General features: G+C 41.5%; 1 protein-coding gene and 1 pseudogene across 1 annotated transcript; both read right to left on the bottom strand.

The window, feature by feature from the left end:
* Window positions 1-105,070: 105,070 nt before the first annotated feature.
* Window positions 105,071-266,306, bottom strand: ITGA8 (integrin subunit alpha 8). Its single transcript, XM_030550460.1, has 28 exons — window positions 266,125-266,306; window positions 265,522-265,646; window positions 244,757-244,857; window positions 240,420-240,543; window positions 233,454-233,515; window positions 230,226-230,271; window positions 228,927-229,052; window positions 227,216-227,260; window positions 225,758-225,801; window positions 224,667-224,723; window positions 216,106-216,158; window positions 209,693-209,898; window positions 196,711-196,902; window positions 179,792-179,837; window positions 176,867-176,974; window positions 166,221-166,276; window positions 165,611-165,765; window positions 163,899-164,036; window positions 163,416-163,483; window positions 161,817-161,964; window positions 154,181-154,273; window positions 143,830-143,909; window positions 138,610-138,690; window positions 132,915-133,020; window positions 130,918-131,076; window positions 121,036-121,160; window positions 117,072-117,184; window positions 105,071-105,156 (listed from the first exon to the last, which is right to left on the bottom strand). Coding segments are annotated over exons 1-27 (2,727 nt in total). The 3' UTR covers window positions 105,071-105,156; window positions 117,072-117,183.
* Window positions 160,179-160,299, bottom strand: LOC115647349 (annotated as a pseudogene).
* Window positions 266,307-271,255: the final 4,949 nt, after the last annotated feature.

The following is a 271,255-nucleotide window of genomic DNA, read 5'->3' as shown; positions in this document are numbered from 1 at the left end:
TTGCGTTCCCCGCCTAGCAACCAGGGAGATGTCTGCATGTACATTTAAGATTGGATTTTCACACTGGAATGACCACATACAAACTGGAGGAAGAGGCTTCCCCTATCAGTTCAAGAAAATCAGAAGGCAAACACCTCAAAATACATTTTTTAAATTTTTGCCCTCAGTCACAATTTCGGAATGGGTGGCAACACTGCTTTTCTTTAGACTGGGGTATCAAACACACAGCCTGCAGAGTTATTTCCTTGTGGCCCACCATAGGAACCCACTCTGTGGGTGCTCTGGGGCTGTGCACTCACTGGCAGCCAAGCTCCCCCGCTTCCAGCGCACCATGTCCCTGCTCCTTCGCCTACCTCCCAGCACTTCCTGCCACCAAACAGCTGTTTGACAGTGCTTAGGACTTTCCAGGAGGGATGAGCAGTGATGCAGCATCCTTGGGGAGGAGGCGGAGAAGAGGTGGGGTTGGGGATTTGGGGAAGGGAAAGAGGTAAAATATCAATTAATGGATCCTTGCAGCACAGCTACATTTAGCATTTCTTCAGCAGTAATTTGGGTTGGGGGAGGAGAGACACACAAAGAATATAATTTGCACTGATGTCTTTGAGCTATTCATTGGGGGAGAAGATTCTTGGGGTAGCGGTATGCCAGAGGTAAATGGACATTCTTGTGAATGATGTTAGTTACTTTAAATCCATCTGTTCTGTGGAACAGGACAGGAACTTTCTTCTTTATGTATGACTCAATTCTTTTCTTCCCCCATGTCAGTGAGTTTCCCTCATTCTGTCTCTTCCCATTCTCCCAGTCACTTTCATTCTGCTTTTTGATTACTCTTCCAGTCACTCATTTCTCAAATCCTGTGGTCTGGTTCTCAGGACCATTTCCAATAAAGCCTCAAGTGAGAGAGAGAGAGAGAGAGAAATGCAATTTTAGACCTTTGGGCTAAACCTGAACATTGCATACAGCTGGGCACATCATCAGCTGGTGTAAATTGTCACAATTCAGTGAAGCTGTGGCAATTTATGCCAGCTGAGGCTGTGCCCCAGTATTTCTATTCTATAGGTCTATTATAACATATCTAAGGTTTCAGCGATGCAGCCCTTGGGCCAATGTACTAGTCCTCATGTGGCCCTAGTGGTGATTTGAGTTTGAGATCCCTGCTTTAGACAATATAAATTGTGGTTTACTGCCAGTTGCTAATTATTCCTGAGTTTTGCTGTGATGCTAGATTCAGCCAATAAGCTGATTACCATCCTAGCAAATACATAAATATATTTGCCATTGGGAACATAGGTCAGGGTTTGCAAAGCTCCTGTTACATTCCCTTTAAAAATCATTAGAAGTGCAGACACTGGCCTTTACACCAGTTTTGTTTTTCTCAGTCTCATCCTTGTATTTGCATAAAGTATTCAGATATGGCCAATGTTTCTCTTGTATTGCAATAATTTTCATTGTAAGTTTGCATTATGCCTCATGTACAATTTATTATACAGGCTGAAGCATGAATGCAAAACCTGTAACTAACTGCGAACCAGACCTGACATCTGCACTGCTTGTTTCACACATGCCAAAGGAGTTTAAATTTTGCTTTATGTGAAAATAAAAAGATGTGGAAATGGTGGTTGTTTCCGATTTTACTTAAGAATCAGCTTTTCCCATTTTTCTTTGGTTTATCTGAAAGTGGCAAGCACAGATGTTAGGATTGTGCCTGAATTAACAGTCAGCTGAGAGGGATGGAGCTGAAATATGATATATTGAAAAGATGAATAGGGTAGTGCTAGCTTAGCAGTGGCTTAGGCTGTTCAGCAGAACTGAGCCTAAATATGACTTGAAGTTGGTTTATTTTATGAAGTTTTCAGGACTCTCAGACAGCACAACCTAGGAGACGTGGGGCAAAAGTAATTTTAAATTACTGTTATGTTACTGGGCTTTGGCCCACTTAAAATCAGTGTGGGTGATCTGCTCTAACCTACAGCAACCTCCCCCCCCACACTTTCAGTGGCTTGCTCCACAACCCAGCACTCTGGCTGTTCCCACTTTGTGACTGTTCCCAGCATGCTCTTACACTAGGGGAAAAAGCCCTACGTTCTCACCTCATGTTAACTCATACATGGTAAAATTCTAGTGAAGACAAGAAGTTTGGCGTTTTTAAACACACTAGAAGATCTAAGTAAACACTGTGGGGAAAACCTAGGGAAAGCTTTTTTTCCTAGTGAAGACAAGGCCTAGTCGAATCCAACAGACATGGAAAGGTGTGCACTGTAGAAATTCTACAGACTCAGCACACCATGGATGGGGTGAATGCAAGATTGATTTTATTTCTCCAGACTCTTAATGCAGTATAGACATAGCCTAAAAGACTAGCAGCATGGCTGTGTCTGGCCAAAATCAGCTGGCTCAGCCTGCGGGGCTATAAAATTGCAGTGTAGACAGTCAGGCTTGGGCTGGGACCAGGTTCTGAGACTCCTATGGGAGAGGGTCTCAGTGCTTGGGCTCTAGCCCATTACTGAACGTCTACACTGCAATTTTTAGCCCCATGAGTCCAACTCAGCTGACCTGGGCTCTGAGATATAATGCCACAGATTTTGTTTTGTTAATTTTAAAACACAGTGTTAGACATACCCTCCTCTCCTTGGACTATACCTATGAGTGGTCACTCTAAGCATAATCAACTACAGCCACAATATAAACGAGCTCTATGCTGCTCCTGCACTGCAGAAATTGCTTCTGGGGCTGCTCTGTTCCTTTACGGTCCCTGTACACAGTTGGAGCCGTATGAAGGCACCAGAATCCAGGCTGCTATCTGACTCAATCCCAGTACCGTACTTACTCCTCGCCCAAAATGCTGCCATTGTCAAACTGATTACAGTGCAACACACTGTATGTGTTTCACCATACCTGCCAACTAAAATGAATCTACTGCAATGTGTTTTACAAAAGGCAATAAGGACTGTCACAGCAAATTGAGGATGATTAGTTTTTAATTGCTTTTTAGAAGTCTGTGCAGGATTTGAACTTGTTGTGTGTACACTATAATGCTGACACTGTCTACTGTGAGAGAGGCATGACCAGACAGGGGTATTTGTATGTGAATCCCAACAATTTGGTCAGACTCCTCTGAGGTGCCAGAAAAAGCCCAATATTTGGTGCGGTTACCAGGGAGCTAATGTCAGTATGATACTGGCTCAGACAGCTCCCAGAGGAACTACAGCCACATTTTTGGAGTGTGCACTAATTTTGTGTGCATCATTTTTTAGTCTGGCCAGTTTGAGAGACTGATTTTCAGACAGTTGAGGAGCTGTAGCTTCAAGTTGCAGGACTTCAGCATCTCTGAAAAAAAAAATCAGGTGAAGCGTTGCTTACAAAATGAGTAAAGAGAAAAATTTTACCATGGGAAACTGGGAAATATTTAAATTTGAAGAAATACGAGAGAGAATTAATTGAATACAATTATTCATTTGTGGCATGCTTCAGAAACTTGCTTTGTATAAGGATGAGCCAGCTACCACCACTCTGCATTTAGAGAAATTGATTAAACAAAACAGGGATAACTGGGTAAAATTATATGCCCTGTGTTATACAGGAGGTCAGATGGTTCTTCTGGCCTTAAAAAAAAATCTGTAAAAACATTGTGCAAGAAATAACACAGAATAGAGTTAATAAAATAGAAAGAGGACCAAAAAGTGTGACCATAGCTAAAACAGCAAAGTAAAGTGATGGTTAGAGAGAAAAAGGCATTGATTAAAAATTGGAAGTCAGTCTAGTGAGGAAAATATAAAGGAGCAGAAACTGTGCCAAGTCAAGTATAAGGCAGGCCAAGAAAGTCTGACGAGCAACTAAGTAAAGACAACAAAATTGTTAGTTTTTGTAAGTACATCACAAGAAGGCAGTCTGCCAAAATGATTGCCACCGAGCAATTGAGGCACTAAAGGAGTACTCATGGAAGACAAAACTGTTGTGGAGAAGCTAGCCAAATTCTTTGCATCGTCTTCACTGTAGAGGATTTGGGGGCGATCTCCACATCTGATCCATTCCTTTTAGGTGACAAATCTGAGGAACTGTCTCAGACGGAGGTGTCAGTAGAGGTGGTTTTGCAACAAATTGATATAATCAATCAGTTCTAAGTCACCAGAACCAGATGGTATCCCCCCCGAGTTCGGAAGGAACTCAAATATGAAATTGCAGAACTATTAACTGTGGTACGTACCTATCACTCAAATTAGCTGAGTAGCACTGATTTTTAAACAAGGCTCCTGTAGTTTATTGGCCTGTCATTGCCAGGATTGCCTAACCTTAGGACCAGGAAAATTGATTAAAACTATAGCAAAGAACAGAATTATCAGACACATAGATGAAGACTATGTTGGGGGAAGAGTCACCATGACTTTTGTAAAGAAAAATTATGCCTCACTAATCTATTGGAATACTTTGAGATTGTCAACAAACATGTGAAAAAGGGTGATCCGGTCCATATAATGTACTTGGATGTTCAGAAAGCCTATGACAAGGTCCCTCACAGAATTCTCTTAAGCAAACTAAGCAATCATGGGATAAGAGGGAAGGTCCTTTCATGTATTGGTAACTGGTTAAAAGATAGGAAACAAAGGGTAGGAATAAATGGTCTGTTTTAAACAATAAAGAAGTAAATAGTGGTGTCCCCCAAGGATCCGTTTGGAACCTGTACTGTTCAACATTCATAAATGATCTAGAAAAGCAGGTGAACAGTGAGGTGGCAAAATTTGCAGAAGATAATTATCTTGAGCAATTTTGTAAGTCCAAAGCAGACTGTGAAGAATTACAAAGGGATCTCAGCAACTGAATGACTGGGCAACAAAATGGTAGATGAAATTCAATGTTGATAAGCGCAAAGCAATGTGCATTGGAAAACATAATCCCAATTATACATACAAAATGATGGGGTCTAAATTAGCTATTACCATTCAAGAATGATCTTGGAGTCATTTTTCAGAGTAGCAGCCGTGTTAGTCTGTATCCGCAAAAAGTACAAATATCTTCTGTCTGTGTGTTCCATTCTATGCATCCGAAGAAGTGAACTGTAGCCCATGAAAGCTTATGCTGAAATAAATTTGTTAGTCTCTAAGGTGCCACAAGTACTCCTGTTCTTGGAGTCATTGTGAATAGTTCTCTGAAAACATCTGCTCCATGTGCAGCAACAATCCAAAAAAGCTAACAGAATGTTAGAAACCATTAGGAGAGGAATTGACAATAAAACAGAAAATATCATATACCCACAGCTTGAATCCTGCATGCAGTTTTGGTCGGCCCATCTCAAAAAGGATATATTAGAATTGGAAAATGTACAGAGAATGGCACATAAATTAGCTGTTTGAAACAGATTTAAAAGAGTGGAGCTATTCAACTTAGAAAAAAAGAACAAAGAGGGGATATGTTAGAGGTCTCAAATTATTAATGTTGTGGAGAAAGTGTATAGGGAAGTGTTATTTACTCCTTCACCTAAACATTGGAACCATGGTTCATCCAATGAAATTAATAGGCAACAGGTTTAAACAAACAAAAGAAAGTACTTCATAGAACACAGTCAACCTGTGGAATTCATTGCCGGGGGATGCTCTCAGTGCCAAAAATATAACTGGGTTCATGGTGGAATGGCTCCAGTGGGCTCATGGCTTCAATGTCTATTAGCCAAGATGGTCATGGACACAATCCCATGCTCTAGGTGTCCCTAAACCTCCAACTGCCAGAGGCTGGGACTGGACAATAGGGGAAGGATCACTCAAAATTGCCATGATCTGTTCATGCTATTCAAGCATCTGGCCTATCCACTGTCAGAAGACAACAGGCTAGATGGAGCAATTGTCTGATCCAGTATGGCCATTCTTATCTAGTTTTTTCAATAAATCTTGCATATGCTTTTGGTACAGACTAGGTAGGGGTCAAGTTTGGTTTAAACTGCTGTATGTGGTCTTTATTCATTTTTAATTCCTTACTGAATTTAGGATACTTTAGGAGAGCCCTCCTGTGGCAAACACTTGTAAATTCTCCTGGTTGTATTCAAAGACAAGGCAAACCACTTGGTCTGTATCTGCGTCTTTGTTCAAAAGGTAGTAAGTAATTATTGTATCTACAGGCCCAGAGGTGTACATGGTATTCAAAGGCAAATAAAGGACTCCTAAATTCCTGGCCCTCGCAATCTAAGTTAGACAATGCACAGGCACAGTAGAGGGAGAGGAATGGATTAACAAAGTCATGTGACTAGAGTGTGGGCCAAAATTATCTGCTGGAGTAAGATGGCATAGCTCCATTAGCGTCAATGGAACTGTGTCAGTTTACACTAGAAGATAATTTGGTCCTATGCATTGTTAAGGTTTGACGTCTTTTTCTTAGCATATTCTAAAACACATACATGCACACAGAGAAAAGATACATGGATCAGGGAGGCTATTACAGGCATAAAGGGCAGCTTGAAAATGAGGCTGGGGAGACCTGAGTAGGAGAGGATGACTGCAGACCTGATTCCCTGTTGTATTGCACCTTGGGTTGTCATTTACACTAGTACAATGTGTGTAAAATGCTATCATTCTGATCCAATAGCTTTTTACACCCAGTCTACTCTGGGGTAAGTGACAGTACAAGTTGCAGAGCAACACACAATTATACCCTGCAGGCTTTATTTTAATCCTTCCAGTACCAGTTTTAAACCAGTGTAACCTGGCTGGAGTGTCCTGAGTTGCTCCAGTGTAACTGAGAGCAGAAGAAGACCCCAAAGTGTTCCATGAAATAGGAAGAGTTAGCAGAGCAGTGCGAAGCTTTTAGTATCCATATCATTCCTATTAATAGTTTCCCATGAATGCAAGTGTAGTTGAGTTAATTCTCAACCAAAGCCAGAAGAGCTGATCTAAATATTGCACATGTATTTCAAAAGTAAAAAAAACCCCTGAGCAATTCTACCATATAAAGATTACAGGCCCAATTAATCCATTTAAATAAATAAAAGTGCATCATGCATACACTTAGCCCCTTATAGCTATGAAAATGGCCTTTCTAGGAAAGGATTTACTATTAATATGGTCAAGTTCAACAAAATGTAATTAGCGCTAACTGCCAACTCAGCCCTCTTCTGAACACCTACTGACATACAGGACCATTGAACTAAATTACATATACCTTTGTTTTATACACGCTTAAATGATTAAGTGATTTACCAGCTAGCACACCTCCTTGTGGCTGGAGATGACATTACAAGCCCTCTTCCTTTGGCAGTACTTGCTGACAGCTACTCTGGCCCTGCTTCTTCCTGTGACCCAGCTGGAGGGCTGTCACATGGAGTTAGGCTGGGCAGAAGTAAAAACTGGAGAAAAAATATCTTAACAATAAAAATGGACTGTTTTTATGTTTTTACAGCTATGGGGGGTAGGATTGAGGTTAATGTTAGGGTAGTACTGGCAGCAGGGCTACAGGTTGCTCCCTGTGTTGCCCAGCAGCCCAAGACAGTGGGCACAAGGTGCAGGGGGGTCTGCAGTCATCCTGCAGGAGCAGAGACCCATCTCCCCCAGCCAGGACTGTAAGGAAGATGACAAGCCCTCGGCCGCAGGGGAGGCCATGCCACTGTTGATCCATTCCTGCCTAGAGCGAGAAATATTCAGCAAGGGGAGGCCTCCTCTGTGGCTGGGGGCTCACCTTCCTCGGGGTCTGCCCTGCCATAATGACCATTGCCTCCATCTGCAGATTGTGCCTGTGGGGATCAGGTGCCCCCCGGCCCTCAGACAGTGCAGGAAGTCCTCTGCAGCTCTATCACAAACCTGAGCACTCCTTCCCTCTTATGGTAACAGGGCTACAGAGGGCTCCCTGTGCTGCCCCTGGGCTGGTGACGCCTGATCCCTGCAGTCACACTGTTACTAAAGTTTTTTAAGACCAATTTCAGTGTGTTAGCTGAAACTGACATTTACCAACAGGTCATTAATTAAAACTGAATCCTTCCAAGCCTACTTATTCTCCCCCCCTTTCTGGGGTAAGCCAGTAGTCCAACATATTAACAGTCTGTTGACCTTGCACTGGGCCTTGAGTCCAACTCCAAACTCACTTGTCCTTACCCTTGCTCTCAGGGATTTCAAAAGGCCTTATCCCTTGTCAGGGGATTTCCACACCCCCTTCCTCAATGGGCAGATGGGGGAGCCCAAGCCTTCCATCTCTACAAGTTTCTGGTGCAGAAACCCTTAATAAGAACTACACAGACCCCTTAGTGCATTCCTGGACTACTTCCTACCTTGCTGTGTCTTGAGCCTTTGCCACAGCCACTTCCCAGGCTCACAGCATATCAGCTTCACTATTGCCAAGCCTCTTCCCCAGGTTCACTGTCACCACCAAGCTTCTCAGCACTTTCTGTCATCTCACTGGTTCTGCTGCAGGACAGCTGGCAGGACAGTCCCTGACTCAGCAGGAGCCTTCCTGCTCCCTACAGACCCCTTCATAGAGAATACAGGGTAGATTTACTTCCTCCAGCTTTCCTTCCCAACTGCCTTGGGCTCCCTGATGCAGGCCTATCTTGCTTCAGAGAAGCTCTGTCTGCCAGTAGCCCAACTCAGCTCCAGCCAGGCTTCTCTCACAGAGAATTGGCAAACTACTGTCCTTTCTGGCCAGCCCCCACCTGGGCCAGATTCAGCTCTTTTAACTCCTCCCTCCAGGCTTGACACCTACCGCAGGTGTAGCAGGGCAAGGCTGACTGAGGCCCCAGGGTCTCATTAACCCCCTACTGACCCAGTCTGGGGTTGGTACACCCTACCCCAACAGCTAAATTCTTTCAATGTTTTAATACACAAAATTTTTTGGATTTGGTTTTTATTACTTAATAATGAAGAACCCATTTTAAATATTCTAGATGTAATGTTAACCAGGGTTTCTTTCTTAAAGAAGCTATTATCACAAGTTTTGAATAACTTGTAACATGTATGCAAAATGTTATTTGAATAACCTGTATCTATTAATTTCCTAGGATAGCTCAACTTCATCTGTTGAACTTAAATAGTGAAGTTTTCTAGTTTCATAATAATAAAATATATGATAGTAGGAAAGATAATTGTTAGTGAGCCTAGGTGTTTTGCTATCCTCTATAACTACCCTTTTAAAAGAAATTCAAAGCTCTTTTTAAACAAATTCACCATGTGAGTAAATCTGGCCCAATATGGGATGGTACTTAAACATTTGCTTAACTTTAATGCCGTGAGTAGTTTCACTGAAATCAAGCACTACCTAAGCACCTTCTTGAATCTGGGCCTCTGCTAGTAGTTCAGCCCATAGATCAGTAGATGGTGGTGCTGTACTTTCAGAGGATTCAATTAAATGAGGCAAGGTATATATCAGAATTTGGTTTCTGTCTTTATTTTTACTGATGATGAATAATCATCTTGGAGATTTCTGATGCATTAAAAACCCATTACACAAATTAAATCAGAAATGCTTCATATCTACTGTCTTTGGATAACTGCAAAAATGTCTATTATTTCCTTTGGCTTTTCTAGAGTACCAGAAAACTTTATTTGTTCTTCCATTTTTTCTTCCCCATTTTTCTACATTGTGAAAAATAAAATATAATAAACCCTTTTACTTTTGCTATTTTCAGTGTACAAAGTGAAATGGCAGTGTCAAACAGGGAGTTTAAAAACAAATACAGATGATAAATCCAGAAAGGATTATAGCCGGCTTATTTTCCACTTCTTTGCTGATTCACCTATGCTATTTGGTACCTTTGGGTTGGGGTAGGAGTGGAGCTAAGGCTTCATCCACACTTCCCCCATCTGTGTGGGAGAAGGAACAGCAGCCCTGGAAAGGCTGCTCAACCATACATATTGCAAGCTCTTATTCATGCATGAGCATAGGTGAAATTTATACCCGTCAGCCTATATTGAGTGCAGAGAGAACTTTATGCTATTAGGGGTCTGTGCCTGATATAGTCATAGCAAATATGGACATGTTTCTCTTTAGGGACTGTATTTGGAGTGTGATGGTCTCTGAACAACACTGGGCAACAGAATAGGGTAGAGTTGGCTTTTCAGTCAATAGAGGGATGGAAGGACTATAGAAGGGTCTTCTGTAGCCCATATGGTGAAGGTAATATATGAAATATTGTGATCTTTGGTCTATACAGCAAGGACACATTTGATCTCCAGTTAGTGGGTATGTTAGCTGTTCACAGGTCACTATGTAGAGTTTTCTCTGGGATAGTAGGGGTCTGTGGCTTGTACTTAAAAGTTCTAATCTGTGAAGAATGATTGGGGCATGAAGGGCAGAGTTAAGGATGGAGTTACAACAAGAAATATGTCCAAGCTTTCAGATGTTTAGGGTATTTTAATGTAATAAACAAACACGTTTAAATCTTAACATTAGAGGAGCCCTGCTGGTGAAGAGTGCTGATCTGGTCAATTGCCCACCCACCCTACTCCAGCTCCTTCCCCAGCCAACCTTGCCACAGACTGTACCTGCCCCTGGTGAAGTGGGGGCTGTGCCACAGCTTCTGCCCCCATTGATGGACTTTCCCATGAAAAGAACCTTGATCCTCATGTAAAATTAAAGCAGTTCTAGTGGTTATCTCTTCTCACAAGGGTTGGATTTTAGGGCATTCTCAGAGAAGATGCATTGATGTGCCTTTGTTTTTATGACATTTTGTTGCCCTAAAGTGCACCCAGAAGAGCTTTTTTCAGAGTCCAATTGTACATGTTATAAAGAATGGAATTATATTTTATTTGGAAAATTCTTTCCACAATGTAATCATGTTCTTGTACTATTTTCAGGACTTCAGTAGCATTCTGTTCAAAGCAGCTTGCAAATTCTGGATCCCAGGTGTTTAGATTTAGGAATAAAAATTTTCCAGTATGGGTGTGTTCCAGGATACCAACTTATCTCCGTCACTCCTTCCTCCATATAGCTTTTCAATTGAATATGTTTCCATCTCTGATTATGGGATAAATTACACAACTTCTGAGAGATACGCAAAAGTTTCAACTATGCTACCCAGTTGGCTGGATATGCAGGAGCACAGTGGGTATAGAGAGAGATTAACCACACTCAGTAGGATTGTATGTGTGTACACAAACAAAGTCAAGACAGTCATTCCAGTTGGGCCCAGACATGAAACCTGGCTATCAATGAGGCCAGTAAAAGCATAAATCAACTTGTTGGATGAGTCATTTAAATGAGAATGGATACAGGAATCTGAAAGCAAGAATCTGGTCTCCTTCCAGTCACTTAGGGATTCCTTGAAAGAGGATCTTCCAGCTTAGCAGCACCCTAGGTGGCAGCAAAAGGAGAAAGAGGGTCATGGTGTTTCATGGATAGGTTCAGTGGCCTCAGCACAGGCAGACCTCAAACTTGTTCAGCTACCAATTCAATGTGCCTCTCCATTAGGGAACCCTCCCATTCCCTAACCCGTGCCTCCTGCTCCATGAACCAGTTCATCAATGTCTTTTCCTGCTGAAGAGCCCATTCCTCCCAAGCCTTGTGAAATTTAAACTGCTCCTGGGTTTTCCTGTCCATCTTCCTCCAGGGTCCTTCTCCATCTGCCTCTCCTGTCTCTAGGATTCTGCTCTTGCCTTCTTGGTGGAACAGTTTCCCTCTTAGGAGCTGAGGGTCCTGCCAATTCCAAGAGAAGAGTAGCATTATAGATATATTTCCTTTTGAAGAATCTGAGACTCCCCCCACATAATATAACTTTGCTGTAGAAGGCCAAATTTTTGATACTTTTCAGCATTCTAGGAATGCATCGATTAGACTTCTCAGATAGCTTTTGCAGTCATGAGGATGGAGCAGAGGCTACCAATGGTTACAAAAACAACCCCCCAAACCCTCATGTTTTAAAAAATGTAAACTGTCCATAGTGTCTCAAGGTGAGGCAGCAGGAGGCGGTAGTTTCTTCCAGGAGCTATGCTAGCAGTTTTCAATGTCATCTTTAAAGGTTGGCCAGCAGTTGATGAAAATAGTGGTTTTCAAGGTACCAAAATGGAAAAAAAGAAGTGCCATTCCAGTCCTGTGGAAGAGATCTGTCAACTGATGCTAGAGAGATGTCTCTGCTAATGGTCACCTCCCTACAAACTGCTGAATGGAGGTGTATGGTCAGCTTCTTAGCATATGTGCAATGTGCCTCAGGTGGCATGTGACCAGGATTCATCACCAAATTTGGTACTCTGGTTGGATCATCAACTTCCCTGACCTGGGCCGATGGACCAAGCAGTTTTGCACTGCTGTTGAACCTCAAGTTCCAACTGGAGTTTTCTGCTACACCAGAAATTTGCTGAAATATGCTTACAGAACTGGGAGACAATTTGCCTGGAAATTGACTATATGTTCAGATAAAGAGAGAGTTTCTGTGCAAAGGGAACTGCAAACCACAATCTCCCTCACCTCCCCCGCTTCTCTCTGGCATCACCAGAACATCCTGCTTCTTTCTGCCTAACTACAGCAAAATGGACAGGAAAAGACAGAGATAGACCATAAGTTTATTTTGTTCCCTGAGGTTTTAGATCAGCACTACAAGGCCTTCGCCTCTCCACTGCCAAGGGGCATCACACTGTTTATCCAACCACCAGACCACCTTCTCACACCCATTTTCCCCAACTTGTACAGCACAGCTTGAGGCAAAGAGAGGCCAGACATCAGGGACAGAGACAATAAACGTTTTGTAATCTTCCAAAGGAGAATGACTACTGTGACTAAGGGTATGGCTACACTTGCAGCTGTACAGCGCTGGGAGTTACAGCTGTCTTCGTACAGCTGTGTAAGGAAAGCGCTGCAGTGTGGCCACACTGACAGCTACCAGCGCTGCAGTGTGGCCACATTTGCAGCACTGTTGGGAGTGGCTGAACAGGCATTCTGGGATACTTCTGAAAACCTCTGGAGGCCAATTACAGCACTTTTGGTGGCCACACTGGCGGAGCAGCGCTGCATCATCAGCACTGCAATCGTTATACCCCAGGCAGAGCAGGAGTACAGCCAGTGCTGCAGCCAGGGAGATGCAGCGCTGTATGTGCCTTGCAAGTGTGGATTGTGAGTAAGTTGCAGCGCTGTAAACCCATCACCAGCGCTGCAACTCTCCAGTGTAGCCAAGCCCTAACTTTTCCTGAGACAAGCAAGGTGTTCCCCTCCCAGATCTAATCCCCCCTTCACCCTAATCCTACTTCCGTTCTGAGTGGATCCTGTTTGTACAGGGACAGTAAAAACAGAGGGGTTGGAGAAGCACTGAAAAAATGTGTAATCTTCCAAACCAAAAGAGGCAGCAGTTACTAATTTTAGACAATTAACTCTAAATAGTATACAGCTGTCCCATCCCCACCCAGGACCTTTCTAACTCAATCTTTCTCTTTCCCTGGTCCACACAGCCCTGGGATCATCTCTGCCTGACCGCTGGCTGAGAAATGCACAGACATGGGGACACAATGATTTTTCATTAATAATCTGTCTTTAAGATCTAGCTTTGCTAAATGCATAATTATCATTCATCAAAAATCAATACAACCACTGATTTATTGCCATGTCTTGCTTGGGGATCATTTCAGGATGGAGCAAAGTGAGAGCTGGATGGGCGGGACGGGGGGAGTTGGAGGAATTTAAAGGGATGTGGCATGACAGTGCTGTAGCTTCAGCATTGCAGTTCAAACGCAGACATAGCAATGCATGGCATATTACCCACAGAGGAGGGGTCAGTGCACAGTACTTCATATGCCCCGGGACTTAAAATCAGGACTGTAGCACCAGAGCAAGCAGAGATATTGGAGGGGACGGTGTGTGTGGCAGGGTCTATTGTAACTTACCAGCCTCTGGTTCTGGTTTCTGCCATGGCTCAGGGTCCTCCTCATGTTTGTCAGGGGGCTTCCTCAACCAGCTCCTCCACACAGAGGTGTAGAATCACATGCTCCTTGTCCTCTGAGGTATCCTCTATGTCCCTGCTGCCTCCTTACGCTAGCCCTCATCAGCATCCCATCAGACGAGGTGGGGTTGAGGAGGGAATTTGAGCCACTTCAGGCTCTGCAGAGAGTCCCTGACAGCATCCAGTCATGCTCCTGTAGAAGGGGCATGTACAAGTCCTCCTGAAGGGACTGTTGGTATCTTTTGTCCTCTGGTCTAAGAGCCTTGGGTGCTTTATGCGTTCCTGGCACTGGGCTGGAATCTGCTTACTGTCTGCCTGCTCCAGCCTCTGTGACATATCGCAGAACAGGTGTATCTGCCCGCTGCTCCAGGAGACATCATGGATAAGAGTGTACTCCATCAACACATTGATCTGCACCCAGGCGTGACAGGTGGTCCAGGCGGCTGCTCTTAGAGCAGGAGCTGCACTCACCTGTATTGATTATGTGTGCAACAGAATGTGTTCTAATGTGGTCCGCCCCACTCACCGCTACCAGTGAAGGGTAGGGGAGGACAGGCGAGGAGGGAAAACTGGGACCTTTATAGAAAGAAAAGGGTCCATTGGACTGTGGGAATGGAGGTGGAGGACTCTTGAAACTCAAGACTTAGTACATGCCCTTTACTCCATCCACTTTGCAAACTGGCACAGGTACCAGGCCATGACACTGCCTGAGGCTTGTACTTACCTGCACCCCGTAGGCATGCCAGTTTACTCATCCTTTGCTTGCCTTCAGACACATGCTTCTGGAATTTAGATGTGGAGAATAGGGGGGCTATGGCACAAACACGAGCATGGACATGTGTACAGTTGCTGCTATTGATGTGCCCCATATGTTCCAGAAAAATTCTGGCTCATCTTCATGTGTCTCAATTCTGTTTCCAGATGGTTTCTGCCCCGCAATGGTGTCAGCTAGAACTGTATTCTGCAACTGAGAAGAAAAGTATCCCAAAACTAGTGGCCCAGAAATGCCCACATAAAAGAATCTTATATATGTTTCACTTACTGTGACCTAAAACACACATTTTTTTTATTCCACTCTAATTTTTTATGCCCCACAGAATATTTGTTTAAAGATGTAGTATAAGGAGGAATTCCCATGCTGTTCATTTTGGATTTGAAAGGCACTAATTTATTGGACAGTAAGCTTAACTTGAGAATTTGACATTTTTGAGGGTGATGGCTATGTAAATGCATCCTGATATTCTCCCACTTGTGTCACAAAAAACTGGTGCACTGATATCACTTTCTTCATATGACTGAATGGAGAAAACGTAGAGCCCTACAGAGTCTTCTACTGAGCAGACTTCCTGTGTATTATGTCTTACAAAAATCTGTGAACCTTTTAAAGAAACCTGTGGCACCTTATAGACTAACAGACGTTTTGGAGCATGAGCATCTGAGGAAGTGGGTATTCACCCACGAAAGCTCATGCTCCAAAACGTGTTAGCTTTTAAAGAAACAAATTAATTAGTAGAAAGAACAGAGAAAACCAAATCAATTTAGTTAAATATTTTCAAATATTAAAAACTGGATATTGTTATAACACAAAGGAATTCAATAGTTCACCTCTGACTGGCTAGAAGGAGTTGATTTTGTTCTATAAATGTGTCAATGGGAAAGCATTTCTCTGGATGAATAAAATTCAAGGCAGAAATTAATCTCCTTAATTGCACTTTGTCCAATAAAGCTGTGTGCATAGTTAAGTTATTTAATATAGTTGTTTCATCACCCAATGTACTTAAAAAGACAATTTAATCATTGTTTGCTACAGCGCTTCCTTAATAAAAGTATATTATTCATATAGTCCAGTGGTTCTCCATCTTAGTGTCATGAGCCCTAGGTAAGATGGGCCTTTTCATGGGATCATAACAATTTCTATGAAAAAATAATTTGTAGCCCAGCTGAAAGTGAAGAAACCCTTCTAAATGTAAATACCTGTGTGGTGACTTGGTACTTTAGAGTGCATAGTACTGGGAAAAGCACAAGTCATGGACATTTCAAAAATAAACTATAATTTAAACTCTGATGTATGTTAAAATATGAAATTATCACACACATGCATGTAATCCTAAAGTTTACTTTGGCAACATATGTCACATTAAACTTTAACTAAATTAACATATATAACATTATGTATGATGGCATTTGGGGGTTCTTTGGCTGAAGTAGCAAAAAGGATAAGGTGTCAGAAAAGGGAAAAAGTGGCTGGTTTTGTTCTCTCAGTTAAAAAAAATTGAAACCCCTGCTATAGACCTACCATATAATAAGGCCTGAGCTTGTAGTCCATACTCCCACTGATCGCAAGACTGAGATTTTATCAAGACCTGTCTCTTTCCCAGGTTGGCAATGCTTATCAGACTCAGTAGTTGCATTTCGCCATTCACCTGAAATTAATACAAACACTCCCCGGGTTATGCAAGACCCAAATTACACAAATTCGCACTTACAGAAAAAATTCCATAAGCCAGAAATAGGATTTCTGAGTTGTGGACATTTTTGTGTAATGTACGGGTGTACGTTTCTGTCTTACACAAAATTCGAGTTACGCAAGGCTTTCCGGAATGGAATATTTGCATAAGTCGGGGTGTGTGTGTGAGTGTCTGTAGTTTCTTTTGTATGTGCTGCTGTCCTGCTGAGGAAGTTATGGTAATTCTTGTTTGCTGAACATATAGCCATCACAGAGCCACATGGTAGGAGCTCTGTGCCTAGCTACATGGCTACAAAATCTTTTAAAGCAGTACTTGAAAATGGCCACTCATGGTGATCTGACTCTTTCTGACTGACTGTCTGCTATGATATTATTTGGTGCCTGCCAGGAGCAGAACGGGCAGTACAATTCCCTGCTATCTGTTCAGGAAGTACCTACGAACCATACTGCCTGCGAAAATCTGCCCTGGTTTCCTTCTGCGAAGGGATGACTTGAGTCATTCCGAGTGTCAAGCTCTCTAGGAGGAGCAGCAGCTTAATGCATGGAATCATTGTTTCACAGAACTGAGTGCAGCTCCAGCTGGAAGGAGGATCTCACAGATCCAGTGATGGCACTGAGTTTCCCCAGAGCTGAACGTTCTGTGTCACTGATGACACCCTCTGCAAAATGTTGAAGGGATAAAGGTTCTGGAGAAAACTGCACTGCAACCAACCCCATGGAGCTGTTGGTGGGAGCAGACTGATCTTAGAACTGAGGGATTCCTGTACAGAATAATTATTTAGGATTAATTATGTATGGGATTAATACACTTGTCAATAGGATGTGCAATCCCTTAGTTTCAAGCACTGCTTAAAATAAAGTTTTGTAGCTTTGGGACCAGATACAACTGCTACAGTGTGGCTCAGTGAAGCCAACATTATGAAAAAGGGAAAAAATCCTTACACTTTGACATTGGTGGGAAATTTGCCTATGAAGCTGGAAGGAGGAAGAATGAGACCTATAAATTCTCAGGTGGTATTAAAACATTCTAATCACTGTACAATATGGAAGTTTCTAAGAGATTTATGATTTCTATGGCAATCTTTTTTCCCCTGTGAAGCATCTTTTCTGCTGAAGTACTTACACAAATAGAAAGCCTTGCTCTTTTCTTTCAAAGTCAGCAAAATCTGGTTTAAGAGAATTTCTAAAGGAAGGTGGGAAATGTTATTTAAAAAACATACCTTAATTTAGCATAGAAACATTTTCTAGGCTTCCTTTTATGCTCCCCATCCAGCTGGCTTGCACGTTACCTATTATTCTGCCTGGCCCTTGTGCATGTGTGTTTGGTTTGGTTTTGAGGGAAAAGGAATTGGAGATAATCCACAAACAGGCTCTCTGATGCTTCATAAAATAAATTGCTCCCAACAAACCATTGTTTGTCACAGAAGATGGCACTTCACATAGCAGGACTAAGGATACCTCCTTCATGTTTAACTCGTTTGTTTTGATTCATATTAATAAGACGGGGAAAAAATAATGACCCTAATTGTATTCTAGCATTCCAAGTGCTATTGACTTAGTGCATGATGCCAGACCTACAGTTACTGCGACACTTGCAACACAGATTCTGTTCATTGAAGGCATAGGAGTCTTTATGACTTCAGATTGTATGAACACCTGTAATGCAGAGCAAAGAGTGAGTTAGGCCATTTTATGAAATAGAGCTTAAGCTAAAATGTCTCAAACACAGTTAACATGGCTGGACAACTTGATTCAATAGCCTAACAGTAAAGCCACATGGTTTACGCTTTTCTGCTCCTTCATCTAGTATTAAAGGCCTGGCCTAACACGGTAAAACAACAAACTGAAACTTATTTTCTATAATCACATATTCCTAGAACTTTGAACCATTTTATAATTAGGCAATCAATGCATTCAAAACATAAACATATAGCAGACACCTGTCATGCAGTCCAGACAGCACCTCAGGGGTTTGTATGAAATGGGGCTCAAACTAAATTGTCTGCTCCTATCAGACAACAACCCCAGCCAGCTGGAATAGGGAGCATCTAGAAAGTATAACCTCAGGTGAAAGCTGGGGAGAGAGGAATGGGTGAGGTTCCAAATACTTCAACCATTGTGAAAACTTTAGTTATCAATGTGAGATCATAGCACTCCCTTTTGTGTATGTCGTACATTACTACTGGCTGAGCTTTGCAGAAGAGAATCTGTTTTACTGTATTTCAGTCGGGGTTTTATCAATAACTATTTCTTGCCAAGATAGGGAACACCTATTTGGGTCTTTTGATGTGCTTTGACATTCCATTGAAATTAGTGGTTTCTTTTATATGCGATATCTTCCTACTGGGGATATTTTGAAGAAAATATAAACATTCTTTTCTTGGACATTAGTTTGGCTTCAGTTTCACTCCAAAACTAATTTCAATGTTTAGATATTTTATTTTTGGAATAAAATTCAGTGTGATATTTATGGACCTGGACACAGGCAAATTTCTCTGATTCCCTGCCTCCCCCGCCGCTTTAAATCTGTGTTTTACTACTAATCCTATTGTGCTGACCTGCCCCTTTAAATGTTTGAGCACTCCCCCATCCCCAGTGCAAAGTCTTACTTTCATGTTTTCAGTTTTGCTTCCAGAGCAATAAAGATTTCTGCTGCAGCTAGCTGTGCTTAAATGAGCCCCTCTGTGTTTACATGTCCTTCTCTGCTGGCTCCAAATAGTGCACCTATGTACCAAGAAAGCTGTGAATGGGGTAGATGAATCAGAAAAGAGATACCAGAATTTACAGTTTAAGTTCAAGCACATTCAGTGTAGGCCAGTTGTCTGAAGTTCTGCTTTTGGGACTAGAATAATGTGCTTCAAAGAGCTGGGAACATTTGCCTTTTGGGCTGCCTTCATAGTGAATCTGTTCCCAAGAAGTATCAGTGGGACTTCAAAACTCACATAAGGTGCTTTTGAGATCAGGGAAATGCACGGTCATTCTGCTGCTGAAGAAATTGTTAGGCCTTGTCTACGCTACAAAAGGTTTTAGCTATGCCAGCAAACCCTCCTAGTGTACACACAGCTTATTTTGGCAAAAGAGGGCTCTTGCCAGTATAGCTTGTAGCGATTAAACCAAACTAAAGCTATACCAGCAGAAGCATCTTTATAACTGACACTACAGTAGGGCTTTTGCTAGTATAAAAACATCATTTAAAAACAAAGATCACCTCCACCCCACCAACTGACATGACTGTATTGGTCAGGTCATTTTTATTCTTACTCATTCCAGGGTTAACTGAGTCTAACACACCAACATCACAGCATAGCAGCAGAGCTTTGGCCCAACCTCTCTCTGTATTTTTAACATGACTGATGTGAGGTACCACTGAAACAATATCTTAAAAAAATGCTGTTAATTGTGCTACAGATTAAGACTGCTGATCTTGCTTTTCCAGATCAAACCCCATTCTTCTGGGATAATCTTCCTATCCAGGTCCTTTTCCTAGCATATCATATATAGACTTTTTTTTGTTAAGAAAGTTGTTTGTAAAGACTGATAAAAATTAGTTATGGTTTCATTTACTAATTGACTGGACACCATCACTTCTACTAACGTTAGTTTTTCTAGAAAAATGACAAACATAATGCCTAACTTGAAAGTATTAGTATCATGGATGAATGGGCCAGTTAAAGTTAGTTTTGATCTCTAAATAAATTTGAAAATTTTCTCTGCTGAATAACTGGTCAACCATTTGTATTCCATGACTTTCCCAGTCTCTAAAGCTTTGTGATTCTGGTTATTATCAGGATTGTTTGCAATGGGTGTCATTGTCAAGGGACAAGAACTTATTTTATCTTTAGTTCTGTCCCAAACCTTTACTAAGAGATGTGTCTAAATTTCTGCAGGGCATGATTTTTATTATTTATTAATCCCTGGCAGCCTAGTAATGTTCACACTTAACACAATTTTTTTTGTTCAAAGTATCTGTGCTCACTCTTGGTCTCTTCTTATTCCATATAAATTCTAACATCTTCTGCATTCCTGCTAGGGTTTTATCTTGGATGATTGCAGGAAGATTTTGAAACAAGAAAGATATCCTTAGCAAAAATGTTCATTTTGACCATCACTATGCTTCCCAGCCAAGAAATTGCATACTTCTCCAGTGCTCCGATCCTTTTTCATTTACTGAAGTAGGAACTTGACATTTAAATCACAGAGCTCTTCTAGGTTGTTTGAGATTTGAATTCCCCGATATCTCATGGAATTTGTTGCCCATTTGTACCCAAAATGTTTTCTGGAGGAATGTCTTCTCAGAGCCTAGTAAATTTATAACTAGCTTTTAAGATTTGGCATAGTTTCCTTTAAATCCAGATGCTTTCCCACACTCATGGATTTCTTTAAATACTATTTTAGAGAAATAATTGTTTTAGATAAAAACCATATTGCATTCTCTGCTTATAAATATATTTTTGATGTGGTCCTGCAAGTTTTATTCCTGATAGATTCATTGTTCTTATCCTCTCTGCAAAAGGCTACATGGACAATGCAAAAAGTAAAGGAGACAATGGACATCCCTGCCTAGTCCCTCTCTAATTCAAACAGGAGAGATTTAACTCCATATCCTCTTTTGGGACTGGTGGAAAGAGCAGTTATTCAGTTAAGGAATGGAGGCCAATCTCTATAGGGGACAGGACTTGAAACAAAGTGGCACTGTTCTATCAAGCTTTCTCTGCACCAAGTAATAACAAAAGAAATTGATTTTTTTCCTGGCATTATGGATGCTTCTACTTACTCTTTGACTATTGTCTGACAATTGTCTATATTTTATTAATCCAGTTTGATCTGGGTTTATATAAACTGAGATCATGGACTGCAATTGGCTAGCTAGTATTCTTGCTAAAATCTTTGTCATAATTCAGCGGTGATATGAATCTATATGAGCTGAATAAAGAAAAGTAATTTCCAGCTTTAGAGAAAATAACAAATAGCCTTTTCATAAGTTGTGGAATTTTCTCCCCATTAAAATGGCATTGAAGGCATCACTTCAAAGATTTACCTCCTTAAATACTTTGTAAAATTCAGCTGGAAAGCCATCAGGTTCTGGAGTTGTACTACTTTTCATAACAGCTGCTACCCTTCTTCTTTTGTAACTTATTTACCTGAAGTTTCTCATCAATTTTGTTTATCTTTGGCAAGCCTGCTACTTCCAGATATTTTTTAATAACTTCAGACCTTGGAATATCTGAGGTATAGAGGTTTTTATAATAAGCAGCACATATTTCATCAGGGCGTGAAACTGTCCTTTGCTGATTGTTTTTAACTAGTGAAATAATACATTGCTCTTGACACCCTTTAAGCTTTCAAGCCAAGAGCTTACCACATTTATTTCCTTTGTCATAAAATGTCTGCTTTGTAGCTCCTGTTCCAGTTATATTTTTTTCCATGCAGTCCTTTTTTTTTTTTCAGCTAAGAAGCTCAGCTTATCAACTGGTCCTTAATTACTGCTTTACCAGTCTCCTAGAGAAGGCCTTTGTATATTTTCCTCATTATTTGAAAGCATTGAACAAATGTCCTTAATTGTTGCAGCCTGATCTTTGTCTGGGAGAAGCAAGCAGTTTATTTTCCAATAAAGTGATCTTTGGGACTCAGCACACAGCTATCAAATGTTACTTCCACTGGTGCATGATCTGACCATGCAATGGTGTCAATTTTTGCAGATCTTGTCTTCTTAATTAAAGATCTAGAGAGTAACATTAAATCTGGTCTAGTATATAACTGATGAGGACGTGATTAAAATGTGTAACCCCGAGTGCAATTCTCTCTGCCAGTCTGAGAGACTGATTGTTGGCACAGAGAAGTCAATGCTGTACTTGCTTCCCTGTCCCTCGTCCTTTTTTGTCAGATCTGTCCCCATAAGAAGTGAATGTGCAATTGAAATGTCCTCCGATATAATTTTCCCTTCCTCAAAGTCATTCATTATTTTAAAGAAGTCCTATAAACATTTTTTCATTGCTTTTCATTGGGAGCATACACAGAGCACACTGTTGCTAATAATCCAGCAATAGAATAAAACAAAAGAGAACATCCCTCCTAATACTTAAATTGGTCTTAATCTGAAAAGGTACATATTTAGCAAATGTTATTTCCATCCTCTTCTTTTCTTTGGTTGAAACAAAAAATGGTTCTCTGAAACGAATACTTTTCATGTCCACAACTTTCGCCTCCTAAAAATGCATTTCTTGAAGTAGAATCTGAGTGGGTTTCCTTTTCCTTTGACTATGCCTCCGGCAGGATCTGCCAGTACCCTTTGATTAAATCGAAAGTCGTGATATACTGGGCTTCCCCCAGCCAGTAGATATAGGATAAAACCCAAGCTAGGATCTTCTCCAGACCCAGGTGGCTGGCTGCTGGGATGTCGTGGGCCAAGTTCAACATGGCCCATCTATGACACCACGGGATCACTAGCTGGGACTATGGTTTGCAGGTTTGAGGGTCTCGTTCAACCTGGCAGAGTAGATCCTGTGTGAGCTCAAATTGCAGCTTCTCGTTGGCCTACTGAGCATCTACCAAGTGTCTCAGCGTGGGGTCATTCCAGCTAGTGCTCCCTGCATCTGCCTGAGGCAGAGCACTGTCTTCCTCAGTGACTGGATCCTCTGGTGAGGCAGGCAGGCTGTCAGGGTGTGCTCCACCCCACTTGGTGGTCCTTCTGTCAGGTTCTTCTCTTCTAGGGCCATTTGTGGGGGAGCTTCTCGGAGGCTGAGAGTTCGGGCCATCCCTTAGGCGGCACTCCCGGCGGCTCTTTGGCCTCTTGGTGTGCCAGAGGCCCTTGGAGCTCTGGACTGTCCTCAGGAGGCAGCCCGGCAGCTCCTCTGTAGACTCCCACAGCAGTTGGGATGTGCCTGTCACCTGTGGTGGCTCCAGCCCAACTAAGCTGCGGGGCTCACCTTTTGTACTTCTGTTTCCTGTCCCATCCTTCTGCTTCCAGCAGGGTGGACATGGTTTTCCTAGTTCTGCCCACTAGGGGGCAGTTGTGGTTCCCCCCCCTCACTCTCTGAGGGAGGCCATACCTTTTCACTACCTATCTATTACCTGTAGGGGAAAAAAGCTGCATGATCATGGGGGACTTCAATTTGAGTGACATATGCTGGAGGTCTATGCTGCCAGTACTAAAACATGTTGGAATTTCTAAACATTTATAGATGACAATTTCCTAACTCAAGAAGTGTTACATTCAGCATGGAATAATTCTATATTAGAACTTGTCTTTGCAGATAAAGAGGAACTGATTACAGAGCTAAGAATTAATGGTAACTTAGGCACAAGTGATCATGACTTGATAACATTTATAATGTGCAAGCAGAATAAAGCCCAGACCAGTAATATATATACCAGGTGCTTAAAAGGGCCAATTTCACAAAGCTGAGAACAGTTATGAGCCAAATCAGCTGGGAGGAAGGATTTAATCAGAAAAATGTGAGAGAACACTTTACTAGATGCCCTAAAAGGCCATAATTCTACAACTGCGGAGTAAGCCATATCGGTTAAAAAAACTGACATGGTTTAGAGGGGAAGTGAAGGCAGCTATAAAAATAAAAAAAATCTTGTATAACAAATGGAAGAAAGGGGAAGTTGATAGTAGTGAATAGTTAAAAGCTAGGATATGTAGAAAATTAATAAGGGAAGCAAAGGGAGACAAGCAGAGTTAAGGACAAGAAGGAGTTTAAGTATACTTAGGAACAAAAAGAATCCTAAACAATCCTAATCCCTCTATTACTAGATGGAAATATTAGAATTATTTATAATGCAGAAAATGCAGATGTGTTCATAAATATTTCTGTTCTGTTTTTGGGAAAAAACAGATTGTGTAGTCATATCATCTGACAATACTTTCCATTCCACTAGTGTCTCAGGAGGAGCTAAACAGCAGCTACTGAAGTTAGACATTTCTAAATCAGCAAGTCTGGATAACTTGCATCCAATAGTTTTAGAAACTGTCTGAAGAGTTCACTGGACCATTAATGTTGATTTTCAATAAGTCTTGGAACACCGGGGAAGTTCCTGCACACTGGAAGAAAGTTAATGCTGTGCCAAAAGGTTAAAAGGTAATGACTCTGGGTAATTATGGGCCTGTCAGTTTGACATTGATCCCCAGCAAGATAACGGAGTGGCTGATATGAGACTTGATTAATAAAGAATGAGAGGAGGGTAATATAATTAATAATAATCTTTATGGTTGTGAAGGCTGGGTTACATGCTTGAAGCAGGAGTGGAGATTGAACAGTTACCGCCTTCACTGTTTTAGAAAAATCTTTGGAGGTACTTGGTACCATCAATAATGAGATTGTTGAGAGGATCGGCCTACAATTTATGCAGACTGTGCTGGACTTTCGCAGGCTTCACTGGTTGCAACACATGGAGCGCATGTCTCAAGATCGTCTGCCAAAGGCTGTGCTTTATGGCCAACTTAAGAACTCTCCGCGATGCTGAGGAAGACCAAGTCTCTGATATAGTGACAAGGTCAAACAAAGCTTCCAGAAATTCAGCATTCCCACTGACAACTGGGAAAATCCTACCCACAATTGTTTGGTTTGGAGAAGGCTGGTAAAACTGGTGCAGACACCATGGACAGCCATCAGAGAGCCTAGCCTGAGGTTCGCAGGCGAGCCAGGAAGCAGAGTATGCTTCAACTTCCATATGGCAAGTGGGAAGGTTGGCTGCTTGTGCATTGGGCTCTTTTTCCATACCACTGCTAAGCACCATTGATGGACCAACTTTGTAGCATCTCTTTTAATCTGTCAAGATGTTGGAAGGCCATTTAACCAACATGGGTTATCTTTTTCTCATGAGATTACTGTCAGGGTCTGTGAAAGACTGGTACCAGTCACTAGGACAGGGGTCAGCAACCTTCAGCATGCAAGCCATCAGGGTAATCCGCTGGCGAGCGTGAGACATTTTGTTTATGTTGACTGTCCACAGGCATGGCCCCCCGCAGCTCCCAGTGTCCACGGTTCGCCATTCCCAGCCAATGGGAACTACAGGAAGTGGCGTGGGCTGTAGGGACATGCTGGCCGCCACTTCTCACAGCTCTCATTGACCGGGAACAGTGAACCAAGGCCACTGAGAGCTACAGGGAGCCGTGCCTGCAGATGGTCAACACACAAAATGTCTCATAGCCTGCCAGCAGATTACCCTGATGTGCTGAAAGTTGCCAACCCCTGCACTAGGACATGGGCATCTGGGCCTGGTGGTCAGCACAGTGTTCAGGAACCAGAGCCTGAATGGACAGTTCTGAAGTCAGGAGCCAAAAGTTGGAGCAAGGGTCCAAGGAAACAGGAGTCGAAGCTGAGGGTCAGTGCTGAGTTGGAAGCTACAGAACCTAGGGTTGGAGCCAGAGGAGTCAGAAACCAGGGCAACAGGGTTCAGGGACTAGAATGAGGCTAAAGGCAGAAGCCAAGAACAGGGCAGGGTCAAAGTCAAGAACAAGTACGAGGACAAAGTCAAGAATCAGGCAGCAGATGGCAAGGTCTACAGCAGTTGCAAGCCAGGCTCCACCCAGTGGCACAGACAATTTCCTATGTCTTTCTGGCTTAACCAATCAGGGACTTCAGCGGTTCACCACTCAGGTCCCTGTGGGCTCCACTTTTAGCCCTAGAGTCCCTAATCCCAAAAAGAGTAGAGGGAATTCTACCAATCATCTAACAGCTTGCCCTGGGGCTTGCCAAACCTATCCAACCCAGCTGGTATACCAGAGTTTGTCATCTCCTTGTAGGCACAGAATGGATCAGTGACTGGCCTTCCTGAGGGCAGTTCCTCTGAAAGCTTCCAGAAGTCTCTCTTGAGAGCTGTAGAGCAGTGTTTCCCAAACTGTGTAGGGAAAGCCCCTGGCGGGCTGGGCCGGCTGGTTTACCTTCCCCATCTGCGCCTCCAGGTCAATGGGAGCTGATGGAAGTGGTGCTGGTCAAGGGAAGTACAGGCCACTGCTTCCCGCAGACCCCATTGGCCTGGAGCAGCGAACCGCGGCCAGTGGGAACAGCAATCAGTTGGACCTGTGGACACGACAGGTAAACAAACCGGCCTGGCCCGGCAGGGGCTTTTGTCTTGCAGTTTAGCACTCCAAAATTTTAATTTTGAAATTCAGCACATCTCAGGAGCTTCTAACAAAGTAGCTGATGCACTCTCCCGTGAGAGTTTCCCAGAATCCAGTAGTTCAACAGTGTTCTTAAAATGTACAGGTCTGTTAGTTATACTTAGTGGTATATGTAAAGGTGCATGTGTTGTATTAATCTGTTTATTTTAAAGTTCTAGGAGGAAATCGCCGCCAGTGAGCTTCCCCACTGTCTGCAATTTGGGGGGCGTGTCATAAACAGATAGCTAAGGGTTAATGTCTCTTTCACCTGAAGCACCTGACCAGAGGACCAATCAGGAAACAGGATTTTTTTTCAACTCTGGGTGGAGGGAAGTTTGTGTCTGAGTCTTTGTCTGTCTGCCTGCTTTTCTCTCAGCTATGAGGAGTGATTTCTATTTCCTGCTCTCTAATCTTCTGTTTCCAAGTTGTGAGTACAGAGATCATGTAAATACATGTCTATAGTTGCTGGAGTTCTTTGAATTGTATTCTTTTTGAATAAGGCTGTTTATTCAATATTCTTTTAAGCAATTGACCCTGTATTTGTCACCTTAATACAGAGAGACCATTTGTATGTATTTTTCTTCTTTTTTATATAAAGCTTTCTTTTTGAGACCTGTTGGAGTTTTTCTTTCTGGGAAACTTCAGGGAAATTGAGTCTGTACTCACCAGGGAATTGGTGGGAGGAAGAAGTCAGGGGAGGTCTGTGTGTGTTAGATTACTAGCCTGATTTTACATTCCCTCTGGGTGAAGAGGAAAGTGCTTTTGTTTCCAGGACTGGAACTACAGAGGGTGGACTCCTCTGCTTAGATTCACAGAGGTTGCTTCTGTGTATCTCTCCAGGAGCACCTGGAGGGGGGAAGGGAAAAGGATTATTTCCTTTGTTGTGAGACTCAAGGGATTTGGGGTCTTGGGGTCCCCAGGGAAGGTTTTTCAGGGGGACCAGAGTGCCCCAAAACACTCTAATTTTTTGGGTGGTGGCAGCAAGTACCAGGTCAAGCTGGTAACTAAGCTTGGAGGTTTTCATGCTAACCCCCCATCTTTGGACGCTAAGGTCCAAATCTGGGACTAAGGTTATCTGACCGCTTTCCCTACCACAAGCAGCGCTCTCAAGCTTGGGAACACTGCTGTCGAGCTACAGTCTGCTCTCTCCTAGAGCAGTCTCAGCAATGCCCTGGAACGTCTTACTTTTAAGCCCTTACTTCACCCCGGCATGATTGCTAAGGATGGAGGGGCGGAGCCAGCCTTGCCCACAGCAGGTGTTTAACCCCTTCATCACCAGTGCAGGGTTTATCCACCCTGTCCCAGCACACATTCCATGGATATAAAGGTGGTTTACAGGTCCCAATGTACAATTGTAAACAGGGAATACTGTTGATATGGATGGGTTCCTAGTGAGATAACACAGGAACTGGTTCTTGGCCCTATGCTATTTAACATTTTATTAATGACCTGGAAGAAAAGAAAATCAATATTGAAATTTTGCAGATAACAAAAAAACTGGGGGAGTGGTAAACAATGAAGAGAACAGGTCACTGATGAAGAGTGATCTGCACCACTTGGGAAGCGGGGTGCAAGCAAACGCTATGCATTTTAATATGACTAAATGCATACATCTAGGAACAAAGAATGCAGGCCATACTTACAGGATGGGGGATTCTATCCTGGGAATCAGCGACTCTGAAAAAAAATTGGGAGTTGCAGGGGATAACCAGATCAATGTTAGCTTCCAGTGTGATGCTGTGGCCAAAAGAGCTAATGCAGTCCTTGGATGCATAAACATGGGAATCTCAAGTAGAAGTAAAGAGGTTATTATACTTCTGTTTTAGGCCCTGGTGCAATGCTGCTGGAAAAATGTCCAGTTCTGGTGCCCACAATTCAAGAAGGATGTTGATAAACTGGAAAGAGTTCAGAGAAGAGCCATTAGAATGATTAAAGGAATAGAAAACAGGCCTCATAGTGATAGATTATTAAGCTAAATAGACCCAAGGAGCTCTAAGAGAAAGTTAAGGGGTGATTTGGTTGCAGTCTGAGTACCTGCAATGGGAACAAATATTTAATAATAGGCTCTTCAATCTAGCAGAGAAAGGCACAATCTATCCAGTGGCTGGAAGTCAAATTCAGACTTGAAGTAAGGCATACATTTTTCTGAGTGTAATTAACCTTTGGAACATCTTACCCAGGGCCATGGTGGATTCTCTATCAACGTCAATTTCTTAATCAAGATTAGTTTTTTTCTAAAAGCTATGCTCTAGGAATTTTTGGGAAGTAGTATGTCCTGTGTTATACAGGAGGTCAGACTAGCTGGTCAAAATGGTCCCTTCTGATTTTGGAACCTAAGAATCTTGTTAAATTTGTGGATTTTTGGAGAATATATCCTCTGCAATTCTGTGCTTTTTTTCTGTTTGGAGAGTGGGATGAGTTTAGTAGGTTCTGTTCTGATAGGGGGTGGGATGAGTTCAGTAGGTTTAGTGGGGTCAATGGAGACAAAGTACTTTGCTATCGCTTCAGAGCTCAGGTTTCAGGCAGCCATGTTATTTTGGCCCCCTGCAGGTCTCCCTGCATTTAGTTTTTTTTTTCAATAGAAACAATCATTATTTTAACAGATTGATGATTTAGGACCTGCTGAAGTCAATCAATTTGGGTGAATTCTAGTGCATGGGTGTAGTGCCAATGAATTCAGTCCACTCGTACAGGATCAGCCTTAAGTGGCTAGTGACCTATGGAATATGGGTGCAATTTTTCAGAAGTGCCAAGTAGTTTAGGCGTTGAAGTTTCACTCACTTCCAATGGGACATGTGCTCCTAAATTACTAAGTGCTCTTTAAAATTTCACCCAAAATATTATCTATTTTTAAATGGTAGTTTAAAAGAAAAAACGTTACTACACAATTACATTTTCAAATGTAATATGTTTCGATACAACTATTGTGAGTATAAATGCCTAGAAAGAACAGTATGGATGTTCAACCTACAATATGGTATGGAAATTCAGAAAGAAAAGAAAATATTTTTAACACTAGATTTGTAATTTTTTCTTTACACAATCTAAGTATTGGGCCTAAACAACTTCATAGTGATCCTGTGACTCACTCTATTGTTTGTAAGCATTTTAGTACTTGGGGTATATCTCATGAATTCATTTGAGACTTCTACAATATGGTACATATTCACAACATGCTGAAAATGTGTCCTTCCATCTTTTGCTGTGTTAATTCTATTTAATTGCAATAATAAAAACCAAAGAAATTAAGCTACAAAACCCCCACGTTAGTGGTCTGGCAAGAAGTTCCAATGTAAAGCTGAATTTCAATTCTTAAAAATCCCACAGAGCCTACTAACACATTACAACACTGATATTCTGATATAAGTGCCATAGAAATGTTTATAAACTGGGCACACAATTATTATCCATTGTGTGAAGAGCACTGAAACACATCAGTGCAATTAATTAGAGTAAATGTAGGGCCCTGGATCTAAACACTGTACTCCCATCAACAGTTGGGAGGGATTCTGTGTGAAGATATATCTATCTTAGGTACTCATATGGTCTCCAGTACCATAGTATTCCAGTGCCTCACAATCTTTAGTATATATTTCCTCACAAGACTCCTGTTAGGGGGAAGTTGCTACTGATTTTATGTGGTTATGAGTGGTAGTATAAAACCCTAATATAGAAAGCATTATCTTCCCTTTTTTACAGATGGGAAACTGAGGGATAGATTGGAAATGACTTGGTTAAAGTCACAGAGGAACACCAGGGTCTTGAATCCAGGCTGCTTAAATCCTAGGCTAGTGGCTTATCCACTGGACTTTCCTTCCTCGCAGAACCAAGGCAGTCAAGTGATATACACAGCTCAAATTTGGGGTAATCAGCTCTGACATATTGCCATCATTCATAGCCTTGACCGTGTCCCTTTTACACGTTTGTGCTTGAAGACAATTATCAGTTATTAGTGGTTAATTATCTTTAAAAAAAAATCCCATTTTACAAATGGCAGCAATATGTAGTAGACGTGCATTTAAAAACATTTTTTAAAACGTCACTTGAGATTATTTTTGCCCTCTTTTCAAAAGAAAACCACAAAGATTTGAGTATTTAATATAGGTACATAGTTATATAAGTTTGCTATTGCACACAGTATTTGCATGCCAGCGTACAGTATTAAAAGCCTGATCCCAAGGTCTGGATCAGGACCTAAGTGAATGTTCCCACTTCAAAACCTTCAAATATAGTATTTGTAATGGGAAAAAAAACCTCACTGGCATGTTGCTAGCTATTGGGCTGCTAGCTAGCATGTGTGTGTCTATGTGCCTATACATTCACTCGTGTTGATGTTTGAAGAATTAAGCCATCAAATTTCCACATTTTGGGGCCAACATTGTATGAAAGCTCCTACCTAATGGAAAGCTGTGCAGTAAAACTAAGTAGAAAACAAGGCTGTATGAGAGGAAATCATAGCCCTGAGACTGAAATCTAATACATAGGAAAAAAAATCCTGGCTTTCTCTGTAAAGATTCCAGGACTCATGAATGGGCTGCACGTCAACTGCTTCAGCTTTGTCTGGAGGCCATCGTGTCAAAGTTTAAGTGTCAAGATTCCAGCTAGAAAGTGCACTCAAATGTAATATTTACTAAAATTGTCTTTGAACCATAGATTGCGTTTGGGAAGCAGAGCAGGAAGTGCTCTTCTTAGTGCAAAAGTCACCTACATTCCTCATAATATTGACTTTGGGAGCTGACTTTTGGCTTCTATTAAACGGCACGTGAACAGCATAGTGATGAAGAGTTCCATGGAAACTCAGAATATCACAGAGCTGTTAAAGTAGGACTGAGAAATATTTTAAGTGCCAAGTCCAGAGTTGAGGATTGATCATTTCTCTGACAGTACCTGATGGTGTCACTAACGTTTTGGAGCAGGAGGCAATACTCTTTAAATTGCTTTTAATGTTTCTCACATCAGGTGTTTCTGGGTAAAGAAAACAGAAGAACCTGAAAGATCTTATCTGGTAAGTAAAGGAGAACATCTTTACAACTATTTACCTGTCTAATTTTAAGCCTACAATTTATTATGATGAATGATCTGCGATCTTAAAGAGCTTCTATATACTGTTAAAGATAGCACAGCCAGCAGACTTTAACAAGGGAAAAAAGGACTAGACAATGAGTTCTGTGCAATGTGGCTGAGCGAGTTAATGTACCTGCTGGAAGCTTAGGTTTAGTATTTCCTGACTTTTTTATTTTATGCAGCTTTAATGTCACATTAAGGGCGTACCATTTAATAGTTACAATTATTGTGTGGTAAAATATACCCTCCTCTTACAAAAATTTTGAAGCTTCTCAAAATTATTTCAAATTATATAATTATAAATAGCATAGGCCTCTATTGCATATAGTTGCTCATCCTGAATGAGGGATTTTTGCCACTGATTTCAATAGGACTTAAATGTTTAAAAATGGCAAATGGAATATGATACTTAAAAAAGATGTACTTTTTTAGCATAAAATCTTGATCCAACATTTATAAAATCCATCAAGATAGACAAGCCTAAAATTTAACCTCTGGTGTTTTGAAAGCATTGTCATTTGATAATGTTCCTTTGACAGTGGAAAAATGTTGAACTGTGTTAAAATCTCAGGTCTTTGTGTGAGCAATCACCACTGCCAAACCCCAGGAAAGGGAGGTTAGCATGATTATGGCTCTATGTAATCATGTTACACAGGCTCTCTGTTCTTCTTGCCACCACGAGGGGCTGTCATTGACATGAATTCTGACCTAGGAATTAAAGCTCTGATTTCACACCTTTTGAACTCAATGACAAAGCTCTCACTGATTTTAAGATTAGAGCCTAAATGATTCTATTCATTTTTTTGGGGGATGGGGGAGCGAGCACTGAGGCTTAGTGATTAGGCCTCCAGAAGCAGCTGTGCAGGGGGATGCCTTGTGTCAGCCCTGCGCAGGCCAGCAGGCAGTGTTGAATTAGGAGTAGGCTGATGGAGGGAAAAGAGCATACAGAGGCCCTAGCTTTTTATGCAAATTGTGTTGAGGGGTTGAAGTTGCTATTCCAGTCAATAATCTGGAGAAGTAGCAGCTGCAGAAGGGAAGGGGACTGTGCAGAAACTCCTGTCCCGAGCCCACAGCTGTAGAGTGGATTTGGCCTCCCCAGCCCTCCCACCACGGCATTTTACCTGTATAAAGCTCAGTGATCATGACTTCATGCAGGTGAAGTGAATTTCACTTTCTGAGATTCAGAGTCATTTCAGTGTCAATCCCCTAACAGTTTACAATGAGGGAGCTGGAAACCTTCCCTGAGAGGTGTTAAATGCACCATTTCCTGGTGTATGCTCTTTGGCCACCCAGCCTCAGAGCCGAGATCTTAACACAGTTTGCAGTTTTTTCAACAAGCAGGTGGAAATTGTAAGATGAAATTTAATTTTTAAATGAAGGTGGTTGTGTGTGTGTTAGACTCCACATCTTCCAGCTACAATACATCCCTGTAAAACTCAAGCTCTTTAGGTTTATATTTCATGTTTAAATAAAAATATTGATTAAAATCCTATTTAAATCTTTTCTTTTATTGCTTTGTGGAACAAAGCAAGGATCCTCAACATAGAGTGACTGTAAAAGAAAAACTGCAATTTCCTATGTAGTTAAAATTCTTCCTGCAGCCTTCCTGCTTATATAATACAGTTCAGTCATCTAATTATTACATACATTTCCAAAGGAATGGATTGTTTCAGTAACTGAATTCTTTATTGCTAACTCCAGTTCCTGAGCTCTCTGTTCTGTATTTATGACTGCGAGCTTATAATAACCAGACACACTCATGTTTTAGGAGATAAAACTCAAAATATGCAGATTTTTAAAGATACTTTCCCTTATAAAGAATGTTGATGTAAGATTGACATTATTTATAAATAAAACCCAGCATTGCTCCTCCATCCTATTTATGCAGTGCGTCAAAGTCTTTTGATTAATGACTAAAGTGTGGAACATTTTTTTATATAAAAGCATGAATACTGGTGTGAAACACATTTTTAATACAAACGTTGGCTGCATGTTAAGGTTCCAATTAAAATTTTGATGAAATGTGTATGTTCCCCTGGAACACTCATTTAGGTTGAATCAGTGTTTCTCACAGAAAAAGTGTTCAGTTGGAAACATTCCTACCATCTTTAGTCTCCAACATGGATCCTGAACATGGGAATATGTTGTATTACTACAGCGTAGGGGGGCCTGTCCCAAGTTTTAACGTAACAATTCAGTCACCTCATGAATGACTGTCAGGCTGTTGAGGCAAATGACTTCTTTAATCTTCACAAAGAGCTTCACCACTGATCTGTTCATTCCCAAACCTGTATGTTCTGACTTGGGAACATATATTTCAACTGATGGAGAAGTATAGCGGTGAGTGCATATGAGAGAATTATGATTTGGATATCTTCTGACTGATCTGGGGAAAATCATTTTCCAGGGAGCAGGAAGAAGTCTATAATGCTTGGATGGCAAGGGTAGGAACTTCAAGGGCCAGATTCTTATGTTTGATCCAAATCCTTAGTGCTTAAGCAAATTACTAGGATTTTGACTGTAGTTGGTCTGCTAAGAACTCCCTTGGCAGGAAGGAGCTCTCAGCTAGTATAAAACTGGCAGTACTGGCTCCTGAACCAGTCATATTCTTGGACTAGGGAATATATTGGTGGAGAGAAGGAGGTGTAGGAAGCAGTGGGGAGTTGGAGTTCTGCTCTGTCAATCCTCAAATGGTGTGTGCTCCTGTAGCAGAGCGCAGCAGGGCCCCCTTGGCTCCTGCCTTTGCTAAGTCCACAAAGTCATTCTGAGACCCTGGGGTTAGTAACCATGGATGCAGTTTATTTACAGGCTTGTTCCCACCACCATTTCACCACATACAGCTGACCCTTCACCATCTACAGGGAGGAGCTACCCTTTCCCTTTGTTTCTGCTTTCCTGCTTGGCTGCCTTCCCCATAGGCTTTTATACAGCCCCAGGCTAATTAGGCAGTAGCTGTCTCAAACTGGCCCTAATTTGGAGGCAATCTCCAGCGAGTTCTAATCTATCCCACTAAATAGGAGCTGGCATGAGAGAAGGCTGAATCATCAACCTTTTGCCCAGCATCCTGTCACAGGTCCCTTAAGTACTATAGATTGCTGTCAAAAGTTAGAGCATCCTAGGGGCCAATTTAACTCTCACTGGGGCCTAGCATGGTGCAACACAGCCTACAAAATCAGTGAACCATAACTAGCTCCCTGATAGTCCCCCTAGTCCTTGGATGCAGGGGAAAAAAATCCAACCCCCATGGTCTATGTTGAACTCTTAATTACAGATTTTCCTACCCTAGACCAAATTCTGATATACTGTACACACTGTAAGGGGTAATATTATCTCACCTTCTTAACCATTTCATACGAGGAGCAAAGTTTTTCTGTATGGTTAATAAAAAAAATGTAATTTATCAAACATGATTAAATAAAAATATCAAAAAGTCAGACTCTGAATACAAACACCCCCACCGAAACTGCATCATTGAGTTGGTACTATGGTGACATAAGGTTCCTGATAAGTTTCTGGAGAAAGTTATGAGCCCATTGATGTTATCCAGGCTCATCTCAGGACAAACTTGGCTCTGGTTCTACTTCTCTAGGCAACTCTATTCTGGTCCTACTCTTCTTCAGAGAACCTCAGCTGGTGTCAGGTCTCTTGTACTGAGACAAACCAAGTTCACCTTTTGTTGTAATAGCTGTAATCAAGCTCAGTATATGCATCCTGGGAAATGCTAGTCTGCCGTAGCTCTTCATAGAATAACTCCAGAAAAAATGCCAACACCAATCCATTTAATGGCAGAGTTTTCCATGCTTCCCCCTCTCCTCCGACCTAGACCTCTACATGTTTGGGTAAAAAACCAAGACAATGGAAACTCCTCAAATACATAGACCAGGCTGGACCAAACAAAAATAGTCTGCTTACAAAATTTTAAATTAAAAACAGCTCTCTCCCACCAAAAAATTGCAGAACTCTGAAGCCATTTATATGTAAGTTAGCAAATAGTTCTTTCTTCTCTTCTATAGATGACACTAAATATTAAAGCTTTCAGTGAGGGGCCATATATCTTGGACATTGTTACACACTTGCTTGAAACCGTTTCTTATGAGCTAAGCATATTTGTTTTGAGAATACTTGTAACACAGCCAGTTAATATAGTGAAGAAAGTCATTTCTGTGGGAGAAAACCTAAATAAAAGCAGTGAACAAATGAGCCTTTCCTTCTGGAAAAGACTGAGAGGGAAACTGTATTGAGTAACAACTCTGAGCCCCACAGAACAGGAAGCAATAAGGTCTTATCCAACAACTATAGCAATGACTTAACATGTACTACTGGAAACCATGAAACATCTACCTGATAAAGCACCAAGGGAAAGAAAACATCTATTAGCCTGTAGCAGACAGATGAAAAAGCAGGAAAATTAGAGAGTAGGAGAAGAACTGGGCACTGGGATTGGATTAAGTTGTGGGGGCGGGCGGGAGCGGCTGACATGTTGGTTAAACATGGTGATGTTATGGTTCCTTATGGGGATTTGAAGTCATATTGTGGGACACAGACAGGATCTAAAAAGAACATGCTGACTTTCCTCTCTAGGTCTTCTGGAGCCCATCACTGCTAGAGTGTGTGTTTCCAGGAAGGCCAAGGAATTGTACAAGAGAAAAAGGCCAGTACAGAGAAGTGTTGTGCCTGTCTGTGAATGTGTGGTATGTTTAGACACTATGCAAAGGTAGTTCTCACATATAATGTTGCACTGGACTTTTGCGAACGTAATCCTGGTGAGCAGAGATTATACTGGTCTTTGTAGAGAACATTAACATAGTGAATAAGAATAGGCTGCCTTCACCTGAATGCTATCTTTCCTACTTTTGTACTACTTTTCTACATTTCATCTTCAGAGAATTTTTTTTGTGTCCTGAGGACTGGAAGCAGTAAAATAACCCAAAGTTGGTGTAATGCTCACCACAGAATCAGAACACTTGCTTGTGTGTGATTTCTTGTATTAACAAAAGCAATCAAAGCAATGTTGTTTGATTTTAGCATATGCACTTCATACATAACAGGCCTAATCACTCTTTCTCCCATTGACTTCAGTGAATACAGGACTAGCACAATATTTTGTATAAAGTCTTGGAAGCAGCTGGGAGATAAAAATGTGATTAAGAATCTGGATCTGAAAATGAAAAATTATCTGCTCAGTAAAACCTACTTGTAATTAAAATAAATTTTAGAAGGGAGAAAAAATGTACTTATCACACTCTTAATGAAATCCAGGATATCTAAGAACAGACACAGGAAAAAAAACAATGCAGTCTTGAAAGACTCTTTAGTTAAATATAAAAGTCAGCCTGTAAGCAACCAAGAGCACCCTTCCTTGCTGATAAGATAGTTAAAGAAATACTCAAGTGTGGCCTGGAATCCTTTGCTGCTTGTCTTGCTCAAATAGCTTTATTTGTAAATGCAATCCTTCCCTTTGCCAAGACACATAGGGTGCTTTGCAACATAACAAAAACATGATTAAAATATAAACAGTAATAATACATCATCTTAAAATTCAGACCAACGAAACATCTGAGGACACATAAAAGGGATGGGAGAGAAGAGAAGCAATACCAAATATGGAGGGGCGTACTAAGACAACCAGCGGCTTAGCTCTAAGTCTCTCTGCTTGTACTGAGACAGTGTGGCCAGATGTCCGAGATCAAACTTAGCTACTGCAGCCAATGTTGCTCCTTCCATAGTAAAAACTTGTGAGATGGAAATCTTTAGATTTTTTAATGGAGTGCCACCCCTATTGGGAAAGGGAAGGGTGGCAGGGGCTAGGGAGTCTTTTGCAAAATAAGCTGTAGGTCCATCTACCTGCTGAACCGGGGGCATGCCTTGTGGACCCTGGCAGTGTGGCTGCAATGGCACTGTGCTACCAGAGATTTTTCCTGGATAAGGCAGCTCCAGAACCCTGGGGGTGTGTGGGATGGGCTCCACAGAAAAGACAGTATAGCCTGAGTGGGGATGATGTGTCCCCTGGCTCACCCAATCCTGTCTTCCAGCCTGCCTTGGGCCTCTCTCTTTCCCTGCACAGGTCCTGAACCTGTAGATAATTTGGTCTGGGGGTGGGGGGGTGTTAGGGAGATGTTGCTGCAGAAATGGCTAACCCTCCTTTGCAAGCAGAATGGAAGAGATCCCCTTACAGAGGGAACCCAGGACCAGTGCTAGTGTTTTAGCGCCCTAGGCGCACGGCCATTTCACTGCCCCGCGCGCTGGTCTGCGGCTCCAGTGGAGCTGCCGCAGCCGTGCCCACGGGAGGTCCACCGGAGCCATGGGAGCAGCGGACCGTCCACAGGAATGCCTGTGGCAGCTCCACTAGAGCCGCGGGACCAGGGGACCCTCCGCAGGCATGACTGCGGCTGGTCCACTGGAGCCGCCTGCCACTCCCCACCGGCAAAATGCCGCCCCCCAATAATCCTGGCGCCCTAGGCGATTGGCTAGGCCACCTAAATGGAAGCACTGGCCCTGAGGGAACCATCTGTGTGCAGATATAGCTAGGGGATGATCAGGGCCTGCATGTGTCGTGACAGAAAGCAGATGATTGGGATCCAAAACTGGATGATGTTCAAAATCCTAATAATTAAGATATCTGACCAGCTGAGAACAGTGCATAATATTGCTGATGACTTTGAAGTCTATGCAACCACAGACTCAGGAGTGAGTCCTTCACCAAAACAAATTCTTCCCTCCTCTCTTGGCAAGCAAGACTTAAAAGGGGGAACAGAAAAAATAATGTGTTGCCCTTTTAGAAAAGTCTGTGCTGCTTTTTTCAAGCTGGCCATAGACCGCTACAGTAGTGGAAGTGCCTCCAAACCTATTAGCTATTGGATTGAATCAGTGCCAGTCTCTATCACTTTTCTCTATGCCCTTTCTGCGAGAGAGAGAATCATTATATTTCTTTCCAGTAGCTTTGTGATCTCTCACTGGGGTTCTCATCCAGCAAAATACTTAAATTCATGCCTAATTTGAAGCATTTATGCACAGGCACAAACCAGAATAATAATGCTGAAGTGGAGTGAAATTCCCAAACTTGGGACGCTGTTTGTGTAGGGAAAGCCCCTGGCGGGCCAGGCCAGTTTGTTTACCTGCTGCATCCGCAGGTCCAGCCAATCGCGGCTCCCACTGGCCGCAGTTCACCGCTCCAGGCCAATGTGGGCTGCTGGAAGCGGCGGCCAGTACGTCCCTTGTCCCGTGTTGCTTCCAGCAGCTCCCATTGGCCTGGAGCAGCGAACCGCAGCCAGTGGGAGCCGTGATCGGCCGGACCTGTGGACAGGGCAGGTAAACAAACCGACCTGGCCTGCCAGGGGCTTTCCCTACACAAGCGGCATCCCACGTTTGGGAAACACTGCTTTACACTGTAGATAAACCCAATCTATTAGCATTAGTTAACTACTAAAAACTGCCAATGAACACATCTTTATGTCTGGCTTAAATTCAAAAGAAGCAAGATATACCTCATTTCCGAAGAAAATTAATTCGAGAGCCTGTGGTAAATTCTGCATTCAGTTAGATCCATAAAATTCTAATGAAGTAAATGTGTCATTAATATAAGGGTAAAATTGAAATCAACAGGTTTGTATGGAAAGAATTTAGCTCCCGGAGTGTAGAAAAAGAAACAAGTGCTTTGTGTCCATACTTCTCAGTTTGAACATGTCTAAACAAAAGATCTAAAATTATCAGCATGTAATAAAATGCAATAAGCTATGTAAGTAAAAGGCAAGGCTAGAGACTGAAGTTGAATCAGTGATGAACACTACTACAAATGTTCTTCAAGTATCCATTAAAAACTAGTGCAGGGAGTTAACGTTTCACTCACTTCAGCACTGCTAATGATACTTCTCCAAAAATTTAGCCCTTAATGAAAAATGAACAATATTCTTTTCATTGACAAATAACTGAGTTAACCTCTCACTAACCTCAGGTTATTTCAAGATGGTCAGAAGAAGCACCACAGTTTTAAAGGTTAAACAAGCTAGACTGGATCCATAAACTGTACCTTCTTTAGTTTATATAATGCCAGGAAAATGTAATAGATATCTAATATAACAAGATAGCCATGTAGCGGGTTAGCGGTTATCCCTCCTCTTGTGGCTCAGAGGGAGGCCATTGCACCTCTCTATATCACTGGGGCACCACCCCGTTTCAGGGGATTAGTGACTCAAGTATTGGAGCCAACCCCCCCTTGGCAGGCTAGAGCAGAGCAAACAAACAGTCTTAGGGCCTCAGCCCTCAGGCACAGGGTGACCAGATCGCAAGTGGAAAAAAATCAGGATGGGAGTGGGGGAAAATAGGTGCCTATATAAGAAAAAAGCCCCCAAAATTGAGACTGCCCCTATAAAATTGGGACCTCTGGTCACCCTACTCAGGCAAGGCAGAACAAACAGTCTAGGGGCTTCGGATGTGTGTGTCTCTGACTTTGAAGACAGCCATCCATCTGACCTCTTGGCTCAGGTAGATAGCAGACAAACACAGGCCTCGGTCAGTGGGGATCCTAATAGCAAACCTGGACCAATGACTTGTTTCCCTGGGCTACTTCCTACCAGAGTCTGGGTGAAGGGTTCTGTAGGCCGGGGTCCGCCATCTCCTTGGGGTATACAGCAGGCAGCAGCCCATGCCAGTCCTCTCCAGGGGCAGGGTGCAATGCAGCGTAGGCTTTGTTCTGGGGTTTAGCAGTGGGAGGAAGACATCTGCCTCCTTCCCTGGCTCAGGCTCAGCTGGGCTAGTGGCCCTGCCTTTTGTATTGCCTGTCCAGCTCCTTAGCTTCTGGTCAAAGGGGCAGGCCCAGCCAGGCTCTGCCCATGAGGGATCAGAAAGCAGCTCCTCCCCCTTTGGCGCAGTAGGAGGCCACTCTGCCTGACTACAGGTAGTAAGACTAATTCCGTGTAACTTTGATGGTCATGGTCTTCACTGGCCTCCCTTCCAGTTCTGTATCCATTTCAAAGTCCTTTTCCATATCCTTGAAGTCCTCAATGGTCTACAGTCTAGCTATGTCTGGATTCACCTCTCTCTGTGGACTTTAGATTACTATGGACAATGAGAATGACACAAGCAAGGGTAAACTCACTGGGCCAAGAAAGTCATTCTTGATGGACACCTCCTTGGCTGTTCAATTCCTGGATGATAAGCCTGACTTTTTGGTTTTAAGTAAAATCTACTTTAGGTTGACAAAGTGCTTGTCCTCATCATGGTGTCAGGCATATTGTGACATGAACTACAGAAGTGACCACACTCAGTGAGGATCTGAAATCCTAGGAGCAAATTTATCCCTTACATAACTTCACTGACACCACTGGAGTTACCAAGGATGAATTTGGCTCTAACCTGTAAAAATGGAAACCTTATGAAAATCTATTGCAGAGTTAATGATAGAACAAGTGATGTTTTAATAAGATGCAGTAAGAAATATTCCAGTAAATTTCAAAACACATTAGTAATACATTTCCATAAGGAAATTGTTTTCCTTCTTTGCTGGCAGCTGACCCTGTTTAGTCAGACTGCAAAAAAGGTGGGAAGTGTCTGGAAATATCACTTGCCTTTTGATCCTCAAATATGGCATCTTTTATTGATATAGACAAGATAGCGTCTCTAACATAGTGCAGGAGTGATGACCCTTTGATCGTGCTGCACTGCAATGATGGCATCCAGCCACCATCTGCTGGTGCTAAAGCATCAGGTAGGAAAAAAATGGGTTGTTTCCTGAGAGAAGAGGGGGGATATTCAGCAGAATGGGTAGGGATAGGCTAGAGTTTGAATAGGAAATAGAGATGGGAGCAGCAGGGAACAGCTTTGGAGACTAAGGGCAGAGGAAAAGCATAAAAGGCTAGATAGCCTAGACAGCTGAGATCATGGACTGCAACAGGAAGACTGGAGCACAGAGGATGAGTTTTATTGCAGGGATCTCATGAAAGCCAGGGGAAGGGTGGATAAAAGTCAAAAGAGATGTTTCATTTGATAGCAGTCCTTTGTTTCAGACTCCTAGCTTACAGCCTGTAGGTTATTGTTTTATGTTACTCATGAAGCCAGCTACACTTGCATTATGTTAGTGATTCCTGGATATGGTTATTTTCTCCTATTCCATTGGTGATGTTTTACTTGAGGCTTTAATCTCTGATGTGGAACTCTAATTCCTTTTGGAATAAATAAGGGCTAAATCATGCTCAATGCACATGTGGAGTAGAAAGTGATGAGCTGGATAAGAAATGCGGAACTGCATTATAAGGTGCAGTTGCAGAGCAACCAAGTTAATCCTGCCTTGAATCAGCAGTAAGGCCGAAGCGGGGAAACTTGGAGGCAAGGATCTAAACCCCTCTCCTCAGAAACACCCATTTCCATCTACCTCCAGCCACATTTTACCTTGTGCTTTTGAGAGTGAAATATCTTGGGCAAAGATGGTGCCTAGGCATAGGCACCAATGATGCTTACTTACGCTCTCCAAATAGGGATGAAAGTGGTGTGTAGGTCTTGTGCTGGCCTCTACACAGGGGGGAATTTCACTCAGATGCCTAAGAGGTTGAGATTACTCTTAGAGTTGGTTGGGACATATTTATTTGCTGTGAAAAAATTCAAAGAAAAAAATGAGTTTTTCTCTTTTTTTAAAAAAATGAAAATCCCCAAATTTAGATGAAAGAGATTTTTAATGAAAATGTCCAATTTGTGTTTGTCATTGGAAAGTGACCTTTCTTCAGCCACTCCTACCTACCACTCAATGTGGAGGACTGTGCCTAGCACTTAGCCCCACTTGCGCCTCCGTTGATACTTGAGTTGGAGCACAACAATCTTGCGCTCCCTGCTTCGTACCATGCAAGGACTTCTAGGATCAAAATCCCAGCAGAGTACATCCATTGTATATATCTGATCCACAATAGTAGTGCTATCTTTAAAGGACTTCCACAACTTACTCTACTGGCTATCTTTAATCAGGTTTTCTCCAGTCAAATCACTTAATGGTGTCTGCGTTTCTCTATAAACAATATTGCATTTTCTAGCGTACAGTTTCCTATCTCCAACTCTCTCAAAAATATTGGAGTCGAGTTGCTACTTTCTAATGTTCAGGAATCTCCCCTGACTCTTGTGAACTTAATGTCAGTGAAGTGTTTGCTGTTGTCTCATTCCTTTAAAAATTAATGGATATGTGTTATCTAGACCTGATTCTTTGTCTACTTTAAGTGCATCTAACATTTGTAGAACTAATACTGTTATCTGCACTGTCATCTCTGGAAAAGTGATCCTTGATGTGGGTAGACCATCACCCTTCACTTCCTTTGTAAAGATAAATACAAATGAACTGTTTAACAAATATTTTATTTCCCATCACTCAATACCCGATCTATGCTATCATTTTTCAGTGACCCTCTGATTATCCTTTGTCCAGTGTGTATATGTTTGGACCACATAACATTCATTACACTAAACATATGTAACTTCAGGAACTGGATGGTGTAGAGGATTTGTAATAGGATCTGGAACCTAGGTCACTGGGTTGAATGACTAACAAGCCTTAGCAACAGAGAGCTGCTGACAAGCTTAAGTGAAATGAGTCAGTGTTAGTACCTTTTCATTTGCACATCTCAGCAGAGATTAAATGGATTAAATGGGCCTGGGTACTGAGTATTAGAATCAAGGTAATATTAATATCCCCACAGCATCTAAGTGCCACAATAGGCATTTACGAGAGGTGGGTAGATAAGATTTCTTAATGTCTGCAGAAAATCTGTCATCAATTCCCTTATAAAAACAAAGAGGTTAAAACTGCACTCTGAAATGCCCCCTCCGATTTGAGAAATTTCCATTTATGACTCCTATCTCATCCCTATATGTGCTTTCTGCAGTTAATAGCTGTGGAACATTGGCAGTGGAGTGCCAGAAGCTGGCATTACTCATGTCTAGGTCCCTACCAAATTCACGACCACGAAAAACATGTCACGGACCGTGAAATCTGGTCTCCCCCTATGAAATCTGGTCTTCTGTGTACTTTTACCCTATATTATACAGGTTTCACAGTGGAGTCCAGCGTTTCTCAAATTGGTGGTCCTGACCCAAAAGGGAGTTGCGAGTGGGGTTGGGGAGGTCACAAGATTATTCTAGGGGAGTTGCAGTCTGGCCACCCTTACTTCTGCACTGCCTTCAGAGCTGGGTGGCCAGAGAGCAGAGGCTCTTGTCCAGATGCCCAGTTCTAAAGGCCATGTCCCACCAGCAGCAGCTCAGAAGTAAGGGTGGCAATATCATACCATGCCATCCTTACTTCTGCACTGCTGCTGGTGGCAGCTCGGACTTCAGAGCTGAAATCCCACCCAGCAGCTGCTGCTCTCCAGCTGCCCAGCTCTGAAGGTAGCGCCGTCACCAGCAGCAGCACAGAAGTAAGGGTAGCAGTATTACAATGCCCCCAACAATACCCTGGTAACTCCCCACCCACAACTCCTTTTTGGGTTAGGACCTCTATAATTACAACACTGTGAAATTTCAGATTTAAATAGCTGAAATCATGAAATTTATTATTTTTAAAATCCTATGACCAATGAAACTGACCAAAATGGGCCATGAATTTGGTAGGGCCCTACTCATGCTGTAATGATGTCTGTAGCACTAGAATGCTCTCTGTTAACAAAAGTATGAAATGCTTCAATTTTCTTGATACCTTCCTGAAATTCTCCAGCCTGGACGTCTGTCTACAGCCATTCTTTTTGAGTGACAAATCTGAGGAACTGTCCCAGACTGAGGTATCATTAGAGGAGCTTTTGGAACAAATTGATAAACTAAACAGTAATAAGTTTACTAGGACCAGAGGGTATTCAACCAAGAGTTCTGAAGGAACTCAAATGTGAAATTGCAGAACTATTAACTGTAGTCTGTAACCTATCATTTAAATCAGCTTCTATGCCAATAATGTGATGCCAATTTTTAAAAAGGGCTCCGGAGATGATCCCGGCAATTACAGATACTGACTTCAGGACCGACCACACTGTTTGAAACTATAGTAAAGAACAAAATTGTTACACACTGTAGCAGGGTGCTGCTGCAAGGGCACCTATTTAGCCCCTGCTCATCCGGCCCCAATCAGGGGAAATAGATTGGGGCTGGGGAGAAGTCTGGTGCCTGGCCTTGGGAACTGGCTGCACCTGTGGGCCTGCAGGTTGAAGGGCCATAAAAGCTGGCTGGCAGCCAGAAGAAGGGGGGTATGGCCAGAGAAAGGGCAGTCTCCAGGCTAGGGTAGACTCCCTATAAAAGAGGAGACAGTAAGACCTGTAAAGCTCTGTAAATAGTATCACTGGTGGTGGGGACTTTGTGTGAATAAAAGCCATGGGTGCTGCATTAAGAAGAGGCTCGTAGTGCTTTATTGGAACAGCAAAGAGCTTCAGCTAGGGGGGGCCGAGGAAAGGACCCAGTTACAGACACATAGATGAATATGTCTAACCAATCTACTAGAATTGTTTGAGGGGGTCAACAAACATGTGGACAAGGGGGATCCAGTGGATACAGCGTACTTAGATTTTCAGAAAGTCTTGACAAGGTCCCTCACCAAGGGTTCTTAAGCAAAGCAAAGTAAGCTGTCATGGGATAAGAGAGATGGTCCTCTCATAGGGTATGTCTACACTATGGGATTATCCTGATTTTACATAAACCGGTTTGTAAAACAGATTGTATAAAGTCGAGTGCACGCGGCCACACTAAGCACATTAATTCGGTGGTGTGCGTCCATGTACTGAGGCTAGCATCGATTTCTGCAGCGTTGCACTGTGGGTAGGTATCCCATAGCTATCCCATAGTTCCCGCAGTCACCCCCGCCCATTGGAATTCTGGGTTGAGATCCCAATGCATGATGGTTGAAAAACAGTGTCGCGGGTGATTCTGGGTAAATGTTGTCACTCATTTCTTCCTCCATGAAAGCAACGGCAGACAATCATTTCACGCCCTTTTTTCCCTGATTGCCTTGGCAGACGCCATCGCATGGCAACCATGGAGCCCGTTTTGCCTTTGCACTGTCACAGTATGTGTACTGGATGCCGCTGACAGAGGCGGTACTGCAGTGCTACACAGCAGCATTCATTTGCCTTTGCAAGATAGCAGAGACAGTTATCAGTCGTTCTGTACTGTCTGCCATGCCATTGTAAATTGGCGATGAGATGACGGTTATCAGTCGTTCTGTACCATCTGCTGCTGTCATGGGTGTTCCTGGCTGACCTTCACTGAGGTTGGCCGGGGACGCAAAGACAAAAATGGGAATGAATCCCCGGGTCATTCCCTCCTTTATGTTTTATCTAAAAATAGAGTCAGTCCTGCCTAGAATATGGGGCAAGTGTATTAGAGAACCAGTGTACCAGAGAGCACAGCTGCTCTGTGTCAGATCCCGCAGAAATGATCAGCTGCATGCCATTCTAGGGGGTGCCCCTGCAACAACCCCACCCGTTGCTTCCCTCATCCCCCAACCCTCCTGGGCTACTGTTGCAGTGTCCCCCTATTTGTGTGATGAAGTAATAAAGAATGCAGGAATAAGAAACGCTGAGTTTTTAGTGAGATAAAATGAAGGGGAGGCAGCCTCCAGCTGCTATGATAGTCCAGGCAGGACATTAAACAGTGCGGGGGAGAGGAGCCCAGCATCCCACTGCTATGATAGTCCAGGCAGTACAGAATCTTTTCTTTAGACATGAAAGGGGGGGCTGATGGAGCTCAGCCCCCAGTTGCTATGATGAAGACGGTTACCAGCCGTTCTGTAACATCTGCCGGGAATGACTGGGAGTCATTCCTATTTTTACCCAGGTGCCCCTGGCCGACCTCACCTGAGGCCAGCCAGGAGCACTCATGGGATGATGATGAGGACGGCTACCAGTCCTTCTGTACTGTATCGTCTGCCACCGGGGAAGGAAAGGGAGAGGATGCTGCTGTTCAGTGCCACAGCACCGTGTCTGCCAGCAGCATGCGGTAGACATATGGTGACACTGAAAAAAGTCAAGAAACAATTTTCCCCCTTTTCTTTCATGGGGGGAGGGGGAGGGTAAATTGATGAGATATACCCTGAACCGCCCCGGACAATGAGTTTGACCCTACAGGCATTGGGAGCTCAGCCAAGAATGAAAATACTTCTCAGAAACTGCGGGGACTCTGGGATAGCTGGAGTCCTCAGTACCCCCTGCCTCCTTCCATGAACGTCCATTTGATTCTTTGGCTTTCTGTTACACTTGTCACACAGCACTGTGCTGTGGACTCTGTATCATAGACTGGAGATTTTTTTCAAATGCTTTGGCATTTCATCTTCTGTAATGGAGTTCTGATAGAACAGATTTGTCTCCCATACAGCGATCAGAACCATTATCTCCCATATGGTCCATGCTGGAGCTCTTTTTGGATTTGGGACTGCATCGCCACCCATGCTGATCAGAGCTCTACGCTGAGCAAACAGGAAATGATATTCAAAAGTTCGCGGGGCTTTTCCTGTCTACCTGGCCAGTGCATCCGAGTTCAGATTGCTTTCCAGAGCGGTCACAGTGGTGCACTGTGGGATACCGCCCAGAGGCCAATACTGTCGATTTGCGGCCACACTAACCCTAATCTGACATGGCAATACCGATTTCAGCGCTGCTCCTCTCGTCGGGGAGGAGTACAGAAACCAGTTTAAAGAGCCCTTTATATCGATATAAAGGGCCTCATTGTGTGGACAGGTTAAATTGGTTTAATGCTGCTAAATTCATTTTAAATGCGTAGTGTAGACCAGGCCATAGATCGGTAACTGGTTAAAAGATAGGAAGCAAAGGATAGGAATAAATGGCCAGTTTTCAGAATGTCCACCAAGGGTCTGTACTGGGACCAGTCCTATTCAACATATTCATAAATGATCTGGAAAAAGGGGTAAACAGTGAGGTGGCAAAATTTGCAGATGATACAAAACTACTCAAGATAGTTAAGTCCCAGGCAGACTGCAAAGAGCTACAAAAGGATCTCTCAAAACTGGATAACAAAATGGCAGATGAAATTCAGTGTTGATAAATGCAAAGTAATGCACATTGGAAAACATAATCACAACTATACATATAAAATGATGAGGTCTAAATTAGCTGTTACCACTCTAGAAAGATATCTTGGAGTCATTGTGGATAGTTCTCTGAAAACATCCACTCAATGTTCAGTGGCAGCCACAAAAGTGAACAGAATGTTGGAATCATTAGGAAAGGGAAAGATGATAAGACAGAAAATATCATAACGCAGCTATATAAATCCATGGTACTCCCACACCTTGAATGTGCATACAGTTCTGGTCACCCCGTCTCAAAAAGAGATATTGGAATTAGAAAAGGTTCTGAAAAGGGCAACAAAAATGATTAGGGTATGGAATGGCTTCTTTATGAGGAGAGATTAATAAGACTGGGACTTTCAGCTTGGAAAAGAGAGAACAAAGGGGGAATATGATAGAGGTCTATAAAGTCATGACTGCTGTGGAGAAAGTAAATAAGGAAGTGTTATTTACTCCTTCTCATAACACAAGTATCAGGGGTTACAAAATAAAACTAATATGCATCAGGTTTAAAACAAACAAAAGTAAATATTTTTTCACACAACTCTTGCCACAGGATGTTGTGAAGACCAAGACTATAACGGTTCAAAACAGAACTAGATAAGTTCATGGAGGATAGGTCCACCAATGGCTATTAGCCAGGATGGGCAGTGATGGTGTCCCTAGCTTCTGTTTGCTAGAAGCTGGGAATGGGTGACAGGAGATGGGCCTAATTATTACCTGTTCTGTTCATTCCCTCTGGGACACCTGGCATTGGCCACTGTTGGAAGACAGGATACTGGGCTAGATGGACCTTTGGTCTGACCCAGTATGGCCGCTCTAATGTTCTTATGTTTCATTACTATATAAGAAGTTGCCCGGAGTTTCTTGCAACTTGGTCCTTAAGGGTTGGCTCAGATTTGTCAACTTTTATGTTCATTTTAAGTAACACATGGGCAACAGTAGTGTCCATAGTAAAACAGTGGCTACCCTGTTTATCATATTAATTTATAAACTGAATAAAACTGTCAGACTATCAGGGTGATAATTATTTACTGGCAAACTTCATTTTAAAAATTCAGCGTATTGATATCAGTTGCTGTTTTTAATAGTAAATATTTAATATTACTTTCATGGATAATCTGAGCTCTCACTAACTGTAGCATAATAAAGGTAATTTTAAAGAATACTAGTAGATCTAGCTGTTTAACAGTACTTTAGCTAGAGTGGTGTTCAGAGGCCCTAATCAATATTGAGGCCCCATTGCGCTAAGTTCTGTCTAGACACGCAAACAAGAGATGGTCTCTTCCCAGAGGCACTTTCAGTCAAAGGAGATTTGGTCTCTAAAATAGTAAGGCTGCAGCAGGACAGAATGGCATTGGTAAGTATCCTGTGTGGGGCTGAGTGTCAAAACACTCTTTGAAGTCAATGGGAGTTGTGGGTACTCAGCACCTTAAATGCATAGGGAAGAATTCTCATACCCTTACTCTGTTCAGAAGCACTTTACTATGTGGATTTTGGATAGGGACTGTCATCTGGACCATTCTTATGCCCTGTTTCTATGTATCACCCTCCTTTGGCAGAACATGATGATCTGTAATTGTGTTTACAGTGAAATTCATATTTCATATGATTGTTCCAAATAGCATTTGGCTATTTTCTGAGGGGAGTAAGTCTTTTCTTTAGAGAGGCCAGAAGGACCGGGAAAAGGTTTAGTTCTGGAAGATATCCATGCATGCTGGGAAGAGCACAAAAATCTGGATCATCATCATCCTTGGTGTGCTCAGGCATCTTGCTGGTTATCAAAGGTAGGGTTTTCTATACGTGGGCTGTATTTCCCACTGTTGCCATATTGAGTCAGATTCATGAACATGGTAACAAAAGGGGAGAATTTTGGTTTTTTCAGAATTCTAACTAATATCCTACCTTTCTCTGGGAACTTCAGCTCTGGGCAGAAGGCCAGAGCAAGGCCCATGCAGCTCTTGAGTGTCCCAAGTAAGGGAACTTAAGTGCTGAATTAGTCTCATGCTGCCCTCTCCCCCACACTCCCCATAGGGGGGTGATTTTCTTCTTGTATTTCTTTTTGAATTGTAAGGAATGGTTCTGGGAAGGGCGGCCAGCACATCCCTTAGCCTGGGCCGCTTCCTGCAGCTCCCATTGGCCTGGAGCAGTGAACCACGGCCAGTGGGAGCTGAGATCGGCTGAACTTGCAGATGTGGCGGGTAAGCAAACCAGCCTGGACCACCAGGGGCTTTCCCTGAACAAGCGGTGGCCCGACTTTGAGAAGCACTGATCTACACAATGATTTTTCCAAAGAACAATATTTTATGTTGGAAAATGTATTGATTAATGTTACTCTTTCAGGTTAAAAATCTTTTTTTTTAAAAAAACAAACTTTATATGCTAAGCCAAATTTAAGTTGACAGTATACTTTTAACAGCTGGAAAATAATAATAAAAATTACCCATTATCTTTCATAAATTTGAATCTGATTCTTCACAAGGGAAAGAAAATAGAGTACAAATTGGCTATTAATCAAGGGAGAGCTGACAGTGAAACGTGCTGGCACTATCAAGAGTAGCACATCTGTTACTCAGTGAAGGATCATAACAATATATAGCTCTCTTTGTCCTCCGAATGGTGACTCTAAGTGCAGAGGAAGGAAACCTGTATTCTCTCATTCTTGATATGGATAATCCAGAGAGATAAACACACTTTATTGCTCTCTAAAGGTTATGTTCACTGTTGCTGTACCAACCTGAACGAGTTTAGTTGCTTAATAAACAGCCCAATTTTTCCATTTGGTTAAAGTTAGATGCATAAATCCACATTTCAGCACTTAAATAAGTGGCCTGATTTGGAAAGGTGTGAAGAAGTCAAGAGTAGTGCTGGGCAAATGGATTTTTTGCTTCCCAGGCAATTCCAAAATAATAAAAAAGTTATCTTGGGTTACTCTGAAAACAAGATTTTTAAAGATTTTTGGTGAATTGTGAAGTTATAAAAATCCAGTTTGGCTCAAACAAAGCAATATATAAAATTAAAAGAACTTTTCATTTTGAAAATAACAAAACATTTTGATTTTTTCCAGATTTTTTAAAAGTTTTTTTCCTGGCCAAAGCGGTTTGACAGCATTTATAAATTCACAAAATGTTGTCAGTGAATCAGCATTTTTTGCTGAAAACAGTTTTGTTTTAAAAAAAATTGTCCAGCTCTACTAAAGACACACTGACTGACTTCATTCGGGCACCTAAGTTTGAAAATTTTGTCCTTTTTCTATAAATACATGGATATCTTTTTCCATGGGCTGAGCAGTAGGGGGAGGTATAGTACAGTATATAAAAAGCCTAGGAGTCCTTGTGGCATCTTAGGCCATGTCTACATCTAAAATTTTGCAGCGCTGGTTGTTACAGCTGTATTAGTACAGCTGTATAGGGCCAGCGCTGCAGAGTGGCCACACTTACAGCAACCAGCGCTGCAAGTGGTGTTAGATGTGGCCACACTGCAGCGCTGTTGGGCGGCTTCAAGGGGGGTTCCGGGACGAGAGAGCAAACCGGGAAAGGAAACCAGCTTCGCCGCGGTTTGCTCTCTCGGTCCTGGAGCCACCCAGCAAACCGCAGGGAAGGAGACCTGCTTGCTCGGGGTTCCGGGACCGAGAGAGCAAACCGGGAACGCCGCGGTTTGCTCTCTCGGTCCCGGAGCCAGCCAGCAAACCGCAGGGAAGGAGACCTGCTTGCTCGGGGTTCCGGGACCGAGAGAGCAAACCGGGAAAGGAGACCAGCTTCGCCGCGGTTTGCTCTCTCGGTCCCGGAACCCCCGAGCAAGCAGGTCTCCTTCCCTGCGGTTTGCTGGCTGGCTCCGGGACCGAGAGAGCAAACCGCGGCGTTCCCGGTTTGCTCTCTCGGTCCCGGAACCCCGAGCAAGCAGGTCTCCTTCCCTGCGGTTTGCTGGCTGGCTCCGGGACCGAGAGAGCAAACCGGGAAAGGAAACCAGCTTGATTACCAGAGGCTTCCTCCTTCCACGGAGGTCAAGAAAAGCGCTGGTAACTGTCTACATTGGATTACCAGCGCTGGATCACCAGCGCTGGATCCTCTACACCCGAGACAAAACGGGAGTACGGCCAGCGCTGCAAACAGGGAGTTGCAGCGCTGGTGGTGCCCTGCAGATGTGTACACCTTCAAAGTTGCAGCGCTGTAACTCCCTCACCAGCGCTGCAACTTTCTGATGTAGACAAGCCCTTAGAGACTAACAAATTTATGTGGGCATAAGCTTTTATGGGCTAGAACCCACTTCATCATATGTATGAAGTGAAAAATACAGAAGCAGGTATAAATACATGAAAGGATGGGGGTTGCTTTACCAAGTGTTAGGTCAGTCTAATGAGATAAATCAATTAACAGCAGGATATGAAAGGAGGAAAAATCTCTTTTGAAGTGGTAAGAGAGTGGCCCATTACAGACAGTTGACAAGAAGGTATGAGTAACAGTAGGGAGAAACCAGTACAGTATATAGAGGCTGAAGGTTACTTAGTTTATCTTCACTGACCTGACACTAAGGTGACCAGACAGCAAGTGTGAAAAATCAGGATAGGGAGTCCTGAGATAATAGGTGCTGTGCCTATAAGAAAAAGCCCTGGATATCAGGACTGTCCCTATAAACCCTACCTAACATATCAGGATCTGAAAAAGAGCTCTGTGTAAGCTCTGTGTAAGCTCAAAAGCTTGTCTATCCTACCAACAGAAGTTGGTCCAATAAAAGATACTACCTCACTCACTTTGTCTCTTAAATATCAGGAAAGAGTTTGTTTATGAGTTGAAGTCTATAAAGCAGTAGTAGAGAACACTACTTGCAGCTCCTTTAGGTGGCTAAAAATATCACTATTTTATTAACTTGGGGGCAAATAGCAGTTTTCTCATAAAGCTTCTATTTCAATTTCTAACTACCCTAGAAGAGAGCCTTGTTCCATTAATTTCCATTCTGTTTTTGTAACATTCTAATGACTCTTACTCTTATCCTGTCCTTCCCCACAAGCTCTTTATAAGCGTCTCGTGTCAGGAAGTGCACAGATTTTGGACTGTAGTTTAGATTTCTGGGAGGCGGATGCTGTCCAAAACCACCAACTGATTACAGTTACTGGGTCCATCAGTACCTTCCTCTTTGTTTTCCTGTCCTCAGGGGCAACAGCTTTGAATAACAACCTTTTCCCCTTGTAATTCAAGACATAAGAACTCTCTGTGGCTCAGATCCCTTCCTTGACAAGCAGGTTTGAACAGTGTCCCCATACAATGCATCCAAAAGATTGTCTGCTTTATTTTCTGCCATGACTACCAGCATTATTTATGTTGCAGTAGTGCCTAGAAGTCCCAATCAGAACTGGGTCCCATTGTGTGCTAGGTACGCTACAAACGCATAGGTCACCCTATGTGTTTCTATCTTCCTTTAAGAGCGCACAGTCTAAAGACAAATACAAGGGAAGAGGAAAACAAGATACAACTTACATGTAAAGCAGTTAGGATGAGGTCAGGCACTCATCTTGTTAGTTTAATATTAATAAAAAATGTTTAACCCTTGCCTAATACATTTTAAAAGTCATTTTAACGTTTGCCTTTTCTTCTGTATATTGTAGCACCTTTTTTTTCCTGTATATTTTTGCATCTAACCTATTTCATTTCTACCCCTTTCTGTTGTTAAAAATTACTTTCAGCTCTTATTTTTTTTGTATTTAACCGTATACCTCTTCTAGGCATATTTTAAAAAACTAATCTTTGACATTTACTTATTAAAAATACTTGCTCCTTGCCATGCTCTTAGCAGGGCCTTAATATTAAAAAAAAACCATGGCTCGGCTGCGGCTGGCCTGGTCAGCTGACTTGGGCTCACTGGGTTAAAAATTGCAGCCCAGCCTGAACACCTGCACTGCAATTTTCATCTCTGCAGCCTGAGCCCCATGAGCCCGAGTCAGTTGACCTGGACTTTGAGACTCGGTGCTATAGGTTTTTACTGCATACTTATAGGCATACTTCTCGCATTTGTATATAGGCATCACACTGTTGACTCATATTTAGCTTGTGGTCCACTATATCCCCTAGATCCCTTTCTGCCGTACTCCTTCCTAGACAGTCTGTTCCATTCTGTATGTGTGAAACTGATTGTTCCTTCCTAAGTGGAGCATTTTGCATTTGTCTTTATTAAACTTCATCCTGTTTACCTCAGACCATTTCTCCAATTTGTCCAGATCATTTTGAATTATGACCTTGTACTCCAAAGCAGTTGCAATCCCTCCCAGTTTGGTATCATCTGCAAACTTAATAAGTGTAATTTCTATGCTAACATCTAAGTCATTGATAAAGATATTGAACAGAGCCGGTCCCAAAACAGACCCTGTGGAACCCCACTTGTTATACCTTTCCAGCAGGATTGGCAACCATTAATAACTACTCTCTGCATATGGCTATCCAGCCAGTTATGCACCCACCTTATAGTAGCCCCATCTAAATTGTATTTGCCTAGTTTATCGATAAGAATATCACGTGAGACCGTATCAAATGCCTTACTAAAGTCTAGGTATACCATATCCACTACTTCTCCCTTATCCACAAGACTTGTTATCCTATCAAAGAAAGCTATCAGTTTGGTTTAACACGGATTTGTTCTTTACAAATCCATGCTGGCTATTCCCTATCACCTTACCACCTTCCAAGTGTCTGCAGATGATTTCCTTAATTACGTGCTCCATTATCTTCCCTGGCACAGAAGTTAAACTAACTGGTCTGTAGTTTCCTGGGTTGCTTTTATTTCCCTTTTCCAGTCTTCTGGAATCTCTCCTGTCTCCCATGATTTTCCAAAGATAATTGCTAGAGCAGGGGTCGGCAACCTTTCAGAAGTGGTGTGCCGAGTCTTCATTTATTCACTCTAATTTAAGGTTTTGCGTGCCAGTCATACATTTTAATGTTTTTTAGAAGGTCTCTCTCTACAAGTCTATATATTATATAACTAAACTAGTGTTGTATTGTAAAATAAACAAGGATTTCAAAATGTTTAAGAAGCTTAATTTAAAATTAAATTAAAATGTTGATCTTATGTCACCGGGCCCGCTCAGCCCGCTGCTGGTCTGGGGTTTCTGTTCACCTCGGCCGGCAGTGGGCTCAGTGAGGCCTCGGCGTCGGCACACCAGCTGGGAAGGGTCAGATAGCCAGAACCCCAGACCAGCAGCAGGCTGTGCGGGGCCAGCAGCCGGGACCCCAGACCGGCCGTGGTCTGAGCAGCTCAGCCTACTGCTGCTCAGGGGTTCCATCCTCCAGCTCCTGCCAGCCGGGATCCCAGCTGCCGGACCCACTCAGCCCGGTGCTGGTCTGGGGTCCCAGCCCTGCCCACATACAGTGGGTACCTACCTTCTCCCTGGTCTGGGTCCATTCTCTTCCTCTCTCTGCACTGAGCTGAGAGTGGGAGTGGACTGAGCACAGGGCTGGGGGTTGAAGGGTTTGACCAGGAGCTAAATGAAGGAGGGAACTCAGGGTTGGAGCAGAGGCTTGGGTGGGGTGGCACTCACCTGGGCAGCTCCCATTTGGTGTGAGGGGTGCAGGTGGGAATGTTGAGTGGTGGTGCAGGGGCTCCCGTTTGGTGCTCAGGGTGGGGATGGGGATGTGTGTGGGTGCATGGGATGTGGGGGGGGGCTGGGGATGTGGGGGGTGCAAGAGTCAGGGCAGAGGAGGGCGGCATTTGATGGGGGTGCAGGTGTCAAGGTAGGGGGGCTGGGTATGTGTGGGGGTGCCAGTCAGGGCTGGGGTCATGGGAGGGGGAGGGTGAAAGAGTCAACAGAGGGCTGGGTGGTACAGGGCTCAGGACAAGCGCCTGAGGGTGTGTGGAGGTGCAGGGCTCAGGGCAGAGGGCTGGGTGTGTGGTGTGGAGGTGCAGGGCTCAGGGCAGAGGGCTGGGGTGTGTGTGGGGGGGTCAGGGCTCAGGGCAGAGGGCAGAGTGACCCCCCCAGAACCCCCAACTCCCCCACTCCTTGTCCTGACTACCCCGTCCTGGGACTCCTGCCCCTTATCCCCTGACTGCCCCCCTAGGACCCTACCCCCTACCTGTCCCTGACTGCCCCAACCCTCATCCACACCCCCGCACCCAGATAGACTCCCTGGACTCCCATGCCTATCTAACCGCTCCTCGCCCCCTGACAGGACCCCCAGAACTCTGGACCCATACAACACCCCCCCTGCTCCCTGCCTGCTCCAACCCCTCTCCATGCCCCTGCCTCCTGACAGGACCCCCCAGAACTCCTGACTCATCCAACCCCCCACAGCTCCTTGTCTCCTGACCACCACCTCCAGAGACCAAATGCAAAATGGCATTTGAGAGCATAATTTCATCCCATGTTAGCTCCTGTGTAGAACTACAAGAGGTACACTTCTTATGAATCTTGCTTTTGCAAAGGTTATTGTATATCTGCCACTGCTGCATTTATCATGGAAAAATGCACAAATGTTCACAATTTCTCTGTATTTTCATTATGAACATGTGTGCGTGCACACGTGTAAAAATAATTGTTTTACTACTGGGTGTGAAATTCGGCATTATTTGGGCTAGTTCTAGGGATACACATTCTTGAATCGTTGTTGGTAGATAACCCATAAGCTGACCGTCTGCACAGTGGTGAATTTCATCCAGTGCTGCTGTTTAAATTTCCATATAATTTTTATTTAAAACACGTAAACACTTTATAGTTCATGCTTTTTTCCAGAACCATTGCAAGATTACAGTAAAATTGAGAGTAGTAAAATAGAGATTACTATAAAATGGCTTAGTATTTTTGACCCCAGCAACTCAGCTGACTAACTTTTTCAGCTGTGTTGTGGAGTGTGTGTGTTTATAGTGAAGTATGAGTTGTGACACATGTATAGCTGTAACTAATCTGAGAATTAAGCTGCGCTAGCCCTGCTCTTAAAACAGTGTGGCCTAAAGAGAAAGTCTATAAACTTAATGCAGTTGTGATTACCATTGTGCTTTTGAAGAAGATATCTTTTTTATGTTATTAATCTGTCTCTAGTTAAAATGACGTTTGTCACTTTCCATTCAATGCATTAGAAGAGACAAATAGGGACACATTAAACCAAGAAATATATAATCTTAAAGCTACTGGAATCTCCAGTTCAAGAACTTTTCCACTTCTCCACCCACATCCTCAACAACAGCAAAGAATACTTAAAGTTGCTTTGCAAAAATGCAATAAAAAATAGCTGTTGCCCTTTTTTATTCTCTGTAACCTCTGAAGAAGGCAAGAAAGTTTCTCCATCCACATTTTTCCCTCTACTTGTATTTTTACATTATAAAATTGAGTTTTGTCTTTGCTGCTTTATTGCAAGAATCTGTGGAGAACTAATAGGACTGACATCAAATACCAGTCAAATGAAACCTGAACAACACAGCAAGAGGCAAGTGATTTTTACTCAGAATGTTTAAAACTTTGTTTTTGCTGATCTTTTTTAACACAGACATATATAGTTGGGAGAAGATGTCATGGGGTATTCACTTACCACAGATGGCTCCTGGTTGTTCTGAGGAATAGCTTTCTTCTAGGTCTGGTGCCCCCCTCAGGGATCTCTCCCCCTATTGTCCTTCTCTCACTCTGTGGTCCCTCACTCCAAAACCTGCAGCTTCCTCTTTGAGTTGGCCCTCTGGCCAGGCAGGGTCGGCTCCAGCTTTTTTGCTGCCCCAAGTGGCGAAGAAGAAAAAAAAAGGATAAAGCTGCGATTGGCAGCACTTCAGCAGCAGCTGTACTGCGCCGCTTCATTCTTTGGTGGCAATTCGTCAGCTGGTCCTTCCCTCCAAGAGGGACCTGCCGCTGAATTGCAGCCGAAGACCCAGGGAGGGAACACCTGGAAGGGAGAAGGGGGGGAAAATGGTTTATTCCCTTTGTTGTAAGACTCAAGGAATTTGGCTCTTGGGCTCCCCAGGGAAGGTTGCTGGGGGGACCAGAGTGCCCCAAAACACTCTAATTTTTTGGGTGGTGGCAGCTTTACCAGGTCCAAGCTGGTAACTAAGCTTGGAGGTTTTCATGCTAACACCCATAGTTTGGACGCTAAGGTCCAAATCTGGAAAATATGTTATGACATGAACACCCCATCACAGACAGGGTCTTTTTTCATAACTCAATAACAATCCTCTCCCTGACATAACTAAGGGTTGAGAGAGCTCCCAATCTACATCTCTGGTGCCTCCAATGGAGACATCCAGCAAGACAGGGAGAATAAGACTTGACATTCCTAATATTGCCAATAAAAAAAAAGAGAGGAATAAAAATACTGTAAGATCTTCCTTATATATTGTAAAGATACAAAAAGGGTCATGTTTCAGAAGACTCATATCATATACATTTACCAGTCCCCACCTAGACATGTTCCACTCCATGTGAGAGATTCTTCACATTTAGAAAATAGCAAACTATTTTCTCTAAACTTTATTCTTTTTTTAAAATGAATTCAGCTAGTGCCAACCATGCAGAATTTCACAATGCATCCAATATATAATGGAGACTGTGCTGCAAACCTTAATTGGAGTAGTAACAGCCAATACCTGCTATAATCATGTATTTGGCAGGCTCTGGGTAATCTGAGAACAAATTCATGGGAGATTAAAGTTTGACACATGGGGAATTATAGGCTGGTGCTGAATAGAGTCTAAAGAAAAAGCAAGTTCTGCGTGGTTGACACTCATTTAGGTTTTGATGATCTCTAGAAGAAGCTGTATCCATCTCCTGCATTTGACTGGAGGGTTCCTTGCTGTGACACTGGGTCTATCTTAGCTGAGTGGAAAAACGCCCTAAACTTTCCCTGCTGACAAAAAAATGCATTATTAGCTGGACTATAAGATTTCCCTACTCTTCCTAGCACTCATTTGTGAAAATGGTATTGATTTCCCTGTGTTAGTGGTTCCTCTTTACTCATCTTTTAAACAATAAATCTCTCGTAAAGCAAATTCATCAGAGCAAAGCTTTCCAAATAAATTGCCTCGGTGATGGCATGCCATATTTCACCTGCAATTTCCATTCTCTAGGGGCTAGATAAGTGAGACTTAAGCTGATTTGAAGAGCTTGCTTCAGAACAGAGGAACAGTAAATCATATATGAAATGTATCAGGAATCACTGTCCTTGACACTAAATGACTTGTTTCTTCATGCAGAATGCTCAGTCAGACATATGGGTTTAAACTTTTAAGTTCTGTTTTGCGAAGTTCAGAACTGCATATTAATTCAAGCAGGAGCTACTTCTGAAATGGAATTCCAGCCCCTCTGTGAAAGGGTAGTGATCCATCTATTGGGGGTTGATTTAGTGTAGATGCAATAAAATCGATCCCCGATCATGCTCCCCGTTGACACCAGAACTCCAGCTTGCGAGAGGTGGAAGTGAAGTCAACAGAGAAGTGGCAGCGGGTCGACTCACCGCTGTCCTCACGGCCAGGTAAGTCGATCTAAGATATTCTGACTTCAGCTACGCTATTTGTGTAGCTGAAGTTGCGTATCTTAGGTAACTCCCCACTAGTGTAGACCTGGGCTTAATGACACACGGTTTGCTGCTGATGTTACATCACCAAGCCTCCCACAACCTCTGTAGGACATTCCACTTTTTCAAGATGCAAAGCCATATTCCTTGGACAAAATTTTTTACACAAATCTTACATGCGCCTGGAGTTTTAATACACAGGAAAGTTCTTTGATCATGAAAACAAACTGCCAAGAGGATAGTTGAGTATTGTTTTAGTGTTTATGAGGGAGTGGAGAAGAAAGAGCAGCACCTGAGAGAGATTAGCTTAAATGCCCCATGGGCAGCAGCATCGCCTCCTGCCTAAAATCAGCAAGGATTATGATCCTAGCCTTATTAGACTCTCAGGCCTATCTCATGGCTCTGCAGATGTGTTTGTTTTGGAAGATCCACAATAAAACAAGAGGGAGGATATACAAGATATTATAGAGATCTTACAGGGCAAGAAGTTACAAACCCAGGGGATGCTTTGTGCATGTGGCCTCTGAAAACTAAAAATGTCCATGTAGGTAATATTTGCTTTTTCTATATTCCCTCAGGGACATAAAAATAAAGAACAGAAGAATATGATTTTTTTTATTTAAAAATATGGTTCTGGGTCACTAAGGACCAGTGGCTATTTCTCTCTGTAGAATTAAGTGGAGGGAAAAGCAGTAAGCTTTAGCCTCAAACATAGACAAAGTCTGTGGAGATGGCAAGAAGTCAGCCTGAAGATGTGAATCTGCAATGGCTAGAGCAGTGGTGGGCAACCTGTGGCCCACACCGCTTCCCGCAGCTCCCGTTGGCCAGGAATGGCAAACTGGGGCCACTGGGAGCAGGGGGCAGCTGTGCTTGCGGGCAGTCAATGTAAACAATCTGTCTTGCATCCCGTCAGGGGATTACCCTGACAGGCCGTGTGTGGCCCACGGGCCGCAGGTTGCCCACCACTGGGCTAGAGACTATAGCTGGTCGAAAGTTGGAATGTCCATTCCATGAGAATTTCCAACATTTCAAAATTTTCTTTCATTCTGAATTGGAACAAAAAGACAAAATGTTGACATTTCCTATGCAAGAGAAATTCCAAATGGCTTTGTTTGGGAAATATTGAAATGTTTTGTTTTGATAATGTCAAAGTGCTCTGGTGTGATAAGTTCATTTCAGTGTCATTGTTTTGGAAGTGCTTCAACCTATGAAGACTTTGCTGAATCAGCATTTTCTGACAGAAGGTTGTTCCTTCAGAAGATTCTGAACAGAGTCTGAATTTGCTGTGGCCCAACAAGCTCAGCTTATATTCTCAACAAGCATGGAAAGGACAAGCAATTTGGTTGAGGGAACACTATATTTGCACAATGAAGACCAGCTCAATAATGTTTTGAGAGCCACTGGAGCAGTCTTAGGCAAACAAAGTGGAGTGTTGCAGAACAAAAGACCTCAGTATCTGAGAGGATTACATACACTGGAATCCATGTTTACTCTAATGCTTAAAGTGTGACAAGAAAAAGTTAACTTTAGATGCTTAAAACTAAGGACACAACATCTGTTAAAATATCACTGATTATAATAGGGCTGGAAGGGACCTTGAGAGGTCATCTAGTCCAGTCCCCTACACTCATGGCAGGACTAAGTATTAATCCCTGACAGGTGTTTGTAATATATATGATATTATACATTATATACATGAATTAAGACCTGATCCATCTCCATTATCCAAACCACTAAGAAAATTGCATATCAAAAATATTTTGGCCAAACCACAATACCTGGCCTAAGAACTGTTGAATGAGATCTAAGCTTATGATGTCCTTAGGAAGTTGAAAACTCAAACGTGCCACACAATGCTGGGACCCAGGGCCCTTGTACGTGGTAGTGCTTTGGTTCATTTTTTGACTTGTCTGTTTGGAATGGTGTTCCATTCTCACTGGCCATTTTTCCTGAGAGCTGTCACTTCATTAACTTCATTCAGCACACACCTCTTGAGCAGTCTTGCCAGAGAACAAAGGAAAATCGGAAACAATAATAAAAGAAATAATAAAGGTATTACAAATGGATGGAATATTTAACAGAGAGAACAAAAAGGAAGAAGCAAGGCATTAAGCCAATTATAAGAAGGAAGGCTAAAGAAGCAGCAAAAAAAAAGAAAAGAAAAAGGAAGAGCAGGATTAGGAATAAAAGAGAAAACACACATATCTAGGCCTAAAGAGGTCATAGCTGCCACCTTCCACAGAAATGAAATCAGATAGGGATCCTAATAGCCATTGATTGTTAAAAAAAAAGGAAAAATATTCCTATAAATAGGTACAGTAGAAATTTTGCATATGAACAGGAGCAGGAGAGGCAACTACTAAATACAGTTAGCAAAAGCATTTATGAAAGTGCAGTACACACAACTGAAAATGGAACAGATGGCGGACAATGGTGATTTACTGTATTTTAGATCCTGATGGGGAGTGATTTATTTCAGAGGGGAGAAAGAGGTGAAGTATGTACTTTATTATCTGATACAATGTTGCGGAAGAGAGCAGTGATTTTGAAGGGTTTGAAGAGATACATATGGCTGATAAGGAGGAAGGAAACAAGGACAAAGTTTAATTAAGACATGGGAAATCAGAAAGAAAATGCAAACACTGGCAGGCAGATGGACTAGATGACCTAACAGGTCTTTTCCATCTCAGATTTGTAAGAGTGTAGGTCAGCTCCATGGTGACTGCGGGATCTGAATGTCAGATACTGGAGTATCATGACAGCACTTGGCTTTCTGGAAGGCTTTACTAGGACTGTCTAACAGAAGATGGAAATGTTAGATGCATTTGAAAGTATGAAAGCTTCTGACTGTCAGGGCTCTGCTTTACCCCAACTCCTCTCCTTTATATTCTAATAATGCAATAGCTCAAATGAAGCTCTCAGTCAGATTTTTAAAAAATGCTGGCAGTACACAGAATGCAGCATCTCTCTTCATTCTGCCCCCAGCCTAACACTCCACAGATACTCCTAGAGGAGCTGTAGCTCAGGTTTCAACCTCTTCTGATGTCACATTCCTAGTCCCACAAAGATTTGCACAAAGTTCTTCACCTGAAAGGGCAAGTTGGGGCCATGTATTTTCTAATATGAAAGGGGGGAAAGAATATTTAAAACAACCCCCCGAGGGCATTTTAAACACAAAAAGATCAGGAAAGGGCTTTTTAAATTGGTCCTCTGCTAATAAAATGAGCTTAGTGAGTATGTAAGGGCTGATGGCTTCAATAGAACTACATTGGGTCTCCAGTGGAACTTCAATAAAGCTACAATATTTAATCCTGCCTCAGCAAAGGGGAAGGACTAGAGGACCTCTGGATGTCCCTTCTAGCCCTAGGGATTCTAAGACTGATTTACCCAGCTAAGAATAGTCAGTGATCATTTAAATTCACTAGCAGTGGTTTTCCAAGGACTGAGTTGTAAGTGGAGTGGCAAATGGGGCAAAAAATTGGCCGGAAAGGTGGGGAACTGCCTCAACCCGCTTCAGTCATTATTTTATTATGATAAAACAAAGTTCTGGAGTAGCAATTCCCTGTGTAAAACTGTCAATAATATAGTATGTATATAACAAAACCATCTGCAGCACATTCTGCTCATGGAGACATACTACTGTCAAGATCATTCGCAGATGATCTAGCATCATATAATTCTTCTATGGGCTGGGCTGGGGGTAGTAAAGAGCTTTCTTCTAATCACTGAGTGACTGATGTAAGAGCTGGGTAGAATTGCAGTCCCTGTGCTCTTGGCTTTGGGCCTACCCCCATCATGCCCCAACAGCAGAGCTTAAAGGGGCATAGCACTCTGTGTATTCTCTCTACACATTGAGAAGGGTCTGGAGGCATTTTCTGACCTCTGCTGCTCCTGTTAGTGAGGGGTGGCTCTGCACTACTTTTAACTCATGCCTGGTTCTAAATAGCACCAAGTAATCCTAAAAAATGATATGTTTTAAATAGAGCTGGTTGGATATACATTAGTGATACATTAGTAAAATCTAACTTGTGATTCAGTTTAGCCATATTCATGAATCAGTCAATCAGTTCTTCCTGCGTGGTTCCTCTAAGCAGTGCACAGGTCAGAATCTAGCCCACAGTGCTCAGTTCTCAGAAAATCTGCAGGCTACTATCTGTTCGGACAAATGATTTGAACAAGTCCAGATAATTACACATTCAGGAAAATCGTGGTCAGAGAGCAGGCAGTTTGTGAACAGGACAGAAGCCCCCACCTATCAGACAGACTGGCCATTATGTATAATTCAGTCACAGTGCATCTACCTGTAGTTTGTGTCCATTGCGTGTCTGTGTGTGAGATTACAAATATAACTGGAGCAGGTCTTTGAGAGAGAGAGACACACCACACACACACATACTTTTATTTAACTATGTTCTAGAAGAGGAAAGAATAAACATTAATGAACAATTTTGACCTTCCCTAAGGCTTTGTCATGAAATCATCTTATAATTTATGGTTTGATTTTTTTCAGAAATGACTTTTATTGGATGAACAAGCTTGTGTGCATAAAGGAGTTCATCAGTCAAGAACATATATATATATATATATATATATATTACACACACACATATACATACACACACACAATCCTCAAAAATGAGGATCCTGGTTTAAAAAAAGAAAAAGAGTAATGAAAAATGTTTTGAGTATGAACTGGAATCCAGACAAAAGTGGAAAAAGCTGCCCTATTTGTGTTTTATGGTACACTGGTATCTTTTCAAGGTTATGCTTGTGTCAGCACTCAACAGATCTAAGGTGAGATAAAGCATCCATTCTCTTTTGTGCAGAGCCTCTGGGATCTTTAAAACCAAAAAACCCCTTAGGATTTAACAACCTTAATTGTCTCACACTGGGGTTAGACAGAAGAGCTCATTAGGACATACAGACATAGTGCAGATGTTCCACTGATGGCAAGCCAGCACAGGGAGTATATTTCTCTTTTGCCTTCTCCCCGTTTTAAAATTTTTTGTCTAACCCCATTCCTCCAACACATTTACCATTGCTATGAATGTCTAGAGTGACATTTATTAGTAAGAATGAGACTGCAACAATGTTAGCTGTCTTGTAGTGTATGTAGTGTAACAAGAGCCCTACCACTGGTGACCACGAGCACAACTGAAAGCTGTCCTGCAATGTTATTCCATTCTGTTAAGAAGATATGTCTTTGAGGGGGAGGCAGCATATTGCTCTGTGTGCTGTGAATTTTAATCTGTGTTTGTTTATTGCTGCGTATCTAGTGATCTGCTGGGCTGTCAGCACCAGGAAATGCACAAAGCATCAACATGCCCGGCTCCTTGAGCAGCTAAACTGCTGCATTTGTGTCACAAATCCGATCTGAGTGAAAGTCCTGTATCAGCTCTGAGATCTGACTCAACTGGAGTGATGAGCTTTCCCTGGTTTGCAATGCCAAACTGGCCTGTCTTCCACAAGGCAGAACATTTGCAGGGCAGCTGGATGAAGAGAACTTGTGACACTTTGACCTCTGCAGTATATTTTTTAGACTCTAGTGCAGCAGGAGAGCTCAAGACATTACTTTTAAAAGTGTTTGTTTAAAAAGAAGTTTTCTCCAGCCTGAGGAAGAGCAAGAAATGCTCCAAGTTATGTTTTCATTTTGAAAATTCATCTGGAATATTGAGCAAGAAAGCGATGAAGAGTCTAAAACATGTTCTGTAAAAAGCTTTGGGGACTTTTGGAAAAGCATCTAAGAAAGAGAAAAAGGAAGAGAACAGAGTGCCCCCAAATTGCTACAAAATTTTCTTTGGAGAACAAAATTCTCCAAAGAAAAACTCATGAAGCTGAAAGAGAAGATTTTTAAGACAACTCCACAGCATTAAAATTATCACTTTGCCACCATTAGCTGAAAATAGGGGCAAAAGTAAATTAAATTGTCAGGAGACAGAGTGGCATGTTGTGGGCAACAGCAAACCATAACATTAAGATAAATAAAGTAACAATTGGAATGTGAACATGCTGCTCTGAAAGACTGAGATAATTGTTTACAGTTTGGGATGTGTGGAATGTTGGCATTCATCCAAGTAAAAAGTGGAGCATGCTCAGTACAAATGTGGGCTAAAGGTGATCTAAGTTGGTCAGTGGAGCATGTTCAGCACAGAAATAGGCTAAAGTTTACCATAATACTAAAGAGGCCATGATATTCGGTTACCATAATATTCAGTACAGTCCATAATATCCAAAAGTGGTAAACACTGATGCAACAATCATGTTTCCAACAATTGTGATTGGAGAATAAAGAGAAAGATTAAAAAGTAGCCAATAGAATGTTTGCAATGATCATAATGTGCTCAAAAGGGGTCTGATGGCTGGCAAAACTGTATAAAAGGCAGTGTGCCAAAAGGGATTTTTAAGTCATCGGTTATAGAGGGAGAAGTCAGGAGCAGGAGAAGTAGAAGTAAGAAGAAGAAGCAGGAGCAGCGGCAGGGTGAATGGCAGCAGAGGCATCTGCTGGTACACAGCAGAGAAGGACCATGACAGCAGAAGGAGAGATGCTCCCAGAGATAATGAGTGCGCTGATAGTTAAGATAGTATGTATACATGCCCATGTCTAAATCAATAAATCTGTGTGTAATGTATGTTATATTAATCTACATGTATAGAGTGTCAGGATGTGTGTGTTTGGGTACTTTTAGCCTGCACTTAAGGGATTCATGTTTAGATTTTTGTATCAGGAATTACTGTTTGCACCAAAAAAACAGGTGCCTTGTTTTGGAATAATACTGCCTGTGTGTCAATCATTTTTATCAGAAGGTTGTATCCGTGTCGTCTCAGGATAACAGGTCCCATCTGTTCTGGGCAGTATCCAAAAGGAGAAACCTGGATAAACCCAATATTCCTTGCCTGCCTTGGGAACTCATACCAGACACAAACAGATTAGCGGACAGGTGGGCTGTCTTAGAGGGCCCTTGGCAAACTTTGGGGGGGGGAGAGGGGCAATAGGTGACCTATTCTGGGGGTACCCTACGTTTTTTTGGGATAACAAATCCATATAGAAAAAATCATTTGAGACTGGTTTTTCAAAAGCCCTTCTCTCCCTCTTCCAAAACCAGTGTTGCTTATGTAATATGTTTTCTTCTTGACAGGCAAATAATTCCATGGCCATTTTCATCTTCAGAAAAGGCTGAGCTGCTTCAAGCATATCATAAAATCCATCTGCACACACAGAAATAACATGTAGTAGGTGTATAGATCATTTACACATGGACATCCTGCAGAAACATGTCGGAACATATACCATATTTTGTATATTTCTAACTAGAAGAAAGTGAAAGTAAAGCCAGTTATACCAGTCATCAACTTCCAACTTTCAATTTTGCCTTCCTCCTTTGTTGAAGAAACTGTGAGAAGACCAAGAGCTCTCCTAGAGCCAACAAGAACTAAAGAACATGCAGATGGTGCTCTCTCTGGCTAAGAAATTAATAAAGAAGAAATTTCCCCTTCACCCCAAGACCCTCCAGTTGTGGAGAAGAATACAGAATCTGATGGCAGCACTGAGTAAGGGACAGTAACGGGAATGAATTGAGGTTAAGTGCTGCTGAGCCTTTTAGGGGTGAGAATTACCATTGCAATTAGTGCCTATGGACAGGAACTCTTTCTCTATGACCAACAAGTCCAAAAATTAACCTCCTGTGGAACAGATGTTCATATGCCTTTCCTGATCTGCATAGCACACCACATTTATCCTTTCTTGTTAACTCCTATGAATTTTCTTCCTCATAATGCATTCTACACTGGTTTGAAATGTTTCACCAACAATTAATTTCTTACTACCAAAGGTTATGGTGGATTCTCCACCACTGAACATTTTAAAATCCAGATTGGATGTTTTTCTAAAAGGCACGCTCTAGTTCAAACAGGAATTAATTCAGAGAAGTCCTACGGCCTGTGTTATGCAGCAGGTCACACTAAATGATCACAATGGTCCCTTCTGACTTTATAGTCTGTGAAAACTAGTATTCTATGCTACGAGAGAGAGGACATATTTAAACAATAGCTTCAGGGCACATTCAGTTAGTGGAACTTCCTAGGCTAGCAGCTCTGAAGGCTAAATTCTGAAGGCTGAATCAAATGCTGTAGTACCTGAGCACTCTTGTTACCAAGTGGTTTGAGCAGGTAAATTTTAGTCTATTTACTATATTAAGTTCAATTGCTATAGTCAAAGCATTTTAAGGAGGCACAATTAAATACTAAAAATAAGGAACCACCAAATTTTAGGTTGCATGTAGAATTATACTTTGTCACAGTATTGCATACACACAAGGGGCAATAGGGATCCAGAGACCTCCCCCCAGGGAAAAATAGGTGGTCTGAACCACAAAGGGTAATCAATTGAATCAACTGGTTGTGTACCATCTTACTATGGATAACTGTGTGACAATAAGGTCTTTTGTGAAAGCTTATGTAACCCTTCTGCCCATCTGAGTTGGCAGCAACAAGGGTCGGGTTTAGTATCTAGGGGTTCCGTTTCAATAACACAATGCAAAACTGGCTCATCTGAGTGTAGCAAAATCCTTTTAATAAAGGAGAGAAACAATGCGGCATAATGTTGGGGAAACACCACAAACAGGATTCAACACAAACCATGAGCAAAAGATCCACCCCCAAGTAAGTTTGGCAGTGTCCTTTTCCCGTCAGGGTCCAGTCCAGCAACCCAAAAATCACCCAAAAGTCCAATAACCCAAAAGTCTCTGTCCCTGGTCAGTGCAGCCCCAGACTTCAAAAGTTTATCTGCAGAGTTTTACCTCCCAGCCTGGGTGGCAATGGAGGAGCGGGGCACAGGGGTGTTAAGGGGCAACCTTACATGGTCCGAGGCCAACTGCCCACCTCTCCGTGGCATTCTGCGTCTTCACTGCGAGCCACTCTGCCAGCCACTCCGCTCCACTCCACACAGCCATCCTGTGAGCCGCTCCGCGAACTGCTCTGCTCCGCTAGCCACTCCGCTCCACCAGCCATCCTGCAAACTGCTCCACTCTGCCAGCTGTCCCACAAACTGCTCTGCCAGCTGCTCCACAATATATATTTAGGCCCCCCTCGCATACCTAACACACCAGTCAGTGATTTCAGCTTGTAGTAGGGGAGCCTCAGTGCTGGTGCACCATTGGCCCAAAGTGAATTCAGCTCAGAAGCCTGTAACTAGACTCCTAATGGAATCAAAATTAGGTCTGATATTCCACACTGAAGAGAGAAGGGTGTGCATTTGGTGTTTCAGGCCCATACCATCAGGTACAAATACCTGTCCCCAGCCTCTCTCAATTCACTGGGTTGTGGAACCCATGTCCCTTGTCTAGTGAGTGCTACATAGTTGATGGCGAGTCCCTCTGTCATAAAACAGTTCCACTATATTTGATTCACATAATCAGGGTAACAATACTTTATTCTTCCTGCCCCAATAACAGAGAAACTTGGGAATCCCGCAGCAGCCAAAGTGACCATTTGGGCTGCTGTGGGCTCATGCTAGGTGGCGTGGGCATGCCAATGCAAACAAGATCAGCCCCTGAAGTTCTTTTCCACAACTCGTCATAATTTACCACCAGATGTCAAGATAGAGCTCATCCTGACTCTGCTTACACTTGTAATGTTCTGAACGTCGTCATTAGGAGATATGTATCCAGATTATGGTTATGAATGTATGCACATGTAATGTAACTAGGATGCAACTGCCAAATCACCTTACAACAAAGAGTGAAGTCATCAGTCATGGACGGGCACCTTCCAGTCTAGTTGTTTACAGAAAACTAACTGCAAGCATCTAGCATTGTACAACCTGGAAAAAGACAATGGTGGACATAGTTGTATGCAGTTTTGGTGTAGCCGTGGTATACCCAGGATATTAGAGACACAAGGTGGGTGAGGTAATATTTTAGTGGACCAACTACTGTTGGTGAAAGAGACACATTGCGCTTCCTCCGGTCTTCCTCTGAAGAAGAGCTCTGTGTAGCCTGAAAGCTTCCCTCTCTCCATCAACAGAAGTTGGTCCAATAAAAGATATTACCTCAGGCACCTTGCCTCTCTAATGGTGGACCATTACAGTTAATGGAAAGACATTGAAATGGAAAAGAAACCCCCAGTCTTGAAAAACTAAGGAATGAGGAAGTCTCCCTGCCCCCAGGCTCTATGTAACCATGAATTACCATAGTTTGAGAGAAAGGAAAATAAAAGAACAAAACACCCTCTCCCACAAACCAGAAACCAAAAGTCAGTATCTAGATGGGGTGCTATCCATGGAGTACTGGACCCTCTCTAGGACAGAGGGCGTTCTGGGAAACTGTTCAGAGGGCACGCTAGATGACTTGTATTAGAAAAGGGAATTTAGTTAATATGGAAATGTAAAGTCTGAGATTGTGTCTCGTTTATTTTTGTGTAACTTGTATGTGTTTGCTTCCCCTTACTAGTTCATCTTTGAATCTGTGGATTTTTATGCTTTGTTTATTTTCACCCCAAGCAGGTCTCTGTTGTGCAAAAAGTGTGTGGAGTGTATGTGCCAAAGTGAACTGATAACTGGGGGGGGGAGGTTTCACTCCTTTAAGGGTGATGAACCAGAGGAGAAAAGTCAGTGAGTTTGGTAATTAAGAACATGGGGAGATGGAATTGGGGAGGCTTGGGTGTAGTTGAGGTCACTCTCCAAGGAGTAACTAGGTTGGTGGAAGTCAGGATTGAGACCTTTATGCTTGCAGGCTGGCTATGGGTTTTAGGGCTGTGAGCCATACAGAACTGCCTTCTGAGCTGGGCAGAGAGTGGCAGCTGCAGACTGGATGCCCAGCTCTGCACGCAGTGCCTCCACCAGCAGCGGCACAGAAGTAAGGGTGGCAATACCATGCCCCCTGCAGAGTTCTACCTCCTACCTTTTTTCCCACCATCATTTTTCCATTCTCCCTCTCACCCTCAGCTTGTGCAGCTGTCCCTCTCACCCAGCCCTGGATATGGTCCTGCCCCAAACTCTCCAAGATCATTTAATGTACTAATGGGGGGGAAAGTGTGTTTTGCAAATCTCAAAATTGATGCAAAATTATGGACCATGCAACGAAAGCTAATTTAAAACAAATTTGTGGTGAAAGCCTAATATTGCGTAATCCGCAATATCGTGAATGAAGTAGGACCTTAACCATATGTCTTTAATTTCATGATCACATGCTATTTCTTTAGTAAAGTGTTATCACGCAACTTCTTCTACAACTGTACATTAGAAGTCAGCTGATTTTAAAAAGTGAGCAAGTACTTTTCCATGTTCCTTTATTAAAGATTTTTCTAAGGGGCGCTTCACTGTGGTATTTAAACAAAAGTGCACTTCCCCCCTTATTTTGCTGACACACACATATGCACTTGGGCATGGGAGTCAGGGACTGTATATGTATGTTGGAGATGGAGTGTACATAAACCACACAACAAATGCATGTGAACACTTGAAAAACCTGCCTCTAGATGCAGCGCTGATGTGGTACACTTTGAATACCAGTAGCTGGTCTTCTGAAAACTGCTTTCAAAACATAAGCAGAATATGGCAGCAGTGAAGTGGCTAGAGAATTTGTGTGTTTAATCAATATGTTTACTTTAAAGTAGTTAAAATTGAAAGCCATGTTAACAGCCATGTAGGAATGAAGTAAACCGCATAGGATCACTCCAAATAGCAGTTAGACAATAACAAGCATGATGCCCCTCATCAGAAGCTAAGAAGGAGCTAGTCTATGATAAAGAGAGGCAACAGCATTTCTCCAATGAATGGAGGTTAAAAGAAAAGAAGAAGAGGCTTCTTTACAGAATGCTGTTCTGAGTTTGGAGTGAGGTATGGGAGAGAGACAACATGCTAGATGTTATACATTAAAAATACACTAGCTATTATCTATGGAAGATTCTTGTCATGTTTTATTGTCTCCGATTATTTTTCCCCTTCCCTGGTTAGTTACACCAAAGCATGTTTTCCTGTTCCATAAGTAATGCACATTTATAGTGATTTCATAAACATTTGCAAGTGTTTACATATTCAGTCACAAGAGAATGTATTTGCTGGTGTAGCCTGGATATGTAATATATAGGGAACTATCACATTAAAGTAAATGTCAGTGGCTTCAATTGTTTTCCATTATTTCCAGAAAGGAGAGAGAGCTGATGTATTTGGGGCAAAAGAATTATTGATTAAGTGAGAGTATGTGAGCATATAAATGAGAGCATATTCATAAACAAAAGGAGAGTTTCATTTAAAAAGGGAATCTAGAAATAAGAATGAAGATATAGAGCCTTTCCCCTTCCCCCAGAAGGTTTGTTTCCTGGAAATAAATAAACCACTTAACAAAAGACTCTTGCCTGAGGAGAACAATGGACCAAATCTAAAGAGCTTATTTTCCCCACCTGTTCCGGAGTTAGTGGAGAGCAAAAAAGCCATTACAGCCAAATTCTGTAACACACTGAGTAGTACTTTTCACTCATGTATATACTCCCATTGCAATCAATGAGAATGATGGAGTCAGTGAGATTACTCATATAAATGCTATTCAGTATTGGATAGAATTGGAGACCTAAACCCTTAAATATTGTCTCTTTTTTAAGATGCAGAAGTGTATGTTTCCCTCCCCCAAAATCACAGCTGGGTTGAGACTAAATACAGAAAATTCCTTGACCAAAAGGAGACTTCGTTTCAGAAGTTACAGTCAAATGAAAACAGAAGGTTTTAATTGTGCTTTGAACTATGATTACAGGTGCCTTAGAAGGAATCTAGGTTAGATACACATGGCCTGATTTTCAAAGGGGCTGAGCACCTGTGGCACCCATTGACGTCCGTGGGATTTGTGGGCACTCAGCACTTTTGAAAATCAGGGCTACTAGAGAAGCATAATTTGAGGTAACTGCAATTATAGCATTTCGTCCTTTTGTTACTGTCACTTATAATTAGCTTTGAGCCAGGCAATGCTCCTGATGATGGAAATACTCATAATGACACAGAGATGAAGTTTAGGAGAACTGAGAAGTTCAAGAATAAACAAAGCCCATTTTTTCTAGGTTATTGTTGCAGACTCACCCCTGGAATTTGCAGGGCGCTGATGTTTAGAGTAAATAAGCAGCACGTTACTGAATTCACTGAGAAAAACAAAATGGCTGCATAAAAAACTTCTGCATTACATATTCCATTTATTATTTGGGCCGTAGTCTTAACTCCAGATGTAATACTTCACATTCTAATTTTTACAAGTTTATTTTCCTTGCAAGGAATAAGAACATGGAATAGATTTTTGGTGGGTCTATAGACCAAAGTGAGAAGTACTGAAAGTAAAGAACGAAAAAGGCATCGTATGATATCTGTTGGCCATGATCCACTGCACAAGTTCAAGATCTTAGAGGTGCAAAACAGCTATGGAGTCTTTCTTGCTGGGTGAAATTTGTCTCCCTTTCTCCCTGCAACAACATGGGTTTAATGTGGGGAGCAAGTGGGGATGAAAGGGAAATGAAATCTATTCCCAGCTTCTGGGCTAGGCACAGCATAGCTCAATAATCTCTCCACGGCCACAGCTTCATTCTCTGGCTTGGAATAAAGGCTGAAAGTCCTGCACACACTTTTTGAGGGAGTTTTCAGCCACTCAATATGCATATTTTGTTATGCACATTATCATGGACTAAGCAATCATGCCTCTGGGTCTTCCTTAGATACCCATAAACCTCTTCCAGGCTGTGCTACAGTATATGGAGCTAGCATGGAGCCCAGCTGTGTCATGCCCAGAGTCCCTTCTGTATGTCTGCTCTGCAGACACCAGCTGCTACTGGTGCACCACATCTCCTCTGGTTTTACTGCTTTATTACTCCTTCTCTAACTGGGGTAAGTTTGACCCCCTGAGTAGAATAGGCCTTGTGAGAAGGCTTCAGAAGAGCTGTTCTCATTAGGCTTCATTTCTCACACACAGAGGTAGTGACTGATAAGAAGACACTAAGTAGAATAAGAGATCTGAGGATCTTGACTCATCAGCTAACTAGAAGACCATTGCTGAAACAGCAGTTCTCAAACTCTGGGTTGTGACCCCAAAGCAGGTCATGATCCCATTTTAACAAGGTTGCCAGGGCTGGTGTTAGACTTTCTGGAGCCCTCGGACTTCGGCTTCAGTCATCCTCCCCACATCAGGCTTCGACTTCAAACCTCCCCCCTCCTGGGGCATCAGAGCTTGGGTTTGGGTTTGGGCTTTGGCATCAACTCTGTGTGGGATTATGTAATAATTTTTGTTGTCAGAAGGGGATTGAGGTGCAATGAAGATTGAGGAGCTAGAGAAATGAGGGCAGTTACCTGACTTGACCAACACTGTCTGGGATTGAAATTTTAAGAAGTGTTGATGTGTACCCAGATTACCATAGCAAGTGAAACTCACTGCACGTAGCTGCTGGGTACAGTAGTTCACTTTCAAAGGACATTATGAACTATTGAGTCAGTAATTCACATTTAAAAGAACAATCTGCAAGTACATAAGCTGTAAGCAGCAAGTGTTCCATTTCTCGTGTCAGCATGCAGTCTCCAAAGCCAGACTTGTTTTCTATTTCGCTTTTGTCTGTTTTATGTGGAGCCTATTATTAAAACCATCTGAAAGCATCACACACATTTTTATGTTTTACTGCCTAAAGTCAGGCCCCCTACATCCATTTTAAGTGCCTAAATAAGTGGCTGATTTTCAGAAGTGCAATGCTCAGCACCTCTGTGAAACAGGGTACTGACTGAAGTGTGCTGTGAAGTGAGGTGCATACTGTACCTTTAGGCAATGACGTCTGAAAACTTTAGCCTACGTACAACAGAAAAGAAATACTAAAGGAAAACAGCCTTTAAAAGTTAAGATCCTAAATGAATAACAGAATATGATTATTTGTTGACTTTACAATATATTAATTGGTAATTGTAGCAGGGTGACTGCTCTACTCTGCAGCTCCCAGTCCCCTTTTAAGTCCCTCTTACAGGCTCCTAATGATGCCCACAGGCTTTCACACAGATACCACCACCCCTGACCAGGGCTGGTTTAATAACAAAAACAGTTCTTAACAATCTTCAAGGTTCCAAAATAAAGTCAATCACCACCCAACAGTCCATACTTGGCTGTGGTGTCTTCTGTCACAGCCAGAACTCTTTCTCTATCCAGTCTGTTCTCCCAGTTCTTCCTAGCTGGAGCTTAGCCTTCTGGCACTAGCCTCTATTCCCCCACTTTATGTACTGTCTCCTACTCCCTGGGCTCCACTGTCACAGCTCCCTTGATCTCAGGGTCTTCAGTGAAGGAATCCTTCACATCCAGTGCAGTCCAGTTCACTCCAGTCTGCCCTGCTCCTTTGCAGCCTCCTGTTGCTCTTTACAGGGCAGTCACCCTGAGAACTCTCAGGTGTGTATCTAAGATCGATTCCCCCCCCCGGTCTGGACCAGCCCTCAGTTTGTAATCAGGGTTGGGTACCTCCAGCCCTTCGGGGAAAGCCACTCTGTTAGAGTAATCTTTAGAGAAAAGAGTTGAAACTCAGTTCTACCTTTATTAATGGCAAGCTATCTGGTAGGTTATGACTAACGCTAAGTTTTTGTCACGGATATTTTTAGTGAAAGTCATGGACAGGTCACGGGCAATACTGAAAAATTCACAGAAGCCCGTGACCTGTCCTTGACTTTTACTAAAAATATCCATGACAAAATGGGTAGCCTGAGTAGCTAGATGGGTGAGGGACTGGGAGCAACAGGGTCTCCCTCTGCTGGCGGCTCCAAGCTGCAGGGGTCCCTTTTGCCACCTGAAGTGGATGAGAGCAGGGGGGGATCCCTCCTGGCACTGAGTCCCGCCTGGCACCTGCAGTGGCTGGGAGTGGCAGTTCCCCCTGCTGCCCATGGAGGCTGGGAGTGGCGGGGATTCCCACAGAGGCTGGGTCCCGCTCTGGCACCCACATGGGCTGGGAGCTGCAGGTCTCCCTTGCCTCCTGTGGTAGCTGGGAGCAGAGGATCCCCCCTGCAGCCCATGGTGGCTGGGAGCAGTGGTGGGGAGCTGCGGGGCTCTCCCCGCCACCCACGGTGGCCCAGAGCTGAAGATGTTGTGTACTCCACAGCTCCCTGCCTCCTCAGGTGACAGAGGACCATGCAGCTCCCAGCCCACACTGGCTGAAGTCACAGAGGTCTTTGGAAGTCACAGATTCCATGATTTCCATGACCTCCGTGATTAAATCACAGCCTTAGATATGACCAGTGCTTATCATACTGTTCAGAATAATTGCATTATTTCCTTGTGCTTCCCCTGCCTGTCCGTTGTACTCAGCTGTTGTCTCTCATCTTATACTTAGGGTATGTCTACACTAGCCGCGGATCAGTGGGCAGCGATCGATCCAGCAGGGGTTGATTTATCGTGTCTAGTCTAGACACGATAAATCGACCCCTGAGTGCTCTCCAGTTGACTCCTGTACTCCACCAGGCTGAGAGGCACAGGCAGAGTCGACAGGGGAGGGTCAGCAGTAGACTCACCATAGTGAAGACACCGTGGTGAGTAGATCTAGGTACGCTGACTTCAGCTACATTATTCATGTAGCTGAAGTTGTGTAACTTAGATCGAGCCCCCTTCCCCCCTAGTGTAGACCAGGTCTTAGATAGATAGTTCTGATATGTGTTTGTACAGCACTTAGCACAATGGGGCTCTGACCGGAGCCTCTCAACATTATCACAATACAACTAAAATAATAATACACTTCACTGCCAAGACCTGCGTTCAGGACTCCATGTTTCCCCAGCAAGGACTGATGACATTAACACTTAGAGCAAAGAGTTCAAGAAAATGTTGATATTTTGGAGTATTTTGATTGCTTGTGCATGCAGGGGAAACACAGGAGCATGAATTCAGGATGTGTCAGTTATGTAAACACCATTGTTAATGTTCTGAGAGAGAAAATAGTTTTCAAAAAGCTTTGCAGCTTAACTTTAAGGCTGGGACATATGTCAACCAAAACAAGGAAATTTAGCATTAACACCCCCCTCTCCATTTCAACTCATCCTACTACGTGTGGGGACTGAAGAGATTTTAGATGATGTTATGAAGTATTGCAGCAGTGATGCATAGGCTTAACTCAATAACATGAAGCATGAATGTGCCTTGTCCAAGATTTTCATGAGGGGAATGGTGATTTGTGGGTGCCTAACTTGAGACATCTTAAATGGTTCTGATTTTCAGGGGGTTTGTAGTACTTACCCTCTTAAAAACATTGAGGCACCCAAAATCCAGAGTCACATTGAAAATCTTGGCCCTTAACTATTGAATTGACTTGGTTTTTCAGCTTATACTATAGCCTTGATATTACTTAAACAGTTACTTTGTGGCTTGATCAAAATTCTCTTTGATTTCCCAATTTAAATGTATATTGCTTGTCTCCATTCCTTTTCTAGATTCTCCCTTGGGCTGCAGGAAGAAAGAATCACCCCAGCATAAGAGAAGGGCTTGGTAGACAGCACAGCAAAAGCAAGACCATACAACTTCTAATTGGATACATTCTTCCCCTCACCCCAAAAATTATGTTGTTGAAAAACTCCATAAATTACACTTAATTCCACAATAAACTCTGTTTAATAGAAAAATGTGACAGATCCCTTTGGTATCCCTGGATCTGAAGTTGAAAGGAGGGTTATTAAAAATCAGTGTCTCCATCCCATGTGGACTGCTATACACAACAGCTTGGGAAACTATTATTTTTATAGCATTTCGATTTCTTAGAGTTCAAATTATATATGACTTCAACTGGATGTAGATTGCAGATAATGGAATAAACAGACCTTTCCAGCAGGCCTAAGAAAAAAATAGCTTAAACTACAAATAAATCCTTCATTAGCACAGTTTTAATTTATTCATCCAGTCATAACTGTTACCCATTAATGAAGCAAAAATAAGATGCTGGAAAGCACCCTCCTTGCACACTGGACTGAGGGGGGAAAAGTGGTGCCGTTTGATAACTTGGTATTACAGGTACACAAATTATACAGTAATGGCCCACTCAGAGATTGCTATTATTTAGTTGATACATCACCATAAGCTTGCCTGGCACTTCATACAAATGAGAGAGAATAGATTTTGCTCTGAAGAACTTGTAATCTCTCTCTCTCTCATATGGCATCCATTTTAGGTGAGGAATTGAGAGATAAAGTGTTTTGCCCAAGGTCACCTAGGAAGTCTGTGGCTGAGCCACCAATTGAACAACCTTTTCCTGAGTCTTAGTCTTGGGGCCATAACAGGGTTGCCCAGAGGATTCAGGGGTCCTGGGGCAAAGCAATTTTGGGGGCTCCTTCCATAAAAAAAGTTGCAATACTATAATACCCCAAGGGCTTCCTTCCTCTCTCCTGGTATGTTTGATTAACCCAGAAAACAATTACAGCTAGTAAAGAAGGATGTAGGGAATGGAGAGGACAAAGATTATAACAAATCCTAACTACTAATTAACATAGTAAGTTTGTAATTACTGAGGGTAGGGATGAGGGAGGGCCTGAGAGGAAGACAGAGCAGAAGAGGTCAGCAGTGGAAAGATATCAGAAAGAAATGGGTTTTGAGGAGGGATGGGATTTGCAAGCTGCTCACAGAGTCAGGGTGTTACTTCTGGACATAACGGCAGGATGCAAGCGAAATACAGATGTGAGTAGTAAGAAGCGAAATGGAAAGAGAGCAACAAGGTGAGAAGAAGGGGCAGAGCGTAGGGTTGGTTTTAGCAAGAGGGAGAGGCATGTCAGATGGGGAGACATAGCAGCAGGAGAGACATTCAGGGAGGTGCATGTCTAGATATTACAGCTTCTGAGTTAAAAATTACGTGTACTACATCAGAGTAAACTGTAAAAGCAGAGCACTGCAAGGCACAACATGCCATCTCTCAGTTACCGCTGCTTTGCCATTATGATCCCATTCAGCACTGTAATCTCGAGAGTTATTAATAGTATTTCATCAAATGACTTGACAAGGTTCAGTGAGTTATTAGGTCAAAGATGAGTCACATGGTCAAATTCAGGCCTGGCTTAAGTAGCCGTCAATACCATTATGTACATCAGAGCTGAACTGGGTCCATAGCTATACGTTGTCCATTGCATAGACCATAAAAAGATAATCAGCTAATTTCGCCATAGATGCTATAGGAGGTGTTTCTAAATAGCTAAATAAATACATTTCCATGATAGGCACAATTACATACACTATAGAAAAGGAGGAAGGGCACGGCATACAGCAGAGAAAGTATTTTCATGCTCTTCAGTTATAATGTGATCTCTGTGATTCATGCTCAGGGCACTTCTAAATTCTGGAGCTCATTACACACCCTTCCCTTCCTATAGAAGCCTGTAACCTCAGAGGAAGAGAAAGAAGAATCTTGTAACATCCATAGTCTCACACTTCATAAGAAAGAAGGGAAAATGCCGGAGCATGATTTAAATCCTGTTCACTCTGGGATTTCAGAAGCTGTTGTACACTTCATGGCACAGGTTCAGAGGAATTGTCAGGATGCAGCTAAAGCACAGAGCTGGTGGAAAACAGAATTTCCTGTGGGAAATTTTGACATTTCTGAATTTGTTTTTGTTCCAAACTAGAATGACAAATTGAAATTTCTCACAGAATGAAAATTCTGAAAAAATTAGATTGAGAAACATTGAAGTGTTTTGTTTCAGGAATATCAAAACATTATAAATATTTCTTTCAAAAAGTGGAATGACCCCCGGCCCCCCCCCCATTCCGATGCCACTGACTCAGAGGAGAATGGGGTGGGATATGGGGTAGCTGCTGTAGGTTTAGAAAAGCATCTGATGCTTTGCATTTCCCTGCAGCTGTGCCACCAGTGGGAAGGAGGAAAAGGTGATTTTAAACAATGACACTATTGTTTTGTTATTTTTGCTACATCTATGGGGCTTTTAAATGTAATTGTTTTTTTTAAATAACAAACCAACCTAATTCATGAGTAGTGAAACCTTCCTATCTGGCTATTTAAGAATTGTGTTTGCTGTATCTCAAAACTGCAAGTGTTGCTGTCTTTCTACATACAGAAAATCTTAGTAAAGAACTTACGGTAAGTACACATTATAAGTACTAAAAACAGAAGATAGGAGAAGATGATCCTTGGGACTCCCAGAAGGGGTTAGGAGAGGGCATAATGATTACCATGAAACTGGTCTTTTGCTTGTTTGAAAACAATCTATTAGAATTAGTGAGGCTATTCTCAGTTACACAAAGCCCCCTTTGCGACACTGCCTACTTTAGCAGTGTAAAGATGCCTAAAAGTAGGTGTATATTTGTGAAGAGGCATATTACAGTGATGTCTGCTTGAAGATCTCTTTTATGCCATCTGAGTGGTATAAAGGGCCCCCATCTTCATGTAAATGAGAATCAGGCCTAGTATGTTAACTGGTTTTGATTTGCTGCCTGATTTATATGGCTATTTTCTGGCCCACATGACTTTCAGTGGAGATTGCGCTTCTATGTCACTAAGGGTATGTCTACACTACAGTTAAAAACCCATGGCTGGCCTGTGCCAGCTGCCTCAGGCTTGCAGGGATCAGGACAAGGGGCTGTTTAATTGCAGACATTCGGACTTGGACTGGAGCTTGGGCTCTAGGACCCTGCAAGATAGAAAGGTCCCACACCTCAAGCCTGAATGTCTACATCACAATTAAACAGCCCCTTAGCTCGAGCCCTGTGACCCCAAGGTAGCTCCCCAGGCATAAGTGCAGTGTAGACAAACTCTCAGGCACTTCTGAAAATTCAGTCTCCACTGTGGACCACTTTTCTGCTGCACTATCTATTGATTTGGAAGAATAACTGCCTGTAGATCAGGGAGCAATTACTAGTGTGCCAAATAGCATCCACTCCTATCTCCTGTCTGCAGCATATACAAATCTTACGGACAGAATAAAAATGAAATGAAAGTTTCTCATCTCCCTCATTAATGGTGCCAGGTCCAACACTCTGGCCTTCTTTCTATTATCTCTGAATTGCTTTGTGGCAGGCAAAACATCTCTGCTACTTCAATAAGAGCTGGTAAACAGTCTGGGTAAATGCTGATACGGTCATTCTGAAATAAAAATTGGCCCATTGCTCTAGCAGCTTTTAATACAAATTGGCATAAATTCCATCCTAATAGCTTCACCCACTGAGGTTAGCCAGAAGTGAATATGGCTCTTTGCTTCAGAATGATAGGGATCCACAGAAAAACACTCCATGGTGCTATTGCAGCTGCAGAGATTTTTCCTTTTGGGTATCTCGTTACCAAAGAAGAGCCCTCCATTGAACTTTGTAAGTGCAATAAATCAATCAGCCACTGTCAGAAACACTGTAGTAGATCATTAGTCTCATTTTTTTTCTGGGACCCCTGCTTATTCTCAAACACTGTATCCTGGCCTTATTTCCAATTCATCCTTCTTCCTAGTCAGTGTTTTGTTGTCCCTGATCAACCCTGTGATAACATCTGCATGCTCTGAGTTTCTGGCTTCCGCCCCAGAGGCTCCCAGCTCTCTCCTCTTTATTTTCTTTGTAAAAGCCTCAGCTGTCATTTTTAAAATTACCATAACACCCTGCAACCAGTTTGAATGGTTAAGAACTAAATACGAGCTCATTGAAATGGAACTCTTAGCAGTCTACAGTCCTGGCTTCAGACTTGTGCCACATGGTGTGGCGTGGTAGTGGCTTTGGCTGCCGTCTTTCCTGTCTGGAAGAACAGACCTTGACCTAGCTTTTAGGCAATCTGAATTTTCAATCCTAACCCTCTCCAGAAAGATGGAGTCTTTCCTTAGTGTAGTCAATCAAGGTGAGACTTTCCTGTCACACTATCTAGCATGGAGGGAGGTGCTCTCTGCCCCATGTTCCAGCCTCTACTAATATTCAGCAGTAGATGGCAGTGAAAAATGGCCTGATGATTCTTTTTACAAATCTACCACTGTGATAGTCAGCATGGAGGTGTTGTGGGATTATGAAAAAGCCAAACCATCTATGGAGATTCAACAGATGCCTAGCCTCTTACAGGCCTAGGGAATGAATGGCTGAGTCCATATTTAAGTCTGGCTCTCCCATTAGACCTTGCTGCCCAGTTCTGATATACAATGGTCCCACGCTATTGATTTGCTGAGCTAATTTTTGCCCAAATGTAATTTTAAAGAAACAGTAACAACGGGGGCATTTGATCTGCGCACGTAATTATCACTGGCTATTGTAATGTGCTTCAGAAGTTTCAAAATGAATCTCTACTAAATTTATGGACTCTGTGAATTTCCTCTGGCCCTGTTAATCTGTTATTACAGATGGAAACATCAGCGTTGTTGCTTAATGCACAAGACAGACACAGGAGATATGAATGCTGTTTGCTGCTATGTCACATGCTTACCATGATAGCTTGAGACAAGTCATTTTGCTTCTTTTTCACATCTGTAGAACATAGATACTTACTGCCTACACAGTGGTGAGGTGAGGATTAATTCATTTTTAGACCCTTGAATAGAAGACGGGTAAAAAAGACCACATTCCCACTTGAAAAGAAGAGATTTGGGATTCAAAGGATTTCACTCTGACTGAATTTGTTTAAAAAATATCAAGAAAGAAGCCAACCACAAATTACTTCAGCCATTCCCAATGGCGTCCAGAATTCTCCTCTGCTGTTGTCATCTATTGCTTCTGGAAAAACAATACTACCTGATATATTTCAATTATTCCTTGCTAAACTGGACTGTACTTTATGAACTGCTACTACAAAACAAAACATGACATCAGTTAGGAGAATGCGATATGTTGAATGCAAATGAAAATGTCTAAAAATTAAGTTGAGAAATTATTCCTATTCTTTTTTTTTTTAAATCAGATTCTAGAAAAGCAGGGTAAGGCAGCATGCTGAAAAGCTAAATATCCCTCAAATACAATGCACAGTCAAAACAAGCAACAGTCCTTAGATATTAAATACATTCCTGCTGTGTCACATCATGGCGCCGGCATAAACTAAATTCAAGACTTTTTATTGTCAAGAGGCATAATATTATCCTATATTTCAATGCGGATGTTTGCCAACAATCCAAAATAAAAAGCTCCCTCATAAACAATTCCTAAAGGCAGTGCCTTGGGGAGATGGTATTTCATTAAAAAACATTTGTTAAAAGTATAGGAGTATGTTGCTTGATAGCCAGTTGGCCGATCTCTCTCTTGTGCATTGCTGAATGTTTATAAATGTGAGACCTGAGGAAGAGCTCTGTGTAGGCTCGACAGCTTGTCTCTCTCACCAACAGAAGTTGGTCCAATAAAAGATATTACTTCACCCACCTTGTCTCTCAGTTCCCAAGTGGCTTTTCAGATAACATGTGCCATGCTGCTTTCAGATCTGCCATGCTAGCAATTCAGCAAACCAACTTGAGATTCAGAAAAAAGGTGTGCAATTTTCAGGAGATATTTAAAACTGGAAACTTGCGAAGTCTCTTAATGCATCATTTGGAGAGGATAGAAAAGTTTGTAAAAATGATCCACATAAATGTGACAAGAGCTTTTTTCTCATTAACATGTAGGCAATTACAAGAAAATCATATTAGCGACAAACCTCTGACTCTTCACTCCCTCTGACCCCATCACACTTTCCTGTGACTTCTACAGTCTTGGCAACTAGTGGGACTACATAGGCGTGCTGCAGTTTGAGGTCAACATCACTTATGCAGGGACTAGGCCACATTCATCAATTCATCTTTGGCTTGACTCCATTGAAATGAATAATCATGGATGGATTTGGCCGAGTTAATTGTATGGTTCAGTAGTTACATGAGGGGGTGACAGACTATGGCAATTGCCATTCCACTGTCCATATACAGGATGCTATTTTCCATGGAGACAAACACTTTGAAGAGAAATTTCCTCACCTACATTGAGCCCTAGATGTTGCCTCCTCAAAGTTGTTTGCAATTTCCACCCAGTTAAAACCACAAATACTGGGACTCAAAACTACAGTCCTTGACAGCCCAAAGCTTCAGACATTACTGTGTAGGAAGTTTAATCTACAAGGAAGCAGAAATATAAAAACACAGCTTTTGATCAAAAGTAACCATTTGTCAGCTGATGTCCCTCTAATTTGGTTTTCCGTGACATTATACAGCTGCAGCCAATGGATTCCAGCCAGGCCCAGCAATGAATGGAGTGGAGTTTTGTTTAAATTTAGTATCTGAACATGTTTTGCCCATCATTAAAATTAACTCAAAATTGAACCATAGATGTTCAAACTCAAAAGGACTTATTAGGTCACCTAGTCCCTTTGTCTGGCCAAAGCAGGATTGAAAACACATTGGAATCCCTACTAACAGAGCCTTTTGGGTTTGTTCTAGTCCTTTTTTTATTGTACTCAATCAATATATTCAAAAGTTTAAAAAACAACCACAAATGCCAGTGTAAACATGCTTCAGGTACATAGGTAATATAAAATATTGCACATATAAAAGTCATATGTTCAGTATTTCTTAATGATAATATTTCATCAGAGTAAAAGAGTCGTGCAGATGATGTGAATTATTTGGCTGGCTGGCCTTGTTTCAGAAACTACTACACACAATTCAATATTTACAAAAGATGAACTCACTATCTTTTCCCGTGTGCATAATTTGATCTGAAATGTGGAGGATGCAGAGATGTATGAACCCTGCAGGTGTGGTTTGCAAGGGTATTTGTGAAATGAATGCAGCAAGGGGTCAGAACAAATCACCATAGGGATGGCTGCTGTCCCCCGTCTTAAGGGTTTTTTGGGGTTCAGGAAGTGGTAAGGAACCTTCTTTACTTCCTCAGAAAACAAGAAGTTGGGGGAACTCTCCTTTCCTAAAGCCTCAGGGGCAGATAATGTCCTGTAATTCTAGAAAACCCACAAGGATTTCCTTGCAGACTGATGTGAAGCATTAAGATGGACCTTTAGTGCTCAGGTTTTCTAGCTACTGACACAAAGTTTATGGGTCTGTCCATGAGCTGGCTGCCGTGAGATAGTGGGATGTCCAACTGAGCTATTTCCAGGTCCTTTGGAAGGTTCTTGGGATTGACAGTAGTGATCTTGCCTGCTGGTTTCCCCTGCCCTGAAGACAGATGCCAGCAATCCATAAAAGCCCAGGAGGTAGTAGGATGGATCAGAAAAGGCCACTGGCCTCCCTGAAGATAGGAATCCCAGGTGCTTGGTGGGAAGAGAGACCAGCTAAGAAGAAGGAAGAGGAGAATGGGGAGAGTGTGTGTGTCAGAAAATGAATGCCCTCCTCCTAGATTCACAAAACATAGCAAATTTCAAACTCAAGACAAGCACAGGATGGTCCAAGGTTTTATGCAGATGGTTTACACAGCTCTATAGCTGGATGAATCCAGCTTAAATAAAGGCCATTCACTGATGTTATAAAAAGAGTTACTGGCGAATTATGGACCTAGTCTTTTGGATCTTAGAAGCAGCAAAGAAAAAAATGCACATTTTATTGCCTTTACAACAAAATGTCTTTCCTTCTATGAGTCATCTCAGCCTTGGATGATTTGCATCCTACTTTTTATATAAATGCAAATTCAGTGCACCTTCTCTGCAAGACTCTTTGTAATAAGAGATAACTATAGGATACTCTACCCAAAAACTTAACTTGCTGAAATACCTTAAACACATTATTAGGTCTGTATTTTATAATTCCTTTAAATCAATCAAGTGTTGTCACCTATGACACAATAGTCATGAATTCAACAAAACACGCAGTAGCATTTTTAAGAGGATATTTTAACGAAATAAGTACACAGAAATAGTGGTGAGAAATTCAGCCCTAGCAAAAAGGTAGGAAAAAATTCCCACAGATTTAGTTGATGTTGCACTAGTTCACACCAAAAATGGATTTGATCCACTGAATTTAGTGCTGCCATCTACAGGTTGAAATTGGTATAACATATCTTTAAAATATGCCCCTTCCAATACAATTAAATTTAAATTCCCCTGCTACCCAAATCACCCTTGTAGCCAGGAAAATCGATCTGAATGTGCAGGCCACTTGTCTACTTACATACAAGATAAGCAAATGATTTCCATGTTATGATTTACTTCTCTAAAACTCCGAATCTATGATTGGATCTGATACTCATCCCAGAGAGGTGGAAAAATAAATAAATTGTGCCCCATGTATAAAGTCCTTTAGAGACTACCTTTCTGCTTCAGAAGTACTTTCACAGTACCAATATATTGCTTGTCTCCCTGAGCCACAATTTCATAAAAGTTCTTATCCTTAGGGAGGTGTCAAAAATATTCTGCATGATACAGTAGTGTTTGAAAACTTTGTCCTGATCCATCTTCTAGATGATACAGCAATGCACGCATTTCATCTTTGCAAGGTTTGGGTTATTCTGAAAGTGATTTCACACACCACACGTGCTCAAAAACGTCTGTCAAAATCTAGAGCGACTGAAGTATGGTACAAAAACTCTTTGCACGGTGACAGATTATGTTTTGAAGGCAGTGATAGGGCTGATTTCTGCCCAGGATCATCATCATGTGGTGATTTTTTCAGAAACGTTGCATAGATCAGATTACAACATCATGGCACTTGCAATTTCAAAGGAAGACTGTTGGTAGAAGAAATCCTTCATTTAATCTTTAGCACACTTCTAGGCTTGAGCGGGACTCTGAATTGAACCTTCACTCTCCTCTTTTATGCATCAGTTCTTGCTATTTGTCAGTTGTTCCCTGTCAGCCATGTCATCTTGAGGAGGTCTAGCTCTGTCAAAGAAGCCGCACTACAGAAAACAAGCCAACAGAGAAATCACAATAAGGCAGCCACATGACTGTTCTCCTGCAGCTCATGCTCCTTTCCTCTAACTTCCACCCCTCACCATGTTGAACCTTAACTTAGGGGCTCTTCTTCACTCCCAGCTCGCACATGGAGTCAACAGAACTAGTTGCACAAGTATGATCTACTCACTAGAATAGGAGTTGTGGAATTGGGCCCATTGTTTATAAGCTCTTTGGAGCAGGGACATTGCCCTTTATGTTGGTAAATACATACATAAACCCACTATATATCAGGAATTCCAGGAGATTTTAAGAATGCACTGAGTTGTAATAGAACTATTCTGCGAAGTACTGACCATCCTGGCTCTTTTCAGTTAGTGGGAGTTGAAGGAGATTAGCATCTCGTGAGATCACCTTAAATGCCACCATTTTTTTGCTCTGTAGCTACTATATACAAATAAAATATTAAATACATTCTAGTGAATTTAAGGTTTGCTTCTACAGGAAAGGCATAAACAGCACCAAAGTAGTTACATAAAAAATGTGCTAGCATATGAATAAATACACAATAAAAATGAACACAAAGGGGTGGCATAAGACATCTGACTGAGATAAGTATAAATCATTGTAATAAATTCAAAGAAATGAACAATAGTAGAAATGTCTGTCTTCCTTCCATCACACATACAAAGTTTGTTACTTTTTTCTCTCCAATTAAATGTATTTTTGTAGAGAAAAATTAAGAACAAGAGAAATATGCGCTACAGAGGAAAACATTAGAAATGCTGCGAATAGAGAAAAGCCACCCAGTCTATCATATGGTGCCTGTCCTTTCAGAAGAAATAGCACGTCTGTCCATGTAGGATGCTGTACTTATTATTTAATACATGTGTACAATGTTCTAAGTAGAAAAAGTGCTTTACTCCTTGGGCAGGGATCTTGTCTCCCTATTGTTTTGAAAAGCACCTTCCATTCTTTGAATGCAGTCCTGGCTTCACTGATGTCAGTAGCAAAATTCTCATTGACTTCAATGGTGCCAGAATTTCACCCTTTGGTGCCAGAGAGATAATACAGCATTCTCAAAGGACAATAGCATTTTGCATACCCTGGGTGCTATGTTGCACTGTTTTATATTCTTCTGAAAGGCAGGTACAGTCTGTCAGACCGGCTAGATTATTAATTATTTTCTATTCATAACATTCATTGTGAAGAGAGTGGGAGCTTTAGGCAGAAGAGGAAAGCTGGATTGGACCCCAAAGTATAAACAAAAATCTACATTAATAAAAGCTGCTTTTGACAGCCACTATTGAAAGCCTGATTTGAATTTTGACATCAACAGTGACTCTAATGAGACAGTTTGTGTTTATCCCAATTCAGAGGTCGTTAAGTAAGGCATAATTACTGAAGAAATTTCAAATCAGTGAAATAAAGTGACAAAGGGATGAGCAGCTGGCCTTGAGTTGGGGGGCCATTTTACAGGGCCAGAGTAAAGATCATTGAGAGATGACACTTTTTCCAAGGACTAAGTGATGGGTCTGAAACTACTTCAGCTTCTAGTGTTATAAGGGATGTTTCCAGGAACCCTGAAGAAGTAGATTGTCTTAAAACCCGTGAAATAAAGATCAACCAACTCACTGACTGCAAACCTTATGACTTGTAATTTAAAAAAAAATCAGACACAACCTGGTAATATTAAGAGAAATCTCCTTAAAAGTAATCTCCGCCCAAATTGGGTGACGGATTGTATAATTACATGCTAACAAAAATGGCAGTTCCTTAAGGATTCAAGGAAAACAAAACAAAAATGCTTTATGTACCTAAACACTCCAGAAAGAAGATCATAAGTCTTGGGAATCAGAGCCAAACTTTGTAAAACCACTTATAACAGACTTTCATAACAAAGAAGACTCTGAAAACAATGTCCCTTCACAAAAGTCAGCTAATAAGCATGTCGTCATATGCCACATCAAAGAAGACATACGTTTATTGTTGCTTTTGCTTCAAAAACTCTTAAAGGTCACAGATTCCAATTTCTCATTCTCTCTCTCTCTCTTTTTTTTTTTGGGCTGGTCATCCTAAATCTTGTAAGCATCCTTCCAAGTTTCATTAAGTAAATAATAATAATACAACATACCTTCCACAAAGCTAAGGTCAAAATAGCCAGAACCAACAATCCAAGGAGTATTGCTAGTATTATAACCCATAAAGGGATTACAAAGGAGACATTTGGAGTAGCCCAAATGATAGACGTTCTTATCTGAAACGAAAAGATATGAGGTGTAAATGAACAAAGATTCTGTAATAAATGAAACCAGAAAATGAAACACAATGAAATTGCCAGATTAGAAACACATACTGCCCACAGTTCTTGTACATTAACTTTATTTGCTGCAACTTCTGCAACCTTATTCACAATAATCCTTAAAAATGGGGTTTGCACAGATATAAATACCTCTTATATGGACATAATATAAAACATTTTCACCCACTGAATATAGAATCACTCTGAAGCTCACCAAACTAACAGTAAACACTTCAAAACCATACAAGGAACCAGTTACACCAGTGTAAAATCCAGAATAATATTACTGACTTAAATAGAATTACTCTGAACAATGGTGTAAACAAGAACCAATTTCAGCCTAAGTTTTCTACTGGAACAAAAATATGTACCATCTACATTATATGTTGTAATCTAAAAACTTTTGCTGACAAACCAATACAATTTTTTAAAAATTACCTTGTTTTTCATCTAAGCAGCCCAAGAGCTAAACTCCTCATATATGTCATCCGTGTAATATAAGTATAATGCACAAAAATACCATAGTTTTTGAACTCTCTGTAACATTATTCTGTCATACTTAAAGGACGCTTAGTGTACATGCAGAATGACCATTTTAATGTATTGTGAAGTAATTGGAAAGTATAGCAACATCTCTTTCATTGTCTATGGCTCTAGAAAGCAGCAGGTATGGATAATATGTGAATTATGAGGAGTTAAGGTCTTTTCACTGATTTTACAAAATCATCTAGATTCCAAGCCTTTATTGTAACAAATGAAGCTAACTGCCCTTCTAGCTTTTTCCCTTCCGGTCTTCCCAACAAATTATCTCCTGCCTCTCTCCATACCTCATACCCAGTTCATTCTACTCCCTCAGATACTGCTCAAAGCTCTCCTCATCAATCTCATTTGTTATTTTGTTCTCTCTGATGTTTCTAAGTCGAAAGAGTTAGCTTGAGCTTTCCTTATCTCCTTACTCATAGGTTACATCCTCTGTCATCTTTCTCTATCTTCTTCTTTTCTATTGCACTAGGAAGTTATTTCTGTCTTTGGTTTTCTGCTGGACCCATCTCACATACTCCTCTTCTGCCTAAGCAGAGTAAGTTTGTAGCAGATGGAACTCATCCTGCTCTTCATAATAGAATGCAACTACCAGGCAGTCTCCAAAGCAAACTGATTATACACCTTCTGAAGCGGTCTTCTACTTTTACTGCTTGAGGTACTGCTAGGAAATCAGAATCCCTACTTACTGAGTCTGCTTCTTACTGCTAGTCCCTCTGCCCCATTCTAGACTTAAATACTTTAGTTCAATATTATATTCTTCTAATGTCTGCCAAGATCTTTCCCACTCTCTCTTGGCCCTCGTCTTGCCAGCTAAATCTTTTTCATCAAATTCTCCCATGCAGATTCCCCTGTTCCCTTATCATTAAATGATAATTAACTCATCAGGATCTAGATTTAGCTGTTCTGATGCTCCTCTCACTTACACTAGTGTAAAAGAGAACCATCTCCACTGAAATCAACAGAGCTACACTAGTGTAAAACTAGCGAAAGAGGAGAATTGGGCCCAACTTTTTCAGCCCTGTCACCAATTCTCTGTTTGCTAAGTTTTGGCTATTAGCTAACTGGCCAATTATAACCAAATAGTTCTGAATTTACTCATTCACTTTTATGGAGTGTTCAATTTGAAGATTGACGATAACCGCTTGGCCCTTAGAATGAGTCATTTTAGTGATTAAGATTCTAAGAGCAGGTCTGCAGTACAGCCGGGATCGATGATCTGAGATCGATCCACTGGCAGCTGATTTAGTGGGTCTAGTAAAGACCTACCAGATCGACTGCAGATCACTCTCCAGTCAACCCCTGTACTCTACCCCAATAAGAAGAGTAAGGTAAGTCAACGAGAGTTTCTCCCATCAACCCCGCACGGTGTAGATCCTGCAGTAACTCGACCTAAGGTATGTCGACTCCAGCTACGTTATTCATTTAGCTGGAGTTGCATAGTGTAGGTCGACTTACCGCAGTAGCGTAGACGTAGCCTCTGTGATGGACAAGTGCCAAGACAACTCCACTCCTTCCATCTGTCCCTCTTGCTTTTTTTTTTTAAACAGTATCTCCAGCTTCTTTTCTGAACCTGATCTTTCTCTTTCTTTCTCCCTCCCTCCCTTGATCATGGCCTTCCTCTCTTTTTGTAAGCATCAGCAGACCTTATCCCTGCTTCCAACTACCATCATACCAAACTGCAAAAGCCAGTCCTTTCCACATTTTCCATCTCTGTGCCGCTGGTTCCTAGTCTTAGGCAGCACTTGCAGAGTTAGCAGGCAGAGGGTAGTGGGAGCATCGATATGGCCTAATGAGACACATCTATCTACACTTCTAGAATGCAGTCACTGTAGTATCTGGACTCTGTTACCTGATTCTATGTTCTGGATAACAGTCCTGACCAAGCAAGGCTTGAACACTTATCTTCCAGCTACAATGTACTCTGTGGGTTCCCCAGAAGACCCCCAGAAACTATCCAGTCCTTACGGTGTTAACACGAAGATTGGCCAGAATCCCAATGGTTAAATGCCAATATTGTTAGACATATGGTCATTGATTTCGTAATGGACACATTCAGCTACCATGCTTCTCCACTGCAGCTGGGCACACTTATTGAACCCTGATACTGCATTCATTTGTAAACATGCTCCATAGGAATTTGGATGCAAATATGCAAAAAATCACATATTCTTTATGCAATTAAATTAAGTGAAATTGTTTCCTTTCTCAGATAAACACCACAAAATTCCCACTACCTTCCAAACACTCCCCGTCCCCACATACGAGGGTAAAAGGAAACGATCGCACCATTGTAGTATTTTTCATATCCTATTGGGCATTGCAGAATGTCGTAGGCTTTCTACACCACTTGGTTCAGCAGTAACAGTGGAGGCCTCCTAGTTTAATATGTTAATAAATATTTTTGAATGGCTTTCCTTGTGTCTCACAGCAATACTGTATCCGGCATTAAAATGCAAGGGCAGCAAGAATGAGAGCAAGGTCAGCAGTTCTGTCTGCAGTGACTCTGCACACAGAAAATTCTGTCATGGATAACAACAAATTGCTAAAAAAGGCCTATCTGGCCAAAATAGTCATGAGAGTTGCAAAGATGAATGGCTGCACAAAATCTGTAAAAGAGCAAGGAGCTGCCTAATGAGGAGAAGAATTTCTCGCTGCTGCTTAAAAATTATGGTGGGAACCTTGAGGTAAATCTTGCAGGCTCAGATTAAGTATTGAGCAAGGGAAAAAAATGGGTAAAAAAGAAAAGAAAACCTCATAGGCAGTCCAAGAAGAAAGACCTAGACAGATAAGTTTATCTGAAAGAAAGTGCTGTCTCTATTGGAAAAGTTCTTGGTTCCCAATACTTCACGAGCGAGGAGCAATATTTCTGTCTGAATATGATCAAAGACTATAGGCCTGTGGCCAATCTCACATATGTCACTTCCACTGGTGTAATTCATTTGATTTCATAGACTTGCTCTCATAAAGGGGTGCAGCACTGGGCCCAAGCACTGGTGTTATTTGTCTGAGGCTGCTGGACAAGAAAGAAGCAAGACCTACAGGCATGTCAAGAAACCTTTGAAATTCAGAACCAGAAGCTGATCTAAGTAGCACCTTCAATCAGCTGAATCTGATGGACTCAGAGAAAACTTATTTGTCTGCAAAATTGTTGGGATGAAGCCATTGCTGATCTTGATATCTTGAGCCAAATTCACTCCCAGTGTCAGCAGTAATGCAGGGTTTTAAATGCAGTAGGCCCAGGAGTCAAAGAAATTGCACGAGAGATAATATTAACAATTGTAACAGGGCATTATGAAAAAAATAAAGACAGTACACCTACAAGAAATTAGCCAGTTATGTCTGAGAAGGTAGAGAGCCAGTTGGTGACAGTTTATTGACACACCACATTTTTAACAAGAAAATTACTAGAGGGCTGGGCAAGTGGCCAGTAGACATTACAACTAGCTGCTTTATTTTTTGTTTAAGAAGACCTTTAAATAAGTCATGACCATCTAACTGTGCACATAGGGCCTGATCTAAGTCCTGCAGAAATCAATGGAAAGAATCTCATTGACTTCCACAGGCTTTGGATCAGGCCTATAGCTCGCTTATGTAACTACTGGCTCCTATCACTGTTACCCTGTCCCCTCTCGCCCATCTCTTTCATTTGTTTGTTGCACTCATTTGTTGTACCTTGTCCCAATTTAGCTCACAAGTTAGGTTAGGTAATGTGTGTTATGGTTTTGGCAGAGCATCTTACACAATGGGGTACCATTCCTAATTGGGTCTTCTGAGTGCTCCCTGATACAGATAATAACTAATGGTGAACCAATTATCACCTTGCCAGTCTTAGTGGGAGCTGCAACCCTCTCCCTTTGCTGCAAGGCTGTGCCATCCTCCTATCAGCCTCTATAGAGCTTACAAATTATGTAACATCAATAAAAGCCTTAATCCTATGCAGGTGCAGAGTGTAACACTCACAAGATTCAGAGTGCTGCTTAAGTCAGGCAGCGTAGGGGAAGATGGTCTTTTATTAAGGAGAGTACTGCTGCATGGTCACCAAATTATGCCAGTCTTGTAGAAGGAATAAGGCCAGGGAAGGGAATGCATAGCTAAAGGCCTGATTTGCACACTATACATCACACTTAAACCCACGACTCCTCACCCATAGCCATTCTCCACCAACCTTATGCACCTCTTTTTCTTGTATTCTTGAAAGCAAAGAAGTGGTTGTGCAAGCTGTTTGAAATTTACTTCCTCTCAATGGGAAGGACTATGCCTAATGCTTAATCCTAGTTGTGCCTATACAAAGCCTGCTCTCATACTAGCATTAGAACAATAACAACCCTGTCTTCCTGCTGCACACTATACAAAGCCTAATGCAGTCACTGATAGACAACTTGAGATTGCAGGCTCTGAACACCCAGAGGAAGAGGCTGGCACAAGAAAAAGAACAAAACATCCTTCCACTTTTTGCCTTCCTTATTCTAATATCCACAAAGTGGACCATATGTCATGCACACTCTCCACAAACAGTTTTTACTTAAGATTTTGATTTAGGGCAGATTTGTGTTATTTCAACTTGGATTTCTGCACTTTTCCATGTGGTTTTAGGTTTAGTGCTAGTGGAGCAGAGCCAGTTAACATTCTGAGGGGGTTTATCTGTTTTCATCTGAAGTTACAAGAATTTGGAATTTTTGTACAAGATTTACATGTTTGGCAGCAGAATTTTGATGCATTTGGTTTTCCTACATGGACAATACTAATTTTTTCCCCTATGTTGAACAAAGCAAATGGCTTGTGCTTTTCTCTGTCATAATGAAGGGATTCACATCAGGGATACAGCAGTAGGCCGTTGTGATTTTCTGTCTGTTACATTGCTGGGGGAGCTGCTGAAATGGAGAGCTGGTGTGTGTGTGTGTGTAGCTCACACAGAAGTGTGTGGGAGCCTATTAATTTCATTGGGTGATCTCTGGTTCTTGTGTTTTGTGAAGGGGTAAATAACACGTCCCCTATTATTTTCTCTACACCACTGATGATTTTATAGACCTCTATCACATCCCCCCTTCGTCATCACTCTTCTAAACTGAATAGTCCCAGTCTTTGTAATCTCTCCTCATATAGAAGCTGTTCCATACCCCTCATCATTTTCATTGCCCTTCTCTGTAGCTTTTTCAGTTCTAATGTATCTTTTTTTGAGATGGGGACCAAAACTGTATGCATGTTCAAGGTGTGGGAGTACCAGGGATTTATATAGCAGTGTTATGATATTTTCTGTCTTATTATCTATCCCCTTCCTAATGGAAGCATTCTGTTCACTTTTATGACTGCTGCTGCACATTGAGTGGATGTTTTCAGAGAACTATCCATGATGACTCCAAGATCTTTTTCTTGAGTCATAACAACTAATTTAGACCCCATAATTTTGTATGCATAGTTGGGATTATTTTTTTCCAATGTGCATTACATTCCCTTTATCAACATTGAATTTCATTTGCCATTTTGTTGCCCAAACACCCAGTTTGGTGCGATTCCTTTCTAACTCTTCATAGTCAGCTTTGGACTTAATTATTTTCAATAAGTTAGTATCATCTGCAAACTTTGTCACCTCATTGTTCACCACCTTTTCCAGATCATTTATGATAATGTTGAACAGCACCAGTCCCAGTACAGATCCTTTGGGGATGCCACTATTTACCTCTCTTCATTGTGAAAACTGACTCTTTATTCCTACCCTTTATTTCCTATCTTTTAACCTGTTATAGATCCATGAGAGAACCTTCCCTTTTACCCCATGACTGCTTACTTTGCTTAACAACTTTTGATCTCAGACCTTGTCAAAGTCTTTCTGAAGTTGAAGTAGAGTGGCACCCTCCTGTCAAGCATACTAATTTATAGGGTTGCAAAGTTTAAAGGGTAGAGTGATATCACAAATGTAAGGAGATATTTCTCCAATGTGTATTAAAATAGCCACATGAAAATGGTTTGCTTAATTTCTAAGTAAGCTCTGTGTTTCTGGATAAAACATGCTGTTTAGGAATAATCTAGAAAACACATTTAAGTAAAATGAAGAATTCAATCCTTTCACATGTAGCTGTGTACTATACTATACTATACTATACTATACTATACTATACTATACGAACTGCCTAGAGAAGTTTGTGGAATCTCCTTCACTGGAGGTTTTCAAAAAGAGGCTGGATAGTCATCTGTCTTGGATGGTTGAAACACAACAAAACTTGTATCTTAGCAGGGGTTAGACTAGATGACCCTTGCAGTCCCTTCTAATCCTATAGTTCTATGATTCTATATCAGTTGGATAGCCCGTGTCTGTATCTTGCTGGCAACCTCAAAGAATTATAATAATTGGGTGAGGCATAATTTCCCTTTACAAAAGCCGTGTTGACTCTTCCCTCACATATCATGTTCATCTATGTGTCTGATAATTCCATTTTTTACTAAGTTCAACCAATTTGCCTGATATTCAATGTAGGCTTATGGCCTGTAATTGCCAGGATTGCCTCTGGAGACTTTTAAAAAAAATCAAAGTTACATTAGCTATCCTCATGTCATCTGATACAGAGGCTGATTTATACAACAGATTGCATAACATAGTTAGTAATTGTGCATTTCATATTTGGGGTCCTTCAGACTCTTAGGTGAATACCATCTGGTTTATTACTGTTTAATTTACCAATTTGTTCCAAAGCCTCATTTACTGATGCCTCAATCTAGGACAGTTCTTTAGATTTTGTCATCTAAAAAGAATGACTGTCATGTTGGAATCTCTGTCTTCCTCTGCAGTGAAGACCAATGCAAAGAATTAAAGTTGGCTTCTTTGCAATGGCCTTGTCTTCCTTGAGTGCTCCTTTAGCATTCCGATCATCCAGGAGTCCCACTGATTGGCCGGCTTCCTGCTGTAGATGTACTGTAGACATTTTTGCTGTTAGTTTTTGTCTTTTGCTAGTTGCTCTTCACATTGTTTTTTGGTCGGCCTAATTATAATTTTACACATGACTTGCCAGCGTTATGCACCTTTCTGTTTTCCTCCAGACTGGCCCAAACTATACCCTAGAAAGTGCCTGTATTAGGCTAGTTAATTCACAGATCACGGTCCTGTTGCAAATGCAGAAACTGTGTTTATCTTTGTGTCTTGTAAAGTGTTGAGCACTCCCAGCATTAAATAAGTACCAGTAACTAAGCAAATCAGAGTGCCAAATAGGATGCTCATTGCAGTGTTAACCTTCTATCTTTATTCCTTTTGGAAACGGTTTATTATTAAAATGCCAGCTTATTCATAGCCATCTGATTTATCGGCTATTTTAAGAAACAGTAGCTTTAAGTTAGTTATTCTTGTAATGCTATTGCTACTGCAATAACATTACAGATAATTAATCTGCTTTTCATCTAATCTTTAATCATTTTTCTTACAGGGGTTGATAGAGCATAATAACTCTTTAATACTCCTACGTTACCATCAAACCTTTACAGTATAATGTTCTTGTTTGTTTTGAAAAATGCCCAAGCAATATGTAAAAGCTCCCTTGAGCTTGATGTCATAATTAATATTGACATTTGTGTTTACATATTACAATGCCTTGTGTAAACAGACTTCTTAGGGATTACAAGGCTGTTTAAAGTAAATATACCCAATAGTTCATACTGTATTACACCGTTTAAAACAAAAAAGAGTAAAAAAAAAGTGTATTAAAAATCAACATTTGTTTGCTGTAGAAAATTGATCAAACAAACTATGCCAAAGTCATTCTGGGTAGATCCTATTATACATTTAAGATAAGAAAGTAATTTTATTTATCAAATACAAAACTGGCTCAAGAGTCACATAACCAAAGTCAAGGAAATTACCAGCTATACTAATCCTGTACCTCAGTCTTTACTACAAAGAATTTCCTGTGCAAACATTACTGAAGGAACGCATAAAATCTTATTTACAATTATATCTATAACAAAATGGCAATTTCCTCTTGAAAGCTACAGCCTTCAGCAAGGAAGAACTTCCAGCTGTACAATATACAGATCTGATTCAATGCCCACTGAAGTCAATGGAAAGACTCTACTTTACATTTACAGATTTAGGATCAGGCCCTATTATAGAGTGCCACTGAAGAGGAGGAGTAACAGTTCCTAAGGGTCATCTGATCTATTTAGTTTTATTATAATCGATTCACCATTCAGCTTACGTTTCCAGCATCCTTCTTCTTTCAGAAATACCATGCCCTAAATCCTGCAAGGACACTATAAATGCTTGATTTTAACTTTACCAACATTCCCATTGAAGTTAACTGATTATTTACATACTTAAAATTAATATATACAAAAGTCTGCTATATAAACTATAATCTCCACTCATTTAATCAGACCTTCTTCTGAATCAGCCAACAGCACTGTCATCTGCACAGAGAAACGTTATTCACCAATTTTTCATTCATCTTTATACCTTCTTCTGTTTCTTCAATTAATTTAATCAAACACTCTATAAATGTTGAATCAAGAAGGTGACGCTATACAACCTTGTCTGACTCCTCTCTTGATCTCCATTAGATTTTTCATTTATATCTCCCTTTATAATTGCCTTCTGATTCCAGCATAATTATTTTTATACTTTTGTATCCATCAGTTCTGACAGATTATAATGTATTGAGCAAACTATGGTCATAGGCAAGGATCCTGGGAAAACATGCAAGACCCCAATGAATGACTGAGCTGTATGGCAAGTGAGAAATTATTGCTACTTAGGAAGAATAATTGTAGAAAATGGAAGATTGGATACTGAAATCAGCACCAGAATAGCAAGAGCAAAAGGGACATTCTGGAAGAGGAAATATCTGATGAGAAAGGACGTAAATCTGAAGACTAAATTCCAAGCCTTAAAAAATGATCTTTGGTCTGTGTTAAATTGCAGCTCTGAAACACAGACATTCAAAACAATTGATAATAAAGAAACTTTGATCCTTAAAATTATAGTGTGTTACAGAAGAATTCTAAAAAAAAAAGATAGACTGCAAAACTAACGCAGGTGATGTTTGTGAGCACTGGAATGGAAAATTGATGGCAGAAGAACATGAGGCAGAAAAAGAAGATCCTGGACGGATGATGTGGTATCCTTGGTGACTCAAAAGGACTATTCATCCACTATTAGCAGCGGATCATACAGAATAGGATACCATGTTTGCAAAATGTGACACTGAGCCTCATATTCTTCACAGCAATTTTATTATTATATAATTATGGCATTATTATGATGCATTTTGTATGAGATGGGTCATGTGAAGTGTCATTGGAAAAGTTATGATTTGCTGAATACAATTATCCTATTTGTATGCATGTATTATTTTTGTATCTGAAGTTATGAATACTGACTATATATCTGTATTTCACATTAGTTATACCTGGGTGACACCACTAGGCAAGATGCTTTCAGTCTAGATAGTGGGTGGGGAAAGGGCCTATTCAGAGTAATAGGCCCTTAGGAAAAAACAATAGGCCTTAGGAGAAGCTTATCCCCCACCTGGTGAGCCTTCCTGAGAACTCTCCAGATGGTCTGTAAGTAATGGCTGCTATGACTCCACAAGGTCATGAAATAAGTCCATATGTCTCTGGATTCCATCTTGGGATGTCAGTGTTTTTCCACAAACTGAGTTTGGAACAAGGGTTCCAGCCACATGCTAAAGCTACCTAAGGCCTGAAGTGACATCATCCGTGATTCTTCACTCCCCACACAAGATGACACCGGAAACACCTGACAAACAAAGACTGAACTGGGGAAAGTGCTGGACCCAGGCTAAAGGGATTCCTAGCCTCTACATGAAAGACCTGGGATTCAAAGCTGTAAAGCAAGTGCAGTTTGTCCCTTAAGAATCTGCAGTCTGCTTGTACCATCTCTCAGGGTGAGAATTTGCTAATTCATATCCTAATATTGTAGGCTTAGTTTGCGTTTTTGTTTATTTTGTTTATTTGCTTTGTTCAGTTGCTACCACTTATAATCACTTCACATCTATCTTTTGTAGTTAATAACTTGTTTTTGCTTTATCTAAACTGGTAAGTTGGAGTTAAGTGTGTCGGAAATCATAGCTCAAGGGGCAAAGGCTGTTGCATTTCCTCTCCACACTGAGGAGGAGGCAAACTGGTTAATAAATTCATACTGGTTGGGGTTTTGACAAGGGCAGGATGGTACAACTCTCAGGTCTAGGCTGGGAAGGTGGTGGCTATTTTGGCTGTAGCCTCTCTACTGTTGGTTCACATGCAGTGACTGGTCAGACAGTCTGCATGTAACTGCAGCTGGATGTGTCCTTACCCATGTGTATGCTGGTGAAAGTGTAGGACTGGGCCTGGATCTGCAGTTTGTCACAGCAGCACAGTGAGAGAGGGAGCACAGGCTGGTGGGTCTGAGGGCTCAGTGGTACCCCAGGGGAACCCGTCACACAAACCTCCAATAAAGATATTCCACATAAGCATTAGCAGCACATTGGGGGTATGCTGCATTTATTACCGTATATCTTACTTAAACTCCAAGCCTATGGAGGGTGCAAGTCATTTATGAAGTATAAGCAGGTTGCAAATGGATTTTAAAAAAACGCTACAATCGTTAGCCTTCTTCCCCTTGCCCTATCTCACAAAAAGACAAACTTCCGAATAAATCCTCGGATAGACATTTTCAAACCGCAGGCATTGATCTTTTACAGAAAGAGCAAAAAAATATGAAGTATTGCTGAACTTCAAGAAAAGTTCCTCTCACAAGTGAAACTTCAAAAGATCTTGTGCACATATCACATCAAGCTGCAGAGTTGGCAAACACCCACTGTGATAGTCAGATAGGAGAAGACATAAAAGCACTATCATTTTTCAACATTTTACAGTTGCCATAACAGGAATTGTACATAAATCATCTACACCAAATAACAAGCATTCTACTGGAGTAAAAGAATAAAAAAGGCTTATCTGATCATTAGTAGATCATCTGAGACTTGTTGAGAACAGCAGGCTATCACCTGTGGCAAAGCACTTCAGACCAGATGGATGCAGTATGATCAACAATGTTCTGTGCAACATGTGTTTCTATAATGGAACACATGTTGCAGAAAACACAAATAACCTGAATTTATCATTCAGCTTGGAGCCTTTGAACCTCTCTGGATGAACACAGTATACTGAGCATCAAAATTTGCAAGGTGCAATCCTGGCCTTATTGATGTCATGGGAGTTTTGCCACTGTTCAGTTGGGCCAGGATTTCATTCTCTGTTTCCATGCCTAACATAATCAACTATACAACAAGCACCTGTTCAAAAAATCAAATCAAATTAAATAAAAAATAAAAAATAAAACAAAGGAAGCAAAATTCTATAGCTTGACTCCCATACAATACATTTTGCTTGTATAAATCTAAAACTGTATCACTATACTGGTTTTATGGCCAGAAAATATTCTGTTCCTTAATAGGACTCATCGGAAGACAGATTATATTCTTGGGCCCAGATTTAATTTTAGGTTTAAATTGATTAATCTTATATCTTTTGTAAAGAAGGAGGACTGAGAATGATAAATATGTGGAACAAAAAGACTTCAGGTTTTGGACTCCTATGTTGCACTGACATGTTTATTTATTTATTTCAGTTAGTACTGGCAATGAGTTCTCCCTTGCACTCGTTTAGAAAATAAAATTGGACACCTGCATGAACAGACTCTTCCACTTTATTCCCAAAATTTAGTACTTTGGCATCAATGAAAATGTAAAACCTCACAGGGCCAGAAACTGGGACCACAGAGGATTCCGGGTCATTGATGTCTCCACATCACCACAAGAGGCTTAGGCTGGATGCTGCCTGCTTCCTGATGCTTCACTCTTGGTTTGCCCTCTGGCCTGTCTCAGAGTTTAACCTTCAGGTACCCAACTTGGCCTGACTCACGACTCCTTCTGCTCCTGACTCACAACTCCCACTAGGTCTGACTACTCATGCCCCATTCATGACAGTTTGCTCAGACCAACCTTCACCCTTGCCCCCAAATCCATCCAACCCCTCACAGATGATGGAGAGAATGGGCTGCCTTCCAAGCAGCAGCCCTCTGAGGGCCCATGAGCTGCAGGACCAAGACACCTGTCTGCAGGCGAGAAATTCACACTAAAGACCCACGCTACGCACTGTGCATTGGAAGCACAGAGCCTATGTGAGCAAGTAGCCCATTGGCAGGCTCAGGTGGCACAGCTCACTCCACAAGCATCTTTGATGACCCACATTGTGGCTGCTCTGCAGAGGTTGCCCTCTGGAAGCTTTGCCAGAGTCAAAGGCCGGACATCACCTATGCTGCCCACGTCCGATGGTTTGTGGCTGATGTTGAATGGAATGAGGTGGCCTACCTTTACCAGTTCTGCGGGGCTCAATGATAAGGTAAAAGACGAGCTTCTCTGTGTGGAAAATCCCACCCACTTAGGTCTTGGGGCAGGTGCAGCAGCAGATCCCCCCAGAACTAGCAATAAGGACACCCGGGCTGCTGCCAACTTTATAGATGATGAAGCAGCCAATACCTTGCAAATCCCCTTCTGGTCAAAACCCACACCAGACCTGGTGGAAACTATTGATGGGTCACCCCATCATCTGGACCTGTGACTGGGGAGATCATCCCCTCAGAGGCCATAGTGGAAGGGTACTGAAAACAATATGCTTTCATGTGATCTGCTCCCTGTTCTTCCCGATAATTCTCACATTTGTTGGTTGAAATGGCATGATCCAGGTATCTCCTGGTGGCAGAGGAGTATTAGCTTCTCCTTTGAATACTGTCAGAAAGTGTGCCTCCAATGAAGCAATCAACCTGCAAGTGATCCAAACCCAGGGCCCCAGGATGGGAGGAGATCCTCAGAAGCAGAACCCCGGACAGCAGGGGAGTGACTCCAAGCCAGAACCTCAGCCTCCCTGATAAGTACCATGACTATCTGGATGTGTTTGGGAAGAACAATGCAGACTCACTACCCCCACATAGAAAACTATGACTGCCTGATAGACCTACAGCCCGGGGCAAAGATGCCCTATAGATCGATATACTCCATGTCTGAACCAGAGCTGGAGGCACTATGTGGGTATATACAAGAAAACGTCACCCAGGGCTTCATTCAGAGATCTCTCTCTCCAATGGGGGTACCAGTCCTTTTTGTGAAGAAGAAAGATAGGTCACTGTACCTCTGTCTAGACTATCGCACATTGAACCAAGTGACCATATGTAACTGGTACCCTTTGCCCCTCGTTCTGGAATTGTTGGACTGCCTGCGACTGCCAGGATCTTCACAAAACTAGATCTTTGGGTGACATACGATTTAGTGCACATAAAGCCTGGGGATGAACAGAAGACAACTTTTCGTACCCGACATGGGCACTTTGAATACTTGATGACACTATTTGGCTTCATTAATGCCCCTGTAACATTTCAGTATTTCATAAATATTACATTCAGGGATATCCTGGACCGATATGTAATTATCTACCTGGAATTTTCTGAGAATCCACAGCAGCACTACCACCATGTCTGGTCTGTGCTGGGGAGACTATGGAAACATAGGTCATATGCCAAACTGGAAAATGCACCTTCAACCAGGCCACCATTGAATTTTTGAGATACATCATCTCCTCAGATGGAATCCATATAGATCCACAGAAGGTTGAAGCCATCTGCAACTAGACAGCATGCAGGGCCCTCTGGGAACTTCAGTACTTCCTGGACTTTGCAAATTTTTATAGAAGATTCATCTCTGACTTCTCTCAATTTATAACTCCCTGACTTCCTTCCTCTGCAAAGCTCTGCAATTCGCTTGGTCGTCCAAAGACCAGCTTGTATTTGACCAGCTGCCTTGACTGCAGCCTGATCCTGGCACACCCTGATCTGACTCATCCATTTACAGCGGAAGCAAATGTGTCCAATGTGGCCCCTAAAGGTGATACTCTCACAGCAACTGGGCTCCAGTAAGTTCTGCACCCTTATGCATTATTCACAGAAATGTATCCCCACTTAGATGAACTATTAATACTGGACAAGAAGCTGCTCACCATAAAATGGTGTTTTAAGAATGGTAGCACCACCTCAAGGGGGCTTGGCACTCAGTTCAGGTCTTCTCTGACCACAAGAACCTCGAATACCTCTGCACGGCCTGAGCATTGAATCAGAGGCAGCTAAGGTGGGCCTTGTTCTTTTCTCAGTTCAAGTTTACGACTACCTACTGCAAGGAAGTAGAAATGAGAAAGTCAATGCTCTGTCATGGAAGGGGAATACTAAAGGGGAAGCAAATAACTGACTTTTGAGGCCCTTACCTCCTCAAGCCTGGTAACTTCGCCAGCAACACAATTCAGCAAGACCTGCTCTCCCCCATCCAGTCCACCTCAAAGACAGACCTGCTTGCCCAAGGGACACAGTCCCTGCCACTAGGGGTCAAGATATGCTATTCCCCGTGGGATAGGGTAATGTACTTTGACGAGTGTGTATGTGTCCTGAGGGTGCTCCCAAATGGAAGTGCTACGACTGTGCCAGGGTGCTCCAATGCTAGGTTGCTTTGGCTGCTGGGAGACCTCTTGCACAGTTACCCATTTTTTTCTGGTGGCGCCACATGCAAGCTGAGGTCCAAGCATACATGGACTCCTGCGAGTGCTGTGCCTGTACCCAGATATCTCAGAATAGACCCCTTGGCACCTGGGTATGCTTGGAGACTCCAGCTAGGAGTTCTGCCATCAACCTACACTTTATCATGGAACTCCCACCGTCTGATGGTCACAATGTAGTCTTAATGGTTGTGGACCACCTGACCAAAATGGCCCACTTCATCTCCTGCAACCAGCTGCCTTCTGCCAAGACAACCGCCCAACTTCTACTGCACAATATGGGCTGACTCCATGGACTCCCAGACCACACAATTTCTGACTGAGGCCCACCATTCAGCTCTTGCTTCTGGGGTGAAGCACGCAGGCTACTGGATTCTGGATATCCACGTCCATCACATACTACCCATGAACAGATGAACAACAACAGGTGAACCAAGTACTGGAGCAGTACTTGAGGTGCTTCATAATTATCATCAAGACAATTGGTCTAGCCATATGCAGAGTTTTTCTACAATAACACTGACCATGTCTCTATGGTCAGAGCCTCTTCTTTGCTAATTACAGTTCCCCCCAATGTTACCAGCAGCCTCATCAAACCCTGCTGTCATTGAATGGTTCCAATAGATGCACCTGATTCAGGGAGAACTCAAAAACCACCTAGAAGTATTTATGGTAGGCCAAAAGGTATGGCTCACTGACAAATACCTCCAGACCAGGAGATCCTCCCACAAACTGGACCACCAGTTCCATAGATTAACTTGGATACCTTCAAACTCCGCTTCCCGTCTCTCAAAATGATGGAAGAACCTGCAGGTCTAGAACCTAGGACCATAGGGGTTCTGGGCTGTTGATGCCTCCCCATCATCACAGGACACTTAGGCTGTGCTCCCGTTGGAGGATCCTATGAGGCTGGGCTCGGTTGGAAATACCCAGCAGGACCTGAGTGATCGCTCCTTGTATCCCACTGACTGGTTGGCACCATGACAGTGAACTGTCTGAGCAACAACACAGACTGCCTGCCTGGCTTTGCTTCAGACCATCAGACTCTGGCTTTTGACCCTGCCTGCCTCCTTACCCTGCCTGCCCCCTGACGCCAGACTCTGGGTTTGCCATCTGGCCTGTCTCAGACTCTGACCTTCTGGTACCCAACTTGGCTTGATTCCCAACTCCTGTTCTGACTGCCCTTGCTCCGGTCACAGCAAAAAATTTACACAAAAATTGAGTCCCAGAACTCCTTTCCCCAATAAACCAGGCTCACCTAAACCTCCCCCTCTCTAAAGTAAGGGGGAGGTGGAGTTCCTAGAAATCTAACTACCTTATTTTAAGGGGAAATGATGTAATTAGATATCACAAACCTGCAATTATTTGAGGGTGGAAATCCAAAGGATGAGTGGAGGCCTTTTTGAAAATCATGACATTAAAGAGTGACTCCATGACAAACAAGGACACAGGGTTCTATGAGTGGAACATACTTTATACTCTTGAGGCATGCTGCTGATTGGGAGGAGACCAGTAACATGTTTAAAAACAATGAACATAACAGAGACAAGATGGTGAAAGTTGCACCAGGTTTTCCCTTCAGATTGTTTGCCCACAGTAAGAGATTACAGAGGTAATTAGAGTTGGCTTTGATGGTACACAGATTTTTCTGCACAAAAAGTCTAACATCCTTGAAGTTAAAGCAATGCACAAGGCACTCAGTTTGTTAAAGAACTGAGTAATTAATTTAAAATGGAGTTCATTGTCATATCAGCTTCATGTACACATGAGCAATAAGGAAGTTTCATTTAAAAAATATTCAAGAAACTCACACCGGAAACACAGGAAATACTGGTTTTGCTTTTCCATATATACAGAAAACCTTCACAACTGTGATCAGGATGACCAAAGTAATTCCTGTGCTTAAATCTTCACATATTTTCTATACTTACTGTTATGCTTCCCTCAGGGTGTTTTGCCGGCTGCACTTTATATGGCATCTTCTTAACTTCAAAGGACACATTGGAGGAAAGGGTATACTGGTAATTATTTCTCTGGAAATATAAAAACAGATTTACAAGGAATACATTTAAATTTGAAGATTTATACAAGACAGACATCACATATTTTGACTGTAAACTCTTTGTTGTACACAATGGTACTGAGGCCTACAGGCGATACCACAATATAATGACAACAACATTGAAGCGAGAAGCTGAAATCCTAAATACTGCATGCATTTCAAAGGAGGGTGATGAGGGACGCACCTGCAAAAAGTGCACATATTTACCAGTGCAATTTGTGAGTGCAAATATGGGGTTTTGTGAGTGCACATGTTATGTTTAAAGGCTACATTTCAAAACTAATCTCCAATCTCAGGAAAAGCTCTGTGCATCTTCAGATTTCCAGGCCTCTTTCAAACAGTCAGGAAGGAGTTAGGATTCCTTGTTGATCTAATATGAATTGGCCATACCATCTCAATGAAGAATGACAGTCTAAGACTATAGAAATAAGCATGCTTAGCTTAATTTACCCATTTTGGTACTTTTAACATAAAAGTGATTCAAAAAATATAAACAAAACTATTGTATTTTTAAAGTCCATCAGCAATTGCAATAGGAATGCAGAATGATCATGTAGCACTACATAGGTCACATCAATAGCAGTTTTACTTGGTCTTTCCATTGCTCACTACAGCAAACCCCAGACATGCTGCTGACCTTTACTATTCAAAATGCATCCCTTCTTTAATTAAGATTCTTTAATTTAGAGATGGTCTGTCTTTATTGGATACTGTGGTTTCAAATCTGGTTCAGGTCAGAAGCAACAAAAAAACTGTTACCAGCTGAAGTTCATTCTGGAACTTTAGATGAAATGGTTTCAGCCCATTTCCTAAAGGTCAAGGGAATATAGGAATTGCCTACATGGGCTCAAACAAGGCTCTGTCTCATCCAATATCCTGTCAGTGAGTCTCCCACTAGATTTCTCAGGGGAAAGTGCAAGACTTGCTGTAGGCAGTTAAGGGATAACCTATCCCCTGCAAAAATTTCCTGCTAAACCCCATTAGTCAGAGATTGGCTTAAGCCCTGAAGCAGGAAAGTTTATATCCCTTAGAAAACTCTTGACTTTTTAAAAAGCATCTACTATTATAGCTCTGGATATTCTTATTTTCCATAACTATAGTTCAATCCCTTTCTGAATCCTGTTGAGAGCTTTTGGATTTAAAGATATATTATGACAATGGGTTCCACAGGCTAATCATGCTTTGTGTGAGAAAGCATTTCTGTTATCATCAGTCTGAATCTGCCACCTTCCAGTTTCAGTGAATGTTCTTGTTCATGAGAACAGAGGTTCCAGAACAGAGGTTCTCTTTATCGTTTATTTTTTGTTTCCTTTTACTATGTCCCCTCTGTCTCTTCTCTCAGATAAACAATCTGAATTTTTTCATTCTTTTTTCATGAGAGGTTTTCCATGCCCCCTAATCATTCTTGCTGCCTATGTTGCAACTTCTAATTCTGCTATAATCTTTCTGAGATGGAGGAGTGAGCAGAACTTAACTTAACACAATATTCCAGATGAGTGTGTACTGTTGATTTATATAAAAATGGGAACCTCGTAACCAAAGCTACCCTAAAATTTGGCACCAGCTGCTTGCAGACTATGTTGAGTGGCCAAGGAATGAACTGGCATGGAGTCTGAATTACCATAGTAACGTGAGCCAAGTATAATTGTTACCTGATACACATCCAAAGCTCACTTTCTTTTAGCCTCTTGCTTCCTCAAACACTTATGAACTTTCTGCACTCTCTAGAGTTAGCTGAGAAGTAAAGAAAGCCAGTTCTGTTCTTTTCAATTCATAGTTTTATTTAATAACCCACTTTAAAAAGAAACACAATACTCCCCATTTCTGACACTCTTTGTGATCTCATTCTGTATCTTATACATTATAGTGCTGGATTATCCTGAAATCCTTTCTATCCCATAATACAGTTATTATATTTCATTTTCTTCCATTAATTGTACTTGTGCTTAATTTTTATTCTGAACCCTCACTGTCCTTTCCCAGGAGAGGATATAGAAAGTCCTTTACGTTTCTGTCCATCCAGGGCACATTTTGGGGCTTTGTTTCTTTCACAAGACTCAGTTTTCAATTAGCTAGTTTTTGTTCTCTCTCATGTGCAAGGTGTTGGTTTTCTATGGGATTTCCTGTGGCATTAACTTTCTTACCCTTTTCAGTTCAAGGACGTTTACTCCCTTTTCAGCTGCTTCCCAGAGCAAAAGGAAACAGAAGACTCCAATTATCTTCTGTTAGCTATTTACTTGCTTGTTATGTGGAAAGGATTTTTGTGAACACATACCTCTGCATGCATGAAACCTAGACCTTTTGCTTGAGCCTGGAGCGCACATAAAGTTGGGCAGCTTTGTTAGCACACACACTTATGAAAATTTCTCCCTCTCCATTTTTAACACAGTTTGCTTGTCAAATATATCAGAATATTTGCTGGTGACATGAAACCAACATACTTATTGCCTTATGGAATTCATTTGGCTGTGCCGTTACTTAGCTGTTTTAACATATTGATAGCAGTGGAATGTTTAATATCACAACATATTAAATTGCTCCTTTAGGCCAATGTTAGGAATGAACAGTAGAGAGAAATTTGCCTTAAGTGACCAGGAAGGGACAGACAAATCAGCTCCTCAGCACAGGTGGTCTTCTAATACTGTAAAGAGGAATAGATTGGCACTTAACAGAGATAACAAGTGTGGGGCAGTCACTTAAGACAGGAGGTTGCCTAATAAGAAGGATGTTTTATATAGATTTCACGGCATTTAAATTGTGTAAGACAGAGTCTTCAGAGCAGGCATCTTGTTCTTTATCTCAGTCGCAGATTATTTTCTTCTTTTAAAAGTTGTTCCATTCCTCAAAATGAGTTGACAACATTCTAATCTTAGACAAAGTCACATAAATAGTTGGGCATTTCTCATTTCTGCTGATATATTTCACTGTGGTTTACTATGGCACATGTTAGGAAATTTACAACTCCTACTGCCTGAAAAAATGGTTTATGAATTCAACTGTTCACCTTGGAGTAGGATTCTGCCTGTGATTTATAAATGAATTCTGCAGTGAAGATGACAGGATACGTTACATTATGAAATGAACAGGCTGTAGAGAGATAGTTAACACAATCTGATTGGCTAGTGTACAGTACAGAGCATTAACTCTCTTCAAATGCCCTGTACAGAAATGCATCACCCATAAAAAATAAATCCTTTCACCTACTGTGTATGGTTTATTTCATTTTCAGCTTATATTAGCAATCACAACTTCAATGTAGGGCACTTCCTGGGGATTAATAAACCTAGGCTGTTCCTTGGGCCATCAAATCATTTCAGCTAGTCAATAAGCTCCAGGAAATGCTTTGCACCTTAATCTTTATCACTTAATAGCAACTAAGAACGTAAAAGACTCTGTATGTGTAGTCTATATATCCACAGGGCAATTTGTTTGTGCGAAATCAGGGTTCTCAAACAGGAGGCTGGTCTACACTGGGGGGGAATCAATCTAAGATACGCAACTTCAGCTACGTGAATAGCGTAGCTGAAGTCGAAGTGTCTTAGCTCAAGTTACCTACTGTCCTCACGGTGCGGGATCGATGTCCGCGGCTCCCCCTGTCGACTCAGCTACCACCATTCGCGTTGGTGGAGTTCCGGAGTCGACAGGAGCTCGTTCGGGGATCAATATATCGTGTCTAGATGAGACGCAATATATCGATCCCCGAGAAATCGATTGCTACTTGCCGATACGGCCGGTAGTGAAGACGTAGCCAGGGTCTCCGCTTGTGTAGGGAAAGCCCCTGGCGGGCTGGGCTGGTTTGTTTACCTGCCCTGTCTGCAGGTCCGGCCGGTCGCGGCTCCTACTGGCCGCAGATCGCTGCTCTGGGCCAATGGGAGCTGCTGGAAGCGGTGCAGGCCGAGGGACTTACTGGCTGCCGCTTCCAGCAGCCCCATTGGCCCGGAGCAATGATCTGTGGCCAGTGGGAGCCGTGATCGGCCGAACCTGCAGATGGGGCAGGTAAACACACCAATCCGGCCTGCCAGGGGCTCTCCCTACATAATGGCGACCCCCTGTTTGAGAAACCCTGTGCTAAGGGTACTAATAAAACATATCTGGTTAGGACAACTGCCTTTTAGTTGTCTAAACACCTAGTAGATACTGGAAGCTGTCTATGTTTCCCTCTTACACAGTCCTATTTATAATTCACAACTAATTCTTGAACAAATTTTTTCCCACCACAGAATCATTTCAAAGTCTCTCATGCTTAAATATTCAGTGTTTACTGGAAGCAGTGAGACCTGTGGTTGGAAATACAAGCAAAGGGCTCAGTTATAGCTCTAAGAGCATGGGGAAAGAGGTCATGCACCACATAAAGACACACACCAGGCAGAATGCTTTCACACAGACACTTGCCAGTGGAGGTTCCAACAGCCGCGGAATAAGTACAGCATGTATTTCCCCAGCTCCGTGCTGCAACTGCCTGCCAGTGCTCTGGGAGCAAGGGAGATCTAGAGCAGAACATGGCCATGCTTCGGCTTGCTCAGCAGTGTTTGCTGCTGCTCCTCACACACTCTTTGGTAAACTATATCCTTTGCTTTAACAACTGTGAAACATAAGAGTATCTGGAATCAACAAAAGTGCTTCCAATAAGCGCGCAGTGCAGTACTTCCCTACTTACGGTCCAGACAAACACATAGGTAATCTGTAAAGAGCATGAGGCTTTGGAAGCCTTTGAAATGGGTGCCCTACAGTCTGAGTGCGCTTTAGTCTGAGTGCAGAGTAAAGTACAGGACAAACATTAGATCAGGCCTTCAGGTCGTGATATTGGGGGAGAGTTAGAAGGCAAGAAGCAAATTTAGCCAATTGGACAGGAATGGTGAGTCTGGTAAGTGGTCTCCTTTGACCTGTTGTGGTGCTCCACCCCACAAATGAGTTCCAGAGTGCCACTGCAGCCTTGAGGAATGCTTATTATTTCTGAGATGTCTTCTCCTTTCAGGTACAGTATACTGAAACTTCTCTCAGTGGAGGATTGGATGGTTATGTATTTTCCTTATTGTAGGCCTTGTGATGAAATTGAGCTCTCTCCACAGAACTGAGGCTTGCTGTATAATGAAATCATGTTTCTGACAGTGCTGGTTTAACAATGTCAGTCCTGCCTCATTCCAACATTTTCCCCTTCATTTCCACTGGCATCTGGCACACTTAGAAAAGAGTGAGCAATTACTGTTACCATTTAAATATGTGCTTTGGAAATTCGTTAACTTTCTCTCCATTACTCACACCACCTAGGAACAGAACAACTGCCAAGAAATAGTGACTCTAAATAAATGCAAGTAATGAGGATTATGCAACAATTTACTATGATATTACATTTTAAAAGTTGTGAATTTATGATCATCATGAAGTACATGTTATTTATGACAAGCATGCATATTCCTGCAGAAATCAACACACCCACTTACCTTGATCCATATGACCCCTTGTATTGGATGTTTTGTGCATTTTTCATTCATTTAAACGGAATATTTTGAATTGAATAAAAGACAGCAATTTTGCCAGGGTTTCATAGAATTTTAAAAATACAGGTTTTAAGGATAATTGATTTACATTATGCATTTGTTTCTTGAGATTTATAACATACAATAAGACTCCCATCTGCTGCTCTGGGCACCTTTGACATTATTTTAAATAATACAATAAAATCAAACTAGTAGCAATGCCTCAACAAAACTCCATCCCCAATACAACCCAGTTCATGGGATTTTCCTCATCAACCTCCATTGCTCTCCGTGAATCACTCCCCTTCTCAATATTTCAGCCACTGATTTTTTCCTCTTTTACTTATTTTGTTTTCATATGAATAAAGATTCTTTGAAACTAAAGAAAGGAAGGCAAATCTCTTGACCCCTGACTTCCATGTCATTATGTTGGTGCTGCCAGATGAACACAAACTTATGGCTGTTAGTTCTTGAATCAAATCAGCTACATAAACTCCCTATATAGCCTATGAGATCAATAAGACTTCTCCATCTGATTTTCATGGCTTCCCTTGCATGTAAAGTTACTGTGCAGGCTGCCAGACTCTGCCAGTCTATTCTTAGGGCACATGGCTTGGTTGCAGAATATGTGTTAGATAATTACATGCAGGCCTCCCTTAGGCCCAAATCCCCTTCTCTGCATAGAGAACGAGGCTTTCTGAGTGGAGTTGAAGGGGGTCAAGCAGGGAACAGAATCCTTCTCCCAGATGACAAAGCCATTCTGCACACACGTGAGTGCTCACACCAAGATGTGATTTTTTTCTTTTCTAGTTACATGCAGTCCATGCAGACAGGCATGGCCAGCTCCAAATGTGTGGATTTATGTAAGGGCCAAGGAAGGGAAAACAAAAACCTTTCTGTGGAATCATGCATATTCTCTAGGCATTGTTCCACTATCTCCTACATAGCCAGTTCCATTCCTACATGGAATTCTTCAGGCCCTGTGAGTGCTTGGGAGGAAATTTATTTATCATTTTCAGGCACTTTTAACACAGTTTTAAACAACAGTAAAGAGAGCTGTGCTCTGCTTCCTGCTGTGCTGGTGAATAACTGGCTGAAGAGACTGCAGTCTGGAAGGGTGTTACAAATCAGAAAAATGGTACAAATTCACCACTTAGGGATACATTTTCAGAGCAGCTGTTTCATTGCCCAGTTCACACACACTACATTAAAATTTACCCATTAAGCAAAGGTCAAGAACATTAGGCAAGATCTCCATGGATCTCCCTCTAAAGGTTGGCTTAGTACCACAACTTGCCATGACCGGCATTTCAGCCACCATGGGTTGAATAATGAAAGCTATTAGATAAACATCTTTACTATAAATTAAAGAAATGATAGAGCCCTAATGGAACACAGTGTACATGACCATGTAAGGTTATTTTTTCATTAATCAGGCATTTAATGATTTGCTGGCTCAGCAAGTCTGAATCCATTAGTTAGCTTATGTGGTGATTCTTATTTACATCCAAGCTTTGAAATAAAGCCAGAAATAGCTCTGCTTCTTCTTGGCCTCTGTACACATCTTTCGCTATCTTCATTGGCTAGTTCGGACACTCAGAGCTGCTTTGTTTACTCAAAACATGTCTAATTATTGCACTTCTTAAAACTGCAATTTGTGATAAACGTTTGATTTAAGGTGACAGATGACAACTGCCATGAGGCAAAAAGGTCAGCAATTGTCAATTAAACCACATGGGGAAAAAAGAGAGATTACATATGACTGAATGCCAAGGATGACAAAAGATACAATCAGATTTGTACATTCTTTGAAGGAAATGTGAATTGTTTAAGCCTAAGCATGAACCACATTGGATCAATTTCTCATCAGGGTTGTACTAGTATAACCGAGGGGGGAAATAATGTATACAGTGACATGGCTGATTGTGCTATAAATATAAACTTTTCTGTATTAGTAAGTACAAACAACTCTTTCTGCAGATCATCTCCTCTTCATTTATATTACAATACAGCACAGGACTGCTGTGTGTTAATTATTACCTCCGCACTTTTGCACTTGCAAATTGTACAATTAAATGTACATGTACAAAAAAGAAGAAATAACATTAGCACATAAGTTATACATTGTGCTGTATTATAAATGAAGAGGTCATGATCTTTACAAAGAATATACTGTACCTACCAATACAGAACAATGACTGAGTTCAGCCTTACCCTGGGATGCTGTTCTTGTTTAGCAATAACTCCAGAGACCATACCGATTCCCTTGACCTATAGTTTAATCCTAAAGATTGACTGGAGGCTAGTTCTTAGATTTAACCTAGATAATATGTTCCAAGCTGCAATGTTTTGGGTGGATTTTTATTTACTTGTGGGATCATCTTGGGAATTGGACGTTTACAGGCTTTCCAGAGCACATGATGACCTTTTTAGGAAATTAATTACGGGATGTAGTCTTTTATGGCTGTGCCTGTATTGCTGTTAATTGTAAAGGGGCTCTGGAAAAGGGGAGAGTGGCAGCCTGCCTTCTCTCAGGCTAGTTCCTTTTATTGCCCCTGTAGGGAAGGGTGGATGCAAAAGGGGGGGAGGGGAAGAGTATCTTTTTCTGGCAGCTTCTTAGACACAAGGTGAAGTACTAGATGTAACAACTCTCTCAGGACAATGTTGTTGCTTTTAATCAGAAGAGGCTCCTGCTCCTTAAGAGAATCTTTGTGAGCATTTCTAAGGCTTGTAAGTTATCTTAGGGGGGAGGTAGAAGAAACAGAAATGGTTCATAAGGACACAGGCAAAACAGCTAAAGCAATCACAGGCCATACAAAGTCTAGGTTGGAAGCATGGCTATGTATGGAAAGAGGAGTGAGCAAAAGGCCTGTAAGTGGCTCTTGCACACAGCAGCAATTTCTGCACTCTGGAAAACACAGGGATGTCTCACTCCTGCTTCCCTTCCAAAAAGCAAGCAAAAAGGATCAGGTCATGGCTCCAACTGCTCCTTTGCACCTGTTTGTGGAGCTGGCCAAAGCAGGGGGAAAGCACAATGTGCTCCATCCTATGGATATAAGAGATTGCTCAACTCCCATGGGCAAGGATCGCCACTGGGAGTCTAGTCAGCATTCCTATATGGCCCAGCGTGGTTTCACACACTGCATCTTATGGAGGGGGTAATGCACATTTTCTTTACCTTTAATACTCTGTGTACTTTATCAACAGGTTGGCTTTCCCTTTTCCAGGGGCAATTTGTAAATGTGCACCTTTATTTTGGCTTTCATAAATTTTAAGATTAGAAGTTAACATCAGATTATGAAGTCTCACTTCCTGTATAAAACAGGACATAGAATTTCATCCACTTACCTCCGTATGAGCCCAATACTTGGGTTTGACTAAAGTTTATTTTCTAGAAAGACATTCAGTCTGGATCTGAAGAATTGAAGAGATGGAGAATCCATCAATTCCCTTAGTAGATTGTTCCAATCGCTAATCAGTCTCATTTTAAAATGTGTGCCTTATGTCTTAGGTTTTAACTTCCAACCATTGACTCTTGTTGCAGACAAGCCCTTCTCTGTGTTTGCGAGATCAAGATTTGACCCTTAAGGAAATGGTTGAATTTCGCTGCAGAACAAATCCAGAGGCTCTGTTCTATTCAAAGTTCATATATCATGCTCAGCACTGTAGTACCCGAGTACTTTCCAGTAGTGCATTAAGTAATGTGACTAGCATCCATCAAAAGTTGTTTCTTCTCTGATTGTCTCCCTGGGGGAGAAGTGGTGTGCAGTGGGATGTTTGTTTTGGTAGGTGTATTTCTTTGTTAGTTTTCAGTTGAGTCCAGAATGCCAGATGTTAGTTACCTCACTACAAACAGCACTTCTAGATTGCTTCTGGATAAAGAGGGAGGAAAAACTCTATGTGGCTGAATGCTTGGGCTCTGCAGCGCTCAGTTGCTTTGGTGATAGCTCAGGATAAGAACATTAGCTAGACAGGTAGGTTCTTAGTAAATATTATGGATGGGTGAACTGATTGAGTAGAACATAATAAGGAGTAAACCAAACTAGTGTCCAAATATCAAATGGGATTTAAAAAAAAAAAATTTAACCTCAGAAAATAACACCCTGTGTTACTTTTGCATCATATCCATCTTCTGGCTCTGCACTTCCAGGTTCTGGAAACAGAATTGTCCATGTACATCAAGAAAAACTGTTTTAATGGTATTTTCTGGACAGCAGGAGCAGGAAGCACTGTAAATCTGGTGAGGGAGCCTGTTCCCACAAGATCTCCAGACCAGTTTTCCAGATTCAAGAGGTTAAGATAGTTGAGAGAAGCATCCAAACTTCTGGAGTGTTTATCTGAACCAAAGCTTTCAATGTTTGCTCATCACTAATAATGATTCACTAAACAAATCCAAAATGAGGGCCCTTAGTCCCTCCTTATGAACTGATTTGTTTGTGCTTGCAAAATATGAACCTTTTTCCATAATTCAAATAACATGCTTGTAAACTAAAAAATGGAAATAAAAATTAGTTAGGAGAAAGTAAGTGTACTTACAAATAAAAAGAAATCATTTCAAACTAGGTCCTTTGTTACTGAATTGGGCTGACATCACTATCCCCAGAGCAAAGTAAGACATGCAGCTCACAACTCTGTTTAGGTGTCAGTGTTGCCATTACCGCAGCAGAAGAAACACAGAACTGAACTTAGGTCTTGACAGGCAAAATTTCCTTTTGTTTAGATCTTTAAATGCTGACCAGTAAAATGTCGAGGGGTAAGGATGTCCAGAGTTATGTGCATTTGGCTCATTATTGATTTAGAACCCAGGACCATTAGATATTGCACTGGTTTAAATTTGGCTGAATACCCTCCTATCTGCTCTCTAGTTCCTCCATGGAGGCCAGAAGAAAGAACATGTTGACAGGATCTTCCCTTATTCACTTCTGGTGATGGAAGAAAGGGGAGGTTAACTCCAAGGCTCTTCAAACTCCTGTCCTCACTGGGTTATTTTCCGACTCTCTTTCTGCTGATCTTAGGTCCACTAGGCATTCCTGTTTCCATACCCACTGTGAACAAAGGAGGGATGCTGAGGAATGATCTTTCTATTTCTGCATTCCAAGTTGCAGGAGTGGAGGAGGGGGGATCCAGGTTAAATGTAGTCTCCAAGAAGAACAAATAACTGATACTAGTACTGTATGGACATGTTTGGAAAGTCACAGGTTTCTATTGCATTTCAGATTTGCATATAGGACTTTCAGGGGTTTAGTTGGATGTTCAAAGAGAAGCCAACATTTTCTTCTGCTTTAGATTATAATGGTCAAAGTTGACTAGTTTGTGCATAATTGTAGACTACAGAAACATGCCTTCAAGAGGAGAACTTGTAAAGGACATCGCAGAAAATGCCAGCACAGCTCCATAACACTACTGGAGAAGTTAATTGTGGACAAGATTTGTTATTTCTGCCATTGTGGAGAAGACTCTGGTCTGCTTCCACAGTTGAGGTATGGCATCAGTTGATATAGATTGTTCCTGGCTCTAGCTTTCCCCTCAGGTCCACCTTGCATGCACAGGATAGGGATGCTCCTTTTGGGGGACAGCTGCCTCTGAGTACCAGTCACCCCAGGAGGGATGGGAGAAGCAGGGAGAAGGCAGGGCCATGGCCTCTCTCAGCTTCTGACTCTGTGCACTAGTTTTATTCACCTGGCCTGTTGCAGAGAAGAGAATACATTGCACCCTACTAAAAACTAATGCAGTGTGTGCACACTCCCTCTGAGGTAGGGTGATGAGTTAACAGAGGGGATTGGCATCCTAAGGATCACTCTCTCTGAGAGTTCTGCACTGTACCCCATACTCACAGTTATGGCTAAATGCTACAATTCAGCTCTACATGTAAATGTAACATGTGGGTCTAACACCTAAACCATGACAATACTGACAAGAGAATGAATAACTTTTAATTTTAAACTGCATACAGAGCATTCGTCATCAGCTGTATGGCTCTGAGACATATGAGCACTAAGAAAATGGAGAACATACCAGTTATAAAATAAAGCCACAGGTAGGTCAACAAGCTGATAGATCTAGGAGAACAGATATACTATGGAAAGTCAAGTAAGATGGGGATCAAGATCAACATGGAATATGCAGTAAAAACTGGCAAAGTAAAATTGAAATGGACTCAATATTCAGAGGAGGGAGAAATTAGCAGTATGTGTCTGACATAAGCATGAAGCAGAGATTTACCCCCAAAACAAAGTATGACAATAAGATTCACAAGTTAACATCATTATATACACACACACACACACACACACACACACACACACACACACACACACACACACACACACACACACACTATATATATCTTAAAATAGACAAATAAAATTGTCTTTTTGTGTGTAAAAATAGTTTCACAAATTTACATTACCTGTAGGAAAGTTTGGGCCCATAACCGAGATCTGATTTTAGTGCTGCACTCTTTCCTCTTTCTAGCTGTCCCACTGTACACGAGATTATTAAACACTTCACGTTTGTACAGTTCTGCATAAAAGTAAAATGAAATTATAACAATGCTTTTGTAACAAGGCTAATTGAGAATACACACATTTAATTTTTCACAGATTTAATTACTCTCAACTGCTCTAAATTGAAGGAAAAACACCCTGTTTCTTAATGTATTAAATATCATGCATCTTCAAGAATTTAAATCTAACAGCAATGTACAACAGAAGACATCTGAAGTGCCTTTGTGAGAAATGAAAACTCACAATGGGGGCTTCTTCTAAGTTACCTATGAATACAACCCTGTACATATGTTAGTGATGACAAAGCTAATAGCATTCACCAGTCTGGTTTGAAGAATTCTTAGAAAATCCAACTGTTTTAACAAAATCTTGTTATTCCTCTTTCCCCTTTCCGCCCCTCCAGCCAGTTCCTTGTCTCTTCTCTGACTCCCAAACTCCATATTTACACTCTCAAAACTTCACCTCCTTCTCTGACACTCCTAAGTTTCCTGGTGAATTTAGATTGTAAAGCCAGCATGTTTGCTGAGCTTCATTAGCTGCTCTATTTGAGCCTTATGTTCTATGAGCTTTCCTGGTGAGCAGTGATCCTGGATGGGAAAGACTAGAAAACACACAACTGCATACAACAGCCAGCTGGCCCTAGCCAAGACTATAGACCTCTGGAGTCTGAATGGAAATGTTACCAGCCAAAGTAAGGAGCTGGTTGGAACTCATGGACAGGGACGAAGAGTTGGATGAAGGGGATCTATTGGTGAAATCACAGAAAAAGATAATGATGTACTGGGCAAATGGAATGGAAGGCAGCTCACAGGAAGTGGGAACTAAAAACCAAAGGTCTGTTGGAGATCACAGAGTGTGTTTGGGGTATTTATCCAAATAGATCCAAACCCAAGGATATGTCTACACAGCATTCTGGAGCATGTGGGAGCAAGCTTTCTAGCCTGGCTGACAGACTTGGACTAGCAGGGCCTGCACAAGCATTCTAAAAATAGCTGTATAGACAGCACTGTGAAATTGTGGCTTGGGCTGGAGCTCAGGCTCTGAAGCCTAGGGAGGAGGATGGATCCAAAATGCTGCGCAGAAGTGCCCTAAAAGATCTGGACTCAGTTCAGGGAAAGGAGATATTTGGACTAGTCCATTTTCTTTTCTCGCTGCTACATAGTTTACTCACAATGGCGATGCAAAATGGTTTTTGATTGTCAAAAAGCAAAGGTATCGCCTCTACACACAACAGCACTTCACTAGTGCTATAATGTACTTTCTGTAAGAACATCCTCTTTCAGAGACCATTCTCTAATAAAACTGGGTAACTACCTTCGGGAATAGGGTGCTAATATATTTTATTATGTCTGAACATATTCCAGAAAGAGTCATGCCTAAATATAGTGCTACACCAGTATAACAATATTCCCCATAAATCTCTCTCTCATTACATCTTAAGCAGAGGCTCTGCACGACCTCTCTACTTTCCACATCCCAGAAGAGTCTCATGCTATAAGCCTTGTTAACAGTACCTATTGTAGAGGATATACATATTTAATTCTTCCTATTCAGTCATTCTCTAACCACTTATTTAACCTTTCATCTGTTTTCTTTTAATGTCTAATTACAGAGAACAAACACACATATTACAAAAATAAATCATTACTACGGAAAAAGCCTGATTTTTGGGCTGAAAGTTGAAGACATGAGCACACATTCCTATTTTCTTAGTAATGTATCTAGTCCTTTATAGTCTTCAGTACACTGAACCACGAGAGGTAAAAAGGAAAGAAACCATTGTTTAGTAGATAGGACAGGATTTGGGCTAGCTCGAAAATGCATCTCCCTGTAAAAAAATGACTCTCATCAAAAACTGAAAACCAAACAGATTTTTGGGCTGAAAATTAAAAATTCTCAGTTTTTATCAAAAAAATGTTTGATATTCAGATGAAAAGTCAAATTTTTTGATGGAAAACAGACACTTTCCATGAATATTTTAAATGTAATTAAAAATCCAGTTTGACAGCAAAAATAATATTCTTGGAAAGTTTTTAACCAGTCCTAAACATAGTACTCAGTCAAATGTGCTAATGACAAAAACCAGCATCAACTAACAAAACAATACATTGGTTTGCTTTTCTAGCCTAAAAACACACCACATGACTAGCGAGAGACTACCAAACATCTCCATACTTTACATATGCCTGCTGCATATGCCACCTCCTAAGCATCTGGCTAATGCTACTGTGAGAGACTGAATCCTGGACTAGTTAGACTGCTAGTCTGATCCAGACTGGGAAGTCCTGTGTTTCTGTGAAATCAATCTAACATTGTCTGTCTGGATCAAGCTGCTGACAAACCTCTGGTTCTTATTATTTTAAAGTACATAATAAGATGCAAATACTGTACATACTTATACATTTTGTTAACCATTCACAGTTGCTGAAGTCATTTCTAAGCTGACAACATAAGAGACTAGTTACAGAGAAATATAACTGATAATTAAGGCACTACTGAGAAATGGATTAAAAGCTTTGTGGCACAAATGGTATGTCTTCCAAAGGCTAGGTTTTTTTTGCAGTCTTGCTAGAATCAAAATTATTTCCAAAGTGTGACGATGTTGGTCTTTCTGATGATGGGAGAATTATGCAGAACACAACAACCATAGGTATATGAAATCAGTACTTCTGTGATTCTATTTTTAATTAAAATAAGTCATTAATTAATTTCAGATTTGGGCTCCCCCCATTTAAAAAAAAGTCAAATTCCATTTTCAGACATAATGTAAAGACTTTTTTTGTTACTTTACAAGCAGAGGTTAGGCCTATGGAGTTCTTTTTTCCTGACTATTTGTGACAAATTCTTGTGATAGCGAGGAGCTCAAACATATGCTGACAGCAAACCATTTAACTGGAGACTGGACAGCAGGAAAGAAACTCGGGCTGGGGTTAATAAAAATAAATGGAAATGATGGCCACAAGAATCCCAGTTTTGGCCTCAGGGTCACTGATTTAGAAATATAGCCTCTAGGCAAAACGAACTAGTAATTGTTATGCTTAAATACTCTAAAATGTGGCGTACTCAATGTATGAAAAACAAAAACCAGACTGACAGCATGTTATCATCCAGATGTTCATGTCCCAGGAGGCTTTGAGACTGGTACTCAGAGCTATTTTGCCACACTGGCTGAGAGGTGTTTGCTGTTGCCAACATTTTACAGACCCTGCATTTTTGATTGGTTAGATATTACCCATGAAAACTAAAAAACTGCTAAGTTATACAGAACTATTTTGATGGCTTGTGATACTTTAAAGAACAAAAGACTTGACATTTCTTGAAGCCAGACAATGTCCTGAGTATTTATTGAATGAATATTTGCATTTGACAATAGTTACGGGACAGAGCTGTTATTTTTGGTGTATTTCAGTAGCTGAGTTTAAGAACTTTATGAAAATGTTAAAGCCCTATTAACAAAATATATGCATAGATTTTAAAAGTGTTACTATGTTTCATTATTTTAGGCCATGATCTGGTGAAAGACCCGAGTGAGTGGGTGGAGGCGTGTGTGTGCAATCCTTGAGCTTGCTCAAATGCCACTTGAGGCAATGCAGTGGTAGAGAGGTCTGCATGCATGGACCCAACCGCAGTACTGGGTCCTTAGACTGTAAGTTCCTTGCGTAAAGAATCTGTCATAATTTGTCTGTAAATGGTGCAATATATAATACATAGTTAAAACAAGAGATTTAAAAATCAGTTGCTCCATCATTTACTTGTCACTTAGAACAGTAGGAAATTAAAAGTCTGTAAAGAGAATATGACAAAACCAACAGTCACATTGTATAGCTTGCGAATATAGTCCAGCACTATATAGTTCAATTAGCTCACCAGTATTTTGCATAGCTCTTCCTTTGTGGTTCTACCATGGTGACATCCCTCCGCCCGACATAGTGAGGAATAGTGGAGTTACGCAAAAAAGCAGTAAGTTCTGGGGTATCCTGTGGAATAGCAAACTGGAAAAAGAAAGATAGTGAACTGTAATGATATACCATACAGTTAGGTATGTTGCCTTCTCGGGGAACTTGAACTTTATACTGACTTTAAAAAAAAAAATTAATAGCACTGCCATGAGACTAGATACCACTTTCTTCAACTAGCAGTTTGATTTGTAATAGCACAACAGGATGGTGTCCAGCAATATGCATTGCACTAGATCATTTCTTTTTCCAATCCTCATTCTTTACTGGAGCCAATTTCATTGCTGTACTTGTTTTTGTTAGACTCTTTGGCCCAGATTCTGATCTCTGTTGCAGTGTAAATTCAGTCACTCCCACTGAAGTCTAGTCATTAATAGAGATCAGAATCTGGCTCTAGGAATTTAATGGTTTTACCAACATCCAAAAAGACCTGCATTCTACTATCCTCATCTTTGGTGGTTGTTTCTGGAGGATTAATTATTATAACAAAAATTCTCCAACTTAGTAAAAATTCCAACTGATTTGTTTTTAAACTTTGAGTGAATATTCGCAAACAGAAAATTTAAGAGACAGAAATCTCAGAGCTAAAGTCTATTTTTATTGTTGGTAGTTTTGTCTTTAGATGATATAGAAGACATTCAGCTTCTTCCTTTGTCTTTCCTGAAGCCTCCAGAGAAACATAAGGGATCCTAATTTTTCAGGAAGGAGAGGTAAATTCTCTAATTTAGCACAGTTTTATCAAGTCAAACTGCAGCAAAATATATGATGAAGTTTGTGATCTGACCTCAAAGGAATTCACGTAAATACATCCAAAACAATTCCTTAAGGGCCTCAGATTAAAGGAATTTAGAGGCTGGTATGCATTTAAACTCTGAAGCACAAAACCTGCATTTATTTTAAAACAAATTCCTAAAAGAAGTATTTGCAATTATCTGAATTTTTTTTTAGTATAAAAGGTATAAAATAAATACACACACAATCCCTTCCATAAACTATTCCTGTATAGTACTATATTTCTACGATTTGTCTGATTTAATGTATGAGGGTCAGAACAATTTACTTCTTAACATCCCACACAGTGGAAGAATAGTATAATTAACTGCTGAAAAAGTCATTAATCAGAAGTGAAATTCTTTTACTTAAATTAATTTTTTTCCTCTGCAATACGGAAATATTTAAGCAGATAGTAAATCTCTCTCTCTCTCTCTCTCTCTCTCTCAGTGAGGAAACACATGGGTGTTACTTATTTCCAAGATTCTCTCATCAGTACATGTAGGGCCCCTTAATGATGACAAATTAAATGAATACACTGTAATGAACTTTGAAACTTATCTTTGGAAGAAGACATCAATATATGATCACAGATTATATATAAAGGGTGAATTGGTAAAATACCAGATAAAAAAATTGTGAATATTTCACAAAGTATAGGGTTTTGGCAACAGGGACCTTCAGTTATTGCAAAAACCTAAAGCTAGTCTCTATGATTCAGCTGAAAACTTGTTCTTAATCTCGAGTACACATACTTTACATTAAATACATGTATTCTATTCACTAGAAGAGTTAGTGACCAGTTTGGTAGCTGGAATCCCAATCAAAGGATTCCAAAGTTGGATAGGTCATGAATAGAGCTGCTTGGGAAATTTTTGATGAAGTGTTTTTTTGTCTAAAAATACAAATTTTTCAAAACCAAACCGTTTTCCGGAATGTGCCAGTTTCAATGACATTTTAGTCAGGATGTTTTTTTACCCCCAGCACCCATGCTCAAAGACAAAATACACTGAACAGATTACCAGGCTACATATATAAAAAATGAGTAATGTAGTGTATGTTCTATATAGGATTAAAAGTCCTTGGATGGTCCAGCTCTCCTTATTCCAGAGTCCTACAACCCACCCTTCCACATGTTTAAGAAATGTATCCACAACACTACATTTCTCAAAACCTCCAGCAATTCCCTCGTCACATCAGGAAGCAATTCTCAGGTAGCAAGATTCTCTCCAGAGTGAAAAGTCTTCTGGATTTTTGCAGCGCCAGTTGACCACAACCTGTTCTCTGTGGGGAGATGCTGTGCAACAACTCCAGCTCCAAAAGCTGGCAGTACTGGCATGGGACGGACATGGTGAGGCTAAACCCTGATTCAGTGCATCTCTACTGCAGCCTCAGTTTGTATGGCCTTCTCTGGAGATAAAAGCTGCGCTAGACAGGCAGAACCACCTGGGAAGGATAGATGTGGAGGCAGCTCCTGTTCTACCTTGGGAGCTGAATTTCTCCAGTGGCACAAGGGGCCAGATTAATACAAAGAGATAAAATTGTATTCTCCCAGAGTGGGGGAGGGGGTGTGAGTTTGGCCCTTTATTTCTAAAGCTTTCCATGCACTTGCTCCTGTCTATCTCATGGACCACACCTTTCTCTAAGCCATTTGATGCTCCCTAAATTTGTTTAGTTTTGGCTTTCATGGCCCTTCCACACACCTCCTCTCTGCAGTTCCTGGCATCTGCAGAAAACTTTCTATACCTCTTTACCTCCTCAGCTCTTCATCTCTCATGTCAAACCTCAGCTTGAAAACATAGCTTTCCTCCTTCTCTTTCCATGCAACACCCTGTTGTGATTTGTTATTTAACTCCATGGAGCGTTTTGGAGCGTGACTGTATATAAGATGTTGCACAAAAGAAAATTGTTTATAGTTGCAGACATCTACGTGCTCCACTGATGTGTTTGCATGCCTAGAGCCCCTCAAAAATAAATGTCATTTGCCTGCCAGAATCCACTGTTCACGTAGAATCCTCACTATAAAAAGGGAATCTGAAAAAGCCCATTAACAGCTATCCATCTCAACTGCTGGGAAAAATTAAAGGTTTCTGAGAATGGGATCCATGGAATGGCTGGAATTTAATGGTCACATTCTGCACGAGACCAGTGCCATCAAGGTCACATTTGGAAGGTGAATTTGCCGCATGGGAGGGGAATACATATTTGGGCTGAAATAACTGTCAGATAAAGGGAGGAGGGAAAGTAATATCATTCTAAAGATTTTCCCTACACAAAAAAAGCCTCAGAATAGAAAATCCCACCTCTTCTCCACTGTGCCTCCCCCGCCCCCCCCCCAAGAGCATACAAAAACATTGATGGATTCAATCTGCCCTTTTGGAGAAAAAGCATAAGAAAAACATTTGTACAAGACAAGATCAATTCAGCACAGTGAAGAGGTTTGCTGGAAGGTATGCATGAAACTTAAAAGTCCAAAGCATTTAGGCTGGAAATTGCTCATAGACTTTAGGGTCAGAAGGGACCAATATGATTATCTAGTCTGACCTCCTGCACAAAGCAGGCCACAGAATCCTACCCATCCACTTCTATACAAACCCCTAACCTATGTCTGAGTTATTGAAGTCCTCAAATTGTGGTTGAAGACCTCAAGCTGCAGAGAATCCACCAGCAAGTGACCCATGCCCCACGCTGCAGAGGAAGGCGAAAAACCTCCAAGGCCTCTGCCAATCTGCCCCGGAGGAAATTCCTTCCTGACCCCAGATATGGCGATCAGCTAAACTCTGAGCATGTGGGCAAGACTCACCAGCCAGCACTCAGGAAAGAATTCCTCTGCAGTAATTCAGATCCCATCCCATCCAACATCCCATCACAGACCACTGGGCATACTTATCTGCTGATAATCAAAAGATCAATTGCCAAAATAAGCTATCCCATCATACCATCCCTTCCATAAACTTATCAAGCTTAGTCTTAAAGCTAGATATGTCTTCTGCCCCCACTACACCCTTCCAAGGAGCCTACAGGAATTAGGTGTCCAATCCCATTAATTCCAGTGGAAATTAGACATCTAATGTCCTTCAGTGAAGTCTCAGCCTTAGTCAACATACAGTCTATCCTGGAAACTGAAGCTTTTCCCCCACGAGCATCTGTTCCTGTTTGTTGTAAGCAGTAATATATGATGCTAGTATTTATTTAACACTATTTATTTGAAACAAATTAATGCATCAGCAGTTATCATTCTGTTTATGATGCTTTTGTAAAGTTAAAATATAGAAGGGCCTATTTTAAATGTATGCTATAATATGCTGAGCATCTAAACCCTTATTTAGTCTGGTTACTCACTGTGATGCTTCCATTGCCATGATCAAATTCCACACAAAACAGAGATATGACATCACAACCCTCATTACCAGCCAGTGTCATTTATGTAACAGATGTAGCCATTATCAAAGACAGGAATGATGAAAAGAAAATAGAATGTGAAAAATAGTAATTTTCTGTTTATGTTAAAAATAAAAATAAAAATGTCCACTACAGCCCCGAAGCATGCTTTTTCCTATGAGTTCCTCTCTCACCTGACTATAATGCTCCCAGTTCAGCCTTCTTAGATCAAATTTATAATTGAGAAGTCTTGTTGAACACAGCGGCTGTGTGGGAAGAAAGATATGGAATTTCTCTTTGTATGTTAGCTGCCTGCTCTCACCAGTGGTTTTTTCAGCTGCTGAACTTCAAAGGAAAATGGAGCATTTCTCCTTTATCCTGATCTCTAGAACTAGGAAAAAAAAATTGTCTGAAACTTTTTGGAGGAAGTGGGGTAGGTAAAAAGTGCAGATTCACCAAACACCAACACCAAAACATTCTGCAAATTCATGTTGGTTTCACTGAATAATCCTGTTGACAAACAGGCAACAAGAAATATTCAGAAAAGAAACACTTGCAAATGTTGAAACGAAAACAACCTGTTTCGATTTTTCTGTTCAAAATAACTTCCTTCAAATAAAAACAGTTTTAAAATGCTCTAAACTGAACCCAAAATATTTAGTTCAAACCAAAACTGAAATGTTTGGGTTGAACAAATCTTGATTTTTTGGAATTCTTAGCAAACCTAAAAATTTGTTGTTAGTACCATTTTAACATCACTTTCAAGAGTAGCTGTTTAAGCTGGTTCTGGAATACACAGCAGCACTAGCCAGACTGAAGCTGAAATGTACCAGTGAAAAAGTAGTCCTTGTCTACACTGAGGATTTCAACCCCCAGTGGCCGGCTATCAACATAGCTGCCCTTGTGTAGGGCATAGATTAGACTCTGAAATCCCTGTTTATACAGATCTGTAATAGATTTTGCATGTGGTCCTCTGTTTTCTCCCACAACTTACTCTCTACTGGCTACACACAAGAAGTGTTTACCCCAAGAAGTATCTGGAATCAGTAATGTTTAATAAATTAGCTATCTTGTTTCTCATGGCAAAATATGTAGAACTGGAGCGTTCTGCTAAATTTCCTGACTTTTAACCAAACCCAGCTCCTTTTTGGGGGATCTGCCATAACAAATGTGTATCTTAAAATACACCGTCTAGACAATGACAGATCAGTGCTTTGTGGAAAGGTTGCTACGAGGCTTTACATACATAGGTTTATCTCATACTCCAAAATCTGCATAGCTGCTATGAACAGAGAATCAGATCTATAGAAAGGAAATAATTTCAATGCATGACAGAATAGAAAACCAGTTGGTCCCTTTTTTGTGCCTGGGTCATTGAAATAATTTGAGAAGCATTTCATTGTAAAAATGACTAACGAGAGACAAGTGAAAGGTTATACTGATAAGTGCATCATACTGCTGACAAAGCAAAAGCTTCCACAAAGTATAAAATAATAATATATTGTATCTTTCATCAGGCATTCATACCTAGTACCTACCATTAGTGTGTTACATTCCATTCAGCATTGCACTCAGCAATTAATTTTATAGCACAGTCAGAAACAATGGATTTTTGTTGAAATATTAAAAACCACGAGTACATAAAAGCAGCTATAAAAAGAAACTCAATGTGACTACATGGAGATAGAGTTTATCATTTTAGGTAATCTGGGGATTCACATACTATACAATTTAAAGTACACGAATATACAATGTAAAAAAAAAATCTCCATACATGCCAGCTAAAAACAAACCATTAGATTTGAAATATAAATAACAGAGCAGGCAATTTATTAAAAAAATGACAAGCAACTGTGGTGTAAATAGTAGTGAAAAAAAAATCACTAGGGCCTGATAAGAAAATAGTGCTGTCATAAACAGGTAGTTAAGGGTTAATGTCTCTTTTACCTGTAAAGGGTTAACAAGCTCAGTGAACCTGGCTGACACCTGACTAAAGAACCAATCGAGAGACAAATACTTTCAAATCTGGGTGGAGGGAAGTCTTTTTTTTGTGCTGTTTTTCTTTGTTCTCTGTTCTCTCTTGGGATTAAGAGAAGCCAGTCATGTAACCAGATTTCTCCAAGTCTTACTGAAACAGACTCTCAGGTTCCAGATAGTAAGTAATAGATAGAAAGCGGATTCAATTTGTTTGTTTCTTTATTTGCAAATGTGTATTTTGCTGGAAGGATTTTACCTCTTTTTGCTGTAACTTGTATTTTATGCTAGGGGGAGGGAGTCCCTCTAGTCTATATAGCTGAAGACTCTGTAAACATTTTTCCATCTTGATTTTACAGAGATAATTTTTACTTTTTTCTTTCATTAATTAAAAGTATTCTTTTAAGAACCTGATTGATTTTTTTTATTCTTGTGTGAGACCCCAGGGAACAGGGTCTAGACTCACCAGGGATTGGTGGGGGGAAAGGAGAAAAGGGGAGGGAAAGGTTAATTTCTCTCTGTGTTAGGTTCACTGTCTCTCTCTCAGGGAGAGTCTGAGAGGGGGAGAGAAGGGGGGGGAAGGTGAATTTCCTCTCTGTTTTAAGATTCAAGGAGTTTGAATCACAGTGATCTCCCAGTGTAACCTGGGGGAGGGGGAAATCTGGGAGGAAGAAAGGAGGGGGAATGGTTTATTTCCCTTTGTTTTGAGGACCCAGGGGATTTGGGTCTTGGGTTCCCCCGGAAAGGTTCTGGGGGACAAAGAGTGTACTCAAACACTATATTTTGGGTTCGTGGCAGCATGATAAGATCTAAGCTAGGAATTAAGCTTAGAAGGGAATAAGCAGGTCCCCACTTTCTGGACGCTAAAGTTCCAAGTGGGAAAGAAACCCTGACAAGTGTATTTAAAAGTGAATGGACCAAATTCTAAGGTTTTTACTCAGGGAAATTTGAGTTGGCTTCCATGGAAGTGTGGGTGAAGACTTGGTTAAAAACTTGATGCCAGATTATTATGGTTGACTGCTGAGTATGAGTGCAAGATGTGTCTCTGTTGTGCAAGAAGCCTTCCCCAGGGGCCATTTGTGCCCCGTACAGGGGCTGGTTAGTATTAGTATTTCACTAGTGTCTAGGAATCCCAGCCCTAAGACCCCATTGTGCTAGGTGCTGTACAAAGACTGAATAGGAAGGATGATGCCTGCCCCAAAATGCTTACAATCTAAACTTCCAGTTCTTTTGCTCACCTGAGCACAAGAACTTCATGAGACTAGCAGTGTTAGCCACGTCAAAGGAGGCTGGAAGGAGGGGGAGTAATAAAGTCACTCTGTCTCCACCAGCCATTGAGGGAAAGCATTCCAGAGCCCTTTAAAAGGGTGTGGCAGAGCTGCCACTATTGTCAGTCTTTGCCTGTCCATCAGGCAGCTCTGGGATGTTGTGCCTTGCACCTTAAAGTCACCTTTCAGTGAGGACCCTCAGGTTTTATCTCAGAGTTGCCCCCTGTATTTATAATACACCAATAATTCTGAATAAATTGGCAAGTATTATGAGATGTATAGCAAGTTATTTATTTATACTGTTCCAATAATTGCAAACTGCAGTAAAGTCATACCCGATATATGTATTAGAAATCTTGTTTAAGAAAATCATGTACATAATATTTAGTTTGTGTATGAAATTGTTTAAGTCTAAGAAATGGACAGAAAGCTTCTTCAAATTACTTGACGATGTTGAGCAACCTTACTAAGGAAATAAATGTTATAACAAGTATAGTACAATACCGAATCATTATTCTGTAGATTTTTATTTCAGGAACTCAATTGTTTTTTTCAAACTTTAATCATTAATGATGCGCAACTTTGAGTCTTTTTTCTGCCAAATGATTCCAGCATTTGGAAGTAGAAGGGGAAGAATAAAAGATGGGAGAATTTTCATTTCTAGAGAAGAAACATTTGATTATCTTGTACAATACTAGTGAACTTATTTATGTGATGTTAAAACTTAGCACTGCTATAGCACCTTCCATTGGAGGATATCAGAACACTTTATTAAGCATAAAGAGAAATTTGTTAATCCTCAGCACTCCTAAATCAGAATTATCCCTATTTTTCAGATAATGTGACTGAGGCACAAACTTGTCTTTTCACGGTCAACACCAGGAAGAATATAGACAAGAATTCTCAGCCAACTGCTGACCAGCATCTGGGGCATCATATTCCCAAAATCATAGTGTAGTTTTTGATCACAAACAAACATGATATTTTCTGTTCAACAATTGCAGAAAACTAAAAGTGTCCATGATATAATCTTATCAATCTGACAAAAATGTCTTGAACTATGAATGCACATAGCTGAGAATGTACCTGGATACCGAGGTAAGTTTACTAGCATTACAAGAAAACTCTGCTAGCACGTTTAATGTACAGATGGAATGAAATCCTACTCATTGTCATTTAGCAGAACAAAAAAGGTTATGTGTAAATTGCAGGTAGGATAGTTTATGTATATTTTTTAAGAAGCTGCAGTAAGAATGCGTGTGCTAGGCACCATTCTCTGAGCATTTTGCCCGAATGTTTTCTGACTTTCTGATTTACCCTTTATCTGCTTTTTCCTCTTTTTAGATTGTAAGCTTTTGGGGGGCTACTGTACATTTCTGTGTGACTTGCCAATTTGAGTTGCTATTGTAATATAAATTATAGTAATACTTAACCAATGAAGTCACACTTGTCTAAAGCCAATATAAGTATAATCAGAGTCAGATGTTAGTCTCTACAAAGTAGTCTTATTTCTATGTCTGCAATCAATAATAATCTGAATTAATTTAGAGAAGGAAAGTGTGCAACTAGTAATCTTGACTAGTTACCCAGACATTTTCCAGCTGATCATTTAATTTGATGTAATTATGCTGAGTTATCATGCGTACACTTTTAGCATTAGATTAGGATGCAGCAAAAATGCCAAAGACTTCTCAAACCAAAGAAAAATTGCACGACGATAGAGTCTTCAGTCCAAAAAACTAAATGCGGTAGGGTGCTAATACTTTTCCACAGTTAACATTTTCATAAACTTGTGAAATTATGAACTTGACCCACAAAAGTCAGAATACTTGCATGTTATGAGATTTACCCAGAGTTTTGTCAGAAAGTGCAATGTGCATTAGATAACAAACCAGTTTTCATTATGTATTAACCAGTTGTGTGTAGACATAGGTCAAACTGAGGCGCCTTGATATATGTGAGCATCTGCAAGTATCTCCCTAATATTGAGCTCTTGGGAGCTGGCATTTGCAAACTAATGGCATAAGAATTTACAGGGTCTCATGAGAGCTCCAAAATCCTGCACTGTCTATTTACAGCTGTAATAAAATTGCCCCTCAAAAACAGAGAGAGCAAAGTTCCCCTTCGTAAAATCATCTTGTGTCTAATTGTTGGGGCTCCAACCTTGCAACTAAAACCAGAGTCTCTTGATAAAAAATAGGATAGAGATTTAACACACATCACGGTACAAAGCTTATCAGATTCTATACATTCTAAATAGCGACATTTTCAAAGATAGGAAAATTATCTGGGTGACACTGTGAACAGCTGAATGAAACCTTCTTCTCAGTTTGGTGTGGCAGTCAAAAAAGAGCAAACAAAATGTAGACAAGGCTAAAAAACAGTGGCAAGTATCCTACCTCTATTTGGAATATATTGATAGCAGAGCTTGTTTGACATTGCAATGGGCCATGTGTCTGAATATGAAGAATGTAAAGAAGAGACTCCTCTCGACTGGATGCAGGCCATCCAACATGGAGTAATGTTTCATTGATGGCACTTGGTCCAGTATTATACAGCTGTCAAATAAATAACAAAACCCATCAATGTAGAACTTTCCAAGGCCAGGAACAACAACAACATCCATTTAGACCTTACAACACTTTTCAGCCACAGATCTCAACAAGCCTTACAAAAGAGGTAAACATCATTATTCTCATTTTATAGGTGGGGAATCTGAAGCACAGGGAGGGGAAGTGACTTGCTCAGGGTCAGCCAGTAGGGCACTGGCAGATGTGGGAATTACACGCAGGTTTCCTACGTCCCGGTCAATATTCAAGTGCTTAGTGGCTTTCTCACTTATATTTTTATCTCTGATGCTAAGGTCTGCAATTGCCTACAAAGTGGGGATGAAAAGATTCTGTCCTCATTTACAACAATAAAGCTATGGGAAATTTATAGCTGTTGCATCAGTGTCAGAACTTAACCTCCTTTGAGGGAGCAGCAATAGCTGTTTCATAGTGAAGGCTCAAGCTACTGCCTCATTTTTAAAAATCCAGTTTTCAAACCTCTTCAAGCCAGCTTTCCACAAAATCTTCCTGAAATCGCAGGGGTCACAGCACATCCCAGAGAAGAGATTTTCTGGGAAGTTTGGTTAAAAAAAAAACAGAAAAGAAATGATGCACCCAGAACCTTCTAAATTATTATTTTCACATGAGCATATACTTTCGCAAATGTATGAGGGCAATTTTAAGTTTGAGTAGGTGGCGTAAATTGGGTATGAGTGTAAGAGTGGAATAGGCTGGATGCTTTGCTGTTCATTCTGAGACATTTTAGACTTCTTTTTGTGAAGAAAGTGCACTGTTTGTTTCTGGGCTTTAACTGGAACCCAGTGACACATATTTTCAACCTTACTTCTTTTTCAGTGAAGTTTTGTTTGTGACTAAACCATAGGGGATTCCTTACTCAATGGGACTACACATATGCTGAAAGTTACATACATGTTTAAGTGCACTGCTGCATCAGAGCCCAAGTGAGGTAACATGAAGATCCTTATTATAAGTTGTAGAAACATGTTAAGCTGTAAAATTAGAATATAACACTTTATTTTGTTCATAGGTTGATATCTCTGATTAATTTAACTTCAGTAATCGGCTTGCAAATTTTAACAATATAATTTTGTTTAAGTTTAGTGGTTTCTTCTCTGTTTCAAGTTGCCTATCCTTTCCTGACTACTGGCTTGTGAATTGTAACCATATGTGAAGCACTTTGTTTCACCCTCTTGCAGAAGATCATTTATCAAATTCAAAACATGGTCTGTATTCAGTCTAGTTCATTCAAAGTACTTGTTTTGAACATGAACCCCCAGCCCCTTTCTATTTAATCAGTGTATCTCCAAAAGAAAAAACACATGATGGAAAGATATACTCTTCAAAATATTAATACACAAAGCCTCCTTGTGTATACTTGTGAAGTTTTTTGTTGTTGTTTTGGAAGCTACACATCTTTCACTCAGAGAGCAGAGAACATGTTGTTGCATTTAAGTTGCTGTGATTTTTGGAGTTATATGTTTAAAGGCAACATATTTTATCATTTTCATAGTTCTCATAGGACCACCTCAAAAACCCATTGAAGTCAATGGAAAAACTCAGCGTTCACTTTGATGTGCTTCCACAGCTTCTTGGTTAGTATTTAGTAAACACCAAAAGTGTTTAGGATTCCTTAATGACCAAGGAGTAAATCCTGTCCTGGCATAAACTGGTGCCTCTCTCACTAAACCACAGGAGTTGGACCTGGTTACTACTCCAGGACTGAATTTGGACCAACGCCTACAGTAACAATATCTGCATTAAGACTTGTATCAGCTCCAGTGGAGCAGAAACAGACCTATTAGAAGCTAAATGATTTCAAATTATACCTCATATATGTGTTCTACTAAAGGGCCGACATCCTCTTCTTTGGTGGGCTCATCTTTAGGCTCCCAGTTGTGAAGTGGCAAAACAATTTGTGGAGGACGAGACACACTGTAATGAATAAAAAGGCTTAATATGTCACTTGCAGATTCATCTGCTATGTTATCATCAGATATACTATCTTTAAAAAAGATAAGACTACTTTATCCAGATGAAACTACAAATACATTTTAGATAGGCTGAATGATCACTAGAGTTTATGCTAGGTGAATGGGACAACGCTTCCAAAAAGTGCAGTAGACTCTTTAATAACCACTAATGGTCAGTATCTCAGACTTACATCTCATCTGAAGGATGGCATCCTCCAGCAACATGTTGCTCCCTACCATTAGAGGACTGATTCTCTGTTGACTTGGAGGGAAGAGTGCTATCTGTCTAGGTATTTATAGCATACTCCTCACTCTGGTATTTGAACGCATCACACAATGCTAAAAACCCAGACTAGTGCTCTACATAAAAACTTCAGGCTTTTCTTCTCATACTTATCCAGAGTATCCAGAGTCTAGAACTTTACATTCTACTTCCTTTTCAAAGCCAATTTTATCTATTTTAGGTACTTATTTGGCCTCCCTTCTTGTAGTATCTGAGTGCTTCACAATCTTTCATGTATTTATCCTTGCAACACCCTTCTGAGGTAAGGAAGTTCTATTATTCCCATTTTAAGATGTGCAACTTGTCTAGGGTCACAAAAAGTCTGTTGTGCAGCAAGGAATTGTACCCAGTGCACCTCATCCCTGGTTAGTATCCTAAACACTGGATCGTCTTTCTTTTTTTGGTTCAAAGACAGTAACATTCATAGCCATTATCCAAAATGTTAGAGCATCATACAATCAGTAAACAAGGGTTAAGAGAAAAAGACATAGTACATAATAAAACTAAGCACCTGGATCAGATGCTTTTCTACCTTCTTTGCATCTCCATCCCAAAGTAAATTAGAACTTCACAACTTTTTTCTAGACTCCTATTTTATTTTCCTCCCTACTGTCTCAGAAAGGGCTGAGTAGGGTTAATTCTTTTAAAATTCCTATCTAAATCACAAATACTATTTCCTGCAGCACCTGCAAGTTCCATGGAGGCCTCCCATCCAATCACTAACTTTAACCCAGTTTAGCCTATGAGATCTTAAACTTTCACAGCTCAAGATTCTCTTCTAGCCCATTACGTGAGTTCTGGTCAGTACATCCTGCAATGTACATCCAACAATACTGCCTGCAACAGACATAGGTTTGTGTAAAAGTAATAAATAATCAAACTAAATATTACCCGTTCATTTGTATTTGACCTGTGACCTCAATCATCATGATAATTCGTTTACTCTTATTTCACCATTCTTTGGATGTTTCTCTTAGGTAATATTTCATATTTTGATGGAAAAATGCTTTTAATATCACCATATTTAATTTAAAATGTTAATTTACACAGTCCTGTCTACTATAAAACACTGAATTTTTAAAAATTTGGTATGAGACTGCATATTTAAATGAAAGTCACCAAATTTATACTGCTATCACTTTATTTCTGTAACACTTTCTTATGACAAAGATATCACATATTTTACTTTTTATTAAAGCTATAGAAGTCACACACAATAATGTACCATTCCATTACCAGGTCAGTTGGCCCTGCATAAAAAACCAGTAAAGGAAGGGTACATTTCAGATCAAACTAGACATAGTAATATTTCAATTTTCCTTATGCTTTCAAAATGCATTTATCTTTCTTAAAAAGAACCAATTGCCTTGTCACAGTCATAGCCTGTTAGTAAAGGTACCATTTTATAAATACAAACAGTGGTCTGAATAAAAATGATAATCTGAGTACTTGTCTGGGGGTAAAAAGTACAATTTTGCATAATAAGTTTCTGCCAGGAGTTTATAAAGCATTTTTTGTTAGTTGGGGTGGTACTCCTCCTCCTCCAAAAAAAATCCATCTGTTAAGATATACACTGGTTGCTATTCAGAGCAGTGGTTCAAAGTAAGTTTGGTTGTTTCTTGTTCTGTAAACTAATGGAATTTCACAGGATTATTTAACCATTGCATTTCCTGCACTATGAATAGGCAAGGTCTCATAGGACCATAAATAACTGATTGATGAGAATGTGATATGCTTTCAAGTGAAAGGAAAGGCATGTAATGTGCTAGCTTTTATTTTTGGTGATATGCCACCTAGGTTGTGATTTGCCACAAGTTACTAATGACATGCTACAACAGAAGTACCATTGTACGAAATGCCTATCACTTCACCACCAAGTATTCCAAATGCCATGAAATGCTACCAACACATCTTACATTTTGTAAAACTAAATTCCTTTTTGTTCTGTTCCTTTACTATTTCAAAACCAGTTAAAGGATATTGTATCTATCACCGGTGAAACAACATTCATAGCTCAGCAGGAAATCTTTGCAACGACTGCAGAACCCAGGGTGTGCAGTAATCTAATCCTTGTTAAGAAACTTCTGCCTGCCACAAGTCTTCCCATACTAACTGACTTCCTTCCTATGATGTTGTCTGCCAGAGACTTGGCTACGAACAAGTGGAAATCACACAAATAGTCACTGAGACATAGATATCTTAAAGAAAAAATGGTTTATAGAGACTGAAACAAAAGGTGATTGGGAAGACTACACAGAGGGAGGAGAAAGTGGAGATTGAGGATGCAGAAAAAATGACAAACAGCATTATCAAATCCAACAGGAAGCATAACAAGGGATAGTTCAATAATTTATTAAAACAAATAAAGAATTATTTGATGAAGATATCTTCCCTACCTCAGATGTGGCAGAATAAGTCACACATATATTCAGCAAATAATATGATGGATTTTGTCAAACTTCCTTAATAAAATATTCAATTATTTCTCTCCCCACTCCCCTGAGAGTTGGGGTGGTTAGCTTCTCTGAGGTTCAGTTCCTTAATTAGGAAAATCTCTCAGGCAAAGACCATGTGATTGTTTCTTCACACATCCACCATTTTATGGCAAATACCAAAAGCAAAGGGATTAACAAGCACATAAAGTGGAGAATGTGCTGACTACAAGTCATTTAATAAAACAATTCTCTTGTTTTCAGCACCCTGGGCAGCTACCCAGGTCACCTGTCCTTAAGGCCTATTTCTGGGTAAGTTCTCCAATATTTGGAGTTGGTTTTCCAAATGCCCAGGCCCAGCTGTTTATTGTTTACATAGATTTTCATCAAAAGACATGCATACTGTAGTGTAGAAAAGGCATTACAACAGAGAGACAAGTAAGAGCCCACAGAACAGTAATCTGTGGATGCACTATGCAACCACCTGCATGTTAGAGTCATCACTGAAAAACAGGGGGCACTTTAATAGGGAAGATCTCTGCCCTCAAAATAGCAATGTTTTCAACCAGCTCTGTTGCTAGTTTATATCTTTATTTTGTCCCTGGTTCAGATAAGCCTTTCAGCACATGCTCAGTCCCACTTGCTTGCTTGGCTGCCACTGAACCAACACCAGCACTTCTGGGACATCAGGCCCCAAAGGCCATGCTGCACCCAAATGGCCCTTCTCCACCAAGTCCAGCATATTCCTGGAGGCACCGATTCCTCTATGAGCACAGGCACTAACCATCACCAGTTGCAGCAGGGGTGGGAAGAATGTCTCCAGAATCTGCAGCCCCGGGATTTTAGGGCTATGATTACTGTACATTTCACTCTAATTGGTTCACTCATTCTCTCTAACCTCTTACTGTTCCTTGAAGTCATCACCTACTCTTGACAACCCCCACCTCTCTCTCTCTCTCTCTCTCACAGAGTGCACTTTGCTTTCTTCTCCTTACTGCATCCTCAATCTCCACTTTCTCCTCCATCTATGTAGTCTTCTCAATCATCTTTTGTTTCAGTCTCTATAAACCCTCTCCCATAACACCATCTTGCCGAAAATATCACCTCTTTCTCTCCAACTTCCTTCCTCTCTACTACCTCTGACTATCACAGAAAATAAGGCAAACTCACTTTAACACTGCTTTACAAAAAACGTAACCTTTAACAGAAGACCACATGTTCTTTGGTTTGCACCTCATGTTCCTTTCAATTACCCCTTTCTTTTAGGCTTCTTTATGCAGTTAGCTGGGAAGCACTTAGACTGTTGATAAATTGCATAGTCAATTGCTTAACCACACTTTGGTTAAGTATGAAATACATTCAGGAGACTAAATAACCAATGTCAGTTAGGTTTATTGCTACAATTCAATAGTAGTACAGGAAGAAAAGTTCAATACGATACTAGTTTTTGGGAAGCAGTCTCATGCAGTGTTGTTAAATTCACCTTACACAGAACGTTTGCTCCCAAAGAAACACATTTCAGCTAGGAGTATTTACGGGATGATTTTACAAGTTATAAGACTTTTTACATGTTACTAAAATCCAATCCATCAGTTCATCTTTGTTCCATAAATTGTTGTTCTGTACCTTTCCTCATCTTTGTTTTGGAAACTAACATGTGTGTGAAGGTACCTCCTCAGCTTGTTCCAGGGTAAAATGTTAACGTATTTTGCCTTACACAAGTTTCTTATTTTCTAATGCCAAAGATTACTTCAGTTTAGCAAAGTCTTATGGGATACTTAGCATAAGTGAACAGAATTATAAAACCATAGCTGTTTGCAGTGCCTTCCACCAACACAAGTTCATCTGATTAAAGATATTACCTCACTTGCCTTTTCTCTCTCAGAATTATACAAGACAAAGGCCAATTCAGGCAATATAAGTACTAGACATAATATGTGTCACATTGATATTGTGTGCTTAATGCATATTAATATATGTGGTATCAATAATACATATTCATAATGTGATTTATATAATTTTAATCCCAGTATATATTGGTCACAGAGATACTATGGTAAAGGGCTACAGAAAACTCTGAGACAGATCTTAAATTGTTTGTTCTTTGGACCAGAGACCATGTCTTCTCTATGATCTGTGAGGTGCCTGGGACGCTTTTGTGTGCTAGACACAAACCGTAATAGAGTACTTGCATTTTATGTATTGGGTCTAGTTTAGATATCAGCAACAGCATACTACTGTCCAAGCAATAATTAATGTTGTCCATACAAAATCATTAACACTGTTCAGGACCAAAGTGGAAAGCTCTCTAGATTAACTATGTGTTTTGAATATTTATCACAAGTGCCTTTTGCTTCTTGCCTTTTTCAGTTTCCAAATATATGTCAGGATATAAAACTGTAGTAATTACCAGTCTGGATCACACCAAAGGCCCCATCTAGCCTACTATCCCACATCTGGTTCAGAGGAAAATGTAAGAACCCCGCAGCAGGCAGATGTTTGATAATCTCCCTTGCCGCCTCATTTAGGTTTCATCCTGATAGTTTATGTCCTGTAACAAAAGGTTTAATACCCCTTCCAAATTTCTTGTTGTCATTTATTATGATAATTCCAGACTCCATAATTGAACCTGCAGTTTTTATGTGCACACACAACAGAATATACTTCAAATGACAGGACCTAAAGCTCCCATCCTGCAAAGCTTCTGTGTGTGATAATCCACTGAAATCAGCGAGAGTTCTGCACTTGAAAGAGCTTGCAAGATCGGGCTATAAATAATATACAGTCATATAAAGATTCATTTTAAAGCTGTGCATTGAAATACTGAAGTGCTTACCCTATGATCTGCACTTGAGCCACAGCACTGATGTTGATTTGAAGGTTAACCAAGTTGCTGGTGGGATTAACCTTATTAGAACTAGAATAGATTTGCACACAGGTTAGTTAGGTTTCAAGTATAAAATTAGAAAAGCAATCATTTAATACTCATGTTGACGCTTTAGAATTCAGTTTAATGCCAGTGTCCACCATCAACTAATTAGAAAAGGTAGTATTGGAAATGTTATATCACTGACTTTAGAACCTACAAAAATTAATAATCATATTACATGCAAGGATGCATACACATGGATATAAATATATCAATGTATTGTATGTCTTATTATATATACATATATGGGGTGTATTTCAAAGAACAAAAATTAATTTGTTTCTGTTGAGTGTTATGCCATTCTTATTTCATTTCCTACTGTATACAGTGGAACCCCAATTTTATGAACTGTCTTATGAACAACCACTTATGTGAATCATTTTTCTGCCGCCCAAATCATCTTTCTGCAGCTGAACATGACTTCAATCCTTTAGCCAACATCCAAGCAGATGGACAGGGTTTGAACATATTGAGAGATTTGGTTGTAAAGAAGAGATGGAATTCTTTCAAAGAAAAATCAGACATGCTTTATTTTTTTATTACTGTTTGTTATGTACACTGTCACTGAATGAATAATAAATTATCTTATGAACTACACCTATTGTAATTATGAGATATTCAATTTTATGAAAGTTTCGACCATATGAACTCCTCAGTCCCCAATTAGTTAATAAAATAGGGGTTCTACTATAATAATTGATCTCATCACATGTTTTAATAATGCAATGAAATCACGCTTCTTTTAGAAAATCTTGTGATCTGGTTATGACACAAAAGAATAATTACTTAGAGAATTTGTTTAGCTTGGTTATAAGACCATGTAAACTATCTGGTCTGATTTTGCATCTGTCTGTGCAAGGGAATCCCAGTAAAATCAAGAACAATTTTGTGCATGAAAACATGGCAAGACTAACTAACAAGCTGTCCTCTGTTACTGTTTGGCTTTTAAGACTCTCCAAACTTGTGAGTGTGAAGAACAATAAGATTAAACAAAAAATCCCTCAGGGAAAAACTATCATGGAAATGAACTACATTTTTCCTCAGTTTTTCTATTCCAGATCTCACCCAGCAATAAAAATGAATCCCCAGATATAAGGCGTGATTATCTCACTTTTCTATAAACAAATATGTAGGCCTTATCATCCGACAAATCCTCCCTAGTGCATGGAGTCCTTTTCACTTCACTATGACTGATCATAAGATTAGGGGACTATCCATGTGAGGAAGGATTTGTGGGATCAAGATCATATGCAATATAAATATTTAGAGATTTCAAACTCATTTTCACTATGAGACTAATGTTAGTGAGGTTTTGAGCATTTCCAAACAAGCCTAGAGGGCCCCTTTCCAACAGAGTTTGAGCCTCTTTTGCTGTCATAGTTTACCATTATCGCATCTGGTAGCATCAGTTAAATGGAAACATTTTGAACAGGCCAGAATTCTCATTACTAACTACTGAGAAGTATTAGGGTAATTCTGTTTTGATTCAGGGCTTCTGGGTCCCAATTGCTAAATTAGAGGCAACTTTAATTTGTTTCTAAACTGGTGCATTCCCTTTTCAAAATATCCGTTTAGGGTTTGATTTAGTCTTGCACTGTCACTTCCTTGCAGCCACGGAAAGCAGCTTGGGGACTGCAGTTAAAGTTAAATTTTAATTTATTTGTCAATACAAAGGCGATTATAACATTAATTTGTTAGGATAAAATGCACTCCATTTCCTCTAATTTCCATAGAGTTCATATGCTCAGACTACGCAGAATCATATTATGGTCAAATATTTGGGGCACTTGTATGTTTTCTTTGAGGTTCATGATATTTTCTCATTATGCGAGTATTTTAAATAAAGAAGTCTATGTACCGATATGCACTGCACACCTCTCTGTACAGATATCTAAGGAAATTATTTGTGCCTAACAAAATTCGTATTAAAAAAGGAACTACATTTGACAGACAATACTAGTTCCCTGGCCTCTTCTCATAAGCAAAGCTTCCCTTGTTGCTCTGAGTGAATTACCATTACACGTTTGGCATGCTGAAATATTTATTTTTTGCATATTATTTTGGAGCAAATTAATTATTGATTTCCTATGGAAAAACTACTCATACTGAGACACATATCCAAGCCAAACAAGTTTTACGCTTACTCTTCTTTTCCTGTTAGGTCATTTACTTTTCCTTCACTGTGGTTTCCTGTTTCTTTGTTTTTTTTATGATTGTTTTATCCTTTCGTTAAGGATGTAGAAATACTACTTAAAATTTAGAACACACATAAACTTGACTGCTCCTCTGGTGCATTTACAGTACAGCAAGATGATAAAATAATGATTTTTTTTTAGACAGAATGGGGGGAGCTGTGCAGCATTTTAATCCAAATGTTTGGAAACAGAACTTTCCTACCTAATATTTCTAAACTGTTTCTTCTCCTGTAACTGAATGCATCACGTCCGTTAATGGAATATAAGCAGTCTGGATTCCCTAAGAATTCAGATTGGCTTGGAGTAGAGCTTCTCAGATTTTAAGCATCAGAACCTCTATCTAGCCATATGAAGGAGGAGAGTGGTCAGAACCCCCCACCTCATATGATAACCCATGTTTTTCACTGATGTTAGGATTCTGTGAGTCATGGGTAGGCATCTTATTTTTAAATTTAAATATAGCCATCACATCTCACCTGACTGACATATATACTGAAACTAAATTTCCATTTGGCTCATATACCAAATGATTATACAAATTCCCGAGTATCTTTCACTGTATGTACATGGCATGCACCTTTTTTTTCCTTCGCCCCCTTCCCCGAGTGTGATTCACACCTGGTTTCTACCCTGGTCTCGGCCAGCATAATGCAAAGCTCAGTGCCCTAGCAAAGCCAAGTCTGATGGGTGGAAGGGATGAATGTTATCATGGGGCATATGCCCATGATGCCTCCTCTGCTAGGCAGCTTACAGCCAACTAGTGCAACTAATTGCATGAGGTGCTGAATGAATAGGACTATGACCAAGGCCGTCAGGTGATGCACTGATCTAGCACACTTCCTGGGCATTCTCTATCAGTGGGGCAACCAGGAAGCATCACCCTCAAGTTAAAACTGTCCTTGTTCCCAGGAAGGACCACTGAGGGAGGGCTGGAGCATGAAACACCCCTTTGTGTTCTCTGGAGAAAAGTAAGCCCTGCATGTGCCTTTCTTCCTTTTCCCTGTTTAGGTGTTTATCTGTGTGTCCTTCCTGCTGTGAGGAACATTTTGAAATGATGATTTAAACATTTAAATATCTCCATTATTTATTGTAGTGTACATAATAAAGACGCTCATTAAAGGCCAGAGTCTGGCAATTAAGTCAACAAGGGTAGGACAAGGAGATACTCAGGGAGAACTCTGGCTGGTGATTTCATGATTACAGATGCAGTAGGAGATCTGCCAGCCTTTGAAAAATTGTAGTGTATGTGCTTTTGCCACTGTTCCTAATCAACTCTATTTCCATATTGGGGGGCAGGGAAGGATGTGATGGCATGTTGTGGCCTGAAGCACTGCCCAGCAGAGGGACATCTGTTATTAGCGGTTCAGTCACATTGTGGCTACAGCTAGTAGAAAAACTCTGCCTTCTCTCTCTTTCCCCGTCCCCCCATTTCATATGGTTCAAGTTAGAGCCTGTTTTCCTTTTTTCCAATTTTTAAAAATTGTAACTTCTCATAACTCTTATCAAAATGGTTATTGAGAGAGCTGGTCGGAGACTGGAATTTCTGTTACATGGGAAATTCCAAAGTTCTAAAAAATTCTTATTCCAAATTGGAATAAAAATCTGAAATCTCAAAATTTTCTGCAAATCAAAAATTATGACTTTTGTTTTATTTGAGAGCACTGAATCATTTTGTTTTGAATTTTATATTAAAAACATATAATATTTAAAAAATGAATGTAAGTCTAACCTAAATAAATCAAAATGCTAGTCTAAGCTAGATATTTTACTTTATCAGAATGATAGTGAGAAGTGAAGTGAGAAAGCTGAAATGAATAATTTTGACTTTTCCCCTTAAATTTAATCAAGATTTACATGTTTCTGAAAAATGTTTTGCTTTTGATGGAAAACTGTCAACATTTCTGACTAGCTCTAGTTACCAAGATTTTTATTTTCCAATTTTCTGTAAACGATTATTTTTATAATTTCAATTACAAAAAATAATAATATCAACAATAAATTTAATGAAAAATGAAAATTTAGAAAAGTAAAGTTTTTTCATAATAATTTTATTGGAAAAAGGCCTTTTTTAAATTAAAACATTTTATTGGAAAAAAATCAGACCACCTCCAATTGTGGATGGTCTATTTTCTTAGACAGGAATAAGGGTAAGCCAGTCTTTTTTTATTTTTTTCTTCCCCATTAGGATGTCTTTCTGAAGCTTGAAAGGATCAGATTTTATCATTCAGCACAAACACAAACCGATGAAGAAATATTTCCATCAATAGTAATCAAAATGTTGTTTGGCAATGAAAATGTTGCTTGAGAACTCATTAGAGTTTGATTTAAAAACATTTACTTTGTCAAGATCACATGTCAAAATATGTAATTGTGTTTTAATGGTTATACAGCTTCAACTTTTAAATTTCATAATCTACTGTCATTAAATAATTATTGTCGACCGCTCCTACAGTCTGATGTCCCCATAATTTCTCACAACTGTGAAAATTTTAAAATATAAACAAATTGGAAGAAACACTTACAAATAAACTTCAATATTATACAATCAAAATGTTATATCTACACATTTTGATTGGATAAAATATATAAAATTGATTTCTGCTGTGCCTAATTATGTGTTTCAAGCAATTCTGAAGAGGAATATCAAGTTTAAATTCCATAAAGTTGGCACCCATGGAACCACTGACCACAACCAGAAGAAATGAATTTTGACAAATGAAAAACTCTCAACATATTCCTGTAGCTGATTTAGCTAAAAGCCAACAGAGTGGTCTGTACCAGTTTTAGATTCCTCTAGAAAACATCTGCAAAAGGAAAGGCCATAGAATAATTACTTCCATTGTAGAGTTACAATGAATCTTCTTAGCATTGTTTTGAAATATGGATATATATTTACAGTTTAAATCATCGTGTACTTGGTAAAATATCTAACCTTTTTACTTGCAGTTCAAATTTGATGCTGAAATCGGCATTTTCAAAATGCTGAACGGAAAATCGGATGCCAGTGGAGAACTAGGAAAAAACAAACGTTTTGTGAGTAACATTTTGAAAGGGTGGCTTAAATGTCTTATCTTTTTGTAGCGAACCTAATCAAGACATTCATTAAAGTGTGCACTCCCACCCCAAAACAAATGGAAGAGTCAGTTATTAAAAATGGCAGTTTTAAAGACATGATTCATCATGGGAAAACCAACATTCTTTAAAGTTATGATTTTTAGATTTTTACAGCAGTGTGCAATTGTGCATTAATAACTATTAAGGGGACACCATTAATCTAAAACCTAGTCAATTAAAAAAATATAGAAGCAGGACTACTTGAAAAGCTTTTCATTTGGAACTGAGACTGTGCCAGCAGGGTTCAGCGTGTAAAGGCCCTCTGAATCCTCCTCAAATTACATTTATTGCTTTGCATCATACACATACTGTTTGATCAGAACCCTCTTTGTGCTCCCTGAAAATGTTGGTTTCATGGCGATACATGCATATGCAAAAACAAATTCTTCTTGAGAATTCCATCAGGTGTTATTGGGAAACTGGGCCATCAATCCTTCATTTTCAACCAAAGTTTGAACTTCTCATTCTCTTTTTTTCATTTTATTTTCTTGTTTGAACAAGTGGAGGAGACTTCTTTGTTCTACTTTTCTCTGCTTGCTTGTGTGGTATTTTCACCAATACAAATACAATAATCTACAGTTTTCTTTTCAGACCTAGAATCAACAGTATTCAAGGGGAATGCATTTCATCCTGCATTCATGCTTCTAGTCGCTATTTGGTTATTTCTCTTGTTTTACCAACCATCTTGGAGTAATGCCAATGTTGATACTTTAAGTCTTCCGTTAATTTTTCCCTCTCTTTCTTCACTTGCAGAACATAATGGTGGATTGGTGAGTTTAAATCCATCTAGAGGACTATTTTTAGAGTGAAATGTTTCAGTCTTTTCCTTCAGTTATTCATTTTGTGCTATGTGGAAGGCAATATTGTTAGAATAAAAGCATGCTGCAAGTTCAGGTCTTTGTCTTTCAATCATTTAAACAGCATAATCACCGATAATCCTTGTCATTGTCTGTAGCGTCTAAGATGAACAGAAACCACTACGGAAGTAAACTGATGCTGAATAGGTGCTTGAAGGCATGGAAGGGACTTAATTTGTCATTAAGGCTACATTCTGATGATGATGATGATGGTGGTGGTGGCAGTATCAAAAATGTATGTGTGTTGCAGATACATTTGAAGTATTATTTAAATTTAATGAAGCAAAAGCTTTCACTGCAATGGTGCTGGAACACTCTTTACAGTAGGCGGGCTGAAAGCCAGTGATTCCCAAACTTTTTAACTCGCACCTGCTCCTAAACCCTTTCTAAGTCCCCCTCTCCCCAGAGCTGCAGCCAGGACCGAACTGTACCTCTTGGAAGGGGGAGGACACAGACAAGAGTAAGGGGGCCGAGTCTGGAAGCACAGCTGGGGGCAGGAGCAGAGCCCCAGGCACAGGTCCTGCAGCCAGGACCTTGGGCACAGGGCTGAGAACAGAACCGCAGGCACAGGTCCTGCAGTCAGGATCTTGGGCACGGGGCTGGGAGCAGAGCCGCAGACATGGAACCAGCAGTACCAGGACCCTGCATGTGGGGCCAGCAGCCGGGACCCTGCACAAAAGCAGGGTGTGCTGCAGCACCCCTAGTTCCTGCACCTATGTTTCACTGAGTGAAGTAAAAAAGCAATGTAAGAAATTCAGGATTTGTTCCACTGTATCTAATGGCCAGTGTACGGTGAATTTTTATTAGTGTTAATGTAAGAGAGATCCAGTGAAGCAGAAGTACAGTTTCCCTCTGATCTAACAGAGCAGACATGCACTGCAGTTTTGATGATCTATTAGACCTCTATCAGCCTGGGCTTAATCCCTTATTTAATACTGAAATAGCACTCCTACCATAAAATACTAATGAGCTGCAGATGTTGCCTTTGCGTGATCATATGTCTTTTCTGTGGCTGAGAGTAGTTGACTCTACTAACAATAATGGAGCAAAGGTGCTCAGATATGCCACTGGTGAATCTCCAGAGGCCACTGGAGTGGCCAATATGTTGCTGGATCTCTAGCAGCAAGTTTATCTTTTCTGGCACAATATTAACACTTTTTTCATTTTCCAAATGAAATTTTAGTTTTGTCAGGATTATATTACCATGAACCAGATCACATTCCCTATGGTATCTCTTAAGGCTCCATTCTATTATCATTATGGCACCAAGGATTATGCTAGGAGACATATGACTGCTCCTCACTTGCTACCTGCATACAACCCACATTAATCTTATTTTTGAAAAGTGTATTTTAGTGCATATAAAAGGTACAACATTGGCAACCGTGGCGACTCATATCTCTGTACACCAACAAAACAGGCAAACTTCCCTACACTAGCACATCATCTTCTTTTGCGTGGCAACTTCAAAAGCAACATTAAAGGTTGACATCCAAGTTTGTCTTTAACGATATGGCTTCTGGTAACGAATCAAGGCCGTCCTTCCAGAGAAGTATTTTAGAGGGCAGTTGTTCACTAGGTGTTCGATGGTTTGGATGTCTTCTCCACATTCATATATTGAATCAGCCGTCATTTTCGATTTGTGTGGTAGGTAATGCAGGTGTGTGGTTCTGGTGTGGTTCACTGTGATCCATATCTTATGTGCTATGGTGAAACCAGGTGGTTGGTCTGTAGGATCCATGAGCAGGTCTTGATACTTGACCCTGCTATCTTCTCAGATCTCATAATCTTTTGGTGATAGTCCTGAGGTTTTGAGAGCTTTGTCTGCCAAGGTGTTCCTGGACTTATGGTGGGATGTCAAATGGGGTGGGGGGGGTGGAGATTTTCACAGGTGGCAAAGTCTGGATCACTATCACATGCTCATATTGTTGGTGCTTCTCTTTTGGAGGGATGGTGTTAAGATATGCATGAGAACAGGAAGTTAGACTGTCGGAGTTGAATTCCACACCCCTATTCTCATAGTTCAATTATACATTGACAAGTTTCATATTTATGCTACCAATCCATACTGGCGTGCAGTATTCAGCTGTTGAGAAAACAAGAGCCAAGATGGCTGTATGCAAGGTGTGAGGATCTGCTCCCCAACTAGACACAACTAGTTTGTGGACTATATTGTTCCTAGCATTTATCTTGGCAGCACTCTTCATCAGATGTTGGTGGTATGTGAGGCTTTGATCCAGAACCACCCTGAAATATTTTGGGAAATACTTGTAATTGAATTTGGTGCCACAGAAGATGACATTCAAACCCATCTTTGCATGGTGGCTGCTCAGGTGGGACATAAAAACATAAGAACCACGATACTGGGTCAGAACAATGGTCCAATTTAGTCCAGTGTCCTGTCTTCCAACAGTGGCCAATGCCAGGTTCTTCAGTGGGAATGAACAGAACAGGAAATCATCAAGTGATCCATCCCCTACTGCCCATTCCCAGCTTCTGGCAAACAAAGTCTAAGGACACTTCAGAGTATGGTTTTGCATCCCTGCCCACCCTGGCTAATAGCCATTGATGGACCCATCCTCCATGAACTGTTACAGTCTTGGCCTTCACAGCATCCTCTGACAAAGAGTTCTACATGTTGACTGTGCATTGTGTGAAGAAATACTTCCTTTTGTTTGTTTTAAATCGGCTGTCTATTAATTTAATTTGGTGCCCCCTAGTTCTTGTGCTATGAGAAGGAGTAAATAACACTTCGTTATTTACTTTCTCTATTCTAGTCATGATTTTATAGACCTCTATCACATCTTGCCCTTAGTTGTCTTTTTTCCAAGCTGAAAGTTCCCAGTCTTATTAATCTCTCCTCACATAGAAGCTGTTCCATACCCCTAAACATTTTTGTTGCCCTTTTCTGTACCTTTTTCAATTCCAATATATATTTTTGAGATGGGGCAGCCAGATCTGCATGCAGTATTCAAGATGTGGGCATACCATAGATTTATATGGAGGCAATATGATATTTTCTGTCTTATTACCTGATCACAGGTGCTTTGTCCTGGCCTAAATCCTCTTTAGGGGTGTCTGGAGTAACATCCTTTCCAAGAGCTTGTAGGTTACACATAGTGATATCAGCTGGAGTTTTTTCAGAGTGTGGCTGTGTTCCTTGGTCTCAGGATGGCAATGACCTTTGCCTGTTTCCATATCTTGGGTGTTTGGCCAATGGCATGCATGTTGGGAAAGAACTGCATCTGTCAGTCATGGCCATGTTGACATATGTTTTTCAGAAATTCTGGGAAGATGCTGTCTGGGCCTGCAGCCTTTCCAAGTTCAGTGAGTGTTATGGCCTTGTTCACTTCTTCTCCAGCGAATGGCTTTGATAGATTCATTGTTGCTGGGCAGTCAGATAGGGAACGATAAAGCACTTTCCCACGTTAAGTGTACCTTATCCCTATTCATTTCCAATCTCTAATCAGTCTTTGATCTCTCTTGCTGAGATTACCTTATTAAAAACTCCAATATTATTGGCAGATACCTCCCATTAGTATGTAGGATAAATTTTATTGAGGCCATGGAACAGCCATCAGAAATGGTAATGACTTGGGAAGGACTTCAGTCTTTAACACTCTCAATCTGATACCTTTCAGCGTACTAGACAAGTCATTCAGTTAAAAATATTTAGACTCAGTTTCTGCCTCTTGTCCTGTGCTTTAGTGCAGGTATACTGTGGAATGGCAGCATGAAGTTATAGTCAACTTTGTGGGTTTTCCTGTTTTTTAATGTTTTGAACAGGTTAAGTACCTTTCATGAATAGTAAATTATTTCAAAATCATTGATTTGCCAAAAGCCAGAGACCCTGTAATCCTGCTCCTAAGAACATATTCTGAAGATGTGACACTGCAGACTGTTCTAAGTTTTACTGCAATAGTAGTATTCCACAGGGTATGTCACTAAACCCTGCCACACAAATGTGCTAGCCTTTCCAAACAAGTTGGTCTTCAATTGCTGCAGAATTGTAGGGGCTCCAGCTATTGAAGAGGCACTGTTGTGTCTCTGTTGTTAAGGGTTTAAGAATGTTTGATTATGATCTGACCCCCACATCCACAAAAAATCCCTTTCTGACTGAATATTTTAAACCCTTTCTGAGTGATCTCTTGCCAGAGCATAAGTGTTTTACAAAGTTGGAGGTGGATCAGAGCAGCTGTTTAAGAGTTATGTGATTTGAAGAAATGACTGGTATTTCACTGTTGGAAATGTGCTAACTTGGTTTGCCATCACACAGCTTAGAAACTGTCTAGTACAGGAACTCCAGTCCTTTGGCCTTTACTAGGTCCCCATGAGAACTAATTCCAAAGTTGAAGTTAGTATTCAAAGCTTATGTGGTATTTCCAGACTAGTTGAGGTTTGGATTTTTTAAAATTACCGTCTTCGTATACCTTGACTTTCAAATGCTTGGTTCTTTTCTTATAAATAGGGCTTCTGATTTTAGGGTTTTTAAAAAAATCAATCAATAATGATGAAACACCCCCAGTACAATAAATAAATTGAAAAACACCATAAATCTTACATGCACCTAAAGGTTTTTCTACAAAGAACACTAATGCAGATTATGAAGTATGATTTCTAACATGCCTAAATATGTTGCGCATCAGCTGGCCTGTGCAGACCCTTCTGGTGCACAGTAGGGAACATTTCAAAGAGATTACAGTTGTACATATTGTAATGGGTAATGTATATAATATAATGTATATATGTGCATTACTCATTACAGTATATACAAAGAGAAAGTCTCAAAGCACCCTGGTTTTTGGACATAAACAGGAAACTCAAAAATTGCTATAAATAAACACTAAAAAAAGAAATACCCCTCCCCCCCCCAAAGAAGCCCTATGTATAAACTGTAATGGTCTTATGTTTTAAATGAAGTTTTCTATTTACAATTTCCACTCCACCTTAATCATGGAATCATAGACAGGACTGCAAGGTTTATCTAGTCTAACGAAATATTTTGTTTAAGAATGTTTGGTAATGTTACATTAATTTCAGCTTTAGACCTCATCCTGCAGGAAAACAGGGAAGTGATCAACTATGATGTAAGAATGACAAACTATGAGATGACTGATCAGAACACTCCTGCTTTAGGGTCAGATCATGTGGGACCAAGAAAAGGCTGTAGAAGGCCCTGCATGCAGTGGAACTGGTGTGGTTACACTGCATAGGGACAAGTGGGAAGGCTACAGAAAATCCAGAGTCTCCCTGAACCCTAGTGCTGGTAGAATTTGGGGTAAGGCTGATGTAGAGGCCAGGCAGGAAGGAGGCCTTTGGATACACAGCAGAGTGGGATGGAGGGCAGCAATAGCAACAGAGTGGCTCTGCTAATATTCCACAGCCTGATTGGACAATTCCATACCTGCCTCCACTCTCATACCCAGATCTTCTCAAGTTATTTCAGGGAACGTCCCAGCCCATTGGCAGGGAACATGCACATTACTGACAGGATTTGCCCTTTATTTGATATATTGTTGGTGCCCCTTTATGTTCATCCTGCATCTCCTATACAGCCCCTTACATATGGTATGACTGTCCTGAGCACATCTGCAATGCCTACCCTGTTCTCATTTAATTCCCTCCCCTCTTTGTCATACTGCTTACAGTTGATGCATATGTAAGTTGCCTATTCTTGCGAGACTGGTTACCAAGCCTGCTTTCAGGCTCATCTACTGCTTCTGTTTACCTTCCATTCACCTCATTAAGAAAACTTCATACTAAGTTTCCTCAGTAATTCTCCCTTTTTTGAGTTTTATGTTAATAAGCCTGACACCTAAACCTTCTAGCCCTCTTTTCCAGGCTCAGTTAATCCATTCAGCTAAATGGGCTTCAGGATCCACATAGCTCTCCCTTCCAGGCTCACAGTCCTTTGCAGTCCTCGTTGCCTGCCAGGATACTGGGTGATGGTAGGCAGGAATAGTGGCAGAAGCTTGGGGTTTCAGGAAGCCAGGTGTCAGAGCCAGCATCAGAGTCAAAAGTCAAGCTGAGGGTGAGAGCTGGAGGCAGAGTCAGGAATCAGGTCAAGGGTCAATACCAGGTATCGGGGTTCATGTTGGGATTCCAGAGGTCAGTCAGGAGTCAGAATCCATGTCAGAGTCAAGGTCAATAATGGAAATTCAGGAACAGGGAAGCTGGACAGTTGCTACTATAGCAGCTACTTGGAGATGCAACTGTTGCCTGAACACTTCCTGGTACATCTTGTGGGTTGATATAGGGACAAGGAGCCAATCAGGGATCACGAAAGCCACTGTCAGTCAGGTCACTCAGGGCAGAACTTCCTGTGGCATTGAACCTCTGCAGATTGTGGGTCACTGAGAGTGTGCAGGTTACAGCTGCCACTGGTTAGCAGTGTGGGGATGATAATTGCCTGGTAGCCCTGCAGGCCTGAGTTCAAATCCTGTCAACCCTTACATAGCTAGAGCTTCTCACCCTGCAAGCTCCTGCTCCCTGCATGTCCCTCAGCTAAGGCTCAGCCCTCAACAGGGTCCTTGCAGATTTCTCTTCTAGACCTTCTGCCTGGGCACTCTAGTGAGTTGCCAGCTGCCTTCTTCTAAGAAACATCCCTTCTCACCGCTCTCTGATTAACTTTGGGTTGCAGTTATCTTCTCCAGCAGGCCTAGCTTCTAACCAGATGTTTCCATCACAAAACCTATGGACTCATTTGCTTTACTTGGAACGGTGACCTAAGCCTGGCAAAAGTGTAGCTGAGTCCCAAACCCAGATCAGCCTATGACAGTTCTTCCTCTAACCTCTTTATTTGTTAGCACTTAGACTGTGAATTTCTCAGAGCAGGGACAGGCCCATCTGGAATATTTGAAAATCAGGTAACAGAGCTAACAGAATGGGATCTACTATAAAAACAATGCATGAAGAAACATTGGCTTGATATCATCAGGAATAACTGTGTCAAGACAGCAACCTAGAAAATTCCCATCTAGAGAAAGTTTAAGGAGATAAATACCAATTTTTGCTAGTTGTTGCTAACCAGTATATTAGGTATCTTAGATAAGGAAGTATCAGAGGGGTAGCTGTGTTAGTCTGGATCTGTAAAAAGCAACAATAAGTCCTGTGGCACCTTAAAGACTAACAGATGTATGGGAGCATAAGCTTTCGTGGGTGAATACCCACTTGGTCAGACACATGTCAGATTATGAAGTACCTTGTAAAGCTACTGCACTAATATTAGGGTCTCCAGCTAAGCTCCTACCAATTTAAAATGTGAGCGATGCTAATTTCCAATTAAAAGCTATTGTTTTATAGGTTTACAAATCATTCACAGAGGAGTTGTCTTGCTCAGTTTTACTAGCACGGCTTGTTATGTAACTAAAAAAAACTTGGATTTAATCACATTTTTGATACTTAGTTAAATGGTCATGGCATTACCCCTTTGAATTACGATTGTATGCGGATACTCATATAACCATAATTCAAAGGGGTAATACTATTCATTTATCTAAATAAAAAAAATGTAATTAAACCCAAACTTCTTATAGTTATGTAATCAATGGGAGAGGATTCTTGTGGGGGGAAACTGTGTCAGGTTCTGCTGCTGGAGTTTTTCCTGAACTGTTTTGTCAAGAGACAGAAGGAGAGGATCCCCCCTATGGAATGAGCAGCATGTTTGCTCCCAAGCCACAAAGATACCCAAACCTAATCCAGGTCCAAACACCACCTCTTCAGCCCATCTTTAATCTCTGTAGCCAGAATACTTGCCAAAAAGTGCCATGGTGACTTATGCTGCAGTTAACTTGTTTGTCTCAACCTTCTCTCACAAACACTTGTTCATAAAAAATGCAGCACAACCTGCCAGTTGACAAATTCTCTGTTTCGGCTCAGGAGAAACCCAAAATAGAGAGATTAGGGGACAAATGTGGATTATAATTTTCTGTGATGCCAGAAAGAAAGCATTTCTTGTAGAGCAGTATGAACAACAGATTAGACTACAGCAAACACATTGTTCGGAAGTAGAATGGTTAAAATAGAATACTGCATTATGTTAGCCAGTTCTATACGTGACTGTAGCCAGGACTATTGATATAGCATTTATGAATATATAGTATTCATTTATTTTTAAAAAGTAGAAATTCTTTACCTTAGAAAATGTTTGTGATGATACTAATTATGAGTCAAACCTCATTTGCGCTGGTGTAAATAGGTTTCAACCAAAGAATTACACTGGTGTGAGTGAGATCAGAATTGGGCCCAATAGGATTTCACTTACAGTATAGAACAATAAAATATTGTTTACTGAAGTGTAAAGGTGAGGGACTCACCACCACGGCACCTCTTGCTGGTTGTTGGGAATTAGCTCTTTCCAGCACAGAGCGCCCTCTGCAGGCCAGTGTCCCTCTGCCGCTGGCCCTCATGTCCCTCCCAGAACCTGGTGCCCTTGTCTTTGGGATGCTTCCCCCAGCAATACCCCTGCAGTCTCAGGGTCTCCCCACCCAGGGGAACCCCTAACCCTCTATCCCACCTTGCCTCAGTCATGGCAACTGCCAGTCACTATCTAGCCCCCACTCACTAGGGCAGACTGCAGTGTAAAAGCCACTCATCACAGGCAAGGGGTTTTTGGACCTTCTACCTTCCTCTGCCTTCCAGTACCTCTATGGGCCTTGGACCAAGCCCTGCAGCCTGGGGAATTGCCAGCCTGGAGTTCCCCTGCTCCTCCCCAGCCCTGCTTCCCTCCCAGTATCCTTTCTGCAGGCAGTCAGATGCTGCTCTCTCCCAGCCTGGAAAGAGACTCCTCTTGGACTGCTGGCTCACAGCCTTTTTATACAGGCCAGTTGTGGCCTAATTGGGGCGTGGCCCAGCTGCAGCCACTTCCCCAATCAATCCAGTTTAGCAGCTCTCAGCCCCAACGGTCTCCTAGGGCTGATTTTAACCCTTTTTCTGCTGGAGTGGGGGAGGCGCCCCACTACATGAAGTCACATAGAAAGGAGAAAATGAACACATCTATCACTATGAATAAGGATTCCAATCTCATTACCCTGGTGATATGCCAGCGACACTAATGGAATGTGTCCCAGTTTACACTGGTGTAAATGAGGGCAGAAACAGGCCGAAAATCATGAATGTTTTCAAGCATCAGATTATTAGTCCTAAAGCAGTATAGTACTGTATGTTACTACACCAACAATTTCCTGTCCAGATAAAATAATTTGTTTTAGCTGCTGCTTATTGGGATGCATTCTGCTAATTGAGTAAATTTCCATTAGCTTTCCTTAAAATTCAATTAGATAAAATCAGCAAACGTGTCTGGTTTTCTCTTACATTTGTTCCAGCCACCATGGGATTTCCAAGGTCACAAACGACCATTCTAGTTTCATTTTCCATCTTGTAATCACAGCTCAATACACGTAATGCCTGTAACAAAAGAACACCAATATGGAGGTCAAAGGTCAGAGCAAAGTGTATCCCGTTGAGATAATGATGCCTTCTGTTTATGAAAATTCTTTTGGTTTCAAACCCCTGTGTGCATCTCTACGTGGACACTTAATTGGTTACTGTTAGCCAGTGGAGGGAGTTTGACATCAAAAAGAAACAAATGGGAAACTAGTCAGTATTTTGAGAGAGAGAGACCATTTCATTTCTTCCCAACTCTCACTCCTGTACCCTATCATCTAGTATGGTGACCAGACAGCAAGTGTGAAAAATCAGGACAGGGAGTGGGGAGTAATAGGAGCCTTATAAGAAAAAGACCCAAATATTGGGACTGTCCCTATAAAATCGGGACATCTGATCACCTTATCATCTAGCCTGTGCTTTTCAGCATTGAGAATAACTTTGAAGATATGGTCTCATCTTCCTCTAGCACAGGGGTTCTCAAACTGGGGATCAGGACCCCTCAGGGGGTCACAAGGTTATTACATGGTGGGTCACGAGCTGTCAGTCTCCATCCCAAACCCCGCTTTGCATCCAGCATTTATAATGGCGTTAAATATATAACAAAGTGTTTTTAATGTATAAGCAGGGTCGCACTCAGAGGCTTGCTATGTGAAAGGGGTCACCAGTACAAAAGTCTGAGAACCTCTGCTCTAGCAAAGATATGTTCACATTTTCTCTAGAGAAGTCAATGTAAAGTTTGTTCTGATGCTTCCCCCTCCACTTCCCCTGCAGCTTATGCCTCTCATATCATCTACAAAGTATAAAATCCTATATACAAAGTGCTAAATGCAGAGAAAGCAGCAGTTGTAAGATGGTGAAAATGAAAAGACACAGACTAGAAACAAAACAAAGTAAGATCAGTCTCTTCTGTTTTCCTCTTTGGCATCTTTAATAACAGAAACAAACTCAGAAGTAACAACAGAAGTCATAGATCTTCTAAAAATCAGGATGCATCTGGAATTGTTGCTGTAGCTCTCTCCTACCTAATTTTGTTTAATTTTAAAGTTCCCACAAATTAGGTAAAAACATGACAGGTCATTCTTTATGTAAGAAAGAGCTGGGAGAACTCCAGGACACAGCCTGCAAGTTCAACCGTGCCCTTTTTGGCTGGTGAAGGACAGTGTGGACGTGCTGAGTCCATTGTTAGTGGAGATTGGCAAGCGTTGTAAATTTCCTTAACGAAGCAACTGTGAAGCCCCTGCCCATGAAACCATCTCTTGATACTGTTAATATTGCTATTGGGGAATGTCCAACTTCCCTTTGTAGGAAGAAAAAAAAGGTGAGTTTTACTGCATGTCCAGGAGGTTAATAACCATTCCTCTTGTAAAGGTAAGGAACGGGTTTTAAAGGCACAGGCCCTCGAGGGAGAACACCCTGCCAGTAGCCCCTTCCTTCATAAATCAAGGGCTGGTATATTGTGCACCTTTGTACTTGTATTGGGAATAGCAGCTCTGATTCTTTGATGGCCACCTTAGAAACAACATTGTGTGGAGAATGGAGGGGTGGGGAAGAATGGGTCCATGGATCCCTTTGGCAGCGAAAGAGAAAAAGAATGAGTCAAGCTAAATTTGTATCAAGATGTTCCATCCCGTCTTCACTGGCTTTGCCCAGAGTTCTCTCTCAGGAGGATACAGTATCAGACCATCCTGGCCTTTGCTTCACACTGATTAATGAAGGTCATTGGTTACTACATTTTCAACCATCCACAATCTGATAAAGGACACGTCCCCGAGTTTTGCATGAATCACTCAAACCATCTAACCAGTAGTTAATATAGTGACCAGGCAAACAAAGTGTTATTTAATAGCATAGCAAAGCATGAGAGAAAAAGGAGTTGAACACTATAGTGGTCTCTATGCATGTCTATGCTCTCTAAGGCTTACCATCCCAGGAAGGCCCAGCTGCATCAGACCCCCTCCACAGGGCCTGTCCTTGTGCCTCTCTGTCAGCCTGTTCTTCTGTGAACATCTCATTGACAACTGCCTCCCCCACTCTTAGACTAGAGCTCAGGCTACAACCTTCTGTGTACTGTCCATGATTTCTCAGCAGGTACAACTAGGCTCAGAACCTGCAAGTCTTCCCTTAGTTTAAGATGTTACATAAATGTCCTGCAAAATCAGTGGCCTGATCCTTAATTAGGCTGTAGGTGGCTGATGTTACAGTATTTATGTAACAGGCAATGTCAGAGCTAATTTGTGCAATATAGGGATGGGGCAACATGTCAGTCTGTGATAGGATGCCCAAAATGTGAAATTATCTTTAGTAATACATTTTTTTTCAGAGATCACCTCTTAGAGGTAGTTACAGCAAAGTTAGAGGTAGAACAACAAAATTAGAAGTGGCAAAAGGAGGATAACAAGAAAAAAGAGAGAGATTTACACATCCAGCATTGCCAGTTCCATTGGTTTCACATGTAACTGAACAACATTTTAGATTCAGCCACAGAACTCTTTTACTGGCCGTATGCAACAATTGATATTTTTATAGTAGCACATGGTCTTTTTGGCAGTCTTGAACAGCAGCTAAACCCCACCAATTAACACTTGTACTCCCAGGGCACATTCTAACGGAAAAATGACTGGATGCTTTAACTAATCCAGCTGCCTACAAATGCCCTAGGAACAAACGGACTGTCTTGGATGTCTCAGTAATGAACTACTAATTGGTAACAGGGTAGTTAATGGACCCAGATTACTGAATAAAAATGCCCCCTGCCCCCTTTAAAAAGTTATTTAACCATCTTTCACAAATAACGTTATGTTTTCCCAGACAGTGTAGATGGACATGCTTTTCAATTGACTGAGTGCCAGCAGATAGATTGTTGCTATTCAAACATTAGAAGACCTCATCTCTGTGCCAAGAGGTTTATAATTTAGTTCCAATTAAATCATATCTCATCTAGCTAGCAACTTTTTACCCATTTCAATAACAAGATTTTACAAGTGAGCCAAGAAAGCTTTTTTATTTTTTTGTTGTGTGTCACTCTCCCGCCCACAAAAGCATAGCGCTAATAGCACTGGCTATTTGTCTGAGAAGCCATGTGAGAACATCTCCATACATTGCAGCCAAGGCTCTCATTTTGACTGCAATGCCTCTGCTGTTCCCCGCCAGAGCAGAGACAGTGAGCCGTGCCAAACTGTGTAATGTCTTTGTCATGTGGACAAACACCTAGCAGGGGCTAGGAAAACACTTCATTTGCGTTCACTTATCTCTTTATGAGGATTTGGAATCTAGTCTCCTGCAGAGTGGAAAGGCAAGTGCTTATTGTGCCATCCAAGATCAATGTGATACGTTTTTCGGGGCAGGCACTGTCTTTTTGTTCTGTTTGCAATGCCTAGCACAATGTGGTTAGGGTCGATGATTGGGGCTCCCAGATGCTACCACAATCTAAATTACTGCTACTAATAATAGGGTTGATCACATTGTATTTCATTAACCAACTGGCAGCTTAAGGAGGAATCAATATATGCAGCGGATCAAGAAAACAAATGGTATCTTTTGACTATTACACCTAAAAATTAAGAAGAGCATCAATCTGCAGCTGGGGGATGAGGGCCTGATTCTGTGCTGGGTTGCACTTTCATAGTCATCTACACGAGTGCAAAGAACTACCATTCTGATTTGGCTACACAAAGTATAAGGTGATGGAGAATCAGAGCCTGAGGTAACAACACAGTAACAATACAGACATAGCACACTCAATGGTGCATCCTATGCAGTGGAGTCAGAACAGTTTATCCATTGTGGGCCCTGTAAGGTGGTAATATTGCTTTATCATTTTCCTTGAGTAGCTAAAGTTTATAGAATAGCCAAAAGAATCTTTCTATAGACATATCAGACAGGTAACATTCAAGGGACATCTTTCAGTTAAGCCAGAGTAACTACAGAACAAATTGGAGTAATATCACACATCCATTGCTCTAGGTTTATGCTGGAGTAACTGAGAAAAGAATCTGAACCGAAAACTCTGCAATGTTTTCCTTTTTCTTCTTTTCTCTTTTGCTGCATCCAAAGTGTGTATAAATAAGTACAAGGGATACATTTCTAAACAGAACTATATCCCGCTGTTAAATTGGGACTGGTTTTGAGGAGCATATTGTCTCTGCCCTGTTACAGGAAGGACAGTTATATAGGAACAATACTGATTACAGACATGGAGAGGGCCACTGCTTTTGATATAGTGAAGTGCCACTGAGGAATCTTGGGTGCAGAGGGCTAATGGCATGATGGTAACAGGTGCCATCACAAATCTAAAGAACTTTGCTGAAATTACTGTGGAACTTCTGATTATTTATATTACAGCAGTGCCCAGAGTTCCAATCAGAACCAAGGTTTCATTGTGCTAGGTGTGGTACAAACAGTTGTGGAGACACAGGGTGAAATCCTGACCCTGCTGAAACCAATGGTAAAACCTCTATTAACTTCAATGGGTCCAGGATTTCATCCATGGTTACAAACCAAGAGACTTATGTTTCCATACCTGAGTGTATCTTGGGTGTCACATTGCAAATTGTTTTGATAAAGCCAGATATGCTGGAAGTTAGCCCTGTGCAAGGCAAGCCAGAGGCCTATCCATCATGTTAAGATACTTAAACTCTATTCATGAATAGAATCAACTGTAAGCACTCTTTATACTTTCAGCATTTGTACTGGATCAGCCTTTAAACATATGAACCTAATGTACCTGAAAGTAAGGCCATTTTGGCAATAAGATTATAGAAATGGTTGTAAATACCTCTCTTCTTGGCAAACTTCCTCCTTCTATAATGACAGAGAGATGGAGTGCAATGAGAATATAGAGGAAAGGGTGTAAAGGAACATTAGGATTTACAGGATGCATGTTTTAATCCATTCATTTTTTCATTTCAATTTGGTTTTTTAAATGACAGAGATTGTGTATTCATCTTTGTCAGGACTTCAACAGCTTTGAACAACTGTGGTAGCACAGAAAAGCAGCTGAAGATAGAGAACACCACTCCATTTCTTATTAAATACCATATGCATATTTTATAACATGGGCAAATAGTGCAATATGAATGTCTTTGTTGCACATTTGGGCTGTATTTTCTAGGTTTTTATTTGTATTAAACTCAACAATAGTTTTGAATAGTATACCTTTTTTTACAGTTCTAAAATCAATAGAAGTCACTGGTTAGTTTTCAGCACTATATGGAAAGTTTACACAAACTAAATCCGCTATACACAACGTAATGCTGCCTAAGAATTATGAACATGCTAGGACTGATGTTCTGCTATTTTTTTTTAAAAAGAACATAAATAGCAATCCCTCTGTCTGAATAAGGGCTGACATCAAGAGATGTGAATGAAAGTTAATCAGTCTGCTCTAGTGCACAGAGCATGGGAGTGCAAATGTATGGAAAATTTAAGATAGCCTCATTAAGTCTGTAGCAGCATTCAGAAGCAGAGCTGGTCAAGAAATCTATTTTACTTCCCCCCCCCCCCAAAAAAAAATCAAAGAAAATAAAAACGTTTGATCTAAAAAAATTCATTTTACAGTAGTTGAAAACAAACCATTTTGGGGGGGGGGGTTAGGGGTTAATTTTTTTTATAACGAAAACCTGAAAGATTTTGATAACATTTTGATAAAAAGGGCATTTTTCATCTAAATTTTTCTGAGGGAATTTTTTCCCTGCCATTTCTAATTAGAAGATTCTTGCCTCTCCAGGACCCAATCCGAAATCCACTGAAGTAAACGGAGAAATTCTGATTAACTTCAGGGTGCTTAGGAACAACACCCACCCCCCCCTCCCCCTGCCACATATCTCAGGAAGAATGGTCTATTATTTCTTGAGACCAACAGAGTAAAATGACCCAGCCAGATTATGATAAATACAGCTTCTTTCCTGTACATCAGACAACAAAGGTAGAGTTACTATGAGAGAGCAAGCTAATATACAGTCCTCACATCAAGGACATATCAGAGATTACACTGATCAGAACAGACACTACGCTTTGATGAGAAGAAAAATACACTGAGAAGCAAGGAGTCGGGGAAATTATTTTTAAGTGCACGTGAGGGGTGGAGTTCTCTTTAATTTCTAACAATATAATCTTCAATAACATCTTCACTTTCCTTTTCATCAGTTCTTTTAACTAGGTTTATCCTATTGCAACTTTCAGTCCATCAGTAAAGTAGATTGACAGAAGAAGAATCAAGAAATACATTGCAGATTACTTTCAACTCAATTAACAACATTTGTCTCTTGCAAGGAAATTAACTCCCCCTCTGATTCCCAGGGCCTTTCTGTGTGTCACATTCCAAACATTCAGAAAAAAAAAAAGTTGATGGTGCGATAGTTTGAGATTTATGTGCAGATGAGGTGATATAATCTTACTGTCCAGCAGTGAATAAGGGAGATCTGTTTAAAAAAACAAATGGTTGGGTTGGGACTTAAGTAATTACAGTAAAGTTCAATTGGACAAGCTTCTTTAAATAGCCTCTGTCTAAACATTATCATATCCTATGATTTCATGCTTCTTGGCCTATGTACAAAGCCTTGTCTATACTGGCAGCCACGTGTAGGATACATGTATCTACATGCCACAGTGAAAAGCATGTTGTGTCCAGATCCTTTCTCCTCTGCCTCCCCCCTGCCAGAGCCTCTTCCTGCTACTGGAGACTTTCCTTGTGGTGGGGCAAGGCTCCAGCAGCTCCCTGTTGCTGTGAAAGGCTCCAGCAGTGGGGAGCTGCTGGAGCCTTTCCCCACTGCTTCCCCACTTCTGGAGCCTTTCCTTGTGCTGGGAGGCCCATGGGACACTACACTGTTTTTAGCAGCGTAGCCATGGAAGACACTGCTTGGGCATTTGGAGAGCCGTGAAGGATACATACCCTAAGCTTCTGGCATGTTTTTACTCCATGCGGCTAAGCAACAGGCATGCCAAACCCATGGGAAAAAACACGGAAACTGGGCTTGTTTTTGGCTTAACTGGTTTGTGAGTTGCTTGTTGGCTAGTTTTTGGTTTGTAGCTTGTTGCTTGTTTGGCTTGTAGCTTCTTTTTTTTGATCAACTCCCAGCAAGCAGGGGCAAGGGGGCGCAAGCAGGGGGGAAGAGTCAGGGGTGCATAGCAGGCCCACCACAGTCCCAGACTGCATGCCGGGGGGATCTAGTTCATAGAGTGTTGGGGTTCTGAGGGATTGGCTTGTTTTGGCCTTGTTTTGAAATGAGATTAGCTTGATTTTTGGCTTATTGTGAAAGTTGGGGTGCTTATTTACATGTGAAAGTTGGCAACTGTGCTTAACAGTGCCTCACCGTCTATTTATACCCTTGTTGTGTGGGGGTGAGGGGCCGTGCAGTGTATGGACCCTACACACCACCATAAGTGTAGACATAGCCTAAAACAAAACAACTGATCTGAATGTAAATATGCTTTTTAAAAGATTTATACTACTTTTTTGATTAAAGCCACCAATCTGTCATCTAACCCTAGCTAGAATACACAGGGTGCTTTAACTCTGTGCCAGTCAATTTTCTTTAAACACAGAATACTCCAATATGATTACCTTGTGGTTTCGTTCAACACCTGTGTAATCTGCTTCAGGTGGGATCTTTATATGAAGCTCAGCTTCATAGGCTCCTTCCCCATCATTCCGTGGGTTTATTACAAGCATGACACAATTTTCTTCTCCAATGATTAGTTGATCTTTATCTCTATAAAAACCATACATCTGATCATGAACTTTGAAAAGACATAATTCATTGGATTATAAACATGCACAATTAATCAACGTGTATGATCCATTTGCTCTTCTAGCATCTATACTCAAAAATGTAGCAATTTTCTAAAGAACCTGCCTTCAAGTTCAACGCACAACCCAGCTACTTGACATCGAATTTACAACACAAAAATAATCCCATGAAGAAACTCCACAGCAGATTTGCAGATTGTGAAAAAGGGTGTGTACTCTAGAAAAGCGAGGAAGGGGTCAGGGCAAATAGATGTGTCACTGTGGACTGTCAAAGTGAGTTACAACAGAATATGGAAAGCAAGTTGTATTGAATTCGAAAGCCCTGATTGCACCCTATCTACACAGGAATAACTGATGTAGAAAACTAAACTTCATGAGGGTCCCCATTGCACTACTTCCTTGGAGTAGAGAAAAGTATAGTGGGTTATTTCAGCTTCCCTCTCTGCCTCTTTTCCCCTATGGAATGAGAAAGGATTTCAGCCCCAAAAAACAGCATGTCTCCTGAGATCCACTGAGATTAGAGCGGGCAAAAATTTTCAGACTAATATTTTATTCACCAGCAAATGCAGCTTCAGGTCAGCCAAAACTATTCATGAATTTGTCACAAATTTGCTATATAGTTTCAGCCAAAAAAGTTAAAAAAAAATTCTGAGCTAGATTCACAAGGGGACTTAGGTGTTATTCACAAAACAGAAGAGAAGGAGGTGGTGGCTAGAGCATTCACCTAGGAAGTCCTGAGTTTGAGTCCCCATTCTTCCTGATTCAGAAGAGGGACTTTTGTCTTTTTGTTTCATCAAGAAAATTGAAAATTTTTCATTTAGGCTCAAGTCAAACAATTTAAACAAACACACATTGGCTCCACACTGATGCTTGCCTCTGATGGCCTTCTCCAGTTTCTTGACAGCACAACTCTAGACCCATTATAATTCCTTGCTGCCCCAACCAATAACCTTTCCCTCATGTTTTTGACTTAACTAAATTATGATGTTGAGAATCAAGTGCCAAACACAAAAACAAGTGGGCCATAAAAACAAATAAAGTGAAAAGCCCTTTGCAATAGCAATTCATATTATCTACTGATACTCAGGGGTGGAAGCAGAGCTGTTTGGTTGTATGTTTCCCTATCATTGTTGAGGACAGTGAATGTTTGGGACAGATATATAGATAAAAATAGCCATATATAGGATTTATCTTTCTTTGTCCTTGAGAGGAAATAGGAGAACAGACAAAAATCTGGAAACCTGGTACTCGGCATCAGTAAGAAAGCATTGCCATAGCCAGCAACTGACCTGAGTTTCACATTTCATCTAGTAGTTAAGGCAGTTAGAAGTGTCTATATTTTCTTCTGAGCTGTTTTAATGACCACCTGTATTCTATTAGGTAGAGCACATATATTTTTTTGTTTAAACTTACGGTGTAGCTGAAAGTTTCAAATCAGGAATGCACATGTTGTCCTCTCCACAATCCACCAGAATGTAAGCCTATTCAGAATATGTAACGGTGGTATTAGAGTTTTTCCTTGAAAAAAATCAATTCACTTCCTTGTTTTGATTATTACCAGGAATGCCACAAATGAAGGGGTTATTTCTGCAAGACTTTACCCTCATGAGTAATTTCAATGACTATGTATGTAATGGTTTGTAAGATATGAATATATGAATCTTTCAAATTTTTCCCCACCATAACTTGGGGCTTACATGTTCTACAATGCAATCAAAACAGTAGTTCTGGAGGAGTTTTAAAAGATGCATGATAATCTATTCCCATGAAATACATATTCTGAATTAATTAAACCCTTGTTGCATAACTTCTGTGAACACAATGATACACTATTTTAAGAAAGATGCGACAGATAATATGTTTATATATAGAACATATTGCATGGAAGGTCCATACCTGCTCCCTAACAGTGCTTTCCTGATAATAGTTCAGTATTGGTTTCACAGCTAGGTCATCTTCAAAAGTGGATTCATCCAAGCTGTAGTTCAAACTAACACTGATTGGAGATAATTTATCTCGAAATTCTGTTTCATCCTGTAAAAGGTAATCACATAATAAAAACAACACTTTAAAATGGCTGCTAAAGGCCAGGTAATAATGGCCACGAATTCAGGGTTTTGTCTCTGTTGAAGGAATCCAACAACGATTCTTTGAAGAGTGTCTTTGAAGACTTTTTTTTTGATTATGTGGTATAGTTAGGAAAGCGAGGTTACTCACCTGTAACTGGTGTCCTCAGAACACATTGCCTCCACAGACCCACACTCTGGAAGTAGCTTGCTGAGCTGCGTAGACTCAGAACTTTTTCAAAGCAGTAGCCTAGAATGAGGCTGTATCTAAAACTCCCATCAGTTCTTGACCACCTGGCAGGAATGGAGGGAGGGCATGTGTGGATCTGTGGAGGCAATATTGTTGGTTTGTTCCATAAACCAAGGATTTATACACATCAGCCTTCGTAAAAGTCCACCATCTTTATTGCCTATGCAGCCCCTTATATACTGCGAAAGCCCTTCTTTTCCCTACCTCACCTTTCTCTGCCCTTCCAGGGTCGCCTTAATGCCTACCCAGACAGTGTATTAAGCAGTTCCAACTACAGGTGAGCAACACTAATCTTTTCTCCTTCATAAATATACCTCCACAAAGCCCCATTCTTGGAGACTGGGGAGCAGTAGTCATCCTGGAGGTTGTCTGAGAAGACAAAGACTAAATTACAGCTCTACTCAACTCTCTCTTCAGACTAGACAGCTATGCTGAACAAAGGTTTAAAGCAATACATCAGAGGGCTCCATATATTTCTTAGCTATTGGGATTTGGTGGAAATATGCCCACGAGGCTGCTATGGGTCTTCCAAGGATTCTGAATAAAATGGATGTGGTGACTCTCTCAACTGACAACCCTCACTTCTTTTTCCCTCACAGAAGAAGTGGATTAAGCAGATTAGATGCTTAATATTAGCTATTTAGGACTCTAGATCTGTCAAATAAGAAAAAGAGGGGTTCACTGTATGAAGAGAGGATAAGTCACCATTATCATTACTACTTTTCATTTATGTCCCACTTTTCCTTCATAGATCTCAAAGTGGTTTATAAAGGTGGGTAACCATTATTATCCTAGTTTCATAGCTGAAGAAACTGGGACACCAAGAGCTTAACTGATTTGCCCAAGTCTTTCTGTTTTATAGTTATTTTCTAATGAGTTTCAGTGTTTTGTTCTTATGCACTAGAAAATCATCACTGTGTGTTGTGCCACTGTTTACATCCAAATAACTTTGTTTGTTGCTTGCTGAAAATGTTTCTATTAAAATTTCAAGATCTAATTATTATTCCTTGAACTCAACTGGACAAACTATCTTTCATTGACTAAGGAATGGACAAGGTGACCTAATAGGTCTTTCTCACATTTAATTTTGTGATTATAGAATGTTTATGATAATGCTCTTACTTTTTGATCATTTGTATTTCTGAGATTAATAACATGACTGGCATTTTCCTATATATATATACATATATTATATATATATATATATATTCATATATTTTTATTTATTTATTTATTCCTCCCATAATACTAAAACTATGAGATAACAGCCAAGAATATTTTAAACAACTTACTCGGAGATAAACAACAAAGGCCCGACAATGGAACTGTTTCTGTCTTTCTGTCACAATGAGGAAGAAATGATGTGACTGATGGTAATCAAAGAAGAGGGTCCTTTTAACAGCTCCTTTCTGTTTCAATGAATCTAATTGCAATTCAGCTTGCAGTGCTAGAGAATGTAAGTAAAGTAAACATTTAACATGGAAAGAAAAAATGGTGAACAAAATTATAGCTAATGTCAATAACAAACTCTTTCCAGTAAAACTCAAAGCCTTCATTTCAAAATGGGCTGCTAGATTACAGCACACTAGACATTGATCCAAAGTAGAAAATATGTATAATTTGAATTAATCTTTGTAACTTTATTTTCACAGTCAACATATACTGTACACAATTTCTATTTCTTAAGATTCTTTCTTTTAAAAGTATTATAAAATAGTCAAGTTCTTGCTTTTATTTTGGCAATTGGATAAACCTTGCTCAGTTTAAATAAACAAAACAAAAACAGGCAGTATTTTATTAACTTATAAAGGACTCAATGCTGTATTCTTTGAATGCAGTCAAAATATCCAACTCAAATCAATGAGCCATACGTAAATTCATAGGTGTATAAAACTTTCTTACCTATCTTATCTGAAATACTTTGACCTTCAAAAGCCACACAGACTCTTACAGTAAAACTGTAAAAAGCAACAAAGAAAAATAATTAACGCTAGAGCTTTGTACTGAGTCACTGATTCTATTATTTCTTAGTCCACTTTTCCCCTCATCTCAAAAGTTGTTACAGAGCGTTCACTGTCCTGACCCAATTCAGCAATCTGTCTCACTAGCTCTGTATCAAGCAGCCTACACACAGTCCTTTTTCAGTTTCTTATGATGAAATTAAAAAAAGTATCTGTGCATGTACCCTGCTCACAATCATGTATTCCTTGAGCACCAAAAACCTCAAAGGATAAAATCCTGATTCCACTGAAATCAATGACTAAAACTCCCATGTACTTCAGTGGGGCCAGGAATTCACCCAAATACTTAAACAGAACTTTTTTTAGTGCACAAGGAATGAGAGATCAGACCAGAGAGTTTTCCATTTCAATTTAAAACTTTGCTGGAGTTGCCTATCAGATCAAGCCCTAAAGTAAAAGGTCAGAGAAATTAATTTTTCAGTGGTTGTTATTTATTACATAAATGCATTTAAGCTATCTGCTAATAGCTTTGTTTCTGGTGTGTGTTTTTCAAATCCCATGGCAAACGCTGTTCTCCACATAATAGCCAGCAACATCCATGTCATTAAAGATAATCATACTGCACAACTTCAACACATAGCCACCTAAGTTATATATTTAAAACTGCCCACTTTCTTTCCTCTACATGTCATGTCACTGATCCTGACTTATACTGAAAAATTAAAAAAGAGACGACCTTGTCTAACTACAGAGACTTACAGTACTTTATTTTAGCAAATTCTAGTGCATATATTTTCCTTAATAAATCCATTATTTTGTATCTAATCAAAGTATGTAAAGGTGAAACCATAAAATGTATTACTGGTTGTGGAAAGGTTTCATTTTAAAAAGAGATGTTTTATTACACAATACAAAATATAAATGTTTAATGAAATTACATTCAAAAGCTTTCACAAATAACCACTGATGATCCGTTAAACCATTATAACAAGGTTAATGCTATTAGAAAGGCTTGACTTCCTGCTAATAGACACCACTGGAAACCCATCTTTAGTAACATTCTCTTGATGTCTAGTACTTGACACTTCTTACCGAAGTCCGAATTGCAAACCCATACTCCCATACGTAGTCCCATAGTTAGTCATGGGAATACTCATTTGAGTAAGGGTTGCAGGGTGGGATATTAAAACTTGAAAATCTCCCTAGTTACTAGTGATTCTTAGCAACTATTACAATCAGTCTACACAGATCCCGAGCAGCATTGGAACTATAAAATTGGCACATTTCACGTCAGACAATGACAACAAGTTAGATAAAATCCAAACATTTCTGAACTGGTCATTTCTTTTAAACACTACACTAATGTTATGGTATGTACCAACATAGTCATGTAGTCAGCTCAAAACTAGTAATGTTACCTCTAAAATAACCTCTAATCATATTGTTACTGCGTATCAGCTTCCTCTGACAAGTATAATAAAAATGTGCCACATCTGGGATTCATATAACTCACATGACCTTACTCAACATCTTCCTTCAGGGCAAACAATTTCCTTCATACCATTAAGCAAGACTTCACCATAGGCTCCAGAGGCTATTAGAAGTGTTGATTCCAATTCCCCTGAAAAACTGCAAATTTGGGCCTATTTTCATTTCTCCTAGAATTACCAATTAGAGATGAATAATTGACCATTTCTAAATATATGGGACAGGGAGAGTGGGCATTAAATGGAGATCATATACTTTGTTGAACTGACCTGCAAAGAATTTAGTTATCAGACTTTATAGGCCAAATTGTGGCACAGGTAGGGCAGCCGTGCAGGAAAGTAAGGAGGTACAAAGTGCCCTCTTATACTCCTGTGGCAGCTATCTGCACAACAGGTAACTGTACAAGAGGGAAATCAGACTTTGTGGAGTGGTTACCCCCCACCCCAACTCAGGTGGGTGGGAGCTGTAGGGAGTAGGCAGAATCTTGACTCTGCCCTCTCAATGCCTCTGGTGGTGTAGCTATGCTACTGTGTCAGACAGCGTGGTGGGTATAAACCCATCACAATGTACTCTTGCCCTGCAGCAGAAGGGAAACTGCTTCACAAGTCAAAATCCCCTTCCTTGGCTGACCAAGGGACAGCGCAAGAAGGCTGATGTGGAGGAGCTCTTTGCAAATTGATGCATTTCACTCAGATTAAGTGAAATTTAAGATTAAGGTGTCCCTTTAAGATCAGGAAATTTGCATAGTACTTATATTTAAAGCAGGACTTACATAAAACTACTTTAAAATACATTATGCTTTTTTGTAGTTTGAATTAAAAAAGAAATTATTGAAACAATACAATGTTAATGTATTTTGAAGAGTTGGGAATTACAATGATATGTTAAAGATAGGTTAGGAACATTGTAGTTTAGTCCAAGATCCTACTCTGCTTTCATAAATGCAGCAGATTTTCATGAACTTGTATGACTGAGATCAGGTAGTTGGCCCTTATATAAAAATCAAGGCTCATCCTTCCCTTCCAGGAAGAATAGGACCAGGAGGTGAATGTTTACATGGAAGAGCTTTTGCAGATCTGTCAGTCCACTGCATCCTCCCCCCTGAGAGGTAGGGCCAGAAAAACTATGGAGTAGGGAGTGTTTGGGTCCTCCAGCACCCCTGCTGAGCAGAGATCTACTGCATATTCAAGAGGCCTCAGAAGTCTCTAACTGAATGCAAAGATCCCCTCCACTTCTGGGCTCCCCACAGCTGAGACAACATAACCAGCAACATTGCCTCACTGCCCATGGCTTCCTGCCCCAGATGCTTTGTCTTTGAAACATGTGGAGAGGATATTACTCTCTTTAGAGCAGCAGTAGGGTTGCCAACTTTCTGACTGTACAAAATCAAACACCCTTGCCCTGCCCCTTCTCTGAGGCCCCTCCCCTACCCACTCCATTCCCCCCCTCCGTCACTTGCTGTCCCCTACCCTCACTCTCTTTCACTGGGCTGGGGCAGGGATACAGGAGGGGCGAGGGCTCTGTCTGGGGGTGTGGGCTCTGGAGTGGGGCTGGGATGAGAGGTTTGGGTGCAGGAAGGGGCTCTGGGCTGGGGTCAAGGTGTTTGGAATGTGGGACTTCAGGCTCCAGCCAGCTGGCACTTACCTCAGGCAGCTTCCGGTTGGCAGTGCAGCAGGGCTAAGGCAGGCTCCCTGATTGCCCTGGTTCTCTGCGGCTCCCTGAAGTGGCCGGCATGTCCAGCTCCTAGGCATATCCAGTTCCTAAGCATAGAGGCAGCCAGATAGCTCTGTGCACTACCCGTGCCCACAGGCACCACCCCCGCAACTCCCATTGGCTGCTGTTCCTGGCCAATGGGAGCGGCAGAGTCAGCGCTTGGGGCGGGGGCAGCCCATGGAGCTTCCCTAATCTCCCCTGCACCTAGGGGCCGCAGGGACATGCTGGCTGTTTCCAGGAGCTGCGCGGAGCCAGGGGAGTCAGGGACCCTGCCTTAGCCTTGCTGTGCTGCCAGCCGGACTTTTAACGGCTCGGTCAGCCGTGCTGACTGGAGATGCCATGGTCCCTTTTCAACTGGGCATTCTGCTTGAAAACTGGATGCCTAGCAAACCTAAGCAGCAATAGTCTTCATACTATTATAGGGTAAAATACTGCTTCTCTGAGAAAAGAATATGCCTTGTTTAGAGTCTGTCCCCTAAACTCTTTCACCTTGGTCCTGCTCCCTCGGTCAGGTGGATTGTATACTGCCCCCCCCCACATTGATGCAGTAGGCAGAAGATGTGGCTACTAGGGTTGGTTGAAAACAGGAGTTATTATCCTTTATAATTTTGAAACAAAATGAAAAATTTCTGTTTCATTTGAAATTTTTTGCAGCTGTTTCTGATGAAACAAACCAAATTCAAAATGATTCTAAATGAGAATTTTGTCAATTTTGTTTTCTTTTTCCCTCTGGTCTCTCTATTTCCCCCAAGTGAAAATTTTCATTTAGAATAATTCTGTTGCAAAAAATCAGAAAATTTCAAATGATGTTCATTTTTCATGAAAATTATCATTTTGCTCCCAAAAGGCATTTATAATCAATGAAACTTGGAGGAAAATGTTTGACCAGATCTAGTGGCTACACAGCCAGGGATGCAGCAGCATAACTGCCTTTGCCTTATGCACAGCCCCTCCGTTCCTCCCCTATAACTGCAGTTGGGGTCCACGTGCTCACCTTCACACTATGTGAGCAAAGACTTTACTATGGATATACATGAAAATGGCACCCTACCTTCTGAAAGGGGCACTTAGCAGTATGTACACAGGGTATGGGTGACACAGTAGAGCTTGGCAATACAAACTCTAAGTGGCGTTTACTATATTTAATTATACAGTGTAAAAATCAAGAGAATGAAAAACTCATCTCTTAGGATCAGAACCTCTGCTGATGGGAATCCTCACAGTTCCATTGATTTTAATGGTGCTATGAGGTTTTACACCGGCGGAGGATTTGTCTTTTAGTATCTGGTCAAATCCAAGTGATATTCTGGATCATTAATTTAAACTATATTAGTATTTATTTTGCATGCTAGCGTGAAGAACTGGGTACTGTGTATATGTACTACTGCCCACTTCTGGATGGAATTGGAACTGCACATCATAGGCCCTTGAAATGCTAGCACAGCTAATATGAGCTCCTTTAGCTCAAGTGCTAGTGAGCTGTACTTTAGAAACAGAATGATCCGACTTGTGCCCCTTGTGCCATCCTGGTGCGCAGCACAGTCACAACTCTGAAATCATAAATTGCACAAAATTTGACACTGGGAATATTTAGTGCAGAAATATTTCTGAAGAGATCGCGCAGTTTAGTCATAAACTTCATGAGATTGGTGGTAAATTAACTATTTTGAAAGTAGCATCGTGTTTAAGGGAGATCTTGTGACGTTTAAATGGGCTTGTTTGTACTATGCGGCACTCTATGCTTGTAAAAAGTGGGAAAAGCTAAAAATAATAGATTTTATAATAAGTAAGGCCAAGAGAGTTAGATCAGTTAAGCAAGACTGGAGTCAGAAGGGTTTCTGAGATCTGGAAAGTTGATTTATAGCTCTGTGGAAAAATAGAATGAGTTCAACTTTCAAACTTCTTACAAATGCAAGTTGGTATGGTGATTATTCAACAAGCAGGACAATTTTGAACAATTAAAGGAAGAGAACTGCTGTAGATAAGAAACAACTGGGAAATGGCATCTTTGTCCTTTGACAGTATGGCCTTGTCTGTATCATCAGTTTTGGATGACATGGAGGTAAGAACACCAGAGTCTTGTCTGCCATATAGTGTCCACCATGAGAGCTACACTGGGTGGCTACAAAATGAAGCCCATGACTGAACAAATAACAATGTTTTTCCTCCAAACCTTAAGACAACAGAACAGTTTGCTTGAAATAAATCTATACCCTTCAACCTGATGTAAAAAACCCACACCGGTGTATTTTAATTCTAACACAACTAATTTTATAGAAATTTAAAAAGTGATCACAAGATATGATACATGCAGTTGCATCTCTAATTATCTTATTATAAGTTTTCTGCCTTGAATTTAGGAGCAAACAAAAGCTAGTGAATCTGTGTATATATAGTTACTCATGTCTTTTGTGCCAGCTGAATATTTGACTGTGAATATCTGTAAATATTATTTAAAATACATTGGTTTTGCCTTGTGACTCAATCAATGCCTAGCCGTTATCCATCCCCTAGGAGAGATGTATAAAGTCACAAATCACCACCTTATGAAGCTTGGAGACTCAAAGCTTGGTCTGTCAAAAACAAGGAGTGATGTAGGTTACACATGCCACAGTGTGGAAAGGCTGGACTGCAGAACTTTTTTTGATGGAATAGTTTTCTGCTGAGAGATGGAATTTCATTGAAAGAGACATGTTTTGTAGGAATGTGTCCATTTTGACAAAATTTTCCTTGGGAAAAGGTAAAAAGAAATAGTTTGGATTTCCTGTTCTATTGTGATAGTATTAAAATGTTTTAACTATCATTTAGATTCATGTGGACTTTTATAGTCTATTAAATATTCACTTAAATATATGTATATATTGTAATATATTACATTTAATATTGTAAGACTCTAAAAGCAAAACAAAATGCATCAAAATTATCTAAATAAAACAATAAATTTCCCACAAACATGTTGATTTTGATTAAACTACATTTTCTCTGCTCAGTATGGGTGTTGGAGGACTCAGCCTGTGCCTACATCATAGTCTTGCCAGGAGTGCCTCTCACAGGAGAGGATGCAGTGTACTGGCAGAACAGCAAAAGTTCAAGTCTTTCATATAAATGTTTTCCTCTTGGCTCTGTTTTCTATGGAAGGGAAGAATGAGCCTTGGCTTTTACTTAAGAGCTGAGCAACTGATCTGTCATATGAAATGCATTATAATTTGCTGTGTTTATGACAACAGAATAGGGTCTTTGATTAATCTGCAGAATGTTCCTAACCTTTAATTAGCGTTTCAGTATCATTCTAAACTCTTCTATTCTTAGTATCTTAGCCGAAGTAAAATGCATGGACTATGAGGTATAGATCATATAAAAGTCAGAACAAAATGACTCAGTGGTCCTGACTTGAACTTTTTTGGAATTTCTGTTTTATGGAAATTTTTGAAATTGCCAGTTTTTCCCCTAATCTGGAATATTTTTTTTGTCTCGAAATATCAGACCTTTCCCTGGAAGGGAAATTCCAATTTTCATCCATCTCTCCTGAACTGAAGTTTGTAATAGAAAAAAATAATTTTGGTTTGTTGATGTGGAGCTATGTAGTGCATGAAGAATTTGATTGGGGACATATCAATACGATAAACAGAAATGATTGTCAGTTCTTAATACTACTTATTTACTATTATTGATAATTCATTCAACACAAAAGGAAACGTGGTTAAAGATTTGATACTATAGACTCCTATTCTGTTCACATACGAATCCTTGCCTTGCCACATATGAATCCATCTACAGCTGAACTACAGAGGCAGATATCCCTCTATTTTGGTGAACCATTCAGTCAAACACATAACAGTCAGCAATTTCTGTGTGGAAAACGTAACTCCTCATATTCGTCATTTTAGGACGCCTTTAGAAGCTCCGGTATTTAGTATACTTTCAGGTTGCCATGGTAAAAATCATTACTCCATGCCTAATCCACAGAAATCTGCATTCAAGTCACTCCAACCAAAGTTTTCAAATGCCTAAATCCATATTTTCTGGGATACTGATCATATCATTTGAACTGATTGGAGTAGCAAGTACTTAGCACTAGAAATGATCAAAGATTACTAACTCCCTCTCCCCGAAAACAACTCCCCAGGAAAATGTCAGAGTTGTTTCCATTTTGCAAGGTTCAAAACTGACTCACTCTTTGTTTTTTTCCTCCAAAAATTGTCACTACTTTTTATTTATTTATTATTAAAAGTTTTATAACCATTTTTCATTTACTGAAAACCTGGTTTACTGAAAATTTTCAATAAACCATTTCAACAGTGGATTAGATGATAAATTTTAATTACAAAGTTGCAATTTTTTCTGTGGCAAAGAACATCACCCCATTTTACAGAGTCGGAAGTGGAGGCCTAGAAACGGTAAAATACTTGTGTGAGGGATTACCATAGTTTGATAGATTTACAGAGAGTGGACAGTCAGCACTTCTGAAAATTAGACTCTCCAAAATGCCTCAGATTAGTCTCCCAGAAATGGAGATATTCAAATCAAAACTCACAGATTTAGGCCGTGAGTTCTAACCCTGATTTAGATACCTTTTGGTTGTAAAGCCTTAGGCAAATCAGTTAACTTCTCTGAACTTCAGTTCCCTCATCGCTAAAGTGGGAATAGTCCCATTTGCCTACTTCACATAAATGTGAGGCCTAACTAAATACCATTTATAAAGTGTGATTAAAGTGTAAAAGAGCAGTCAGGCCAATAGGTGCTCAGATATCATTGTGATAAGCAGTGGCACTGGAATATTTTTAATAATGGGGGTGCTAAAAGGCAGTCCCCTTTCCCCTGTCCTACTTGCCTCCTCCCCCCCTGAGCTGAGGCTGGGAGCAAAGCGCTGGGCATGGGGCGACAGCTGGAACCCTAAGCACACAGAGTGACAGCCGGGACCCTGGGCATGTGGGGGGGTAGCAGAACCCAGGAGTGCTGCAGCACCCCTGCACTTCTAGTTCCTACGTCCACGGTGATAAGTGCAAGGCAGAGGTAAGAACAGAACACAGTCTCCCTGGCTCCCAGTCTTGTGTTCAATGTACTATATAGTTTGGGGACTACTATTCCAACAGCCTTTCAAAAATTCAGAAGTGTGATTTATTTTAATTACAGGAACTGACTTTTTGATTTTTCACAAACATCTAGATAGTGAAAAGCTTCCACGGGACATTGGCTGAATAGTTTTGAATTTCAGAAAGTTGTGGCAAATTTGTGACGATTTTCTTTACTCAATTTTTGAATGAAGAGAATTTTGTTAGGAATATTTTCTTCAGCTTTAGTAGATGCCCTTCTAAGTAACACAGATTCCATGCTAGTAAAATTGTACATGCATAAAAGATCAGGATAAAGCCCAACGAATTTTGCAGAGAACAAAAAATCAAATTGTATGTGTTTATGGCATTTTGCCCTATACTTTAGTTTTATAATCTTAGATGATGGCTAAAACAATATTTTCCTAATACTGGAAAGCATACAGTAATCCAAATCTTCTTAGACTTCCTGAAACTTTTCTGGTAGGATGGTTTCCTTTCATTCTTCTAATTTTGAAATGTCAGTCAACAGGCATTTCACACAAGTTGCACAGCTGGCTAAGAGATACAGAAATCTATCCCATGGGATGGAAGAATTATTTGCCTGTTGGAGTTTCTCTACTAATTGTTTTCATATGTACAATACAAAGTTATATCAACGAGAGAGAAAAATTACAGCATGGAAAATCAACAGCTGCTCTTCAATCATTTTGGGAGACTGAATTAATTTACTTTGTATAGTAGGAGCTGAACCTTTAGGGAACTGTAGATTATAATATAATAGCCAGAAATGTAATCATCCTTCTACTAAGACACTTGAATTATGTGTAAAACTCTTGTAGATATAAACCAAAAACACCTTTCAGATTATTCCAGTACAAAGAATAAGTATTAAAGGAATAACTTTATCCACATAGTACATTCTCTTCTCCCAATAATATATTGCATTTGGAATGTGACCCATGACAGAAATATTTTAATATTTCCTGACGAGCTGTGTAGGAACCAGATTTTTATTTTGGGGGAGTTTCACAGTTTCAAAATTTCTTCTGTTCCAGAATGAAAACAAAAAAATTAGAAATTTCTCACAGACAGAAATTCAAAAATGAATAAATACATAAATAATTTTGGCTAGTTGAAATGTATTATTCCAATTTTGTTATTATATATAATTTCAAAATGGCAAGTTGAAATGTTACATTTTGAAAAGGTCAACACTTTTTTAAATGTCTTTTAGCAAATTTTCTTCCTAAATGAATTTTTATGAAAGGCGGCATTTCTTCAAAAAATTTTTACTTTCAGCAAATCAGGAATTTCTGACAGAAGAATGTTCTGGCAGAAAATTTCCAACCAGCTCTAGTTGTCTGTCTCCATCTGCTGGTAGGAGGTTACTTTATCTTACTGCTCTTAAGACAATGAAGAAACATATATTAATATAATGGTGAACCTTTCCAAAAATCTATTTTTTAAAAAGAATATATATTCTATAGCTCAATGTTTATAACAAAAGTGTGCTGTGTTTCTTTGTCTTTGGTGTATTATTCACCTTATGATGTATAAATGAAGAACATGACACGTGAACAATGAAGGAACAATACATCTCCCACATTGATGGCGAATGTTTCCAAAATGCTAACATGGAATAATGCCAGTTTTTAAGTATTCACTGTTTGGGTTGAATAAATAAGCCTTTATTGTGAGCTTCCGCTCTTTCTTCTGTTTCATTTCCCTTTACTACACTATACTACCTTGAAAGACTGAGTGAAAGCAAGACTCCAACTGGCCAAAAAGAGCTGGATACAACTTCCTCTGGAACTGGTTATAGGAGTGCAAAACAAGGCATTCCGTCGCTTCCTCAAGAGGACGAGCATTCTGCTTCCTCATACAAAATATGAGGTGAACCAAAGTGGTAGCACATTAAGTCAATGGAGTACCAGGGATGTAGCATCAATGTAATATCTTATACATGCTCAATAGACAACTGCATTCTTACCAAACAGGGAAATAAGTTCACTTTTGTTATTGGATGTTTTCCATCCAATCTGGTCTATGTTCCACACTCTCAGACACTGCATTTGAATTTAGAGCATGATCCTATGAGCTGTGAGCATCCTCAACTGCCATGGGATACGATGGTGCTCAGCCCCTCACAGGATTGGGCTCTTGGCTACTACATTTCAAAGGTTTATGAAGCAAGGAAAATAATTTGATTCTACTCTATGTTGGTTGGGTTCTAATACTGCCCTCGTTACTGCAGCATCCGAGCACCTGCACAGACACTAGAAAGATGTCTGGAACAAGAAGAGAAAGATTTCTTGTCTCATCACTGACTTACCAGGCCACCATAATCATAGACCCAGGAATGTGACAAGTTTTATTGTCTGGATTTACAATCATTGGGTGCAGCATGAGCTGAGCATCCACTGTCACAACAGGTCTTGCTCTACAAGTTAGGGAGAGAAACAAAGGTCAACACACGCAGCAGGAATAAGTCACTATGCAAATTAAGAGAGGTCCATGACTGCCGATCGGACATTTAACCTCTTAATAATACAATTATCTTAAAGGCAGCTGTAAATATGGTCCCTCAGGTGGATGGGAGTTTTGTTGTTGCTGTTCACTTTCCTGAAGAAATGAAGATTCTCTCTGGCAGAAAGTGTAATCTCTCTTTTTGCAGAGATTTGGTCATTTTGATAATTCTTAAATATTACAAGCTACCAGGACAAATCACTAAAACAGGAACTTGAATTTACAGTAGACAGACACAGATGCATAATTGTGCAAAGGACAGATATGTGCAACAAGATCCATTAAGTAAGCTCTGTTCACCCGCCAGCTATATCAAAATGCTCACTCAGGGTCAAATTCTGCCCTGAAGGCTCTGAAACCTGGACTAGGCTACACATTTGTACAGCTGATAGCAGTCTCTTAGTAGTTGTTTTACAACCCTGTCATCTTTCTTCCTTGATTTAAAAAAAAGGACATTTCAGATTTGCTGTCTCTGTAACTGTGTGTGATTCTCTCTGAAAAGGGGATGTGATTTGGCTACAACGGAAGTTCTTAGGATATATCTTAAATCAGCCATAGGCTGCAACTTAACTGACAGATCTTGAGCCGTTTGACTTTGGAAGCCAGGGATAATGTTAACAGAAGAAGCGGCTGAAGATGGATATATATGGCTGCTGTGATGACAAATGTACAGGGTGCATCCATGAGTAACGGCTGGTGATTAATTAAGTACCCGATAATTTAAAGTAGTTTATAACAGAGTTGGAAACAGAGAAAGTTCTATTACATGTTCACAGAGTATGATTTTATTATACATTAACTTATAGGAGTCTGATAAAAATAAATCACTATCCTTAAAGTTTTAATTTACAATTGGTGTTGTAGTGATATTTTTTCATTGTAACATCAGTTGAGGCCTCAGAAATGAAAGGATTTCTTGAATTTTTGTACAGCAGGGAAAACAATTTCTCAAACAAGCTTCAGTTTGTATTATTAAATGCAAATAGCTATGTTTGTCCAACAATATCAATTTCACATTAAAACTCAAACGTCAGGAAATGAAAAAAGATGAGGTGCTCATAATATTAACTTGCCAAATGGCACAAATCCCCGTTTGGGTTGCAAAATGAAATGTAGATCTATATATACCAATTCTGATTCTCCAGTACCCTGCATCTTGTGCGGTCATTTATTCCACTGCACAGTGGTTGCAAAACAATACCAGATCATCATGGTAATACTTTATACACGAGGTTCCATGAGGTTCCGGGAAATGGACCATCAGTCCACTGTACTTACTGCTGTAATGCACAAACTGACCTAATGCTACCGACGTGAGTTTTGTTACCCTTTCATATCTTAACATTTGGATGTCCTACATTTGTAACCTTAGGGTAAGATCATGCCCTGTCATTGCAGGTGTGTAGGGTTGGGAAAAACAGAAGGCTACAAAGAGCCAGGCAGTTTGGCGGCACTGTTGCACTATTTATGCTCAGGACGGCTCAGTGTTTGGATGGGCACAGTTTTCTGTACAGCTCGATTAACAGAACAGCAGCAGATTTTGTCTTAAGTTTCTGAGAGCTGTAATTTATTTTAAATAAAAGCTTGGATTTTCAGAAAACTATAGTAAAAACATTGGAGACTAAAATTATGGGATCTGTAATTCATTAGCCACTGTGATTTTACTCCTGACGTTGAATTTTAGGCAAGTTTATAAAGAGGGAGCTATTTTGTTATATGTTTCATTAAAACAATACATTCTCCCTCATAGAAATGGTCTTGCCAGCAGTCTGAAAGCAGCAGTCCTTGTGCTTGTCATTGTCAGGTAGTTCACACCGTAGTGTTACTAAGCAGACAAGGCTACATGAAAATCTAAAATTATTAGTAGGCGCCATTAGGCCGTGGTAAGAAGTATCTCTTCAGTCACATGGCTTTTTTAATTCTTCCTCATTAAGGACTCTTTACCTGAAACATTTAAAGCTTTCATTTTCAATTATTTGGGACTCAGCTCCATTCAAAAAAGCGTTGTTACAATTTTTAAATGGGGACAGTGTTATTTTTCTTGCCTTGCCTAACAAAGTTGGTAGAAGGATTTCATCAAAACACTTGTTTGTGGACTGAGACTGAGATAGGCACTTTCAACCAAAATGGAGAATTTTTCTGAGAATGATAAGCATGTTGAAGAGGGACTTATAGCACTATGGCATTTGCTGTTAAGAATGCACTATAATCTATCATTTATTTACATACAGTACAAAGTAACACAGACAGGGCCATCCAGAGAGGGGGCGCAAGTGGGGCAATTTGCCCCAGGCCCCGCAGGGGCTCCCACGAGAGTTTTTCGGGGCCCCTCGGAGCAGGGTCCTTCACTCGCTCCAGGGGCCCCGGAAAACTTTTGCGGGGCCCGGACTCCCGGAGCTTCTTCCACTCCAAGTCTTCAGTGACAGAGGGGCCTTCTGCCCCAACCACCGCCGCTGAATTACCACCAAAGACTCGGCACTTTGGTGGTGGGTCCCACTTCAGCGGTAATTCGGCGGTGGGGGGGCCCCTGCTGTAGGTCTTCAGGGCACTTTGGCGGTGGGTCCCAGAGTGGAAAGACCCCCCGCCGCCGAATTACGGGCCCCCCGCCACCAAAGACCTCAGGCCCTCTGAATCCTCTGGGCTGCCCTGAACGCAGAAATGCGAAATAAGATTGCTTGCGGATCTCCTGCTTGAGCTGTAAAACAAAACTTCCATAAAATTTACCACATACCTGTAAACAGCTACTTTCCCAGCTCCAAATGCACCTACTATTAAATCTGGAAAAACACAAAATAATTTTGTAAGAACTACTAGCTAACCTCCAGCACAATTTTGCAGCCTAATTTATTTATATTCAAAATACAATTACATATAACAAATGAGCTACTTTCCAGGTCATTCTACAAGACCACAGTAAGGAAAAACATTTCACATTTTTGCCATTGTAGCATATTAGTTCACTGTCAGCGTATATAACACAGAGTCATCCATGGCTCAGCCTCTCTCCATCTTGTCTTGGAAGGGAAACAACTCTTTTTTTAAAAATCCACATATTTTACTCCAAACCATTACCTGTCTGACACACAAATAAGTGGCAAACAGATACAACTTTTTGTGTGGACAATCTCATATCAGTTTAAATTAATGTAGTTTAAATCATTTTTTCCTGGTGACCTCTGATCCCATCCTGATTTATTAGTTGAATTGTATGTTTGTTAATTTAGGTATTTTTATATCTATCTATAAAGAAAGTAAATTTTATAGTTTAAATTATAATCATATATTCATTTAATTTGCAAGGGAGGTCTGTGTTTTTAAGAGACCCAGTAGTGGCACACTCTAGGAACCTGGTGGCTGAACTTTGTGACTTTGTCTTCACCCGCAACTATTTCAGATTTGGGGACAATTTATACCTTCAAGTCAGCAGGACTGCTATGGGTACCCGCATGGCCCCACAGTATTCCAATATTTTTATGGCTGACTTAGAACATCGCTTCCTCAGCTCTCATCCCCTAATGCCCCTGCTCTATTTGCACTATATTGATGACATCTTCATCATCTGAACCCATGGGAAGGACATCCTTGAGGAATTCCACGAGGATTTCAACAATTTCCACCCCACTATCAACCTCAGCCTGGACCAGTCCATGCAAGAGATCTACTTCCTAGACACTACAGTGCTAATAGGTGATGCTCACATAAACACCACCTTATACTGGAAATCTACTGACCGCTATACTTACCTACATGCCTTCAGCTTTCACCCAGACCACATCACATGATCCATTGTCTACAGCCAAGCTCTAAGATACAACCACATTTGCACCAATCCCTCAGACAGAAACAAACACCTACAGAATCTCTATCAAGTGTTCTTAAAACTACAATATCCACCTGATGAAGTTAAGAAACAGATTGACAGAGCCAGAAGGGTACCCAGAAGTCACCTACTACAAGACAGGCCGAACAAAGAAAGTAACAGAATGCCACTAGCTGTCACCTACAGCCCCCAACTAAAACCTCTCCAGCTCATCATCAAGGATCTCCAACCTATCCTGAGGGACGATCCCTTACTCTCACAGACCTTGAGAGACAGGCCAGTCCTCACTTACAGACAGCCCCCCAACCTGAAGAAAATACTCACCAGCAACTACACACCACACAACAAAAACACTAAGTCAGGAACCAAACCCTGCAACAAACCCCAGTGACAACTCTGTCTGCATATCTATTCAAGGGACACCATCATAGGACCTAACCACATCAGCCACACCATTAGGGGCTCGTTCACCTGCACATCTACCAATGTGATATATGCCATCATGTGCCAGCAGCAATGCCCCTCTGCCATGTACATTGGCCAAACCAGACAGTCTCTATGCAAAAGAATAAATGGACACAAATCTGACCTCAGCAATTACAGCATTCAAAAACCAGTAGGAGAGCACTTGAACCTCCCTGGTCACTCATAAAAGACTTAAGAGTGGCAATTCTTCAACCAAAAAACTTCAAAAACAGACTCCAAAGGGAAACTGCAGAACTGAAATTAATTTGCAAACTGGACACCACCAAATTAGGCCTGAATAAAGACTGGCAATGGATGAGTCATTACAAACCTAATTTTACCATACTAATTTCTACCTACTGTTACTCATACCTTCCTGTCAACACTTGGAAATGGGCCACCCTCATTACCACTGCAAAAGTGATTTTTCCTCCCTCCCTCTACTCTTAATTGAATTGTCTCGTTAGACTGACTCCCCACCTGGTAAGGCAACTCCCATCTTTTCATGTACTATGTATAAATATACCTGCTACTGTATTTTCCACTCCAGGCATCTGATGAAGTGGGTCCTAGCCCATGAACGCTTATGCCCAAATAAATTTGTTAGTCTCTAAGGTGCCACAAGGACTCCTCATTGTTTTTAAACTCTCGGAAGTTATTTTAATGTAATTTAAATTTGTTAAATTAATTTAGTTAAACCAGTGCAAACATAGTGTGTAAACCAGTCTACAGATTCTCTGTTGAGTAACATATCCCTGCCAGCCACTCTTGGGCTGATTCTCCTTAAACTGGATTTACACTGCTGGAACTCCAGTGGCTTCACTGGAGAGCACACTTCAATGGAGGTGAGAATGTGAGAGACGTTTCTCCCCTTGAGGCACTTAGGTGCTCCCTTTGTGATAATGGCTCTCTCAGACAACTCTCAGTGGACTCGAAGCCTGGGCAAGTGGAACCTGAAGAGAAGTTTACCTCCTTGATTAAGATGTTGTGAGGTGAGGCATCACAAGACAACAGCCCATGTGGCAAAAACTCTCCTAAGATTTTCCACCCAGCTGGGTTCCCTGACTCTCACAATAATCCAAATGGATTTAATAAGATATTTCTCAAGAAGACAAATGGGAAAGAAACTTCACACTATGTCAAAAACAGACAGAAAAAAGACAAGCAAAATAGGGGCTTCATTAAACCTATCATCTATCCTTGCAGGCTTTAAAGCTATGGTTTAAGTTAGAGCAGCTGATTTCAGAATCTGAGCTTCCATATAAGAAGCCATATAAGCTTCATGGCTGCAAAGAAAAGCTTGAAGTGGTGACAGATGTCTGCCTGAATGTGCTGAGTCGGAGGACTGGTCTACATAGAGTGACCCGTCAGCAAGGGTGAGAAGAAAAATTGGGACATGGGGTGGGGGTAATAGGCACCTGTATAAGACAAAGCCCCAAATATCAGGACTGTCCCTACAAAATCATGGCATCTTGGCACCCTAGGTCTACACCAGAAACGTACATCGGCATGGCTGTCTTCTAGGGGTGTGAAAAATCCACACACCTGAGATACATAGCTACGCTGACCTAATTGTTTTAGACAGTGCTAGGTCAATGGAAGAATTCTTTTCTCAACCTAGCAACCACTTCTCAAAGAGCTGGATTACATATGCCAATGGAAGAACCTCTTCTCTCAGTGTAGTTAGTGTCTACACTGAAGTGCTTCAATGGTACAGCCTCTGAAAGCCACCTGACTGCTGTGCTTGGGGCAGCAAAAAACATAGAGCCGCTCCTGACCCCAACACGACCTGCCCCAAAGAACTTGAAAGTGCATGACTATTAACTGGGAACAGAGGAATTAGAGTGAATAAGCAAACATTAAAAGATCTGATTATGTTAATGGTGATATATACAATCTAACATAAGGATAATAAAGATGATGTCACTGTACATTCACACAGAATAGTTTATTGAAAGGTCCATCCAGAATTCAACAACAACAACTGTGGTCAGTTTATTAAAATGCATTAGTTCCATTGTACTCTGTTTCACTGTCATTTAGGGCCCAATCCAACTCCTACAGCACTAAATGGAAAGAGCCTTTTCGACACTGATGGGAGTTAGGCCAAACCCTTCATTAGCTAAGTAACAGTTTTGAACATGCATAATGTCAGAGTCATTTATGAGCAGTAGTTTGTAAGTTTATTGTGTGTTGTGTAAAGGAAAAGCTATTAATCATTTCTGTGAAACATACGTGCAAGACATCCAAATTATCTGAAGTTTGGCAACTTTCTTCTCCTAAAAATAGATGGAAGTTGTCTTCATTACTTGCTTTTTTATTGCTGCATATGAAATGTCACTGATGCAAAGGTTATTAGCTGAAAAACAAATGTTTGACAAGGCAATTGGAATTTCCACAGCAAAAAAGTAATCTTAACTAACTGTCAGGATCTCTTCCAAATGAAGCCTGAAGAAAAACATTCGCAAGCTGGAACATAAGACTGCACCTTTTTCATTAGTTAGGGTTTGTTTTCTTTTTTCACAAAGGCAAGTCACTATGGCCCTAATTTAAAAAGAACAATCGTCTATGAATCACTAATAAGAAATACCTATTAGAGTGTTTCCACTTTAATTCCAACTTCCAAAACTGAAATCCACTGCAAACCCCTGAGTAATGCCCGTGGATGAGAATGGGAATTATACATATGTATGAAGAAAATAAATGATCATTGACAAATTATCTATCTGTTCCCATCCTGTAAGGTGCTGCATTCCTCTGGCAAAGTACTGAATGTTCTATGTTCCCCACGGACTGCTCCTATTTATATAAGTTGGAGCAGAAGCATTTCCATTGGGAGCAAAGGACGCTCAATACTGGGCCCCACCTGAGAAACATTCATATATTTACAAATGCAACATGGGGTCTCCCTCCCATAGATACGGAGCAGGTGGTTTATGAGGAGGGGAGTATTCTCCCAAGATATCTAAATGTAACCCACAAGGTTACATTAAAATCCTCCCCAGCTTTATCAATATTTGCTGAATACCCATAATAGTCAGATTAAGAAGGGAATTCAGCAAATTGTCAGTTCAAAACTTACCATTTTCCGCTCCTTTTGGACCCAGAATGTCCCGGCTGCTTTCTCCCTTGGCAAAAATGGCCCTGCCAGGCTAAATGATCCATAGGACTGAAATGCCCTAGAACCCCATTGTGCCATAACTCAGGAAACAAGCTCCAAGTGACCCTAAAGGAATTTCAAGGGGCGTTTCCACTGAGAATTGTTGTGATAATTGCGCCTAAAATCTACCCTAATTGTAAGCTCAGCTGTAGAAAGTGAGTGTAAATTCATGAATTGTCACAATGACCTGTTATAGAAAATAGTTTACGATGTAAGGAGGAGACAGAAAGACTGAACTATTTTAAACAGAAAGAGTTTTACTGATATCACTCAAGGACTATGTTAAGTTTATGACTGGTAAGCAAGAGAAGCAGAGGACAGAAGTTAGGTGTGTCGGAAGTTAGGTCTATTGGTGGACAAAATAATGAGAGGATGGCCTATTCCACCCAACATTCCCTTTCTATGTCTTAGAAAGAAAAGACTTTGGGGAAAAATTAGCAGAAGCAGCAGCTGTCTGCAGTGAGCTTTGTCATCATAGTTGCAACCCCCATCATCTCTTGGGATCCCAGACCACCTTTGTCCTAATCCTGAGATATGTCCTGACGAGACTGGGCCAGAGAGAGGGACCCAGATGGCACTGACACCTCCAATGGCTTAAGATAAATCTCAGCCACCATCTGAGATGTGAGATCCATTACCCCCCTCCTCCGCCATGTGCAACCTTTTCTTTGCCCACCTTTCTAATTTTCTTTCCTGTCTCTCTCCTTTTGCCTTCTGTTTAATAAGATACTGTTTTAGCTGGCCAAGACTGCATATTTTGCAACCCTGTTGTGAGCCTTTTACCAGAAAAAGGAAACTAAAAGCAATGCCCTAACCAGCCTGATGCTGGTACAAGTTTGCCAGGTCTCAGAGTGGCTGATTAGACCATGTGTCTTTGAAAGTCAACACCAGAGACAGAAGCTCCATTTTCTACCTTTCTTCCCCTTTTTGTGTGTGTTTTGTCTTCTAAGTAACAGGATCAGACTTTAACAACGACTACAATGACAGTTCCAGGCCATCTCAACTAACTTCTGCTCTTGACAGCTATTACCATCTTTGATGCCATCTAAAAGGTTGTCAAACAAGGTTTGTTTCCTTTCAGAAACTCTCTCCAGCTAAACAGAAAGGGAACAAGGGATGCTTTTAAAATGAAAGCCCTATTTAATACTTTACATTTCAAATGCTTTAATTGTTTTTCCTTCTTTTCTGTATTTTCAATAAAAAGTTAAAAGGACTTTTAATGATGTGTTTGCCATGGTACTAAGCACTCTGAGGTTTCTGTATAGCAAAATCCAAACCTTGTTTAAAACTGTTTAATGTTGGACCGTGACTGGGTTGTGACCCAGTGACCTTTGACTCCTGGGGTCTATATATTGCATCTAAATTAATACAACAGAACTCTTCAGTTTAGATGAATGAAACCCAAACTGGAGGGATTCACAGAGCTTAGTCCTGAGACAAGCTCTCTGTACATGGAATTAGGTAAAGGTGCAGATGAATAATTCAAAGGGTTCTACAGAAATTAAACTACCCTAGTTATTTCCATGACTGATTTTCATTTTGCCCAAATAAAGGGCTTAATTCTGCAAGACCTTACATGGTAAAGAGAAGGGAAAGTCCATCTGCTGAGCTTCAGGACATGATGATCAACAGATACACAAGTAGCAACCACATGCAGCAGAGAAAGGCGCATTAGGCTCGGGAAGGTGAGCTGACACCTCCACCAGCACCCCTTTCTCCATCTATGTGCCAGATCTGACAGGATGTATGCTGAGGGATGGAAATTTGGCATGGCTTGTGCAGTGGTGCTGGCTGTGTCTACACTGGAGCTGGAAGGTGTAATTTCCAACTGAGCTAGCACGCTAAAAATAGACATGGACCTGCAATGGGAGAGGCAAGCTATCCCAAGGACTCACCTAGGATTTCAGATGGGATTGTACTTAGGACAGCTAGCCTGTCCCACTGCTGGTGCCACCACAGCTACACTTCTAGTTTTAGTGGTATCACGGGGTTGCTGGCCCCTTTAAGGAGAGTGTGGGCCCCCTTGCAAGTGACAAGCTAATTTAAGGGGAATGAGTCTATCTAAGCAGGTAGTTAATTGAATAATGAGCACCTCAGCCTGATAAAAGGCCATCAGGGCTCAGGTAATCCTTTATGAGTATTTTGCCAACAGTTTAAGAAATAAATCTGTGTATTCTATTAGTAAAAGAAGCTTCCTTTTAATGACCCAATATGCATAGCAACTGGGAAGTCTTTGGGACCCCACGAGAGTAAAGGTTCGATATAATTGGAAAATATTATTAAAATGGAGAAAAAATTGTATATCTGAAGTATACAGTATATCAAATTGTATATTATTATGCCTTCTTGTGGATATTTGTCTTTATTGTTTCACTCAATTGATCCCATCCCTTTAAGAAGCCCCATGGAGCCTGAGGTTTGTAAGGTAGATTTATTTCCCACTTTTGGGGTTCCTTGACCTAAATGTCTATCAGCCAGTTCTCTTCAGTCTCAAATGTCCCAAGTAAAAGGTCCCTTAAAAGGCTTACTATTACAGCACCGACCACAAGAAAGGTCAGAGGATGATCTGTTCCAGGCAACACCCACGAAAACCTCAGCCTACAGACAGAAATAACCTTTGTCTGCAAGAATAGCACTTTCTTCTGACCCAGTCACTCACAAAGTCCTGAATGGTTCTTTCAGGGGGAACTTCCTTTCTCCCCTCAGCTCTTCTGACAGCAACCCCCTTAATAATATCAGCAACTGCATCTGGCTGATCTACTTCCACTCTCCCCTGAGGTCTGAATTAACCCGCTTCTCTGACTTCCTGAGGCACTGTTTCTCTTCATTCCACCCTATAACTATCCAATTCTTAAGTATTTTTAATGTTTACCACTTAAATGAGTCCTGTTATTGACTGGGATAAAAATATTTTCCCTGAGCACCATGGAATGCATGATATTGTGATGTTCATTAAATCTACCAGAGCATTTTGGAAAACAGTGTATCTGTAAATATAAATATATACCACCATTTGATTTGCTATAAAATGAGATGTGCGGGAAATTGTTGCATTTTCAAGTGATTAAATCAATCGACAATATGACACAAGCCAAATATCTGCTATAGGCACTTTAGTTTGCTTCATTTGGTTGCAGAATCCCTTTCCCCCGTTCTCACTCACAGACTGTACAGCTGTCATCAAAGCTGATGCAGAGTTTCATTTTTTGTCCTCTGTAACTCTCCTGACTTAACTTCAGAATATAATCATCACTAGACTACAATACTGTGATGTTATTGGCACACTGCCTGTTATGTTCAACAAATTTTATATCATAAAAAATCCCAGATTTTAAGAAAGAAACTTGAGGCTTTTCTTCCTGCTGTTCAAGTTAATGCATTTAGCAGATGGCACTGTTAAAGACTCAGGCCATGTCTACATCTAAAATTTTGCAGCGCTGGTTGTTACAGCTGTATTAGTACAGCTGTATAGGGCCAGCGCTGCAGAGTGGCCACACTTACAGCAACCAGCGCTGCAAGTGGTGTTAGATGTGGCCACACTGCAGCGCTGTTGGGCGGCTTCAAGGGGGGTTCCGGGAATGCGAGAGCAAACCGGGAAAGGAGACCAGCTTCGCCGCGGTTTGCTCTCGCGTTCCCCGAACCACCCTGCAAACCGCAGGGAAGGAGACCTGCTTGCTCGAAGTTCCGGGAACGAGAGAGCAAACTGGGAAAGGAGACCAGCTTCGCCGCGGTTTGCTCTCGCGTTCCCCGAACCACCCTGCAAACCGCAGGGAAGGAGACCTGCTTGCTCGGGGTTCCGGGAACGAGAGAGCAAACCAGGAAAGGAGACCAGCTTCGCTGCGGTTTGCTCTCGCGTTCCCCGAACCACCCTGCAAACCGCAGGGAAGGAGACCTGCTTGCTCGGGGTTCCGGGAACGCGAGAGCAAGCCGGGGAAGGAGACCAGCTTGATTACCAGAGGCTTCCTCCTTCCACGGAGGTCAAGAAAAGCGCTGGTAAGTGTCTACATTGGATTACCAGCGCTGGATCACCAGCGCTGGATCCTCTACACCCGAGACAAAACGGGAGTACGGCCAGCGCTGCAAACAGGGAGTTGCAGCGCTGGTGATGCCCTGCAGATGTGTACACCTTCAAAGTTGCAGCGCTGTAACTCCCTCACCAGCGCTGCAACTTTCTGATGTAGACAAGCCCTTAATCTTTAATAAGATTAGACTGGATTATTGAATTTTAGAGAGAATTTTGCCTGATTATCACAGCCTTGTGATAACATTTCGTTAAATGTTTCTAGAGACTTCGTTTATACTAGATATAAATCAAATCTTTAACATAATAACTACACCCAGAATAAGGAAAGTTGACCCAAACAGATCTTAGCTAGAAGGAATAATAAGGCCCAATAGAACTATACCAGTATAAAACTGGGGTAAATTTGAGTAGAAAAGGCCCCTGACTTCAAAAGGACAACCTAGATGAATGAGGATTACTTATACACATGTTCAAATAGTGTAATTTATTCAAGCAATAAATACTCACAGATGCTCTGCATCAATCTACTTTGTTAAAAAATGGTTTAAATAGTTTTAGATGACAAATAAATGTGAAGACTCCACAATCTGCTTGAGGAAATGCCACTGGCAGAAAACAGGCTGAATAAGTTATTCATGATAAACTATTTGCTCAGCTATAATAGCCAGCAAGTGACTCAACATATACCCTGGTGTGAAGACAGAAACCACAGTTTGCAAATGCATGGGTTTTACGAGGCTACGTCTATACTATACACCACTTTCAGAGGCATGTAGTGTACGTACCTGCATGGTCCCTCTAGAAGGGGTATAAACAGCAGTGTAGGCAGAGAGGCACAGCTTAGGAGATCAGAATTCAGATGTACCTGAAGGGTCCGGGTATTTATGTAAGTACATATCCTACGTGCTCGCTGCTCGCTCAATCTGTGCCTCCCGGTCAACATAACAATTTTTAGCAGTGCAGTTTCCCATTGCCTCCCTGCTGCTGGACCCTTTCCCCACTGCAGGGAAAAACTCCAGCAGCTGGGAGGTTGCAGGGAAAAGGTTTTGCCAGCTCCCTTCTGCTGGAGACCTTCCCTACTGGAAGGAAAGGCTCTACCAGCTCCCCACTGCTGGAGTTCTTCCCCACTACAGGGAAAGGCTCAAGCACAACAGGGGCAGTGAGGAAACATGCTGCCAGCTGCTGCAGGAATCTCCCATTGCAAGGAAAGACTCCAGCATCAGGGAGGCAGTGAGGTAAAGCTGCCAGCTCTCTACTGCTGGAGCTCTTCCCTGCTTCAGGGAAACAGTCTGGCAGTGGGGACTGGAGGGCTGGTGGGGGGCAGGCAGAGAGTGAGGAAAGACTTTGGTAGCTCCCAGTTGCTGGAGTCTTTCCCTTCCACAAGGAAAAAAAAATTCTGGCAGGGTGGACGCAGCTGGGAAAGGCTGAGCCATTTCCAGCTGCCTCCCCCATGCCAGAGTCTTTGTCACCCTGTGTCAAGGTATTATTCCCACTTTGAACTATAGCGTCCAAAAAGTGGGGACCTGCATGTACCCTTCTAAGCTTAAGTCCTAGCTTAGATCTGATAGCGCTGCCACCAACCAAAAATATAGTGTTTTGGTACACTTCCTGTCCCCCAAACCCTTTCCTGGGGGACCCAAGACCCAAACCCCTTGGGTCTTAAAACAAAGAGAAATAAACCATTCCCCCTCCCAGACTTCCCCTCCCTGGGTTACCCTGAGAGATACACTGATCCAAACTCCTTGGATCCTAAAATAGAGAGGAATCAACCTTCCTCCTCCTCCTCCTCTCCCCCCACCAATCCCTGGTGAGTTCAGACCCAGTCCCCTTGGGTCTTAAACAAGGAAAAAAATCAATCAGGTTCTTAAAAAAATAAAGCTTTTAATTAAAGAAAGAAGTAGTAAAAATTATCTCTGCAAAACCAGGATGGAAAATGTTTACAGGGTCTTCAGCTATACATAGACTAGAGGGACTTCCTCCCCCTAGCCTAAGTTACAAGTTACAGCAAACAGAGGTAAAATATCCTTCCAGCAAAATAAACATTTGCAAATAAAGAAAACAAACAAAAGACTAATCCACCTTCTAGCTAGTACTTACTATTTTGAACATGAGAGACTGTTTCAGAAAGACTGGAGAAAGTTGGTTACAGGTCTGGTCCCTCTTAGCCCCAAGAGCGAACAAAGAACAAAACAAACAGCACAAACAAAGACTTCCCTCCACAGAGATTTGAAAGCATCTTCTCCCCCCATTGGTCCTTTGGTCAGGCATCAGACAGGTTCACTGAGCTTCTTAACCCTTTATAGGTAAAAGAGACATTAACCCTTAACCATCTGTTTATGATACCTTGTGAAAGGCTCTGGCAACAGGGAGCTGCTGAAGCTACGCACCACAGCATGGGCACAGCCTGCTTTTCACTGCGACATGTAGCTACATGTACAGTACACACCTCCAAAAGCAGTCTGTAGTGCAGAGCTAGCCTTGTAGATGAACCAACTGGATGTACAACACCACTACCTAGATAATCACTGATCCTGAGCACGCAACAGGGATCAACTTTGAACAGTTGACCAGAAGCAAAAGAAAACAAATTTATTTTCCATTAAACACATTTATGGATTTCTCTCGCGTCTGTCAAAACTGAATTACTCTGTTTAAGAAAAAGAAATAAAATAAACCACAGTTCAGAAAGCAGTTCTAAGGTGGGATTCCAACCCCTGCTCCATTACTCCAGTCCCTTTACAGCACATAAAAGGGTTGGAGTGGCGTAAAGGGTAATAGGATGGCTTGCCCCATTAAGGACTAAAAACCTAGTTATGAAACATGCACACCTGAGCAGAGATCAGGTGATTCCCTTATAAGAGAAGTAGGAAGCTACAGGAAGGGAGAATGCTTAGGGAGCGCAACTAGAGGAAGATGTGGCAGAGACTGCAGAAGAGCTTCAGTGAGCAGGAGACCCTTGACTATAGGTTGAGAGTTCGAGCCTAGAAGCCAGAGGGCTGTGGTAGCAGAATCCATCGGTTAAGAATGAAAATGCTGCAGCCAGGTGGGCCTTGGAGTGGCTGCCAAAGCAGCAAAGACCCCAGGCAGGAAGGCCTGGGAATAGGAAGAGAAACTTTTCTTTGTGTGGACTTTAATCTGGGACTTGGAGTTTTATTTAGAGTTTATATTATGCCAATATTTTAGACCCTGGAAGACAGGGCATTATTGGACGAAAAGCCTGGGTGGAGTTTATTGGAGGAGCCCCAAAAGGGAAACTGAGATGAGGAGTCACTTGCAGGGCTGCTTTGAGGCCACGAGGGGGAGCCTGGGAGGAGGCCACTCACATTCACAGGCCCCTGAAGACCCATTCCTAATCAAAGGATGATTCCCTTGATGCAGGTACTGTGGAAAACATATGTGGAGCTGCCTCCCAAGGACTCTCTCACAATCCCCTGGGTAGGGGGTGTACCACGTGTGGGGCTTGGGCCAGGAACAGTATGTTGGGGCAGGGCCATTGCACAGAACACAGCAGAGAGTGTTGGCATCGCTGGACCCCCAGGACTACTGAAATTACCCCAGGGGGTCGCTCCAGCCCCAGGACTAATCACATGCAAATATGACCCTATCAGAGAGTTGTGTGCTGCACCTCTTAGGAGCACAGCACAAAAATCTCACCCACAATTCCTTTGGTAATTCAGTCATATTTGCACATAATCTTTTTTTTTAAATAGACTTTTTCACATCTTCTAGTCTTGTCCACCACACATCCCCTACCCTCTTTCCTGAGCTAGACTTGGTTAAATCCAATTTAACTGTATTGAATGGAGCTACTACTCCTGATATATACTAGTGTAAATGGGGTTAGAATCTGTCTCTATAACTTCACCTACCAGAAAACAAGTAGTTGAAAAGAATGGGCAAGAGGGACTACTATAAAGGCAGCAGCCCCTAATTTCTCCCTATTCTGCTTTTTTTTATCTGGAAACATGGAGGTCAGGCCTCAAGTGTCAAGTCTATTCTTTCTCTTTTTTGCTTTCCAGCTTGGCCATCCAGAAGATATAAGAACACAAGATGTAAAGATGATAAATAAGTTTGAGAGACAGAGACAGTATGAAGTTATTAGTTGAACACGGCTTCAGCACTGGTTACTGGCAGCTATACAATGAATTACTCATAAAGGACACCTTCCTTCCACTTGCTTATCAGGATCTGGACCCCAGTTCCATCAGACACAGCATGAAGACTTGGAGAAAGGAAGAAGGAAAAAAAGTGAAGAATAGTTGGTCTATTGGAGGGCACTGAAAGATCTTCATCTTTACTTCCAATACTGGATCCCGCCTCATACATCAAATTTCTCAGTCATACAAGACCCAAGACTCTGATTTCTCATCCAACAGAATGGGAGAGTCTCTCCCTGAATAACCATATGGAGAAATAGAAATAGCTCTCACCATGACCCGTCTCTTTTGACAGTTAAACAATCTCCCTCTTTCACAACATTTCAGCTGAAGGTCCTGGCATAGGTGTGAATAACGTCTGGAGAGCTCAGGCATGAAAGAAAGGGGAATTCAGTTCTACAAATGATAAACTGCCAAATTATGGGAGCATGTACTAGGATTCATGCTTATTTGCTTCCTCTGAAGAGTTCCGGTTTCACTTCTGAATCCAGCCAGAGGAGAAGCGGTGTTACTTAGTAGATAGATTACAAGACTAGGACTCAGAAGACCTGGATTCTATTCCTGGCTCTGTCACTGGCCTGCTGGGTGACCTTGGGCAAGTCACTTTTTCCGCTGCCTCAGTTTCCCCATCTATAAAATGCAGCTAATGAAACTGAACTCCTTTGTACTATTAAGAACAAATAGAATCTGTCTGAAGGAGATGGATCTATTTCAGTCTACTTGAAGCATTCTTTCCCTCTATTTTACTTTCTCTTGCCAGCCTTACAAACTAAGATTTAGGTTCTGCCTAATTCTTGTGCGGATGTGCAGCAAAGAGCCCTCCCCAATTCTGCACTGACCATGCAAGGGATGGCTAAAATTGCTGTCCTCTCATCAGTGGAGCACAGGGACTGCTTCCTAGTTATTCTGTTGGGGTTGGGAGCAATGGGCAGTAGGTGGCTCTGCTCTGCGTCACTTGGGTAGGATGCTGCACCTGTAAACAGATGTAACAGTTTGAACACGCCTCTCTGCACCAGAGAGATCTCTGAGGTGTTCTTCCATTGGACATCAACAGTGCTTCCCTTGAAGTACAGTTCCTCACTTGGGCTGTTCCTACAAGGCACAACCTAGCCTCGCATGACCAAGTGCCCCTTTTGATAAAGGAGTAATTCTAGGCTCATGTCATCTGAAGTTATTCTAAGATAAAAAGCCTGTGAAATGCTGTGAAATGACAGTAGTTATGAAATTATTCCATATTTCTCTGCACAAGCAACATTATTTTGATAGCATTCCTTCCTTGGACGTGGGTCCAAGGGCCATGTTTAATAATAAAAACCTTGTTGAAAGGTTAGACACATTCCAGTATTTTAACAGAATTGAAAAAGGTGCTCTGTTAGCTTTAACAGTGACAGTGCCTGTATCAGGCTGGCTGAAGACAGATGGCCATTGTGTTGAGGAGATTGCTAATGAGCAGGAAAAGCCATCCTATCTGTTGTGCTGACAGCGTTGGAGGAAAATAGACAAATTGGATTAGCTGCTGTTCAGTAATCTTCGTTTTGTTAAGAAAAGTGCAAATTTAATATCTACACATTGTATTTGTACCAATAAAGGTGTTTTTAAGAGTACTTCTAATCTTTGCTCTCTGCGAAGAAGATTCAACCCTTTTGATATTAAATAGGGAACTTTCAAGCATTACGGTTGAGATTTTCAAAGCAGTGCAGGGGATTTATTCACAATTATTCACCACTAATTGGCAGAAGCCTTTCTGGAACATGCGCTTTAGCCAAACACAAATTATGCTCTAGTCAAACAAGTTATTAGGCTCAATACAGAGGTAAATGGGTGAAATTTGGAAGTATCATTCTATGTGTCTAGTTCCAGGATAGAAAGATCCGAAAGCCTCTTGCCTCCCTATTGAGTGCTTTAATTATAATATACAAGGTTACCTCTGACATTTTGCACACATGAATAAAGTTCTATTCTACCAGCGCTATGCCAACCTCATGAGCTAAGAAGGTTGACCAGTGACAATTATATAGGCACATGCATGGCTGTTCCACATATTAGTCTCTGTAAATTAGATTGACTAGTCTCTTGCAACTTACTCCCCCTCCAACCTGACATTTTCAGGGTAAAGTTGTACTATTATTTAACAGTTTAGGTCTTTCTGGACTGAGGAGTAGATGAGCCACTTCACATTCTTTTTGTCCTATCGTTTTCTGGGAGGTGGATTTTGCAACATTGTCAGTCTAGGTAACTGTAGGACTGAGGGAGAGGTTGCCTATGGTAAACACAGTTGCTAGTAAGTCTTTTTCTCAAAACAACTCACCCATGTAACAAAACAAAAGCCAAATTATCACATGTTAAACACATTCCACAATAGAATTCTTCAGGTAGGAGCGCAAAACCCAAAAGTAAAAGTCAGGGAAAAGTTAAAGAAATGTCTCAGATGAACTGAAGATCCAAGTGTGCTACCCAAACTTCCTCCATTCAGCTTTAAAGATGCCCTGTGAAGGTTATTTATTTTTAATTGGATCTATACCATCCTTCCTTATACTGTTTAAAGGAGAAGATCTGAAAGTGTTTCCTCCCCTACTTAGAAATGCCAGGAATGTAAAATTTGGTTTTCCCTGGTTTCACTGGAGGGCATCTTGGCTGTTTCAAAGCATGTTCCTGGTGCTGAAACTTTAATAATGCCCCAAAAGCCCATTAGTTATTGAAACTGAATGAGGAGTTAAGAACCCCAAAAAACAAGAATTCAAAACAAAAATTGATACAGGACTACAAAGCCCTTCCCCTTCTCGATTGCTCAGCTTTCTGTCCCTTGAGTCTTTTAAGGTTATTATTATCCAGCTTTTCAAGCAGCATTTTCTAGAGCAGACAAGACCTGAATTTTTAGCATAAAAAAATCTCCCTTTTAAAAACAAAAATCCCATATCTTTCAGGCCTTCTTTACCTATAATAAATAAGCCAAAAAAGTCTCAACCCCTTTTTTTTTTCTTTGCAAGTCACCTTTAATTATCAAAATCATGCAGCTAATAACACAAACTTTCAGGTCACTAACTTTGCTAGATGTAATAATATAAGTTAAGGAAGACAAGCTAAGAAAAATAACTTTATAAAGAGTCAGTGAAACCTAAAGCATTAGCAAGCATTAGCGTGGTAGGTCAACAGTATACAACACCAAGGCTATACATTCCAAGACACTGGACACATTGCAAATGTTCAGAGATTTCTCAATCTTGACTCAGAGAAATAGTATGGTCTTGTATGTACTGATCCTAGAAGGAGTGAATGGCATCAGATTAAAAGGATATTGCACATTTAGGCAGCATATGGTCCTGGAATGCTGCTCCAAGCTGGAAGGACTCCGCTAAAAAAAAAGCATGCAGTAGTGGCGTAATCTTGATAAATACCATTGGATGTCTGTAAACTATTCATGGTCAAGAAAAATTCAAAACAAAACTAAAAAGGAAGAATCTGTATAACAAAGTGCAAATAAGATCATGGAAAGACCTAAATAAAATCTGTGACTCAAAGAATGGAATTTTTTTGTATTCTCTCTCCTTTTTGTAATGAGGTCAAAAGCAATTAGGAACCTATATATGTACTTCAACAGCTATTTGGAAAGCAAAGCTTCAAGAAAAACAACTAGCAACAAACACAACCAAGTCAGTCTCTTCCCTTATAACATGACATGGTTTTAATTAAGGAAGAATGTTAGCATGGAGCAGACCTATAAGCTCAGTAGGAACGAGTGCATTCAAATATTGAGTGGGGAATAAGGGTTAAGCTTTTTGCTGTTAACTTCACATGTTTTATGTTAATGTAACTGTTTAAGCCCTTGCATTTCTGATGATGTCTCTTGACAGGAAAAGGAGTATTTGTTTTGTCTGACTTTACATTCTCAGGAAAGCATTGCTAGAATGATACAAAAAACTGTGTCTATTCTTTATTGTGACCTCTGCCTTCCACAAGGAACAGTTTAGATGCATTTTCCAGAGAATGAAGGTATGAAATTCCCTCTCTTATGGAAAAATCTTACCTGGGTAATCATTCTTGTCTATGTCTGAGTCTCCTCTTAGAGTAAAGCCAAATCCCGCAGGCATGGACTGTGAGGCCCAGGCTCCATTAAGAACCTGTGAAGGGTTAGCATTTAACCCATTCCTGTGTCCATTGTAAATGAGCACTTTGCCTCTTCCGTCTTCTCCTGCAAATGGTGCACCGATTGCAATGTCTGCAATAGAGTAAAAAGAATTGACAACGTTAAAACAAAGACAGAATTAACTCCGACAGGGAAAGTAGACAAGAGGGGCTGTGTTGTGGGTTAACAAGAGCTGGGGCTTAATCAGTTTTTCTTTATTGCATAGATTCTATTTCAAGACAAATACATAAAAACATTTAATAGTGCTTTAGTGTTTCAAACTTTCATGCCTATAGTTGTAATGAATTTATTTTCATATGAAAGGGCCTTCTCATTGCAATAGATAGGCAACACACGTCTATTATTAATTGCACATTTTCCTTTGTCATGTTTTTATAGCAATCAACAAGACTTAAACTGAGACTGAAATAATGGCTAATGTTACATTCATCTGTTTAAACTAAACATACACTGTGTGATGTTCCCTGTTTTCTCCAACACCTAATTAATTAGCAGCAGCTCTTTAAGAAGCTCTGCTATGTGGCTTTTTCCAGCTTAAAAAAAAATTCAATGACGGCAAAAAAGTACATTGTTGAACAGCCAACTTTACAGCATGCAGAAGGGAAAACAGGAATGAAGTGGAGTAACAGCATAAGATCAGTTTGGTTTGTATGTAAAACACCTTACCATGAAATGGGAAACATCTCCTTTGTTTTCATGACAAATAAAAATAAATAAATAGTTAAAAAAAACCTGTTGAGCAGTATTTTGGAGAAGAGATTGATACAGAATAATAGACAGCCCCAGAGGGAATGCAAAGCTGTAATTCACTCAAGGGACTCTCTGGATGTCATAAACCAGGAGAATAAGCTGGAGCAGTTCATGAAATTGCAGATCCCTGAAAGAAAATGTATTCTATAACTGGTGTAGGGCCATATGCTATTTAGAATTTATACTCATTATGGATAACAAACCCTCCCTTGCTATTTTTCAGGAACAAAAATCAAAGAAACAGCCATGATGACTAAGTAGACTGCGTGAATTTATCTGCTAAAAGACAATGACAAGATTTTCAAAATGACAAGAGATTTTGGGTGCTTAGCTTAAGTTTCTTTGAAAGGGCTGAGCACCTGTCCACTGACAATCAGGTCCCTTTAAAGAATCTCGAGCTAGAACCTCAAATCACTAACCGCTTAAAAAGCCTTGGCCAGTGGATGGAGAAAATAATGTCCGATGAAAGACTTGAAGATGAAAGACTTGAGGACAGATTTTGAAAGGTATTTAGGCACCTAAAATGTAGCTAAGCACTTAGTGGAATTTACAAATGCCCTTAAGTGGCCAGTTTCCACAAGTTAATGGGAGTTAGGCACTTTTGACAAGAGATCCTCACAATTCCTTCAGCTGGGACTATGAGCAAGATGCTCAGGTCTTTGAACCTCAATCAGCTCATGTACACAACTGGGAAGAAGCAGAACACCTTTTAAACTGGTGCTGTATCGAATCAAATTCATTTATAAAAACATCATATTACATTTTAATACATATTATTATGAGCTGAGTTCAAACCTCTTTAAGCCTGATGTGTGAATGAGTTCTCCATTTAAGCCAGTTGTAAGAGAGTTAAGGAGAAATACCCCAAACAAAGCCTAATAGTGTCTATCCAGAAAGTAGCACTAAGAGGGCAAAGGGATGGGTGTGTGGGGTGGAGAGAACTGACAGAAAAGAAGTGCTTGCCTACACTTAAAACATTAAAGCAGCAAAGCTGTGCCACTGCAGCTGCGTAGCGGTAGTGCTTCAGTGTAGACTAGCTATGCCGATGAGAGGGGTTCTTCCATAGGTGTAGGTAATCCACCTCTCTGAGAGGCAGTAGCTAGATCAATGGAAGACTTCTTCTGTTGATCTAGCACTGTCTATATGGGGACTTAGGTCAGCGCCACAGCGCCACTCAGGGATGTGGATTTTTCATGGCCCTTTCTGACATAGTGAAATCATCCTAATTACCTAGGGCGACCAGGCCTAAAAACAGACTGAGACAGAGATACAGACTGAAGAAGCGCTGAAAGCATGTGGCTGACCCTGGAAGAAACCTGGGGAGAGGTTTTTGGGTCAGGAGTGCTGGCGGAAAAGACTGCTCTTGAAGCTGTGAGCAAAAGAAGCTATTTCCTGTTATTTGACTCTCTCTGCATTCAGATACACAGGACTTTGAACATTCTTTCTAAATAAACAAAACTGCTTCAAAGAAATACCTATCACCATTTTCTGCTCCCAACTGGAACACCCACAGGGATCCAAACTTTGACTAGCCGTTCGGGTCAAAAAGGGGCAATTCTGCTCTGAGCAGTGGGGTCTAGTTTCCAAGAGAGAGATTGTGAGCTGGTATTCCTATTGAATCGAGACAGAACAAATAATGGAAGTGCTTGCAGAAATCAAAACTGGCCAGTAGGATTTAAAACAAGAACTAAAACAAAAGCTGGAGGTTTTGCAGGAAGAGCTCAAGAGATGATTGCAAACTGAGATGAGATCTCTATTGGAGCACGAGATCTTGCGTGACCTACAAAATAAAAACGCATCATATAAAAAATGGAAACTAGGTCAGATCACAAAGGACGAATATAGGCAAATAACACAGGAATGCAGAGGCAAGATTAGAAAGGCAAAGGCACAAAATGAGCTCAAACTAGCTATGGGAATAAAGGGAAACAAGAAGACTTTTTATCAATACATTAGAAGCAAGAGGAAGACCAAGGACAGGGTAGGTCCACTGCTCAGTGAGGAGGGAGAAACAGTAACGGGAGACTTGGAAATGGCAGAGATGCTTAATGACTTCTTTGTTTCGGTCTTCACTGACAAGTCTGAAGGAATGTCTAGTATAGTGAATGCTTACGGGAAGAGGGTAGGATTAGAAGATAAAATAAAAAAAGAGCAAGTAAAAAATCACTTAGAAAAGTTAGATGCCTGCAAGTCACCAGGGCCTGATGAAATGCATCCTAGAATACTCAAGGAGTTAATAGAGGAGGTATCTGAACCTCTAGCTATTATCTTTGGGAAATCATGGGAGACGGGGGAGATTCCAGAAGACTGGAAGGGGGCAAATATAGTGCCCATCTATAAAAAGGGAAATAAAAACAACCCAGGAAACTACAGACCAGTTAGTTTAACTTCTGTGCCAGGGAAGATAATGGAGCAGGTAATTAAAGAAATCATCTGCAAACACTTGGAAGGTGGTAAGGTGATAGGGAATAGCCAGCATGGATTTGTAAAGAACAAATCGTGTCAAACTAATCTGATAACATTCTTTGATAGGATAACGAGCCTTGTGGATAAGGGAGAAGCGGTGGATGTGATATACCTAGACTTTAGTAAGGCATTTGATATGGTCTCGCATGATATTCTTATAGATAAACTAGGAAAGTACAATTTAGATGGGGCTACTATAAGGTGGGTGCATAACTGGCTGGATAATCGTACTCAGAGAGTAGTTAATAATGGCTCCCAATCCTGCTGCAAAGGTATAACAAGTGGCGTTCCGCACGGGTCTGTTTTGGGACCGGCTCTGTTCAATATCTTCATCAACGATTTAGATGTTGGCATAGAAAGTACGCTTATTAAGTTTGTGGACGATACCAAACTGGGAAGGATTGCAACTGCTTTGGAGGACAGGGTCAAAATTCAAAATGATCTGGACAAATTGGAGAAATGGTCTGAGGTAAACAGGATGAAGTTCAATAAAGATAAATGCAAAGTGCTCCACTTAGGAAGGAACAATCAGTTTCACACATACAGAATGGGAAGAGACTGTCTAGGAAGGAGTATGGCAGAAAGAGATCTAGGGGTCATAGTAGACCACAAGCTTAATATGAGTCAACAGTGTGATACTGTTGCAAAAAAAGCAAACGTGATTCTGGGATGCATTAACAGGTGTGTTGTAAACAAGACACGAGAAGTCATTCTTCCGCTTTGCTCTGCGCTGGTTAGGCCTCAACTGGAGTATTGTGTCCAGTTCTGGGCACCGCATTTCAAGAAAGATGTGGAGAAATTGGAGAGGGTCCAGAGAAGAGCAACAAGAATGATTAAAGGTCTTGAGAACATGACCTATGAAGGAAGGCTGAAACAATTGGGTTTGTTTAGTTTGGAAAAGAGATGTTTAGTTTGGAAAAGAGAAGACTGAGAGGGGACCTGATAGCAGTTTTCAGGTATCTAAAAGGGTGTCATCAGGAGGAGGGAGAAAACTTGTTCACCTTAGCCTCCAATGATAGAACAAGAAGCAATGGACTTAAACTGCAGCAAGGGAGATTCAGGTTGGACATTAGGAAAAAGTTCCTAACTGTTAGGGTAGTTAAACACTGGAATAGATTGCCTAGGGAAGTTGTGGAATCTCCATCTCTGGAGATATTTAAGAGTACGTTAGATAAATATCTATTAGGGATGGTCTAGACAGTATTTGGTCCTGCCATGAGGGCAGGGGACTGGACTCGATGACCTCTCGAGGTCCCTTCCAGTCCTAGAGTCTATGAGTCTATGAGCAGCAACTACCAAGTGCCTGGACAGAATGGGGAAACCTGCACAGGCTTAAAAGGTAAAAGAGATTGATGAGGTGATCAGCAACCTGACTGCCATTTGTGGTGTTTTTGGGGATAACCCAGACCAAAAAGAGGTTCTGTCACAACCTGCCCTGTAACCAGGGGTGCTCATATGCTATGCAGCTTTGGTTCAGACCCAACCCAACATAGTAGCCTGCCCACAAGCACATGGTCTCACTCTGGCTTCCACCAGCCGAGTTACTCCTTGCAGGGTGACCCCAACAGTCCTTCCAGTCTCAAGTCTCCCCAAGTCCATCCACCCAAGTTCTTAACTACCAGACTCTTGACCTTTTTCTCTCTGCCTTGTCATCCCCGAAGGTGTGAAGTGAGCCTCCCCCGCCCCCAGGCACTAGCTTCCTTTGGGGGACACACTCCACATAGATTGCACAACAGAGATGGGTTTGGGGTAAAAATGAACAAAAAGTTTATTTAATAGAAAAATTGCAGCTTCAAATATGAAATTGTAAGGAGAAACAAACACATACAAGTTACACAGAAAATAAACAAAGATGCAACCACAGGCTTTACACTTGCAAATTAGATTACACTCCCTTTTCTAATACAAGTCACCTATTGCCTTAGAACGGTTTCCCATCATGCCCTCTGTCAGGGGATTCAGCGTTTCACAGACAGCTCCTGCTAAGTGACTGTTCCTCAGTTTCAGTTTCTGAAAACCTTTCACTTCAAACCACTTCCATTTTTTCATGGTTTTTTTCCTTCTGTCACTACAAAGATTCAAAGTGGGGATATCCTGTTGTCTTAATGTCTTTTAAAAAGTGGAAGTCAAATCCTAGTGAGGTAAATAGAAAGGAGCAGAAAGGAGCATAAACACTGCCAAATTAAGTGTAAAAATGTAATAAGAAAAGCCAGAAAGGAGTTTGAAGAACAGCTAGCCAAAAACTCAAAAGGTAATAACAAAATGTTTTTTAAGAACATCAGAAGCAGGAAGCCTGCTAAACAACCAGTGGGGCCCCTGGATGATTGAGATACAAAAGGAGCTCTTAAAGATGATAAAGTCATTGCAGAGAAACTAAATGGATTCTTTGCTTGTCTTCACGGCTGAGGACGTTATGGAGATTCCCAAACCTGAGTCGGCTTTTGTAGGTGACAAATCTGAGGAACTGTCACAGATTGAAGTGTCACTAGAGGAGGTTTTGGAATTAATTGATGAACTCAACATAAACAAGTCACCGGGACCAGATGGCATTCACTCAAGAGTTCTGAAAGAACTATTAACTATGGTTTGTAACCTGTCCTTTAAATCGGCTTCTGTACCCAATGACTGGAAGATAGCTAATGTAACACCAATATTTTAAAAGGGCTCTAGAGGTGATCCTGGCAATTACAGACCAGTAAGTCCAATGTCAGTACCGGGCAAATCAGCTGAAACAATAGTAACGAATAAAATTGTCAGACACATAGAAGAACATAAATTGTTGGACAAAAGTCAACACGGTTTCTATTGTTTGTAAAGGGTACGACTACCGTTGTAAAGGGAAATCATGTCTTACTAATCTATTAGAATTTTTTGAAGGAGTAAACAAAAATGTGGACAAGGGGGATCTAGGGGACACAGTGTACTTAGATTTCCAGAAAGCCTTTGACAAGGTCCCTCACCAAAGGCTGTCATGGGATAAAAGGGAAGGTCCTTTCATGGATTGAGAACTGGTTAAAAGACAGGGAACAAAGGATATGAATAAATGGTAAATTCTCAGAATGGAGAGGGGTAACTAGTGGTGTTCCCCAAGGGTTAGTCCTAGGACCAATTCTATTCAACTTATTCTTAAATGATTTGGAGAAGGGGTAAAAAGTGAGGTGGCAAAGTTTGCAGATGATACTAAACTGCTCAAGATAGTTAAGACGAAAGCAGACTGTGAAGAACTTCAAAAAGATCTCACAAAACTAAGTGATTGGGCAACAAAATGGCAAATGAAATTTAATGTGGATAAATATAAAGTAAGGCACATTGGAAAAAAATAACCCCAACTATACATACAAGATGATGGGGACTAATTTAGCTACAATGAATCAGGAAAAAGATCTTGGACTTATTGTGGATAGTTCTCTGAAGACGTTCACGCAGTGTGCAGAGGTGGTCAAAAAAGCAAACAGGATGTTAGGAATCATTAAAAAGGGGATAGAGAATAAGACTGAGAATATATTATTGCCCTTATATAAATTGATGGTATGCCCACATCTTGAATACTGTGTACAGATGTGGTCTCCTCATCTCAAAAAAGATACACTGGCACTAGAAAAGGTTCAGAAAAGGGCAACTAAAATGACTAGGGGTTTGAAACGGGTCCCATATGAGGAGAGATTAAAGAGGTTGGGGATTTTCAGCTTGGAAAAGAAGAGACTAAAGGGCAATATGATAGAGGTATATAAAATCATGAGCGATGTGGAGAAAGTAGATAAGGAAAAGTTATTTACTTATTCCCATAATACAAGAACTAGGGGCTACCAAATGAAATTAATGGGCAGCAGGTTTAAAACAAATAAAAGGAATTTCTTCTTCACACAGCACACAGTTAACTTATGGAACTCCTTGCCTGAGGAGGTTGTGAAGGCTAGGACTATAAGAGCATTTAAACGATAAGCGGATAAATTCATGGAGATTAAGTTCATTAATGGCTATTAGCCAGGATGGGTAAGGAATGGTGTCCCTAGCCTCTATTTGTCAGAGGATGGAGATGGATGGCAGGAGAGAGATCACTTGATCATTGCCTGTTAGGTTCACTCCCTCTGGGGCACCTGGCATTGGCCACTATGGTAGACAGGATACTGGGCTAGATGGACCTTTGGTCTGATCCCGTACGGCCGTTCTTATGTTCTTCCCATTAACTTTAATGGCCCATAGTTGCTTTTTCCTGGGTTTACAATGGATTATTACTTGTTCCTGGTTTTGTGCCCCTCACTCCTGCAAGGTGTATTTGACATTGTAATACAGGTTATGAGAAGAGTGTCTCTCTCTCTCTCTCACCACAGTCTGTAAACAAATCTCATAATGACTATCAAGTTACAAGCTTTCATAAAAGACCTTGCTGAACATATTTCTGTACACAGTAACATTGGATACAATCAGTTGATTCAGTTGATTATTCTTTGGGGTTCAGATCCCTCTGTTCTCTGCTTGGGTTGTCTGGACCCTGATTGTCACACCATTAGCCATGGGTTTTTCCACAATATAGCAGAGAGAAAGCAAGTTTTAGCTAATCTGGAACTCACAGCAAGGATTTACTGAACTAAAAAGTCAGCTCCAGAAGGAAATCAAAGGGTCACTGACCACAGTGGAAGGCTGTTGAGACACTGAGCCAGCCAAAAGACTTGGGTAAGACCAGACGTTTACAACAGTTTTCCATCCTGTTCATAACTAGAGACAGGTCGGGACCAGTGATGCAAAACCCCACTATCTTTGTGGGCAAAACTCCCTGGAAGGCTTATTTGTGCCGATTCAATATTCTAGTTCAGATAAATAGCTGGGAAAAGGGGCACAAAGGGGGTTTATTAGCAGCCAGCTTGGTTGGCCCAGCTCTGATGGTGCTGCAGAACTTATCTCCAGAAAAGAATGGGGTATCCAAACCTGATTCAAGACCTTGAGATATGGTTCGGAGCTAGACATCAATCTGAGCTGACCAGGGCACAGCTAAGGACTAGAAGAAGTGGGAAAGAAGAAACACCACCTGAACTGGCAGGGGACCTGTAAAGACTCATGTTCCTGGTATATCCAGATACATCCGAGACCTTCCAGAATAGATAGTCTATACATTGGTCCATTGCCAAACACTTGCAGATCAAGATCAGTGAAAGGAGGCCAAAGATGCTCTGAGAGGCTGTGTGATTTGCTACGGAACTTGAATCTTTCCTTGCAGCAGTTCAGGAAGCAACTGCAATTCAGGATGATGGAAGATGATCACTATAATCCCTGTAAATACAGCTCTGTGTCCAATATGTATGCTAGGAGGGAATTTAATCTGGTTCATGACCACACTGAATGACTGGAACAAATGACACATGATTTGTAAAACAAGGAAAATTGGCAATAATGCAAAAATTAAAGAGAACAGTTCAGATAAATGCTCATACTGTGACAAAACTGGTCATAAAAAGGATTGTTATACATTTAAGGCAGGCCAAAACAGACTGTCACAAGTATCTAGTGAAAACCTTTCTCCCAGTCTGGGAAATGGTGGGACACCAAGCTGAGGAAATGCTTGGAGGAACAATGATCATCTCCACAGTTTTTGTTTAGATCTGGGCAGTTAAAAAATAGTAACTGGAGTTTGGCTATTGAGTGTGTAATAGCATCTGAGATGTGTGCAGGAATCATTGACACATGACATTACAGTTATGAGACCAGACACACTAAAAAGGCCGTGGAATATGGAATCCAAAACTGAACAACTTAAATTGGTCTCAAATGGAAATGACACCTGTTCAAAACCTGGGAGGTTGGGTTTGAAGATGACACCTCTAAAATTTGAGCTGGGTGGCTGAACTAGTGGATGAGCTAGTAATTGGAGTGGATTTCATTATGGCTAATAACTGTGTAGTCAATAACAGGAAAGGTGTCTTACAAATTCAGTCTGTTGAAATGACCTTTAAAAATATGGCCCAGGTAAGATAAATGGCTTATAGGCCTCCATCATAGCTCTGGTTAAGAAAAGAGATGGCAACACAAGATTCTGACTGGAGTATAGAAAACTAAATGAAGTTACTTGAAAAGGATTCTTATCAATTACCATGGACAGATGATACCCTAGATGCTGTAGCACATTGTCTGTTTTTCACACTGGATCTTAATAGTTGTTATTGGCAAGTGGAAGTGGATGCAAAAGACAAGGGGAAAACTGCTTTCGCAACAGGATAACACTTGTGGCCATTTAAAGTGTTGGTTTTGACTTGTGTTTGACACCTTAGAGAGGATAACTGGGGGGTATTACATGACATTCCCCTCTCAGCCTGTCTATTTTATCCTGGTGCATGCTAAAACATTTGAACAGGAACTAAAACATTTTAAAATGGTCTGGGATAAGATGAAGGCAGCCAATTTGAAACCGAACCCAAAGAAACATGAGTTGTTTCAAAAAGAGGTAATCCACCTTAGGTATACAATTAGCGAGGAGGAAATTTCACTGACAAAAAGAAAATTGAGGCTGTACAGAGCTGGCCAACTTCCCAAAGACTCACAGATGTGCAGAGTTTTATAAGGCTCTGTTCCTATTACAGAAGGTTCATTTGTGGGTTTGCCATTATTGCAAAACCACGGCATAGGTTGGGTGAGAAAGGGAAATCATTTCAATGGTCAGCAGAGTATAATGTGCATAAGGATCTAATAACTGCTGCTTTCTTGGCCTATCCGTGTTTCAAAACCCTTTCATACTGGACACAGATGCTATTGCTCATGCTTTGAGAAGTATCGACCAAAAGAACACAAGGGAACTGAGACAGTCGCAGCTTATTATAGCAAAAGTCTAAATTTTCCTGAGAGAAATTATTGCACCACCTGAAAGGAACTCCTAGGAGTGATTCAAACTATACAATATTTTCATTACTATTTGTATGGGAGAAAGTATGTGGTGAGGTCGACCATGCTTCCCTGTAATGGCTCTTTAGATTCAGAAATCTGAGGGAGAGCCACCAGCTTGCCATAGCAGTGCTATGATTTCACAATTACACGCAGGCTGGCCATAAGCATGGCAATGTGGATGCCTTGTCCGCAAACAATGCCTTAAGTAGGACAGCAAGGAATTAGTTGCTCAAGGGGAGTGTGCCTTCCTTCCTCTAATTCACATTAGTGCTCATGTTCTTGGTTCATCTTTGAACAAGGGGGCTGGGGTTGCAAGAATGGTCTCTAGAGCAACCAAAGTCTTCCCAACAAGAGGGTCCTTATTTCAGGATATTGTGTGACTGGAAATCAATGGCAAAAACAGCCACCCTGGAATGTAAGGTCACCTCACAACACCACAGTAATAGCTTCCTGGTCACAATGGGAAAGCTTGGAATTTAGAGTTGAAATATTGCATAGGAAATGGGAAAAACCGGGGGGGGATGGGTACAGGTACCAGCCTACTGTCCCAAATACACTAAAAAAGGAGTGCCTGAGGTTATGTTGTGGATCTTAAAATTGCTGGACATTTTGGGGTTGCAAATAACTTTATCCAAGTTGAATTTCTATTGGGTAAAATGTAAGCAGGATTGTTAGTATATAGGTCTGTTTGTTAGCCTGGGACAGAATTTTGGGTTGGACTTTTTGATACTCTTATACTAAAATGTGTAAACAAGGGACAAAGACACTGTGATGTTGCTTCTGCCTAGTCAGCTGAATTTGTTAGTATGATGGGAACAGATAAGGGCAGTTAAAGTGTTACTTGAGAGCACTCTTAAGATTGCCTCAACCCCTATCTCAAGGCAAAGTCAAGCGACCAGTTGGGAGGGACAAAAGGGCTGTGGGGGAGGTATAAAACACTAAAAGACCAAGAAATGCCCATCCCTGACCTGAGCACAAACTCACTCCTTAACCCTCCCATGGGTACAAAAGGGGTGGGATGAAGACCTCAGACTCAAATGGAGCATGACCCTAAGTTGTAAGGGGTGGGACTGTGGGTGTGCATTGCAGGTATATTTGGGCCTGCTAAGGAGGAGGAAGTGAGAATAGGGAAAATGGAGAATGGGGAATAAGGAACGGGGAACGGGGACACAGGCAAGACTCTGCAGCGTCGGAGCTGGGAAGGGGAACATGGGGTACATGCTCTGCCATGTCAGAGCTGGGAATGGAACACTGGGAAACAGACTTTGATGGTGTGTAGAGCTATGGATGTATTTGCTTGGAAGTAATCCAATAAACATCGCATTACCTGCACTTTGGACTTCTGATCTTCTGCTTTCTGCCTGCGAGACAAGAACCAGGGAGGGGTGAAGAGAAAGTCCTCTGACAAGGATGTAGAAAGCTGGTGCAGGAAACGTGATGCTTGTATTGCAAAGAAGTCTCCTCCTAAACCTGGAAAGCCCCCTTGCAACAGTATCCTGTGGGGACACCAGTGAAGCTCATTGCTGTTGATGTTCTTGGGCCATTGCCTGAGACAGAGGCTGGTAAGTAGTAGTTGCTGGTAGCTAGGGACTCTTCACAAAATAGCCTATGGCTTTCCAAGCAGAAATCAATAGGTTGTGGCAATAATAGGGTTCTAGTGAATGAATTATTCACTAGATTTAGAGTCCCATGTGAGTTACGCACAGATCAAAGGAGAAATCTTGAATCGAAAGTGTTTCCACAGATTTGTGAGATTCTAGACATATACAAAACTCTCACCCACCACAGCACACCCACAATCTGAAGGGATGATGGAAAAGTTCAATAGGACTTTGGGTGGTCAGTTGGCTACCTTTGTTGAACAGCACCAAAGGGGCTGGGAGTAGCATATCCCATTCCTTTTGATGGATAGAACAGTAGTCAATGAGAGTGCTAAATCTACCCCCTGTTTGGGTATGAGCTAAGTATCCCAAAAAACCTCTTGTAGAGAGTTCCTGAAGAGGAACGAAGTCGACTGGATTAAAAAGGGGAAACAATATTAAAGTGTTAATGTACGTTCAGCGTTAGCATTGATGTCAATGGGACTATTCATTTAAGTTTAACAGGCTATATGGCCCTTAATTTCCTCTTTGTTAGGATTAGTCAATGTGTCAGGAATTCAGCTGGCTCTCAGCATGGTTGCCTAGCAACCCAATGAGCTCGTCTGGGCCCAATAAACCTTCACTAAGTGACTGTGCTCCCTGATGGGGCAGAAGGGTCAACAGGTCACCATTTAAGCACCAACAGCAGCACAGTGGCAGCTCAATGCATTCTATGCCCGAAGCTGTGCCAGACCTGCTTCCGGTCCATTCCTTGCTCCCCCCCATGCCTGCTTTGCTCCGCTCCAGGCCTACTTGCTGCCTGTCTCTGAATCCCCTGATTTATAACCCATAATTCTCATCACTGGCTTGTCTCTTGACCACGACTCCGGCTCTGCCCTTTGATTCTGCTCTGAACACTAGGCCAGACTCCTACTCCAATCACTAGGTCACACACAGAGAGAGTCTCATCACTTTCAATAGCACATTTACATGTTAAAAGTGGAAGGGTTGCAGAAAAACAAAACGTATATTGTTTTATTTGGCTTTTTTTAACAAGCATCTTCTAACTCCTGTAGTTCTCTTCAAGAACCGGGAAGAAAGCCATCTTCATACCCGAAGTACCATCATATTTAGTACATAGGCAATTTGCTTGCACCATATAATATATAACATATAATATATAAATTAAGTACCATTATAGCCATCCTGGTTGAGATCTCCAAGATGTGCGATGGCACTGCCAAATCTACCAAACACTTCAGTGCCCGACAGTATCTGTGCGTCTCGGAAGTAGAAAGCACTTTCCTGCAAGTACAGGTAAACTTGTCCTATTTCCTTAGGTTGACTCTCAAATTCACGCTCCATGAAGAGGGGGGCACCAACTAGGATGTCATCTAAACTAGAGGAATAAAAACAAAACCAAATGTCAATGGGAAATTCAGCCAAATGGCATGATTCTGGAAGAAGTGAGAAAGCAGCAGAAATAGCCTCACAATGTGTGATTCAGAGATATAAACCAATAATATCAAATGGGTACGTGGGGCCTAATTCAAAGCCAGCTGCAGTTAACAGGAAAACTTGCTTTGACTTCAGTGAGACAAAGTGGGTGAGAGGAGAATATCTATTGAACAAACTTCTTTTGGTGAGAGAGATAAGCTTTCAAGCAACATTGACTTCAGTGGCAGGCTCACGGCATGGAAATCATGTTACTGTGAAACGCTATTATAATTTGACTGTAATATATTTAATTTTGGCAATGGTATTTCTTTGTCATGCCAATAAACTTTACTTAATTGAGAGCAGAGCTTTTTCTACCTTGAGCCTGAAATGATCTCTGAAAATCCTTCCCAGCAAGGAACCAACACAACGAGAGACACACAACAAATTCTAGTATGTCTTTAACTCTTATGTAAAAAGCATATAAAATTTAGGAGGAGTTAAACCAACAGGGCTCTATTACAAATGTAATATGGCTGTATAGATAATATTCTAAATCATATAGAATATAAGAGAGAGTGAGATCTTGTTCTACGCTTTTACCACCATATAGAAGTGAAATTTTATAAGTTGCTTCAAAACACATATAGAAATATTATTTTCTATAAATTCAATAGAACTTCTCCATAAGGAAAACTGTAATTTAAAATGTAAGTTACATTTATTTGGTTCTTCATTGTTTTAAATATTAGATTACTGTTCCTATGCTACACATATCCTGAAAAGGAAGAAGCAGAGGCTGAATGAACAAACAAATATTAAAACTGTCGGGTTTTTTCCCCTCACTAAAAAACCCCCAATCTTTCTCTTTTTATGAAAGAGCTAGTGGTTTGGGACAGCATGTTAGTTGAAATGCTGATTGCCACAAAAAGAGAACATGCTGTTTGTGTTCATGAATTTTACCAATTGTTTTACAGTTATTCAGCATACACTATATTACACAGTAGCTCTATCATTCTCCTAGCATTCATTATTGTTATTATTTTATTATAGTATTGTATAGAGACCCCACTGAGATCGGGACTCAGCTGTGTTAAGTGCAGTTTAAATCAGTTAGTAAGAAATGGTCCATGCTCCAAAATCTTACAATCTAACCAGAGAAGAGAGAAAAAGGGAAGGGGAAGAGAAGGAGGTATAATTATCCCCCTTTTACACAGGGGAACTGAGGCACAGAGAAATAAGAGAGAGATTTTTAAAGGGTCAGATAGGCACCTAGTGGGATTTTCAAAGCACTTACATGTCTAACTCTCAATGGAGTTGAGCCCCTCGGACTTCTGAAAATCTCACTTGGTGCATATGAGTATCTGTAGATGTATAAACATCTTTAAAAAGGTGAGCCTCAGTGACTTGCCTAAGGGCATACTGAAAGACCATGGCAACATTAGAAATTGAGCCACATCTTCTGAGTCTCAGTCTAGTGTCTTTACTGTAGGACCAATCCTTTGGTAAATGAGTGTTGTAAGTGACAAGGTGAATTTTCAATACATGATGTCTTGTGGCTCTGCCTCCTGCCCTGCCCCTGGGGTTTGGTGACTTGTGCCCTGGGGCCAAAAAGGAGCAGTCCTTGTACTTGAAAGATAGGGTCCATCAATGGCTGTTAGCCAGGATGAGCAGGGACAGTGTCCCTAGCCTCTGTTTGCCAAAAGCTGAGAATGAGTGACAGGGGATGAATCACTTGATGATTTCCTGTTCTGTTCATTCCCTCTGGGGCACCTGGCATTGGCCACTGTTGGAAGACAGGATACTGGGCTAGATGGACCTTTGGTCTGACCCAGTATGGCCATTCCCCTGAGCAAAAGAACTGCTGTTGCATCTGGCATTGCATAAGGAATACAAGTGAAAAGCTTGCAAACTGAGCCTTCCCCATACACACCCACCAGTGCTAGGGACAAATACAATCTGACCCTTAGAAATCTGGTTGGAGGGGGATGGGAAACCCTTCAAAGGGAGAACCAAGAAACAAATATAGTCACCTAGATTACTACTAACAATTTTAGATTACTCACAATGAATTTAAATGTCCAGAGCAAGCTTTTGGCACAAGCTTGCAGCCGGTGGCGGGAGGGACAGGTGCTAATGTGACTTTAAGCCCTGTTTATACTCTCCTAATTCTGGGCTGCCTATGGGCATCCACCTAAGCTTCAGCACCCAGCCCCTAAATGCCTATGGGTAAGAGCACTGCCTTACCTCCCCATAATGCTCAGCTTCCTCACCTTCATGTCCCCAAGACACCTCCTATATTAGGGCTTGCAGTGGGTCCCTTTTAGTGCAAGGTAAGCTCCCTTTTGCAAAGCCTGTTCCAGTGGGAATTCTCCCCTGGCCAAACCCAAGGCTCTAATGTCTCTTTATGCATTACCACAGCAATGTACAAGGGCTTCAGCAGAAGGGAGAATTCTTCCACTCCCATCCCTCCAACTTACTTGTCACTCTCCATGATCCTCATTTACTTGTTTGCTTTTATCTCAATGTGGATAAGAAAAAGCAATAAATCAGTTTGACTTTTGGTTTATAGCTAATTCTACTTTCCAGGTTCTAGTACCTCAATGTTTCAGTTTCAAGCACTGTAAAGGAACTGTTGGTTGGTTACAATACCTGTGTGCTTGGCTTTTTTTAATTGCTGACATACTTCAGTTGATCTAAGGTTTTCTAAGGGTTTATATTTACAAAATGTGAATCTGAGCCAAACTAAGTTGACAGTATCCCTTTTAAAAGGCAGGCAGGAGTAAAAATAAGACTGAAAGCCCCCAAATGGTAATGTATAACCATAACTGTAGTTCAATCTATGGGGTATTTTAATAAGTTTCATTAGTTCATTTCACTACTGCACCATGATGTTGCAGTTAACATAAATCAACACATTTATGTTTGTTTCAGCACATAAATGTGACTAGCCAGTATCGCATCTTTTTCTAATAAACAACATTAAAAGCACAAGCTGACCACCTGCTGGAATTTTATGCAATCTTTTGTATCCTGCTGAGTAATAACAGCAGGAGTATGGGAAGTGTCAATAGGTTAAAGTGTAACTATGTGGAGCTTTGATATAATACAAATAAAAGACTGGTAAACATTTTATCCACTGTTTTATTGGATATATGGTTTCAGCCTAAAAGAATTTTTTCCTTCATCTCCTTGCTAAGATTTGTCTATAATGTATTACAAAATGGAAGTTTCTAGTTTCAATAGCTGATTTATTTGTCAAGTATCGGGGGGGTAGCCGTGTTAGTCTGTATCCACAAAAAACAACAAGGAGTCTGGTGGCACCTTAAAGACTAACAGATTTATATGGACATAAGTTTTTGCGGGTAAAAAAACACTTTTTTACCCAGGAAGCTTAGGCATAAATAATCTGTTAGTCTTTAAGGGTGCCACCAGACTCCTTGTTGATTTCTTTGTAACAGTGGTGGACACAAACTGTAGGAAGGCAATAACCAAGATTTTCTTGATCCTGTTTGTGTCCTTAACACACTTTCAGACTTTACATCAAGAATAGTCCTGGAACATTTAGCTGAACTGCTCAGGCTAAAGTGATCAGAGCTGCCTTCTTAAATATCATGAAAATTAAAAGGTCTAATCTCAGAACTTTACTCAGGTAAAGCTTTGTCCCTATTATCTTTTCAGGCTGATAAAGAATCAGGTTTCTGATACTGGTCAAACACCCTGCTTCTAATTTCTCCACCATCCTAGCTATATACAACTTTTCCATGCATATCTTTTCCCTCAACCAATTTTTTCAAACTTAGTCTCATCTTCTGAGTATATTTCTAGTAGTGTACATGCTAGGGTGAACAGAATGTCCCAATTTTATAGGGACAGTCCTGATTTTGGGGTCTTTTTTTATATAGGGCTCCTATTACCCCTCAGCCCCTCTCCCACTTTTCACATTTGCTGTCTGGTCACCCTAATATATGCCATTAGTTACTGGACTGACGTCAGGCACATTTATCAAGTGAAGCTTCTTTGTGTTTTGTTTTCATGGGATGTTTAGATCTCGGAGAGAGTCATTAGATTTCCTTTATTCAGGATGAGAGACCACACAAGCCTCCAAAGTTGTTTGTTGATATTATTGTCATACAGCTATGGAGGTTAAAGGAACACAGAATGTTTTTAAAAGATCTTAAGAGATCTTGCAAGCGACTAGCAGATTCCCAAGAAATAATCAGTTTATGAATCATTGGCTCAGTGAGAGATGAAGCTAGCCCACAATCAACTTCTATAAAGCTCTTATGATACTAGCACAGTGTTTCTTAACATTTACAGGTTGGTGATCCCTTATTCAAATTAAAAATTGTCCTGACCCCCTTACATTTACTAAAAAAGTAAATGTTTAAAAATGTATACTCCAATTATTACTGCAAATTCTACAGGTGACCTCATGAACTTTGAAGGTTTTGGCTATCCTGAAGTTATTCTGGACATTTTATTTTCTTTAGAATTATAATAAAATGTTCAATGCTTCACAACCCTCCCGTTGCCTTGGTGTAACCCCCCACCCCACCCCACGGATCTCAATTAACCAGCTGAGAAACACAGTTTCTCAACACAGAGAATACTTCATACATTATGGTTTTAAGCTATAAATAAATACAAGAAGAGAAAAGTGTCCATATGAAGTGTACAATTCTTTGGGAAATTTTGCAGTAAGTGAATAGCCATACAGTTACAATTATAAGCCTGAAATAACATTGAAAGAAACACCAAGGCTCAAAGTATTAGTGATCTTATCTTGGTGATAAAAAGCTAATGTTAACATTCCTCACTAAGCCCTGATCCTGCCAACTACTTTGAGTATGTCTACTTGGGGATAAGAAACTCATGGCTGGCCAGGGTCAGCAGACTCAGGTTTGTGGGGCTCAGGCTGTGGGGCTAAAAATTCTGTGTAGAGATTTTGGCTTCAGCTGGAGCCAGAGGTCTGAGACCCTCCACTCTTGCAGGGCCCAACCTGAGCTGAACATCTACAAAGCAATTTTTAGCCCTGCAAGCCCAAGTGAGCTGACCTGGGACAGCCACGCCATGGGGCTTTTATCCCTGTATAGGCAAACACTAAGACTGTTCACAATTTTAGGTCTTGTTGACACTTAAAATTTAGGACAACCCAGCTACATCACTCCTAAGATAGGTAGTTAAGCCCATGTAGACACTGCTAGATTGATGGAAGAATTCTTCCATCAACTGCCTTTCGATGGGGTGGATTTACTACAGCAACGAAAAAAACCCTTCCATCACTGTGGCAAATGTCTAAACTATGGTGGCGTAGCTGCGGCACCAAAGCTATGCTGCTGTACCACTTGTAGTGCGGACATACATGAAAGTTAATGATGCTTAAGTGCTCTGTGAATCAGGGCTTGAATGCCAGATAGCATTCAGGCATAACCCTGAGCAATGGGAGCTCTAAAAGGCATTGATCCTTACGCAGGCACAATACCTCTTGGAACAATTGTAGAGCATGGCCACTTTGCAAACCTCAAAAGATGATGCAGTATGGATGGACCTCCATGACCAATCAGCTGAGCTCATTTTGGACAGGCTAGCGACCTTAAGCAGCCCTTGCTGCAATGGGAGATGGACAGGGCTATAAGAGAATGGCTCTGCTTTTCCACAGAAGCAGACTGAACCATTCTATTTTTGACTCTTATCCACCTCTTTCCAAAGGCAGCCAACACCACTATTCCTTGCCCCTTTCAATACTGGGAAATTGAACGGAATTTGGATGTTCTAACTCTGCCCTTATTGTTCCAAACAATCTTCTCAGCTGTCAATAAGAAAAATTCCACTAAAACTTCTTTGGCAAAGGCCATTAGACCAAGTTTTAAAGGAAGAGTGAATTCACAAAGTTGAGACCCAGACTGGATAATTAGAGCTAGAAAAGCACAGAAGAGCTGTACAGAAGGCTAAGAAACATTTTCCAGCTGACAGCATTAGTAAAACAGAGTTTAACAACAGATATATTTATTTTGGCTTTTCCATACAAAGGGATCATGATGGCTTTTGGAGCTGTAGCGTGAATATTATTTACTAATGCCAGGATTTTCAAAAGGGACTAAAGAAGGAGTTAGGCAATCACTTCCTATTGGATTTCAATGGGATTGGAATGCATTGTATAACCTACCCATCACTGTTAACATCCGATACGGCGATGGTATACCCAAAGTAAGAAGCCATCTGTAAACAGAAAACAACACACACATTTTCATATCTCATATCTGTTAGGATACAGATATTCAGGCCTGTCTGCAAAGGCCTATACTTTAAGAATTTAGGTGTATTCTTATCACTTAGCTAGTTATAGAGGTATAAAAGAAAGAATAAGGCCATGTCTACATCTAAAATTTTGCAGCGCTGGTTGTTACAGCTGTATTAGTACAGCTGTATAGGGCCAGCACTGCAGAGTGGCCACACTTACAGCAACCAGCGCTGCAAGTGGTGTTAGATGTGGCCACACTGCAGCGCTGTTGGGCGGCTTCAAGGGGGGTTCCGGGAACGCGAGAGCAAACCGGGAAAGGAGACCAGCTTCGCCGCGGTTTGCTCCACGTTCCCGGAGCCACCCAGCAAACCGCAGGGAAGGAGACCTGCTTGCTCGGGGTTCCGGGAACGCGAGAGCAAACCGGGAAAGGAGACCAGGTTCGCCGCGGTTTGCTCTCGCGTTCCCGGAGCCACCCAGCAAACCGCAGGGAAGGAGACCTGCTTGCTCGGGGTTCCGGGAACGAGAGAGCAAACCGGGAAAGGAGACCAGCTTCGCCACGGTTTGCTCTCGCGTTCCCGGAGCCACCCAGCAAACCGCAGGGAAGGAGACCTGCTTGCTCGGGGTTCCGGGAACGAGAGAGCAAACCGGGAAAGGAGACCAGCTTCGCCGCGGTTTGCTCTCGCGTTCCCGGAGCCACCCAGCAAACCGCAGGGAAGGAGACCTGCTTGCTCGGGGTTCCGGGAACGAGAGAGCAAACCGGGAAAGGAGACCAGCTTGATTACCAGAGGCTTCCTCCTTCCACGGAGGTCAAGAAAAGCGCTGGTAAGTGTCTACATTGGATTACCAGCGCTGGATCACCAGCGCTGGATCCTCTATACCCGAGACAAAACGGGAGTACGGCCAGCGCTGCAAACAGGGAGTTGCAGCACTGGTGATGCCCTGCAGATGTGTACACCTTCAAAGTTGCAGCGCTGTAACTCCCTCACCAGCGCTGCAACTTTCTGATGTAGACAAGCCCTCAAAAATCACTGTCTGTCTCTGTAATGGCCTTCTTTTACTGTGACAGGCTAAGGCCTTCAGCTAAGATGTAGTTAGGCAGCCATAAGCTGGGAAGTATACGGTCACATCCTCACATTCCAAACTAGTCACATTGAAATAAGGTGCTATTGGGCTATTAGGAATACAATCCTGTCCTGATAGTCCTATCACCTCCAGAGAAAGGGAAGAGCCTAGAAGATGTAAAAGGAAACTTAGTTTAATAGCATCCTGTCTGGCAAGAACTCACTTATCAATAGACACAGCTGGAAAACCCTTATGTCTGTGTAGATGTAGTTGTGAAATCCTCACATCCGTATTGTTTTGTATGTTTATTTGCATGGGCTCTGTCTGGTTCTGTAATTGTTTCTGTCTGCTGTATAATTAATTTTGTTGGGTGTAAACCAATGAAGGTGGTGGAATATAATTGGTTAAATAGCCATGTTACAATATGTTAGGATTGATTAGTTAAATTTCAGTAAAATGACTGGTTAAGGAATAGCTAATCAAAACTCTGGTTTTACTATATAGTCTGCAGTCAATCAGGAAGGGGGGGGGATGGGAACAGGAATTGGGGATGAGGGAATTAAAATCATGTCTTGCTAAAGGGGAAAATGGGAATGGGGAGGGGAACAGGAACAGGGACACAGGCAAGGCTCTGTGGTGTCAGAGCTGGAAGGGGGACACTAAGGAAGGAAACTGGAATCATGCTTGCTGGAAGTTCACCCCAAGAAAAATCGAATTGTTTGCACCTTTGGACTTTGAGTATTGTTGCTCTCTGTTCATGCGAGAAGGACCAGGGAAGTAAGAAGGTGAAGAAATAAGCCCCCTAACATCTTGGTGCCGGTGACTTGGATGCATCGCACTGGATAGGTGAGTGGCAGCCTGTAAGTCCCCCTCCCCAATAGTCCGCACAGCTGCTTGGAGGGGGTATAGTGAACTCTCTTGATGATAGTTGCGGGTTCTGGCAAACCAGGGTAAAGGATTTTTGGATAAATGGATAAGGAAGAACCAAGGGCCATACCAGGTGCATGGGTCAGCCTGGGATGAGATTAAAAAGGAAATGAAGGAAGTGTTAGGGGACCCTGAGGAATGGGGGGTAGCTAAGGAGCCCACCCTCCTTTGGTATATGGGTAGTGGAAGAAGGTCCCTGCCCATGGGGACTGGATGCCTTCCACGGAAAGGAGGCACTTCAGTACACTTGTGAGAGGGTTGAAGTAAGGGCAGCTGCCAGTAATCTTTCAAGTTCGGTGCTGTTTCAGCAGGGGGTGCTGAAGTGTTGTAAATTAGTTAGGGTGGTTAAAGATGATTTGGCACAACAGAGTTTAGAGTCAGAAGCACAGTTAACTGACCACCCTTAGAGACAGGAGCTGGGACTTGGTTCTGGGCAAGTGAAGGAAAAAAAGGAAAGGTTTCAAGGTGGAAAATAGCAGGGTTTGCAGGAGCAGGTAACAACACCCACTCTTCTCCCAGAGCCAGAATGAGGACCTGGGGGTGAGGGTTCCCAGCTGTTTCAACCCGGGGAGCGTACTCTTGGTTCAGAGCTAACTATATCCTTTTCTTCCTTTCCTCCTTCTTTTCCTCAGTTTATTTAATTTGCTGCTGGTAGCCTGTACTTTAAACTGACCTAACATGCTTAATTGCTTTCTTTCCATCTCTTCTCTCCCCCCCCTCCACATCCTCCTGCCTTTCCACACCTTTGTTTTTCTGAAGTTTTAATGGAAGGTACTTTGGATACTTATGTGAAATGTTTTTGGGTTTTGTTTGTTTGTTTTTTGTTTGGGACAAAGGATGATGAAGGTCTGCTGTATTCCACTGGAATTTTTAAGGTAAAAGATCCATGGGCAACCATGGAGACAAATGTTTTACTGCCTTTTAAACAGTCTCAAGGTAAAGACAGCACAGGTTAAGGCAGCTGTGCGGCAATAATTGTACTTGGTGGCTGAGTTCTTACAGACAAATTGCACTATCTTAAAGAACTAAATGTAGGAGTGTCATAAACAGATAGCTAAGGGTTAATGTCTCTTCCACCTGAAGCACCTGACCAGAGGACCAATCAGGAAACCGGATTTTTTCAACTCTGGGTGGAGGGAAGTTTGTGTCTGAGTCTTTGTTTTCTGTCTGCCTGCTTTCTCTGAGCTTTGGAGAAGTAGTTCTGTTTTCTAATCTTCTGTTTCTAAGTGTAAGGACAAAGAGATCAGATAGTAAGTTATATGGTTTCTTTTCTTTGGTATTTGCATGAATGTAAGTGCTGGAGTGCTTTGATTTGTATTCTTTTTGAATAAGGCTGTTTATTCAATATTCTTTTAAGCAATTAACCCTGTATTGTGTCACCTTAATACAGAGAGACCATTTGTATGTATTTTTCTTTCTTTTTATATAAAGATTTCTTTTAAGACCTGTTGAAGTTTTCTTTACTGGGAAATTTCAGGAAAATTGAGTCTGTACTCACCAGGGAATTGGTGGGAGGAAGAGATCGGGGAAATCTGTGTGTGTTGGATTTGCTAGCCTGATTTTGCATTCCCTCTGGGGGAATAGGAAAGTGCTTTTTGTTTCCAGGACTGGGAACAGAGAGGGGGAGTCACTCTGTGTAGTTTCACAGAGCTTGTGTCTGTGTATCTCTCCAGGAGCACCTGGAGGGGGGAAGGGAAAAAGGATTATTTCCCTTTGTTGTGAGACTCAAGGGATTTGGGTCTTGGGGTCCCCAGGGAAGGTTTTTCAGGGGGACCAGAGTGCCCCAAAACACTCTAATTTTTTGGGTGGTGGCAGCAAGTACCAGGTCCAAGCTGGTAGCTAAGCTTGGAGGTTTTCATGCTAACCCCCATAATTTGGACGCTAAGGTCCAAATCTGGGACTAAGGTTATGACAAGGAGTAAGTGATTTAAAAAAGTAAGTTAAAAACACCTTTTGCAAAAATTGATAAGACAGGGTTTGGAGGAAAGTAAACATTTGGGAGTTGTGAAAATGGTACATGTAACAGTTGTGGTGTTAGAAGCAGCAAGTTTTTGGTTTAATAATAAAACCCAGTTATATAAATGTAACTGTGTGTGCAGCTCTGCACGCAGTCACATTGCATGGAAGCTTGGTAATTAAATTATACTAGGGGGTCAGATAGAATGGCTACTACCTCCATTATGCTTCTGTCCCCAGAAGCCTTTGCAGCTATTTTGAGGGAAAATGGGCCCTTTTCCCACAGAAATGGTCTATAAGGACCTGCTGCAGGCAGCAGGCGAAGGATTAATCTGATCAAAATTATTTGACTATTGGGTAACGTAATCAAAATCACTAAAGGAATGTCAGGGATTTCTACTGGAACTTGACTGCCCCTGTCTGTCTCTGGTTGTACAAGATGGGAGTGTAAGCGGGGTACAGTTGTGTAAAAAGAGTAATCACAGTGCAAGGGATGTTAGACAAAATAGAATTTTGTGTGTGTGCACAGGAAAAGGAAAAGGGGAGCAATGATGGGAACACTGAGCCTTGGGGTGGCTCTGGGGGATCAGACTGTCACTTTGGGAGTGCATGAAAATTATGGGTATGGGGAAGGCAGTCACACCTTGTGTAAAATTAATATGGCTAATATAATGGAGGTTAAACTATTTCCCAGAACATGTGCAGTGTATATTGGAAAAGGGGTAAAATAAATGCAAACAAAACATGGTACTTAATTAAAATCCTGTTAGGGCTCCAAAAGGAGCCATAGTAGATTGTGCTTTCTTTTCCAGATCTTTGGAGCAGTGTTTTGGAGCAGGAGATGAAAGTGAAAAGTAATCACAAATCTGGTGGAAGTGGAATGCGTCCCTTTTAAAAAGTCTCTGAGCTGCTGATAGGTTTGGATCCAGAGGCAAGCCAAGAAAACCTCTGTGTAAATGCAAGTTACCTAGCTGATGGGGGAAGGAGGAAACTGCCCTTTGCAGCACAAAGAACCTGAGAATAATGAATACATATGGTCAGCAAACAAGCTACTAGAAGACTCAAATTATGGCCCTCCAGAAAAGGGAGGTGAAAAAACAAGTCAAGCCTGAAAATAAGGGGAACAGGTTAACCCTAAAGGGTGTAGGGGTGTGTGTGTGTACAGAGCAAAAATCTGAAGCTGTCTCTCAGCTATTATCTAAGAATAAACGTAAAGCTTGGTACAGAAAAAGTATTGCAAACCTGGTCTGTTGTACAAGAGGGGAAACTGAGGCACACCACCTCATAAATAACCAGTGAGTGGAGTAATTCACTAGCCTGACTATAGAACAAAATAAGGACAGCCTGGAGGTAATTCTTTTGTTTTTCCTGCAATTAGCAAGGAAATTTGTAAAAGGAATTGGTATTATTATTAAGCAATAATGTATCCCCATCAGGGGGGTGGAAATTGTTTCTTTTGTTTTTCAAACACCGTACAATCATGCTGGAGCCAGCGGAAGAAAACCCAGAATACCATGGATCTATATTTTGTGGTGTTTGTCTTGTTGCTAGCATGACATGGGTGAGGGATGGCTTCAAAAGGCTGACCTGGAGGGAAAGGAAGATGTGTATGGGAATGCAGAATGTTCAACTAAGAGGCCAGCACCTGTGTAATGGCTGCTATGGTGCCTGGAAATAGAACAGCAACTAAGGTGGGCCCCACAAGCCCTATGGGAATAATGAGAAGGGGAGGAGCTCACTGAGAATCAATGGAGGGGTGTAAAAAATGGTATACATCAAAGAAAATGTTTGGTTGTGCCCCTCTCCTATGACTCTGAAGAAGCAGGATCAATGGCCTATGGCAAGGGCTAGGCAATTCAGTGTACTGTGTATGCGGTGTTTTGCTAAAAATGTACATATTACTGGGGGCACAATTACACCAGCCCCCCACCAAACTACACACATCTGTATGCTGCTATCTGGACTCTGATGCACAAATGGATCTGTAAATCTTATTGCTGTGAATAATCGAACCAGGGCACATGGCCTGATTCCATACCAAGTGGTTAAGTTGGTTTGGACAATAACCCATTTCTCTGTGGACATTTAATGGACTTATAATATGGACAAAAGCACGTAAAACTTGCAGGGGCAGCTTGTTGCAGCTGCCAGCAACTGGACACATTAAGATCTTAACCCTGTCGAAGGAGGAGAGGCAGTGTTTTGGACATGGCTCGGATGTTGGACCATACTAAAGTGGTTAGGACTTGGTGTTGCTGTGCATTGTATATTGTTAACTGTACTTGTGTTACGCTGCACATGGAAAGAACCTATAAGTAATGTAGTAAGCCCGCACCACCCCGCAGTGTGCAGGACAACCAGAACCCAACCTTCTCAGGCCCACTATAATGGGAAGTCTGGAACACTAATTGGAATAGGTGTGGTATGCCCGTATGAGAGAAGGTGCAGGGCACTATACAACACGAGGGGCAGTGGGACAAATGGAATATCAACACTTTCCACATTGATGCCTGGCCCTATCAGGAAATGTGTTGCCATATGTCCTATGCTTTTCCAGGGATACCTGGGCAGGAAGATCCCAAAAGAAAAAGAAAAAAAAGGGGTGGAGTGTTAGGATATAGATATTCAGGCCTGTCTGCAAAGGCCTATACTTTAAGAATTTAGGTGTATTCTTATCACTTAGCTAGTTATAGAGGTATAAAAGAAAGAATCAAAAATCACTGTCTGTCTCTGTAATGGCCTTCTTTTACTGTGACAGGCTAAGGCCTTCAGCTAAGATGTAGTTAGGCAGCCATAAGCTGGGAAGTGTACGGTCACATCCTCACATTCCAAACTAGTCACATTGAAATAAGGTGCTATTGGGCTATTAGGAATACAATCCTGTCCTGATAGTCCTATCACCTCCAGAGAAAGGGAAGAGCCTAGAAGATGTAAAAGGAAATTTAGTTTAATAGCATCCTGTCTGGCAAGAACTCACTTATCAATAGACACAGCTGGAAAACCCTTATGTCTGTGTAGATGTAGGGTATGTCTACATCTACAATTTTGCAGCGCTGGTTGTTACAGCTGTATTAGTACAGCTGTATAGGGCCAGCGCTGCAGAGTGGCCACACTTACAGCAACCAGCGCTGCAAGTGGTGTTAGATGTGGCCACACTGCAGCGCTGTTGGGCGGCTTCAAGGGGGGTTCGGGGAACACGAGAGCAAACCGGGGAAGGAGACCTGCTTCCCCGCAGTTTGCTCTCGCGTTCCCCGAACCGCCAAGCAAGCAGGTCTCCTTCCCCACGGTTTGCTCTCGCGTTCCCTGAACCCCCCTGCAAACCGCGGGAAAGGAGACCTGCTTGCTCGGGGGTTCGGGGAACGCGAGAGCAAACCGGGGAAGGAGACCTGCTTGCACGGGGGTTCGGGGAACGCGAGAGCAAACCGGGGAAGGAGACCTGCTTGCACGGGGGTTCGGGGAACGCGAGAGCAAACCGGGGAAGGAGACCTGCTTCCCCGCGGTTTGCTCTCGTGTTCCCCGAACCCCCCTGCAAACCGCGGGGAAGGAGACCCGCTTGGGAGGGGGATTCGGAGAACACCGGAGCAAACCGCGGGGAAGGAGACCTGCTTGATTACCAGAGAGGCTTCCTCAGGTATGCTGGGATACCTGCTTATTCCACGGAGGTCAAGAAAAGCGCTGGTAAGTGTCTACACTTGATTGATCCTCTACACCCGAGACAAAACGGGAGTACGGCCAGCGCTGCAAACAGGGAGTTGCAGTGCTGGTGATGCCCTGCAGATGTGTACACCTCCTAAGTTGCAGCGCTGTAACCCCCTCACCAGCGCTGCAACTTTGTGATGTAGACAAGCCCGTAGTTGTGAAATCCTCACATCCGTATTGTTTTGTATGTTTATTTGCATGGGCTCTGTCTGGTTCTGTAATTGTTTCTGTCTGCTGTATAATTAATTTTGTTGGGTGTAAACCAATGAAGGTGGTGGAATATAATTGGTTAAAGAACCATGTTACAATATGTTAGGATTGATTAGTTACATTTCAGTAAAATGATTGGTTAAGGAATAGCTAAGCAAAACTCAGGTTTTACTATATAGTCTGCAGTCAATCAGGAAGTAAGGGGGGGCGGAAATGGTACTGGGGGAATTGGGATCATGTTTTGCTAAAGGGGGAAATGGGAACAGGAACAGGGACACAGGCAAGGCTCTGTGGTGTCAGAGCTGGGAAGGGGGACACTAAGGAAGGAAACTGGAATCATGCTTGCTGGAAGTTCACCCCAAGAAAAATCAAATTGTTTGTGCCTTTGGACTTCGGGTATTGTTGCTCTCTGTTCATGCGAGAAGGACCAGGGAAGTGAGAGGGCGAAGGAATAAGTCCCCTAACAATATCCATTAAAAGATTGTTTTTCCTGACAAACCTCTGCACCTTTATGAAAATGTATTTCAATGGGTAGAAAATATTACTTAACAAATTGTTAGAACTATAATATTTTAGATGCAATGATATTCCTCTGAGGGATAGTATATTATTGCTTAGATCTTTGACATTACCTGTTCACCAGTGAAATTCTGAATAAAGGTCAAGTCTGTAGAATTAATAATTGAAACCTGGAAACAGACAAAAATATAAAAGGTTCCAGTCACACCATAACAAGTTATACTGTAATGTAACTACAGGTCTATTTAGAAAAGTTAAAGGACGTTCCAGTGGTTACAGCACTAACATAGGACCTAGATGACCTGAGTTCAGTTCTCTGCTTCACCACAGATTTTTCTGTGGGACCTTGAGCAAGTCATTTAGATTTTCTATGCCTCAGTTCCCCATTTGTACAATGGAGAGCATTGTACTTCCTTGCCTGGAAGCGGTGTTGTAAGGAACCATGTGTTAAAAACAGTGAAGTGCTCAAATACTACAATATCCGGGGAAAGAATATATGTACCATAGATAGGTGCTATTTTTTTGAGCAATGAGTTCTAATATGAGGTTGGAATCTGGCAATATGATGTTAGAATCTGGAATCAATTTAGGGTATGCAAGGACTACAGTCAGGTCTGTAGCTGCGAACTGTCAATTTCCCAAGCAGATTGTTCTTGAAACCTGGCTTTTGTTGTATTTACTCTATTAGGAGATAAGCATTGTTTCACAATCTGCACTGCTCTCTCTTCTCTTCAGAATTTATACCATGATTCTCGTATCTGACAGTTTCATAACACATACATAAAGCACTGAACTGAAAGCCAGATCTGAATGTCCCTGAGCTACACAGACTTGGATCTTTCTTCATCATGGGAACAATTAGAACAGCACATCAAACACCCATGGACTTGGGGTGAATTTGGATTTGAGTCTGCAGCTACAGAAATACTGGCATAAGAGTTCAAAGCAGTCTTGTAATTGTCTACAGAACGTACAGACTTCAAAAATAAATAAAAGCCTGAGCTTTAAAGTCCAATTCAGGAAAGCAGTTAAGCACATGCTTAAGTGCTTTGCTGAATCAGAGTCTAAGTCCATAGAAGTTTTGCCTGGATAAGGAATGCAGGTACAATGTGGCAGAAAAACATGATTTAGCCTTTCCTCCGCAAAATAGCATAGCTCATGCATTTTTACTACTCATCAGATCAAATGTGGGTACAATACATACATAGCCAAAGTTCTGTGCTCCTCTTGGCACACCAGCAACCAACTCTGAAAAGATAAATAATTAGTGAATACATTGTTTTAGCTGATTGGAGCACCGTCACTTAAATTCTGCTACCATACAGCCCCTAATATTTGAGAGTATGCTGCCTATTAGCTGTCTCAAAGACCTCTGTAACTGATATTACATTTTTAAATTTATATAATGTGTCTATCAGCTTCTCTAGATATATGCTTGGAGCTCAGCGAATATCAGCTAGACAGGGTCAGGCCTGGTCAATATTTGGCCAAGACCTCTACTGAACGCTGGGGGAAGTGGTGTTGCTACTTCAGTAGGTGGGGCTGTCTGCTGCTCTGAGTCAGTCATTAATCATAGTAATAGGGAACTGTGCTGCTTGAGGCATAGGTCAGATGTACCATAAAACTAAGGTCTTCACCATTTGAGACCACTTAAAATCTGAAGTCACAAGGTGGGCAACATGAACCTCAGAGTTGAAGCCAAATTCTAATTTGGGTAATGACATTGTGCCTAGCTACAAATATTTTCTCTGTAATTGCGGTTGAAAATTCTTCCTCACTGATTCTCCTAAACTTGTAGGGCCTGTTGCTGTCCTCTGTTACATTGCTGATCCATTTTATCCTAGAGGCAGCCAAGTTTTATGTTGGTGAAGAATCTAGCTTGTAAATAATTGGATTAAACTTGTAATGTGTGTGTAATCTTCTGGATGAAATTGCGATCTACATGCAAATTGTTATCAAAATAGCCCACTGTAGAATTTATTTGAGCCAAGAAAGAGCCTTCACTTCTAAAGAAGCTCATGTATTATTTTCTTTCAGGCATTTTTGCTCATGTGCCTTTTAAGCCTTCCCTTATTCAAGAGATCAGTTCCTTTTTTCATTTGCCTGTATAATGTTTTCTCTCTTTCTAAGTATAGATTTTTAATATTAAAAGTTCAACTCTGACCAGCTGTGCTCTGAAATGTAAGATTCAAGGAGAGGAGAGAGTATAGGGATCCTCTTCCCACTACACAAGCGGTAACTCACGAACAGAACAGATTGGATTAGGAGGAGGGACAGTTAACAAACTGGGATAAGGGGCATGATCTGTAGCTTTTAGGAAATGTCCAAGATCCCCAGTGAATAGTGCTTCTCTCAAAAGCACCTGGAGTTAGCTGGCAGATGTGGCCTTAGAGTGCTATCCCCTAGCCCTACCTGTGTAATCTCATCCTAGGCAGAAAGATACCTATGGCTGGGGATGCATAGGTTTTGGCTACTGCAGCTCTGCTTTCCCTTGCTGTACCATCCCAGGGAAAGATTTGCCCCCAAGTACATTGGGTAGAGATACATTATCCCATGCTTTAACATTTTAAATGTTTAAGACCCATTTTCCCATTTAGAGAACAGGAATAGATAAATAGACATGTGCACAGTCATATGCTTTACATTTTGACTTGCTTCTTACCTTGTTCAAGGTCTCCAGTAAATTCCCCAGCAGCCACTGAATATCCTGTTTAAAGAATAAATTACAAGCATGAAACCTGACAAATCATTTACTTCCAAAGAAACATGCTTCTGGAAGTACAACCAGATTTGTCCTCTGTTTCAATAATCTCTGTAAAAACTTTATAAACTAGTATATCTAAGACTGGGGACAGGAGAGGGGAAGGAAAATCATTTGTCAAGTTGTTATGACTACCTTCATCATAAGTCTCAAAAGTACAATAATTCTACAGGCCTAAATCATTAGGAAACACAGTGTTATTTAATTGCATCTCAAAATCAGCTGTTAAGCATTAATACTTTATAATTCACGTGAAAATATAAGCTGCAAATGCTATACCTTTTGTGATAATAGCTTTATTATTATATTCCTTTTTTGCCACTATGATGCATAATCACACAATTGTATCTGTTATATGTAGGATCAGACTTCCAAAGCTATTTAGGCATCTAAAGATGCCAATAAGTGCCCTAAAAAGGACATAAGGTTAAGCACCTAATGCCCATTGACTGAGTAAGGGCTAATGGATTGGGCCCACGACTGTAAAGCCAAATATGAAGCTTATGTGAGAGGACATATATCACTGCCTTCAAACGTTACTGCATCATTTCTACAATCATTGAAAAGACAGCAACATTTGTTACATGCAGAGTTATGAGCATATTATACACAATTCCTAGAGAGAAGGAGCCACCAGCTATCTTTTAAAACATGTACTCAAAGAGATCTAGGTTTCTCTATGTACAGATTACTTCTGTTTATTGGAAATCCTGTTATCTGAACCCCTTACTCAATCCCCAACGTGAGATACATGCCCTCTGCAGCCTGTATCTCATGCTGAGGGACAAGGAAGGGATTTGGATAATGCAGAGATTCGGATAATAGAGCAGAGAGCCCTGGCCAGGGCTGTAAGGAGGAGAATGAGCCCCTGGCCACAGGGAAGGCCTCTCTGCTGCTGAATGATGCCTGTGGCAGTGCAGGGAGCCCTCTGCAGCCCCACTGTCATGGGAGGGAGGGAGTGGGGCAGAGCAGAGATCCTCAGCCAGGATTGCAAGGAGGAGGATGACAACAAGCCTCTGGCCATGGTGGAAGTCATCCTGCTGCTGAATGGCTCCTGCCCTCTCAGTGATCCAAATAAAATCCACGTTCTCTATGCTAGCTGGGAAATCAGGAATGTACTGTATCACCTTAGGGCCCACTACTACTCTCGCTGAAGTCAATTATAGTTTGTCCTTAACTTCAATGGGAGCAGAATTGCACCCTTAGAAATTACTGTACTAAAGCATGACAAAAAAAGAAGTTTCTTTTCCCTCTCTTAACAGTTGAAATAGTCCCTAATTACAGTAAACTAAATCATTTCCCCTTGTCTGAAAAAAGGTGCAAACATGAAAAATTAGCATGCTTGCTTAAGTACATTAAAACCCATGTATAAATATAGCATCCTAGTTAGCTAGCCATTTAGGATCTGATTCTGTGAACACTTAATCCTGTGTTTATCTTTAAGCATGTCAGTTGTCCCATTAAAGTAATTAGCAAATTACCTAATGGAATTCCTTACTCCTGTGCTTAAAGTCAAGCACATGTGTAAGTGTTTATAGGGTTGGGGCCTTCATAATTTAGGATTTGCTTTCTCATTCAGATTAGTCCAGTGCCTCTAGATTGTACATCTTACCCAGGTAATTGTCATCATATATAGGTGGTGCCACTCCAGTTTGCTTTTCTCTTGTCAGTTTCCTTAGAATATCCTTGAATGAATAGTCCGTAATGATATCTGCAATACTGGTGGTGATTACTTGCCCTGTATTCAAATAATTTCATAGAGTAAATGAATTCAGAGAAGAGCCAACACCCTAAAATGTAGGCTTATCTACAGTTTTTAAGATTTAAGATTAAATGGAGGTTTCAAGACACTATCTACTCAATTCATCACTAACTTTCCCATTGCCAAAACAATGCATTGCCAGACTGCTGCCATAGAGAAGAGCAGTGCATAGCCACTGCTATTAGGAAAATCCTTCCCCACTGCCACTCTGGGAGCTTCCTGGGAATATTTAAACCAATGCATTTCCACATCATTCAGAAATGAGAACACAATATGGAACACAATGCAGTATTAACCATAACTAACACAACTCCATTCCATTTCAAAGTGCTGGCCCAGACCTTCCAAGTCCTACATAGGCCTAGATCATACTCTGGCAGTGACAGCCTGTCCATAACAGCTATAATTCAATGGGATCCCATAGCCCAAAGGCAGTGCATTCTCATTGGAGAGTTCAGAGATATGGAATTCTATCTCATCAGAAGTCAAAATGAGTCAGAATCTTTCTCCTTCAGTGACACAATGCAAGACCCATTACACAGGTCCACCAGAACAGTGAAGCTGCTGAATAGCTTGACAATGTCTTCCTGGTAGGCAGACACCAAGAATGAGCCTTATCGTAACAATGGTTAAATCAAGGGAGGGGCAAAAATGTTCTGCCCTTACCTATATCAATACAGGTCTCATTTATACATGTGGCACCATGATACCACAATGATGAGATGAGGTATTAGAAATGTCTGGACAGAAATCAATCTAAAAATCCCAAACTGTAACTTACGCTATGAAAATGCTACACACAATGTAATCTCTCTATTGCACAATTGACACTTCAATTCCAGATGAAAATAAAGTTACGTTTTTCTATTAAGAGGCAAAATGTTCCGAAATGTCAACAGTAAAACATTTACCTCATTTCACCTACTATAGAATCCATGGCCCGATTCTGATCTCATTCTTTTTTAAAAAAAACACACAAGAGTCACTACATTGACTTCAGAGCAGTTATTCTGATTTACATATATATAAGAGACATCATACTCAAACCGATGACCTTACATCTAGAAAATAACAGGAATTCAGGAAGAAATTTCTCCTGACACCTCGCCTTTACTTTTTGGTTTAAGTTAACTGAGTGAGTGAACATACCTTGCCAGTAAAAACTCCCAGGTCCTCCTACTATAAGGTCCCCATTCTACAAAAACAACAAGAAATGAACAATATTAAATTATGATCGATAACATACAGAGGAAAAGAAATTAGTACAATTATATCTGAACATCTGTACTGTTTTATTTCAACAGCAAAAGGAAAATCAGGGTCATGATACAGGATATAGGCCCTGATGCAGGAAAGCACTTCTTTACGTACTTCTTTAAGTACATGCTTTAATCCACTCTTTTCCAGGAAAGCGGTTGAGTATGAGATTAACTTTAAAAAGTCAAGACACATGCTTAAGTGTCTTTCCTGAATAGGGATGCTTTCCTGAATCATCAGGGCCATAATCTGTTTGGCATCTTCAGAATAACATTTTTCAAAGACTGCTTTGTTTCTTTGTAAACAGAAGATGAAGATAACACAGAAGAGATCAGTGACGCCTGAAGTAGCCAACGCAATGCTCTACAGACCAATATGGCTATAGCCACCTTGTCGTCATCCCTTCACAACAGGCTAATTGGGTGAAAAGAATAACATGAATGTAAAATGGATACCAATGTGTCTCAGAAACACAATCTACAGTTATTGTGATTAGACGCACATGTGAAGCCCTGGTGGTCTAGTAGTGGTACAGACCCACTAGCTACAAAGTGTATTCCTAGGGTCCATAGTATTGTTACTAGGTAGCATAGGGGAATACACTGGACACACTTTCAAAGCACTTTTTCCCCCCAGAAGAAACCAATTTTATTGAATTATTAGCCTGTTGTTGAAAGAATCCTCCTATAAATTGCTTGGATTTTAAACAAAACAAACACACACACACCACTCAAGCACTGATGCCCAGCACTTTCTAAAAATCAGGCCCTGGTGAGTGACTCAAGTTGGACACACAAAAATGGAGGCACCCCATAGGCTTGGGCACCAGTGCCCCCCTTTGGTTAAATAGGATGTTGCACAGCATTTGCCCAGATCAGCAGGGTAGCCAGCCACCATGCTTCTCTGAATCTCTATAGTCCTATTCTGGAGAAAAGGATGTTAATTTCTGTTCAATGGGAGTGTACAGGCCAGCCCTTATGTTTGTCAGGGGTAATCAGACCCTTGGGTTCTTGAGTCTCTGTTAAGGGGTCAGTAGGGGAATCCAGGCTCAACCACTCCACTGGGTTCCAGTTCAGATCCCTTAACTCAGGCAGGCAGAATCCTGCTATACCTTGAGCTCCTTCCTGCCTCTTTGGTTCTGTAGGCTTCTGCAGCCTGTGGCTCTGGCTGTCCCTTCTCTGGATCATTGTCACTCTGAGGCAGCTTCTCACCAGTTTGCTGGCAGCTCCTTCTTTCTTGGGTCTGCTGGTTCCTCTGGCAGACACCTCACCCCTTTGCTTTTCAGCTCTTTTATTCAACCAGCTGCTCTGAAGCTGCCAATCAGCACTGATGGGAACTTCCTTCATTAACCCCTTGGTTGCCAGGCCTGCCTAAGGTCTATGCATCCCATGACACAACCAAAATCACTAGTCACTTCTGAAGGTTGGGATGGCCAGAGCAACAGTAATGCCATAGCTAGGGTGATCAGATGTCCCGATTTTATAGGGACAGTCCCGATTTTGGGGCATTTATCTTATATAGACTGTTATTACCCTTCTCCCACCCCCGTCCCAATTTTTCACATTTGCTATCCAGTTACCCCAGGTATAGCACAGGCTGGGATGGATTCAGGAGAAGTCAATGAAAGTGCATCTGACAAGTAAGAAGTTATCTGTAGCAGCTTTTATCTATTTTTGAAATTAAACTGGGAAGTTTCAAGTATGTAAAACTTCTGAGAAATTACAGCTGTGAGGGATTACTCTCCCCTCCCCCAGGATGCCACCCAATGTACTGGGGTTTAACTGAGCCTCTCCTGCTCAACTAGCCTGGGTTCCCTCTTCCTGCTTTGCTGAATTAGGCTCTCTGGCCTCTTGAGGCACACACACACAAGTAGGGTCACACCCCGCTACAGACACAGACTGATGTCAGCTCTATGTGAAAGGGCTCCCCCAGAACTCATGTGCCCACCCCTTTTGGGAGACAAACCCAAAATAATTCTGTTTTGCACAGAATAATTCTGTATGTACAGCACAAGCTCATAAAATTCACCCTCTTCTTCAATGAGAAGAGAGATATGCATGACTTCTTGCCTCCACCAGTTAGAAATTGCATAAACTGGGTTTAATAATAAACAAATTTTATTAACTACAGAAGGTAGATTTTAAGTGGTTAAAAGGATAGGAAAAAGAACAAAGCAGATTACTAAGCAAATGAAACAAAACATGCAAACTAAGCTTTACACGCTAGATAGGTAGGATACAAATTAGCAAATTCTCACCCTGACTGATAAACAGGCTGGAAGATTCTTAAGGCACAAGTTGTCTTACACAAGGTTTTCACACACAAAAACCAGATTTAGTTGGTGTTGGTCCTCCTTTGAGGAGGGGGTGGGACTAGGTGGCCTCCTGAGGTCTCTTCCAACCCTAATCTCCTATGATTCTATGACCATTACCTCTTAGAGTTCAGTCTTTGTTCCTCAGGTGTTTTCAGGTGCATTGTTCTAGGGAGAGTGAGGACCTCTCATGTTGTCATTGTTCCTCATTTATATCTTCCCCCCACTTGCTGGAAAGTTTCTTGCTGTGACCTGGGTCAAACAGTTCCCACTATATAGAGCTATCTGACCTGGGTCAAACAGTTCCTATTGTATAGAGCTATCCGATCTGGGTCAAACAGTTTCCATTGTGTAGAAATATCTCTGAGAGGTTTTTATTGCACACAGTTCCTGGGATAATCCTTATGTTTGTGTGCATCCCTTCAATAAGTCCCTAGCATTGTTTGGCCTCATCTAATATAGCACGTTTGAAATACAGAAACATAGTCAATATTCCCAACTTCAGATACAAAAATGATACATGCATACAAATTAGATAAACACATTTAGTAAATCATAACCTTTCCAATGATACGTTACATGAGCCATCTTGCAGAAAGTATATCTCAGTTATGTTATATCCATATCATAAGCATATTTCCATAAAGAATATGGAGTATAATATCACAGCAGCAACTTCATGAAAAATGTTACTCAAAACAAGAAGTGGATGAATTTCCAATCGGGGGACTGGAATAGATGAAGGAAGAGGTCAATAGGGATATGTCAGCATAAAATTTCATCCAAGGAGTTAAAAAGTAGACTCTTACCTTGTAAAAATCTAAGCTGAAGCCTGCTTGACAGAAACCTTGTCCTTCAGGATCTGCATTGCCTGCATTATCAAAATATGAATATTTATTGATCTCATAATGCCCGAGTAGAACTTACTTATTGCCATTGGAGAGGGTTCAGAGAAGAGCTTCAAGAATGATTAAAGGATTGGAAAACATGCCTTATAGTGAAAGATACAAGGAGCTCTCTCTATTTAGTTTAACAAAGATAAGGTGAAGGGGAGTCTTGGTCATAATCTGTGCGTGCCTATATATGGAACAGAAGTTTGATAATAGGGGGCTCACCAGTTAGCTGACAAAGATATAACAAGATCCAATGGCTGGAAGTTGAAACTAGTCAAATTCAGACTAGAAATAAAGTGTAATTTTTTAACAGAGAACCACTTAGCAAGGGTCATGGGGGAGTCTCCATAACTGGCCATTTTAAAATCAAGTTTGGATGTTTTTCTAGAAGACATGCTCTAATGAGGAATTAATTTGGGGAAGTCTTATGGCCTGTAATACAGGACGGCAGATCAAATTATCACATTGGCCCCTTCGGGCTTTATAATCTCTGAATTGCCATACACTACATCACTATAAGATTTCCCAAGGAGAAATAATTAGTACTCAGATTTACTTGCAACAACAAAAAGAAAAAATATATACTGTGTTGAATTACAGATTTCCGTTGTGGGTACATATTTTATTAAATATTGTAGTACTGCCTTATCTCCATAATTCAAAGTGATAGTGCACATCCAACTCCTGTATCAGTAACATAGTTTGTTATAGTAGGAAGAAAATTTCAGTGAAAGAGGATGGAAGAAAATATAAAAGCATTTATATTATTTTAATTTTTATTTTGGAGAAATATGTTTTAATGCAGTGATTCTTAACAAGGGGTCTGTTACCCCCTGAGGGTCTGTGAACCCTTTCACGGGGGTAAAGGGGCCCCACAATTAAAACCCAGAGCCCAAGCCCCAGCACCTCCTGCGGGGCTGAAGCCCCACTCTCTGGCGCCCCATGCAGGACAAAAGCCAGGAGCAGCAGGGCTGAATTACAGAGCCCCAAGACCTGGTGCTCCAAGAGGGCAGAAGCCCCAAGCCCATGGGCAGAGTTGGGGGGACATGTGGGTGTTGCCCCCACAAAAAAAACCTACAATGCAAGAGCAGGGCAATCCTGTTGCAGCTCCCCCGCCAACACACACCCACCACCTCCTTCTCTCCCTGCCCAGATCAGAGGCAAGAAGCAAGAGCCAGGCAGTGCAGGACAGCTGCTGCTCTGGCTGGTGTCATGGAGTAGGCAGCTGTGGAATTCCCTTGTCTCCTGCTGCTGCTGGTGCGGGGATTGAAGCTGCTTCTCAGCTCCCAGCCCCCTTTGCTCTTGCAGCTGGTAAGAGCCGCGTGGGTGGGAGGACCCAGCTCTGTGGCTGGAAGAACTCTCAGGGAAAGGGACTGTAGGGGAGCCCTTCCGGACAACAGACCCTAGCTACTCCTCTCCCTTCACCATGAGCTACCCCTTTTCTGCACCCTGAGATACCCCCCTGCCCACACACAGCCCCTAGCTACCCTCCTCCCTGCACCAAGCTACCCCCTCTCTCTGCACTGTGAGCTACCCTCCGGCCCGCACACAGCCCCTAGCTATCCCTCTCTCTGTACCCTGAGCTACCCCCTGCCCACACACATCCCCTAGCTACCCCCTTCCTGCACCCTAAGCTACCCCCCTGCCCACACACAGCCCCAAGCTACCCCCTTCCTGCACCCTGAGCTACCCCCTAGCGACACACAGCCCCTAGCTACCCCCTTCCTACACCCTAAGCTACCCCCTGCCCACACACAGCCCCGAGCTACCCCCTTCCTGCACCCTGAGCTACCCCCCTAGCGACACACAGCCCCTAGCTATCTCTCTCTCTGCACCGAGCTACCCGCCCTGCCCGCACACAGCTCCTAGCTACCCCCTCCCTCTGAGTTATAATTTTTGGTTGTGCCCCACCCCTCACATCCCAGACAGGCGAGTGAGTCAAGGGGTGGAGGTGGCGCTCCCTCCCCAGACCCAGCCATGCAGAGCTGGCTCAACCCCCACTGGTCCCTGCTCACTCAAAATAGAAGTCAAAGTACAGCTATGTGCAAGGGCCCTTCCACTCACCCGGTCCAGAGCTCCAAGTCTCCTTCTCTCCCGCTGGGCCCTGGAGTTTTTAATACATGTTGTGGGGGGCCTCAGGAAGGAAAAGGTTGAGAACCCCTTTTGAATGTATTTACAGATAGCAGAATCACAACAGCACATAAAACGTTCTAGGGATCCAGTCTGACAGGATCTGGTGCTGGTAGTGAGGCTGTGAGCTTATGCAGTTATTGTCTTAAGGATGTGGTCTTGTTTGCTTAGTTACATTTAGCAACTTTCTAGAATTTTTGTGAAAAAAATATACCATGTAATTAAATAAACCCCACAGCCTTAGGCAAAAGGTACGAAACCACCTAAGGAGGAAAAGAAATTATATGGGACTTTATGTAATGAACAAATCAGGGCCCTCTGCAGAGCCATGAGATTGGTGCCAAATGATGATATCTTGAAAAATGATATTTACTACTTGGGACATTCTTCTCTCACTGCCTAGCCAGGATCTCTGGCCACAATCAATAGGCATCCTGTCCGAACCAGTGTGGGTAACCGAAAATGAGTGGCTTAGCGAGGAGTCATAGAATTGCTGCAAGAGCTTGATTTGCCATAAATACAAAAATAAGGGTCTCTTAGGAAGTTTGAAACTTTTGAATAAATAGTGACTTGGAGGGTGGGTCAATCTGGGTTTATTCAAAGGAGCCCACCCTGCAGGAGGTCCTGGCTATCTATACAACCCTGAGGGACATACAGGTAATTCATAAAGCCAAGCTTTTTGAGAGACTGGATTTTGGGTTAAACCGGTATTGAACTGTAATGTAATTCTGCATTTTTCGTGTATATTTGCTGAGTCTCCTTTCTTAGTTCTATTACCATGAAGCAATAGACTTGGAATAGAATAACCTGCTATGGTTGCCCAATATCTGTTGGAGGGAGGGAAGAAGAATGTGGTGATCTTTTCTCCTTCCTCAAACCCTTAAAGAGGACCTTCTCTATGAACACCAGGCACCTGGGAATGTGCAGGTTCAGGGGGCTACAACTGGACAGCAAGTGAGAATGGTCATTGGAACAGTCCCTTCACATGGCATCATCCCTGAACAAAGCCAAAGTGACACACCAGCAAGAACTAGCACAGAGCTTGTGAACATTATTTCCCCACAGATTCAGCTTCTCATTCTGTGGTGTCATCTCTCCTCTTGTTGGAGGTTTGGGTGTAAGGGCTAGGCCATGAGAGGGAGGCTTGGTAATGCAGCTTTGTCTGGAGCAACTGCAGTGGAGAAACTAGTGGGTAATGCTGAGGGGTTGGCCCTACATGCAGATATCCCAGTCACCTTCGTATGTGCTGAGTTCCATGGGATTTTCTTGCAGATCTTAGGAAGAATCACAGGGCTGCTTGGTTGCACAGATCTCAGGTGTGCATTCTCAAGGCAGGCAAATAGGGCTACACAAAGGTCTGGGGGCAAAATTTAAACTGAGCCCTCCCACTACCTTTCCAACAAAATTATCATGGATTCAAAAGAGGCCCCAGAGGGTGGTGGATGGGGCTGAAGAGTGAATCTGCCCCACACTCACCCAACTGTGGTTACTTCAGTCCAACGGGACTGGGCTCAGCACCACTCTGTGCACTGTGACCTAGTCATGACAAAGGGATGGCCAGGCCAAACTTGAATGGTGCTGCCACCCCATGCACCAGGTCACAACACTCAGAATGGGGGATCTGGGGAAAACTGCCCTTTTGGTCCCCCTGCCTTGGGTGGCCCTGCAGGCAAACCTCACGGCATGGCGTGATGTCATCCCTAGAATTCCACAAGAAGGAACTTGGCAAATTTCACTATCGTAGCCTCTTCGAAGGAGGAAGCATGTCTGTTTACTTGTTTGCCCAGTACTTTGTTGTCACTATACAAATAACAAACTGAACATCTATAACTTAGCCCTCCTGTGGGCATTTCCACCCAGAGGCATAGGCTAGCCCATAATATTAACTATTAGCTTTGGAGAACACCACATGGCAAGTAACTGTGAAACAGCAGCTATTTCTAGTCTGTAGGAGAAGTAACTGCTAGACACTGAAATGATTCTGTATGGGCCCAATCCAAGTCCCGTGAAGTCAGTGGGTTCTTCTCATTGATTTTACCGACAGAAGGGTGAGCCTTTCAGAGGTCTCTCTACAGCTGCTGGGAGTGAGTCTTGCAGTCTGAGTTGACAGATTTGTACTATATTTTAGCAAGCACGCTAAAAATAGCAATGTGGGAGCTTGGGCTCTGAAACTTAGGTAGGGGGTTGGGCTTCAGGCAGGGCCAGCTCTAGGCACCAGCAAAACAAGCAGGTGCTTAGGGTGACACATTTCCAGGGGGCGTCATTTTGGCCATCCTTTTTTTTTTTTGAACTCGCTTCCTCCCCTCTCACGACCCTGCAGAAGCGGAGCCACGGAGCAGCTGGGGATCCAGCTGAGAATCCATGGGACCCTGGGAGCTGTAGTTCCTTGCCTAGCCCCCTGCCTATGGAGCCAGCCCTGGAACAGGGAAAGAATTACATTTCCCAGCAATCCCTTCACAGCTATCAACAGGAAAGGGAGGGGTAGGGAGTGAGGTAGCTGAGCCATGCTGTGAGTCGAAAGGGATGGTACTGTGAATAGAGAATAAGTGTGCCCAAGGAGTAGAAGGCTTTGCCCCAGATGTCTCCTTCAGAAGACCTTCCCAGACTTAGGGATACTGGTGTGACCTCACCTTGCAGCCCCCAAAGAAGGAATTGGATGGACTAAATGGACAGTGCCCCTCTCTACCTAAAGCCTAGCAAGGGAGGTACATGGATCCCACTACAATTTAAAATGAAAAGTAAGGGAGGGGAGGCTCTGCTAGGGGACTTTGGCAGCTTTAGATACAGTACCAGGCACATAGGAGGATTTCCACTTCTGAGCCATGGAAGCAGAAATTGACTTTTCCTTTCCAGATTTAGCTAATATTCAGAAAGGGAATCTAGCACCTGCCTTCCAGATTTGAACACCTCAAAATTCAGGAGCGCTCAAGCTCAATTTGGGCAGCTTTTACTTCATTTCTCCCAAATCATACTGATCCACTGTAACTTGCTGTAGAAAAAGTGGGATAAAAAATGAAGAAGCAAGAAATACTTCCCAGTGGTTTTTAGGACTGGAATTGCTATTTTCAACAGCTATTGCCCTTTAAAAAAAAAAAGTTTTATTTGTTGAAAAGGAAGACAGTAATATTGCATTGGCAAATTCCCCATAGAAACAAAGAGTGGAACATAAGAATAATAAAGGCATCTCAACTTTTCCTCATTTATGTAGGACAGTCTTATAACATGCATCCAAATATCCTCCAGTCACACAAGCTGAAAATTGTTCCACTTTACTGAAGTTCTGTAACCATATGGGAACCAATCCTGTCTGTGTTCTGTGCACATCCAAAATTCCTGCTGAATGACCCGCCCTGGGAGTGAGTTACCAGTGACCCAGGGCAGGGACAGCAGGAAGGTGCAGGTTAGAGGGAGAGCCCAGGGCTGGAGTGGTAGGGGAGTGTGTGTGGGGAGGGGGAAGCCCAGGGCTGAGGCAGCAGGGGAGTGAGGGGGGAAGCCCAGGGTTGGGGTAGGGGGCAGCCAAAATTGTTTTGCTTGGGGTGGCAAAAAACCTAGAGCCGGTCCTGGCTTCAGGGCCCAAGCTCGAATGTCACAGCAACATCTACGAAGTTATTTTGAGCGTTCTAGCCCGAGCCCTGTTTATGCAAGTCTGTTGACCTGGGCTGCGAGACTCACTCCCAGCAGCTGTGCAGACACACCTTTAGAGTTCAGGGAAATAGCACATGAAGTGACTCTTTGCTTAAAGAAAAAAAAATGATTATTGAGGCCAGGAACTTAGCAGGATTCAGAAAGCGATCAAGTCATTCACATGGATAACAAGAATATGTAGAGATATTGTAGTAAATATTTAAAAGTCCAACACACACACACACACACACACACACACACACACACACACACACACACACACACACACACACACACACACACACACACACTGGAACAGCTATAAACCTTCATGCTTCGAGGCTTAAGCCAGTCTTTAGCTTTTGAGGTAGGAAGAAACTTCCTTGGGGCAGGTTATCCCATCATTGCTTACTGCGGGAATTCTTACACTTCCCTCCAAAATATCAGGTAATAACAAATGTCAGAGGCAGGATACTGGACTAGATGTATCACTTGTCTGACCTAGTATGGTATTTTGTGTATTCCTATAAATAATTGGGCTTTGGCTTTGATACACACCCTCTCTTACCTATTCCACAAGCAGGAAGGCATTAGTTTCGTGGAGGAGCTCCTCAATTCCCACAAAACGCAGAGCAGCATGTGCAGTAGCACTGCTACTGCAGCACTGCTACTGCGGGCTGCTTTCTTGTGCACAGGAAGTAATACACAATTAACCTATTGCTGGTGATTCAGACAATGCAGCTGTTTCTATGTCAATGCAGGATCTGATCCTAGGATAGCAATTCTATAATGACAGATTCACATTCAGAATGAGCAACCATTTTAAAATGCTTACTTATGCTTTTTGAGATCTGTTTGCTACATTTTAAACCCTATTAAATTAAGCAAATTATATTTTATCATATAATTGCACAAGCCTTATTTACTTAATCTCTGCTCTTTTAATTATATGATAAAGCATCTAAGTGGAGACATACAGTTTATTGTCTGCCTTTCTTTATATTCTTTCCCTGGGTGACATCACTCAGTAATTTTCATCTAGGCAAGACAGCACTAAGATTGAAAGTATGAAACCACTGATCTCAATTTCAGTTCTATTGAGGCAAGAGCATTTATATTAAAACTTACTGTTGCGACAAGGAGAATACTCGGCATACGCACTGAAGTTCTGAATTGCAACATAGCAGGTCCCAACCGGATCCTTTTCAGGGATGGCTTTAAGGGTCCTCCAATGATATAAGGGAGCACAAGCCTATTAAAACAGTAATTATGTAACAGATCTTTTATGTGCCATACATGGGCTAAGTCAGTTCTTCATTAAACAAATTAGCTATTTCTGTTCCTGTTAAGTTTCTATCATTTGGGTAGAAACTGTCATACTAGGGTAAATGAAAGAACCATGGAAACCTTCATAACCTGCAATGTTCTCTTCCTCCCTCTCCATCATGAACAATCCACTTACATCTAAGGACCAAAACCTGTCCTCTCACTCCTCTCCCTGGACAAGTTAATTGTCTCAGATAGTGTTACCCACTTTTAAGCATGTGTTATTAAACTCCCTCTGTGCCTAATCCATAGAAGATGGGTTTGCTACTGTCCCAGTTAGGAGACTTAGTCCTTTGCCCCACGGTTTTAGTTTGAAAGGTCCCTGGTTCAATCAATCCCTCATGATTCTCACAATGTTGGTTGTTACAGCATGGTTCTGCTGTAAGGGGGAATACGAGTTAGGTTCTGCAGAGCTGAGCTCTTTCTGTTGCAGTACAGGGTGTGTGGCCGGTGGTCTGCTATTACATTGATCCCTAGTTCAAACCCAAAATGGAGCCAGGGAGAGAATACAGCTATGGAACAGATACTGGATTAGCTCTACCTATGCTTCTCCCCAGCCTTGGGGGTAGGATTCTGAGACCTTTTTCTGTTTCTGACTTGGCACAACAGGCAAGATTTAACCCTGACTGAGTGACTTTTTGCCAAATGAGTTTTTGATACAAAACTATTTAATAAGATAGAATATATTCTATAATAAAAAGTAGTGTGTGATGGAGCTGACAAACTGTCCACTTTTGTGTTGGGATTGATTTACAGTCAGATATTAATTGCTTTGTGGTAATGTATTGTCGTCATTTTATATGTCACTGTAAGGCACCAGTCTTGCAATTAGCTCTGGCTGGGTGGATCCTGGTGCCCACACAGATCTTACTGTAGGCGTGCACATTCCTTTGCAAATGTATAAGACAGGGCTCTTCCCTGAGCAACCTACAGTCTAACAACATACTAGAGAAAAAATAGAGGACAATCAAAATGAATTTATTTCTTGTAATTATAATTTTAGATGCACTTCAGAGAGTTTGACAAAACCATTTGCAACAGAAAACTTAAAACAGTAAACTTTGGTCTAATTCTATTTTATTGTTGTTGCTGCTGCTGCAGTATTAAAAAACTGCAAGCAATGTGATAATGGATTCTCCCTTTTTCCCCATGGAACCCTATCCAAGTTTAAACCACCTCCCAAAGTCACCAATTCAGGGTTTTGTCTTAAAATTGTTGACTTCAGCTACTGTGACAGGGTGCTGGGCAAGAACTGCTGACTCAGCCCCTGTCATGTCAACCCCCATTATGGAAAGCAAATTGGAGCTGGCTAGAGAAAACCTGCAGCTATTTAGTGAATGGGAGACAGCTGCCCACCCAATTAGTCTGGCGCTAGATAAAGGCTTCAGGGAAGAAAGCCAGGGGAAGGGGAGGAAGCAGAGTGATAGTTCTTCCCTCCTGCGAGCAGACACTAGAAGCAAGCTGTGTATGGGGAAAAGGCAGAGGTGAAAGTAAGCCGGTATGGTCTGGTACAGCATACTGGCAAGAGCCAGTATGCCACACCAGACCAGACTGGCTTCCCCAGGCCAGTGATTAAAGAGCTTGGGGCTCCCAGCAGTGGCTGGAGCCCCGGGCCCTTTAAATTGCAACCAGAGCCCCACTGCCAGAGCCCCTGGCTGCTGCCATTACACCCGGGGTTCCGGCAGCAGGGATCGGGTGGTGATTTAAAGGGCCTGGGGTTCCGGCTGCTGCAGGGAACGCTGGGCCCTTTACATTGCCACTGGAGCCCTGTTGCCAGAGCCCCAGGTAGCGGCGATGGCACAGGGCTCCGGCGATGATTTAAAGGCCCGGGCGCTGCCGGCCACCGCTACCGCAGTGGAGTCCCAGGCCCTTTAAATTGCCACCCGAGCCCTGCTTCAGGAGCCCTGGGGTAATGGTGGCAGCTGGGAGCCCCTGGGGCTCTGTTGGCAATTTAAAAGGCCTGGGGCTCCGCTGCGGCCGAGAGCTCCTGGCCCTTTAAATCGCTGCCTGAGCCCTGCTGCCAGAGCCCGCTGGTAACAGCTGTTACCCAGGGCTCTGGCTGCTGCAGGGAACCCCAGGCCCTTTAAATCGCCACCTGGGCCCCGCTGCCAGAGCCCTGGGGTAGCAGCAACGGGGCTCCGGCACTGATTTAAAGGGCCAGGGGCTTCCAGCCACTGCTACTGAAGTGGAGCCTTGGGCCCTTTAACTTTCTGCCAGAGCCCTGAGCCCGGGGTAGCGACGGCAGCTGGGAGCCCCTGGGGCTCCGTCTGCAATTTAAAGGGCCTAGGGCTCCACTGCAGTAGCAGCAGCTGGAGTTCCAGGCCCTTTAGATGGCCCCCTAGCTCCAGAGCTCCCAGCTGCCTCTGCAGCTGGTAGTTCCGAGGGTGATTTAAAGGGCCTGGGGCTCCCAGCTGCCACTACCGCAGCCAGAGCCCCGGGCCCTTTAAATCATGATTTAAAGGGCCCGGGGATTTAAAGGCCCTACCTCTTCCAGTTAAGGCCAACCCCCTGCTCAGGACTCTGGCATACCAGTTAAGTCCTTTAAGTTACTTTCACCCCTGGGAAAAGGTTGTGGGAGCACAACTTGTGAATAAAAAACACCAGTGGTTACTGAACCCCAGGGTATCCAAGTGACTTTATCAGCAGAGCAGGGGCAGGAGCAGGAGCAGGAGCCAAGAGGGTCCTGCCACGAACTGCTACAGCTCCATTGCAGAAAGTTTTGCAAAACTGTTGATGAGAAAACATACCAGAACCAAAACAAAACCGGTCTATAATGGACATTGTATTTTTTTTTTTATGGCACAGCAATCAATGGTGGGATTTCCTCACATCTGATTAAAACCAAGGCATTTTAAGTTTCAGTGAATAGTTGTATAAGAAGATGATATATTTCAGCTTGCTAACTGTTATTATTAGAGTACTCATGAGCATTCAGCTATTTAAATCAATATAACACTTTATGACAAATTTTAGTTAGAGCCAAAAAATATGTTAGGATTTCCTTTTTAACAATAATTGTATATATGTTACCAACTTGTAAATAAAAGTATGTCTACCAGATGCAGGTACCAAATTTGTAACTTGACAGCTACGATAACTCAGATGCAAAACCGCAGGGAATTAACTGTACATGTTAGTTCTATAACACAAGAGAGCGATGTTTTATTCATCACCTGTTTTATGTCAAAATCCTTTTCTGGGGTTAACCACAAGATCAACTATTTAAAGTAAGGCATTTCCTTTAGATACTTAGCCCCATTAATTAATAACTGAAACAGCTTTAAACAAATCCCAAGGCAAAAGTTGTTGTTTCATAATTGGAAGGAAACTAAAGTATGGCCAAACTAAAGTTTCACATCACAAAGTGATTAGTATCATTTTCACTGTGAATCCTAGTGCAAAAACTGTAAATGTAAAATGCCTGTGTATAGCATGCATCAACTACTATAACTACTCAATGTAAGAAAGAAATCAACTCAATGTAAGAAAACTACTCAATGTAAGAAAGAAATCAAATATATCAGTATAAATATGCAGTAGGGGCTTTCTATCGATGCCTGCAAAATGTTCTATAAAAGCAGAACACATACACTTAATGTTTTTTAAAGCAAAACTCTTCTTTAGTCATTACCATGACTACAATATAACAATACAATAGAACATGATTATCCTATAAAACAAAATTAAATATTGATACAATATTGAATAGTAACATTTTCATCAGGATATCAATTGATCTTCACTGGAATTTTTGGCTTCCTTCAGGTAATTCCGTAGCCAACTTTCCTCAAAGCTTTACAATACATTACAGTTTTTTAAACCTATGGCTATCAGTTCCTATATATCTTAAAAATAGTTCCACTATTTTATGCTTTGAATAATAAAATAGATTACTCATTTCCTTGCACGATGAGTAAAATGCCTTTCTTCATTTCTAACACTGCATTCAGATGGTCTTCAAGTATTCAGTTCAATCTGATTTTTACATATTGCTTTTATTGTCTAATCTCTCTCTTTATATATAATCTGTTTTTGTATATATGTATATTCTAAAACCTATTAGTTGCGCACACACATTTAAGATATACAGTTCAGAAAATGTAAACGTCTGAAAATGAACATCAATTCATTAAACTTACCACAACTTTTCCTTTATGAGCCTTGACTGTTGCCCCAAACCACTGATTTGACTTAAACTCAATAGGTTCCCTGGTGCTGTTGACTTTGATTTTTCTGTTGTCTGACAAAGAAAGAAACAGGCTGCTGGTATCTAATTTTAAAAAATGTTACTCCGTTGGCTTCAGCTAGATAACAGAGCAATGGACATATGAATTATATCACATCTATCATCCTCAGACAAGTTTCATTAATGTGGTAAAGACATTTTAATATTGTTCAAGCACATCACTGGTCAATGGAAAATGCCTCTATCAAATTCTCATAAAATTAAATATTTGAAATGACTGTAATGGCAATGAAAAATGTAGGAAACTAAGGAAAAGTCTAGCCCTCTATCCACACTGAAAAATTTGTTTAGCTGGGGATTTCTAATAAAGAATGAACAGGAATCCCTGCAAAATGAGCAAAAATTTCATGAAACTGTTCTCAAAAGTCACATAGCTTTATACTGTGACAAAATATGTATTATAATCGTTGTTGGCCAGGCAAATGCAATTTCTCAGCATGCATTATTCAAGGACCAGTATTAAGTATAGTAAAGGACTTAGTTCTTAACTGAATTACATGTGTACATACTGCCACAAGAGACAGTTCTTTAACATGGCTTTATATACACTTTGCAGATGTCAGCATAAGAGGAGCCATCTGGGTAAAGACTCAGCCCAATTATAATGCATTTCAGGTTTAATAAAAAGCAGACATCCCTTCCTTTCACCCTCAGCACTCTGAAGTAAACTGATTTCCCACATGGTCTTAAAGTATGCTCCTCCCTCACCAGTCACTCCTAATGAACTTCTCAATTTATATATAAGCAGCTTATTACCCACATCTCCTCATATCTGTCTTCTCTTACTTTTCTCTCTGGTTCTTATCAAAGAATATTTCACAAGAATCAACGCTTTTTTACGCATTTTCAGTGAAAATGAAAACACACACACTGTCAAACCTGGAATGTAGAGAGTTTTTTAACATCATATTACATTATCTGAATTTAGGTAAATGAAAAACAAAAACATACCAGTAAAAAGTAGAGTCAACATTTTGCTGCAGTTACAGACAGTGGTAGATGAAATACCTATGTTCTTTCCTAGGTATGTCTACACTATGAAATTAGGTCAATTTAATAGAAGTCAATTTTTTAGAAATTGATTTGATACAATAGATTGTGTGTGTCCCCACTAATCTCATTAAGTCGGCTGTGTGCGTCCACAGTACCGAGGCTAGTGTCAACATTCAGAGCATTGCACTGTGGTAGCTATCCCACAGTTCCTGCAGTCTTCACCGCCCATTGGGATTCTGGGTTGAGCTCCCAATGCCTGATGGGGCAAAAACATTGTCGTGGGTGGTTCTGGGTACATGTCATCAGGCCTCCCTCCCTCCCTGAAAGCAACAGCAAAAAATGGTTTCTCGCCTTTTTTCCTGGGTTACCCATGCAGATGACAAACCACGGCAAGTACGGAGCCCGCTCAGCTCACCATCACCGTATGTCTCCTGGGTGCTGCTGGCAGATGTGGTACTGCAGTGCTACACAGAAGTATCCCCTTGCCTTGCCTTGTGGACAGCAGACAGGTACAATACAACTACTAGCCATTGTCATTGCCCTGTGGGTGCTCCTGGCTGACCTCGGTGAGGTCGGTCGGGGGAGCCTGGACAAAAATGGGAATGACTCCAGGTCATTTCTCCTCTTTAAGTTTCATCTAATGGAGATTCAGTCCTGCCTGGAATATCATGCCAGCTGGAGGCTTCTGTCTCAGGCTGCTCTCTCAGTCAGCAGCACTGCGTGGTTGCACTTACCCCAGCATACCCCTTGCTCCCATGGTTCATGAAGCCTGGACAGTAATAAGGAGCAGTTTAACTATAGGTTGAGCAAGTGCATAATGGTGGTAGAATGTGCCTTTGGACGTTTAAAAGCGCGCTGGCACAGTTTACTGACTCGGTTAGACCTCAGCGAAACCAATACTCCCATTGTTATTACTGCTTGCTGTGTACTCCATAATATCTGTGAGAGTAAGGCGGAGACATTTATGGTGGGGTGGGAGGTTGAGGCAAATTGCCTGGCCGCTGATAAACGCAGCCAGACACCAGGGCAGTTAGAAGAGCGCAGCAGGCCACGCTGTGCATCAGAGAAGTTTTGAAAACCAGTTTCATGACTGGCCAGGCTACGGTGTGAAAGTTCTGTTTGTTTCTCCTTGATGAAAACCCGCCCCCTTGGTTCACTCTACTTCCCTGTAAGCCAACCACTCTCCCCTCCCCACTTCAATCTCCACTTGCAGGTGCAATAAAGTCATTGTTGTTTCAAATTCATGCATTCTTTATTAATTGGTCACACAAATGGTGGGATAACTGCCAAGGTAGCTCGGGAGGGGTGGGGGAGGAGGGAAGCACAGGGGTGAGGCAGTTGTAGAGGCACCCCCTAGAATGGCATGCAACTCATCATAGAAGCGGCATGTCTGGGGCATTGACCTAGAGTGGCCGTTTGCCTCTCTGGTTCTTTGGTAGGCTTCACACGGCACTGCTGCGGGTCCCTCTTATATCCTCTGTCCTTCATACCCTTGGAGATTTTCTCAAATATTCTGGCATTTCCTCTTTTGGAATGGAGTTTGGATAGCACAGATTCATCTCCCCATACAGCGATCAGATGCAGTACCTTCCATTTGGTCCATGCTGGACCTCTTTTGCGAATCTGGGACTCCATGGTCACTTGTGCTGATGAGCTCTGCATGGTCACCTGTGCTGATCAGCCCGTTACGCTGGCCATACAGGAAATAAAATTAAAAAGTTCGCAGGGCTTTTCCTGTCTACCTGGCCAGTGCATCTGAGTTGAGAGTGCTGTCCAGAGCTGTCACAATGGAGCACTCTGGGATAGCTCCCGGAAGCCAATACCGTCAAATTGCATCCATACTACCCAAATTTGACCCAGCAGGGTCGATTTCAATGCTAATCCCCTCTTCGGGGAGGAGTACAGAAATTGATTTTAAGAGCCCTTTAAGTTGACAAAAATGGCTTCGATGTGTGGACAGGTGCAGTGTTAAATCAATCTAATGCTGCTAAATTTGGCCTAAACTCGTAGTGTAGACCAGGGCTAAGCACAGGGTATATTGTGGCATTGGAGACTCTGCTGTGCAATAACTGCTGATAAATGTTATTGATACAACCTGAATTGGGGTGAAAGAACCATTATATTAGGGGATAGGAGACTGTATTTTTGTTAATTTAGCACTACGTATGAAGTCACAGGATCAGAAAAACTGACTCAGACTGAATGTATGAAAGTTTTTAGAAAGTTCCTTTCATTTATATGAACCATGTGAAATTTGTATATTTCTGTGCCTCACTAATACAGGTTTTCTAGTACTGCAATGAGCACTCACAGAACTGGCAAAAGAGCCAGAAACTTTATCGCATGCATACTTGTGATTCTCAGAAATCAGCAAGAATATATATAAAAATGTACTTAATTTTTTTTTTAAGCACAAAACTATTAAAGGGCCAAAACCCTTAGGGGGGTGACAGAAGATGACCTTCGTGAGGCATTGCATAGTGGGAGGTGCCAAATGCCACCCACCCTTTGGTGCCACTCTTTTGATTCGCTCACCTAAAGGGGCCAGACATGCAGACACTTTCAAGCTCTCAAAGCTTCTTTTTGGATTAAACCAACATATCTGAACACAGGCTATGTTCAAGTATGTGGTCTTGATTGAAAACAAAGCTTTTAAAGCTTGAAAATCTACCATGGGTTTTGACTTACAGCTGCCAACCTTAGACTGACTCTGAAGAGTGAATCCTCACAACCACTTTTCTAGTTTGAAAATAGTATTTTTATTTGAAAGAAACACATTTGCGTACAGGCAGATTGTACTCAAATGTGAATAGAAGTTATGCTTTACAAACTATACCTCTTATCAAGAATTACCCCTCTGAGAATGAATCCAAGATGGAGGCTGGGATTTCAGAGCTCCTGCAAAACCCTATACAACAAGGACAAGTGCAGAGTCCTGCACTTAGGACGGAAGAATCCCATTCCCTGTTACAGACTAGGGACCGAATGCCTAGGAAGTAGTTCTGCAGAAAAGGACCTAGGGGTTACAGTGGATGAGAAGCTGGATATGAGTCAACAGTGTGTCCTTGTTGCCAAGAAGGCTAACAGCATTTTGGGCTGTATAAGTAGGGCATTGCCAGCAGATCAAGGGATTTGATCATTCCTCTCTATTCGACATTGGTGAGGCCCCATCTGGAGTACTATGTCCAGTTTTGGGCCCCACACTACAAGAAGGATGTGGAAAAATTGGAAAGAGTCCAGCAGAGGGCAACAAAAATGATTAGGGGGCTGGAGCCCACGATTTATGAGGAGAGGCTGAGGGAACCAGGATTGTTTAGTCTGCAGAAGAGAAGAATGAGGGGGGGATTTGATAGCTGCTTTCAACTACCTAAAACGGGGTTCCAAAGAGGATGGATCTAGACTGTTCTCAGTGGTACCCAATGACAGAACAAGGAGTAATGGTCTCAAGTGGCAGTGGGGGAGGTTTAGGTTGGATATTAGGAAAAACTTTTTCACTCAGAGAGTGGTGAAACACTGGAATGGGTTACCTAGGGGGGTGGTGGAATCTTCTTCTTTAGAGGTTTTTAAGATCAGGCTTGACAAAGCCCTGGCTGGGATGATTTAGTTGGGAATTGGTCCTGCTTTGAGCAGAGGGTTGGACTAGATGACCTCCTGAGGTCCCTTCCAACCCTGATATTCTATGATTCTAACTCTACACTTTGTCCCCTGACACTTTTAAAGCCATGATGCTGTATAGGATAAAGGGACTAAACTACAGTGAGATAGCCTGCACAAGATTATTTCAGGGGTAACTAACTAGAGTATGTGAGTCGAGCATCAGTCAAGCTATGGCCTTGTTTCTCTTTTCTCCATACAGGCCAGCAAAGCTGGTACCTGTCACAGGGTCTGCCTGAAGCACAATATGGCTGTGTTTTCTCAGACATTGCACCTGTCTGAAACATAACGCCTTCAGGAGCTCCTGCTAGGGGAGCACATCTCACAACCATTTCTGGATGTGGCTTTTATGTATCATGTAGCGCTTCACATATAACACTTCCTGAAGCCAAACCAGTATTAAGATCATGATAAAACAGCGACTATTTCTTGCAGCTTTCCCCATATAACATACAAATGTATGCAGTGTTCTTATATCCATGCTGGTCCCAGGATATTAAGACTTGAAGAGAGTTCTGTGTAAGCTTGAAAACTTGTCTCTCCCACTAACAGAAGTTGGTCTAATAAAAGAGATTACCTCATCCACCTTGTCTCACATAAAAATGGACACATCTGTGAAGTTACCCAGATTGTGTTATTTTATTTGTACCGTACACTGCATGTTTAATTAGAGAACAGGTTTCTGTGGGAGTACAACACAAAACAGCTGCTATTTCACTGTATCACAGATACTTATATGGCCCCCATTACAGTAGTGTCCAAGCTCCTCTCAACCTTTAATGTATTTATCCTCACCACACCCTTAGAAGATAAGAAGTGCTATTATTCCCACTTTACTTAGTGGCAATCAAGGCACAGAAAGGCTGTGCCTCTGGTCACTCAGAATGTGTGTGGTGAAGCGGGGAACTGTACTAGCATCTCCCAAGTCCTAGGTTAGTGCCCTAACCACTCAACCTCCTGCTTTGCTAATAATTGTAATCCATGCTCAGCTGTGCTGAACCTCCTTCCTTTTAGTCCTTATCCCATACCAAATGTTGATTGACTTAACGTGTAATTTTGCCTGACTCAGAACAGCAGCTCTTTAAAATGCCAAAAGAGCATGTAGTTTCTCCAAGAAATGCTGCCCCATTTCACTGGGCTCCAGAGGGCAATTCTTGCAATGAAACCCATGTGGCGCTACCACTGTGTGGACACCAGCTCCATAAGGGTTTTTTTTGGAATGCTGTTGACAGAGTCTTGGATGCAGGGCAGGAGGTGGCCCTGGAAGGACTGGTGCTAAGGCCAGTGGATCTCTGCCTATTACATGAATCCAGCAGCCCTTATTCATATGGAGGATGGAAACAGCAACAGTCTAGGGAGCCATTGTGGCTCTACTGCTATTCCATTGGTGGGGAAGAAAGGACTCCTTGCCCATGCCCTCAACTCCCAGCCTCGTTACTGAGGCTGTGAGTTGGATAATAAAGTTCTCATGGACCAAATCTAAGATCCTTATTCAAACTTTACTCAGGGAAATTCCCTTTGACTTCAGTGTGGGGTTTGTTTGAGCAATGACCTCAGGATTAGGCTCATGAACAAATTTAAAGATGAGCACTAATATTATTTCCTGAAATGGGACTAAGATTACCTAACATTGCAGAAATCAAGAGTTTATGCAGAAAGTTTCCTTGTGTTTCCATCAGGTCAAGCAAATATCACATGCTTTTCAATCTGTTCAGCAAACCGTGCCATGTGGCACCTGTTGGTAGCATGATCTGGCACAGCATTTATCAGTGGTGTGGACCAAATGCTCATGACAGCAGCTTCAGTGGAACTTCCACTGAAATCACGTCATTGGTGTTATTTCAATGGGGGTTGCAGTGGTGTCACTGAGAGGAGAATTTAGCCTCGATGGCCACATGTCATAGAGGATAATTTCAAGGACTCCATAATTCAGCCTCCAACATCAGCATACATGTGGCAGCAGCAGTGCACAGAATGGGCCAAGCATGTGGTAAGCAAAACTCTTGTGGCAGTGTTTTTGTGTTTTAAGTCCATACAGCAGTAACACAATTAAGAAAAATGTTAATCCACATAGTCAAATATGACTCTATGTTAAAACAACATTGTAGGCCACAATTGTACACTTGAGAACTGAGCAGGTAATTGGTACACCTGTAAATCCAGTATTTGCATATGTTAGATCACATTTAGCCTTCATCAGTAGGTGCAATTCCCATTTGGCTCACCAAGTGAATAATTACACCTATGAGCAGTTCAGCATGCAGCTACGTAACTTGCATCTGCAAAAGCTTCTGTGAACGGATAAATGCAGGATTTGCATACTGAATGGATGCATATGCAAATATTTGCTGGTGCAGTACTGATTTGCATAATTAGTTATTTTATTTATTTAGATTTTAAAAAATTTAAAAACCACCTTTCCAAAAAACAATTTAAACAAAACCAAGCACAACAATTTTCTCAAACTGAAGAAAGAAGAAAAAAGATCCCACTCAAACAATTGATCCCAGCTGTACAATATATCTACAATACATCCACCCAAAAACTGTCCTCCTTCCCCAAAAACTTAGGGAGGAAAGAGTAACTTTATGTGGTCTGTGTGGTAACAATACTTTAAAGTACATGAGAAAAGCAAACAGCCTAACCTGCATTCTGCCCACTAATCCATCTCCACCTACACTACTTCTAATATTCCAAATCCCTGTGCAGCTGTCAAACCACTGATGCTGCTTTATTTTAAAAAATCAACCTGTCAGAAAAATGCTTCCTTCTTACTCCTCCAAGTGGGATGCTTCTCCCCAGGAGTTACTGAGGTCCAGGATAGGCAATATTCAGACCCATATCTCGGAACTCCTTGGAACTAGAGAAGAAAGCTCTGTATCATTAAAAAGCCAGGAATTCCCATTTCCAATTACATAAAATGTATTTACATGGGTATCAAGTTTTGAACTTTCTTGCTTTCGAGGCACAGCTGTTTTCTTTTCTCTAAAATGTTGGGAAAACCCTCCAGGGGTAGATTTCCTGTGATCCCAAAGAATGAGTGTGAACTGTTACTGCTAAACACCTGGAAACCTGTTCTGTCTGCTCTTAGGTAAGACTTTGTAGACTAAACAGCAGCAGTCTTGCTAATATTCCAGTGGCCACACTGCAGATCCACTTCCCATTCTTAGTTTTAATTCTGATCCAGTAACGTCCAATCTGTAGACAAGATCATTCCCACCTGATGCCATATACAGCCCATGGATTTCCTTACTACTCCCCTAAAAGATTATGCTAGTCTCCACTCTACCTCTCTGCAGATGCAGGAGGAGGAGGAGGAGACACGCCAGTGCTCGCATTTGGAGCATGTCTACAATACAAACTTTTGCCAATGCATGTTACGGCAGCATAAAATCACTGCAGTTAATATAATGCTTGTGTGCATGCATCCTTATGTTGGCACTGTGCATACTCACCAGGAATGCTTGTTTCGATGTACAGTGCAGTGTATTATGGGTAGGTAACTCTCCACCATCCAACACATACTGTCTTTTGGGAAGTTCTGGCAATGCCTGGTGGAGCAAAAATGAATCTTGCAGAGGTGACAGGGACTGCAGGGTCAAGTTCCCATCATACAATTTTCTCCAACTCATAGTGCCATCTCTAACCCACAATTTATGTGCCTATTTTGAAAATCCCATAACCCGCACGGGACTTTTTACTGTTCACCACCTCTGACAGAAACCTGGAGCCTCCACAGCTCTGCACCATTGCCGTGAGCACTGCAAGCACAGGATGCATGATCCTTTGGTATTTGCACAGCCCAAAGAAGAGCCGTGGGGAACACGATGATTTCCAGGCAGTCAGATTGCTGTGGGACATAGCAAGAACCAGTTAAAGGTAGAGCAGCTTCAGGCAGTGGAACGTTGCTTCAGGGCCCGAGAAATGAGCACTGATTGGTGGCATCATATCATAATGCAGGATTGTGATGACAAGCAGTGGCTGCAGAACTGTCAGATGCACAAAGCTGTATTCCTGGTTCTGTGTGCCAAGCTTGTTCCAGCCCTCCAGTGCAGGTACACAAGAATGAGAGCTTCACTGACAATGGAGAAGCAAGTGCTGATCACACTGTGGAAACATACGACATCAGATTGCAGATTGCTATCAGTCAATGGAAAATCATTTTGCACTTGGAAAATCCATTGTAGGGGCATAGGGGCACTGCCATGCAAGTACGCAGGGCAATTAATTGCCTCCTCTCATGCACTGGCAATATGCAGGACATAATGGATGAATTTGCAGCAACTGGGATCTCAAACTGCAGTCAAGCAACAGACAGCACCAGATCACCATGACACAGAGTATATCAACGGAAAGGATTATTTTTCTATGGTTATGCAAGTGCTGCGTGGGTCACCGGGGATGCTTCACTAACATCAATGTTGGCTGCTCAGGGAAGGTGCATGACTCTCATATCTTTAAAAACACTGGACTGTTCAGAAAGCTACAAACAGTGACTTTCTTTCCCAACTGGCAGCTCACCAATGGTGATGTGATCCTGGGGGACTCAGCCTACCCCTTACTCCCCTGGCTCATGAAGCCGTACTCCAGCCACCTCGACAGCACCAAGCAAAGATTGAACTTCTGGCTCAGCCAGTGCAGAATGACAGTTGAACATGCTTTTGGTAGACTGAAGGGTTGCCGGCATCGTGTATTCACAAAATTGGATCTCAGTGAGAAAAACATCCCAAAGGTTTTAGCTGCCTGCTCTGGCTTGCATAATATTTGTGAAGCAAAGGGAAAAAAGTTGCTGCTGGGATGGAGGGTAGGGGGGGAGCCCTCCACCTGAGTGTCTGCTGAGTTTGAACTGCCAGACACAAGGGCTATCAGAATAGCTCAATGTGGAGCTATACAGCCAGGGAGGCTTTGAAAGAACACCAAGCCACAGTAATGCATTCAGGTGTTCTGTGCTCTACCTGGCCCTGAAGTTTAGGGGCCTGTTAGGAACTGAGTGGTGCTTGGTGCACATCTATGAATATAAAAGTGACAAAGCACTTATTATTCTGGTGGTGTTTGCTGTACATTTATGATTATAACACTGTGTTTGTCACTGATCCTATGAGTTGGGTCACTCTGTACAGTAACAAGTAGGTGGGTGCTTTCAGAACTGCTAGACACTTTGCAGCATATGTTGGAAACTAATACAGATGAATTATTTTCCAAACAATAGAGTTCTATCGAGTAATACATAGTAAAACACATCAAAAAATTTCTGTGCAAGTTAAAAGCAAATACATTAAAATCTTAACAAATGTATAGCACAGAGCTTAAAGAAGGGAAAGGAACATTCATTTCCTTTTTAGCTACACATTCATCAACAGTTGTTCTCACAAGTCAGTGTACATGAAGCTGTGGTTGTCCTTAATGTGTGTCGTCCCCCTTGCCCAGCCCCTCATTTTCCCCCAAGGTATAGTGGTAGGGATAAGGATGCAGCTCCTGATTCCACAGGGAATGTTGAGGGGGTTTGTAGGGAGGTTCTATACTGAAGTTCTCCATGGACTGCAAAAGGAGGTGAGCCCAGGATTGTTGAACCTGTAGGTCCACAAGAGTCTGCAGCATCTGTGTGTGCTTCTGGATAAATGCCATTATGTACTCGTGCATCACCCTCTCTGACTCCTGGGCCTTTCTCCTGCCAGCTATTTCCTTCTCCATACAGTCTGCAATATTCATGCTCCAGGCCCTCTGTTCACAGTCTGAAGCAAGATCTTGCTGAACATGTCATCCCAAATCCTCTTTTTTATCTGGCTAAAGTGTTCTGCAGGGCTAGAGGGAGAACCCCTCAAGGCCACAGCTGTTAATGGCATCCCAAAGCCACCCAGGCCCAGATGCTACTAGCCTGTGTACTGCAATGGTACCTGTCGAAGTTATCAGTGAGTGGCATGGGAAAGTGTCCCACCATGGAGGAGGAAATGTGCCTGCCATCCCTCGAAAACTTTGGGAGAGAACTGCAGAGTATCCACATTAAAATTCCAATGAGAAGTTGGGGGAAGCATCACTGCACTGGGAAATAAATGTACACACTTACCCAAAGTTCCTTCCCCTACATCAGGCTCACCCATGCCCAACTGTCGGGACTGACTAGACTGCAGTGGAGTCTCAAACAGGTCCTGACTCATGGCATAGCTGGACCCTTGGTCACGTGTCCCTCTTCCTTTTCCTCCTCCTCACTGTCATGCCAGGGGCCTATGGCTCGGGGTATCCATGGTGATGATGGGGTATCCAGAAAATATGGCATGACGATCTTTAAAAAAGCAGCAGGTCTGCAGCTCGGCACTGCAATGACTGGTGAATTCCCTGGGCTTCTGGTATGTCTTCCACAGTTCCTTTGCTTTCATGTGGCACTACCACTAATCCCTGTCGTATCCTTTTTCTTGCATCTGCCATGCAATCTGATCATAGATGTCCATATTTCTATGACTGGTCCATAGCTGTACTTGCACAATCTCTTCTTCCCACAGGCCCAGGAGATCCAATATCTCTTGTCTACTCCAAGCCAAAGTGTGTCTGGAGCATGTAGCCAGCATGGTCAGCTGGCCAGCGGCACACAGCAATGCAAGCTGCAAGATGTGGTCTCCAAACTGGACAATCAGGAAAAGGCATTCAAAAATTCACAGAGTTTTAAAGTGACAGGGGGCGGCTTCCATTTGCCATGACCCCTGGGCAGTGGAATTCACTGTTGGGCATTGTGGAACAGCTGCTGGATGACTGTTAAGGTTGACACAGGTAACAATACCTACATTCATGTGTTGACATCAATACATTGACCATGACTCAATGCTGCTTGGGGAGGTGGTGTTACTATGTTAGTGTAATGGAGAGCTTACATCAGGGGGAGACAAATTTAAGCATAGACACATGCACAACTAAGATGACACAAGGTGTCTTAAATTGACCTAACTTTGTACTGTAGACCAGGCCATAGTCACCTATTTTCCTTCTTAGCATTCACATAAGCATTGATTTTAGATCTTTCACACAGAAGTGCCGAGAACAATCACAAGGCTAGGAACTAGAATCTAGGGAACCAGGTCTAGCTGGTGAAGCAAAAAGGTGATAACTGGTCCTGTTGGAAACTGGGAGAGGAGGAGACTGACTTTAGGAAACTCAGTTTGCTTCTCTGTGCCTCAGTTTCCATATTAGCAAACTGGAGGTAATGATATTGACCTCCATTACATAGTGCTTTTAGGTCTACAGATGGAAAGCATTAGATATTATTTTTATTAATGTTTTAGAGCAGTTAAATCTCTTGGGATTATCATGAGAGGGGCTCTATTTTGAAATGAATTAGATTTTGCATAAGTGGATTTACATTTTTTTTATTGTACATTAGATTTCATTCATGCAAGTTATTTTAATTTAATTGGGCCATACCCAGAAGTTTTTGTTCCATTTTCACTTTTTCCTGACTCAGGGACATTATCATTGAAGTCAATGGGAGTTAAATTACTTTTTTCCTTTTTCTCCTTAAAATGTGACAGAGACTGGGAAAAGAAAGCACATACCTGCCATAAATCAGAACTCTACATGGGAATCATTAAGCCCATGGTAAGGCAAAACCAGTGTTGTTGAATCAATAGTGTCAGAATTTGAAGGTGGGGTGAACTTTTTCTCCCTTAATATTTTCTCTTGAGATGCAAATCCTATTTTATAACAGGATTCTACATTTCCCACAGGATTTTATCATCTTTACAGTTAATAGTTTTTTTTAATATAACTAAATCTCCTGAGTCTCACAATATATCCTTTCCTTCTACAGTACCTGGGTTTTGTAACAATCAGCTCAGCTTCTGGCCAAACTGGCTCATGTTTTCTCTCAACCGCACACTTGGCCAGAGTTAACCTAGACTTTCCCCCCCTACCTTTTTTTCTTGACAGGCTATTCATATTTTCTACAGTTAGTTTGAAAAATACAACTTGTCTGACTAATAGATGATGAAGCACACTCACAGGAGAGAGAGAACGTGCTGAATCCTGGAAGACTGGCAAATTTGTGCCCCATCGGTGCTGCCTTTTTAAAAGTTGTTTCTCCCCATTATGTACCTAAATCATTTTAAAATGAGTTTTTGAAATGTGTATTGTTCATATTCCAACAGATCTGATGTATAAACAGTTAAAATGGGGACTCAAGTTTGGTCAGGAGCTGCAAGATGTTCTTGATGCTTTAGAAGTAAAGCACTTAGTCAAATAGGGGGAACGATTTCTGCAAGTTGCCCTTCTGCTACCCCCTTCTGGTCACCATAAGGAACAACACTCATATTAGTACTTGCAGACCAATTCTCACCTTCAAAACACAAGTTCAGCAGAACCTCGGAGTTACAAACTGACTGGTCAACACACACACCTCATTTAGAACCTGAAGTACACAATCAGGCAGCAGCAGAGACCGGAAAAAAAATAGCAAACACAGCTGGGAATCGGTGACAGGGGATGGATCATTTGATGATGACCTGTTCTGTTCATTTCCTCTGAAGTACCTGGCATTAGCCACTGTTGGAAGACAAGATACTGAGATAGATGGACTTAAGAATGGCCATACTCGGTCACACTAATGTCCTTATGATGTTAAACGTAAGCTACTAAAATAATAAAGAGGAAGTTAACAAAATATTTAACAAAGTAAGGAAACTGTTTCTGTGCTTGTTTTATTTAAATTAAAATTGTTAAAACCAGCATTTCTTCTGCATAGTAAAGTTTCAAAACTGTTAAGTCAATGGCCAGTTGCAAACTTTTGAAAGAACAATCATAACACTTTGTTCAGAGTTGCAAACATTTCAGTTATGAACAACTTCCATTCCCAAAGTGTTTATAATTCTGAGGTTCTCCTGTATTAAGTAATTAAGCCTCACAGCTACAAGGTAAGTGGGTATTCTTAGCCCCACTTCTGAGATGGAGAAACTGAAGCAAAGAAGTTGTGACTTGCTGAAGGCAAAAGAGGAAATCTGTCTCAGAACCAGGATAGGAACTCGGGAATTCCTGATTGATGTGAGCACTGGACAGGCACACTAAAACATGCTCCTCCAACCCCATCTCCCTCTCATTATACCCCAAAGAGAGTCATATCCAGCTTTCCACTGCTTAAGGGTAGGTCAGTGCAACATGACACCTTTAAGAGGAGGGAGGGAAAAGGAGGGAACAAAGTGGAGAATCCGTAAAGACATCTCACCTAGAGAGCAAAGAACATACATCACTAAGGGCGTTAATTGCTGTTGTTGCTTAGGCCTTGGCTACACTTGAGAGTTACAGTGCTGTTGGTGGCTTTATAGCGCTGTAACTCACTCCCCGTCCACACTGGCAAGGCACATACAGCGCTGTATCTCTGTGGCTACAGCGCTGCTTGTATTCCACCTCCCAAAGAGGAATAAAGAGTATAGCGCTGCTGCTGCAGCGCCGGGGCACCAGTGTAAACAGGGAATAATCTTAGTAAGCTGTGACTGACCTCCGGAAGCTTCCCATAATCCTTTTAAGTGAAGATTACTCTCTTTGTTTTGTTGTGATCTCCAGGCTCTGGAGCTGGTTATCAAAGAAACAAACACAGCTCCTGTTTGCTGTGAATGGGCAGAGGCAGGGGGGCTCCCTTTGGAATGCCCACAGCTAGTGTTTGCTTGAAGAGAGGGGGAGGGAGGGGGCATGAGGAGAGAAGCAGCGTGGTGGGCGGGAGGGAGAGGAGAGGGGTCCATTTTGGCGAGGCTGCTTATCTTTTTTTTGTGAGGAAAAAAAAACAGCTGCTGTTTGCTTTCAGTGAGTGAGAGGGGGGTGGAGGGGAGGGGTCGGAACTTGCAAGGCAGGGAGCTGACACAGTGTCAGCTCCAAAAATCCACTCTCTCTCTCCCCCACGCTCCCTGTCACACTCCACTCCACCTTACCCCCCTCCTTTTGAAAAGCACATTGCAGCCACTTGAATGCTGGGATAGCTGCCCATAATGCACTGCTCCCAATACCCCTGCAGATGCTGCAAATATGGCCACGACAGTGCACTGGTAGCTGTCAGTGTGGACAGACTGCAGCACTTTCCCTACTCAGCTGTACGAAGACAGGTTTAACTCCCAGCGCTGTGTAGCCATACCCTTAGTAATTAAGTCAGCTTAGTGCTTTGGAGAAGACCTGGATTGACTGATCTGAAAAAAATGAAGTTCCCTTACCTTTCCACAAGCTAGATATTAACACCCACAAATATGCACATCACATGCCATAAAACACTAAAAGTTAGTTTTGGGTTAGTTTTATCACTGGTGGATGAAAATCATCATGACTTGACAGATTTACATATTCTTATATGATATATGACAGTTTGGGATAATCCACTGTAGAACAATTGAGATTATGCCTTGTGATTTTTCTACACAAATATGAACATGTAGCAGATATTCTTGGTCTCAGTTAGGATGACTTTCTGCCTAATTGGCTATATTCTGATATACAGATATTGATAGCAGAATACTAAGGAATCCATTCTGTGTTTGGCAGCTAGAAGAAGGCACCCTGAAGCAGAGACAGACATGAAACTAACTTTACATATCTCACTATGTACTGGTCTCAGTTCCAACACCTCTTCCTGTCCAGCATTGTCTCCTAACAACTCTCAAGGGTTTGTGGAGAAGAGGCTTATCTTGAGCCATTCTTCTTCCCTTGCTTGTTTTTCCTTACAACCCCATATTAATCTATACCAATACATTCAGACAGTAAACATCTCAATAACCAGGTCAACATTCAGTAATCGTAAATTATTACAGAACAGCTGTAATTACTATCCCATCATAAAGTTAGCATGTGGCATAATACAGCTTCCTGGCTCTTGATTGATGTCATTACATTTCTATGTTTCAGCTCTCTCTCTTTTTTCTCCACATTTGAGCAGAGGGAGGATATTAATAGCATAAATTCAAATACTGGTGATGCATTTGGAATGTTGATGAACGAACGATGCTTGAAATTCAAGTCAAAGACTTTAAGGTCAGAAGGGACCATCACTATTATATAGTTTAACCATCTGCACATTGCAGGCCACAGAACCTCACCCACCCACTCCTGTAATAGACCCTTAACCTCTAGCTGAGTTAGTGAAGTCTTCAAATCATGATTTAAAGACTTCAAGATACAGAGAATTCACCATTTACACTAGTTTAAACCTGCAGGTGACCCCTTCCCTGTGCTGCAGAGGAAGGAGAAACCCCCCCAGAGTCTTTGCCAATCTGACCTAGGGGAAAATTCCTTCCTGACTCCAAATATGGAGATCATTTAGACCCTGAGCATATGAGCAAGATCTACCAGCCAGACACCTAGGAAATAATTATCTGTAGTAACTCAGAGCCCTCCCCATCCAGAGCCCCATAATGATCCGTTGGAGATATGCGCTGCTAGCAGTCAGCTACATGCCACTGTAGGCAGTTCTATCATACCACCCTCTCCAAAAACTTGTCAAGCTCAGTCTTGAAGCCAGTTAGGTTTTTTCCCCCCACTGCTCCCCTTGGAAGGCTGTTCCAGAACTTCACTCCTTAACCTAATTTCAAGCCTAAACTTGGTGATGGCCAGTTTATATCCATTTATTCTGGTGTCCACATTGGTGCTTAACTTAAATAACTCCTCTCCTTCCCTGGTATTGATCCGTCTGATGCATTTATAAAGAGCAATCATATCTCCCCTCAGCCTTCTTTTGGTTAGGGTAAACAAGCCAAGCTCTATGTGACTCCTCTCATAAGGCAGGTTTTCCATTCTTCAGATCATCCTAGTAGCTCTTCTCTGCACCTGTTCCAGTTTGAATTAATCTTTCTTAAACATGGGAGACCAGAATTGCACACAATATTCCGGATCCTGAGATCTCACCAGTGCCTTGTACAATGGTATTAACACTTCCCTGTCTCTATTGGAAATACCTCGCCTGGTGCATCCTAGGACTGCATTAGTCTTTTTCACAGCTGCATCATATTGGTGGCTTATAAACCTCCTGTGATCAGGTAATACACCCAGATCTTTCTCCTCCTCTATCACTTCCAACTGATATGTCCCCAGCTTATAGAAAAAATTCTTATTGTTAGTCCCTAAATGCATGATCTTGGACTTTGCACTGGGGCATTCTATACCTCAAAGCAACACCCTGGAACCTCCATATTCACCACTATCATATAATTATTACATGTTTTGAACAAAGTATGCCTTGTAAGGTATCATGTTAAAAGCCTTAATCTGTTGACCATTAATATTATGTTGGATTGTATATGCTATTATTATATGTGAGGTTCTGAAGCATTGCTGTATATGTCACTGAGATATGTTATGAGGCTGAGAACACACACAACCAGCCTTTCAGGTACAACAGTGGAGTAGCCAGACTTGCTGGTTTCCCACCAAAGAGAATCCACTCTCCCAGCAGCCATCCCAGAAGACTTCTGAGAGAGAGCATGTAGACAATGGATGCTGCTTGACCAGTGGGGGCAGACTCCATATCACAGCAAGCAGGAAGAAACTATAAAAGAGGGGAAGTGATATCATGACTTGGCCTCACTCCCACCACAACTCAACACCTGGAAACATGTCTGTAGGACAAAGACTTTGAACTGGGGGAGGGTGGTCCCAGGCTGAATGGCAGTTCCAGCCTGTGTATTGAAGACATGTGACCTGTTTGTACCATTTATTGGAGTGAGACACTGTTTAAATCAAATTCTGTTTAGTTCATAGAACTTAGTCTGCAAATTTATTTTTGTTTCTTAGGTAATCCACTTTGATCTCTATGCTTGCTACTTAAAATCACTTAAAATCTATCTTTCTGTAGTTAATAATGTTCACAAGGTAATTCCAAACTCCTGTAAATCAAAAGTATTATTATAGCTCTTTTGTAAAGGGCACTTATGGAAAGTGTTCTCATTCAATTAACTTTCCTTTGTTTCTATTTTTTTTAAGTCTGATGGTCATTGTTGGCAATGCAAGTGAGAAAAGCATCCAAGTGTGCTTCTCTCATTGGGACAAGGTAACTCTCATTGACTATAATACTACAAGTGAGTTACTTGTGTGTCAGGGGGAGACTAGACTCCCCTAATGGGAACATTAAAGACTTGTTATGCTTATAATTCAAGGAAATGCTGGATTTAGCTGTCAGTTTGCATTGCCATTTAAGTGGTATGTAATGTGTTCTCTCTCTCTCTCTGTGTACTGCATTAGTTTCTATTCTAATCTTAGTGAAGCAAATTATTAATTATTCAACAGTTTGTTTTCCTTTTATTGTACTTAGCACACTTGACTGAAAGAGCAGCCAATACTGGACTAGGTCCAAGAAAAAGGTGAGTTTTGTATAAAAAGGCATTAAAATGAAAGCTTTCAGCTCTGAAATCATCTAATTTTCTCTTTCTTTCCTGTTTTCGGAAGGTTATTTCCAGCCCTTTGATGTCAACAAATTCAATGCCTTTTACAAAACTACTTCTGTGTGTGAAACATTCCTTTTTTTTATTTAAAGCCAGTATATTTAATTCCCCATCTACTATACTCTTAATAAGTGAAACTTCCTAATATTGGAGAAATGATGGTCTTGTGGTTAAGCCAGTAGATTGAGATGAAGGGGATCCATATTCAATTCCTAGCCCCACCATAGACTCCCTGTGTAACCTTGGGCAAACCTAAATACTTTGTTTCTGTGTTTCAGAAATGGGACAGTATCACCTCGAAGGGATATTGCAGGGATAAATTTATTAATGAGTCGGAGGTATTCTTACAGTGACAGAGGTCATATAAGGTCGTATAAGAATATTCTGAAAACATCTGTGTCAAGTATCAGAGGGGTAGCCGTGTTAGTCTGGATCTGTAAAAGCAGCAAAGAATCCTGTGGCACCTTATAGACTAACAGACGTTTTGGAGCATGAGCTTTTGTGGGTGAATGCATCTGACGAAGTGGGTATTCACCCACGAAAGCTCATGATCCAGGCTAAAGACAGTATTGTCTGCTCTGCTTTGGAGTAGAGAAAAAAGGAACAGAAGACTTGCTCATATAGCTGAAAATATTCTGAAGAGAAGGGAGCTGAACCGAACATAAGTGGCATCATTCCCAAGTAAGGTAATCGATTTTACACCTCAGATGTATAAATAAATTAATGCTGATGGAATCAGTGATGACATATGCAAAGCATTCTGAGCACCCACATCCTAGCTCAGGCTTATGTTTGAATTCATTGGTATATACAGTACATACCCTAGTACACTTTCCTTTCTCTTGTCTCTAGCCCCTATAGACATAGGGTATTACCTTGCCTCTGTGGGCTCCCTGAGATCATGCTTCAGCTTAGTGATCTGGAAAAGTTTTGGACTGACTATTCTGGAAAATGAAGTTCTCTTATCTGGTCACAAACTAGCATTTGCATGGCAAAGCCCATGATTCAAGTAGTCAACCGCTTCTGGCCACTGCACCTCCTACCTACTCCAGAAAGATAAACCTTTATTCCAGATCTCTCAGAAATTCTATGACTGATATAACTTGTGGAGTCATCTTGAATCTGCAAAAACAACGAGGAGTCCTAGTGGCACCTTAGAGACTAACAAATTTATTTCGGAATAAGCTATCGTGGGCTATAACCCTAGCCCACGATAGCTTATGCCCAAATAAATTTGTTAGTCTCTAAGATGCCAGAAGGACGACTCATTGTTTTTGCTGATACAGACTAACACGGCTACCACTCTGATTCCTGAATCTGTTTAGCCACTCACTGTGGTGTTTTCCACACAAGGGCCTGATCTGGCCCTATGCTTCCACTGTAATCATTTTCAAGGATAACATTTTCAAATGTACTGGATCCTTACTTTGAATTAAGCTTCAGTACTTGAAAACAATTTATATTTAAACACATAGCACTGCACTGTACGCTCCTGTGGCATTATAAGGGCGTTATTTACCCAGATGTAAATAGTACGTGTCTTGGCAATATTTGCTGTGTACATATATACACATGCATATATTAAAATATATACACACAGCACAGGGGACACGTATACTCAGTACATCTACATGCATACAGAATTAGAGACAGTCTATATCCAGGTATTGCAGGTGTATTGCAATGTTTACAATACAGTAAACTGGGACTCTTCCATGCACTCGCATACAGATAGCTGGGGAACTGTGTTGCTGATTTGTTAGCTATGGGGAAGTTGACTGAAATTTCATTTATGTTCATAGAAACAGACTTTGTTGTATTATATTAATATTTGTATGACAAATAAGCACTAAAATTAAATACAATCTGGTGAATTGTAACTTTTGTTTCTAAAGATTGTATTACATAAATATGCCTACATTAAACCATTCTGTTTAAATGTTTTTGGAAACACTAGGTTTAAATTATTTTCAAGGGCTATAAACAGAAAACATAAACAGCCTGAATTGTTTAAAATGTGTGTTCCCTTTAATTAAATAAGAAACATCTGTCTTGGGATTTTGAAAGTGGTCGGATATAATCTATCCACATTATGCCTACATCAGTTTGCATCCAACATCCAGTATTTTGAAAGAAAATTCTTCCTTTCTGCAAAGAATTAAATCAGCATGCAGCACAAAGTACTCCCTCCCTCTGAATGGGTAGAAAATCCCTTGTTGAAAGCAGCACTGAAGAAGGCCAACAACCAATTTCCACTGTTCAGAGGACTACGTGAAACACGAGTTTGGTCTTCTGAACATTTGCAAGTGGGTATTTCTTTTTAAAGTGTTAAGTGCAATCCAAACACTTTTAATTCAAATTTATGGAAAACGGCAGTCGCCTATGAACCAATCCCCAAATTCACGAGATTGTTATTTCTGTAGGGACCATTTTCCCCCCATCCCCCTCTGCACACAAACTTCCAAGAGTGAAATTTCTCTAGGGAACTACACACACTCAGATGAGAGTGACAGACATACGTGAACGGAGCGGCGAATCAACTCGCAGTAAGAGGTGACTTTAGCAATACAATACAACGCAAAATACGCTGTGCGTTATATGCTTATAATGATTCACTTACTAGTAGTATCAAAGGGGATCTGTTTGCACTCGGCGGCTGGCCAAGGACAGTAATACACCGCTCCCCCTTCCTGTATATCCGGCTGTGTAGTATTGGCTTTGGGAGCACCGACCAGGACACTTACTCTGCAAAAACATTGGTGACCATCACTAGCTGGTGAGCAAAAGATAAAGGCGAACTGATGGCAGATCATTTGTGCCAACACATTATCACCCCCACCAGAGCCTTGGGGCTGGCAGAAATCACCAGCCCCCTTCCCCTGCTGCCACATGCCCCAGCGAGCTCTCCTTCCGACCTGTTGCCAGGAGATCACCCCTGCGGGCGAGGGGGCAGCTGGGGCTGTAATCGCGAGCTGGTGACAGAGAGACCAGCAATGGGCTGCCACCGCTAGGTGTTTGGGCAGATCCCCCCCACCCCGAAGCTGGTTTCCAGGCGTGCCCTGGCTGGCTTAAGTCAGGAAGACTTGGGCTGATGGAGAACTTCTCTGCCCCCCGGGTCTCCGATCGCCCCGGCTCTGGGGCTAATGGCCGAGGAGGGGCCGCCGAGCTCCGGGGCAGGGCGGAAGCGAGCCGCGGTGACCCCGCGCAGCCCGGGGCTACTTACGCGCCGGTGTAGTGGTGGAAATCCACCGCGTAGCCGAAGTAGCTGCTCTCGGGCCCGCTGTACACGGTCACCTTCTCCTCGTCCACGTTGAACGCCGCCAGCCCCGGCGGCCGGAGCATCCCGGACAGCAGCAGCAGCAGCGGCGGAGCGAGGGGCTCCCAGCGGCGCCCCGGGACCAGCATCCTGCTCCTCGGCCGTGGAGCCTCCCGCTCCCGGGGCAGCGCGGCGAGGGCAGCCTGGCGGGGCGCGGGGCGCAGCGGGGAGGCGGCCAGTGCGTAGGGACCCGCAGCGACTCGGCTCGGCCCCGCGGCCCCGCTCCGCGCCGCCTCTCGCCCTGCGCCCACAAGCATCTCCGCGCCGCGGCGAGTGAGGCAGGCGCTGGCTCCAGCCTCTAGTGGTCGCCGGCTGACTCCGGGGCTCCCCCTGGTGGCCGGCCGCTGGGGCAGCGGGCGCGCTGGTGGGTGGGTGGCCGGCCGGCCGGGGACCGCTGCTCCCTGGCTCTGAACTTTCTTTCTTCCCCACGCCGTGTGTGAGAGAGATACGAGGGAATCTACTCGCTGGGGGTTGCCTGATGCCCCCGGAATAGGATCCGAGGGGATCTAGTCGCTCCCCACTTTAAAAGCAAACAGATTTTTGCCCTGTGTGAAAGGTAGAATCTGAGCCTTCCTTGCATAGCCAACAAGTCAGGGGGAGGTTCAGCTGCTTTGCTAAATTAGAGGAAGGCAATTAAAGCATGAAAGTACAAGCCCGTACATAACGCGCAGCAGCATCCCCAGAGCAAAGTTCCCCCCCGACGTTTGTGGTGTGGTAGCCACAGGTGGCACTCTGGAGCGGGGGCAAACAAAGGTGAGCAGCGCCCTCCCCCGCGGAGAAACCGGGAAGGACAAGTCACTTCTAACTCTTTCTTGGACTGCAAATGCCCCGAAACGGACAGGTGGGATTTTAGGGAAAGGTAGAACCCGTGGTTCTAAGTTGTTTGTTAGCCGTGTGTGATCTAACCCACACATTTAAGGATATTGGCTCTAACTATAAAAACAGCTGCTCTGCCAGTTTAGCCCACAACGAATTCTCAATGAGAAACAGGACTGAGCTAAATTTAAAAAAATGAAATCGTGGCAGTACTTTTATTTTTATTTAAAACGATTGATTTGGCAACACCAACGACGCCCTTCTGCCCCAGCCTTACAGAAAACTGTTTCCAAAAAACAGCTGTAAAGGTGTGTGATCGCACCAGTCCCCTCTCCCGAACTAGAAAAAATTAAGACCAAATTCTGAGAATATCATCCAGAGTAATCACTCAGAAGCCAGCGACGTTACTGGGATTTGCACTAGGTAACCTGAAATCAGAATTTGACCCTGAGAGGCACCTATGACAATTACAGAGCAGTGGTTGCTGTTCCACAATGAAGGTCTTGATCCTGCAAGTGCTTCTGTGTGAAGGGGCCCGGTGTCTGTATGGAGCCTCATTTAGTTTAATAAATACAGGCTGTGGGAGTCCCACCCACCCCCGCACTTGCACAATCCAGCTCTAAGGAGTTTCCATCATAAGCCTGATTTTGTCCTCTGTCCCAAGCAAGATTTAAGAAAGCATCAACACTGTGACATGATCTGCAGACAAATTCACCCAGCTCTACCCATGTGTATAGCAGGGATGAAGTTTCAGTAGCTTCCAGCTGAATAGCTTCCTTCTCTTCTCCCCCACTCCCATGAGATCTTAAACCATTTCATCCCCTGAAGAGTCTTATATTTTGAGAGAGCCTTTTATGATATAAAAGGACATGGAAAAGCTACTCCTAGGAATTAGGCACTCAACAGCTCATTATAATTACCACTAAGATGGCTATTGTTCAAAAGAAGAGACCTTTTCTTGTTTTTCAAAAGACATTTTAACCACAGGAAAAATATAAAAAACAACCACACTTCTGAACATATCAGGAAGCCTATTTCTTCGTAAATTTCACTATTACTGCTACATTCACTATATAAACTTTAACTATGCCTAAGGGAGTAACTTAAATTCATATAAAGAGAAAAATCACTATATGTAGTTACTATAACTATTATACAAGAGGAGGTGTCAAATCTCTCCCGACAAAAGAATGCAGACAACCTCATTCAATGCAGAAAACAGAAATGTCCCTCTCAGAATTACTTCCCTCCCCCTCCAATTTTAATCCATAACACCCTCTTGTGGGATTCTCCACTCCCATAACTGTGTTCTGGATGTTTTGTTTACGACTGGATTAAAATAGGCAGCGTTTGCTTGAAATTCTACCCTTCCCTGCCCGGATCAATGGGACACTCCAAAACCTGGCAGAAGAGGGCAGCATATTTCATTTTTAAATCCCCAAACCTTCCCCTCCCCGCTCCAAGTCAGAGGCAGAAACAAAGTAGAAAAACCTTTTAAAAATACTTCTTAATCCTCTGAAAAGCCATTCTTCTCTCTGAAAAAGAGATGAGTCCTTCTAGCATTTACAATGCAAGTGTGTATCAAGGAAATACTGGAGAAAGAAACCTCGAAGATTTGTAAATATTACAAACAAGGTCACATTTAAGATCACACTTGCTACATTTTGAGTGTACCTATTACAGCAGCAGATTAAGTGCTTTGTGGCTAGAGTTACTCTGATATTCCCAGTCACTATAACCAATAGTGTGTTTCTTTTTAAAGTTCGGTATATTTGCCCCAAGCTGTCATCACTGACTCCCACACCTCAGTTTGTGGAACATATAATGAGTTTCTATTGTTCCAGTTTGGATGAAACCAAATAATAGCCATTACTTAGTTATTTTAGAATGAACAAGTATTTCTGGTAATAAGGACCAATAGCAAAATGCACTTTAATGAAATAAGAGCCTAAGTCCTATTTTCAAAAGTAACAGGCTCCTAAGTGCATTAGAAGCTTTAGAAAACTCCTAAATTACACCAAACTCCTAAATTAATAGGAATTCAACTTTTTGGAAATGTTGTGTTGTACTACATAACAGTAATACACTGGTCCCTTCTGACCTTGGACTCTATAAGTACCTGACTCTTTCATAGGGCTTTTCATCAGCAGATCTTAAAGTAATATACAACAGAGCTCAGTATCATTATCATCATTTTACAGATGGGGAAACTGAGGCACAGAGCAACATAACTTTCCCCAGATCATCCAGCAAGGCAGCAGCAGAGCCTAGATTAAAACTCAGGTCTCACAAGTCCCATTCCAATGCTCTGTTCACTAGCAACCGTGCCTTATATGGGCCAATTTACAATAGTAATTATAAAATTGCTCAAACTGGTGGCAGAGGGGAGGGATGGGAAGGAGAAGGATCAGAAAGACAGGAAGCTGTGTCATGCGCCTCTTGCCCCCAATGTGCTAGTATGTTGAAATTCACTCCTTCCTTTTTTTATTTTTCTTTCAAATAATCCAGCAGCCGATAGAAGTGGGTGTCATAACCTACCCTCACCCCTTCAAATTCAAGCATTAGTTGTTGGATTTAAAAAGTAGATAAATGGTTAAAGCTACTTATTGTTTAAAAATTAGACCACCAACACAACATTTAACCTTTCTCCCTTTGATAAATCCAATGGCAGCAGGGCCAGAGCCTCCACAGCTGGAGAGAAACTCTGCAGGACACACAGAACAACCAAAATAGAACATTCTCCAGAGGTCTAGAGTTACTTTACAAGGTTCTTGCCTAGGCAGAAGAACAAATAAACAAAACCAAAATGCTCAGCACAGTGTTTAGCCATATCTTTATCACACATCTTAAGCCCTTAAACTCCAAAAAGCAGGACCCACCTATAAACTCAAATAAAACAGTTTTTCTGCCTGCAGTACTTCCCCTTCCAGCCCATTTTCTTGCATCCAGCCCAGTCTCCCCTCTTCAAAACTAAGCTCAGCTGCACTCGATTATCTCAGCTCAGAGGCACTCCCTGCTGGGAATCTACAGAGCTCTGCTGGGATTTAACTCCAAAAGCTCCACAGTAACGTCTGCTCATTGGGCCCTTTCTCCAGGAGTATTGGGTCAGGATACATCAAGGATATAGGGTCCTACCTGTGGAGCACCATGACACCTGTATACAGGGCCGGCTCCAGGCACCAGCCGAGCAACACTGGTGCTTGGGACGGCAGATTCCAAGGGGTGACATTCAGCCCAAACCTTTTTTTTTTTTTTTTTTTTTTTGAAATTGGCAGCTCACGTCGCCCACCCCAAAAATCTTTTTTTTGATTTTTTGTGTTTTCTTCCCTTTGCCGCTCTGGCTAGCTGGGCAGTTTGTTTCACTCCCCTCTCCCCCTTCGTTGCTCCAACCAGCTGGCAGGTTTCCTGGAATTCCTGCCCCCTCCCCCCCTTTGCTGCTCCAGCCGGCTGTCAGGTTGGTTTCCACCTCCTCCCCCCACCACCTTTTGCTGTTCCAGCCAGCCAGCAGGTTGGTTTCCCACCCCCTTTGCTGTTCCGGTGGCCGCGCAGGTTTGTGGGTTTTTTGTTTTTTTTTTTTTCCTTGGGGTGGCAAAAAAGCTAGAGCCAGCCCTGCCTGTATACCCAATCCCACAAGTTTTTACAAATTTTAAATGAAGTAGTGGGTCACCTAGTAAATATCCACGATAGGCTTGTATCTTAATGTAGACTAGACATTCAAATCTGGGATTTGTGTCAGCTTCTAGGAGAGAAAAGGGTTTGTTGTGAAATTTGGATCCAGAGATAGATTCAGATGCTGAACCACCCCCAAATTGGAAGTGTACAAAGATGGACTTTGTTCGGGTCCATCTCTAATAATGACGTGTACCGATGTTGCTTTTCATGTTTGATTTTGGATTCAAGAGTGCTGTGGTTGAGGCCAGAAGGACTATAAGGAATAGACCATTATTGGACGGTGCAGATTTAAACCAGGTTGCTTAATAACTAGAAAAAGAAAACACATACAATATATTCTCCCTAAACCCATATAACCATTAGAATAGTAAAATAATTATTTGTACTGCAGTACTGCCAAAAAGCTCTAGCCCCACTGTGCTAGGCACTGTACAGATAGCAAAAAACAGTTCCTTCCCCAAAGATCTTACAAGCTAAGCCATAAAAAGTAAAACATTGTCCAGAAAGTGCAGTCACAGACTATACCTTAGTGATATTTTGCAGTGGAGTT

The sequence above is a fragment of the Gopherus evgoodei genome, chromosome 2 (assembly GCF_007399415.2).
Source record: "Gopherus evgoodei ecotype Sinaloan lineage chromosome 2, rGopEvg1_v1.p, whole genome shotgun sequence".
Taxonomy (NCBI): Eukaryota; Metazoa; Chordata; order Testudines; family Testudinidae; genus Gopherus; species Gopherus evgoodei.
Note: the sequence above shows the minus strand (reverse complement) of the source record. Positions and strands in the feature narration are given on the sequence as shown.

Excerpts from the sequence above, each read along its gene's own strand:
- ITGA8 (XM_030550460.1), bottom strand. The coding sequence starts at position 266,306 with ATGCTGGTCCCGGGGCGCCGCTGGGAGCCCCTCGCTCCGCCGCTGCTG. Across the intron at positions 227,261-228,926 it reads ATATGATGACAATTACCTGG|GATATTCAGTGGCTGCTGGG; the intron begins GTAAGATGTACA and ends TTCTTTAAACAG. Across the intron at positions 164,037-165,610 it reads CCTTTGTTGTTTATCTCCGA|GATGAAACAGAATTTCGAGA; the intron begins GTAAGTTGTTTA and ends TACCTTTTACAG.